This window comes from Eptesicus fuscus, chromosome 24 (assembly GCF_027574615.1).
Source record: "Eptesicus fuscus isolate TK198812 chromosome 24, DD_ASM_mEF_20220401, whole genome shotgun sequence".
NCBI lineage: Eukaryota > Metazoa > Chordata > Mammalia > Chiroptera > Vespertilionidae > Eptesicus > Eptesicus fuscus.
The window spans coordinates 12,369,843-12,586,156 of NC_072496.1; the positions used below are offsets into that span (position 1 = coordinate 12,369,843).

Consider the following 216,314-nt stretch of genomic DNA (forward strand, 5'->3'; position numbering starts at 1 on the left):
GAACATTATAACCTGATGAACAAAGATAGATGCAGAGACAGAGAAGCACCGAACAGACTGTCAAATTACAGCGGGAAGGCTGGGACTGTTGGGGAGCAAGGGGTTTGGGGTAAGAGATCAACCAAAGGACTTGCATGCATGATATAAGCATAACCAATGGATGCAAGACACTGGGAGGGAGGGGTGAGGGCATGTGTGGGAGTGGAATGGGGGGTAATGGGGGATATGGACACATATGTAACACCTTAATCAATAAAAAAAATTAAAGAGAAAACAGGAGCCTGCAGGTGAAGCTCAGTGAGATTAACAGGCATCACTGACCCGCTCACCCAGGGGAGACTCGGGTTGAACCCGCAGCAAAGGGCGGCCCGTGGGGCCAGTGCGCTGGGCGGTCCGGCTTCAGGGGTTTCAGGGACAGACCCAGGGACGCCCCTTCCCCAGCCCCGACCCCCTCCGCGTCTCCCCCGGTCTCGACCTTCACACCCGCCTCCCACACCAGCCAGCACCCCGCTTTCTTCCACCCCAACTCCCTCCTGCCGCCCCGCCACGAGCCCCCCCAGTCACCCCATTACTCCACCCGGTGGAGGCCCCGCCACTTGCCGGGCCACCCCTCTGCGCCCCACACCCACCTCTCTCGGGGCTCCTGTTGGCACCCCCCAGGGGGGGGGGGGCTCTGAGGGCGGGGCGCCTCCTCCACGAGCTGGGGGAGCAGCCCAGGGCGCTGAGCATCTCAGAGACTCGAACCCGGCGCCTGGCCGCCTCCTCCCAGGACAGGGGCCTCCCCGGCAGGAGGGGGGACCCTCAGGGCGCCCTGGAGGCCGCGGGGCCTGGAGAGGGGCTGACCCAGGCCCTGTGGAGCCGCAGCCCCGGTTCTGTCCGCAGCCCCGCCCCGTGACCTCCCGCGGAGCCGCCTCCGGGGAGGAGGGAGGCTCATCAGGGAGAGGGGCCACACCTGCCCCCTCCGCAGGGGCCCCCAGGCTGGGCCGGGCCAGTTTCTCCCCCCAGGCTCACCCTTAGGCACAACCGGGAGCCTGTGGGGCCCAGAGGCCTTTGGGGGCCCCTCTGCACCCCCTAGAGTCTGGCTTTGCAAGAGCCTCTCTCCAAAAATACTAGCAATTTTTTTTAACAATATATTTGTATTGATTTCAGAGAGGAAGGGAGAGGGGGAGAGAGAGAAACATCAGTGATGAGACAGAGTCATTGATGGGCTGCATCTTGCACACCCCACACTGGGGATCGAGCCCACACCCCAGGAATGCGCCCTGACTGGAAATCGAACCCAGGACCCTTCCGTCCACAGGCTGACTTTCCACCCACAGACTCTAACCGGCCACGGGTTCCCATTCTTTCAATCACCTGGAACCCTCTCCCGTGCATTAGACCAAATGGAAACAATAAACCTTTTTCTTGGGAGAAGAAGGGTGGCCAGCAGAAAGCCTGTTTCCGGCCCTGGCGGGTTGGCTCAGTGGATAGAGCGTGGGCCCATGCACTGAAGGGTCCCAGGGCCGATTCCATCGAGGGCACAAACCTCAGTTGCTGGATCCCTGGTGCAGGTTGGGAGCAGACTATCCAGTGAGGATTAATCAAAACACTACAGTGTGGCCCAGCCCATGTGGCTCAGTGGTTGTGTCAACCTCTGAATCAGGTTGCTGTTAGATTCACGGTCAAGGCACAGCCTGAGGGGAGAGATCAGCCACAGGACTGGTGTGCATGCATAGAAGCCTAACCACTGGGCCCAGACCACAGGGGGGCGAGGGCATAAGTGGGGTGGTGCTGGAGGAGGCAATGGGGGTAATGGACACATGTAATAATTTAATCAATTAAAAAAAATTGAAGGAAAAACAAGAGCCTGCAGGTGAAGCTCAGTGAGATCAACAGGCATCACTGACCCGCTCACCCAGGGGGACACTCGGGTTGAACCCGCAGCAAAGGGCGGCCGGGGGGGCCAGTGCGCTGGGCGGTCCGGCTTCAGGGGTTTCAGGGACAGACCCAGGGACGCCCCTTCCCCAGCCCCCACCCCTCCGCGTCTCCCCCAGTCTCCCCCTTCACACCCGCCTCCCATACCAGCCAGCACCCCGCTTTCTTCCACCCCCAACTCCCTCCTGCCGCCCCGCCACGAGCCCCCAGTCACCCCATTACTCCACCCGGTGGAGGCCCCGCCGCCCGCCGGGCCACCCCTCTGCGCCCCACACCCACCTCTCTCGGGGCTCCTGTTGGCACCCCCCGAGGTGGGGGGGCTCTGAGGGCGGGGCGCCTCCTCCGCGAGCTGGGGGAGCAGCCCAGGGCGCTGAGCATCTCAGAGACTCGAACCCGGCGCCTGGCCGCCTCCTCCCAGGACAGGGGCCTCCCCGGCAGGATGGGGGACCCTCAGGGCGCCCTGGAGGCCGCGGGGCCTGGAGAGGGGCTGACCCAGGCCCTGTGGAGCCGCAGCCCCGGTTCTGCCCGCAGCCCCTCCCCGTGACCTCCCGCGGAGCCGCCTCCGGGGAGGAGGGGAGGCTCATCAGGGAGAGGGGCCACACCTGCCCCCTCCGCAGGGGCCCCCAGGCTGGGCCGGGCCAGTTCCTCCCCACAGGTTCCCCCTCAGGCACAACCGGGAGCATGTGGAGCCCAGAGGCCTTTGGGGGCCCCTCTGCACCCCTAGAGTCTGGCTTTGCAAGAGCCTCTCTCCAAAAATACTAGCAATTTTTTTTTAAACAATATATTTGTATTGATTTCAGAGAGGAAGGAAGAGGGAGAGAGAGAGAGAAACATCAATGATGAGACAGAATCACTGATCAGCTGCATCCTGCACACCCCACACTGGAGATCGAGCCCACAACCCAGGAATGTGCCCTGACTGGAAATCGAACCCAGGACCCTTCAGTCCACAGGCTGACTTTCCACCCACAGACTCTAACCGGCCACGGGTTCCCATTCTTTCAATCACCTGGAACCCTCTCCCGTGCATTAGACCAAATGGAAACAATAAACCTTTTTCTTGGGAGGAAAAGGGTGGCCAGCAGAAAGCCTGTTTCCGGCCCTGGCCGGTTGGCTCCGTGGATAGAGCGTGGGCCCAGGCACTGAAGGGTCCCAGGGTCGATTCCATCAAGGGCACAAACCTCAGTGGCTGGATCCCTGGTGCAGGTGGGGGGCAGACTATCCAGTGAGGATTAATCAAAACACTAGGTGTGGCCCAGCCTGTGTGGCTCAGTGGTTGTGTCAACCTCTGAATCAGGTTGCTGTTAGATTCACGGTCAAGGCACAGGCTGAGGGGAGAGATCAGCCACAGGACTTGTGTGCATGCATAGAAGCCTAACCACTGGACCCAGACCACAGGGGGGTGAGGGCATGAGTGGGGTGGTGCTGGAGGAGGCAATGGGGGTAATGGACACACATGTAACACCTTAATCAATTAAAATAAATTGAAGGAAAAACAAGAGCCTGCAGGGAAGCTCAGGGAGATTAACAGGCATCACTGACCCGCTCACCCAGGGGGAGACTCGGGTTGAACCCGCAGCAAAGGGCGGCCGGGGGGGCCAGGGCGCTGGGCGGTCCGGCTTCAGGGGTTTCAGGGACAGACCCAGGGACGCCCCTTCCCCAGCCCCGACCCCCTCCGGCATCTCCCCCAGTCTCCCCCTTCACACCCGCCTCCCACACCAGCCAGCACCCCGCTTTCTTCCACCCCAACTCCCCCTGCTGCATCGTCCCGAGCCCCCAGTCACCCCATTATTCTACCCGGTGGAGGCCCCGCCGCCCGCCGGGCCACCCCTCTGCGCCCCACACCCACCTCTCTCGGGGCTCCTGTTGGCACCCCCGGGGGGAAGGGGGGCTCTGAGGGCGGGGTGCCTCCTCCGCGAGCTGGGGGAGCAGCCCAGGGCGCTGAGCATCTCAGAGACGGGAACCCAGGGCGCCTGGCCGCCTCCTCCCAGGACAGGGGCCTCCCCGGCAGGAGGGGGACCCTCAGGGCCTGGAGAGGGCCTGGCCCAGGCCCTCTGGAGCCTCAGCCCTGGTTCTGCCCGCAGCCCCGCCCCGTGACCTCCCGCGGAGCCGCCTCCGGGCGAGGAGGGGAGGCTCATCAGGGAGAGGGGCCACACCTGCCCCCTCCGCAGGGGCCCCCAGGCTGGGCCGGGCCAGTTCCTCCCCCCAGGCTCCCCCTCAGGCACAACCGGGAGCCTGTGGGGCCCAGAGGCCTTTGGGGGCCCCTCTGCACCCCCTAGTGTGGCTTTATTGGCACCTCTCCCCAAAACTAGTAGCCATTCTTTTTTTTATTTTAAAAAAAATATATTTGTAATTATTTCAGAGAGGAGGAGAGAGGGAGAGAGAAACATCAGTGATTGTAGAGAATCATTGATCGGCTGCCTCCTGCAACCCCCACACTGGGGATGGAGCCTGCAACCCAGGCATGTGCCCTGATTGGAATCGAACCCAGGACATTTCAGTCCGAAGGCTGACTTTCCACCCACTGAGCGACAGGTTCCCATTCTTTTAACCACCTGGAGCCCTGTCCTGTGCATTAGACCAAATGGAAACAATAAAACTTTTCCAGGGTGGGGGGGAAAAGGGTGGCCAGCAGAAAGTCTGTTTCCGGCCCTGGCCGGTTTGGCTCAGTGGATAGAGCGTGGGCCCCTCTACTGAAGGGTCCCCGGTTTGTTTCCGCTTAAGGGCAGATCCCTAACGCTGGTTGGGGCCGTGTGGGAGGCAACCAATCAATATGTCTCTACCACATCAATGTTTCTCTCTTTCTTTCCCTCTCCCTTCCACTCTCTAAAAATAAATACAAAACTATCCGTAGGTGAGGATTCACCAAAAAAAATAAAGTGTGGCCCAGCCGGTGTGGGTCAGGGGTTGAGTGTCAACTTATGAACCAGGAGGTCACTGTGAGATTCCCCGTCAGGGCACATGCCCGGGTTGCAGGCTTGATCCCCAGTGGGGACCGTGCAGGCCACAGCCGATCAATGATTCTCTCTCATCACTGATGTTTCTGTCTCCCCCTCTCCCTTCCTTTCTGAAGTCAATAAAAATATGTTTAAGAAGAAGAAGAAATGGGGAAAGAAATTGGAAACCTGGGCAGAGGCCTTGATATCAGGTTAAGATATTAAGATCTTATCTTAAGGTACAATAAGGATGAAATGTTTTAAGGAGGGAAGTACCATGATCAGATTTTAGTTTCAGGAAGAATACGATCATCTCTTCTGCGCCCTTTGGCTAAAATCAGGTGTAGAAAGATTACCTTGAGATTTGCCTTAAAAATGTGTTGTTTTTTTTTAAAAAAGGAAGGGAGCCGAAGCCGGTTTGGCTCAGTGGATAGAGCGTAGTCCTGCGGACTGAAGGGTCCCAGGTTCGATTCCGGTCAAGGGCATGTACCTTGGTTGCGGGCACATCCCCAGTAGGGAGTGTGCAGGAGGCAGCTGATCGATGTTTCTCTCTCATCGATGTTTCTAACTCTCTATCCCTCTCCCTTCCTCTCTGCAAAAAATCAATAAAATATATTTTAAAAAAAGGAAGAGGGATGATTATATTTTCCTGGAAGAAAGACTCACTCGACTCAATCAGCTCAGGGAGGAATGCAAACACCTAAGGAGGGTCCTGGCGGATACAGGAGAGTGAGGCCTAAGATATGCATTTTAAAACTCCTTCCCCTAAGGGCCCTTACGGAGTATAAATGGAGAAGTAACGTGGGAGCCAGAGGGAACAGAGTCAGCGGTGCAAGCCCAGCCCTCCACCGTGTACTCCATAATCTCCACCGGCTCCGGCTCCTTGACCTGCCAATTCTGCCACCGGTTCCTGCCATCCATCGACCTCAGCCCAGAGCCTGCAGCTTTGAACTTGCCCTCAGCTCAGGGGGGGCCGGGAGCCACTCCGGAGGAAGGCTCTGCCTCCAGGATGGAGACGGATGGTGAAGAGCTGCAGGGCAGTTCCTCAGGCGGGACCTTCGAGAGGGCCATGATGGGGCCGGTGTTACATCCTATCCGATGAAGAGCTGGACAAGCCAGTGTGCAGGGCATATGCTTTCCGTCTCCTGCGGCAGCTGGAGGACACCCAGAGCAGGATCTCCGGGTCTGGCAGTTTGGAGACCAGGGATGGATTAGGTGAGGACGCGGGGGAGACTGCGGCAGCAGGAGCTGGAGGAGGTGGAGGAGAACCGAGACAGGGCCGCGGTGGCCCGGCAGGCAGCCCAGGCAGAGACAGAGACGCTGGAGCTGTAGCAACAGCTGGAACTGCAGGACGCGCTGTGGAGCCTGGAGCACCGGCTGCGGTACGCCCAGCCCCCGTTTGAGATTGGCTGCGACGGCCCCATTGCCATCAGCAACAGCTTCAGGCTGGGCTGCACCCCCACTGTCCCTGTGAGCTGGGGGGAGATCAACTCAGCCAGGGGGCAGGCGGCCTTGCTGCTCGTGGGCCTGGCTCACACAGTGGGTCTGCAGTTTCAGAGGTACCAGCTCATCCCCCGCGGAGACCACTCCTACCTGCAGTCACTGACCGAGGACCCCGTGGACCTGCCCTTGTTCTGCACCGGCGGGAAGAGCTCCCTCGTGGACAGCAAGTTTGACCAGGCCATGGCGGCCTTCCTGGACTGCATGCAGCAGTTCAATGAGGAGGCCGAGCCAGCTCTCTGCATGCCCTACAGCAGGGGGTCCTCAAACTTTTTAAACAGGGGGCCAGTTCACTGTCCCTCAGACCGTTGGAGGGCCGGACTATAGTTTTAAAAAAACTATGAACTAATTCCTATGCACACTGCACATATCTTATTTTGAAGTAAAAAAACAAAACGTTAAACTATAGTCCGGCCCTCCCACGGTCTGAGGGACAGTGAACTGGCCCCCTGTTTAAAAAGTTTGAGGACCCCTGCCTTAAGGTATCGTCACAATTAACTGCATTTGAACATTATGCTAAGAGACAGAACAAACCATAGAAACAGACCCATAGAGAACAGGCAGACAGCTCTGATGGGGTCGGGAGAGAGGGGTGGAGGGATTGAGCAAGATAAGAGAATTCATGGACATGCACCACAGTGTGGTGATTGCATGTGGGGGAGGAGGAGCTGTAAGAGGGTATGGGGGAATAAATGGTGATGGAAAATAACAAAAGAAAGGAATAAAACAACTTTGGTGGTGTGTTTTTTTTTTCTATGAGAGGGATTTTTTTTTTTTTTGCTTTAAAGTATCTTATCAGATCAATTGTAAAACTGAAAAAATATAGCAAGTTTACAACTTTGGAAATAAATGACACGGCAATTAATTGAAGAGGAATGAGAGAATTGCCCACAGCAAAGCCAGGCCATTGCGTCTTCCCCAGCACAACCCTGTCCTCTGTACTTTCCTCCTTCCCCCTTCCCCACCCGGACAAATTCAGAATGGCAGCAAAGACTCAATGGCAAGGTGATGGGATAAAGCTTTGTAGAGGGGAAGAACAGGGTGGGGATAAGAGGAGAGTGGGTGGTAAGGGGCAAGGTTCAGGTCTTCAATTTTTTTTTTTTAAATATATTTTATTGATTTTTTACAGAGAGGAAGAGAGAGGGATAGAGAGTCAGAAACATCGATGAGAGAGAAACATCGATCAGCTGCCTCCTGCACACCCCCTACTTGGGATGTGCCCGAAACCAAGGTACATGCCCTCGACCGGAATCGAACCTGGGACCCTTCAGTCCGCAGGCCGACGCTCTATCCACTGAGCCAAACCGGTTTTGGCAGGTCTTCAATTTTTTAACAAGAAAATAAGCGTGGACCTAGGAACCAGGAGGTCACAGTTAGATTCCCAGTTAGGGCACATGCCCAGGTTGCAGGTTCCATCCCCAGTGTGGGGCGTGCAGGAGGCAGCTGGTCAATGATTCTCATCATTGCTGTTTCCATCTCCCTCTCCCTTCCTCTCTGAAATCAATAAAAAAAATATATTTTTAATAGTTTCCTGCTAGAACAATGTCCCTGACATGTGATCCAGCGATGCACCTAGACTTAGCTCCAGGCCACAGCCCGGTGAGCCTGCAGGACAACACCTGCCCCTCCAGGATCCAGTGCCTGACACGCTGCCTTCTGCTGGACACTGGGACAGACAGGCCTATGGCTTCCCACCCTGATTGTGGTTGAGGAATTGAGATCTGTTTTTTTTTTTTCCAAAATATATTTTATTGATTTCAGAGAGGAAGGGAGAGGGAGAGAAAGAAACATCACTGATGAGAGATTCATTGATCAGCTGCCCCCTGCACGCCCCACACTCTGGATCGAGCCCACAACCCGGGCATGTGCCCTGACCAGGAATGGAACCATGACCTTCTGGTTCCTAGGTCGACACTCAGCCACGGAGCCACAATGGCTGGGCCTGCTGTGTTTATGTTATGCTCTGCTATGTTATAATCACCCGGTCAATAACAGCAGGTTAAAAGCTCTGGTTAGCCCTGGCTGGTTTGGCTCAGTGGATAGAGCGTAGTCCTGTGGACTGAAGGGTCCCGGGTTTGATTCCAGTCAAGGGCATATGCCTGGGTTGCAGGCTCCATCCCCAGTGGGGGGCATGCAGGAGGCAGCTGATCAATGATTCTCTCTCATCATTGGTATTTCTATCTCTCTTCCTCTCCCTTCTTCTCTGAAATCAATAAAAATATACAGTATTAGAGAAATAATAAAAGCTCTGATTAGTGTGCTTCACTGGGTGATTGACAGAAGTCAATGTTTTGCTCTCACATTCATGTTTCTCCCTCTCTTCCTCTCTAAAAATCAATTTAAAAAAAGAGAGAGAAAAATGCAATTGGTTTTCAGGAACACAGAGGAGCCCATGGGTGAGGGTGTCGAGAAACGGGGAGAGATGATGGGTGGGGTCAGGGGCCTGGGGTCTGGAGCGTCCAAGTGTCTGGAACACCTGCCTGTTCCCTCCCGGTCCCAGTCCCGGAGCTGGGCCCCCCCACCTTGGCCCCTGACCTTCCCACCAGGTTGAGGGCTTTGGTGGCCGCACCTCCAGACTCCACCCAGCTCTTCAACCAGGGACCGAGGCTCCCAGCCGCTGGGGCCCAGTACATCCGCCCTTCCAGAGGTTCAGCGCTGAGGATGTGCTATGGGAGGGGAGTCCACTGTGTACCCCGTGTCCATCAATGAGGCTGTGTGCTAGCAGAGGGCATTGCCAGCTTCCAGGCTGAGAAGAGGTACCAACCAGCTCATCCCCCGCGGAGGCCCCCCACCCCCACCCCGGCCCCCTACCCCAGGCCACACCCGCTGTACACCATGATCCTTGCCACACGCACCCACCTCCAGCCTCAGTGTCCCATTCCATCAGGTGGAAGGTGTCCAGGGAATTTAAAAGTTAAAAACAAGAAACAGGAGAGAAGAACCTGGAAATGTGGGCAGAATCGGGTTAGGCCTTATCTTAGGGTAAGATAAGGGCATTAAATGTTTTCAGGAGGGAAGCACCAGGACCAGATTTTAGTTTTAGGAACTAAAACTAAACTCAGTTCTGGGCAAGTGTAGAAAGATTACTCTTCAGATACGCCTTAAACAAGTTCAGGAGAGTGAGATCCTTGGCTTTAATCCTTGGAGAAGGACTCCCCGGCTGGTATCTAAGGAGGGTCAGGTTTGAGGCGGGAAGGTGAGAGATGAGATATGCATTTTAAAACTCCCCTCCCTAAAGGCCCTGACCAAGTATAAACGGAGGAGGAACACGGGAGCCAGGGGAAAGTTGGGAGTCAAGGGGAAAGTCCAGACCTCCACCATGGCCTCCATCTGCTTCATCTGCCATTTCTGCCGCCGGCCCCTGAAGCTGACTCAGTCCTCGGAGACCTCGGGCCTCGACCTCAGCCAAGAACCTGCAGCTTCGAACTTCCCCTCGGCTCGGGGGGACCCCGGAGACACTCGGGAGGGAGGCTCTGCCTCCAGCGTGGAGCCGGACCTTGAAGAGCTGCAGGGCAGTGACTCCAGCTGGGCCATCCCTGGTGATGGCGAGCTGTCAGGGGACGGCCCCAACACCTTCACCCTGCTCGGGAAGCTGGCCTCTGGGAGGACCCTCAGCAGCATCCAGAGGGCCGCGACGGGCCTCTGTGACATCCTGTCCGGTGAAGGGCTGGACCACCCGCTGTGCGAGGACTGTACTGACAGTTTCTTGGAGCAGCTGGACAGCCAGCTCAGCATCTCGGAGTGTGACAGTCAGACCTACCAACGCTGCTTGGAGACCAGGGATGGATCAGGTGAGGACGCGAGGGAGACCCTGCAGCGGGAGCTGGAGGTCCTGGAGCTGGAGGAAGCGAGGCTGGCCCAGGAGCTGGAGGAGGTGGAGGAGAACCGGGACAGGGCAGCGGTGGCCTGGCAGGCAGCCCGGGCAGAGACGGAGACGCTGGAGCAGCAGGAAAGGCAGTGCCACAGGGACCTCGGTGAACTGCAGTGGCAACAGCTGGAACTGCGGGACGAGCTGTGGAGCCTGGAGCACCGGCTGCGGCACGCCCAGACCCAGCTGGCCTGGCTGAAGAGAACCAATGCCTTCAAGGCCGCGTTTGAGATCGGCTGCGACGGCCCCATTGCCATCATCAACAGCTTCAGGCTCGGCTGCACCCCCACCGTCCCTGTGAGCTGGGGGGAGATCAACTCAGCCTGGGGGCAGGCGGCCTTGCTGCTCGTGGGCCTGGCTCACACAGTGGGTCTGCAGTTTCAGAGGTACCAGCTCATCCCCCGCGGAGACCACTCCTACCTGCAGGCACTGACCGAGGACCCCGTGGACCTGCCCTTGTTCTGCACCGGCGGGAAGAGCTCCCTCGTGGACAGCAAGTTTGACCAGGCCATGGCGGCCTTCCTGGACTGCATGCAGCAGTTCAATGAGGAGGCCAAGAAGGGCGAGCCGAGTCTCTTTATGCCCTACAGGATCCACGTGGCGCAGGGCCTGATGGAGGACACAGGATCCCGTGAATTCCACTCCATCAGAACCCACCTGAACAGGGAGGAGCGGTGGACAAAGGCCCTCAAGCTCATGCTTACAAATTTTAAGTGGAGTCTGGACTGGGTCTCCTTAAGGTATCGTCACCATTAACTGCATTTGAACATTATGCTAAGAGACAGAACAGACCATAGAACCAGACCCGTAGAGAACAGGCAGACAGCTCTGATGGGGTCGGGTCAGAGGGGTGGAGGGATTGAGCAAAATAAGAGAATTCATGGACATGCACCACAGTGTGGTGATTGGATGTGGGGGAGGTGGATATGTAAGAGGACATGGGGGGCATAAATGGTGATAGAAAGTAACAAAATAAAATAAAGGAAAAAATAACTTGATTTTTTTTTTCTAGGAGGGAGAGGGAATTTTTTTTTTGCTTGAAAAATATATCAATTGTAAAACTGAAAGTATAACAGGATTATAACTCTAATAATAAGTGATAAAGACATTAAGAGGAATGAGAGTATTGCCTACAGCAAATCAAGGCCAATGCATCTTCCTCAGCATAACCCTGTCCTCAAGTACCTTCCTCCTTCCCAGCTGGACAAAAAATTCAAAATGGCAGCAAAGATTAAATGACAAGGTGATGGGATAAAGCTTTGTAGAGGGGAAAGAACAGGGTGGGGATAAGAGGAGAGGGGGTTGTAAACAGAAAGGTAGAGATTATATATATATATATATATATATATTTATATATATATATTATAATTGATTTCAGAAAGAGAGAGGGAGTGATAGAAACATCAATGATAAGAGAGAATCATGGATCGGCTGCCTCCTGCATGCCCTCTACTGGGAATTGAGCCCGAAACCCAGGCATGTGCCCTTGACTGGAATCGAACCTGGGACCCTTTAGTCTGCAGGCCGAAGCTCTATCCACTGAGCAAAACCGACTAGGGCAGGTCTTCAATTTTTTAATGAGAAAGTGTCCTGACTGGTGTGGCTGGTGTGGTTCAGTGGTTGAGCACTGACCTATGAACCAGGAGGTCACGGTTGGATTCCGGAGCAGGGCATATGCCCAGGTTTAGGACTTGATCTCCGGTAGGGGAAGTGCAGGAGATGGATGAAAAGTGATTCTCATCATTAATGTCCCTATCTCTCTCTCCCTTCTCCCTTTCTCTGAAATCAACAAATACTATTTTTAAAAAAATCAACCAATGGCCCTAGCCCATTTGACTCTGTGGATAGACGATGGGCCCATGGATGAAGGGTCTCAGGTTCAATTCCCTTCAAGGGCCCGTATCTCGGTTGCAGGCCCTATCCCCGACCCGGTTGGTTGCCCTCTGGCCCTGGCATCTCTGAGGGAAGCCAGGCCAGGCCTTTCTGGACCACCGTCTTAGCTGACTACGAATGTAGATGCCACTCGCCAGCTGTTAGGCCCAGTGACTGCGGGGCAGTGGCCATTCTAGAATCCCAGGCCTCCGGTTCTCCAAGGGTGTGGCCCCCAGATCTGCAGCAGCAGGTCCCCCGAGAGCCTGTTGGGGACCTGCAGGCCCCTCCCTAAAGGTTCTCAACCAGAAACCCTGAGGATCGCCCTGCCCGGTTTGGCTCAGTGGATAGAGCCTTGGCCTGGGGACCGAAGGGTCCCGGGGTCGATTCCGGTCAAGGGCTCGTACCTTGGTTGCAGGCTCCTCCCCAGCCCTGGTCAGGGCTCGTGCAGGAGGCAACCAATCCATGTGTTTCTCTGACATCAATATTTCTCTCTTGTCTTTTCTTCTCTCTTCCACTCTCTAAAAATCCATGGAAAAATATCCTTAGGTGAGGATTAAAAATAAAAAAATAAAATAAATAAATTAAAAATTAAGAAAAGAATCAGCCAATGAATGTATGAATAAATAGAACAACAAATTCTCTCTCCAATCAATTAAAAAAAAAAAAAAAAGGAAAGAAAAAGAAGTGCTGAGGGTGAGGCCTGGTTATCTTATTTATTAAACCCATCAAGGATTTTCCCAGCAGAGCTGCAGGTCCGGCCCAGGCCCAGGCCCAGCACACTGTGCCCGGGGCCATATCCAGCTGCCTCCTGGTTCGGTGCAGCTCCCACGCTAAAATGGTTTTAACCTTTTCCAGTGGTTTGGGGGTGGGGCACAAAAATGCATGCTCTCTCAAGATATGTGGAAAATTGCCCTGCCCGGTGTGGCTCAGTGGATAGAGCATTGGCCTGCGGACTCAAGGGTCCCAGGTTCGATTCCGGTCAAGGGCATGTACCTTGGTTGCGGGCACATCCCTAGTAAGAGGTGTGCAGGAGGCAGCTGATCGGTGTTTCTCTCTCATTGATGTTTCTCACTCTCTATCCCTCTCCCTTCCTCTCTGTAAAAGATCAATAAAATATATTAAAAAAAAAAAAAGATATGTGGGAAATTATTTTAGATTCCAGTGCTGGTGTCCACAGTGAGGTTCGGCTGAACACAGCCACGCCCATTTACTCACCTGTGGCCTCTGGCTGCTCTGAGCTGTGACAGAGACGGAGACCTGCCGTATTTGCTGTCTGGCCCTTTGGAGAAACTGTGTGCTGACCCCTGCGTTCGGTGACGCCGTTTTGAAGTCCACACTGTTTGTGGCCCTCGCTGGTGTGGCTCAGTGGATGGAGTGTCAGCCAGCGGACTGAGGGGTCCAGGGTCCTTTCACTCCCTCTGACAATTAATGGAAAAGTGTCCTTGGGTGAGGATTAACAACAACAACAAAAGTGACTCATTAAAAACCAAACAAACACTAAAGATTTTTTAAAAAGTATTTAAAAAATAAAGAGCCCTAGCCAGTTTGGCTCAGTGGATAGAGCGTCAGCCTGTGGATTGAAGGGTCCCGGGTTCGATTCTGGTCATACATGTGGGGTTATGGGCTCGATCCCCAGTAGGAGGCATGAAGGAGGTGGCCGATCAGTGATTCTCTCTCATCATTGATGTTTCTATCTCTCTTCCTCTCTGAAATCAATACAAAATATATATATATATATATATATATATATTTTTATATATTTTTTTAAAGAGAGAAATCCACAATGTTTGGCGGGGTGCGGCAGCTGTCAGTTGCACCCCAAACACAGGCTGCATACCCAGGGGGAAATTGGTCACCCCAGACTCCACTGCCTGGAGTCCATTTCTATGCCATGCAGTTAGATTAGTCATGTCCCTAGAAGATGCTGAACATGGCACTGGCGTTTTTAAAAATTCCCAAAGACATCAATCTGATCTTTGCAGCCCAAGATGTTTGCTTTCTTTGCTGGGACTTCTGCCAGACACGCCCAGCTGGGATTTACCTATGTCTCTGCAGGGCCAGCGGGGGGCAGGGAGGTTGATTTTGTTGGGCCAATTAGGAGTATCAATGGAAGAAGGCAGGTGAGGACAGAAATTCTGAGGGTCTGAGGGATGTGGCTTGAGCTAGGACCCAACCACACAGCTTACAATGAATGAAAAGTCACATGGAGGCGCACCATTGCGGAAACACACTATACACAGGGCTTCGGGCACATAGGAGGAGGCTCCATGAAACACAAAATGCCTGGCCTGTGTGGCTCAGGGGTTGAGCATGAACCCAGGAACCAGGAGGTCACAGTTCAATCCCTGGTCAAGGGTACATGCCTGTGTTTCGGACTCCATCCCCAGTGTGGGGCGTGTAGGAGGTAGCCCATCTAACATTCTCTCTCATCTTTGATGCTTCTCTCTCTCTCTCCCTCTCCCTTTTGCTCTGAGATCAATAAAAATATATTTAAAAAACACAGACACACAAACCTTTCATGCCAAGAGCTGAGCACAATGCCTGGCTCACTGCTGTCACTAAATGTTCAAAATTAGGATTTCTCGGAGGAATAAACTTGCCTCCACCCTCCCAGGTGCTTTCGGCGGATCTAATAGTCAAATCGACAGGAGACAGATGAACAAGAGACAAGGACCAAATTCACATACGTATGTGTGTATGGGCACCCCGAGGACAGGACAAAGTCAGAGACCCCACATGCCAGAGAGGCTCAGAGACGGAAAGGGAAAGTGTGGGTGTAAGGCACTCTGAGCCCGGGGTGAGGAAATGCACCCTGGGGCTGCCACGGGTCATTGCAGGACCATCAGGAGACCAGACGTTCAGTAACCAGAAGCTGGCCCTGCCGCGTAGGTAGGTCAAGAGAGGTCATCTCTGATTGTCTCCTAATTCGAGTTCTCAGTTTGTCCTGAGCCCCGGGCTAAAGTTGCCTTTGGCTCCAAACAAGCTGGACCCCCAGGAGGCTCAGCTCAGGGTTTTCCAGGTCTAGTCACAACCCCCATTTTATTGGAATTAGTCCTGAAGAACAGAGGGAGGTGCAACTCTATTGTCTTTTCCACCCACTCCCACCTCCGCCCTCTATGTGGGAACCACACCTTCTCACTACTCCTCACCTGGCCATTCCTTTAGGTCTCCATCTGAAAATCACATTTTCTTTTTCTTCCCTTTTTTTAAAAAAATTTTTTTAATTGTTTTTTTACAGAGAGGAAGGGAGAGGGATAAAGAGTTAGAAACATCGAGGGATGAGAGAGAAACATCGATCAGCTGCCTTCTGCACACCCCCTACTGGGGATGTGCCCGCAACCAAGGCACATGCCCTTGACCGGAATCGAACCTGGGACCCTTCAGTCCGCAGGCCGACGCTCTATCCACTGAGCCAAACCGGTTAGGGCTGGTTTGTTTGTTTTTTAATCCCCACCATTCAGTCTGTAGGCTGACTCTCTATCCACTGAGCGTAACCAGCCAAGGGCAGGGCACCCTTCCCTTAATGTCGAGTTACTTTAGAAGCTGAATCAATTTGTGGGAGATTCTGGCCCACTAAGCCCACCCTCATTCAGATTTCTGTTTCCCGTTTACCCAGGAGTCGACGCTGTTGATAGCTAAGCTTTAATATTTTTCAGTAACTGAGAGCCGTTCTAATACCATAGCTTAGTGTGTGAGAGGCATGGCATGGCGGTGGCTGAGCTTCCTGAACTAGTATTAATCTTCCCTTAAAAAGCAAAATATACAGTAAAGAGCATCATATAAAGATAAAAATAACATGAACATCTGGGACTTGTTATTAGAAATTCTCTACTTTTACCCCTTTCCTGACTTCTTTCCCATACCCTGGTCTGTGGTCCTCACTCCCTAACCCTGCTCCCAGAATCCACCGGGGCCACTTGTGCCCTGAGGAGGGCTCCTGTTGCCATGGCAGCACCAGGAGCTGGGAGAAGGATGCTTCCTTTGTGATGTTTTGTTGCCCGGAAGGTCTCGGCAGTTCTTTTCTGTGGGCCGTGAGAATTCCTGTCATTCCTGTCAAGGGGGCGCCTTCCATGTTTTATCCACTGTTTGCCCAACATCTATGTCTGGTCTCCCCTTGGGCTAGAGTCAGCTTTCCAGAAGTTTCAGATACTCTCTTTGGAAATGGTGGGTGTATTTATGCTTAGTGCTTGGCCATTTCCATGTGATGAAGGGTGTTGGCGCCACCTGGTGGCACTTGTCAGGCCTGCCTTCAATGCCAGCGGAGACGGGGTTTGGAACTAGAGGGACAGAGAAAGGGATTCAGGCATAGCTCTTGCTGTCTTGGACGTTTCCTCCCTGTGTGGGAACTCGTACAAAACAGAGGAGTCGCTGATGTTCCGACGATAGCCTGCTCAGAAGGTCTCCATGTTCTGAAGCACAAGCCGTAGCTTTTCCGGAAGAGGGCACTGACCAGATGGAATAAGCCCCCGGCCACAGCGAAGACCCTGCTTCGGAGCCCAGGTCTGCCTGGTGACGGAGCCCCGGCTCTTCCCAGGACGCCACGCTGCTGGAACACAGGACCGGGGCGGGGATGTGCTGGAAAACTGAAACAGCCGGCCGGTGTGGCTCAGTGGTTGGGTGTGGACCTATGAACCAGGAGGTCACGGTTCGATTCCCGGTCAGGGGACATGCCTGGGTTTTGGGCTCCATCCCCAGTGTGGGGTGTGCAGGAGGCAGCCAATCAATGATGACATTAAGGAAAGGGAGGAGCCTGCAACCAAGGTATGTGCCCTTGACCGGACTTGAACCCGGGACCCTTTGGTCTGCAGGCCGATGCTCTATCCACTGAGAAAAACAGCTAGGCCTCCCCCCTCTGTCCCCCAATCCTTAACTGAGTCTGCGAGCTCCAAGGAGAGCAGAGGGCTCTTCTTTGAACGCCCTCAGCCCTTAGCTTCATGTTTACACACAGTAGGTGCTCCATGATTTCTGGCTTCCGTGCACGTTTTATCGCGGGTGTGTCTACATCACGCCAGGAAGAACCGGAAGTTGGTGACTTTGGCCACTAGATGTCACACCACACTTAACAGTCAACAGAAAAATGCCTAACCCTGATTCCAAACTGCATTTACATTTCAGTCTGAAAGCAAATCTCATGTTACTGTAGTCTTGAACCTCAACCATTTCAAGCCAAGTCTGGAACCGGGCGTCTCTTGGTGTAAGTTCCAGCTTTTCATTTCTCACTTTATACGGGAGGAGAGGATGTCTAGGGATAATGCACAATTTGCCATTGACTTTGGGATTTATTATCATGTGACATCTTCCCAGCCTAGTTGCCTTTATTACTGTGTCTGGTTAATGTTAATGCGCACTCCTGAATACGGTGTGAGATAACGTAGGTGGAGTGGAGCAGGGGACTGTCTATTAAACACATTGCGGACGGATCACGAGAATTCTCGCTTCGTATTACACAGAGTTTTACAAAGTCTCAGACTTTAAAAAGATATTAGCTTGTAAGAACATGTAATACATAACTTCAAAATGCAATGGGTACTTAATTTTTAGCGTGCCTTTAACATTTATGTGAAACGTTTTTTGTACTCGTTCAATAGAAACTTATCTGGCCGCTGGATGAAGCTAGCAATAAAACTACTGGTCAGCAATGTGTTAAGTGAGTCTGATGATGCCAATGTCAGGGTTAAGTCCTTCAGTGGGTTTATTTTAATTTTTTAAAATGTATTTTATTGATTTTTTACAGAGAGGAAGGGAGAGGGATAGTCAGAAACATCGATTAGAGAGAAACATCGACCAGCTGCCTCCTGCACACCCCCTACTGGGGATGTGCCCACAACCAAGGTACAAGCCCTTGAACCGGAATCGAACCTGGGACCCTTCAGTCCATAGGCTGACGCTCTATCCACTGAGCCAAACTGGTTTCGGCAATTTTAAATTTTTAAATATATATTTTTATTGATTTCAGAGATGAAGGGAGAGGTAGAGAGAGAGAAACATCAATGATGAGAGAGAATCACTGATCAGCAGCTGCCTCCTGCATGCCCCACACTGGGGATTGAGCCCACAAAATAGGTCAACACTCAACCACTGAGCCACGATGGCCGGGCCCCGTTGCTTTTAGAAGGACCAATATGCTGAACCCTGCCTGGCTGGCCTGTGTGCTGGGGCACCTGCTGAGCTCACCCCCTCCTCTGACATGCCCCCTCTTGCTGCTCTTATCTCACCTGCTCCCTCTACCTGTCTCCCCAGGTGGTCTCTAAGATCACTTCAGATCTCAGTTCAAGAGGCACTGCCTGAGGGAACATTTGCATGACCTCCCACTGTATTAGTTTCCTATGGCTGCTGTAACAAATTACCCCCCATTAGTGGCTTAAAGCAACACACATTCATTCTATTACAGTTCTGGAGGTCAAAGTCAGAAATGGGTCTCCCTGGGCTCAAATCAAGGTGTGGGCAGGGCTGCATTCATTTCGTAGGTGTTTGGAGAGAATCTATTTTCTAAACTTTTCCAGCGTCTAGACTCTAGAGGCCTCCTGCATTCCTTGGCTTGTGGCCCCTTGCGTCTTCAAGACCAGCAATCACGTCACTCAGACCTCCCACCTTTTCTCCCCGGATTCTCCTGACCTTCCCCCCTTCGAAGGTCCTTGTGATTACACTGGACCCACCCAGAAAATCCAGGATCATCTCCTTATTCTATGGCTGCCAGTAGCTTCCTTAATTCTGGCTCAGCCCTCCGTTCTCCCTTGCCATATAACATAACATAGGCACAGTTTGGGGGGCTTAGGATGTGAACATCTTGGGGGCCATCATTCTGCTTGCCACAGCCAACAAAGTAAACACTCAATTTTAAGCTCTTAGACCACGTGTTGCAGTCAATGTTTTATATATTTTTGTTGTTTCTGAATAAGGGCACTAAGCCTGCCTCGCCTGGGTTCAGGAGGCGGCCGATTCCGTTTTTGCTCAGCATTGCACCTGCACCTTCTAGCCTTCTGTTCAAATCAGTGCCGAGTACAGGGCTGGCCAGTGGGGGACACACGGTGGTTGTGACAGCATTTTCTTAAAAATGATTAATCCAGCCCGACTGGGGTGGCTCAGTGGTTGAGCATCGACCAAAGAACCAGGAGGTCATGGTTGGATTCCCGGCCAGGACACATGCCCGGGTTGCAGGCTCCATCCCCAGTGTGGGGTGTGTAGGAGGCAGCCGATCAATGCTATGATTCTCTTTCATCATTGATGTTTCTATCTCTCTCTCCCTTATCCCTTCATCTCTGAAAAAACAAACACCCTACATCTATCTATCTATCTATCTATCTATCTATCTATCTATCTATCTACCTACCTACCTACCTATCTATCTATCTCTATCTCTATCTCTATCTCTATCTCTATCTCTATCTCTATCTCTATCTCTATCTCTATCTCTATTTCTATCTCTATCTCTATATCATCTATCTATAAAGAAGTCTCCAAAGGAGTAGTTGGGAGCATGCAGGAATTAAAGAGTTAAGTGTGACAATGACAAGACATTAAGAACAGCTCCGAGCACAGGGCCCTGGGACCCATAGCAATGAGTAATGGCCACCACACCGCCCTAGGAGGTGTTTGATGACTACGAGTCACCCACCACGCCTCAGAACACCCCCACACTCTCAACGAACCAGGAGCTGATCTTTCCGGCTGTGCCCATTTCTCCAAGTTACCGTTATAGATGCTGTGGACTGGCTCAGCCCCGGCTTTCGGAGCCCAGTAGCAGCAATCCCAGGGTGCCTTTCACTTCAGCCGACAGAAAGCACTTACCCGGGTGCGAGCTAACAGGGCTACCACTGAGCGGGCTTTTGGTCCACAGCGTGTGCCCAGACCCTTGCTCTCGGCCCAGACTTTCCCAGCCAGCACAGCACCTGACCCTGGGAATGAAGAGATCAAAGCCCACACTGTCATTCTTAGCTGCAAGGGCGGTTACTCACCAGCTCATTACTGCATTCTGTGGCCTGAGGACTTGCAGGATTGATCACATCAATGGAGGAGACCAGACTAGTATCATGTCACTTAGTGGATGGGAGCTAATCCTCTTGTGGACGGAAGGGGCCACATGCTGACCTGACAAGCTCAGGGGAGGCCTGCATGGCGGTCTTGCAAACTCAGAGACCTAAAGTAACCACAAAGGACGGTCTGAAATTAAACTTTAACTAAAAGCAGTTGTGGTGGGCAGTTACATCGTAGGCCAGTATCTTCACTGGTCAACCTTTACCTTAACTGAGCCCATCTGTCTTTTTGCATCTGTGATAACATACCCTTGAAATGTCTGGGTAACTTGTAACTTCCCCTTTTCTGGAGCCCCTGGGGCACAACCAAATGTGGTGGGTGCCAGGACAGATGCCACAAATTCCTTCATTATCATACTACTTGTCCCTGCACCCACCTAAGTATGTGTCCATCATTTTACTTTTTATCCAATCCCAGGGGTCCCCCCCGCCCCCCAGCCCCGCTTTGCTTTATCCCACCTCCTTGATCTATCACCAATTAATTTCATGTAACCCACCTATGTTCCTCCTTTGATGGCAATGTATAATTACAGATGTAACCCGCCATTCTCTGGAGCATCATCTCAATTTGTTGAGGTTCTGCTTCCCGGCATGTTTGGCTCAGTTTGGCTCAAATAAACTCACAAAAATTCTTTACAGGTTTCAATGGTTTTTTTACGATAACACTCTCATATCCATGCCTGTGTTTCAGTGCATTCATCCCACAATGACAAGTCTACCCCATCCCGTGGCTTAATTCTGATGATCTGACGGGAATCTTTTCTTTCTTCTTTTTTCAAATATATTTTGATGGATTTCAGAGAGGAAGGGGAGGGGGGAGAGAGAGAGAAACATCAGTGAAGAGAGAGAATCATAGATCGGCTGCCTCCTGCACGCCCCACACTGGGGATTGAGCCCACAACTCCGGTAAAACTGACCGGGAATCAAACCATGACCTCCTGGTTCATAGGTCGATGGATGCTCAACCCCTGAGCCACGCCCGTCGGGTGGGAATCTTTTCTTTATAACCACAGTGTGATGCCCGACTTCTTACCCACAGTGGACTAATGCGTGGCTCCATGAGCTGCTTGGTTTGATATTTTGGGTTTTCTAAATATCCCTCCTAAAATTCACAAAAAGCTCACCAACCCCGCAGGCTCTGCTTTAAGTTTTTAGGAGTAATTATGGGGGGAGTGGGTAGCAGGTCTTTTTTCTCAGTTCCCATTTCCTAAATAACGAGTTTTCAGCCCAGCAGGCATGGCTCAGTGGTTGAGCGTGGATCTATGAACCAGGAGGTCACATTCAATTCTCGGTCAGGGCACATGCTGGGGTTGTGGGCTCCATCCCCAATGGGGGGCGTGCAGGAGGCAGCCGATCAATGATTCTCTCTCTTTATTGGTGTTTCTCTCTCTCCCTCTCCCTTCCTCTCTGAAATCAATAAAAATATATTTTTAAAAATAATAGATTTTCAGACAGCATGGGTCAATTCTGGGGACTTCAGGATCCGCATTTCACTAACACTGTCCTTTGCTGACTCACTCCCGGGACCCATCCCAGGACTACCGCCTCCTTTCCATCCACAGAGCAGACTCTGAGTGCAGGAGCCACATGCATTGAGACGTGTCTCCCAGCCCTAAGGCATTGGTCTCCCTCTTATCCGTCTTTGTTAGTGACCAGGCAAGGCCTCATCAATTGTTTGTTCTCTAATATTACAGTATGAGCTTGTAGAGAAATAAATTATAAGGTCATTCTTCAGTTGTTTCACAAATGAATATCTTCAATACGATTTACTCAAAAGCAAACAGTGCTACAAGAAGTCCTCCCATTCTTTTTTAGAAATGAAGATTTAAAACAAAACTTTAAAATTAATTTTCAGGGAGAGAGAGAGAGAGAGAGAGAGAGAGAGAGAGAGAGAGAGAGAGAGAGGGAGAGAGAGAGAGAAAGGGAAACATTGATATGTTGTTCCACTTACTTATGCATTCATTGATTGATTCTTTTTTTTTGTTTGTTTGTTTGTTTGTTTGTTTTATATATACAGAGAGTAAGGGAGAGGGAGAGAGAGTCAGAAACATCGATGAGAGAGAAGCATCGATCAGCTGCCTCCTACACAACCCCCACCGGGGATGTGCCCGCAACCAAGGTACATGCCCTTGACTGGAATCGAACCTGGGACCCTTCAGTCCCCAGGCCGACGCTCCATCCACTGAGCCAAACCGGCTAGGGCTGATTGATTCTTGTATGTGCCCTGACCTGGGATTGAACCCATAACCTTGGCGTATCAGGATGATACTCTTAACTGACTGAGCTACCTGGTCAGGGCTCCATTTTTTTTTCTTAATTAACCTCTCAGAGATGACTGGACTTCATCTACAAACACGTCATGATAATGCTTATAATAACCTCTGCCTTTAACTATGCATCACAGACTTCTGTGAGGGCAATTGAACTATAACATGTGGAAATAACTTTTGCAAGATGTAAAATGTGGTGCAATGGTATTTCCTGGCTTCTGTTCCTAACCCTGGATATCAGCACCCTTGGGAGACTCAGCCCTCTGGGGAAATGATAACAAAGCAGATGCGCCTGTTATCCTACGTGTGTGCTGTGTAGCAGACCCCAGATTGGCATAGGTGACGGCCGGGAAAGGGCGTTTCGTGTAGGAATCTGTCATGTCTGACAACCAGGCCTTCTTCCCCCGTTTGTCTTCCAGTCGCTCTGTGATGAGTAAACAGCTGTTTCTCACGAGGAGAGAGCAGCAGGGGAGATAAAAATCGCCCAGCAGAACAGCTAACACGAATTCCAGTGGCCGGCGATGGAGAGTGTCAAGCAAGGAGGGGCAAGAGCATCCTGGGTGCTTCCTCCACCCTACAGCTGGGAGGCTGTTGTTTTTGAGTCCGTTGTGATTGTGGTGGGGACAAGGTATCATACCTACTGGTCACAATAAACCAAGTGACAGGATGCGTGAGAAGAAATCGTTTCCTGACCCCACTTCCGAGGGACGTCATATTGAAAGTTGGATGTGAGTTGCCCGCCATGGGTGATGAGAGCCACTGGGAGAGCGACCTTGAACGCTGAGCTAGGGAATCAATACCTTTTCCCCGGAGAAACAGCCTCCTGCAAGCACGCTTTCCAGACTTATCGCAAGCCGGTTATCTGGGAGATAACGTCTTGGAAAAACAGTTTATAAGAGTGCAAGCGCCGAAACCGGTTTGGCTCAGTGGATAGAGCATCGGTCTGCGGACTGAAAGGTCCCAGGTTCGATTCCGGTCAAGGGCATGTACATTGGTTGCGGGCACATCCCGGTAGGGGGTGTGCAAGAGGCAACTGGTCGATGTTTCTCATCGATGTTTCTAGCTCTCTGTCCCTCTCCTTTCCTCTTTGTAAAAAATCAATAAAATATATTTAAAAAAGAGTGCAAGCCATTCTCTTGCCAATGACAAGCCCCACTATTCACATGGAGGGAAAATAATTTAGAATTTGATCCTGGCCACATTCCTGTGCCAGAAAAACGAGTTCAAACTGCTGGTGGTCTTAATCCAGCATCTAAAAGGGTTCAGGAATCTGGAGAAGGTGCTGTGTGTAAATTAATCAAGAGTCCAGAGACGAAACGTAATTTTGGAAGGCATATTGGGGGGCCAGAGGAGCTTGGCTAAAGGAACTAAGTTCTCCTGTCTCTCTGGACCCCTTGCTTTTTATTAACACAAATTGTCCTAAGGCAAAGTAGATACACATCAAAGGCAAGGTTTAGTATACAGAATCCATTGTCAGATTGGAGGAACTACCTCCGGCTGTTCAGGTGTTTGGCCAGGAGGAGGCACTAACATGTAGATTGAAATGTCCTCAGCTGTCTGGCAGCAAGCAATCATTTATGCATCCTTTTCAGGTTTGGGGAAATGCCCTCAGCCACTCCAGATGATTCAGCCCTGCTGACATGCTGGAATTGGCTTCCGGCATCAAACTTCCCTACCCTGATGCTTACGAAGTCCTTACTCCTTAGCACTGAATTCAAGAGTTCTGATTAAAAAATATATATATATATTTATATTGATTTTAGAGAGGAAGGGAGAGGAAGAGAGAGATAGAAACATCATTGATGAGAGAGAATCATTGATCGGCTGCCTTCTGCATGCCCCACACCAGGGATGGAGCCCACAACCTGGGCGTGTGCCCTTGACCAGAATTGAACCCAGGTCCCTTCAGTTGCAGGCTAGCCACTGAGTCAAACAGGCTAGGGCTTCATTCTTTTGATTTTTGAATGAGGACAGTCTGTGAAACCAAACACGTAATTATAGACCTTCTCCTGATATTCCTAATCCTACCTACACTCAGTAGGATTTGCTGCCTGGCTAAAGGTGCCTTTTCCCACCCCTGCCTCCTCCAACCCCTCCTGTTACATCCTAAAGACCCATCTTCCCTGGTCAGACCTCTTAGGGGTATTTTTTACTTCATCTTTTACAAATCCCTGTAAACTAACCATTTGCCCCCAATATTTAGCATATTATTAGCAACGTTTGCATTTATTAAGTCAATCATCAGAATAGTTTTTACAAACAATTTCTAAATTTATAACACATCTGCTTCTACTTAACTCAGTGTGCATTCTATGCCTCATTTTTCTCAGATAAGAAAAATGATGGGTTTGGACTTCAAGAGTTTTAATATTTTTCCAGCTCTAACAATCTATATCTGTCAGTCATCTCCTAAATGGCTTTTTAAAAAAAAAAAAAACTTTTTATTGATTTCAGAGAGGAAGGGAGAGGGTGAGATAGAAACATCAATGATAAGAAGCATTGATCGGCCGACTCCTGCACGCCCCCTACTGGGGATCGAGCCTGCTGCAACCAGGGTATGTGCCCTGACCGGGAATCGAACTGTGACCTCCTGGTTCATAGCTGGACCCGCAACCACTGAGCGACGCAGGCCGGGCCTGAATGGCTTTTTGATTTCTATTGTTGATGCTTCTAATTTATCTCTATGAGTCTAGGATGTTTGGTTACAATTGATTTGTTGTTAACACTTACTATAGAGTGGATCCAGGTAATTTACCATGAAGATTTCCAATGTGAGTCCATGTCTAATTAAAAGATGGTTTACTACAGTGCTTCTTTGACTTTCTCATTTTCTTCCAAGCTACTTAGAAATGAGGATAGCTTTAACTCTCATGAGTGTGTTAGTCACATCCCTGGGGATTGCCAAGAATGACGTGCAGTCAGGTTATCTCAATTACTGTGAGTTTATTTGTGCTGATACATACGAAAGTAAGGAAGATTAGAAAGATACCCAGTAACAACAAAGTCCAGTCTTGTTGTTCAGGAATCAGTAAAGCTTACTCCAGTAGCCTAGGAGCAGAAATGGTGAATCAAGAAGAACTCTACTATAGACTGTCGAATCTCAGAGGGACGGTGGGAGGTGAGGGTGGGGTGGGGGGAGGGAGGTAGGGAATTTGGGGGTGGGGTGGGAAGAGATCAGCCAAAGACCTTGTATGCATATATGCATAACCCATGGACATAGACAACAGGGTGGTGAAGGCCTGGGCCGAAGGGGGGGGGGGGCAGGGAAGGGGTGTTCGGGCTAGAAGGGGCCAATGGGATATCTGTAATACTTTCAATAAAGATAAATTAAAAAAAACAAACAAGAACTCTACTTGTCTAACTGCTGCCATTACTGCTCCAAGTCAGCACCATTAGGGTCACTGAGCTCCTCTCTCCATTTTGGCTGCTCTTAGCAGCACTCCTTCACTCTCCATTTCCTATTCAGATTTCCTAAGGGAGGGCTCTGGTGTGTTGGGTCAGGTGCCATCCAACAAGAATACCAGTGCTGGGTATGTCTCCTTTCCCAGGCCACCCCTTGGCACATAAATTGTTTTTTCATATATATATATATCTCCTATATAATAAAAGCCTAATATGCAACTCAACCGAACTGCGGAATGACCGGTTGCTATGATGCACACTGACCACCAGGGGGCAGACGCGCAATGCAGGAGCTGCCTCCAGCCCACAGGCCCCAGGCCAGACAAGGCGAGTGGCAGTGGGGGGCCTCCCGATCACCCCGCCAGTTGCCCCACAAATCAGCCCTGATTGCCAGCCAGGCCTAGGGACCCTACCCGTGCACAAATTTCATGCACCGGGCCTCCAGTATATAAATATATAATTGATTTCAGAGAGAAAGGGAGAGAGAGAAACATCGATGATAGAGAATCATTGATCGGCTGCCTCCTATACACCCCCTACAGGGGATCCAGTCCCCAACTCCAGGCATGACAGGGAATTGAACCATGACCTCCTGGTTCATAGGTCGATGCTCAACCACTGAGCCGCGCTGGGCCAGGCTAAATGGGTTTCTTTGGATCACGTATGAACCTTGGCCCAATGAGCTGTGGCCAGTGTGGAGAGTTCACGTGACAGAAAATGGGATTCTACTCAGGCTTCAGCTGTGGGCATGGTCTGTCCTGGACTCCGGGAAATCTATAGATCCACCATGAAATATGGAAAACTACCGGGGTTCTTGTCCCAGCATTACGAAGGGTTCAGCAATCTGGAGAAAGGCTGTGCATAGACCAAGCAGGAGTTCAAAGACGAAAGATAGTTTTGAAAGGCATTGGGGGGTCAGAGGAGCTTCAGCTAAAGGAGCTAAAGACTCTCCTTGTCTCAGGACCCCGTGCTTTTTATTAACATAATTTGTCCAAAGGCAAGGTGGAGATAATACACTTCAAAGGGTAAGGTTTGAAGTGTATTAAGGTTTACAGAAGCATTGTCAGATTGGGGAATAGCCTACAGCTGTTCAGGTGTTTGGCCAACAGGAGGCAATAACATGTAGATTAAGATGCCCTGAGCTGTCTGATAGCAAACAGATTATCCTATTCAGGTTTGGGGGAGATGCTTTTTAGCTGTTCCAACAGATGATTACATATGTGGCTCAGCCCTTGTTGAGCCCCCAAGCTTCATAAACCTTTTGATGAAACTCTTGTAATTATGACATGCTGGAACTGGCTCCCGGAAGAAAACATGCGGAATTTTCAGTCTCACCAATAGGGTAACCTCATGAAACTACTTGCTGCCTTCCTCTCCTTACATTGTGGTAAGGGGGATGTTCCCTTTAGTAACACGCACTTCCTAAGGAAGGAGATAATCTCCACTCTTAAGTGAGTGAAATGATAGATTAAGCTTTGATTCACATCAATATTGTTGGAACGTCTTTTCTGAATTGTCTCCAAAGATCTTCTTCCCCCATTCATATAGAAAAGTCACAACCCTAGCCAGTTTGGCTCAGTGGATAGAGCGTCAGATGCCTGCAGACTGAAGGGTCTCAGGTTCGTTTCCCGGTCAGGGCTCATGCCCAGGGTGCGGGCTTGATTCCCAGTGTGGGGCATGCAGGAGGCAGCCGATCAGTGATTCTCTCATCATTGATGTTTCTATCTCTCTCTTCCTGTCCCTTCCTCTCTGAAATCAATAAAAAATTATTTAAAAAAGAAAAGAAAAAAGAGAAGTCACATATAATTTCAGTGTTTTTGGTCCTGGAACTTGAGGTCATACTCCCAAGATCTGTTGTATACCTATGTGGGGACACCCCAAATTAGAAACGAGGGGTGTTCGTGTTTGTGTCTTCTCAGCTCAAAATGTCTCAACCATTCCATAGAACTTCCCACCCACAGAAGACAATCAAGTTCATAAGAGAACTAACAGTTTTTCAACATGTCTGGAGCTAAAAGGAATGGTTTTGAAAGGAAAAGTTTTTCCTCACTAATTTTTCTCTTATATGGCATAACAATGAATCATAAATCACTTTTTTTTTTTTTTTTTTTTTTACAGAGAGGAAGAGAGAGGGATAGAGAGCCAGAAACATCGATGAGAAAGAAACATCGATCAGCTGCCTCCTGCACACCCCCTACTGGGGATGTGCCCGCAACCAAGGTACATGCCCTTGACCGGAATCGAACCCGGGACCTTTGAGTCCCCAGGCCGACACTCTATCCGCTGAGCCAGACTGGTTTGGGCATAAATCACTTTTACCCTACTATCATTTAACTGGATTCTTCTCTCATCTCTGTTAGCCCAACTGAAAAAAAAAAAAAAAAGCCAATAAATTACAGGATTCAGAAAATGCTGATCAAATCAAATTATTATTGACTATTGCAGGTTCCAAAAGTTGGTTTTATTAGCCTTCGCTAAATTCTCAAATGACGGTTTTAAAAAGTATGTGATTGAGCTCCGGCTGGTGTGGCTCAGTTGGTTGAGTATTGTCCCGTGCACCGAAAGGTTGCCCGTTCGATTCCCGGTCAGGGCACATGCCCGGGTTGTGGGTGCATTGATGTCACTCATATCGATGTTTCTATCTATCTATCATCCTCTATCTTTTTAGAAAGCATGCCTCTTCAGATTTCTCCTCTTTATAAAAAGGTCACCCATGGTATATGCACATAGCACGCACATTCTTTCAGAGATCAGACTTTGCCTCAATCTAATTTCCTTTAGCAAATCAGCGGAATTGCATTCTGTGTGGGTCTTATGAGAGGCACCGTGCTAAGCGCTGAAACTTGTCTGCCTTGAGTAGAACCCCGACTTCTGATTGGCCAAATGGGAAGGAAATTTGTGCACGTGGAGGAGTTGGTTTGGGTGGTTATCCTTCAACCTTTTGCACTCGGATGTCGAGTGTGACTTGACACCACGGTTAGCATCGGTAGCAGCTCTTTTTATACTCTTCGAATGTATCAATAATTTGAAATATTAAAAAGTACAAATAAATAAGTTTGTATGAAAAGAAACTCCAGTTTTTTATTCTACTGCCGCGCTTTGTAAAATCTGGGGTATTTAAAAAATTAAATCCCGAGTAGAATAAAGGAATCGAGAAAAAAGCAAGCGAGTGCAAAGGGTTAAACCCATGATTTAATCTGGGCTTAGTGAACGGAAACCGGGTGTTTTTGAAGATGGAGGTAAGCCTGGGAAGAAGAGAGAGTGGTGGGGAAGTAGAGGAGGCAGCTGAAATCGTACCCACAAACGCCTTTCCTGTCCCTGGACCGAATGCACAGCCTGGTCTCCACAATGGTTTTTCTTCAAGAAAAGCCAACCAACCAACCCACCCATCATCTATTTACTCAAAACCAAGGCATATTGGAAACAAACTTTTTTTCTTTATAGAGACAGGAATATTGTTACAAAGATGCCTCCCTGGGCAAATATACCCGATGGTGGGAACACAGCCCATTGGCAGCTGTGTTGACCTTACTCATGACTTGGGGTACAGCTTGGATACTCAGGAGAGACTGGTTTGTTTCTGAAATCAAGCTGAAGTGGGAAATAAATGCCTCATCTTACAGAATGAAAAAGAAAATTCTTATATGAAAAAAATTGAGCACGTGGTTATAGGAAAGGCTGGGGAATTTTAATGATGTCCCCAAAGTCAGCCCTTTCTCACACCAATTTATTTAGGTATCTTAAGGTTAATAATATAGATATGTGTCCAGGTACACCTTTATCCTATTTACATAAAGAAACATAAAAAAATTGAAGGTATCCTTTATAAAAGAATTAGAAGTTTAGTAGTTAAACGTAACAAAAGAAAATGCATTATGGCCTATTCAATTTCATATTTCTTTTCATCAAATTGCCAAAAGGTGCATAAGCAATCAGTGACCTTTTTTAGAACTCTGTAAGTACAAGACTACTAATGGGTCAAAAATAAGAAAATTCAGTTTTTGCAATTTTAAGAAACTTCTGAAGAATGCCTCTGTAGTTGCCATAAAAAGCAGTATCTTCATAATTCAGCTAAAGATGGAAATTCCCTCAAATGGGAAAGGCAGGCTATGAACTGGGCTTGACTTCAGGGATATTCGTGAGCTTCCACCAATAAGATAAAAATAATAAATAGCTCTTCGGTTACCAACATAGAAAAGAAGATGCGAAATCCCAGCAAATGAAAAAAATGCTAAATGTGAATTAATTTATCCAATCTACCTTAGGCCAAATGGGCATTATATGAATTTCTCCTTCAAAGGGGCTTATAATATCCCTTGTGCACTGTTGGAGGCACTACGTGCAGCCACTATGGAAAACAGTATGGATTGTCCTCAAAAAGCTACAAATAGGTATACCCGATGGCCCAGCCATTCCACTTCCGGGTATCTATTCAAAGAAAATGAGAACACTAATTTGAAAAGATATATGCATCCCTATGTTCATTGCAATATTATTTACAATAGCCAAGGTCTGGAAGCAACGGAGGTGTCCACTGATAGATAAATGGATAAAGAAGAGGCTGTAATAATGGAATATAATGCAGCAATAAAAAAGAATGACATGTTGCCATTTGTGACAGCATGGATGGATCTAGAGGGTATTATGCTAAATCAAATGTCAGGCAGAGAAAGACAAGTACCATATGGTTTCACTCAAATGTGGAATCTAAAAACCAAATCAACCAACCAAACAAAACAAAATCAGACTCATAGAAACAGAGACCAAAGGGGTGGTTACCAGAAGGGAGGAGATGGGGGATGGTTGGAAAGGGGACGGAGAACTTAGTGAATAATATTGTCATGTTTACCTGGTGACAGGTGATTACTAGAATAAGTGGGGTGATCACATTGTAGGGTATAAAAATGTTGTCACTATATTGTACACCTGAAACTAATATAACCAATATAAGATCGTATAACAGCTATCCTCAAATACAAATTATTTTTTAAAAAGATTTATAACAAAGTCTACCAGCTCATTGAGAATAAGTACAGAAAACCGAAGAATTGAACATTTGTCCACACTATACGGCGCTGTTTATAAGGGACTGAGTGTGAATAACCAAAGTACCTTTCATTAGAGAAGATAACTTCTCTGCTGCTAGTGAAAACAGTTCTTTACATTCCTTAAATGTTAATAATAATGGAATGCATTTGGGACAAAGAAACTCACATATGTGTTCACACGTATGATAAAAAGGCAGATTCTGGGATAAAATTCATGAGACAGCCGGACCCTGGGTCTGATCTTATCAAGAAATTCTTTTAGCCCGGCTGGTGTAGCTCATTCGTTGAGTGTTGACCTATTAACCAGAAGGTCACAGTTCCATTCCTGGTCAGGGCACGTGATGCAAGAGGCAGCCGATGGATGATTAATGATTCCCTGTCATCATTGATGTTTCTCTCTCTCCCCATCTCCTTTCCTCTCTTAAATCAGTAAAAATTTATATTATAAAAAGATTATTCTGCCCTAACTGGTTTGGCTCAGTGGATAGAGCGTTGGTCTTCGGACTGAAGGGTCCCACGTTCGATTCCGGTCTTATTCTTATAGTCCTTTAATTTTTTCCCTTAGAACTTAGTTCCATAGAAGTTCTTAAAAACAAAGAGAAAACAGAACGAACTGAAGTCACTTGAGAATAACCACAGCCTAGTGGGACATGAGCCTCTGTCAGCCCAGGTGCTGCGAGGCAGTTTAACTGCAGTAACAGAACACACTTTTCACAGGGTGAGTTCAACCCAAAGTGAAATCAGACCACAAAAATGGGATCGCAAGAAGAACCATGTCAGGAGTCAGACGAACACGAGGGAAGCCCTGATGGGAAAGGTGGTGCCCAGAGCGACATGGAGGCAAAATGTGTCCACAGCCCTGTCACTTCCTTGGTCCCGGGTTCGATTCGGGTCAAGGGCATGTGCCGGGTTGTGGGCTTGATCCCCAATAGGGGGCGTGCAGGATGTAGCTGATCAATGATTCTCTCTCACCACTGACATTTCTCTCTCTCTTCCTCTCCCTTCCTCTAGGAAATCAATAAAAAATTTTAAAAAGTAAATAAATGAGGAAGACCACGTATCGAGGGGGAGACAAAGCAGCCAAATGAAAAGGGAAGTTCTGCAGAATCAACTGTCCTCTTAGCAGACACGGACCCAGCTGTGACACTGCACAGGCGCTGTTTTCCTGGCTGCCACAGGCCTGCGTGGCCTCCTGGTCAGTGGCCTGGTCGCTGCTGCCTGGACCACCTTGATCGGGGGTCGGGGGGCTGCTGGGCCAAGGAGGGCTCTGATACTGCTGGTGCGTGGCCCAAAATCCCGGGGCACCGTTCCTGGGGCTCCCTTTCTGTTGGGGCTCAGAGGGAAATGGTAATGATGGTCAATTCATAAAGGACATAATTCTCTTCTTCTATCCTATGCAAAGATAGCGACAGCCCGGCGGGCGTGGCTCAGTGGTTGAACATTGATCTATGGACCGGGAGGTCCCGGTTCCATTCCTGGTCGGGGCACACGCGTGGGTTGCGGGCTCGATCCCCAGTAGGGGGCGAGCAGGAGGCAGCCGATCCATGATTCTCTCTCATCGTTGATGTTTCTATCTCTCTCACCCTCTCCCTTCCTCTCTGAAATCAATAAAAATGTATTTAAAACAAAACAAATAAAACAAAGATAGTGACAGCAAAGGGAGCCCCTTACCTCAAGCCGATGCTTGTCCCACAGCTGTGACAAATACTCAAGAGACAGCCTGAGAACTAAGAAGGAGGCACCCCTCTCTCCTCCCTTCCTGTGTACTTTTCACCATCAGCCCAGGGGGCTTGGTTTGTCCGGGATGGAGTGTGGTATGTTTGTCTCCATGCCTCCTCTTTGCTTCCTTTCTTTAAAAAAAAAAATCACCCAAACCACCTTTACTTTACTGGGTGCCTGGCTGAATGACTCCACTCAAACAAGAATTTGTATTGGTAAATATTTAGTCTTATGGGCTGGTCATCTTTGATGAAGAATTTCAGTAAGGATACCCCAGTCATTCATAAAAACATGCTACCCTTAAAAAAAATAAATACAGCTCTCATCCTAGCTTGTTTGGCTCAGTGGATAGAGCATTGGCCTGTGGACTGAAGGGTCCCGGGTTCGATTAGGTCAAGGGCACATGCCCAGGTTGCGGGCTTGATCCCCAGTAGGGGGTGTGCAGGAGGCAGCCAACCAATGATTCTCTCTCATCGTTGGTGTTTCTATCTCTCTCCCCCTCTCCTTTCCTCTCTGAAATCAATAAAAATATATTAAAAAAAAATACGGCTCTCTCCACTATCTGTTAAATAGCCAGTAAAGCGATATTTGGAAACAACAAGAAAGGAAGTTATGTGGCTTCTAGCTGCACATCAATAGCCATTCTACACCAAGCAAACCCAATGGGTAAGATTCATGGGTTTCCCCAGAACTCTTATGGCACATTAGAAATAAATCTCTAATAGAAATTTAATAGAAATAATAGAAAAAAATCTCTAATAGAAAAAAAGTAACTAAGATGGCATTCCTTTGCTCTGAAAACACGTCCCTGCCAGTCCTAGAGGACAATCCTTCGCACAATGTCGGGTGTTACACTGACGTCATTGATGCCAAAGTGACCCGACATGACGATGACAGCCCCCATGTCCAGCAGGGGTTCTGCGTGGCCGTGTCCCCCCGCATTTGCAACCGGAAGCCGTGAATTGTTTTTCCCTTGCAGGCTCTCTGGGAGAACCTGGCCTGGATTCTCTCAGGATCCCACCAAGATGATGTCAAGAAAATGATTCCAGCCCTAGCTGGTTTGGCTCAGTGGATAGAGCGTCAGTCTTCGGACTCAAGGGTCCCAGGTTCGATTCTGGTCAAGGGCATGTAACTTGATTGCGGGCGCATCCCCAGTAGGGGGTGTGCAGGAGGCAGCTGATCGATGTTTCTCTCTCATCGATGTTTCTAACTCTCTATCCCTCTCCCTTCCTCTCTGTAAAAACTCAATAAAATATATTTAAAAAAAAAGATTCCACATCATAAAGCTTAGCATTTATAGAGGCTCTTTTGATTCCCAAACAAGTTATAAATATTTCCTACCGTAACAACATCTTGGCGAGGTAGGTGAGTGTTTACTGTCCCTACATGACCAATAGAAACCCCAGGCCAAGGACAGAGTCAGGAGCGACATTAAGACTGGGTGTCCCTTGCCCTGACCAGTTTGGCTCAGTGGATAGAGCGTCGGCCTGTGGACTCAGGGGTCTCAGGTTCGATTCCGGTCAAGGGCATGTACCTTGGTTGTGGGCACATCCCCGATGGGGGGTGTGCAGGAGGCGGCTGATTGATGTTTCTCTCTTGTCGACGTTTCTGACTCTCTTTCCCTCTCCCTTCCTCTCTGTAAAAAATCAATAAAATATATAAAAAAAAAAAAAAAAAGACTGGGCGTCCCGAGGCCGCCTGCTCTGGGCTGTGGGGAAGCCATGACTCTCTAGTGCAGCAACAGTCTCTGTTAATATAGGGCTATGCATCGGACAGATAGAAAACAACACACAATGACATTATAGAACAATAATCCAATATTCTTGTTTCTTAGTAAAATATGTTAAGCACAGTATTTAAATTGCATTTCTCTGAAAAGCATTTGGTATATTAAATAGCAGAAGGTATATTAAATAGCAGAAGGTATATTAAATAGCAGAAGGTATATTAAATAGCTCTATAAATGTTTGCTGGCATACTCTTAACAGCATAAAGATTCTAAAGAAATTCAAATCCACTGACCCACAGAGATCGTTCCTTTCTAATACCATAGACTAAACAAAAATGTGAAAAACGACGTTAGCCTCCATAATACAGATTGAACCGTTTGCTGGCTATTAGCAGGGGGCTACATAATTTTTCTGAGCTTGAGAGAAAGGATACAGATTGCTGGCTATGGTTTTAAAATATCTACTTGGTAGAGAAAAATGCAGTTGAAAGCTGAAAATTAAAGATTGCTATTTCTGCCCAGCTGGCGTGGCTCAGTGGTTGAGCATAGACCTATGAACCAGGAGGTCACGGTTCGATTCCCCGTCAGGGCACATGCCCGGGTTGTGGGCTCGATCCCCAGTGTGGGGTGTGCAGAAAGCAGCTGATCATTGATGTTTCTATCTCTCTCTCCCTCTTTCTTCCTCTTTGAAATAAAAAGTATATATATATATATATATAAAAAAAAAGAGACTGCTATGTCCATTTTGTACTCATTCTGAGGAATTCATACATTTTCAGAAGATATCCTACTTGGAACTAGTGTTGAGGTGTCTATAGGCCACACTAGATCATGAGAACCTTTTATGAGAAGAGAAAATGACATACAAAAAAATCTATGGTATTAGAAGAAAATGAACACGGTGGCAAGAAAAGTATTTTCCAAGAGTTACTTTAGGCTGGCATGGGAAGTTCACGCCTAGATGACTGGACAGGTCTTGGAGATGGTTGACAAGGATGAATTCTTGGCTTGACCTCCTGTCCAAGGTGAAATCTTCCCTCTCCTCTAAGCCAGTGGTCCGCAGAATAGCAAAGAGCTTACCTCATGCGAAGCTTTCTAAGAACTGACCACGTGGGCCAGCAGAGATCTTAAAATTGGTATGCAAACGTGAAAACGAACTCCCAAGCCGGAATGACATTCTCCGTCAGAAGTAACAAGTACAAAAGTCTTAAAGGGAGTGTACACGCCCCTAAGATGTGGTTAGATATGACACGGCATTCAAAGATTATTTTTTAATAAGTGTGCTTTTCCCCTAAAAAAGACATATTAAATGGTTCTTCTCTCCTCCAGTCCTTTATATATAAACTAGAGGCCCGGTGCACGAATTCGTGCACAGGTGGGGTCCGGCCGGCTCGCTCTGATCGGGGCCAATCAGGCTGGGCCAGCCGGTGAGAAGGGCCGTGGGTGGTTGGTGGGCCGGCCCTGCCCCCCCCCCCATCGGGGTAGGAGGGTCAACCGGGGGAGGGGCCACAGGCAGTTGGCCGGCCAGCCCCGCCCTCTGGTCAAACTCCCCGTGGAACTCTCGGTCGAGGGGACAATTTGCATATTAGCCTTTTATTATATAGGATATGAAACACAAGTGGTCCGTCAGTGTGTTCGTTCATGTTATACACTCGCAGGGTCCTTCCCACTCGTGTTGTATGTGGCAGTTTTGCTGGAGGGAGGGCCGAGATTGGACGGGCTGGAGCAGTTCGGCTGTTTGGTTGGCTGTAAGCTCCTGGCGTAGGGTGAGTACCAGTCCCTCTCAAACACATCTTTCAGTTGCTTAATGATGCTCGTGTTATTCCTCACGTCTGCTTGGTTGATAACAAGGCCCGTGCCCGCGTTCTGGGTGAAGTCATTCCCTACCCAGTCAAAGTTTCCTGCAAACGAACAAAGTAAAGAAATGGTGAAGATCCACTGGGGATATTCCCCATACAGTGCCATGCACAGCAGAGTCTATTAAACATATAATGGCCCTCGCTGGGGTGGCTCAGTGGATAAAGCATCGGCCTGGGGAACTGAAGGTTCCTGGGTTCAATTCCAGTCAAGGGCACATGCCTGGGTTGCGGGCTCGATCCCCAGTGGGGGGCATGTAGGAGGCAGCCGATTAATGATTCTCTCTTATCACAGATGTTTCTCTTTTTCTCCCCTCTCCCTTCCTCTATGAAATCAATAAAAAAATACATATATATTTTTAAAAATATATAAAACGAAATAAACACCCAGGCATGGCAACAGGGCGACTAAACTGTGTTGACAGCTCCGAGAAAAACAATTCCAAGAAGGCTTACACACGGCGGATCAATATTCGCGTGTGATTTCCACATTCTCTTCAGCTTTGCTCAACTTGAAACTCACAACAAGGGATCTGCTGCTTGTTTTTGTCAATGTTATTTCTTATTGACATTCACAAGACACGCTAAGTACAGCAACATTTAAAATGTGCAGGGATCCACTTAAAAGCCTGCGAACAATTACTACCTCCTCAGAGAGACAAGGTCTAATCCCTACGGACGGACGAGGGATGCTGATTATAATGCTCCGAAGCTTCACATCCAAGGAAAAGCCGAGGCCAGAGGAGGAGGACCAGTTCCTGTTGGAACAGGCAAAACACTCCTCTCTTGGGCTCGATGCATTCCCCTATTTCCGGTTCCGGCTCCTCAGCCCAGAAACGGGGGCAGCTGCTGGGCAGCGGGCTCCCAATATGAGCATGCGGGTTGGCAGGTGTATTCGCTTGCGAAGGCAGCTGTAATGAAGCACCACGGGCTGGGTGGCTCCAACAACAGAAAAGTATTGTCTCACAGTCTGGAGGTCCAAAGTCCAAGGTCAAGATGTGGGCCGGGCTGGTTCCTTCGAGGGCTGTGAGGGAAGCTCATGCCAGGCCTCTCTGCTGGGCTTGTGGATGCTGCCTCCTCACATGGTCTGTCCCCTGGGCACGCCTGCGACCAAATGTCCCCTTTATTTTATTTTTATTTTATTATTATTATTTTAAAAATATATTTTATTGATTTTTTTACAGAGAGGAGGGGAGAGGGATAGAGTTAGAAACATCGACGAGAGAGAAACATCGATCAGCTGCCTCCTGCACACTCACCACTGGGGATGTGCCCGCAACCAAGGTACATGCCCTTGACTGGAATCGAACCTGGGACCCTTCAGTCCATAGGCCGACGCTCTATCCACTGAGCCAAGCCGGCCAGGGCTTATTTTTATTTTTTAAACATATTTTTATTGATTTCAGAGAGGAAGGGAGAGGGGAGAGAGAGATAGAGAAACATCAATGATGAGAGAGAATCATCGATCGGCTGCCTCCTGCATGCCCCCTACTGAGAATGGAGCCTGCAACCGGGGCATGTGCTCTTGACTGGAATTGAACCCAGGACCCTTCAGTCCGAAGGCCGGCACTCTATCCACTGAGCCAAACCAGCTACGGCCAAATGTCCCCTTTTTATAAGGACACAAGTCAACTTGGATTAGCTCCCCCCAACCCGAATGATCTCATTATAGCTTAATTACCTCTGTCTAGAACCCATCTCCAAATAAGGTCTTGTTCTGAGGTCCTGGGGTTAGGACTCAATCTATGAATTTTGGGAGGACATGATTCAACCCATAGCAGATGGTAAGGCTGGGATGGGTCCCATTATGGGCTAATCACATCTAAGTCACTCACATGTGGTCAACCTTTTATTTATTTTTATTTTTATTGATGTCAGAGAGAGGAAAGGAGAGGGAGAGGGAGAGAGAGAGAGAGTGGAAGAGAGAGAAAGAGGGAGAGAGGGGGAGAGAGAGAGAGAGAGAGAGAGAGAGACATCAGTGATGAGAGAGAATCATTGTTCGGCTGCCTCTTGCACGCCCCACACTAGGGATTGAGCCCCCAACCCAGGCACGTGCCCTGACTGGGAATCGAACCTCGACCTCCTGGTTCATGGGTTGACGCTCAACCACTAAGCCAGGCCAGCTGGGCGATCCTAATCATATTTTTGTCCCCATCCCTTAGGGGTGTGGTTCAAAGCCAGGTCTGACTCCATGGCCCACATTTAACTTCCGTTCCATGTCACCTCTGATCCTAAGGCGTGCCTGGCGCTAACTGTGCATGTCACCCTGGACTTCAACGGCAGCCCCCAGGGTGGGCGCATCAGGGCACACCCTGGGATCTCTGCTCCAACCACCTGCAGACCACACCCTCTTAAAGAAACACACCTAGAAATGTGCTTTGGCCCTAGCTGGTTCGGCTCAGTGGATAGAGCATCGGCCTGCGAACTGAAATCAGTAAGAATATATTTTTAAAAAATTAAAAAAAAGAAAGAAATGTGCTTAGAGGTAGCACAGGGGAAGGATGAGATTTTCAAGCCTTATTCTGTGAGATTTAGCCTTTCCCTTCAATACAATAGAATCTCTATTGATCCTCAGAAGCTTTAATTAGTTCTTCTTAGGAATATAGCTGTAGGCTATTCTCACAGGCCCACGGAGGCATTCCTAGACTAGTGTGGTCACGCGTTTCTTATCTTCCTACTGGCTTGGCTGAACTTCAAAATCATAAGCTTCAGTCTTCCTCTCAGTTGGGATGGGTTCGCCCAGCTCTTTAGAGACGGCCAATCAGCTTCCAGATGCAGGTGTAGGCCCCAGAGGCCAGAACTGTGGTGCCAGCCGCAGGATTGCCATGGCGATGGCGCCAACGATCTCTGGGAAGGTATATGGGCCTCGTGAGCCTTTCCCGTGCCTTCAGTCAACCACCACCCCTGGGCAGTCCTCGAATCATCCAAACCATCCTCCAGATGAGTTTGCCAAGCTTGACTCATACATACTCTGGAGACTTAAAAATTAGAGATGATACTGTTTGGAGATGCTTCTGTAAGTCTTGTGAAAATTAATAGAGCTGTAATTCTATGCAGGGTCTAGTGTGGATTTTTCTTAATTCAGAATTCTCAGTGGGTGTCTGGGTGATGACTTAAGAGCTTTCCAGAACATGCTGATGATTATTTAAATTATCAACGAATTTTCCTCTTGAAGCCCTTGAAATATTTTTATGCTGGAACTATGCTTTGCTCTAGGGAATTAATGTTTTGCTAAAATGCTCTGGGTAAAATAAATGCAATTAAAAATGCATTACAATAACAGAGCCCAGAAACAAGACTCACACACATAGTCAACTGATCTTGACAAAGGAGCAAAGACAATACAATGGAGTAAAGACAGTCTTTTCAATAAATGGTGCTGGGACAACAGGGCAGGTAGATGCAAAAATGAATCCAGCCCGGACGGTGTGGCTCAGTGGTTGAGCATCGACCCATGAACCAAGGAGGTCACAGGTTCGATTCCCGGTCAGGGCACATGCCCCGGTTGTGGGCTCAATCCCCACTGGGGGGCATGTAGGAGGCAGCTGATCGATGTTCTATCTCTCTATTCCTCTCCTTTCTTCTCTCTCTCAAAAACCAATAAGAACATTAAAAAAAAAAAAAAGAATCTAGACACAGACCTTCCACCCTTCACAAAAATTAACTCAAAGTGGATCATCGACCAAAATGTAAAATGCAAAACTCTAAGACTCCTAGGAGAAAATCTAGATGACTTGGGGTTGGGTGAAGATTTTATATACAATACTAAAGGCACGATCCATGAAAGAAATAATTGATGAACTGAGCTTAATTAAAATTAACTGGTTCTGTGAAAGACACTGTCAAGAAGAGAAAATGAGCCCTAACTGGTTTGACTCAGTGGATAGAGTGTCGGCCTGCAGACTCAAGGGTCCCAGGTTCGATTCCAGTCAAGGGCATGTACCTTGGTTGCGGGCACATCCCCAGTGGGGAGTGTGCGGGAGGCAGCTAATAGATGTTTCTCTCTCATCGATGTTTCTAACTCTCTATCCCTCTCCTTTCCTCTCTGTAAAAAAATCAATAAAATATATTTAAAAAAAAAAGAAGAGAAAATGATAAGCCACAGGTTGGAAGTAAATACCTGCAAATAATACACGTCTGATAACGGATCGTTGTCCAAAATTCCAAGTAACTCTTAAAACGGAACAATACGAAAATGAAAAACCCAATGAGACAATGGGCCAAAGACCTTAACAGACACCTCAGCAAAGAAGACGGACAGATGTCAATCAAGTCCACGGAGAGATGCTCCACCTCACCCGTCACCAGGGAAATGCAAATGAAGACAACAACGCGAAGCCACGACACACCCCTTCGAAAGGCCCAAATCCAGACCCGGGCACCACCAAACGCAGGCGAGGATGTGGAGCAACAGGAATTCTCGTTCACTGCTGGTGGGGAGGCAAAACGGTGCAGCCGCCTCGGAAGACAGCGTGGCCGTGTCTTCACAAAGCTAAACGCCCTCGGACCGCAGGATTCCGCAACCATGCTCCTTGGTATGAAACCTGCACACGGGTGTTTAGGGCAGGTGAGTCATAACTGCCCAAACACCAATGCAAACAAGATGCCCCTTCAGCAGGTGAATGGGTAAACTATGGTACATCCAGACAACGGAATAGTCTTCGGCACTAAAAAGACATGAGATCTCAAGCCATTAAACAACGCGAAGGCAACTTAACCTTTTGCACTCGGACGTCGAGGGTGACTCGACACGGTTAGCATTAGAATAAAGGAATCGAGAAAAAAGCAAGCGAGTGCAAAGGGTTAAGTCCACATTACTGAGCGAAAGCAGCCAATCTGAAAATATCATAGAGTTGGCTACAACTCTATGGTATTTTGGAAAAGACAAAAACTATGGAGATGCTAAAAATATCTGTGGTTGCCAGGAGTTGGGGGAAGGAGGGGAGGGAGGAAGGGATGAATAGGTGGAGCGGAGAGGATTGTTAGTGAAAATACCGTGTGATGCTATAATGATGGATGACATCATATACATCACATAATGACGTCATCATACATTCGTCCAAACCCACAGGATGTCCTAAACCGACAGTGAACCCTAAGGTAATCTATGGGCTTTGGGTGATGATGATGTCAAGGTTGGTTTACCAACGGTAACACATGCACTACTCTCGTGGGGGGTGCTGGGGGAGGCTGTGTGTGGGGGGATGGGGGGTATATAGGAAGTCTCTGTACTTTATGCTCAGTTGTGTTGGAACATAAAACTTCTCTGAAAAAAAAAATAGTCTATTTTAAAATACGGTATGCATTATGGGGGAAGAAGGGAGACAGCCAGGAATGAATATTTACTTAGGATCTACACAGATAAGAGCCTTGCATCTATTACCTCAGTTACTCCTCATTCCACCACCCAAGGGCAGGAGGGGATACAGTTACCCATTTTACAAACGAGGAAGCAACAGAGAGAGGATGCATGGCTTCCCACCGTGTTTCGGCTTGGGTCAGTGTTAAACTCAAAACCGGTTTGTCTGACTCCAAAACACTCATTTAATTCATCGAAGGAACATCTGGGTGGAGGCACCAGTCACTCCTGCACGTCCACGCAACACCTCACTTGTAGGAAACCCTGCAGGTAACATTCCCAGATTTGAGCCCCGAAATCCCACGATGCCTGGACCTGACCATCCCCGTGGTTCCCAATACTGGAGCCAAACGTTCTCATTTCCGATGAAGCGATTTTGAGTTTGTTTTCCTTAGTTGCTTAAAAAGAAGCAGATTTGCCGGACGGGGGGGTGGGGTGGGGGGGGGGGCCTCTGTGGTTGAGCATTGACCTATGAACCAGGTCAACAGTTTGATCCCCAGTCAGGGCACATGCCCGGGTTGTGCGCTTGATACCCAGTAGGGGGCGTGCAAGAGGCAGCCAATCAATGATTCTCTCTCATCATTGATGTTTCTCTCTCTCTCCCGTTCCCTTCCTCTTTTTCTAAAATCAATAAAAATATATAAAAAAAGGAAAAAGAAGCAGAGTTCATTCTACTCTCCGTAAGTTGATGAATATGAGAAAACCCAAATGACCACATCTTGGGACACTGAGATGGAATAATGTTATCACATTCTAGAAGAACCAAGTGATACACATTTAAATACATTCCAATACTCGGTTCTAACGTGACACAGCTGGCCAAAGTGGAAAACAGCAGAACAGCTTCCCGCTGAGCCAGGAGGCAGTCGCTGTCCAGCGGCCGATGACAATGTCTTCTTTTTAAAAAACTTTTTAATTTTTTACAATTCCATAACACATCAGTTGTACATCGTACTATGTGTTCACCACCCCAAGTCAAGTCTCCTTCCATCACCATTTATCCCCCCTTTACCCTCTGCTACCTCCCCTACCCGCTCTGGTAATCACCATACAGCTGTCTGTGTCTGTGAGTATTGCGTGTGTGGTGTGCGTGTGTGTGTGTGCGTGTGCGTGTGTGTGTGTGTGTGTGTGTGTGTGTGTGTGTGTGTTGCAGTGTCTTCCAAAGAGCTGCAGAGGGGGCGGGGCCTGGGTACCTTGGATTCCGTCCCCAGCTCCTTTCCCCTGACATCACATGTTTAACCTGTTTCATATCTTATGGCCCACGTCTCCTCATTTCTAAACCCCGGGTAATAAAAACCGCCCTCGCTCTTGACCGCGTGGCTGAGAGAATAAAATAAGAGAAAGTGCTTTACAAAGGGAGAAGGGCGTATGTTTGACGCACTCACTGAATTTGGAAAACAGTTTCCGAATGGCTTCATTCTACCCACATGCCTTTCCTCTCTGCTTTATTATTTTTATTATTATTATTATTTTTAAATATATTTTATTGATTTTTTACAGAGAGGAAGAGAGAGGGATAGAGAGTTAGAAACATCGATGAGAGAGAAACATCGATCAGCTGCTTCTTGCACACCCCCTACTGGGGATGTGCCCGCAACCAAGGTACATGCCCTTGACCGGAATCGAACCTGGGACCCTTGAGTCTGCAGGTCGACGCTCTATCCACTGAGCCAAACCGGTTTCAGCCCTCTCTGCTTTAATGCCTGCACAGGGTGAAAACCACCACATCCGGGCAACGTAAGGACCCTGCTGCTGTTCTGGGATGTGTGGACGCTGCTCCCATTCTGCCGGTGATGGTTCCAGCGGAAGGGGCTGCCCTGGCCGGATACACACGGTGGGAAAGTAGAACACACTTGACCCGCTAGTGAGTAATTCCATCAGGACGTGGGGTCGCTGCATCTGGAACCCCACGGCCTTCGTGAACAGAGCTAACATGACTCGGGATGACCCACGGGCCAGGTGATGTGCATATCAGATCCCATTTCACCTTCCCCCAGTGAAGGAGAAGCTCTTGTTGGGCCCATTTTACAGATGAGAAGACTGAGGGCTGAAACACATGGCCTGAGGTTAGAGGTAGCACAGGGAAGGGATGAGATTTAGGTTATAAGGCCAGGCCTCTCTGTTGTTTGACATCTGTCTTAACAACGGCAGGGGTGGGACTGTCGCCCCGACGGCGTGTTGGCACTGAACTCCCACGATGCCTGTCTCCGTCACTCACGACAGGCTGGCTGAGGTCCTGTGTGTAGGGAGGGGGCATGGTGCCAGGACTCACCGGTGATGAGCCAGTCACCACCTCACCTACAAAATGAGGCAAAGGAACCAAAGAACTCCTGCAAATCGTTTCTGTAAAAACACATCTCGCCGAAACCGGTTTGGCTCAGTGGATAGAGCGTCGGCCTGTGGACTCAAGGGTCCCAGGTTCGATTCCGGTCAAGGGCATGTACCTTGGTTGCGGGCACCTCCCCGGTAGGGGGTGTGCAGGAGGCAGCTGATAGATGTTTCTCTCTCATTGATGTTTCTAACTCTCTATCCCTCTCCCTTCCTCTCTGTAAAAAAATCAATAAAATATATAAAAAAAGAAAAAACAAGAAAAAACACATCTCATAGGGAGTGCGAGGCTGAGGAGCTCTTTACCCTCATTGTTCTATTTGCTGACCTCCAGGGCCCCGTCCCCCTTCCCTGGTGCCCCCCGTGGGGTAGAGCACAGCTGGGCCACCACGGACCCCAGGCTCCCCGAGGAGCCTCACGCGCGGCCGGGCACCTACCGATGTAAGCTGCTCCGTCCGTCACCATGTACTTGTTGCGATTCAGCTTAGGGAAGGTGAGGTTCTTTTGTTCTTTTGCGGCACAAGCGTTCTCTCTTTCCAGGTCAAAAAACTTCTGTAAGACACAAACGAAGAAATACATAGAGCAGGCGAACAGAAAACACTTTTGGTCTTTTTAAAAAAAAAAAAAAAAAAATCTATTTTTATTGATTTCAGCAAGGAAGGGAGAGGGAGGGAGAGAGAGAGAGAGAGAGAGAGAGAGAGAGAGAGAGAGAGAGAGAGAGAGAGAGAAAAACATCAATGATGAGAGAGAATCATTGATCGGCTGCCTCCTGCACGCCCCCTACTGGGGATTGAGACTGCAACCCGGAGCCCCCTTCCTGGGGATTGAGACTGCAACCCGGACACGTGCCTTTGACCGGAATCGAACCCGGGACCCTTCAGTCCGAAGGCTGGCATTCTGTCCACTGAGTCAAACCGGCTGGGGCAACATTTTTGGTCTCGGTCAAGAGTACACAAGGGTTTATGATACCAGTATCAACAACAGACCTCACATTGCGTTATTAAAAGCACAGTATCAACAATAGACCTCACACTGCGTTATTAAAATCCCAGTATCAACAATAGACCTCACATTGCGTTATTAAAATCCCAGTATCAACAACAGACCTCACATTGCGTTATTAAAAGCACAGTCTTGTCACCTCCTTTGGATGAAGCTAGGCAGCAAGAGAGAAAATTAGCAAGCTCAACTATAATTACCGTATTTTCTGGCGTATAAGACGACTGGGGGTATAAGATGACCCCCCAACTTTTCCAGTTAAAATATAGAGAGTTTGGGATATACCCGCCCTATAAGACGACCCCCGACTTTTGAGAAGATTTTCCTGGGTTAAAAAGTCGTCTTATACGCCAGAAAATACGGTAACACTTTTAAGCTACGAAATGAACACCAAGTTCTTTCTTTCAATAGGGCGAGGGCCAGAAGGTGGCTTAGTTCTCACTGTCGGACTCTCCAGGGTGCACTGGCAGGGGAAGTCGGCCCCAGGGTGCTTCTGTCAAAGCCATTCATTGAGACCAGGAACTCAATGAATATTCTTACTGGTTGCATACATCAGACCAGGGCCACGACTAGCTGATCAAACTGGGGCTTTGCAAAGGTCAAAAGAGATTTTTACCGAAGGAGCCAATGCTTTGCATGTACACCCCTAGGTCTAAGGCTCTTTTAATAGGCAAATAAATGAAAAAAAAAAAAATCACAACTTCAAGTCAGAAATCCTGAATTTCAACGATGTGACCCTCAAAACCGCCTTCCAGGTCGCCAGGTGCCAGGGCAGGGGAGGTTCTGACGGCAGGAGGCGGTGGGCTTGTGCCGCAGGGATCTCGTGACACTGTCGGTGCTTGGATGAGGCTGAAATTGTGACTGCTGCCCGGCTGGTGTGGCTCAGTGGTTGGGCGTCGACCTACGAACCAGGAGGTCACGGTTCAGTTCCCGGTCAGGGCACACGCCTGGAGTTGGGGCCTCAATCCCAGTAGGGGGCATGCAGGAGGCAGCCCATCAATGATTCTCTCTCAGAGATGTTTCTATTTTTCTCTCTAAAATCAATAAAAACATATTAAAAAACAAACAAACCACCTTGGACCCCTGATTCGAAGGAGCAGAAGGAGAGAAACATCAGCTGCTTCCTGCACACCTCCTACTGGGGATGTGCTCGCAACCAAGGTACATGCCCTTGACTGGAATCAAACCTGGGACCTTTGAGTCCGCAGGCCGACGCTCTATCCACTGAGCCAAACCGGTCAGGGCCACCTTCCCTTTCTGAGTGGGAGTTTTTATTGTCCTTGTCCTGTGAGAAGGGGGGAACGTTAACCTGGGTGTGGGGTTTGGAGGAGTTGCTGTTGTTTTTTTTTTAAAATATATTTTTATTGATTTCAGAGAGAAAAGGAGAGGGAGAGAGAGATAGAAACATCAATGATGAGAGAGAATCATTGATCGGCTGCCTCCTGCACGCCCCCTACTGGGGATCAAGCCCGCAACCCAGGCATGTGCCCTTGACTGGAATCGAACCTGGGACCCTTCCGTCCACAGGCCGACGCTCTATCCACTGAGCCACACAAGCTAGGGCGGTTGTAGTTTTTAGTTTCTATGTTACCGAGCGGTGAGGCGTCACATCCAGGCTGCTGTCGAGAAGGGCACATCCCTGGGAGGCCTAAACTTGGAGCTGTGCAGGGAGCGTGAGGGGCTGAGGGGCTCTATGTGGGAAGCGAGGAAAATGGGTAATGGGTGCCCTGGGTTTCAGACTGTGAGATTCACAACCCTGTTCCTTTGTCTCCTTGGTGACACAGCTGCCTTCCTGACCACACTCACAGGCCACCTGGCGCTCAGGTGTGGCTGGGTGAGTGATCTTTGGCAGCAGAATGAAGTCTAAAGGCATGTTCACCTCCTAACCCACAATGCCTCCCACCTAGTCCTCCGATCTCTCTCTCCTTGTGTTTTTTGCCTTTTTAAATATATTTTTATTGATTTGAGAGAGAGAGAGAGAGAGAGAGAGAGAGAGAGAAACATCGATGATGAGAGAATCATTGCTCGGCTGCCTCCTCCCTGCCCCCAATTGGGATGGAGCCCATAACCAGGGCATGTGCCCTGACTGGGAATCGAACCATGACCTCCTGGTTCATAGGTCAATGCTCAACCACTGAGCCATGCCGGCCGAGCCCTACCCTACCTTTTAAAGTGTTTCTCTCTCTCGAGGATTGGTATTCCTGTTCTTACTGGGAGTTCGTGGGAATGTGTGTGCTTACAGCTTTCACGGGTGGATGTGGAAAGGGAAGAGACTCTTCTTCTTTAAGAGCGAAGTCAACAGAATACTTACAACTTTCAAACTGCAGTTGGCGATTTCAGTGCAGATAGCTTTAAGAGACGAAATAAAGTTAAATGTAAGGGGATCCGTTTCCTTCCAGAAGCTGATCAGGAGTCGAACTTTAACGCTTCGCAAAACTAACGCTTCTCTTATTTTCCCATCCAAGTCTGGCCAGTACGTCCTGTGGAAATAATATCGGTGTGGATCAAAATCAAGCAAGCAAGTTAGTTTTGGAAAATAGATTTATTAGGCTTCAGAGAACACCAATGTTAATCTGACCATTACTTTGTTCTGTGATATACACTGAGTGGCCAGATTATTATGATCTCTGAACGCATAATAATCTGGCCACTCAGTGTGTATATATATATATATAGAGGCCCGGTGCATGAATTCGTGCATGGGTGGGGTCTGGCCAGCCTGGCCAGAAGGAGGGGACATGGGCTGTTGGCTGGCCTGCCTGCTGGTCGAACTCCTGGTCGAGGGGACAATTTGCATATTAGCCTTTTATTATATAGGATATACACTGAGTGGCCAGATTATTATACGTTCAGAGATCATAATAATCTGGCCACTCAGTGTATATGTAACTATAGGATACCTTGAAAAAAAAAAAAAGCAAGCCTCCTGGGTTAGGGCACCGAGAGAGGATGCTTTATGGAGACCTGTCCCTGCCTACAACCAGGTCTCCCAGCACCAGGCCTCGGGCTGTGAGGGCAGAGGGCATGGACACCCTGACACACCACCCATGCCACCCTCACTGCACCTCCAACTCTACCTATGCTCCAAGAACCAACTTCTTTTCTTATTTTTAATATGTTTTTATTGATTTCAGAGAAGAGCCCTAACCGGTTTGGCTCGGTGGATAGAGCATTGGCCTGCGGACTGAAGGGTCCCAGGTTTGGTTCCGGTCAAGGGCATGTACTTTGGTTGCGGGCACATCCCCAATAGGGAGTGTGCAGGAGGCAGCTGATTGATGTTTCTCTCTCATCAATGTTTCTACCTCTCTATCCCTCTCCCTTCCTCTCTGTAAAAAAATCAATAAAATATATTTTTTAAAAAAAAAGAAGGGAGAGGGAGAGATAGAAACGTCAATGATGAGAATTATCGTTGAGCTGCCTCCTGCACGCCCCCTACTGGGGATCGAGCCTGTAGCCCAGGCATGTGCCCCAGACCAGGAATCAAACCGTGACATGACCTTCTGGTTCACAGGTCGACGATCAACCACTCAGCCACACCGGCCGGGCTCACCCAGCTGATTGGAACGATGAGTGACCTGACATGACGTGAGAGCGTCCCAGTGTGCAGATGGGCTTCCCCAGTGGTCCCCAGCCCGGTGCCTGGTCCCGGAGACCGGGTTCTAAGTCAAGGTCATGCACTCACTGACCTTTTGGTGCTTGTGCTGGAGATGGGCAGGTAGTCCATGACGGCGATGTACACGTACTGCTTGGCGTCGTCTATCACGCTGTAGATGGCGTCGATGTCAAAGCTTCTGTTTTTAGGGCAAAAGAGTTTGGGGGAATTCTGTGAAAGCACAAAAACCAAACTTTTAGAGCATTAACTTTCGTCAACTGGGGATTTCTCTCTCTTTTTTTTTTTTGCCAACCGACTTTCCAGTTCTTTAGGAGATAAGACAAATATATTTTCCATCCTATCAAAGTTGGGGCATGTAGACAGCAAAGTGTGGCGGGATTGGTCTCAAGTCTGTCCTTTAAGTCTGCTTTGGGAGGGAATTTAAAAATATATGTAAAGGGAGAGGGAGAAAAAGAGAACCATTGATTGGCTGCCTCCTGCACATCCCACACTGGGGATCGAGCCCACAACCCAGGCATGTGCCCTGTCCGGGAATCTAACCATGACCCCCTGGTTCATAGGTTGATGCTCAACCACTGAGCCACGTCGGCCGGGCTGGGAGGGAATACTTGCTTTCAATACACATGATTCCCCTGATTTTGGGAGGAATTCTCCAGCTCTAAACTTATGTGACCCTGGTGTACCTCCCTGTCACACACAGCTGTTCAGTTCCTCGGGCTTCACCATACCACACCACATACATGTAACAAGCAATGTATCCCAGAAGCCATTTCATCTGAGCGGTGACATGGCTATAAACACGTTCAAGACCATCTAAAAAGCTTGGTTTTCCCCTCGAATCTTTCATCGAGTCAGGAAGAGGAGTACTGCTTGTTGAGAAAGGGTCATCAATAATTCTTTTTTAAAAATATATATTTTATTGATTTTTTACAGAGAGGAAGGGAGAAGATAGAGAGTTAGAAACATCAATGAGAGAGAAACATCGATCAGCTGCCTCCCGCACATCTCCCACTGGGGATGTGCCCGAAACCAAGGTACATGCCCCCGACCGGAATCGAACCTGGGACCTTTCAGTCTGCAGGCCGACGCTTTATCCACTGAGCCAAACCGGTTAGGGCAAGGGTCATCAATAATTCTATGGAAACACAGGGAGAGTTACCAAGATGCCCAAGTTCATCAGGAGAGACAGGGAAAGAAAGATATTCTAGGAGACTTAAGCAAAATGAAAGAGAGGCAAATTACACTTGAGGTATTTTTCTCTTGTTGTTCAAAGTGGTTTCCATCTTAAAAGTGTACGGTGTTTTGCCCTGGCCAGGTGGCTCGGTTGTTTGGAGCGTCGTTCTATACACCAAAAGGCTGCAGGTTCGATTCCTTGTCTGGGCACATACCTAGGTTGTGGGATCAAGCTCCGGTTTGGGCACATATGGCAGGCAACCAATCGATGTTTCTTCTCTCTTTTTCTCTAAAAAAATCAATTTAAAATATTCTCTCTCTCTCTCTCTCTCTTCTCTCTCTCTCTCTCTCTCTCTCTCACTCAAAATCAACAAAAACATATATATATTTTTAAAAAGCAGGCTTCCTAGCTGATTCCTAAGTACTTTAGAGTTTGATGACAGGATGTGGGCCCAGATACTTACATTGCCCGTTGCCAGTAACACCGTGGGGACAGTGGGATGGCGAGGGGTGGGGGGATGGCAGGGGAGTTGGGTGAAGGGGTGTGGGGTGGTGGTCTTGCCCTCCAGCCTCGATCAAGTACAACAGCTTGGCTTCTGTCTGTTTTACACACTGGGGCTCCCTCAGATTTGTTTCATCAGGGGGGTCTATTGCTAAAAACAAGTGTGAACATCATTGATCAGGGCATCACAGACAGGGTCTGGTATAGGACACCTGGATCCTGGTGGCCCTCCTGGCACCTGTGTTATAGCAGATAAGCTTCAATATCCTCATTTAAAAAAATAGATATTTTTATTGATTTCAGAAAGGAAGAGGGGGAGAGAGAAACATCAGTGATGAGAGAGAATCATGGATCAGCTGCCTCCTGCATGCCCTTAGTGGGGACTGAGCCCGCAACCCGGGCATGTGCCCTGACCGGGAATCAAACCCTGACCTCCTGGTTCATAGGTTGACGCTCAACCACTGAGCCACGCTGGCTAGGCCAATATAACCTCCTTTGTAACACATTTATAACCTCCTTTGTAACACAATCCTAGGTCTACCTTAAGGGATGATTGTAAGGGTCCAATCAGATAATACAAAGTATCTGGAATTAGGAATGATTATTAACATTTATCCTCATTAGGGACAGCATATGACAGAGCATAAGAGTGGACAGATGTGAACTCCTCAAGGACTGGAACAGAAACTGACCTGTCGAATTCATCGCTGCCCAACATAAGGCCACCCTCGAGCATCCCAACGTAACGAAGGGCCCGGATGGGGGGTCAGGGGCGTGGAGGAGGAGGAGACAGAAGCAACAACTCACCGACACAAACGCTTGAGATTTGGTTTCGTTCAACTGCAGCTGCAGCTTCTTCTCGTTGTCGTAGACCCCGTAGAGCCTCTTGGACCAGGTCTGGGGCACTCTGCTCTTGAACTTCAATGAGCTATATAAAGCGAAGATCCTTTGCAAATCCAGGACCAGGCAGCTGCAGTTGTAGAAGATGACACCGAGTTCTTTCATCTGAGACAAAAAAAAAGAAAAAAAAAAAAAAGAAAAGCATCAAGGCCATGTGTTCGTTTCAGAGAGAAAAGACAATGCACAAGAATGAAGGAGTAGTGAGATTTTTTTCTTGCACTTTTACACAGAAGTATGTAGATATGGGCATGCTGGTCTATGGAAATGAAGCATCATAAAAACACTTAAAATGCAAGGGAAAAAAATGCAAGGAAGACTTTTTTATTTTATTATTATTATTTTAAAAATTACTTTATTGATTAAGGTATCACATATTTGTCCTCATCCCCCCATTCCCATCCCAAACCCCTCCCCACGCAGGCCCCCACCCCCCTGTTGTCCGTGATCATGGGTTAGGCTCATATGCAAGCACACAAGTCCTTTGGTTGATCTATCTCCCTTATCCCCACCCTCCCCTACCTTCCCTCTGAGGTCTGACAGTCTGATCAATGCTGTTCTTGTTCTTCAGTCTATGTTGTTCATCATTTCCCCTAGATGAGTGAGCTCATGTGATACTAGGAACACACTTATAGGAACCGAAAACGAGACAAGCAATAATGGTTATGCTGAGAGGCAAATGAATCAGTCTATAGTGAGTTTCTTTCTGAGCCAACAGTTCTTTTGAGTCCCGATTTCTATGTGAAACAGTTCCTTATGTGTACATAACAGCAATGACATTTCAATTCTGGATGGTGGACAAATGGTGGTAATGCAGGTCCGACCCTCTCTGGTTTGGTCCTGGGCAACCTGCAGTGACGCACAGCTGCTGACTGCTAGCATGGCAAGGCCTCGTCAGCGTCTAAGGAAGACTTCTGCTTCCCTTTTGCATTTGGTCTCTTAACAGAGAATTTTCCCGCACTCACCACACTTTTCACCTGGTCTTCTCAGGTTTGTTTCCTTTACACTAATTTTTGGTGTGAATCCTTAACTTATGCAGCAATATAAAGGTTGGCTTTTAAAAACTATATATTTTTATTTATTTCAGAGAGGAAGGGAGAGGGAGGGAGAGAGAGAAACTTCCATGATAAGAGAGAATCATTCACCGACTGCCTCCTGCATGTCCCCCTACTGGGGATCGAGCCTGCAACCCGGGCATGTGCCCTTGACCGGGAATCGAACTGTGACCTCCTGGTTCATGGGATGATGTTCAACCACTGACCCACACCGGCTGGGCAGTTATGGCAGCTTTCTATGAACTTCTGCTGAAGTTCAGCAGACCAGTCTCAAATCTGGACACGCAGAGCCTTCATGACAAGCCTCCACGTGAAGGGAGGCCTCGTGGAAGGAACACTGACCTTCCTCGGACCTCCTCTCCATCGCTCAGCCTGCGGAACGCAGCGTCCAGACCTTCGAGGCCAGTTGCCTCTACACAGTCTCCCCCTGGGGAGCCCACTTAGGAGTAAAAAATGGAGGCATCCGGCCATTGGAATGCCAGGAGATGTATCACTTCAAATGCTTTTGTACAAATTTGATGTTTAAAATGCCAACTAGATGCCAGCTTTGAGAATTACATTGCCTCTGAGTGGCTTCCTCTCAACCTGAGAATGACTCAGGCCCCTTTCTAATTGTTCGTATTTGGTTCAGGCTGCTGTTGACTGAAGATGGAGAAAAAGAAACTGGTTTTCGTTTCTCAGGCTTTTCAGCCAGAGCCAAAGAATTTAGGGCAAGTGTGTGAGCAAGTCTTCTTAAAACGCTGGTCGTGGGAAAAAGAACTTGGATTTGGGGATTCTGAAGAGTTTCCACGTCTAGACTTTCAAAGGAAAAAAAAGCTACATTGATTGGCTGATAGATTAGCCAAGTCACTCTTTAATGTTTTTTTTTTTTAAATTGATTTTCAGAGGGAGAGGAAGGGAGAGAGAGAGATAGAAACATCAATGAGAGAGAAATATTGAAACATCAATCTGCTGCCTCCTGACTGGGAATTGAACCGGTGGCCTCTTGGACCATGGTTCAACTCTTAACCATTGAGCCACATCGGCTGGGCATGCCAAATCACTCTTTTTTTTTTTTAATATATATTTTATTGATTTCTTACAGAGAGGAAGAGAGAAGGATAGAGAGTTAGAAACATCGATCAGCTGCCTCTTGCACACCCCCTACTGGGGATGTGCCCGCAACCAAGGTACATGCCCTTGACCGGATTCGAACCTGGGACCCTTGAGTCCGCAGGCCGACGCTCTACCCACTGAGCCAAACCGGTTTCGGCTTGCCAAATCACTCTTAAAGTCATCAGCCCTTCCCCTGGTGTGTCACATGCCAGCCACACACCAGCCACACACCAGCCACATGCCCACTTAGAATCCTGATGGGCTGTCCTGACTTCCATCGCATAGTTGAGAGTTGGTTGAATGGTCCAACTGTTTGAATAAAATAATCTTGAAAAAGCTGGACATTTATCAGCCAATGATTCTTTGGTAGAGAATTATTCTTAGGAAAACACTGATTGTCTTTTTGACAGAATGGGTGGAGTGCTAGTGATCGACCCATGGAACTGAGAGATGCTTAGGACTTCACAGTCCTGGAGAACCCTGCCAAAAAGCTGTTCTAAGGGTAATGACTTTAGTCCGGCTGGCGTGGCTCAGTGGTTGGATGTTGACCTATGAACCAGGAGGTCATGGTTTGATTCCCAGTTAGGGCATATGCCCAGGCTGGATCCCCAGCGTGGGGCATGCAGGAGGCAGCTGATCAATGACTCTCTCTCATCATTGATGTTTCTATCTCTCTCTCTCCCTTCCTCTCTGAAATTAAAAAAAGACATATATATCCTATATAATAAAAGTCTAATACGCTAAGTGTCTGGTTGTCCGGTCAACAAATCAAAGCATAATATGCTAATGATATGCTAAGGCTGTTCAACTGCTCGCTATGACGTGCACTGACCATCAGGGGGCAGATGCTCCAACCAGTAGGTTAGCTTGCTGCTGGGGTCTGGCAGATTGGAACTGAGCAAGATGGGCCGGACTTGCCCTGGAGCCCTCCTGTGGTCCCTTCCCAGCTGGCCAATCTCCTGTGTCCCTCCCCGGCCCTGATCATGCACCGGTGGGGTCCCTCGGCCTGGCCTGCGCCCTCTCACAATCCAGGACCCCTAGGGGGATGTTGGAGAGCCAGTTTGGCCTGATCCCACAGGCCAGGACAAAGGACCTTACTGGTGCACGAATTCATGCACTGGGCCTCTAGTGTGTGTGTGTGTGTGTGTGTGTATACACACATATACATATGTGTGTGTGTGTATATATATATTTATATATACATACATACATACATACATACATATATATATATATTTGTAAATGATCACTTGAGCTGTGATTAGGCTAATTGGTATTAATCACTTAATGAGAGATTATATTTACATATATATATATTTACATATATATATTTATATATATATTTTAAAGGGTAATGACTTTATTTAAAACTCAAGTTACGTCAATGGTTCCACTCTGTCCCTTGCACTTGGACATGATGGGAGACCCAGTCCAGGAGATGCCCTCATCCCCCTGCGAAGGGAGAAAGAGCCACAGCAGGGTTCTAATTCGTTGTATCTGTAGGACTTACTGTGCACTAGGCACTGTTCTAAAGGCTTTACACTCTGCATCCGTTTAAACCTCGCAACAACCCGTTTCACAGGGAAGGACACTGAGGTACAAAGAGATCAAGGGGTCTGCCCAAGTGCACGACAGCCAGAGAGCAGGGAAGCTGGGATTACGACACAGACCAGCTTAATGCTTCAATTTCAGGAAGAACTATTCACAAAGTGGAGTACCCATAAGCCACAGCGCCCTGTGAGTGAGGGCCAAGTCCTGCTGTGTGTCCTTCTCCAGCCGCCCTGGAATTTCTATTTCTATTAGTGGCCTGGGTTTCCGAGCACAGCGATAACAGGGCATCAGCACGTTCTCTCATTAAGTGATTAATACCGATTAGCCTAATCACAGCTCAAGTGATCATTTACAAATGTTCGGTTTGTTGTTCCCACGATTTTATAAAAAATCGTGAACAAGCGTGTCTTTAATGCTCTTGACGGAGACAAAAGAACCTGCGACTGTGAGCAACGAAATGTGCATCCAGTTAGCGGCCGATTTATATTCCGAGTTACTGCAGGGAGTTCAATCACTAGGAGCTCCAATGTGATTTTGTTTCTGCCCTCAAGGTGAGGCTTTTGTTCCTGGGAATACAAGTCAAGAACTGAGCCTCAGCTCAAAGGCTGCCCACGGCTCAGAGAGCTCCTCCCTGCCCTTCCCTCCTACAGAGAGGGGTCCAGGCCACTTAGCTTCTTGATCTCTTAAGTTTCTTTGGGAATGAAGCTGGGCAGAGGGAACGCGACTCACTGAAGAGAGAGGAGAACGTGAGAACCCCGAGAACAGCAAGTTCAACCTCATTTCCAAAGGAAGGAAACGGAGGACCCCAAGGGGAACGTGATGGTCAAGGTCACAGAATAATGCCCTTGATTTCGGGGCCTGGTCTCCTTCGCCCAATCAGCGGAGCCTTACTGATGAAATGAATCCACCCAGGGAGCTCATTTGTAGGGTGAATGAGGGGTGCTGTTTTTCTCCTTCCTTCACGTGCCGCTTAAAAAAGGGGACCCGTTCTGAGAAATGCTTTGTGGGGCGGTTTTGTTGTTCAGCGCACGTCATGGAGCGCGTAGCCTAGGAGGCCCAGCCTCCTACACACCCAGGCTGTGGGGTACAGCCTATGGCTCCGCGGCGAGAAGCCTGCACAGCACCTGACAGCACACACCAGCATGAGACTAAACCACGTGTTGGCGGCGATGCCGGTGTACTTGAGCCTTACATGCTGCCGGTCGTACAGAAGTGTAGCACACACAGCTCTGTGCGGGACTAATACCTGGTAATGATAATAAAGGGCTGTTTCTGGCTTTTGTATGTACTATATTATACTTTTTTTAAATCATTATTTTAGAGTATAGTCTTTCTACTTATAAAAAAAAAAAGGTTTGCTCTAAAGCAGCAGCCTCGTACATCTTGTTTACCACATCTCTCTTTTTAAAAATTGATTTCAGAGAGGAAGGGAGAGGGAGAGAGAGATGGAAACATCAATGATGAGAGAGAATCATGGATTAGCTGCCTCCTGCACGCCCCCCACTGGGGATCGAGCCTGCAACCCAGGCATGTGCCCTGACCGGGAATCGAACCATGACCTCCTGGTTCATGGGTCATCGCTCAGCCACTGAAGCGGCCGGGCTCAAAGGCTGTTTCTTGCCTACTAGGTAGGCAAGAAATAATTATTCAGCATAAATTTAAAAAAATATAGAAAACGAATTCAGTCATGAAGATAAGGGCAACAGTAATTCAACTAACCAATTGGAATTGGAAGTTCAACTCCCCTGTGAATCTTTCCCCACATTGAATCTCCAATTAAAATTCCCCAAGACTGCCCTGGCCAGTTTGGCTCAGTGGATGGAGCGTCGGCCTGCGGACTGAAGGGTCCCAGGTTTGATTCCGGTCAAGGGCATGTACCTTGGTTGCGGGCACATCCCCAGTGGGGGGGTGTGCAGGAGGCGGCTGATCGATGTTTCTCTCTCATTGATGTTTCTGGCTCTCTATCCCTCTCCCTTCCTCTCTGTAAAAGATCAATGAAATATAATTAAAAATAAAATAAAACCCCCAAACAGCAGCAGGAGCCTTTGTCTCCCATTCAACAGCAGGGAGCCGTCTTTCTCCTCTGAATAAACTGGACGCCGTGGCCGAGTGCTGTCCCTGCTGAAGTGCTTTTCATTGTCACCCTCCATCACCCGTTTTCCCTGGCAGGGCACCGATGTATTAGTTTCAAAGCTGGTCCTCACTGACTGCCACCATTACCTGAAAGCAGCCTGATATGGTTATCCTCACCTTGTAACAGAGGAAGCTAAATGTGGGGAAAACTGTCTATAGCCCCAAGCTCCCCGGACCCCGGCGGCTGTTTATTTCTCAGGTGCGGGCACTTCTTGGTCTCAGTCCTACAGGCAACTTCGATGTCTGAGAGAACTGCCCAGGGATGAGACCCCGGCCATGAATTGTACGGCATGCTCATTTGAATATTTCCAATCAGCACTGCGTTCTAGCTTCTCTTTCGGGGTCAAGGTTGCGGCACTCAGGAGCGACCAGGAGCTCGGCTGTGGCTCACTTAAAATAATACACCTGCCACGCCGAAACCGGTTTGGCTCAATGGATAGAGTGTCAGCCTGCGGACTGAAAGGTCCCAGGTTTGATTCCGGTCAAGGGCATGTACATTGGCTGCGGGCACATCCCTGGTAGGGGGTGTGCAGGAGGCAGCTGGTCGATGATTCTCTCTCATCGATGTTTCTACCTATCTATCCCTCTCCCTTCCTCTCTGTAAAAAAAAAATCAATAAAAAATAAATTAAAAAATAATCTTACCTTATAATAGACAAATATGCAAATTGACCGCACCTTCGCTACGCCCAAGCCACGCCCACCAACCAAGCCACGCCCATCAACCACGCCCACCAGGAAACGGTTGCAGGGACGTTGGGGTGTGGCGGAGCCTGCGCCGATCGCAGGAGACCACTGGGGGTCGGCTCCTGCGATCGGTAGCAGGGACGCTGGGTGCAGCTGAGCCCAAGGCCACCGCCCGGGGCCAAGCCCGGACCCTGAAAGAAGGCAGAAGGCGGTGGCCACAGCCAAGGCCTGGGTCCCCGGTGCCGGCAGAAAACTGGTGCAGGCAGCCAGGTGAATGAAGGTCTATTGCACGAATCTTCGTGCAAACGGGCTACTAGTAATAATAATAATAAACCTGCCAAAAGAGGTTCTGCGACATGAGAGAGAAGAAGCAGCGTAAGTCACGCTGGATTACAAAGCACATGCGTGATCTTCAGGTTCGAAGTGTTTGCTGGGAGCAGATGTTAGCACCGCAGCAAAATTACCCTCCGGCCTGGCAAGATAAAGACGGGCATCAGAGTTGGCCATTTATGTTGTGAACACGAAAGAAGAAAGAGCAATACATGCAAACCCCCCAAAAAATGAGGTTAGCAATAATCCGTATCATCCTTGCCAAAAATAGCTGTCAGGGGCCTGGTAGCTTTCTGACCGGTCCATCCTAATCCTTTTGTCGACTGGCCTTCATCAGATGACTGTGAACACCCTACACATCTTAGGAGTGTGAGAAGAATTAAGGAAGCTGGCCAGTGTGGCTCAGCGGTCGAGCGTTGACCTATGAACCAGGAGGTCACGGTTCGATTCCCGGTCAGGGCACATGCCCGGGTTGCGGGCTCAATCCCCAGTGTGGGGCCTGCAGGAGGCAGCCGATCAATGATTCTCTCTCATCATGATGCTTTTATATCTCCCTCTCCCTTTCTCTCTGAAATCAATAAAAATACATTAAAAAAGAATTAAGGAATCCATGCGAATGTGAATAAAGAAAAGGGGGAGCCCGGCTGGCGTGGCTCAGTGGTTGAGTGCCGTCGACCTATGAACCAGGAGGTCACAGTTTAATTCCCAGTCAGGGCACATGCCCGGGTTGCGGGCTCGATCCCCAGTGGGGGGTGTGCAGGAGGCAGCTGATCGATGTTTCTCTCTCATCGATGTTTCTAACTCTGTCCCTCTCTCTTCCTCTCTGTAAAAAATCAATAAAAATATATTTAAAAAATATATTAAAAAAAAAGTTATCTGCTCTCTAAAACAACAACTGCTGCTTAAGATCTGCTTGAAAGTTGCATTGCTAGCTGGTTTGATTATGAAATAATGAAATAACACTTTTTTAAATGAGACTTCACTCACTCGTGCTTTTTATCTGTAATCATTTTGAATTAATGACGGTTTATTGAATAAACTTCTGGGCCTCTTCTACTTATTATAAAGCCAAAGAAAAGAGGGAAGAAAAGATGTTCTAATAAATTTAGGCCCACAGACTGGTGCAGCCACTGTGGAGAACAGTATGGAGTTGCCTCAAAAAACTAAAAATGAAACTCCCATTTGACCCAGTAACCACACTTCTAGGAATATATCCCAAGAAACTAGAAACACCAATCAGAAAGGATATATGCACCCCTATGTTCACAGCAGCACAATTTACCATAGCTAAGATTTGGAAACAGCCTAAGTGCCCATCAGCAGATGACTGGATTAAAAAACTGTGGTACATCTCCACAATGGAATACTACGCTGCTGTAAAAAGGAAGGAACTCCTACCATTTGCAACAGCATGGATGGAGCTGGAGAGCATTATGCTAAGTGAAATAAGTCAGTCAGAGAAAGATAAATATCACATGATCTCCCTCATTTGTGGATTATAATGAACAGCATAAACTGATGAACAAAAACAGATCCAGAGACAGAGAAGCATTGATCAGATGCTCAAACCTCAGAGGGAAGGCAAGGGAGGTGAGGGTAAGGGGGAGAGATCAACCAAAGGACTTGTATGCATGCATATAAGCCCAACCAATGGACACAGACACCAGGGGGGGTGAGGGCACGAATGGGAGTGGGGTGGGGGGGCAATGAGGGGATAAGAACACATATGTAATACCTCAATCAATAAAGAAAAAAAATATTTAGGTTCACAATGTAAGTAATAAAGAATTTCATTACACTCCCAATGGGTGGGAGAGCCTTAATTCCCTCACAAGCAAGGTTAATACTGGAAAGACTCTGCTAACATACACTAAGGCTCTCTTTCTTTCTGTTTTTTTTTTTAGAAATAAGGGAATTTAAAAAAATAAGTATTTTTATTGATGTCAGAGAGGAAGGGAGAGAGAGAAAGATACAGAAACATCAATGATGAGAGAGGATCACTGATGGGCTGCCTTCTGCATGCCCCCTACTGAGGATGGAGCCTGAAACCCAGGCATGTGTGCGCCCCGATCGGGAATTGAACTGTGACCTCCTGGTTCATGGGTCAATGCTCAACCACTGAGCCACACCAGCTGGGCTAAGGCTCTCTTTCTTTTCTTCTATTTTTTTTTAAAATATTTTTTATTGATTTTTTACAGAGAGGAAGGGAGAGGGATAGAGAGTTAGAAACATCAATGAGAGAGAAACATCGATCAGCTGCCTCCTGCACCCCCCCCCCCCACTGGGGATGTGCCCACAACCAAGGTACATGCCCTTGACCGGAATCGAACCTGGGACCCTTCAGTCCGCAGGCCGACGCTCTATCCACTGAGCCAAACCGGTTAGGGCAAGGCTCTCTTTCTTGTTCCAACTATTAGTAGCTCCCAAAACACAGGAAACAATTCCAACTCAATGGTTTTAAATGACAGCGGGTTAACCCACTTAGTAACCCCTTTTCAGACCGGGAAGTATTGAGAATCTCGTAATTTTCCATGCAATCTCTGAATAAATGTCCACCTTTCAAGAATAGGCCACAGCCCTATTGTTGGGCTTAAGATTCCAGCTGCAACAAGGCCTGGGGACAGAGGACTCCAATGGAAGACCAACAGACAGCTTTCCATTAGTCCCTTGTTGTCACTGAGCCAAGGAGTGCTTAGTTAGAGGGCGATCACACAGCCTCCCAGAGTGTCTACAACGCTTTTCGGAAGACACGCCAGGGACGAACAGGGAGGTCTGGTTCAAATGAGGATTCAGGCTCTGACCCTGAGGACCCAGACAGGATCTACTAACTAGCCCTATACCACTGAACTTGTTGTGCTCACATCTTTTTTTTTTTTTCTTAAATAGATTTTTATTGATTTCAGAGAGGAAGGGAGAGAGAGAGAGAGAGAGAGTGATAGAAACATCAATGATGAGAGAGAATCGTTGACTGGCTGCCTCCTGCATGCCCCCCACTGCAGATCGAGCCTGGAACCCTGGAATGTGCTCAGACCGGCAATTGAAGTGTGACCTTCTGGTTCATAGGCCAATGCTTAACCACTGAGCCACACCACCGGGTGTGCTCACATCTGGAAACAGGTGTTAGTCAGCAGTCTGCAACTAGATGAAATAGGTGAATGGAGGACAAATGTATCCCGGAGCTCTCCTTGGTGCTGACCAATGCTTGGAACCAGCTTTCCAAGTTAAAGTCTACCCAGCTTGTAGAATCGCTATCCAATCTCTATGTACTGAAATGCTATAGCGATCGTCCACATCACAGACCCGACATATATATTCATTATAAACCCCGGCTGCTCTCCCTTTGTGCAAATGTCACCGGTGCCAACTTCCAATGCCCGGCTCAGCTCAGCTCCAACCCATTCATCACCACTCCGCAGGTCCTGATGCAGAGCGACCCGGTATCTCAGTTGAAAAGAAACACTCCACTTGCTGTTTCTCTTATCTAGGAAGCTCATCACTCTGTCCTGGAGAAAAATGAGCCTAGGAGAATGGGAATTCTTCTTCATGAACCCACTTTAGGGCCATCTTTTTCTTCCTAGATAACGTTCCTAGATAACGCTGAATTGCCCAAGTTGTTTACAAGTATAGGTTTTTCAGCAAGACAAGATGTCATTGCAATAATTCTCTCTGTTTAGAGAGCAGGATGTTCTTAAGATGCTGCCAGCTTCGAATGCATTAACACTCAAGTCACAATGTAATCTCCGCAGAATTACAAGCTGTCGCCATGTTGCAGAATGTGTGTTATTATAAAATGAAACAAAAATGATAATTGACTTTAGAAAATAAGTACCAAAACTGACCTTATCCAGAAGTCACAGATCTCATCGTATGTTATAAACTATAGCGTCTTTTGCTTTATTATAATTTAACTTTTTTATTAAACTACCATTCCTTATTAAATATTTTTACATAGGGCCTTGCTGACATGGCTCAGTGGTTGAGCATTGACCTGTGAACCAGGAGATCATGGTTCGATTCCTGGTCAAACCACATGCCTGGGTTGTGGGCTCGATCCCTAGTAGGGGTTGTGCAGGAGGCAGCTGATCAATGAGTCTCTCTCATCATTGATGTTTCATTTCTATCTCTCTCTCCCTCTCCCTTCCTCTCTGAAATAAATAAAATATATTAAAAATAAATATTTTAAAATGTGTTTTTATTGATTTTTTAGAGAGAGAGAGGAAGGGAGATGGAGAGATGAAAACATCAATAAGAGAGAAACATCATTGATCTGCCTATTGCACACCCCCTACTAGGGACCCAGCCTGCAACTCAGGCATGTGTCCTGACCGAGAATTGAACCAGTGACTTCTCTGTTTATGGGTTGATGCTCAACCACTGAGCCACACCGGCCTGGCCTTATTAAATATTTCTAATGCCATCAAATAAACATTGAGGCTAGTTGGACTAGCGGAACTTTAAGGCAGAGTTTCCCAAACTTTCTCAGATCACAGGACCCTTAATGTCTCAATAGTTGTTGCACAGAACTCCTAGGCCAAAAGAAACATCCAAGAGTCTGATTTATTAAATAGTTGAATACAAATGACTTCATTTCCACTGATTTGCTAACAACTTAGTAGTTGTTTTAAAAAACTGTACCCATAAATTTAAAAAAAATGTATTTTTTATTGATTTCAGAGAGGAAGGGAGAGGGAGAGAGAGAGAGAAACATCAATGATGAGGGAGAATCATTGATTGGTTGCCTCCTGCATGCCCCAGCACTGGGGATCAAGCCCGAAACCCAGGCATGTACCCTTGACCAGAATCGGATTCGGGACCCTTCAGTCCGCAGGCTGACGCTCTATCCACTGAGCCAAACCACAGCTAGAGTTGTACCCACAAATTTTAAAAATGATTTTTTACTCCCAAATAACCACAATTAATATTATTGTTAGTAGTAGTAGTATTTATAAATATATTTTTATTGATTTCAGACAGGAAGGGAGAGGGGGAGAGAGAGAGAGAGATAGAAACATCAATGATGAGAGAGAATCATTGATTGGCTGCCTCCTGCACGGCCTCTACTGGGGATCGAGCCTGCAACCTGGACATGTGCCCTGACCAGGAATCGAACTGTGACCTCCTGGTTCATAGGTTGAGGCTCAACCACTGGGCCACGCCTCCCGGGCCACAATCATTATTAATGGGATGTGGGCATCTGTTTGGCACCACTCAAAACTTGGACTAACACTGGACACAGCATTATTTCCTGTTCCACAAAGACTTCCGCCCAGCACTTGCTTTTTATCAGAGCAACCACCAAAAATCTGGCTTCACAAAGAACGCTGAAATGATGCACCACTTAGAGATAGTAACCTCTGCTGCGACCAGGCCAATAGATTTTCTGTATTTTCCTGGAACATTTAAATGCCGGGGGCCTCAGTGAATGGTTTGGGAAAGGCAGCTCTAAGTTATCTTCTGACTCTGAGAAGTTACAATCCAAAGGATTTTAAAACTTGAAGTTTGAAACTGCTTACCCTCCACTGTTGGGACTCAATTCCCCCTGCACTGTCAAAACAAAAGCAAGAATGTCAGAAAAAAGGGAGACTGGGTACAAAAGGGCAGAAAGCATTTACATTTGTGAACAAAGAGGGGCTTTGTGGTAAGTCTGACAAGCTCAGGGGGCCCCGTGACAGGTCTGACAAGCTCAGTGACCGAGAGAAACCTCACAGGATGATCTGATCATAAATTCCTAACCAGGCAGGTCATGGTGGGTAGTCATGCCCCAGCCCTATAACTGTCTTAGTAATAGGTTCATTTTTGCCTTAAGAAGCCCCGTCCGCCCTAGCTGGTTTGGCTCAATGGATAGAGCATCAGTCAACCTGCAGATTCAAGGGTCCTGGGTTCAATTCCAGTCCAGAGCACAAGGCCGGATTGTGGGTTCAATCCCCAGTAGGGGGCATGCAGGAGGCAGCTGATCAATGATTCTCTCTCATCAGTGATGCTTCTCTCTCTCTCCCTTTTTCTCTGAAATCAATAAAAATATATATTAAAAAGAGAGAGAGCCCTTTCCGTTGTTCTTGTGCATCTATGTTAACATACCCTCTAAATGCCAGACTGATCCTTTTTTCCAGACCCCTCTGAGGCGTAACCACCCCGAGGGAGCACATGATCTTGTTGCCTGTATACCATCCCTATTTATTGTAAATATTAAATGTAAAAGAAGTATGCATCTCTCCATTTTACTGTTTATCCAAATCACTGGCATTCATCTAGCCTCTTTCTCCAGCCTCTTTAATCTATCACCAATGGATTTCATGTAATCTTCCTTGTATTCCTTACTTTGATTCCAAATGCATGAAAAGGACTGCGAAACAGTTCCACTACGTTAGCCACATTCTCTGGGGCATTTTCTCAGTTCCTTGAGGTCATGCTTTTGGGCAGGTCTTCAGTTTGATGCCCATAAATTCTAATAAACTCTTCTACAATTAAAAAATATATATTTTTAATTTTAGAAAGGAAGGAAGAGGGAGAGAGAGAGATGGAAACATCAATGATGAGAATCATGGATCGGCTGCCTCCTGCACACCCTGTACTGGGGACCGAGCCTGCAACCTGGGCATGTGCCCTGACTGTGAATCGAAAGGTGACCTCCTGGTTCATAGGTCGGCACTCAACCACTGAGCCATACCAGCCGGGCTCTCTCTCTATATATTTTTATAGGTTTGGATGTTCTTACATTAACAAGTACTTTGCTCTTTTTCATATGGGATAGCAGAAATGGATTCTTGAGATGAAAGGAAATCATCAACAGATACGATTCAGAAGTTACAGCCTAAAGTAAGAACTTCCTTACCAAGCCCTAGGGCTCCCTCTCCCGAGTCCGACTTTTTCTTCTCTCACTTGTAGCAAGCTTCTTAAGCAGAGGAGTGTAACTGACTTACCCAGGACCACACTGCATGCAGCAATGGTAATTCACCGAGACAGCTGGCTGCCTACGTTTACGTTATTTGGAATCCACCGGGGGACGCACCCATTCATCACAGTGTGTTCCTGAAATGAATGAACTGGCCCCATCCAATCAGAGCAGCCAAGCCCCACCCAGTTATCATAAAGAATAAGGCTTCCTTCGCCAAGTGCAATGGACCTACCGCAGGCTGGGCACTTCTACAAAACGTCAGATAAATAAAGAGGGAAAGGGAGGAGGAGGCGGGGCCAAAGCAATGATCAGTGCATCAGCTGGGAATCTCCTAAAACGGGATAATCAGCTGCACGTATTATTTAGGAGAATTCTAAACTTGATAAGACAAACTGTGACTCCCTCCCTCAGGTTCTCATCATTTCAGTGTCGGGGTAGGAGGGCAGATACTTGCAGCTCTTTTTGATGGCCATACATAAGAGTCTGCTTTATCTACAATAATAAAAGTGTAATATGCTAATTAGACCAGACAGCCGAACGACCTTCCAGATGACCTTCCGGACGAAGCCGGGGCTGCGAGGGCTGAGCCCCTTGCACGAATTTCGTGCATTGAGCCTCTAGTTTTCAGATAAGACAGAACAATGATAAGGCAGCTCCACAGGCTGGCCTGGGGCAAAGAGATGTTATGGAAGGAAGCTGCTTATTGTCAGAGACTCATTTTCAGGGGCCCCTTACACGCCTCTTACCTCCTCTAATTAGAACTTGAATGGGTCTCTCTTATTTTCTAATATACCATATTTTCCAGCATATAAGACGACTTTTTAATCCAGGAAAATCTTATACGCCCAGTTGTCTTATATGCCGGAAAATATGGTACTATCATCTCTCATCCATCAGTATAGCAAAAACAAAACAAAAACAATTACTGTATTTTCCGGCGTATAAGACTACTGGGCGTATAAGATTTTCCTGGGTTAAAAAGTCATGTTATACGCCGGAAAATACGGTAAGCTACACTGGCTATATCAGTGAAATAAAATGACAAGAAAAAGGCTCTCTGCTTTTTACTTTTTAAAAGGATGGCATTTTAAATTTAACTTGAGATTCTTTTACTCTTTTTTTCTTTTCTTCTTGGAAAGAATGGAAACGCTTCACAGCTTGGGGTGCTGACAATATTCCAGAAGCCTCCAGACTCCCCTGGCTTCTCGATGACACTGCAGAGCCAGCATCTGTTGGCACAACGCACAGTGATTCCTCATAAACACATGCCTGGTGACAGTTCCACTGCGTTAGCCACATCGGAACCAGAGTGTGGAAGAAGGAGCAATAAGATCAGTTTCTTGGCAGTTACCTTGTAATGGATACCCTCCTGTAGCTACACTAATAAAAGAGAAAGATGCAAATTGACCGCACCTTCGCGACGCCCACCAGCCAATCAGGAGTGAGTAGGCAAATTAACCCAAGAAACATGGCAGGTTAATTTGCATATGCAGGCGCTGAGTGGCCGGGGGCGGGATGCACGCGTTCCGCACCGCCCCAGCTGCTCCGGGCCTCTGGGCAGCATGGGAAGGCAGAAAGGCAGCTCTGGCCGGAGCAAAGGCGGTGCCTGCAGCCAGGGGAAGGAAGGCCCATTCTTGCACGAATCTTCGTGCATTGGGCCTCTAGTTTTTAATAAAATATGAATTTGATTTTTAATATCCTAGGGGATTAGATGTTATAGACTAAGTACTAGTCTATTTCCTGTAAGGAATTAAAAACAAATAAGGTATGGCCACTGTCCTTCATAAGGGGAAAGCTGAGAAATGAAAAACTAATCAGCAGCTAAAGCAGAAGGCAAAATATAGGCAACACGAGAAAGATAGGGTGTTTTATGCATGTTCAGAAGGAGAGAGAGAATTAGTCATTGAAAAACTACTTAGCCCTTTCTATCTTTTCTCATTTAATGTCATGCGCCTTAGCAAAACCACCATGAAGTAGTGTGATCACCATTTGACAGAACAGGAAACCGAGGCTTTCAAAAGTTACACAGTTTAGTCACGGACACGGAGGCAATCTGAACTCCTGTTTTACCAACTCGAAAGTCCATCCTCTTTCCACATCTTACTTGAGGGAAAAACAACCATACGCATAAGAACATCATCCCCTTATTATAATGGAGGCTTAAAAGATTTCAGAGAGGAATGGAAAGGTAGAGAGAGAGGGAAAGTAACATCAATGATAAGAGAGAGTCATTGATTGGCTGCCTCTTGCACTCCACACACTGGGGATGGAGTCTACAACCCAGGCACGTGCCCTGACTGGGAACTGAACTGTGACCTCCTGGTTCACAGGTCAACACTCAACCACTGAGCCACGTCGGCTGGGCTGCATAAAGAATTGTGAAACTTGTTTTTTTTCATTAACTATTACTCGAAGGCATACTATGTAATGCCTTTATGGTATTTCACTAAGCGCATGGAGCATGATTTATTTTGCCACTGTCCTGTTAGAGTCATCGGCGACTTTTCTTTCTATGTTGAGCCATTATAAACGAGCCTTTGCATATATCCCATGGTCTACATCTGTGAGCGTGTCATGCATGGCAACGGCCCCAGGCAGCATGAGCCGGGAAAGCATTCCGCGTGGAGGGAAGAGTACATGCAGAGACACGGAGAAGAGAACATGAATCTTGCCTGAGGCATCGTTAGCCATGTTACCTGGTGGGCGCTTAGGGCCAGAGCAGTTACAGTTAGGACGATGGGGGGGGGGGAGGGGTGGGCGTGAGCCAAGGAGAACTTTGTCAGGCTGAGCCGAGTCCCTAGAAGTTCCTGAGTGCTGGAGGGCTGATTCATTCAGGGGCATGACTGCCTGGGTGCAGTGCTAGTGACAATGGGGAGAGGCCGGAAGCAGGAAGGCATCGTTGTGGGCTAATTAGTCCCAGGACACTGTACGAGGGCACACTCCAGTGTCACTTAGGTGGAAAGGTGACTGGCTTGTGGGATTGTGAGGACTGAATCTTCAACACTTGGAAACCAAGTGGATGCACGAGTGGGAACCGGGAGAAAGGGAGAGGGAGGGGAGGGAGAGAGGGAGGGAGGAAAGACCCTTTGCCTGCCTGCTATCCTAGACCTAGGGCCCCCCACGAAGTCTGGCCCCGAGTTCAGGGTCCTCCCAGTTCTGTTCCCTGATGGAATGGGTGCTCAATGCTCACAAGTGTTTAAGTGTATACTGTCATAATTTCTGCTGAGGCCTATAAGAATGTTTGTTCTAGATGCCCTGGCCAGGTGGCTCAGTTGGTTGGAGTATCGTCCCGTACACCAGAAGGTTGTGCGTTCAACTTCTGGTCAGGGCACATACCCAGGTTGTGGGTTCGATCTCTGGTCAGGTGCATATGGGAGGCAACTGATCGATGTTTCTCTCTCACATCAATCTCTCTCTCTCTCTCTCTCTCTCTCTCTCTCAAAATCAATAAAAATACCATCAGGATTAAAAGGAAAAGAATGTTCTAGAACACAGATTGATGGGCAGAAGGTTTGGGAGGCAGATTTTGGATTAGCATTGAGGAAGACTCTTCTGATTAAAAGAGAAACGGAGCAGAAAAGTGCTTATGTGGAAGTGCTTATCTGTACCTATGTGTTTGGCTTATTTTAATCTTTAAAAAAATACTTTTTATTGATTTCAGAGAGGAATGGAGAGGGAGAGATAGAAATATCAATGATGAGAGAGGATCATTGATCGGCTGCCTCCTGCACACCCCACCCTGGGGATCGAGCCCACCACCTGGGCATGTGCCCTTGACCAGAATCGAAATCGGGACCCTTCAGTCCACAGGCCGATGCTCTATCCACTGAGCCAAACCAGCTAGGGCTGGTTTATTTTAATCTTGCTTTACCATTAAGCACAATTTCCCCCACAGCACTCTGAGAATGCAATTCAGACCCACCACTCATAGAACAAACATCCCTCCGAGCGGGCAATCAGGAACAAAAGGGTGTTTTCAGGCAGCTCTTAAGGTCCAGAGAGGGCACAATCAGCTTTGGCTAAAACAGCACAGAGGCGGTTGGCAGTTTGTGGGTGGGGGTTAAGAAGGCCACGTTACAATGGCACCAGGCAACGGAGCTAATTTTCTTCACAGTTGCTGTGGGAACTGAACTTCAGAAAAGGTTTTGATAAATATGACAGCTACATTTTGGTGACTTCAACAATAAAGGGCGGAAGTGACAGCTAATTATAATGGATGCTGGAGCTGGAACACTTGAAGTATGAAGAATGATTTATGGGCATTCTCGCCAGCCATTGTATCAAGTTAATACATTCCAATTTTTCCCAATTAAAATATGAAAGGCACGCAGTAAGAAAAATGGGGCAGTAAAACTCACCTACACAAATCTCTTTAAATATAGTCGTTAAGATAAATGCATTTCTGAGGTCTAAGCCCTCAAAGAAATCCAGCGAAACATTTTAAATAAACGTTTTTAAAATGATGGAGGGACTCCAGAACATTCTTCAGTTGGCCTTGTGGAGACCGTTTCTTGATCTGTAAGATGAAGCATCTTAATTCTGTCCCGGGTAACTCACAGGCTCCTGTGAGGACTAAATAAATCAACGTACATGGAAATTTCCAGAAGGTATAAAGCTCTCACTCAAACTATAGACCTAGCCTGGCTGGTGTGGCTCAGTAGCTGAGCAGTGATCTATGAACCAGGAGGTCACAGTTCAATTCCCCATCAGGGCACATGCCTGGGTTATGTGTTTGATCCCCAGTAGGGGGAGAATAAGAATTTGTTCACAGTTTTTTTTAAAACTATAGTCCGGAAGGAAATGAAATGTGAATGCATATATTTAATGAGTTTTGCCTCATATTAAAAATGAAACAAGCCCTAGCTAGTTTTGCTCAGTGGATAGAGCATTGGCCTGTGGACTGAAGGGTCCCGGGTTTGATTTCGGTCAAGAGCACATGCCCGGGTTTCAGGCTCAATCCCCAGTAGGGGGCGAGCAGGAAGCAGCTGATCAATGATTCTCTCTCATTATTGATGTTTCTCTCTCCCTCTCTTTCTCCCTCGGCCGCTGTGGCCCATTCCCCTGCCCAGACCTTCTCCTGCATCCTGGGCAGGGACAGAACGGCTGTGTACCTAGAATCACTGAAGCTTTTCATTTCGGAACTGGAGGTTCCCTTGGAGAAGAATCAGTTAGCGTGTTCCCAGGTGTCCTTATGAAAGGCTATTTCAGAGGGAGAGTGATGGTCACCATCTGAGGAAAGGACTCCATACACCCTAAGACTGACAAACTGGGTTTATTTTAAATATGTTTCCTCACTGCCCTGGCTGGTGTGGCTCAGTGGATAGAGCGTCGGTCAGAGGACTGAAGGGTCCTGGGTTCGATTTCGGTCAAGGGCACGTACCTTGGTTGCAGGCTCGATCCCTGGCCCTGGTTGGGATGTGTGCAGAAGGCAACCAATCGATGTGTCTCTCTCACATCCATGCTTCTCTCTCTCTGTCTCTCCCCCTCCCTTCCACTTTCTCTAAAAGTCAGTGGAAAATTATCCTCCGGTGAGGATTAGCAAACTAACTAACTAACTAACTAACTAACTAACTAACTAACTGGCTGTGTTTCATCTGTCAGACTCCTTACAGCTCTTCACATGCTATGGAGCTTTGTGGCTCTCTAAGAGGGCTGAGGATCCCTCCTAACCTTCATCAAACCTGGTGGGCCATGAGTTACTTTTCATGGTTCATTTCTTGGATCACATAGTCCTGAACGCCTACCTATTTCCAGAAATGGTGGTCGAAGCCTACCCTCCCCTCTCACGGATGAGAACACTGAGGCACAGGTTTGGGGGGTCGGGCTGGGGAGATGCTAGGTTACTTACACATGGCCCCTCATACCTTCCTGGCCAGTTTTAGGACTCGCAGGCAAATGGTCTTTTCACCACAACGTGCTGTTTTCAGAAAAATATGTGATTCCGAAGCTGGGCCCTGAAGGGCCTGTCTCCTTAGCAACAGAACCACCGCACAGCTGACAAGCCAGGACGTGTGCATTCCAGATCATCAACAGTCCGTCACTGCGTGTTTGCAGTAGTCAGAGAACTGCGCTAATCATGGCAGAGAGTTTGGGGAAAAAATGACATAAACCCACAAAATGTTTAAAATCCAGTTTGAAAAGCAATAAATTTAAGCACCCCTTAAAGTAGATATGAGCCTGGCTGGCGTGGCTCAGTGGCTGAGCTTCAATTCCCCGTGGGGGCACATGCCCGGGTTGCGGGCTTGATCCCCAGTAGGGGATGTGCAGGAGGCAGCTGATCAATGATTCTCTCTCATCATTGATGTTTCTCTCTCTCACCATCTCCCTTTCTCTCTGAAATCAATAAAAATATATTTTAAAAAATGTGTAAAAGCAACTTTTTCTTACAACATGGTTTTCACATTTTCTTTCTCAGCGTCTCCTATTTGAGAATCACACCTCCAGAGCCTTGTGGTGTGAGGACTGTTGTGCCCTTTTCTTTCCACCTCACATACTAGCGACTCCTCCATTTGCTTTGTTAGTGCCGTATTGTGTTGTTTCCTCCATGGTGCCGTTAGGAGCTCCTGAGAGTCCCCAATCCTGACCCCTAAGTGGAAAAGCCGGTGGTGGTTCTTTTTCTCCCACCAGGCTCCCGGGGCTGTGGATTCTATGGGTCACCCTGAACTCCTGGAGGACAGGAATGCAGAAGCACAAAATAATGACTTCCTAGTCTTGGGAATGCAACCCAGAGGTTGATTGAGATCAAGAACTTAAGTGTTGAGCAACAGTAGGTGTCATTCAATGGCTGTGATGTCACAACAGGTTTGAAATCAGGAAGACGTGAATGAGTGAAGGTTTTTTAAAAAAAATATATTTTATTGATTTTTTACAGAGAGGAAGAGAGAGGGATAGAGAGTTAGAAACATCGATGATAGAGAAACATCGATCAGCTGGGGATGTGCCCGCAACCAAGGTACATGCCCCTGACCGGAATCGAACCTGGGACCCTTCAGTCCGCAGGCCGACGCTCTATCCACTGAGCCAAACCGGTTTCGGCTTATTTATTTTTTTGTTTGTTTTTAACAAATAGTGTTAGATTTTCTCTTCTTTTCTTAAATGAATCTTTATTGTTGAAAGTATTACAGATTAACATTAGTTTTTCTTAAAGAAAAGTATGCGAGAAAGAAAATCTAACAGCTTGGTATCACAGCAAGCAACATCATGAAAGAAAAATGATTTTTCAAAAATAATTTATTTTTAAAAATTATTAGCAGTGAAGTAAGAGGGAGGGATTTGGAGCTCGAATGCCTGAGTATGAATTCTAGCTTTGACATTTCTGGGACATGTGACCTTGGGTATGTTACTTACTTGTGTCTCGGCTTCTGCCTTGGTAAAATAAAGAGCGGATGGTACTTACAAGAAAGGGTTATTGTAAATGTTAAACAAGTTCATACTCTTTAATTGCTTAGAAGAATGCCCAGTATAGACCTCCATACACTGAAGCTGATATTTTTTATTAGTTTTATTATTTCTCCTACTTTCCATAGATCAAAGACAGTAATCTTATTTCACTGGAAAACTTCACAAAATATAAGGCTGATGATGTAGGTTGAGTTTGACACTTGGGAAAATGTAATTGTGCTTCATGTCATGGTTAGCTTGACACACAACTTCGCTCCGATTAAAATCTGTTCCAATGCAGGGCTCCTGCTGTGCAGTGCTTTATGTCGCACCGAGGCAGGGCGAGAAAAATCCCACAGAGTCGGGGGATTTTCCAGCACAGCCGAAAGGGGAACTAATTCAAGATGAATGATTAAGTGCAAGAACATTGTCCCAAATATGAAGAACTATAGGGAAGGGGTGGACAAGGTGGGAGACAGCGTTTGTGCATAAGCCTGGAGGGGAGGAGGAGAAGGGGTGGGTGTTGATGGAAGAGGAGTCTCCAGTAGGTTAGCAGTTGACATACAGATGCAGGGGAGCTAATGGGATGTGAAATGTTCATGCAGAAGAGTTTTATTTTATTTTATTTACTTTTGTTAATCCTCACCTGAGGACATTTTTCCAGAGAGAGTGGGAGAGGGAGAGACAGAGAGAGAGAGCGAAACATCGATGTGAGAGACACATCTAGGTTGGTTGTCTCCCGCATGCGCCTGCCCGGGATTGAGCCTGCAACCGAGGCACATGCCCTTGACTGGAATTGAACCTGCGACCCTTCAGTCTGCAGGCCAACGCTCTATCCACTGAGCTAAGCTGGCTAGGGCCAGAAGAGTTTTAAATCCTTCTTCTTCCCCAGCTATGTCTCCTCTCCATCCCCATCAAAGAACAGAGTCTCTTCCAGGAGAAAAATAGGAAAGATTGTTACGAGAATAGAAACGAGATTTCTTTTAGTTTTTGAGTTTGGTTTAGCAGCAGAAGAGATGACAACATGGCAACTTTGGGCTGATTCATACTTGAGTCCTAACTTGCCAGGAATAAAATGAAAGACGCAGGTCTGCCAACTAACCCATCAATCTAAAGATTCTAAGATCCAGCCCGGCCGGTGTGACTCAGTGGTTGAGTCTTGACCTATGAACCAGGAGGTCAAGGTTGAATTCAGGTTTCGGGTTCAATCCCCAGAAGGGGGCATGCAGGAGGCATGCAGGAGACAGCCAATCAATGATACTCTTTCATCACTGATGCTTCTCTCTCTCTCTCCCTCTCCCTTCCTCTCTGAAATCAATAAAAATACATTTTAAAGATTTAAGGACCATCTCTAGGTTCCAGTCAAGATGGCGGAGCAGGTCAATGCTGTGCTGGCCTCCTCCCATGACCACATCAAAAACCCCACATGAATTAATTATAGACCAAATCACCTGGAGAACAGGTTAGAGAGCGTTTTACTATTTTACAGGAGAGCAACGATAGAATCTGTTCTAGCTTTCATCTTCCAATACTGTCTTCATTGGGAAGATGGGAGTAACATCCACCCTTAGGCCGCTATGACAAATGAAGAATTAAATCTAACGCTATTAACACAGCATCTAGCACGTAAATAGTAGTCTTTTGGGGGGGAAAAAAGACACAAAAATTTCTTCCACTCGCCTCTTCCCAATTCCCCCACCCAAGTGAAGTTCAACCTGCTATTAAATTTATAACCAACAGAAGGATGCAGATTTTCTACAAAAGAAGTCGCTGTGGGGATGTCTCATATAGCCTGAAATCACTGGCAGCTTAAAGGTTTCCCACCAACATACATTTTATTCAAGTCTACGGCCCTTGTCCAGCCTACCCAAGGTTGCCTCCTCCTTAATATTAAAGAGCTGAGCTAAAATGTAGCATGTGTGGGTCCGTGCCCGGGTAATAAATAAGTCTTCCTGTGCACCAATGATCCAGCACTTCCTGCCACCGGTTAACCAATGGGAAGAAGGTGATGTAATCTACTATGGATCACGTGGACACAAATCAATACATGAAAATAACAAGACCGTTCAAGTGTACTTTCAAGTTTCAAATTGATTATTTGCAGAGAGAAAGATAACATCTTCATCTTAAGACTTATTAAAAGAATAGCACCAATTCCTATTCTAAAACATACTATATTGCACAATGTACATGTTTTCCTCTATTTCATAGATTACGTAATCGGATCCTGGAAATTTAGGTTTAGGTAACAGGAATCACAGCCTGGCCTGCTCTAAAGAATCTAACACATCTGAGTTACAAAAGCCTAAAGCAGTTTTTTTGTTTTTGTGTTTTTGGTAAGATGATTCTGACAAGGAAAGGCCTAACATTCCACATTAACAGTTGAAATTCACAATGACCCCGGCCCGGCATGGCTCAGGGGTTGAGCATCGACCTATGGACCAGGAGGTCACAGGTTTGATTCCCGGTCAGGGCACATGCCTGGGTTGTGGGCTCCATCCCCAGTAGGGGGTGTGCAGGAGGCAGCCGATCAATGATTCTCATCATTTCCTCTCTCTCCCTCTCCCTCTCCACTCCTTTCTGAAATCAATAAAAATATATTAAAAAAAAATAATGAACGCTGTAGGTTGATTTCCCTCAACCACAGCAGAGGTGACTGTGCTTTAGGGACGGGGCGGTTTTGATGCTGAGAAAACTCGGGGGGGGGGGTGTGCGCGGGGGAAGGTTACCTGTCCCAGAGACCGCCAGTCCAGGCCAGCACTGCCGATGTAAACGTGCTGCTTGTCCACGATCCAGAAGGAGGACTGCAGCCGGCCCTTGTTGTAGGCGGACATGTTCATGTAGGTCACCTCAGCGCCTAGGAGTTCAAGGAGATGCCGTCAGCCCCGTGTCCAGGCCCTGACCTAGCAACCAGTCAGCCACCGCCCCGATCCTCGAGGTGCGCATGGACCCCAATTCAGGGAGAGAGAATCATTGATCAGCTGCCTCCTGCATGCCCCATCCTGGGGATCGAGCCTGCAACCCAGGCATGTGCCCTGACCGGGAATCCAACCGTGACCTCCTGGTTTATAGATCGATGCTCAACCACTGAGCCACGCCAGCCGGGCTAAATTACTTGTTATTTAAGCTGGTTTTGGAGGGCATTCTGTTTCTTTACTGTTATTTTTAAGGTATTAATCAGATAATTTTGTACTTTATTTTATGCACACATAATTCTAGAATCCCCACAACCTTTATATATACACTAGAAGCCCGGTGCATTAAATTCATGCGTGTGTGTGTGTGTGTGTGTGTGTGTGTGTCCCTCAGCCCAGCATGCACTCTCTCCAATCTGGAATCCCTCTCACAATCCAGGACTGCTGGCTCCCAACCACTTGCCTGCCTGCCTGCCTGATTGCCCTTAACCACTTCTGCCTGCCAGCCTGATCACCACCTAACCACTCCCTGCCAGCCTGATGGACGCCTAACTGCTCCCTTGTCGGCCCAATTGCCCCTAAATGCCCTCCCCTGCCAGCATGGTCGCCCCTAACTGTTCTCCCCTGCAGGCCTGGTCCCCCCCAATTGCCCTCCCCTGCTGGCCTGGTCCCCCCCAACTGCCCTCCCCTGCAGGCCTGGTCCCCCTCAACTGCCCTCCCTTGCAGGCCTGGGTCCCTTCCAACTGCCCTCCCCTGCTGGCCTGATCACCCACAACTGCCCTCCCCTGCCAGCCATCTTGTGGCAGCCATCTTGTGTCCACATGGGGGCAGCCATCTTTGACCACATGGGGTGGCCATCTTGTGTGTTGGAGTGACGGTCAATTTGCATATCACTCTTTTATTAGATAGAAAGATATCCCCCCAAAAATGTGTACACACTATACACACACACACACACACACACATATATACATTTATATATATATATATGTATATATATGTACACACATATACACATACACACACACACACACACACACACACATATATATATACTTATTTATTTTTAAATCAGAGAGGAAGGGAGAGGGAGAAATAAAAACATCAATAATGAGAATTACTGATCAACTGCCTCTTGAACGCCCTCTACTGGGGATTGAGCCCGCAACCCGGGCACATGACCTGACCGAGAATCGAACCCTGACCTCCTGGTTCATAGGTTGATGCTCAACCACTAAGCCCCATAGCTGTTAAATGAAAATGAAATGTATTTTAATAAATACTGCCTTTATAATTACTCAAAGTGTGTATATATTTTTGGGGACACCCTGTATATATTTAATATTTGACTAAAAATATTCAGCTCTAGCCTGAACACTCATGCAATTTTTTGCAAGTTGCAGTAATTGCACAATTAAATGTTCCAAATTTTGAAGATTTAAAATAAGCACCCTGTCAAAATATTCATCATAATGACACAAGAGGAAGTACGCTAGTACCTTGTGGTTAAAAGTAAAAAAAAAATAAAGTTCCACGTTCTCTGTGGATTATCATCATGAAAATCAAACAAATCCCACCTGCAATTTTATTTCCAGAAAGTCTCCTGTTGAAAGCACGTTATCATCAGCTTTAATAAATTTTATGACCGAACATTTATAGATTCAAGAGGATATATGTAAACTACAAGTAGGAAGCACCATATAGGTATAGACATCTGTGAACTTTCCATCTTTCCAAAAAATAGAACCTTAATAATTCTTTTTTTTTTTTTAAATCCTCACCTGAGGATATTTTTTCCATTGATTCTTGGAGAGAGTGGAAGGGATGGGGAGGGAGGGAGAGAGAGAGTGAGAGAGAGAGAGAGAGAAACAGTGACATGAGAGACACATTGATTGGCTGCCTCCTACACTCACCCTGACCAGGGCTGGGGACCTGCAACTGAGCTACATGCCCTTGACCGGGAATTGGACCGGTGACACTTTGGTCCCCAGGCTGGTGCTCTAACCACTGAGCAACCTGACCAGGGCTTAACAATCTATTAAAGCAGTGCTTCCCAATCAGTGGCAATTTTGTCCCCCTGTCCCCGGGGGTCATGAGTTATATCTGGAGACATTTTTATTGGTCATAACTGGCGAGAGGAGTGCTATTAGCATCCAGCGGGTAGAGTTCAAGGTTGCTGCTAACACGCAGAGCAGTCCCCAAGGCAAGGACCGAGCCTGCCCGCATGCGGATGGTCCCACGACTTTGAAATCCTGCATTAAAGCTTTTGTGAGTTTATGCTTGATCCCACACCCTACCACTCCCCTCTGATGCAGCCACAATCCTGAATTCTGTGTTGGCCATGGTCTTGTTTTTATTTTTTATTATTTAAAAAAATATTTTTTATTGTTTCAGAGAGAAAGGGAGAGGGAGAAAAAGAGAGAGAAAAGAAACATCAATGATGAGAGAGAATCATTGACTGGCTGCCTCCTGCACCCCCCACTACTGGGGGTCGAGCCCGCAACCCGGGCATGTGCCCTGACTGGGAATCGAACCCATGACCTCCTGGTTCATAGGTTGATATTGAACCACTGAGCCACACCAACCAGGCTTGCTTTTAAATATTTTACCACATGTGCATGTGCCCCTAAGAGTATGATACAAAAGAGTTTATCGCCAGCTTTTGTGTGTCTAACAGGGAAGTGCATCAGCATCAATAACCATAGATTTCTGGAAAGGCGCTCAGATCTTTCCTGAACGCGGTCTGCGGCAGGAACCCTTCCCATCAACCCAGGGCTTCTCCTGAACACACTGGCTGTGTGAGCGACGCAAAGGTCAAGTCAGCCCATTCCGGGAGCTTTCCTAAGACCTGCACAGTTCAGTCAAGTTCATCAGCAACATTTTGGGAACCCAGTGGCTTGGAGGCGAAAGGGAACAGCAAAGGGTAAAAGTCACTTGTCGTGACCGCATGGCTCTGCGTTCACGTCATTCAGGGAACGGCGTTCAGGAAGGTTTTGAGATCATCAATTACAGGCTTCCTGGTATTTGTACAGCATTTTCCTCGTTATTGCAAAGAATGACAAAGGTTACAGAGAACCTGCCCATTCTTTGGCGTCTACACGCCAGAATCCTAGAGTCTGCTAAACGGGGCGCCAGGGATGGAGTCTTTAAAAAAAATATATTTTTATTGATTTCAGAGAGGAAGAGAGAGAGAGAGATAGAAACATCAATGATGAGAGAGAATCATTGATCGGCCACCTCCTGCACATTCCCCACTGGGGACTGAGCCTGCAACCCAGGCATGTGCCCTTGACCGGAATCGAACCTGGGACCCTTCAGTCGGCAGGCTGACACTCTATCCGCTGAGCCAAACCGGCCAGGGCCAGGGGTGGAGTCTTGCGAAAGTGAATGACTGGCCTGGACGCCCAGCTAATAAGTAAGCGGAGATGCCAGGTTCCTACTTTAGCTTCTAGGCTGTCCCTCCCTCCTGCTCAGAAATGCACGACAATCTGACCTATTCTGACATTGTAGAGGGGTTGCTCTCACAAATGAGTCTCTCGGGAAGGACTCCGAATGAAGTCCCTATTAAAAAGTCTCGCCAATCAAAAGCTAAAGGAATACAGGAGCCCAGCCGGCTCAGCTCAGGGGGTGAGCATCGACCTATGCACCAGGAGGTCACAGTTCGATTCCTGGTCAGGGCCCATGCCCGGGTTGTGGGCTTGATCCCAGTGTGGGGCATGTAGGAGGCAGCTGATCCATGATTCTCTCTCATTGTTGATGTTTCTCTCTATCTCTCCCTCTCCCTTCTCTGAAATCAATAAAAATCTATTTAAAAAAAGAATACAAGGAAATGAAATGAGAAAGAAATGGAAAACACACACACACACACACACACACACACACACACACACACACACACACACTGGGGAGACCTTTGAGGGGCTGGTTTTCATTCATTTAATTCCAGCAAGTAGCACGGTGCAGGCATGTTTTAGAGGTTCATACACGTAAAATAACTGAGTGAATGAAGAGGGCCTGTATTTGCAAGCACCTTCACTTACCCCCTCTGTCTACCTTTCCTTTTCTGAATAACTGGCCACAGGAAATCAGTGGAATTTCCAGAGCAAATTCTGAGCAAACATACTAGATCCGGAAGGACCCAGTCACGGGAAGGAAGGAAGCTAGGGGAAAATACCTTTTATATGTGGGAGGTATGGTTACGGGAATGGAAACTATGGTTCCCTTCCAAACAACAGTCATCACAAAGGAATGTGTAGGCAGTTGGACAGACTTTCTAACGCGACTTAAAATGCCCAACACGTCAGTTGCTTTGAGAACCAAACGTTTCAACATTTATTCTTCCTCTTGGAGAAAAAAAAATCACAAAGCTGTTATCCATTCCAAATTCAATAGTCATCGGTTTCTTTGTATCTCAAATCATTCGAAAAAATCAGAGAGTTTTTCTCTTTAATGTTCTTTGCAGCCAATCTGGTCTTCAAGGATAGGGTTGCCCCAATTCCCCTAAGTTCCCATGAGTTCACCTCCCTAGGCATGTCGGCATCTGAGTTGATTTCTATTTCATTTTTTCAAAAATATTTTTTTCTTGATTTCAAGAAGGGAGAGGGAGAGAGAGATAGAAACATCCATGATGAGAGAGGATCATTGACCGGCTGCCTCCAGCACGCCCCCCTGCTACTGGGGATCGAGCAATTCTTTCTGGTCCCCATCTTTTTTTCTTTAAATATATTTTTACTGATTTCAGAGAGAAAGGGAGAGGGAGAGAGAGATGGAAACACCAACGGATCGAGCTGGAAACCTGGGCATGTGCCCTGACCGGGAATGGAACTGTGACCTCCTGGTTCATAGGTCAACGCTCAACCTCTGAGCCACTCATTGGTGTCTATTTTACATCCAAGTCAGGACCTTGTAAAATGGGTAAAAACACTTCGTTTCCCGTTGGCAGGGGAACGAAGGCGTCATGGCAGGTTATCAATTTATTGCCTCATTTTCATGGTGACACTTTGAGGGGCTGGGCGACAGGGCGAGGCAGGGCCATGAGGACAGGTGCTCAGCGCCAGCCACACACCGTCCCTCCGACCTGGCTGGCCTGGGGGTAACTTGCCCACGGTGCCCTCTCTTCACGGACACGCCCCAGAATTCCTGCCTATGACGGAGCCCTCCTGCAGAATCTATTAAGACAAAACTTTGATTTCTAACGATCAGAATTACCAGAGGCAGCTGATGCATTCTTTGACGATTTTCCCCTTACGTATGTGGCCGGGGAAATGTGCTGTATCACTTATATGACTACTCTGGTTATCACGAGAATTCTTACATAAGATCGAATACAAAGTGTGTATCAGAACCTCAACCTCACAGCAGGCCACTGAAGTTGCCTGATTATCTTCTTAGCGTCTCCAGAAATTATAAGGTCTTTGAAAACTCCCGGAGTTCTAGTCAATCCCAAAACCTAACAATGAAGGACCACAAGCAAAATACTGGAATACGTTTTCTTTTCTTTTCTTATACCAATTGTCATTTTTAACTGACAAATGGTCTTTTTTAATCTAATTACAGAGATGCTCACAGGTAACTTCCTGGACTCGGCAGCTTGGTTATTTAAAACTCAAGAAAAAGCTGCCTTTGAAACATCAAAAGAATTAATCAACGTCTTACAGCCATGAATGAAGGCAGCTATTATTAATTTCTAAGGCTATTGTAGGAACAAATGAACAGGTTTTCAGGTTAGAACTGCAAAGATAAATGTTGTACACATCTTCCTTTTATGTTCATTGCGTTCATTCCAAAACTGTTACTAGTATATTATTCTCATACTAGAGGCCCGGTGCACGAAATTCGTGCAGGGTAGGGTCTCTAGGCCTGGCCTCCCCGCCTCCTCCTTCTCTAGTTCCCTCAGTGCCCTGCTGCCGCCGCTGGTTGCCCGCCATGTTCCGCGTTGCCCCCTGGTGGTCAGCGCATGTCATAGCGAGCGATCAAACTCCCGCTCTCCCAGTCGAACTTCCGAGTGGACAATTTGCATATTAGCCTTTATATATATATATAGATATTTTCATGTCTGTGTAACATTCTTAATGGGTAGAGAATGTGGTGCCTGCCCCTGCCTGTGACATTTCTGTTTCTTTCTTTTTATTAAATATATTTTTATTGAGTTCAGAGAGGAAGGGAGAGGGAAAGAGATAGAAACATTCACGATGAGGGAGAATCATTGATTGGCTGCCTCCTACACGCCCCACACTGGGGATTGAGCCATACAACCCAGTCATGTGCCCTGACCGGGAATCGAACCGTGATCTCCTGGTTCGTAGGTCGAAGCTCAACCACTGAGCAACACTGGCCGGGCAATGACATTCCTGTTTCTCACCACTGGGCACCAACCCTGCCATCTCCTCCTCCCACATCTAATCCGTGCAGGGGCTCTGCTTCGACCTATAAATCCCACACAGCTGGTTTTTATACCATTTCCCCCTGATATTCACAAAATGCTGCCAGTGGCCTGTGAGTCTAGACGGTTCATTCTTTCCTCACAGGGATTCCGGGACCTTGTTCCTCACATCTATGATTATTCTAATAACATCGTCATTCATCAAGACCATCCTATGTTCCAAGACCAGAGCTAATGGCTTTGCATATAGTACCCTGTAATTCCTACAACCATTCACGAGAACACTCCTTTTCCCATTACTTCCCATGTCTGTTTATTGGGTAGTTTTCAAGGTATTTGTCTATTTCACCCAAGTTTTCACGTTTCTTGGTACAAAGTTGTTTGTAACATCCTCTTAGGATCTCTTCAATGTCTCGAATATCTGCATGATGATCTGTTTAAATCCCTGATATTGCTCGGTATTGTCTCCTCCTTTTTTCCTTGACCACTTTCCTCAGTAATTTATGAAATTTTCAATTTTTTTCAAAAATCAACTTTTGGCTTTTTTGAATTTCTCTCTGAGGACTTTGTTTTTCATTTTATTAATTTTTTTCTCTTATGTTTGATATTTTGTCCCTTTTACTTTCTTGGGGTTAAATTTTTCTTTCTGTTTAGCACACCATGAAACACTCTATTCCTATGGTGTGAATACTGCAAGAAAAACTTCAAATTAATTTACATTTATTTGTTTAAAGATTTTTAAAAATTGATTTTTAGAGCGATAGGAAGGGAGAGAAAGAGAGAGAACATTGATGCGAGAGTGAGTGAAACACTGATTGGCTGCCTCCTGCACAGACGCTACTGGGGATCGAGCCCGCAATCTGGGCATGACAACTTTTGTCTTTTGGTAGGAGAATTTAGACAATTTACATTTAATGTAATTACTATTATATTTAGATGTCAAACATCACCTTGCGATTAGTTTTCAATTTATCCAACCTGCTCTTTTAGTGATTATAATAAACTGTTTCCTTGATATACTAGCGATCACCTTAAATTGATATTTTTGCAAGGTCCTGGGCAATGTAAAGTCCCTACACATTTTAACTCAACTGTCTCCCTCCTACTTTTTGTGCTGTTTTATCTACATGTATTTTAATTCCCAGAAGACATTATTACTGTTGTTTTGTAATTGCCCACATATTTGTCCTTCTCAATGGTTTTCATTCCTCCCTTTTTTACTTTGCTTACATCTAGAATAATTTTCCTTCTGACTAAAAGCTTTACCTTACTTTTAAAAACGAGCCTTCCGTAAGAATAAATTCTTTCAATTTCTGATTGTATAAAAATACCTCTATTTTGCCTTCATTTTTGAATGTCATGATTGCTGGGTATAGAATTTTAGGTCAGCAATTATTTTCTTTCAGCACTCTACAGATGTTGCTACATTGTTTTCTGGCTTCCATACATTCTGTCAAAAAGATACTTACCAGCCCTAGCTGTTTTGGCACAGTGGATAGAGCGTCTGCCTGCTGACGGAAAGGTCCCAAGTTCGATTCCGGTCAAGGGCACGTACCGTCGTTGTAGGTTCAGGGCCGGGCCCTGGTCAGGGGCCTGCAGGAGGCAACCAATCGATGTGTCTCTCTCTCATTGGTGTTTCTCCCGGTCTCTCCTTCTCCTTCCTACTCTCTCTAGAATCAATGGAAAAAATACCCTCAAGTGAGGATTAAAAAAAGAAAGAAAAGATACTTACCAGTTTCACTATTTTTCATTTGGCTGTCATATGTCCGTTTTCTTTCAATGGTTTAAAAAGTTTTTCTATTTTTTGGTTCCCATTAGCTTTTCTATAATATGGCTAGGTATGTTCTTCCTTGTATTTATCTTTCTTGGTGTCTGTAAATACTTTGATGTCTTCTGTTAGTTTTGAAAAGTTATGGACACATCTCTTTAAATATTGCTGCATGCTATTCTCTCTCTTTTTTTTTAAAAAATATATATTTATTGATTTTTTACAGAGAGGGAGAGGGACAGAAAGTTAGAAACACTGATGAGAGAGGAACATCGATCAGCTGCCTCCTGCACACCCCTCTACTGGGGATGTGCTCGCAACCAAGATACATGCCCTTGACCGGAATCGAACCTGGGACCCTTCAGTCCGCAGGCCGACGCTCTATCCACTGAGCCAAACCGGTTTCGGCTATTCTCTCTTTCTTATAGTCCTTGAGTGCCAACTATACCTGTGTTAGACTCCTTAACCATGTTCCATGTTCCTTTTGCTCTGTTCCATGTTTTTCATCTTTTTCTCTCTGTGATATACTTCTATGGATATGTTATATTCACTAACAGTTCACTAATCCTCTCTTCTGTTGTGTCTAATCTGCAATAAACCTTACTATGAAATTTTAAATTGCAGCTTTTGTATTTCTCAGTTCCGGGTTTACCAGTTGCTTTAAAACACACACACACACACACACACACACACACACACAAAAAAAAAAACACACACACAAAACTCCCCCCCCAAAACTCTAGTACTCTGGTAAAATTCTCTACCCAGTTATCTCTTTCCCTAAATACACTAATTATAGTGATGTCCAAGTCCCTCTCCAATATCTGGGTCTCTGTAGATTTGTTTCTGATGTCTTCTCTTTGCTCTTGGCTCTCCGTTATTTGTTGCTATGCCTTGGCATGCCTGGTAATTTCCGATGGACTTTGTATTATAAAATTCCAATTTTTGCCTCCTCAGTCCAGTGCTACTCAAGAAGTCCCCGCGTCTGCTTTCTGTTTGACCTCGATTCCCTGGCATGTTACTGACAAATCCCTCAAAAGAAAAGTTGGTCGTGAACACAGGGCTCATCCTAATGAGTTTTCCTTCTCTCAGGTCTAGGCCCCACGAGGACCTGATGCCTTAATTGCTCTGGATCCATTCAAGTAGCTCTCTTTTGCGTGACTGTGTTCTCTCTGCAGGAGGATTAGTCTGAAACAAGTTATCCCATCAAAGTCCTTCTCAGGATGCTGAGGCCATTAATTCATTTGCTATCCCCTTCCTGGGAGGCTGTTTTATCTCTTACTTCCACTTCCCGTACCTCAGGGCTAGAAAGTAGAGTACGTGCTCTCTTTAGTCTCTGTTGTCACTTCCAAACGATGCCCCCTTCATTTTTCAAAATCCCAGGCTGCCTTAAAATTCATGTCATTTGGCTGTGTTCCTCATGACCACTGCTTGCTGCTCTCCGTCCTCAGCTTTCCGGTTCTCTTATCATTCATTAAAGACTTGGGCTAATTGCTTTCTCTCTTCTCCTCACCACCACCACCCGTGTATTACTGTCACTGATACGAACAATGTGGATAACTCAACACTCTAGCCCCTTAGCGACCTGGTCTTTATCCCTCCACGGGTCTTTTCCTCCGTTTCTCTTTAGTAACCCATTCCCATAGTATCCTAGACTTAGCTATGGCCAGTAAGTGCACATTTAAAAGGATGATGTCAAGGCTCACCATGTCTGACCTCTGCCTTCTCTCCTTCCAGCTCACTTGCATTAGAGTCCCACTTCGACATCATTGAAATGACCAGATCGCTGACCTTACCACTTCCTCAGTGTCCATCACACAACTCTTGCGGTTACTTCCCTCGTTATCAAGTTTATACTTCATGGTCATCTCTCTGTAACTTTTTCCTAGTAAAATCGTAAACTCCGATGAATCCAATCTTTTTCCTTCCCTACACTTTCACCAGAACAGCCAAAGGTTGCTAGAGAAAACCTCACAATCATGGCGATCCATTTCAATTTAAAATGATGATCACAATCAACACTAATGATACAATCCTTTCAGTTTCCCTAAGTTTGATTTCTACTCCCACTATAGCTACTTCTCCAATTGCTTTGTTTCTCTTCATAGCAAAATTTTTTGCAATGAGTTTTCCATACTTGTCTCTAATTCTTCACCTAGCCACTCATTTTTCACTCCCTATCAATCTGGCTGTCGATACCCTTGTTAAATTAATCAATGAATACGTATGCTGCCAAATCCAATGGCTCCTCCTCTACTCTTTTTAAAAAATATACATTTTTTTATTGATTTCAGAGAGGAAGGGAGAGGGAGACAGATAGAAATATCAATGAGAGAGAGAATCATTGATTAGCTGCCTCCTGCATGCCCCCTACTGGGAATCGAGCCTGCAACCTGGGCATGTGTCCTGACCGGGAATCAAATTGTGACCTCCTGGTTCATAGGGCAACGCTCAACCACTGAGCCACACTGGTCGGGCTTCTCCTCGACTCTTAGCTAACTTCATTTCTTTTAAAAAATATTTTTATTGATTTCAAAGAGGAAGGGAGAGGAAGAGAGAGATAAAAACATCAATGATGAGAGAGAATCATTGATTAGTTGCCTCTTGCACACCCCCTACTGGGGATCAAGCCTGCAACCCGGGCATGTGCCCTTGATTGGAATCGAACCCTGGACTCTTCAGTCCGAAGGCCGACGCTCTATCCACTGAGCCAAACCAGCTAAGGCTAACTTCATTTTTTAGCAAAGAAAAAATTTCTCTCTTTTCTCCTACCTCACTATCCCTCCTCTCAGTTTCTCTATTGCTACGAAGCCTCTCAATGTTAGAAAGCCCTTGGGTTTGGTCCTGGGCCCCATTCTAGAGCTATACCCACTCCTGTGAGAATCTTGTTCAGCTCTGTGGCTATAAATGCTATCTCCATACTGATGATTCCCCAAATCATATCGGTAGGCTTGACCCTTCTTTGAGCTTTAGACTCAGAGGAGAGGTCAGACCTGAATTAATCTCTCTGCTTGCATCTTTAAGAAGCACAAAACAGAATTTACTTTGCTCAAAACAGAGCTCTTTATTTTCCCCAAATGCCAAGCCCATTAATCCTATTATCTTTCTGTCTCAGTAAATGATAGCACCTTCCAATCAGTTGCTCAGACTTAAACCCTGGAAATAATTTTGATTTCTTTCCTTTTCTTAACCCCATCCACACAGCCAATACATTATCAATGTCTGCTAGTTCTATTTCTAAAATGTATTTTATTTGTGGTGTGTGTTGTTTTTTTAATCCTTGCCTGAGGATATTTTTCCATTGATTTTTGAGAGAGTAGAAGAGAGAGGGAAACACAGAGAGAAACATCGATGTGAGAGAAACACATCATTTGGTTGTCTCTTGCATGTGCCCTAACCAGGGCCCGGGCTGGGGAGGAGCCTGCAACCGAGGTTCGTGCCCTTGACCAGAATAGAACCTGGGACCCTTCGGTCCAAGGCTGATGCTCTATTCACTGAGCCAAACCGGCTTGGGTTAAAATATATTTTAAATGTTTATTTTTTTCTACCTTAACATCGCTTGTCTGGTGGGTAATTCAACAGCACACTATCTGGTTTCCCTGCCTCAATTCCCCTCCAATCCATTCTCCACACAACAACCAAACAAATATTTTAAAAATCCAAATTAGATCAAGTTATTTCCATCAGTGCCTCATCAATTGTAAGAACACAATAAATATTTGTTAAAAGAAAGAAAGAATGAATAGATGGATGCCTGAGAAAGCAAAAGAAAGGCTCAAGGTTTGGAGCTAGAATTGAAATCTGAGTCTCTTCTTTCATCGCGAAATACATCTTTACCCAGGACCCAGGCGTGGTGTCAGCCCTTACTCTTCAGCATGTGTGGCTGAGAACAAACAACCACACTCTGACAGATTTCAAGACAGATCTTATTAAATAGCTACATTTTATGCACAGTGGCACCACAATCAAATTCCTTACAATTTTCTTCATTTAATTTTTTTGGTTTCATTCAATTTAGAAGGCAATGGAGCTAAGCTGTAGGGGATGGATGTTTCTGCAATTTTCTAAGTCCTCTGCGAAATGTGTAATTTACAAAGATCCAATAATATTGATCAAAATCGTAGGCGCGGGGCATTCTGCCAAGAATTAGCACAGCAGACAGCTTTTATTACCCACTAACCATGGGACCACAGGCACATGATTTCATCTTTCTCTGTCTCAGTTGATCTGGAAAATGGAAAGAATAACAGCATCTACCGCTTAGGGATGCCTGCAGGTTAAAAGAGAATGCAGATAAAGTGCATAGAACAACACCTGATGATTTTGTTACAACTATTATGAACTGCAATTGCATTGCAAATGTACCTAAAATAGCGTTATTTTTTGTGTGGCGAATGTTTTGATAAAGAGACTTTTAGTAAATCCTATATTACCCCTAATCAGTAGGTTTTCTGGCAAGTTGACAGTTGAATATACACTGAGTGGCCAGATTATTAGGATCTCTGAACGCATAATAATCTGGCCACTCAGTGTATATCCTATATAATAAAAGGCTAATATGCAAATTGTCCCCTCGATCACGAGTTTGACCAGCAGGCAGGCTGGCCAACTGCCCACTTCCCCTCCCCCTGGCCAGGCTGGCTGGACCCCACCGAAGTACGAATTCATGCACCGGGCCTCTAATATATATACCGAGTGGCCAGATTATTATGCGTTCAGAGATCATAATGATCTGGCCACTCAGTGTATAGCCTACCCTTGGTGGGTATAGGCAGGTTTTTATTACTGGGGCGTCTGTGCCTCACCCCTCTCTCTCTTCAGCCTCTAAAAAAATGTTCACCTCGCTAGGAATCAACATACACGTAATAAAGAAATGGCTCTCAGGCAATTCTATCTCAGTCGCTAAACAGACTCCCCAAAACAGTAAGCATGAGGAAGGGAGGCGTGTGAGGCTGCCAAGCAGACAGCTTGCTGAGCCATGTGGTGGGTTGGCATGCACCGGACCATATGCCGGGCGCCTGCTGGGACCTACGCGACTGCACAGACGGGGCTGGAGCCAGGAGTGGGCTCAGGCGGGAAAAAGGGAGTTTAAGGAGAGTCTGTGACCACGCTGGCCCCAGCCAAAGGGACCCGGAGTGTGGACACCTTCCTTCTGGGATCTAGACAGGAATGGTGTCCCCCGTTTCTCCTAAAGGGCCGATAAGATGAGGTGGCTCTTCATCGCAGCCATGGGGACAGAGGGGACACACTGGGAGAACCTGAGAGTTAAGGCAGAGGGCAGACATGTATTCATTCAGGCAGAGATGCTCACATCCCAGGAGTCTACGCTGGGTTGAGGGCAGCCCGAATCCAGTCCCGTTGGGAAATCCAAGTCAGGAAGTACCTACTGAGTCCTGGCAGCTCTAGTGGCAGGGGATTCGATTCAATTCAACCAACCAAGCGCCGTCCAGGTCAGGGTGCGGTGGAAGGGACGGTGGGAGTTCTGGGAACGCTTCCGGGCTCAGCTCTGGTCCGTTCTGGACCTTCTGCAGACGGGGCGGCCTCTCTGCTGCCCACAGAATCCGAGGGTCAGGCGCGCCTGCGGCTTGCTTCTTCCTCTGCCGGAGGCTACAAAGCCAGTTAGCACATCCAAGTGGAACCGGACAACCACGCGGTCCGGGCTCGCCTGTCACTACTGGAGCCAGTTCAGCAGAGACAGGGTCGAAACCTACAGGAGCGTTTATGCCAATCCTGCCGGCAGCATGGGAGAGCAGCAGGTCACCCACAAACATCTGCTCTGCAGCCCCCCCACCATAAGCCAGCTGCCTATAGTGGGGAGAAAGGCAAAGGTTACGAGGGAAAGTAGGGATTACAGGCATGGGTCAGTCGGTAAGGTATAAGGGTGGGTGCCTCCGGGACTAGATTGTTCCAGCCAGGGGGCTGGGACCCTTTCCATGAGGACAGGCAGTTCTCGGGACAGGAGGATGGACTGCATTCAGATGTTGGCTCCCATGTCCCAAGGGTGTACAACTCCCAGCCAGATTAGAATGTGCTTTCTCTATCAGAACAGAACCATCACAGTTCACAGAGCATGACTAATATTTCTTACTAGAGGCCCAGTGCACGAAATTCGTGCCCTCAGGGGGTGGGTCCCTCAGCCCAGCCTGTGCCCTCTCACAGTCCGGGAGTCCTCGGGGGATGTCCGACTGCCACGGAGGTGGGAGAGGCTCCTGCCACCGCCTCTGCGCTCGCCATCTGTGAGCCCGGCTTCTGGCTGAGTGGCACTCCCCCTGTGGGAGCGCACTGACCACCGGGGGGCAGCTCCTGTGTTGAGCATCTGCCCCCTGGTGGTCAGTGCGCATCATAACAACTGGTCGTTCTGCCGTTCAGTTTATTTACATACTAGAGGCCCAGTGCACGAAATTCGTGCACAGGGGGAGGGAAGGGTCCCCTCAGCCCAGCCTGCACCCTCTCCAATCTGGGACCCCTCGGGAGATGTCCAACTGCCCGCAGGGATCGGGCCTAAACCAGCAGTCAGACATCCCTCTCACAATCCAGGACTGCTGGCTCCCAACTGCTTGCCTGCCTGCCTTCCTGATTGCCCCTAACCACTTTTGCCTGCCAGCCTGATCACCTCCTAACCACTCCCCTGCCAGCCTGATCGACGCCTAACTGCTCCCCTGCTGGCCCAATTGCTCCCAACTGCCCTTCCCTGCCAGCCCAATCGCCCCCAACTGCTCCCCTGCCGGCCCAGTCACCCCCAACTGCCCTCCCCTGCTGGCCCGGTTGCCCCTAACTGCCCTCCTCTGCCAGCCTGGTTTCCCCTAACTGCCCTCTCCTGCAGGCCCGGTCGCCCCCAACTACCCTCCCCTACAGGCCCGGTTGCCCCCAACTGCCCTCCCCTGCAGGCCTGGTCACCCCCAACTTCCCTCCCTCCCCTGCAGGCCGGATTGCCCCCAACTGCCCTCCCCTGCTGGCCTGATCGCCCACACCTGCCCTCCCTGCCAGTCATCTTGTGGTGGCCATCTTGTGACCACATGGGGTGACCATCTTGTGTGAGGGCGTGATGGTCAATTTGCATATTACCTCTTTATTATATAGGATTAGCCTTTTATTATGCAGGATAATTGTAGCTGATCCCCAATACTCTATTTCTGCCCCTAACACTAACACTATCTGTTAAGGATTCCATAGGGCTTTTTGCTTTGTAACCTGAAACACTGTGCTAGCATGTCCCTTCGCCTTCCAGCTACTTCTTAGATTGTCAAACGAATATCTAAGTTCCTTAAAGCCAGGATGTTTGTGAGCAGCAGCTGGTACCTCCATTTCCGGGGCTTAATGTGACCGAGGAAACATGGCAGCAGCTCTTCTGTGTTTCTCAAAACTCCCGAATTTTCTAGACCACTTTCCAAGTCACACAATAAATTGAGTGAGAATGGAGATGTCCTCTATTTGCGTGGAAATATCCGGTTATTTTGGCTGATACGGAGTGTCAGCCTATGGCTGGGTACGGAATGTCTCGGGCTAGAGAAAATGCTCAGGACAGCACGGGAAACTTGGGGACACACGCCTCGAACCCGGGGTTTAATGTGATGGTGTGGCTTCCCCACCAGAAACTTAAGCTGCCCTGGAGTCCTCAAATGTGGCAGAGGTGGTTCCTGATCATGGGACCAGGAGAGACACAACGGGGCAACTAGGAGGCAAAGCAAAGCAGCATCCAGTGAGGTTGCAGGATATACAACGTGGATGAGACTCTGATAGGGAAAAACTCCCCATGTACTTGAGCTGAGAACAGATTCACCCAGTTACGTGTTGGCTTTACATGGGCGCAGAGCCCTAGCTGGTTTGGCTCAGTGGATAGAGTGTTGTCCTGTGGATTGAAGGGTCCCGGGTTCGATTCCACTCAAGGGTACATGCCCGGGTTGTAGGCTCGGCCCCCGGGAAGGGGGGGCATGCAGGAGGCAGCCAATCAATCATTCATTCTCATCATTGATGTTTCTATCTCTCTTTTCCTCTCCCTTCCTCTCTGAAATTAATAAAAATCTCTCTATATAAAAGCCTAAGTGACCTTCCAACCATTCGACCATCTGACCGTTAGCTATGACGCACAATGATCACCAGGGGGCAGACGCTCAATGCAGGAGCTGCCGAGCTACGGTGACTTGGCAGCTGTGGTTCTCAGGTGACGCACCCTGAACCAGAGAGGAGGGAGCCCGATTCCGGGGTGTGCCACCTGAGAACTGCTCTCTCACAATCTGGGACTCCTCCGGGGATGTCAGAGAGCCGGTTTCAGCCCGATCCCCGCAGGCCAGGCCGAGGGACCCCCACCAGTGCACGAATCGGTGCACCGGGCCTCTAGTATATAAAAACAAACTAACACACCTGAGTGAGAGACGGCAGCTATACGTTATTTCTTAACAGGTTATTATGAGCTATGTGCCTGCACCACATGCTTTTGATAGATTATCTAATTTAATTCTCAGAGCCCTCCAGGCTATTATTATTCCCATTTTACTGAAAGACACATTGAGGTTCAGAGAAAGTAACTTTCCCAAGGGTGCATCAGACAGCAAATACCAAGTCCAGAATCTTAGCACAAGTCTATCTGAGACCAAAATCCAAGCTCCTAAATGCTATGCTAATTACTGTGCTAATTCTCATTAAACTTAAAACTATATATATATTTTTAATTGATTTCAGAGAGGAAGGAGGAGGGAGAGATAGAAATATCAATGATGAGAGGGAGTCATTGATTGGCTGCCTCCTGCACGCCCCCTACTGGGGATCGAGCCCGCAACCCGGGGAATGTGGCCTGGCCAGGAATCAAACCGTGACCTCCTGGTTCGTAGGCTGACACTTAACCCCTGAGCCACGCCGGTGGGGCTGTGCTAATTACCATGAAAGCATAATGTGTCAACAGAAAGTCCTGCCTCGCTGCCAAGTACTTGGTGTTCTGTGAAGAAAGGTAGGGGACAAAGTTCCTTGCAAGGAATCTGACTGCTGAGAACAGAATGAAGGCACCAGCCTCAGGCACTCAAGCCAGAGCGGCTTCCACTCCGAGAAGGTGTGCGATGACAGTGGAATGGGATGGAGAGCAAGGACAGGCGACAGCAGGAGGGCCTTGACCTTGGTCTGGGCCTTTTCCAGATCAGACTCCACAGAAGGCCGCCCGATGGGCTCTGCTGACCGAGGGGCCCCACACTCCTATTCAGGAGGACAGCCCTTCACCGGGACAACAGAAGACCTTATGCAATATGGCAGGTTTCTTAACAATGGCAACCTCTCAAATCGGGGAAGGAAAGCCAGAAGAAGGTAAGAGTTTACTCGGGGGAAATTACTAAAAATACTTGATAGTGTTGCCTTTAATGAACACAGAAAAACCACACCTACGTGTCTGTAGAGCTTGACTTTGGAGTCATTATAAGCCAGTAAAACCTAAGTAAAAAGGCCTCAACAAGCACAAAAAAAAAAATCTCACATTACGTTACACTTATTTGGAGCAAGCAGTTCAACAGTCACCTTGTAAAATGTCTAAGTTGGAAATCGGGGCAGCTTGTGTTAATTTTCAAATTTACACCTGCCCCCCTACTCTCAGATTTAGGAATATACATTCCTTTTAGGGTCTGGTTTAGAATCAGCCTCCCTCAGAGTGGTATTTGGAATGGCCGGGTTTAACTGAATTGAACTTAATCGGAGTTCAGGGTTTCTAAGTTGGATTTTCTCCTCTGCTGCTGAATTTTAAAGCAATCCTCATTTCCATCTGCCCTCGGTCCTGCAGCACCCAGTGTTCCCGCCGTCACATCTCTGACACTGATGCATCGTCTGATGGCTGCGCACAGGTGGCAGCGTGACAGGTGTCACTTGATGGTCCGCGTGGTGACTCTGTTATGACAGGTCTCCTGCCGCCTCTCAGTACTCAGGTCAACAGATCACGTGGGGCCCTCCGAGGAAGGCGCGGGAGGCTCGCTGCCCGTCGGAATCTTTTGAGATTTTTTCTGGTAAGTTTCAAAAACAAGCAGAACGGAAAAAAGACAACAGGAGAGCATCTGTTTCTTAAAGTCACAGAGCACCATCACAGGCGGAAGACGCAGGCATCAACGATGCGGACACAAAAAGTGGGTCGGAAAAACTGGGCTCTAGGTAGACGTTTTAAGGATTCCTTGGTCAGCCTGGCCAGCATGGCTCAGTGGTTGGGCGTCGACCTATGAACCAGGAGGCCGCGGTTCCATTCCCGGTCAGGACACATGCCCGGATTGCAGGGCTTCATCCCCAGTGTGGGGCGTGCAGGAGGCAGCCGATCCGTGATTCTCTCTCATCAGCTGTTAAAAGTGTGTATACATTTTTTGGGGACACCCTGTATATAGTTCTGTTATACACATATGTATCTTTTTAAAAATATATATATTTTATTGGTTTTTTTACAGAGAGGAAGGGAGAGGGATAGAGAGTTAGAAACACTGATGAGAGAGAAACATCGATCAGCTGCCTCCTGCACACTCCCTACTGGGGATGTGCCTGCAACCAAGGTACATGCCCTTGACCGGAATCGAACCTGGGACCTTTCAGTCCGCAGGCCGACACTCTATCCACCGAGCCAAACCGGTTAGGGCTACACATATGTATCTTAATAAAAGCCAGGTAGGTCTGTGATCAGTACCTAGGATATAACTCTGAGAAATTAAGGTCCGGTTTCCTGCTCCACCTTTATAAAGGAAAATCATTTGTTTTCTTATTTTTATAAGAACGCCGATTACACAGCAAGAGAGCCTAAGGTGTAGTAATATATACACAAGCTGAAATTCAAACCCTGCTTTTTTGTGTGTGAGAAGCCATGACTGAATGAAGTTGTAATTCATAGTTCACAACAGAAACGTAAACCGTGCCTTTACCATAAATTCAGTAAGAGCTATTTCCTATCTAGAGTAGCCATATACTCAGAAGCACTGCACAAAGGCTGTTACGCGCTTTAGTATCCCCTAGTTTTTATTTTATTTCATTTTTTAAAATATATTTTTATTGATTTCAGAGAGGAAGGGAGATCCAAACATCAATGATGAGAGAGAATCACTGATTGGCTGCCTCCTGCACGCCCCCTAGCTGGGGATGGAGCCCACAATCCGGGCATGTGCTCTGACTGGGAATCGAACCATGACCTTCCTGGTTCATAGGTCAATGCTCAACCACTGACCCACACTGGCCGGGCGTATTCCCTAGCTTTAACTTTGGTGGAGTTGACAAGATTGAGGATGAGCTACGGCAAATAGCAGATTTGCAAGGGTGCAGCCTAGCAACTCTTCTGCTCCTCCCTCTCCTCCTAACTCATCTGCATTCTGTCCTTCACGATGAATCTAACCCAAAGGACACGCCCAAAAGCTCCAGGAGAAAACTTATCTGCAGATGCAGGTACCCAGAGGGAGCCAAAGGGACCCCATTTCCAGAAATGTGTCAGATAACAGAGTTTCCACAGTGGGAACCAATTTCATGTTTCTTAAACAGGAAAAGCAATAATGCATTTCTGATCCATGTGGATGGTATCTGTCAATCCGCTAACGTAGGTGTTTTCTACTTTTCCAAAGAGATTATCAGAGTGAAGCTTTTTAGGCCCAGCCATATCTCATCACTTTTCTTTATTTTCCCTTGCATAGAAAAATAGTATGCATGGCGATAGTGCCTATAGCAATATAAATATAATATGAGCAACATATAATATAATATGTAGGGTAGATGACACGCAAAAATTCCCAGCATGTCTAAACAGCACCAAGATGAGCTGTGAGGCCAGGCCGGCGAGGCTCAGTGGTTGAGTGTCGACCTATGAACCAGGAGGTCACAGTTCGATTCCTGATCAGGGCACATGCTTGGGTTGCTGGCTCAATCCCCAGTGTGGGGCGTGCAGGAGGCAGCTAATCAATGATTATCTCTCATCATTAATGTTTCTGACTCTCTCTCCCTCTCCCGTCGTCTCTGAAATCAATAAAAATATATTTTTTAAAAAGGTTCATTATAAAAATAAAAAAGTGTGAGTCAGGCCCTAGCCGGTTTTTCTCAATGGTTAGAGTGCTGGCCTTCAGACTGAAGGGTTGCGGGTTCGATTCTGGTCAAGGGCATGTACCTGGGTTGCAGGCTCCATCCCCTGCCCTGGTCAGGGTGCATGTGGGAGGCAACCAATCATGTGTCTCTTCACATCAACGTTTCTCTCGCTCTCTGTCTCTCCCCCTCTCTTCTACTCTCTCTTTTGATTTTTACCAATGGGGAAAAAAATATCCTCGAGTGAGGATTAAAAAAAATAAAAAGTTGTGAATCAGGAAGTTTCCCAGACTCAAACATCTGATTACACCCTTTTAAATTCTGAGAAGCAGGGGGACTACTGTCAGATGTGGAGCAAGAGAGAGACAGAATTCCAGTGTCTGTTCTGATCAGAAGTGGCTCTTTTTTTTCTAATCACATCATGGAAGTGATCAGAGAGGGAACGATTCTTCTTTCTAGTTAATTATTACTAAATGGCCACTAGATTATTTTGCATAAACTAATATGCAACAACACTATTAAAAGTCCCAGCAGGATTGAGTGATTAGTTCTTTCATCTGTAGGCTTCACTCAGACCATTTTTCAAAGGAGAAATAAGAAGTCCACGAAGTGAAATGTATTCATTATAAAGAAATTATATATTAAATTTGAGAATAAAGGTATGGCAGCAGAAGACCCGGTGGTAGAGTAGCGTATCGACCTTGGCCTTACCCTTTAATTTCAAGGCTTCTAATACCTTTGAATCAGCCGTCACATCACTCACTAGCTTGATTTCGATATTTTGCGAAGTCAGTTGGAGCAACTTTTCGAAAAGGCGTTGACCCTAGGAAAAATAATCAGAGACAAAGCAAGTCAGGAAACCAAGTGGATGCTACTTTAAATAGGCACAAATAACGCATTCAAAATTAAAACTATTCATTCATATTTTGAAAGAAAAGCACTTCAGCAATTGGTATTCTTGAAAATTCTACCAGAGGAGTATTATGTAGAGCAGTAACGGGAACACAGATTACAGTCTTTTTTAAAAATTTATTTTCTGAGTACTGTATTGTGCAATCCAACAATTACTGCAATAAATAGTTTCAATGCTACAGTGAAAATTTAGAACCTTTTTTTTTTTTTAATCTTCATCCGAGGATATTTTTCCATTGATTTTTGGAGAGAATGGAAGAGAGGGAAAGATAGAAACATCAGTGTGAGAGAAATACATCGATTGGTTGCCTCATGCACGAGCCTGCAATCAAGGTACATGCCCTCGACTGGAATCGAACCCAGGACCCTTTGGTCCGCAGGCCCACGCTGTACCCACTGAGCCAAACACGCTTGTTTTACTTTTGATGAGCTTCTGACATTATCTACACATGGACAGGCAGCAGAGAATATTAAACAGTTGTATTTGAGTCCAATGAGATCTGGATTCCAGCTGGTTTTCCAATTTACAAACTGTCTCTTTAATCTCACTGAGCTCCAGTTTCTTCCCTCAGCAAAATGTGGATATCCATATTTACTTTAAAAGGCTTTGGTGAGAATTAAAGGAGTTAGTGGTAGGTAAGCACCTTTAAGTGTTAACTCCGACGGGGGCAATCAGGCAGGCCTACTCCTCAGGGATCTGCCTGAATTCCCCGTCTTGTTTAAAACATGTTTTATTGACTTCAGTCAATGCTCTGCCTCACAATCTGTAATTACTGACACAGCCTAAGAATGACTGAAATAAAAACGAAGTAAAACAAGGTTTTAAAGGAACAGTTTCACAAGCATGAAAATGTGATAGGAAGTTTTCATATCAGGGAGAATCTGGGCCCATAGTCAGTACCTGATCTCAGGTGAGGGGGTTACAACACCATCCTGTTTATTTTCCCTTGTGTGTTTTTAGGGATTCCTTCTCCTGATCATAGAGGGGAACTGGTTTTCTTTGATTTTTTCCACTATCTTTGTTATTCAGCCACAAACTCAAATGCCTTCAGGGGCCAGACAGGCAAGAAGGCTTTGGTCTTACTGGCCCGCTTACTTCAATAAGAATGGACTGTTGATGGTGATTATACAGAAGGGACTTGGGGACTGAGAAGAGGGAATGGAGGTTTGTGGAGGAAGAACGGTGATTTCTGCCATCCATCTTAGAAAAGTGAGAAGCCCAGGATGGAACCGCTAAAGCTTTGGAGCGCGCAGGAAAATGTAAGGGGGGGTAGGGGTTTAGGGTGATGGATAAATCACAGAGATAGAACAGGTGACAGACAGGTGCATTGGAAGAGAAAAAAGAGGCAAAAAGACTAAGTTTGCAAATAACAGAAGAAGAATGGTCCAACTTGAGGAAAGACCTACATGTTGAAAAAATAATCAAAGATGGAGGCTCAAGGCATGTGGATAGACACATCTAAGCATATTCTGTAAAACGACTCCACAGCAACGAGAAAATAGAATTCTTACAAACTTGTGGCCGAAAACAAAACACTTACCCATCAAGGAAACTGGATCAGAGTGACATGGAGCCAACCAGCTGTGACATTAAGTTAACTCAGATTACGGGAGAGGAGAAGACTGAAGCCCAGGCAAGGATTTCGCTTACGAGGGTGAATGAAAGAAATATGTGCGGGTATTTACAGATTTAGAGGCTGTTTACCTACATAACCCCTATGAGGAACACATTCAAGGATGGACTCTAACCAAACACTAAGTAATACCAATCACCATCAAGGAGGGTGAAGGAGAGAAGACGCAAGTGACGAGCAATACGCTGGGGAGTTGTGTTGGATGTACCTGCTAAGTAAAGAGTCTGGAACAGAAGAGACACATTACAGGGGAAGATCTACTGCATAAAATGTCAAACTATTAAAACACTAGAGGCCCGGTGCATGAAAATTCATACACTGGGGGGGGGGGGCGGTCCCTCAGCCTGTGCCTCGGGCCGGCCCTGGGTGGCTGGTGGGCTGAGGGGACCGGGGGACTCCGGAGACAGGCACGTGGAGCGGCTGGACCCGCCTGGGGTCAGGCCCAGCCATGCCGCGCACCTGCCACGCACCTGCCGCCCTGGAGGGGCTGAGGGGACTAAGTGCCACCATCTTGTGGCTGTGGCACTACCATCTTTAATGGCGTGACAGTCAATTAGCATATTCCCTCTTTATTAGATAGGATTTTTTGTTGATGGTCAGATGGATAATTTTGTTTCTCTTCCATTTCTCTGTAGTTTCCAAACTTTCTATAGTAAGAAGCTAATCTTACCTAAGAATAGACAAACATGTAAATTGACTGTACCTCTGCTATGCCCACAGCCAATCAGAGTGAGTATGCAAATTAGAAGGCCAAAGATGGCGGCCACCCAGCTGCTCCAGGTGCTGAGTGGCCAGGCAGGGCAGGACGCCTGCTATGAGAGGGAGGGCGGGGGGCGAAGGGATCTATAGGAGCGGAGTGCCGCAGCGAAGACAAGACTGCAGACTCTGGCCAGAGTGAAGGCCTGGGTCCCGGGTGCTGGAGGAAAACAGGTGCTGAAAGCCATGGGAAGGAAGGCCTATTGCACGAATCTCTTCATGCAACGGGCCTCTAGTACTGCTATAATGAGAGAAAAAAATCCAACCTATTCTTTTTATTTTTGTTAATCCTCACCTAGGATATTTTCCCAATGATTTTTAGAGAGATTGGAAGGAAGGGGGAGAGATAGAGAGAGAAACATCACTGTGAGAGAGACACGTGGATTGATTGCCTCCAGGGTCAGGGAGGGAGGTACATGCCCTTGACCAGAATCGAACCCCGGACCCTCCAGTCCATAGGCCGATGCTCTATCCACTGAGCCAAACCGGCTAGGGCTCAATATATTCTTTTTAAAAAGAAAGTTTGAAAATCATAAATAGACCTTTGGGAAATGGAAAATACAGAGATGAAGATCCAGAGGGAAACCAATCAAGCAGATAGTAAACAACTTTAAACAAAACTCATTATTTAATCCAAATAACTGGGAAGACGGTCTGGCTTCATGATTTATTCATGTCCATGTGATTGGATTTAAAAAAAAACAAAGTTAAAGAGGTTAAACTCCTGCTAATCATAGTGCTTATGAGTTTAGAGCAGAATGATGATTTCCCTTGGAAATATACTGGGAAGCGAGCAAGAGCATAATTAGGATTGCTCAACAGATGGGGAGATGGAAGCGGGGGGCGGCATCAGCAATGGAGCCAGAAAGAACAGCACTGAGGGAGGACAGGAGTTCACAGGAGCAGAGAGCTCAGTGGAGAGGCCAAGCCAGAGGCCCCGCCCCCATCCTGCAGGCCCTGCCCTCTGCTGTCTTCCCACCAATCGCTTTCTGTGCTTCCCCCACTACACTGTGCAGAGAGGGGCGGGGACCATGCTCATTGGGTGTTGTGTCCCCAGCAATAGCTCAGCACCTTCATAAATACTTGTTCAATAAAGGCACATTCAAAAGGATGTCACAGCCAGGTTTCACACGGGAGAATGCTAATGGATAAGCATTTGCTGAGTGTTGAGTTTGGGGAGGGATGCTATTTTTTAACTTAATTTATTTTAAAAATTTATTTTTATTGATTTCAGAGAGGCAGGGAGAGGGAGGGAGATAGAAACATCAATGATGAGAGAGAATCATTGATTGGCTGCCTCCTGCACACCCCCCACTGGGGATCGAGCCCACAACCGGGGCATGTGCCCCGAATGGAATCGGGACCCTTCAGTCCGCAGGCCCACACTCTATCCACTGAGCCAAACCAGCTAGGGCTAAATAGGTGTTTTTTTTTTTTTTAAAGAAAAGGGACACTTTTTCCATTAGGTTATGTAATTTCCACGCTGACACTGCACCAGTTTTCCTGAAGTAATATTTAGCCTGGAGATGAGAAGGCTGAAGAGGGGAAATCTGTTTCAAATCCACAAGCAACCCCTTCTCTTCCTGGCCATGAGCTAGACGATCAGGCTGTGAGAATTAATAGGACGCCGGCCCTAGCGTCCAGGCATATGTGTAATATTCAAAGCCACGTCGTCACCCTTTCACATCATCACCGAGAGGACAGAAGGGAAAAAGATGGGATTAAGCTGAAACAGGCAAAAATCAGGTTGACAAACTGGATGGGGGAGGGCACCAACCTGGCCCTTGTCTTGAAATCTATAAAAAGCAAACGACGTTGGTTAGCCTGGAGTGGTTTAAGGCAGTGATTCTCACTCCTGCCTGCCCAACGGATCCGCCAAGTCCTCTTTTAAAAAGCATCAACGCCCCACTCCTTCTAATTGGGTAAAATTTAAATCAAATAGGCTTTCAGCCAGTACCTTCTTATTTCATAGTATTTATTTATTTATTTCATTTTTTATTTTTTAAAATACATCCTTATTGATTTCAGAGAGGAAGGGAGAGGGAGAGATAAAAACATCAATGATGAGAGAGACTCATTGATGGGTCGCCTCCTGCACGCCCCCTACTGGAGATCAAGCCTGCAACCTGGGCATGTGCCCTTGATTGGAATCGAACCTGGGACCCCTAAGTCTGCAGGCCGACGCTCCATTCACTGAGCAAAACCAGCTAGGGCAGTGCCTTCTTTTTTATTTTTATTTTTTTAATTATTTTTTTAAAATATATTTTTATTGATTTTTTACAGAGAGGAAGAGAGAGGGATAGACAGTTAGAAACATCGATGAGAGAGAAACATCGATCAGCCACCTCCTGCACACCCCCTACTGGGGATGTGCCCGCAACCAAGGTACATGCCCTTGACCGGAATCGAACCTGGGACCTTTCAGTCCGCAGGCCGATGCTCTATCCACTGAGCCAAACCGGTTTCGGCAGTGCCTTTTTTTTTTTTTTTTAGAAATGGTAAACTTGGTGGCCTAAAGAGAACTACTTTAAAAGGTTGTCCCTGCATCCTGGAAATAAATTATGACACCAATTAACCAACCAAACGCCCCAGCAAGCAGTTACAGAGTTAGAACTGTAAGCATGCCTGTTGTGCAAAGATGAACTCTGGGGCGTGCCAGCAACAGGCGCCATGAGGTCAGTGGCGCCCTTGAAGTTGCCCAAAACAACAACTCTGTATAGAGAGCCTCTGGTATGCAAATATGAAACATGACCTTGCCCTTGAAAGCCAGGCATTCGAGCAGGAGCCGAGCAACATGTGATGAACAACAGCACATACACACACATGTGCAGTGACGTCCATGGACTACGGGGGACAGTAGACTAAAAACATGAGCTTGCACCTGAGAAGCGGAGGCCAGGGTCCTAAGGAGTGTAGAGTGCACCTCAGTACAATCATCGCCCACGCCCTGCGGATGCGGCTTACCTGACACGCTGAGGGGTGACTGTGGTTGAGATCCCAGTGGGAAGACACGATGTCAACAGACTTTTGGGCCATGGTGAGTAAGTTCATCCAGCCTTGGAAGAGCGACAGGTGAAAGGGTGCATTTTCCGAATAGTTAAGGCCTTCGGGGATGTTTTCCACCAGGGCGATTCTTGGGAAAGATTTCGAAAAAGAAACAAAACCTAGTCAGATGGGAAGCCACAGATCTTTACACACGCAAAATGCAGAGACATCTGAAAAGCCCTCTTTACTCTTTCTGAATGTACATGTTTCTCATAATTTCCAGTTTCCACCAAAGACGTCTGAGCATTTCCCCTCTGTTAATGTGCTGTGTCCCGAGAGTTTAGGCTCTGTTTTTCCCAGTTAGTAATCGTGCTTCCTGAAATCATGGTCATATGTCCCTAATGTCCAGTTTCAAACTAGCCTTGAAAAAAAAAAAAGAATTCAGAGCTTCCTGCTCCAGCATCTTCCCCTGATAATATATTTCTTTTTAAAAATATGTTTGTAGCCCCCGCGGGTTAGGCTCAGTTACGAAGAGCATCATCCTGCGGACCAAAGGGTCCTGGGTTCGAGTCCGGTCACCAGATCTTGTTATTTCAGAAGTTTTTGCTGAATATGCCACAATTCTGTTTCTTTGAGATACTTGATAGCTTTATTTCTATACGATTGGTTTCCTTTGCAATTCTACGTATTTTTAATTTAAAGACCATTCTCCAAGGAAGGGGGCCACGGGGTTCCTCAGACTGACATAGGGGTCTCTGGCACAGGAAGGGTTACGTGCTCGTCCGATGGATAAAACATCATCTGCCCCTTCTTCTTTCTGTCTCACACACATTCTTCTAAAACATTTCCCCTTTTTGAAGCCTGAGAGGTGGATAAGATCCGCAAGAGAGATTTTTCGAGAGCAGAGAACCGGGTCAAAGCCAAGTTCGGGAAGCATCTAATCCCGTCTGGCTGGTAGAGAAAGTGGGGCAGGCGGGGGAGACCAGCAGAGGAGGGAAAAGCAATTCCCCGGGAGCCAAGGAAGACCATGTTCATGATTACTTGGTTTTTACTAAGTAACCGCGTCAATGATGAATTTGTACGAGAAGTAAAAATAGAGAAGGAACTCGGGGGGGCACGCTCAGGTTTGGGTAACGTTTGCCCAGAACAAAGGCCCTGCCCGCCTCCTCCCAAACGGCCAGGAAAGCTGGGCCGACCGTCCCTGCAGCCGCTCGGCGCCTGCCTCCTACGCCCCCGTAGGAAAAGCTTCTAGAAATCCGCGTTGGGATTAACTGGCTTGTTTCTGTGACCTATCATTCCGTTTCCTCTAACACCCAACAGCCCGCTTCTCTCCAGGGGCAGATGTAATTAGCATCCAGGCAGGACTCCTTTCCACGGGACAGCAGCCCTCGCTCTGTGCTTGCTTCTCAGGCAGCGAAAGGAGTGGGCGCAGACCTCATTAACGTCTACCTCTGGCCAAGGCCCAGGGACGCCAGCAGTCCGTCTCTGAGAGAACTAAGCCCAAAGGCTGTGGCCCTATTTCTGATGCCGAATAACAAGGGGGAGAGGCTGAATGTACAGACACAAGACAGCAAAAATCGTTTCACGGTCCTGGCTGGTTTGGCTCAGTGGACAGAGCATCGGCCTGCGGACTGAGGGGTCCTGGGTTCAGTTCTAGTGAAGGGCACATGCCAGGGGTTGCGGACTCGATCCCTAGTGACGGGCGTGCAGGAGGCAGCCAATCGATGATTCTCTCTCACCATTGATGTTTCTGTTTCTCTGTCCCTCTCCCTTCCTCTCTGAGATCAATTAAAAAAAATATATATATATACATATATATACACATATATACATACACACATATAGGTATATATATACATATATACATATATATACATATATACATATATATGCATACACATATGTGTGTGTATGTATGTATATATATGTGTGTATATATATATATATATATATATATATATATATATATATATTAATTAAGAAAACTACCTTTTCATGCTTCTTTCCATAGTGCTCTGAGATAAATGACAAATGGTTTGAAATGTGAGTTCAGGGAGCTGAGGTGGAATAAATATAAGAAAAAGCATTCGACATTGTTAGTAGATTTTAAAATAGAATTCTGGCTGTTTCCATTAACTGTGTATTTATTCGTCAAAATTAATGGGATCATCAAAATTTCTCTTTCAATTCAGTAAAAAATTTCACCTTTTATTTTGTTAAGTATTATTTTCATTGATTTCAGAGAGGAAGGGAAAGGGAGAGAGAGATGGAAACATCAATGATGAGAGAGAATCATTGATCGGCTGCCTCCTGCACGCCCCACACTGGGGATCAAACCGAAAACCCAGGCATGTGCCCTGACCAGGAATTGAACCATGACCTCCTGGTTCATAGGTCGATGCTCAACCACTGAGCAATGCCGGCCAGGCAATACTTCACCTTTTAAAAGAAATACCTGTAGTTCCCCTTGAATAAAGCTACTAAAAAGTGCAGTCCCAACATTCACTAGCTTTAAAACGTACGTGTGTGTGTGTGTGTGTGTGTGTGTGTGTGTAACACAAGAATCTCTATCAGGTATTATACTTTCACACTTGACTGGTTAAAGAGCAAAGAGAAATGCTAAGGAGCAGAGGATTTGCAAGAAGGTAGGCGAAACCCAGCTCTGCCAGTTATTAGCGGTGAAACCTTGGACACAGGATTAACTTATTAAAATCTGTTTCCACTTCTGAGAGTGAAACAGTTATTACGAAGATTAGAGGAAATAATCTATGTGAAGTGCTTTGCTCCGTGCCTGCTTCCTAGTAAGCGCTAAATAAAGACAATTTTAAGAAGTAACTTACAGCCTAAAAGCTTACAATGAAAATGCCTGCAAGTTCTCAAACTGATACAGCACAGTCACGACAAAGGATCTACACACACTGGCTAAAAGGAGCTGTAGAAGCCGGGACCTACATGCTGTTTTCGGCGAGGATGTGCGTTCTCTCATCGCCAGCGCAAGGCGTCGGTTATTGGCACCTGCTGATCTACACAGGCTGCCTGGCGGTCAATTTCATTGACTTTCATTCCTGAGATCTTGGCTGACGGCATTCATCAATGAGCTGAGCCGGGGGCCTTAGTCCATCAATACAATAAGACTTGCACTCAGAGCAAAAGGATGCACATCAGTGGGTCAGCTGGCTGTGATTACACCCCAGGATTGACAAGGAAAGAAGGCTGACCTTCCCCAAGAGATACTGGGAGATACTGGGGTCTCCGACTTGAAGTAGAAGATGACCCACTGCCCAGGTGGCAGATTCACCGATCACATGAGGAATCAGAGAGCCGAAACCCTCTGGTCCCCCAAAGCCGAGCCCGAAGCTGAGACAAAGATGCAAGACATTCATTCGGGAGGGTTCCCAGGAGGCAGGAATGAGGGAGCAGGGTCAGTGAGAGGGGAAGGCCCATAAGAAAACCGACTGAGCAGGTCACAGCCATGGGCAGCTGAGCTCCGTGTCACGGGGCCCTCGGAGGGACTGTGTGGAACCCTCCTGGGAAAACTCTCATCCCACTGGAGTTTAGAGCTACCCCAGGGGTGACTAGTGCCCCAGACTTCCGGGCTGTCCAGTGAAGGCCAAGCCAGCTCCCAGGCACCAGACAAAGCTCTTATGGTGAGGTTGTGGGCTTGATCCCCAGTGTGGGGCATGCAGGAGGGAGCCTATCAATGATTCTCCTTCATCACTGATGTTTCTATATCTCTCTCCTTCTCGGTTCCTCTCTGAAATCAGATATATATATATATATATACACTGAGTGGCCAGATTATTATGATCTCTGAATGCATAATAATCTGGCCACTCAGTGTGTGTGTGTGTGTGTGTGTGTATACACACATTAGAGGCCCGGTGCATGAATTCGTGCATGGGTGGGGTCCGGCCAGCCTGGCCAGGGGGAGGGGACATGAGTGGTTGGCCGGCCTGCCTGCTGGTCAAACTCCTGGTCGAGGGGACAATTTGCATATTAGCCTTTATTATGTAGGATATACACTGAGTGGCCAGATTATTATGCATTCAGAGATCATAATAATCTGGCCACTCAGTGTACATACTAGAGGCCCGGTGCATGAATTTGTGCACAGGTGGGGTCTGGCCGGAACGCCCCGATGGGGGCCAATTGGGGGTGGGGTCGGTGAGGTAGGGAGGGGACACGGGCAGTTTGGCCGGCCAGCCCCGCCCCCAATCGGGGTGGGGGGGCCGATTGGGGGTGGGACTGGCCTGGGGGAGGGGCCATGAGAGGTTGGGCGGGGCTGATCGGGCCCAATTGGGCCTGTTGGCCACCGCAGTGCGTTGTCATAATGACTGGTCATTCTGCCATTTGGTCGCTGGGCTTTTATATATATAGATATATATTTAAGAATGACTAGGGTCCTACATGAAGATGATGGTGGCTTCAACTTGGGTATGAGCCCTGGAGACGGAGAAGAGTGGAGAGACAGACAGTGATCCTGCCCTCACGGAGCTCACATTTTAGTGGGGAAGGCAGGCAATAAACACTAGACATTTGAAGGTAAAGCAGATAGGAATATGGGTGCTATGGAGGAAATTCTTCTGCCCCATTCTTTCCTTCTTTATTTTTTAAAATCTATTTTTATTGATTTCAGAGAGGAAGGGAGAGGGAGAGAGAAATAGAAACATCAATGATGAGAGGGAATCATGGTCAGCTGCCTCCTGCACACCCCACACTGGAGATGGAGCCCACAACCTGGGCATGTGCCCTTGACTGGAATTAAACCCGGGACCCTTCAGACCCCAGGCCGATGCTCTATCTACTGTGCCAAACTGGCGAGGGCTTCTGCCCCATTCTTGACGTCACCTCCAGGTTCAAGGGTGCTCTGTGGTGTGACACAACTTTGCCTTTTTCTAGACCTTCCCATGCCCTGCTCCAAAGAGGGAGTGAATGACTGGATTGGGAGATCAAGATACATATTCAGCTTCTTCCTCACGTCTTCCTCGTGGGAAAGCCATCCCACCCCAGGCCCCACAAGCTGTGCCTGGACAAGCACCTTCATGGCCAAGCTGACCCTCATCCAAGGCTGACTGCGGCTGGGTGCTAAGCCTGGCTGAGCCTCACCTGCTGCTCCTGGTCAGAACTGTCAACTTGCTGAAACCGGTTTGGCTCAGTGGATAGAGCGTCGGTCTGCGGACTGAAAGGTCCCGGGTTCAATTCCGGTCAAGGGCATGTACATTGGTTGTGGGCACATCCCCAGTAGGGGGTGTGCAGGAGGCAGCTGGTTGATATTTCTCTCTCATTGATGTTTCTAGTTCTCTGTCCCTCTCCTTTCCTCTCTGTAAAAAGTCAATAAAATATATTAAAAAAAAAAAGAACTGTCAACTTGCTCAGGAAGAAGGATGCTCGTTACCGAGCCCCCTCCGGGACCCTAACATGGACATGAGTTGGAATTCTAATGCTGTGGGGAAGCACGGGACTTGGCTGGAAAGTCTGTAAGGAGGAATCTCCGAAAGGTCGGGGGCCCCTTAGGGGGACCTTGCTGAAGGCGGCAGCCCCTGCCTTGACTTTTCCAAACAAATCCAAGCCCCCGGGTGTTTTACCGGAATCTCTATGTTCAGTCTTCAAACCCGACCTTGTAGAAGCAGGTGTTTCTCATGGATGCTTACCCTGCTGATTGTACCTAGAGGTTAATTTTGGTTCAAGCTACTGTTACAGTAAAAGCGTAAGGAGGCAGGCAATCGGGGCTGTTTGCTCCTATAACCAGCAGCCCCTTAGCCTCTCTTTCACAGAAACGTGTGTCAGAGTCATCACTGGTCCGTCGCTCAGGGTCTGCTGGTCAGTCCCGGCACAATGTAGCACGTTCTCCTGGACATTTTTATGGGATGAGGAACCACAGGTCAGAATCTAGAATGAACAACTGCAATGGACAGTACAGTTTGCGGAAATGATCACGAGGAAGGCACGGTGGCTAGTCAATGAGTAAAAATGCCAATCCTGTTCTTGACTTAACCTTTTGCACTCGGATGTCGAGTATGACTCGACACGGTTAGCATCGGTAGCAGCTCGTATGTCGAATTGTATTGAATGTATCAATAATTTGAAATATAAAAAAATCCAAATAAGTAAGTTTGTATGAAAAGAAACTCCAGTTTTTTATTCTACTGCCGCGCTTTGTAAAATCTGGGGTATTTTTCTTTTTAAATATATTTTATTGATTTTTTACAGAGAGGAAGAGAGAGGGATAGAGAGTTAGAAACATCGATGAGAGAGAAACATCTATCAGCTGCCTCCTGCACGCCCCCTACTGGGGATGTGCCCGCAACCAAGGTACATGCCCTTGACCGGAATCGAACCTGGGACCCTTGAGTCTGCAGGCCGACGCTCTATCCACTGAGCCAAACCAGTTAGGGCAAATCTGGGGTATTTAAAAAATTAAATCCCGAGTAGAATAAAGGAATCGAGAAAAAAGCAAGCGAGTGCAAAGGGTTAGTAGAGAAATTACAGCTAGTATGACAAGTCTGTGTGTCCCCTCCCACTTTCATGCCCAACACAGGCCTGCTAATCAATGGTGACATTCTTTCCTGAGCTGGGCCTGGGCCTTCAACCCCGGCTCAGGCTAGTGCGCCAGGCAGCTACTAACAACCAGGGCTGCAGACAGGATGGAACTGAAGTTACAGTTGTGATGCAAATCAGAAAGTGAAGCTAACTATAATTTCCTGGTTAGCCCAACCTTGCCCAGAAAATCATTATTATTTCGAACTTGGTTGAAAATATTTCTAAAAGAGAGAAATACTCTTTTCTAAAATTGAAACAAACTGAGTCAATTTATTAATTTCAAATTTTGCCTTAACACCTCCGAATACTACTTGTAGAAGACACAGGAGGTTGGCCCAACCCGGTCGAGTTCAGGATTTATCGCTGAATTTGTTGTAATATAAGTTCTTGACTCAAACACTTTTTGGATTCAACTTGTCTCTTTCATTGAAAGCATAGTAGAGCTTTTAGCAATTGAAGACTCACCATCCATTATTTCTAGCACTTGTTTCCAAAGTAAGGACCAAGACGAGGATAGGAGAGCCATTCAAGACCTTAATACGAGATCTTACCTAGTACCTACATGGCAGCTAAGCTTTGCTCATCATTGTTCAGGGCTGGGGTAAGTCTTGTTCCATGAAACAGAAACGACATGCATTTCCCCCCTTTCCTTCCTCCTCTATCTTGAATTTCAGCAATTCTCAGACTCTGGGGCCACACTCACGAAATCTCATTATTTGACAAATTAGTTTTTGCTCACCATGAGCTATGTCCCATTGACGCGTACCCCACGGATACCAGCTACATGACAAGCTGCCTGCTGGCTACTGCAGAGCCCAACAGCTTGTTTGGGGTCAATTCTCTATGCCTCAATGAGACCCCTCCAAACCTTGAAAGACAGTGCACAGGGGGGAAGGACTCCTCAGAGAACACAGGAGCTTCTTCTTCTTTTAAACTATATTTTTCTTGATTTCAGAGATGGAGAGCTAATTAGCCAGGGATCTAATTCCAGCATGTCATAATTACAAGAGTTTTATCAAAAGGTTGATGAAACTTGGGGGCTCAACAAGGGCTGAGTCACATTATGTAATTACCTGTTGGAATGGCTAATAGGCACTTCCCCCAAACCTGAATAGGATTATTGTTTGCTGCCAGACAGCTCAGGGCATTTCAATCTACATGTTATTGCCTCCTGCTGGCCAAACACCTGAACAGCTGTAGGCTAATTCCCCAATCTGACAATGCTTCTGTACCCTATCCTTTGAAGTGTATTATCTCCATCTTGCCTTAGGACAAATTGTGTTAATAAAAAGGAAGGGTCCTGAGTCAAGGGGAGTCTTTAGCTCCTTTAGCTGAGGCTCCTCTCACCCCCAATGCCTTTCAAAATTATCTTTTGGCTCTGGACTCCTATTTAATCTACGCACAGCCTTTCTCCAGATTGCTGAACCCTTCTTAATGCTGGGACAAGAACCCCGGCAGAGAGGGAGAGAGAGATAGAAACATCAATGATGAGAGACAATCATTGATTGGCTTCCTCCTGCAGGCCCCACACTGGGGATTGAGCCATGACCTGCTGGTTCATAGGTTGACGCTCAACCACTGAACCACGCCGGCCGGGCTGTGAATCACAGTCTTAAATCAAGGTCTCTACAGGGGGCCAGTTGGCTGCAGAGTGTAGCCGCTCAGCCCGGGGGACAATTTTGGCTGCGATATTTCAAGTCCACCAAGGGCAGTTGGCGTCATCTGGTAGAACATGCGCCATTTCCAGAGATTGAAAATAGTTTTCTAAATGTGTCTTTTCACAGTCTGAATATGCTTTCAGTTTCTTCTGAGTGGAGATGCTAAAAGAATGGACAATTTTTAATCACTTTTGTGGGGAGAGGATTGCAGGGGGACAAGAGTCACAGCAGGAGACTGATTAGAAGACCACAGCAATAATCTAGGGCCCGGTGGAAAGATGGTGCTGACTTAAATTTCAACTTTTTTTTTTTTTAAAAATATTTTTATTGATTTCAGAGAGGAAGGGAGAAGGAGAGAGATAGAAACTTCAATGATGGGAGAGAATCATTGATCCGCTGCCTCCTGCATGTCCCACACTGGGGATGGAGCCCACAACATGGGCATGTGCCCTGACTGGAATCGAACCATGACCTCCTGGTTCATAGGTCAATGCTCAACCACTGAGCCACACCGCTGGGCCATTCATTTATTTTTTAAGACTTAAGGAAACCTCTTCATATTTTAAAAAAAGTATTACATGTATAATATCAGCTAAACAATATGATGATCCCCAGTGTAAAAGTAAGACCCTGCCCCCACTCCTGGTCACTCTATTTTCCAGTGTCTGGCCCCAGAGGCAACTACTGTCGTCAGTTGCTATTTCCTGCAACTAAGTATTTCCTGCATACACGTTCACTAACTCACTTACTTTCTATGTTGGACCTTTCAAGCATGCGGGATGATTTATTTAGGCATGCATTTCCTCCACTGATTCATCTGCAGGAAGTCAGGACCTCCGGAAAGGTTTAGTTCAAGACCAAACACAGAGGCTGCCCACAGGCTACTTCCATTTCTCTATCAGGTCATCCAAAATCCCGAGCTGGCCCGTCCCATGTGGCTCAGTGGTTGAGCATCAACCTATGAACCAGGAGGTCACGGTTGGATTCCTGGTCAGGCACATGCTGGTTTGCGGGCTCGAACCCCAGTATGGGGCATGAAGGAGGCAGTCAAACAATGATTCTCTCTCATCATTGATGTTTCTCTCTCTCCCTTCCTCACTTCCTCAGGGCTAGGGTTAAGTCTTGTTCCATGAAACAGAAACTACATGCATTTTTCCCTTTCCTTCCTCCTCTATCTTGAATCTCATATATATTTTAAAAATTTTATACATATTTTAAACATTTTCAAAAAAGGTTCCAAAAACCAATAAACTCACCCATCATGCAACAAGCAGAAAAGCCCAATCGTACACCGAGAGAAATGTAAGTTCGTTAAAACACACACATATTTATGCACTCAAACTTTTTTTTTTAAGGTACAAACTAAAAACAGGGATTTCATGTAAAGCTGATCCCATCCCATAGAACCCTTTACAAGACACCCACACACCCACTCCCCCGTCAGGAAATGCATTCCCCATTAACTTTTCATAGAGAAATCACATTAAGCTTCTCAGAGGAGCCATCGAGGGGTTGGGATGTGCTTCTGGGCCAAGCTGCCATTTGCTCTTTCCTCGTTATCCGTTTGGAGGGCGAAGTTTCGGTCAATGGCTAATTCATTCCTGGCGAGGGATTTAAAATGTCACTGAAAAGGAAACTCCAGGTGCTAACGGTGCATGTGGTCTGAGTGCAGAATATTAAGCCAAATCCTCGCATGCTTTAACTATTTAGCACCTGCAGCTGAATCAACTTCTGGGCTGTCTAACTGATCGATGTCAAAAGAATGCTACTGCTCAACTTAGAAAAATGCACGTTAATACCCACATGTCCATCGTGAAATAATAGGACAATACAGCATGGCTCAGTGGTTGAGCGTTGACCTATGAACCAGGAGTTCACAGTTCTATTCCCAGTCAGGGAACATGCCCAGGTTGTGGGCTCGATCCCCAGTGTGGGGTGTGCAGGAGGCAGCTGACCAATGATTCTCTCTAATCATTGATGTTTCTATCTCTCTCTCCCTCTCCCTTCCTCTCCTAAGTCAATAAAAATATATTGGGGGGAAAAATAGGACACTACATATTGCTTTCCCCCCAATTCCTGACACAGGGCTCTGAAACTCTTGTGATCTCCTGGGTGATAGGAGTGTTTTGCTCTAATGAGGTGACTGAGTGGGCTCCCAGATGGCTCCTGCGTGGGGCTGGTCACGGGAAAGACCAAGTCATGGTTATAAGCTTGGTCTGTTCAGCCCTGACCCCCACCGTCTTGAGAGGGAAGAAGGGCTAGCACTGGAGTTAATGGTCAATCGTGTCCATGTGAGGAAAGGTGCATAAAAATCCCAACAGTACGGGGTTCAGAGAGCTTCCGGGTGGGTAAGCCGGAGTGTGACCCGACCCGACTCCGCAGGGACTAACTGCATTCAGGACCCTCTCAGGCCCTATGGATCTTTTCATCTGGCTGCTCATGTATCCTTTCCACGTCCTTGATAAACTGGCAAACACCCGTGTTTCCTCCATTCTGTGAGCTGCTCCACCGAGTAAATGAATCCAAGAGGGAGGAGGTCATGGGAACGTCCAATTTGTAGGCAAGTAGGGCAGACGTTGTGGGTAACCTGGGGACCTCTTCCTGGGGATGGGCTCTGGAGCGGGGGCCGTTTCATGGGACTGAGGTTAAGGAGCCTGTGGGGTCTGAAGTTATCTTATCTAATAATAGACAAATATGCAAATTGACCGCACCTTCGCTACACCTAAGCCACGCCCACCAGCCAAGCCATGCCCACCAACCAATCAGGACGAATATGCAAATTACCCCAACAAAGATGGCAGATAATTTGCATATCAAGACAGTGTCGAAAGAAGCCAAGAGCTGCAGAAGGGAGTAAAGCTTCGAAGAAAGCAGGCAAGCCGGGGAGGGGGGGGGGAGAAGGGAGGAGCGGAGGCGGGGCCTGGGGAGAAGGGAAAAGCAGGAGGGCTGGAGGAGAAGGCGGGGCGGGCGACAAGGGCAGAGCAGAGGCGGGGCTGGGGGCGAAGGGAAACGCAGGCGGGCTGGCGGAGAAGGCGGGGCAGGGGAGCAGGGAGGAACGGAGGCGGGGTAGAGTACAGCAGGAAATCCTATTGCAGGATTTTTCCTGCAACGGGAACGCTAGTCTTATATAGACAATATCAAACCGAGCTAAATTACAGAACCACCTGCTGGCGGTGGACAGAATGGCTTGCTGTGGGGAACACTTCACCCATTTGGTGACCGGAAGTGTCAGAACGGAAGTGTTTTGTGTGAGTAGTAGAGGAGACACACAGGAGGGACAGACTTTTCTTTTTCTTCTTTTTCCGATGACGGTGATGACATAGCTGCCACTTCCTGAGTGTGCCCATGTGCCAAGTTCTTTGCAGGCATCATCGTATTAGCTTGTGACACATTTTTAAGATGAAGACAGTGAGGTTTGGGGAAACAGTGGAATGTAAGAGGCCCAACGTCACAAGTTGGTAGTAGAATAAGGTGACCAGATTTTAACATTGGTAAAGCGGGACACCATTGACCGGGGGGAGGGGGGTTCTTGATTAAAAATTTGGTCTATATGGAGCAACAAAAATTTTCATAGAACGCAAAAATAGTATTGTAATATATATATTTTTAAATTTCAACATAAGTACAATTTACAAATATAATAAATAAAAAATTATGTATAGTATTATTTTATTCTTTGGCATATTTCTCATTTGAGTGAATTTTTTTTAGTAGGTTGCTGTCGTTGTTTAAAAGGTCATGAATTTGCCGTAACGTAAGTTGTAAGTGTCACTTTCAAGGCCGGCGCTAGACTTTTTGCCGCCACTATAAAATATAAATAATACGAGTACTGTCTGCTAAATTCAAGAAAATTTATGTATTTATGAAATAAATAAATAAATTACTTACCTAAATTACCTGAATAGCTGATTTGTAATGACATCACTTGTTTAACTAGCTTACTAGCACGCAGTACGATGTGTATTGTCTGAGAGACAGTTACAAAATGTTTTCGTCGTTGCCAATCCCCCAAAAATGCCATTGTTCATTAAGTCCAAACAATGGGGGTCGAATTCTAACAACTGATGAACAATGCGAACTTTGATAAGCAGTTCTCGATAATCAGTTCTCAACAATTATTTGTTATTATTAAAGTTTAACATTATAAAATTAACATAAATAATATAAAACTCATATCCTGGCTAAATAGCCACATGGCCGCCGAAAACCGTATATTCCTTTCCCGTCCCGCCGTTCCCTAGCTTGTGCATTCTTTCCAAAAATCGGGACTTTTTTATTATTTTAAAAAAAAATATATTTATTGATTTTGAGAGAGAAACATCGACCAGCTGCCTCCTGCACACCCCCTACCGGGGATGTGCCCGCAACCAAGGTACATGCCCTTGACCGGAATCAAACCTGGGACCCTTCAGTCCGCAGGCCGACGCTCTATCCATTGAGCCAAACCGGTCTCGGCCAAAAATCGGGACTTTTTTAAAACGCCGCGGGATGTGGGACAAATTGTTAAAAATCGGGACTGTCCCGCCAAAAGCGGGACGTCTGGTCACCTTATAGTAGAATCAGTTTTCAAACCTTGTCCTGTCTGGCACCACCATCTGCCCTGTTCCACGTGCTCCCCTGGAAGCCCGTCCCTGTGTGTGCACGGGGCTGTGCACGGAGACCAGTGGAGAAGCCAGCCTCTTGCTGACCGGAAGGTCAACAGTGAATATAACACGAACAAACTTCAGCGGGCGGGCCTTCTCCTTTGTTCTCCTTATGCTGTATAATAAAACATATTTTTTAAAAATATATTTCTTTATTGATTTCAGAGAGGAAGGGAGAAGGAGAGAGAGGTAGAAACATCAATGATGAGAGAGAATCATGGATCAGCTGCCTCCTGCACACTCCCCACTGGGGATCGAGCTGCAACCGAGGCATGTGTCCTTGTCCAGAATCGAACCTGGGACCCTTCAGTCCGCAGGCTGATGCGCTATCCACTGAGCCAAGCCGGGTAGGGCTAATAAAACATATTTATTACTTCTACCAATAACTGTCTATAATCCACATTGATGGATTTTCTAAAAATATATTTTTTTATTGATTTCAGACAGAGAAACATCAACGATGAGAGAGAATAATCATCATCTATCAGCAGCCCTGCATGCCCCCTACCCAGGAATCAAGCCAGCAACCCAGGCATGTGCCCTGACCGGGAATCGAACCCATAACCTCTTGGTTCATGGGTCGATGTTCAACCAGTGAGCCACACCAGCCGGGCCATTGATGGGTTTTTGATCCTGAAAGGACCATATTAATTAGCCAAATCTAGCGTCTATTTTCTCCAGCAGCTGTTATCCATCCTTTCAAAGAGTGTTTACTGCTTGAGGGGTATAATTTCTCGCCTTGAACTCTTGATGGATTTCAATATATTTTAAAACTTATGAACTCTATTATAAAGTATAAGAGTCATTAGGTATTATAGACGCAAGAAAAATGAACATTAAAGTGTTCTATGAAGTTTCTTATAAATATGTAAATATTTTAAATAATGAGCAATAAACCTTTCCTTCATATTCACATTATAATTAACTTTTTAATTTAAGTAGCATCCCAGAAGCTATAAATTTAGGCTCCTGATTCACTTCCAAATCACCTTCTAATTTATATTTGCTCTCATTACCACCAGTCTATGAAAAACTTCAATCTTGCAATACTCTAATCTCGGAAGTTTAAAAATTCATAAGATATAATTAGAATCTGTGTAGGAGACATGAGGCTTTAGGAAAAGGAATGCTGAACTAGGTCATCGGAACTTGCTTCTAGGCCCAAAGTTAGTCTTTTATTCAAGTTATTTCTTTGAAAACAACTTCACCTATGAAACAATGAGGTCCCTACCACAGTTAAGATTCTAAGTTGTAGATGTTGAAACTCAGAAAACTATTTAAACTTGTTAAAAAAAATTACAAGTTGTAAATATGTGTATGTATAAATAGCATTGTACTAGAGGCCCGATGCATGAAGATTCGTGCAAGAATGGGCCTTCCTGACGCTGACGTCGCCTTCCCATGCTGGCAGTCAGCAGCTGTGCATCACTGCAGGTTGCCCAGGACCAAACCAGAGAGGGTCGGACCTGTATTACCACCATTTGTCCACCATCCAGAACTGAAATGTCAGTGCTGACATGTGCACATAAGGAACTGTTGGACATTGAAATTGGGTCACAAAAGAACTGTTGACCCAGAAAGAAACTCACTACAGACTGATTCATTTGCCTTTCAGCATAACCATTATTGCTTGTCTCATTTTTGGTTCTTATAAGTGTATTTCTAGTAGCACATGATCTCACTCATCTAGGGGAAATAATGAACAACATAGATTGATGAACAAGAACAGACCCAGAAACAAGGAGGCATGGATCAGACTGTCGGGCCTCAGAGGGAGGGTAGGGGAGGGTGGGGATATAGGGGAGAGATCAACCAAAGGACTTGGGTGCATGCATATGAGCCTAACCAATGGTTAAGTACAACAGGGGGGTGGGGGCATGCGTGGGGAGGGGTGTGGGATGGGAATGGGGGGATGAGGACAAATATGTGACACCTTAATCAATAAAGAAATTAAAAAAAAAAAAGAACGGGCCTTCCTTCCCCTGGCTGCCGGCACCGCCTTCGTGGCTCCGGCCTGGAGCCGCCTTTCCACCTTCCCACGCTGCCCAGAGGCCCGGAGCTACTGGGGCGGTGCGGAATGCCTGAGTTGTCGCCATGGTGACGACGCAAATATCCCGCCCCACCCCTGGCTGCTCGGTGCCTGCATACGCAAATTAACCCACCATCTTTGTTGGGTTAATTTGCATACTCACTCCTGATTGGCTGGTGGATGTCGCGAAGGTACCGTTGAATTTGCATCTTATTCTTTTATTAGGTAGATACAATATCAGAAATAAGTTGGCCTGGGCTGGGTAGCACAGTGGGTTAGAGTAGTGGTTGGCAAATCGCAGCTTGCGAGCCACATGCGGCTCTTTGGCCCCTTGAGTGTGGCTCTTACACACAATACCACATGCGGGAGTGCACGTACAGTGAGACTGAAACTTCGTGGCCCATGTACAGAAGTTGGTTTTCGGCTCTCAAAAGAAATTTCAATCGCTGTACTATTGATATTTGGCTCTGTTGACTAATGAGTTTGCCGACCACTGGGTTAGAGCATTGTCTCAATATGCCAAGGTTGCAGGTTTGATCCGCGTCAGGGTACATACACGAAACAACCAATGAATGTATAAATAAGCGGAACAACAAATCTCTCTCTCTCTCTCTCAAATCAATAAATAAAAATTTAAAAAATATTAAAAAATTAATTTGCTGACTAATGACACTATGGTTAAATATGAACAATGTGCTCTCAGTTTAAATGGTAAAATGATTTTAAAAAACACACAAATAATTATTAAGTTCTAAACATCTTAATGTTTTGAAACTATGACTACTGGGAAGTTCTAATGCAATTCATTATTTTTAAGTATCTAAAATCTTTTACCACACTCCTTAATCTTTATCCCATAGGGCAGGGGTGGGGAATCTTTTTTCTGCCCAGGGACATTTGGATATTTAAAACATCACTAGAGGCCTGGTGCATGAAATTTGTGCACAGGGGTGGGGGGGGGGAGGGGAGGGGTGGTGGTCCCCTCAGCCCGCCTGCACCCTCTCACAATCTGGTACCCCTCGGGGGACATCCCTCTCACAATCTGGGACCATTGGCTCCTAACCACTGGCCTGCCTGCCTGCCTGATCGCCCCTAACCACTCTGCCTGCCTGCCTGATTGCCCCTAACCACTCTGCTTGCCTGCCTGATCACCCCTAACTGCTCGCCTTCCTGCCTGATCACCCCTAACTGCCTCTTCCTGCCTGCCTGATTGCCCCAACCACTCTGCCTGCCTGCTTGATACCCCTAACTGCTCGCCTGCCTGATTGCCCCTAACCACTTGCCTGCCTGCCTGATTGCCCTTAACCACTCACCTGCCTGCCTCATCGCCCCTAACCACTTGCCTGCCTGCCTAATCACCGCTAACTGCTTCTGCCTCGGCCCCCGCCGTCGTGGCTTCGTCCAGAAGGACATAAGGTAGGACATCAGGAAGTTTGTTCGGACGTCCAGTCTTATTAGCATATTACACTTTTATTATTATAGATTCGTGGGCCATACAAAATTATCTACTTAAAAATTAGCCTGCTCTATTTGGTCAAACACTTAATTAACTCACCCTTAATGCCTTGGCAGGGCCAGACCAAATGATTTCATGAGTCTTATATGGCCTGGCCCAAAGCCTGATGTTCCCCTCCCTGCCACAGGGAAACAGCAATAACCTAATCACTCAAGTTTAGAAAAATAAAAGAACAATTCTCTTCCGCTCTTGTTTAACCACTCTCAAGCTTGGACACGCCATGAACCCTCTTCTGCATTTTATTATTTTGGGATTTGGGGGGGGGGGAGGAGGGAAAGTGAGAGGGAGTGAGGGGAGGAGAAGATGGAAGGAAAGGGTATAAAATGATAACCTAAGGCAAAAATAGAAAAGGAGAAAAAACTTACAGGCAGTTAAGGGAACACTGGCATTCTGGCATTCCCATGACGGGGAAGACGGCATTTCGCAACGGGAACCTGAACTGAAAGGATACACCCAAGAAGCATGCCCTAGCCCAGTGGTCGGCAAACTGCGGCGCGCGAGCCACATGCGGCTCTTTGGCCCCTCGAGTGTGGCTCTTCCACAAAATACCACGTGCGGGCGCGCACGTACAGTGAGACTGAAACTTCGTGGCCCATGCGCAGAAGCCAGTTTTCGGCTCTCAAAAAAAAAAAAAGTCAATCGTTGTACTGTTGATATTGGGCTCTGCTGACTAATGAGTTTGCCGACCACTGCCCTAGCCAGTTTGGCTCAGTGGACAGAGCGTTGGCTGGTGGACTGAAGTTTCTTGGGTTCGATTCCAGTCAAGGGCTCGATCCCTAGCCCTGGTCAGGGTGCCTGTGGGAGGCCACCAATCAATGTGTCTCTCTCACATCGATGTTTCTCCATTCCACTCTCTCTAAAAAATATCCTTGGGTGAGGATTAATAAAAAATATCCTTGGGTGAGGATTAATAAAAGAAGGAAGGAGGGAGGAGGAGAAGAAAAAGGAGGAAGAGAAGGAGGAGGAGGAGGAGGAGGAAGTCTACAGAGAACATGTAGACAGTCTTTCTATAATTCAAACTGTAGTACAGGAAATACTTCCTCCCCTGGTTTTATTCCCTCCAGGATTCTCTAATTGGAATTCAACCAGTCCTTTGTGATCAAGTTCAAGGATGGAAATTCCCAGGGCTCTGAATACTGTTCAACATGGATACTCGGAGCAAGGTCCTGTCTGAGTGGAATACAGAATTTACTGAATTTTACTTTTTTTATTCTTAGAGTACAGAAGAATATGTGACCTGGAGAAGGTCACCGACAACACAGGTACATGGTAAAAGGCAAGCACCACGTGAAATTTGAATCCGGGTAACAGTACACTCAACGGTTCTTTTAGCGTCCACACTTAAATGCCCATTGTTTGCAGCCAAAAGTCACCCTCAGCGGGAGCTCTGAACGGGTCTGTGTGGCCGGGACATGTCAGCAACACCGACTATAACAGCATATTATCAAGTCCTAGAGACTCCAGTGCAGGCAGAGTTAGCCTGGTCTCGTGTTCCCTAAACACATGCTGTGAGCTGACAGTACATGCCTTTGGCACCCGCCTCCCTCTCTTCCTTCTACAAGGATGGACACACATATGGGACACCTGTCTCCTGAGCATCTTCCCGGGGAGGCCAATGAGAACCTCTCACTCCTCTTCCCACAAAACTCAATAGAATAGAATCCTCCTGAACTCAGTGGGCAGTAACAGTGCCTTTAAAAAAACGGTCATGCCTATTCGTCAGCCTCCCCTGTAACACAAACATTAAGGCTTGGTCTCTTGAGGAGTGACGTTTCCTTATTTCAGTTCCTGTGAACTAATGTGCCCAGAGCACTTAGCTCCTGTGCATCAGGACAAGGAGAGGCAGGTGAATAGCATCCTAGTGAAGCTTAGTCTGCAACTGAAATACAAGGATCCAGAAAATATCCTAAGTGTGTGCTGCAGGGGGAGCCTGCACTAATGATTGGTGATGGGAGAGACTGTGGGATTTGCTGCTTCAATCCTTACTTCAATAGGAAGAAACTAAGAGAGAGAGATCTGGTTGCTTTTCAAGGTCGCAGGGCCATCCAGGGACAGAGCTGGGCCTGGTTTCAGCTCAGGCTTCCAGAACTGCTGTTCAGTGCTCCTTATTCACCAACCTGATCCCTGATCTTTTAAAAAAAATATATTTGTATTGATTTCAGAGAGGAAAGGAGAGGGGCAGAGAGAGAGATAGAGACATCAATGATGAGAGAGAATCACTGATTGGCTGCCTCCTGTAACCCCCTACTGGGGATGGAGCCCACAACCTGGGCATGTGCCCTTGACTGGAATCGAACCTGGGACCCTTCAGTTCACAGGCCAACACTCTATCCACTGAGCCAAACTGGCTAGGGCGAAATGATAAAGTTCTACTGAACATTGAGACTCATGTCCTCAACTCCAGCTGTACTGACCATTTATTGCATGTATCATGTAACTTTTTGACTCTGCATGCTGATTGCATGTTGGATGACTCTGGCATAAAGAGTAGGCTTAAGAATCAGATTCCGCCCTGACTGGTTTGGCTCAGTGGATAGAGCGTTGGCCTGTGGACTGAGAGGTCCCAGGTTCGATTCCGGTCTTAAAAAAAAAAAAAATCAGATTCCACTCTGGAAAAATTACTTAGACAAGTGAGCATCAGTCCTTTACGCAAACAGAAATTCAACACATGCCCAATAGGGTTGAAGTGAGAAGGACAACCAATGGCTATGAGCTTGGGTTTTTAAGCTTGAGTTTTGGGCTTGAATCCCTGTTTCAGTCTCTTTCCATCACGGTTATCTTGGTAAATCATTGAACTCCTCTGTGCCTGTTTCCTTGTGCGTAAAAAGGGGAAAGAGTCGGTTTTCATACTCTTGATGTTAGAAGTAAATGACATAATGGATTTAAAGTGCTTAGCCCACGTACCAGTTATCATTATTGGATCATTAAATGGTTTATTGTATTTTAAGCATTTAGTATTAAAATCAGTGCCTATTTGGGGGGCAGCTCATTCCAAAGCTGCCTTTTTGTTTTCAATGTAGTTTATAACAGAGACGCTCAACAGCCGAGTGGCTGCCTCAGGAACCAGAATGTTCTATCCCTGGAGATGTCAGACGTTCCTGGCTTTCCATCAAGACTGGGGACAAGGTCTCCTGTACTGGGAAGACCTTGGATGAGATGACTTTTTACTAGTAGCTACTTCTCAAATTTAGCATTTCTCATTCCATGACATTCTTTGCTTAGAATGCTACTCTTATTAACATTTAGGTAACATACACACTTTATTTTTATAAAGAACCTATAATTGGCAAACATTCAAGAATATGTCCAAATCTTTCCCTCCGGAAAAATGTAAGTCCATCTACTTTTCTTATTGTAGCAATTATAAAGAGAGCCTCAATTGAAGTCAGCTCTCTCATCTCAGAGCGAACTCTGACTTTCTTTTAAAACTTGTATGTCTTGTTCATTTGTCAATCTCATGAAACAAGAGCCACGTTCTCTGTTAGTTCTGCTTCTCGTGATATTATGAACTAGGTCAGAGGTAGTTAAAAAAAAAAAAAAAAAGGTCCATAGCTAAGAATCTCATTTCAAAAAATAACTTGGCCACGTTCCCTGTTCAAAATAAGCTCCTTTCTCTATTCTGGGGCAATCATGAGATGTTTCTGAGAAAAGTGCCATTATGAATACTAGCCAAAGAAATTCACCACGGAGAGGAATAAGGAGAGGAATTGAACCCGGGGACCCTTCAGTCTGCAGGCTGACACTCTAGCCACTGAGCCAAACAAGCTAGAGCTAATTTTTAAAAAAATGCATCAACTGGGGGTTCATGTTGAGCAGCATAACAAGAAGCAAAGCTCTAATGTCTAACTTGTGAACAATTTTTTGAGCACATTTAAACTATATACACATACCTACGCCTATTGATGAAAACGGAAGCACTGTGGCTAATCGATGTGAAGTGAATGCTGAGGCAGCTGGACCCAGGAGGTGGAAACTTCAGAAATGAGGGTGCTGACAAGCACATTCCACTTCCAGGAACCCTTCATACTAACACCTGAATAGTCAGCGTCCAATCTGAGCATCTGACAAGGATGCCATAGACCAGTGGTCGGCAAACTCATTAGTCAACAGAGCCAAATATCAACAGTACAACGACTGAAATTTCTTTTGAGAGCCAAATTTTTTAAACTTAAACTATATAAGTAGGTACATTGTTATTAACTTAATTAGGGTACTCCTTCAATCGCACTGTACGTGCGCGCCCGCACGTGGCTTTTTGTGGAAGAGCCACACTCGAGGGGCCAAAGAGCCGCATGTGGCTCGCGAGCCGCGGTTTGCCAACCACTGCTGTAGACAGACCAAAGCTTGGTACGACCGGCTCTGGCCCTGTACCTGAAGTCTGTGAACCAGCCCTAAATGAGGCTGGGATGGGAAGACTGAGAAGAGCCCTCTAGAATCTAAGTTCCACCAGGTCAGTAATCAATCTCAATCTCTCTCTCTCAACACCCCCGTCCCAATGAACAATGCCTAACTATGTCTGACATTTAGTAGGTACTCAATAAATACTTGTTGAATAAATAAATATTATTGCCATTATTTTTTTTATCCTCACCAGAGGATATATTTATTTATTTTAGAGAGAGGAAGGGAAAGAGAGAGAAAAGGAGGTGGGGAGGGAGGGAGAGAGAGGGAGAGAGCCACCAGACCAGGCTGCCGTTACTGTTATTTTGATTAACAAAATCTCTTATTATTTTGAATAACAGAAAGCTAAAAAGAAATGCTTTATTCTTTAATTAAAAAAAAAAACACAGATAAGAAAACAACCCTGGTTGGCTGTTGATGACATTAGTATGATCATTAGTATGGGTTTTTTTTTACTTCATGAACTACAAATGCAAAGACCACGTATGTGGTTTGCAAAGCTGAGGCTGATCGATTTATGTCCTCAGTTATCTTCACCGCCATCCCTTTAATTTAGTGTTCCTCTGTAGTTTTGTTTTTTGTTAATCCTCCCCTGAGGACATTTTTCCATTGATTTTTAGAGAGAGTGGAAGAAAGGGGAGAGACAGAGAGACAAACATCGATGTGAGAGACACGTCGATCGGTTGCCTTCTGGCCCAGGGCTGGGGATCGAGCCTGCAACCGAAGTCTGAGGTACGTGCCATGGACTGGAATCGAACCCAGGACCCTTCAGTCCACAGGCCGACACTATCCACTGAGTCAAACTGGTTAGGGCTCTTGTAGTTTTAAAGGTGGCACCTGACAGCCCTTTTGCTCAATTTATCCATAGGAAGCTGACAGCCCAGGGCTAACGGTAGGTCTTCCACACAGACTCCCATGCCCACACTGGCCACAGAAGTGCCAGAGCCCTCCCCCAATTCCTAGGGTGCGGGTGCTGCTGGGCCCTCTCAGAATCCCGCACGCGAGCCTGTCAACTCTAAAACCCTCACTCAACAGGAGAGCGCATTAAGCCGGCGTTTCTGCTCGCAGTGGAACGGTGGGAAAGGCAATTTACATTCTTATAAGGTTTCCACTCTCCCAGCACTTCTCTACTTCAACCGGCTCCGCACACGGGTCAGGCTTCCCAGCTGGTCAGAAGCGGATTATGGCAGCGAGGAGGGAGCAGGAGAGCCACGGAGGACTCGGAATAAAGAAGCAGAGCTGACACACGCAGTGCGTGCCAGGCAGAGACTGCGAAATCATTATGTTTCCAACAGAGAGAGGGAGCACATCCCTGCAGGGTCGGGTCCTTGCCCTTTAGCATTAAAATCTTTATCTTCACCAGAGCCATGAGGGGAGAAATGAAATGTGACAAAGACAGAAAGGAACATGATCAATTTCAGTCTCCCCCTCCCCCTCTCCACAGAGCGATCCACGGAGGACGCATTGGCAGAGGCAGCCTCGCCAAGACCATCAGGCAAATGAGAGCCAACGGCAAGATTCGGGATAAATCCAAATAATGCAGGGTCAGGCGACTAAAAAGCAAGACGCTCTCATTACAGTGATCAAAGGCATTTCCGTTAAAAAGCTAATTTGCATGCGAAGCAAAAGTGACTCAAATTACTCTTTGCTAAAAACAAAGAGAGTGCATTTGTGGAGTACATACATAGTGGCCATGAAACATTTATAGAGCATAAAGCTAGAAAACAACATACAGGTCTAGGAAATCCTCCTAAATCCTCCTGATACAAGAAAACAGCCAGGCCGGTGTGGCTCAGTGGTTGAGCATCGACCTATGAACCAGGAGGTCATGGTTCGATTCCGGGTCAGGGCACATGCCTGGGTTGCAGGCTCATCCCCAGTAGGGGGCGTGCAAGAGACAGCTGATCAATGATTCTCTGTCATCATTAATCTTTTGCACTTGGATGTCGAGTGTGACTCGACACAGTTAGCATTAGAATAAAGGAATCGAGAAAAAAAGCAAGCGAGTGCAAAGGGTTAATGTTTCTACCTCTCCTTCTCCCTTCCTCTCTGAAATCAATACAAATATATATATATATATATATATATATATATATATATATATATATATATATGGAAAGAAAATACTCTAGCTTCTCATTTTCCAACCTCCCCTATGTTCTGAATGAACTTCTGTTACCCACTTGCTCTAACTGGGAAGGAAGGATCCAAGTCATGGCCTGTGGGCGGACTCCATACAGGAGGACGGTTCAGTCTGCATGGAGTTTAAAAAATAATAATACACTTGAATCCCTTCCTGTTGACAAGCATGGACTCGTGTCTCACACACACACACACCCCCCTACACTTTGGGGAGCTGCACCCCTGACCTGCCAATCCGCAGCTCTCAGAACTTTCTGGGAACTCTTGAAATTACCTTGAGAGGCAAATATAAGCCAGAGATCTTATTATGTTAGAGTCACATCGTATTTCTGATCAGAAATCAAATTACCCATATTGTTCATGACCTGTTTCTTTTTTAAAAATATATTTTTTATTGATTTCAGAGAGGAAGGGAGAGAGAGAGAGAAACATGAATGATGAGAGAGAATCATTGATCGGCTTTTTCTTTCTTTCTTTTTTTAATATATTTTACTGATTTTTTACAGAGAGGAAGGGAGAGGGATAGAGAGTTAGAAACATCGATGAGAGGGAAACATCGATCAGCTGCCTCCTGCAACACCCCCTACTGGGATGTGCCCACAACCAAGTACATGCCCTTGACTGGAATCGAACCTGGGACCCTTCAGTTCGCAGGTCGACGCTCTATCCACTGAGCCAAACCGGTCAGGGCTGATCGGCTGTCTCCTGCATGCACCCTACTGAGGATCAAGCCCACAAACCGGGCATGTACCCTTGACCAGAATCGAACCTAGGACCCTTCAGTCCACAGGCTGACGCTCTATCCACTGAGCAAAACTGGCTAGGGCCATGGCCTGGTTTTTCAAGTGTTTGCAGGAAATGACTTCTACTGGTTTCTGAAAGACAAAACTCTCTAAGTACTTGCAAATGGAAGACAGGAGTGCGGTAGCTCAAAATTGTTCTTCCCTGGGTGGAAAGATGGGGGTGATGCTGGAATCCTAGGGTGAGGATCGGATCCCAGCTTGGCAGCGATTCCACTTGGATTGCGTGAGAATAAGTTACGTAACGTCTCTCAGCCTAATCAAGGTGGGAAAAGATGTTTATTTACGGTTCTTGACATACACTGATGTTAGACTAATGTTGATCCCTTTTCTGGCTTGAAAAGACAAAACTAAAAAAGTACAGCCCATTCTCTGCTTGAAATTTTGTATATTTTTTAAAAAATGGCATTTACTTATATTCTCTTTTGGTTGTTAGATATCTCTTTCCATCTTTTATACAAGTTTAAAGAAACTGACTGCACACAGCTAGCTCATTTGATTTATATGCACATGTATGTTTATTGATTTCAGAGAAGGGAGAGAGAGAGAATCATTGATCAGCTGCCTCTTGCATGCCCTGCACTGGGGATCGAGCCCACAACCCAGGCATGTGCCCTGACTGGGAATCAAACTGTGACCTCCGGGTTCATGGGTTGACGCTCAACCACTGAGTCAAACCGGTGGGCTAGCTCATCTGATTTAGAAGTGTTTCTGTGTGACTATATAAAATAATCTTTGACAATGAGTTACACTTCTTCAGTGTCTATTGGTTTAAACTTGAAACACAGTGAGCTGTAATTCTCTGTATTAGCACTTGAACAGCAATGTTCTCACAACCTCTCAGTATTTGTTAATAGTTTTAAATGGAGTTAACAGAATAATAAAACAAGACAGGGCCTCTCAAATATGCTGACTCCCCGAAAGTGTTCATCCGTTGTGCACATTTCAAATTTAATAGGAGGCAAAGGAACATCCGTCTGAAAAGTACAAGGTAATGAGCTCTAGCATGCAGCATAATTGGTATAAGCCGGTATACAGAGATCAGCATATTTGGAATTTTAACTTTCCTAATGTGAGTTCTTTTATCCCAAAACGTCCATACTCCAGACAAGTGTGCTTTCCTTCATATTAAAAGCCCCATCAAGGACTAAAGATGTAACTGGGTAGTTGGTCATTAATAACGAACTAAACAAGAAACCATTAGGAGTGGGTTTTTACTGCAAAACAAAAAAAAACCCAACACCATCATTTTGAGCCCTAGCCAGTTTTGCTCAGTGGATGGAGCGAAGGGTCCCCAGATAGATTATGGTCAAGGGCACATGCCCGGGTTGTGGGCTCCATCCCCAGTAGGGGGGCGTGCAGGAGGCAGCCGATCCATGATTCTCTCTGATCACTGATGTTTCTATCTCTCTCTCCCCGTCTCCCTTCCTCTCTGAAATCAATAAAAAATATATTTTGAAAAACAAGTATCACCTTGATTCTGCAGAGGACATAGATTTCTCTCGATCACCTCGGTCAACTCTTTGCGTAAAACGGTTCAGGAGAACAAGAGATGCCTGGAAGTGTTCTTTCCACACGAGCGGCAGTAAACCAGCAGTTTGGCGGATTTCAGGTACAAGTGTAAACCCAGAGAAACCACTGTGTCTACAGACTCAGTCCTCCAGGCCGCCACCTGCCTTGGCTCGAGTGCCCAGCTCTGGCAGGACAGGGTTCCTGCTTTAAAGAAACTTATAGCCTTCCAGCCTCCCTCCCTCCCTCCCTCCCTCCCTCCCTCCCTCCCTCCCTCCCTTCCATATGTTTTTATTGATTTTTAGATAGAGAAGAAGGGAGAGGAAGAGAGAGGGAAACATCCATGATGAGAGAGAATCATTGATCGGCTGCCTCCTGCAGGCCCCCTGACTGGGAATCGAACCTGGGGCCTCTTGGTCCATGCTTTGAGGCTCAATCTACTGAGCCACACCAGCCTGGCTGATAGTCGTTCTTGATGTCACCGTGGCCTGAGAGTGACTCCTTAGGGTGCGAGTAAAATAAAACCCCCTCCTCTTTCTCTTCCTAATATTTATTTTCAACTTTATTCACTCGAGTTTGTTTTTTTTCGGAATCCTTTACAATTTGGTGTTGACCTGGAGGTGAATCATGAAGCCTCTTTTTTTTTTTTTTGTTAATCCTTCCCCAAGGATATTTTCCGATTGATTTTCAGAGAGAGTGGAGGGGGGGAGAGACAGAAGAGAAAGAAATATCGATGTGAGAGAGACACATCCATTGGTTGCCTTCTGCATGCACCCAGACCAGGGCTGGGGATCGAGCCTGCAACTGAGGTATGCGCCCTCGACTGGAATCGAACCCAGGACCCTTCAGTCCAAGGGTCGATGCTCTATCCACTGAGCCAAACTGGCTAGGGCATGAGGCCTTTTTTAAATCCTCCATCCTATCGCTGAGGGATCATGTCCTGTTAAGCCATGGTTTACCCTTCATCTCCACGCCCAGACTTTCTCCTGAGGCCCGTGTCCAGTAGGGGGCACTCACTTCTGGACATGGTTCCCCTGAGATGAGCCATAGCCTCCACGTGTCAAACAGAACTGCTTTCTCCTGTTGTCTGGGCACCTCCACTCATCCAGATGAAACACCTGAGAATCCTGGACACTGTCGCTTCAAAAAAATCTCCTAAGTTTATCCCTTTTCATTATTATTTTTAAAATATATTTTTATTGATTTCCGAGAGGAAGGGAGAGGGACAGAGAGGTAGAAACATCAATGATGAGAGAGAATCATCGATCAGCTGCCTCCTGCATGCCCCACAACTGGGGATCGAGCCCACAACCCGGGCATATGCCCTGACCAGGAATTGAACCTGTGACCTTCTGGTTCATAGGTCGACGCTCAACCACTGAGCCACACTGGCCAGGCAAATTTATCCCTTTGTATAGCTTTGCTGTCACCACTCCGGGGGAAGGAGAGCTGTGTAGTTCTGCTGGTTTCGAACCAAAATCATCTGGGGAGTCTCTTGAAGCCTTTACACCCCATGTCAGGATCTTGGGGAGCACAGAGATTGAATAACTCCTCTAGGTCCGTGGTTGGCAAACTGCGGCTTGCGAGCCACATGGGGCTCTTTGGCTCCTTGAGTGTGGCTCTTCCACAAAATACCACGGCCTGGGCGAGTCTATTTGGAAGAAGTGGCATTAGAAGAAGTTTAAGTTTAAAAAATCTGGCTCTCAAAAGAAATTTCCATCGTTGTCCTGTTGATATTTGGCTCTGTGGACTAATGAGCTTGCCGACCACTGCTCTAGGTGATTCCAATGTGCCTTCACACATGTTAGATACTTGACATGTTATCTCACTTCATCTGGATCACACCAGCACGAGGTGGGTACTTTTAAACCCATTTATGGAAGGAAAAAACCACAGTCTCAGAGATGCTAAGTAACTAGGCTAAAATGAGAGCCAATAGACGACTGAGCTGAGACTCGAGTTGATCTGACTCCAAAATCTGCGCCGGTCTGAGTTCCCGCCTCTGTCTTTCCATCCCCTTCCCCGGTGGTTCCCACACTGTAAGCTGATCGGTTGTAAGGATTTTGTGGGGTTTTCAAAACGCAGGTTTCGATGCCGAACCCACAGAAATTCTGATTCTACAGGATTAGCCGTAAACCCAGGCGTGTGCGCTTTAACAAGCGCCCAGGGATTCTAGAGCAGCATCCGGGATCATGCTTTGGCTACCTCATCAGACAGATGAACATTCTCCCCTGAAATGCAAATAGGATCATGTCCATTTTCCTGCCAACCCAAGTTTCCTTCACAGCAAAGTCCAAATTCCTAAGCATGGTGCACATGACCCTCCCCCCACCCCCCCCCCGCTGCCCCCACGTGGCCGTCACGGTCTTCTTTGCCTCGCCGCCTGCCTCTGCCTCGCTTGCCTTCCTCACCTCGGTCACAAGGAACCACATGCTCGCTCTTCAGGGACAAAGCTGAGCCTTTTTTAGTTTTTATTCTTAAATATATGACATACATTTTTATTGATTTCAGAGAGGAAGGGAGAGGGAAAGAGAGCTAGAAACATCAATGATGAGAGAGCATCATGGATCGGCTGCCTCCTGCACGCCCCACACTGGGGATGGAGCCCGCAACCCGGGCATGTGCCCTGACCGGGAATCGAACCGTGACCTCCTGGTTTGTAGGTCGATGCTCAACCACTGCGCCACGCCGGCCGGGCAAAGCCTTGCATTTCCTCATTCCCTCCACCATCAGCACGTGGGCACACACACACCAGCCACTGTGTGAATATTCCTGAGACAGAGTCCCCACCCAACAAGCTGCCAGGCTCTCAGAGCAGACAGAACAGAGCGCAGTGACACTGGGTGCCTCAAATGCCCGCCTTACCAGCTACCCCCACGGGCGCTCCCTGACATCGGGGGCCTAAGCATGGGATGGAAGTTTGGCGATCATGTATACAGAGGACAAATGCCACTGGTCCCTTCTTCCCAAAATTTGAAATAAGTTCAATCAGAAAAAAATAATAGAGCACATGCCAGAGAAGTCTTACCCTAACTCACCTGCCATGAAACTGCCCCCTCGCCCCCCCAAAAATCCGCCCTCTGCAGGGGGTCTTTTCATACCGTGACACCCAAGAGGGAATAAAATGTGAGACCGCTAAGACCATAAGCATTTGTGCCTGAGCCTGAATACGGACACGATTGCCTTTAACGCCGCAGGCGGAATGGATTCACACATAAATCGAGAGTGGCGTCGATTTTTAGAACTGCCCCTCGACTGAACTCGCATAAATTCTCTCTCTTGAACCAAGACCAAACTCAATACCCATCCACCTAAGAATATTTAGAGAGACACATGACATGTGGTGCTAATACTTTCGGAAAGTCAGAAAGTCCCTCTCTTAACCTTATTTAAAAAAAATAATAATACAAAAGGAAAGACAATCCCATCCACAAAAGCTTTTGTAGAAAGGAGCTCAGCTCAACATTATGGACCGAGTGAAGCTTAGAAGTGTGTAGCGTTCCCGTGCGTAATGGGAATGTGCAATGAGTCCAAGATGCTAATTTGTAAAACTAGCCTCTTTGTGGAGATTGGTTCAATTCCTGGGAAAACGAACACTCGGTGTTCACAGCACATAACGCGTCCTCATTTATTTACTTTTTTGTTAATCCTCCCCTGAGGATATCTTCCCCTTGATTTTTAGAGAGTGGAAGGAAGGGGGAGAGACACAGAGAGAGAAACATCGATGTGAGAGAGACACATTGATTGGCTGCTTCACGTATGCCCCCCAACCAGGGCCGGGGATTGAGCCTGTAACTGAGGTACATGCCCTTGACCAGAATGGAACCTGGTACCCATCAGTCCATGGGCGAACACTCTACCCACTGAACCACACCTGCTAGGGCAATAACAAGCTCTAGCACCCAGAGTGGTAAGGTCACAGGACCCAGGGGACCAGGAGAGCTCCCGCAGGCCGGAGGCGGCCTCCGGTGACACCTGAGGGATGGAGGGATGAGGGGAAGCTGCGCCCAGGGAAGGAAGCACTGGGTAGCTAAGCACCGGGGCCGGGGAAGGCAGGGTGCTTTTAGGGCCCAGATGCCCTTTGGGGAGTGGGGGGAAGTCAGTCAGGCACGGCAGGCGGGCACTGGACTCCCCTGCAGCTCAGAGCTTCTTGCAGAACAAAGCAAAGCAACTGCCAGGCTCCAAGGAAGACTCTGGTCCATGCAGAGAACAGCCTCCTGTCGCCAGCCTTCCGGTGAAGTTCAGGTTAAAGAGGCGGAGCGAGCATGGCATGGTCAGGCTTTGCGAAACTCAGAAACAGGTTTAGTGTTTTGACGAGTGAAATCAATCGGGAGGTTCCACGCCAGCAACATGTTCACTGGAAAGTGCCCCCCTCCTTTGGGGGTGCCTGTGGGGGGTCCTGGGGAGCACACCGAGACCTGGGGAGTAGGGTCTCCCCGGGGGGAAGGGGACAGGAATGGACCGGGGTCTGGTTAAGAGTTTGAGATGGGTGAATCCAGAGAGAAGCCGGAGCTGTGGAGGGGACACAGTGTCATGTGAGCCAAGTCTGTGAGGGGCGGCCGGGATCCAGGATGCGCGTCTTCTTGCTGCTCATGATGGGGCACGAGACAGTCTATGGTCATCCATCTCCACGGACCATTTCCAGCCCATTCCACAGGGATGCGCCGATAGCTGAAGCCCAGTGATGGAAGAGTCTCGTGGTGCTGGATGAAAGAGGGCAAAGTACGGAGGCAGAGACTGATGGTGATACAGCTGAGCCAGGAGGACACAGTGATGCGGGCTCATCCGCTCCATGGAGGGGTGCGGGGTGTGGACAGTGTGTGAATGTCATGCACTGCTCCCCCGCCCACCCCTGCAATGGGCAGCCCTGACTTGAGCCAAAAATAAGAAAAGGGTCGGCGACACCTGGATGGGAACCCAGCTTGACCCCTTTATAGATGTGTAGGTTATTTAATAATTCTGAATCTAGGCCTGGCTGGTGTGGCTCAGTGGTTGAGCATTGATTGACCTATCAACTGGGAGGTCACAGTTCAATTACTGGTCAGGGCACATGCCCAGGTTGCGGGTTCAATCCCCAGTGTGGGGCGCACAGGAGGCAGCTGATCAATGATGCTCTCTCATCACAGATGTTTCTATCTCTCTATCACTGTCCCTTCCTCTCTGAAATCCATAAGAATATATTTATTTATTTATTTATTTTAAAATGTATTTTATTGGCTTTTCATAGCGAGGAAGGGAGAGGGAGAGAGAGTTAGAAACATCGATGAGAGAGAAACATCGATCAGCTGCCTCCTGCACACTCCCTACTGGGGATGTGCCTGCAGCCAAGGTACATGCCCTTGACCGGAATCGAACCTGGGACCCTTGAGTCCGCAGGCCAACATTCTATCCACTGAGCCAAACTTAGGGCCATAAGAATATATTTTAAAAAATAATCTGAATCTATCATTTCATCTGGAAAATAAAAATAATATCTGCTTTACTGTATCTAGTGACTAAAATAAACTGATGAACAAAATAGGAACAGAGGCATGGATACATGAACAGACTGACAGCTGTTGGGGAAAGGAGCGGGAGGTTGACTAGGGATTAGGTGAAGGGATTAGCCAAAGAACATATATACAGAATCCATGGACACAGACAGCAGTGTGCTGATGGCCAGAGGGAAGGGGGGGATGGGGACCCAGTGGATACGGGTAAACGGGAGGAAAAGGGTGACACCTCTAATAGCGTCAACAATAAAATAAGATGAAAAATAAATTAAAAAAAGAATCAGTGAGATAACATTAGGCACCTGCCGGGGTTCTTGTTCCAGCATTAAGAAGGGTTCAGCAATCTGGAGAAAGGCTGTGTATAGATTAAATAGGAGTCCAGAGACGAAAGATAATTTTGAAAGGCATTGGGAGTCAGAGGAGCCTAGCTGAAGGAGCTAAGTTCTCCTTGTCTCAGGACCCCTTGCTTTTTATTAACACAAATTGTCCTAAGGCAAGGTGGAAATATACACTTCAAAGGGTAATTTCATACAGAAGCATTGTCAGAATGGGGAATAGCCTACGGCTGTTCAGGTGTTTGGCCAGTAGGAGGCAATAATATGTAGATTAAGATGCCCTGAGCTGTCTGGCAGCAAACAATCACCCTATTCAGGTTTGGGGAAAATGCCTTTAGCCATTCCCAACAGGTGATAACATATGTGACTCAGCCCTTGTTGAGTCCCCAAGTTCCATCAACCTTTTGATGAAACTCTTGCTATTATGACATGCTGGAATTGGCTTCCGGCAGGCACCTTATACGGTAGCTGGCATATTGTAGGTATATGAAAAGTGACAGATGTAATAATAAAACGAAATAATGTGTAAGCATGGTCATTTGTGATGGGTCACAGCCAACCCCCACCTGCAAGTCTAGTTCCAAGTCCCTTAACTAATCAGACCTGGATGCCAGGATAATGTGATAATCAAATGAAAATAGAATAGCTGGCCGACTCTCCCCTCAGCTATTAGTAAGACAAGAAAGCATCTGCCTCAGAGCTGGGGAAGCAAAGAGCCCAGCCTGCAGTATTTCCGAAAGCAAGCTCAGGATGAAGTACTTCATTTACAACACGGGACAAGCTCGGCTCATCCCATGCAGTGGATGTCACCATTATTGATGCAAAGAGATTACAGTGGGAGTTCGCCTTATAGATGCATGGATAATCAATGTTCCATGCTCTATAAAAGCACAACAAAGTAATAATGACCTGTGAATAGCTCCTACAATGATTATTTCTAATTCAAAGGAAAAAGAGAGGCTCAAAAATCTCATGCTACCTCTCTGATAAGACAGACGGGCTCTGTGGGATGTCACTGATTGTGGTACTGTTATGATAATGATTATTGTATTGCTCTCAGATACTTCCCGGTGTTTGACTGGTCCTCTCCTGAGCCACGCTTTTCCTAACCATGTCCATACAAAGGACATGAACAGGCAAGTCACAGATGGAAGAGTAGACACAGCTCATAAACATGGGTGAAGAGTTTCAACCTGACTCATAATTGATAAAAACAACAACCAAACAATAAAACACCACTTTTTAATCATCAGATTGGCAAAGATAAAGGATTTGACAATACACTGAGTGGCCAGATTATTATGATCTCTGAACGCATAATAATCTGGCCACTCAGTGTATATCCTATATAATAAAAGGCTAATATGCAAATTGTCCCCTCGACCAGGAGTTCAACCAGCAGGCAGGCTGGCCAACCACCCATGTCCCCTCGCCCTGGCCAGTCTGGCTGGACCCCACCCATGCACGAATTCATGCACCGGGCCTCTAATACACACACACACACACACACACACACACACACACACACACACACAGAGGCCAGATTATTATGTGTTCAGAGATCATTAATAATCTGGCCACTCAGTGTATACTACAATGTTGGCAAGAGTAGAGAAAACAAGTAATGTGACATTTTTTTAAAAAAATATTCTTATTCATCTCAGAAAGGAAAGGGGAGAGAGAGATAGAAACATCAATGATGAGAGAGAATCATTGATCAGCTGCCTCCTGCACGCCCCACTTTGGGGATGGAGCCCACAACCCGGGCATGTGCCCTGACCGGGAATCAAACCATGACCTCCTGGTTCATAGGTCAACACTCAACTACTAATCCTTGCCAGCCAGGGCACCTAAGCTTTCTTTTTCCTCTTCACTCCCTCGGTCAATATCCTGCTTGCCTCAGGCTAAAGGGCAGCTCTGTCACTATGGGAGGTCCTTCAGGCCAAGGCGGCTGAAACAGGCTCTCAGGGGAAAGGCCAGGTATGCTATCTGTCCTCAGCACCATTGGTGATCATCAGAATGGCTGTTCCCGTACGGGTTCCGTGAACTCTTTGAAAAATATATCCCACACTCCAATAAACTTTTTTTTTTGAGAACAAACCTGGCGACAGGAAATGTCAACATCATTAATCATATACGTTTCATTAAAATTAATAGTTTGAGATGATTAGCTTCTGCTGCTTCCTAAACTGGTAATTATGGGCCATTAGGAAGTGTCACGATCGCTCACATTTCCTCCTTTTTAACATTAAACGCTAAAGATAAAATATCATCTTTAAAAGAATCTTTGAGCCCTAGCCGGTGTGGCTCAGTGGATAGAGCGTCGGCCTGCGGACTAAAGGGCCCTGGGTTCAATTCCAGTCAAGGGCACATGCCCAGGTTGCAGGCTTGATCCCCAGCAGGGGTGTGCAGGAGGCAGCCGATCAATGATTCTTTCTCATCACTGATGTTTCTATCTCTCTCCCTTCCTCTCTGAAATCAATTAAAAAATGTTAAGAAAACTAATAACCTTTGAGATTTTAGCTATGGGAATAGAAACAATACTTTCAGGGTACTAAGCTAATCAAATATCTCGTAATTCAGGAAATTTGAATTTTACTTGACTCAGTGGTGAAATACACCCATATGTGTCATTTCATGTGAGAATACAGTTTGGAAGACTATACATATCTGAATTTAAATGTTTGAGGACTTCTCTTTTCCGTCATGTAAAATTAAGCTTTTGTCTTCCATTCCCCATTATTATGAAAAGTTATTCATGCAACGTTAGTTATACTATTTCATTTTAGCAATTCTTCAGCAGCTTTCTCTTTCTAACTAATTTCCATAAGATAGTCTGTAAGCAAATAATCTATTAAGTTCAGTCTCCCCTCTCACAATCCTGTTATTTCCCAAAAGTGCACTCCCCCATGGAGGGATAATACATTGATCTGGAAAACACATAGTATCTCAATGAACAGCATTATTCCTGTATTAGATACTTGTTTTTACATGGAAATCATTGCCCATTAAAAAAGAGTAGCTGGCCTGACTGGTGTGGCTCAGTGGTTGAGCATCGACCCATGAATAAGGTGACCAGATCATCCCGCTTTTGGCGGGACAAAACCAATTTTTAACAATTTGTCCCGCGTCCCACGGCGTTTTAAAAAAGTCCCTATTTTAGAATCTTTCCAAAAATAGGGACTTTTTTAAAACGCCGTGAGACGCGGGACAAATTGTTAAAAACTGGTTTTGTCCCGCCAAAAGCGGGACGATCTGGTCACCTTACCCATGAACCAAGAGGTCACTGGTTCGAGTCCTGGTCAGAGCACATGCACGGGTTGTGGGCACGACTTCCCTGTTGTAACTAAAAAGTACTTTATAGGGATAGATCTTGAGATTATGCAAACACGCTGCGCTTCAGTACACTCTCACCTGCCAGTTTTATTTTACTTTATTTTTTAAAATTGATTTTGGAGAGGAAGGAAGAGGGAGAGAAAGAGAGAAAGAGAAACATCAATGATCATCGATCAGCTGCCTCCTGCACACCCTACACTGGGGATGGAGCCTGCAACCCGGGCATGTGCCCTGACCGGGAATCGAATCGTGACCTCCTGGTTCATAGCTCGACGCTCAACCACTGAGCCACGCAAGCTAGGCCCAACAGTAAAGACATCACTGGGTTTGTCAATCTAACGCATGGCAGATCTAAGTTAATGTGAATAAAAAGAAAAACCCGTAGTTTAAGAAAAGGATGAAAAGTTGGATTGTAAGCTGGTCTTTATTTTTTTAAATATTTTTATTGATTTCAGAAAGGAAGGGAGAGGGAGAAAGACAGAAACATCAATGATGAGCGAGAAACATCGATCGGCTGCCTCCTGCACGCCCCACACTGGGGATCAAGCCCACAACCTGGGCATGTGCCCTGACCGGGAATCGAACCCATGACCTCCTGGTTCATAGGTCGATGCTCAACCACTGAGCCACACCAGCCGGGCGTAAGCTGGTCTTTATTTCGGAGCAAAGTGAGATGGAACTTAGAAGAGGCTGCAAACACCGGCCGGGAACTTCTGCCCCTTAATTAGAGGAACAATAGCCGGCTGGCTTGGTCCGCGATGACATCACAGATGCTCCTGGATGAAGGGCACTCGCAGGAACATATTCTGTGCTCACAGAACCCTTTCACGTCAGACACCACGAGTGTCTTCATCGGGCGGGTGAGGAAAAATGTGGCCCCGTAAAATCAAGAAACCTTGCCCAGGATCTTCCATCTCCCAAATGGCCCAGCCAGATTCACACCAGGTAACTCCGCCCTGCAGTCCAGGTCCTTCGTCTCTCATAGGAAAGGCAGGCAGGGGAAGGAGGAGGGGGAACCTGGCTCAGGCACCAAAGGAAGGAGAACCTTTCCTCTGTGTCACTGTACCTGTCCCCCATCCCCTGGAGGGACCGAGTCAGCAACTGAAAACGCACTGGGAAAGGAGGGAAGCACACAGAAACGCCGCCGGAAGAAACAACGCAGGGGGTCAAGGTCAAGGACTGAGGTCAGAGGACCTCGTTTCTGAGCCTAACAACTGAGGTTGGTTAAAGGCACTTGGGAGGATAAGTGCAGAGCAGTTTTTATGTTACAGATTCCTGTAGAAGTTATGATCGCCGAGGGTAACATCAGTCTACTGTTAGTTCAGTATTATAGCGGCAAAGTAATAATAGGGGGAAAAGAAATATAATCAGTCCGACAGAAAAATTATAAATAGGGTGTTTTTTTTTTATAGGGAGATACATTTTTTTTACTTTTATTTTAAAAATATATTTTATTTATTTATTTTCTCAGAGAGAAGGAGGGAAAGGGAGAGAGAGAGAGAAACTTCAATGATGAGAGAGAAATATCATCAATCGGCTGCCTCCTGCACGCCCCGCACTGGGGATCGAGCCCACAACCCGGGCATGTGCCCTCATGGGGGGGGGGGGGCGGGAGAGATTGAACCAGTGGCCTCTTGGTTCTTGGCTCGAAGCATAACCACTGAACTACACCGGCCAGGCAGAAGGTAGTTTTTTAGAAAGACATAAACGTTGGGGAAAGACTGAGTTGGCGGTGTGTAGAAGTAGTAGAGATAAGCTGAATTACATATATTTCGGAGAGCGAGCCCGGGGTGAGAGATCTTGGGAAGAGGCTGTCAAAACACAAGAGAAGCCGCTGACAGAGTTTATATTCTTCCAGGTCCCGGGAGTGGGAAGAGCTGCAAACCCAGAGGGAGTTTAATTGTAGCTTCACCGTCATAAGATCTCAGCGGGCGGGCGGCGCTCTCTAGGATCAGGACACCCTAAGGAGAAAAGCAGGAACAGAAAGGCAGGAGGCCATGGAGAGGGTAATTGGAAGCTGAGCAGCATGTGCTCCCTGGCGCCACCTTGAGGTGGAGCCTGGGGAAGACACTGCCAGGAAAGGGGTGAGGTGGTGGATGGCATTGTGCACAGAGGGCTGTGTTGGGACTGGCAGGCTGGGCAGAACATCTTCAGGTGGGCGCGTCCCCTCCTGGTTGGTCTACCTCCGTGCCCATGTACGCACTGGGGTGCATCCCCAAATCGTGTCCCCTCTTTTCCCAGGGGCATCCCTGCCAAAAGGGTCCTAGGACTGAAGAACAGAGAAACTCACTCTCCTCTGTTGAGGGACTGGAGTGATGGCCAGGCTGCCCCGAGGACAAGGATGGGTGGAGCCAGGAGTCAGCCTGTTTGTGAACTGGCAGCGCATGGCCGAAGCCAAAGCTCCAGGGAGGCAAGTGACCCGGGGAGGATGGAGGATGCTGCCGGAAGGAGCGACTGGATAACAGGAAAACGAGAACATTGAACATTAAAACAGAAGGGGCTGGGGTCCAGGAGGATGTTCCAGAAACTGGGAGACTGCAGATGCCAATGGACCAGACCATCCATCATAATAAAAGCGTAATATGCTAATTAGACCGGACAGCCGAACGACCTTCCAGACGTCCTTCTGGACATCCTTCTGGATGACCTTCCAGATGAAGCCGGGGCTGCGAGGGCCGAGGCAAGCCACCGCAGCTGCGAGGGCCGAGCCCCTTGCATGAATTTCATGCATCGGGCCTCTAGTGTATATAAAACAGGACTCTGAGCACAAAGTATAGCAACCTGCCCAGGAAGCCAGCCTGCTCCGAGTCCGGCTGCTTTCCCTAGCAATCATCTAGAGCCGTGGTCGGCAAACTGCGGCTCGCGAGCCACATGCGGCTCTTTGGCTCCTTGAGTGTGGCTCTTACCACAAAATACCACAGCCTGGGCTGGAGTCTATTTTGAAGAAGTAGCGTTAGAAGTTTAAGTTTAAAAAAATTTGTCTCTCCAAAGACATTTCAATCGTCGTACGGTTGATATTTGGCTCTGTTGACTCATGAGTTTGCCGGCCACGGATCTAGAGGGCTGAGCCGTGACTTCTGGAACCCAAACGGCCCTGGCTTGCTTAGCAAGTGCCAGTTTCCCTAATTTCTGCCCCCACTTCCGACCTGGGACCAATCAGAGCCAAACACGCACTCCCAGCCAGTCACCCAGGATGCCACGCTGCTGGTGGGCAGGCCTCCCGCTTCCTCGCGCCAGCAGCCTCCCATCAGGGCACCCGAACCTTCCCTTTTTGCTGCTGTAAAGGTCTCCCCCGCCCCTGCCTGCCTTGGAGACTTTGCCAGACGCAGGGGACGGTGGCTGACCGCCTTGCGATAGCAAGCTCCGGATAAAGAGCCCCCGTTCTCACGTGGCTTGGTCCTTCTTTACCCCACAACTACCATCAGGAGGAAGGTGGTTCAGGAGAAGGGAGGATGTGGGAGGAGGGGGACTCTGACTCTGAAAGGAACAGGAGAGGGTTAATATTTACATATTGCTTGGTAGGCCTTTCTTTTTTTTTTTTTAATAAGTATATTTTTATTGATTTCAGAGAGGGAGGGAGAGGGAGAGAGAGATAGAAAGATCAATGATGAGAGAGAATCATTGATCGGCTGCCTCCTGCACACCCCCTCCCGGGGATCGAGCCCGCAACCTGGGCATGTGCCCTTGACCGGAATCGAACCCGGGATCCTTCACTCCACAGGCCGACGCTCTAGCCACTGAGCCAAACTGGCTAAGGCACCAGCAGTCATCACTGCAGGGTGAGGTGAGAGGGCAGAGCCGTTCCCCTGTACGGGTCACTGGCCCCTTGTCCACATTACGTTGGGAGCTTCCAGGGAGAAGGGAATGACAATCGCTATTGTTCTATGGCTTTAATGATCCCAGTACAATTTTTCTCCCAAATCCAGTCTGGGAAGTAAATATACTGAGGGGACGCCTTCTGAACCTGAAGGAATAAATCTATAATGTGTACTGACTTCCCTCCTGTATCCTTTGTTCTGCATATAATACAGTTGCCTGGTAACTAGACTCTAATATATCATGAGCTACAAAGAAATCAAACTCCAGTTGCCTTTTCCAGACATTTTTTTGTGGGCGCCAGACGTTCGGCCCTCGAGGCAGAAAAGTCAGGATAAAAACTCACATGCACGTGACCGGGTGGTTGATTTTAAGCCGGAAAGGAGAGGCACTTAGACCGATGCTTCCCACGGGAGAAAATTATAATTAAAATTCATTACAAGCGCTAACTCATAGTAACTTGTCATTTTGTGGTTGACTTCAGTTTTTTAAAAATGTGTATTTTTCTTGATTTCAGAGAGGAAGGGAGAGGGGGAGAGAGAGAAACATCAATGATGAGAATCACTGATGGGCTGCCTCCTGCACGCCCCCTACTGGGGATCGAGCCCACAACCCGGGCATGTGCCCTTGACTAGGAATCGAACCATGACCTCCTGGTTCATAGGTCGATGCTCAACCACTGAGCCTCACTGGCCGGGCATGAGATGGTTTTTTTTTTTGTTTTTTTTTTTAACTTCTATTTGATGGAACAATAAGCACAGTGTCCCCTGTCCATTCGGGGTCCTCATTTTTGGCCGTCACAGAACAGACGGAAACCTCATAAGCAGAGGCCTTCAGAAGTGCGGACTGGTGCAGACTGTCATTCTGTCCCCCGCCCCCCTGGACAGGATCTGCCCAAACTGCAAAGTGGATGACATCACGACTCCCTTTTATTTCCTTGTCAAAATAAAGAGTCTCGGTGGACCCAGAGGCCAACGCCGGGGACCACGTGCGGCTGTGACATCTCCCCACTGCCCAGGGCCCTCCGGCTCTCTCGCCCACCCCCCGAGAGAGAATTTTTGTTTGTTACCTCTTACCGACATTTATTTTGGCAATTTTTTTCCGAGAGCCCGTCCTCATCCTCTCCCATGATGTCCACGGCCGAGAATATCAAGGCCACGAGGATGGCGAAGCAGCAGACCAGGGCGAAGGCCACGATGCACCTCTGCTGGGACTGCGGAGGAGAGGAGAGAGGGGGGGTGAGAAGGCTGTGGCCCACGGGGCGCAGGGTTGGGCAGCTGCTCGGATGCCACGAGAATCCCCTGGGAAACAACTCCTTCCCTTGGGGGAAATGCCTCCGATCTCCCTGCTCGTTCCTCAACACAGACTTCCAACGCTCACCACCGTGTGTGAGAGCCTGTTAAATAATTCAACCGCTGCATCAAGACTTCCGGACGGGTTAGCTCTTCTTCTTCCTCATCAAAAGCAGCCAAGCCCTGGCTGGTGGGGCTCAGCTGGCTGGGCATCGTCCCAGGCACGGAAAGGTGGCTGGTTCGATTCCTGGTCTGCCAGGGATGTGCAGGAGGCAGCCCATCCGTGTTCCATTCTCGCATTGATGTTTCTCTCTCTCTCTCCCCCTCAAAAAATCAATTTAAAAAAATCTTTTTTTCCCCCTTAAAAAGTCACCCATTTACTGATTGATTGATTGGTTGGTTGTTAATCCTCACCCAAGGATATTTGGATATTTTTTCATTGATTTTTGGAGAGAGTGGAAGGGAGGGGGAAAGACAGAGAAACATCCATGTGACAGAAACACATTGATTAGTTGCCTCCTGCATGAGCCCCAACCAGGGCCTGGGCCTGGGAGGAGCCTGCAACCACAGTACATGCCCTTGACCGGAATCCACCCGGACCCTTCCGTCCACAGCCGACACTGTATCCACGGAGCCAAACCGGCGAGAGCTAAGAAATCTTTTTTTTAAAAAAAGCAGTCAATGCCGAAACCGGTTTGGCTCCGTGGATAGAGCATCAGCCTGCGGACTCAAGGGTCCCAGGTTCGATTCCGGTCAAGGGCATGTACCTTGGTTGCGGGCACATCCCCAGTAGGGGGTGTGCAAGAGGCAGCTGATCGATGTTTCTCTCTCATCGATGTTTCTAACTCTCTATCCCTCTCTCTTCCTCTCTGTAAAAAATCAATAAAATATATTAATAAAAAAAAAAGCAGTCAAGGAAAGTTCACTACAACATCCATGATCGCACATTAAAAATGGAACGCAGGGGGGCTCCATGATATTTTCTGGACGCTGCTATGACCACCACCTCCCCAACTCTATGTTATCCACCTCCTTTCCCACAGACTCGGGGGAAGGCCCCTCCCAAGCCATGTGCACGCACAGCTGTTTGCACACACGGGCAGGCACTGCAGAAACACTGCTCTGTGGGCCCGAGTGGGGTGACACATACGTGTATCTGCGCACAGCACCGCCCTGAGCCACAGAGCGGCCACCTCGCACAGCGTGACCGTGGTCTCGGCTGGAGGCGAGCTGAGCTGAGTCAGGCTGCTCCTCAATCTTCCTCTGGCTTTGCCGTCAACAGCAGCTGCTCCTCATGCCTCCCTACCTGCCATCTGTACCACCCCCTCCGAAGCAAAGAGAACCCCTTCACGGACTCCTAAGCCACAGAGTGAATGACTAAGGCAGGGGTCCTCAAACTTTTTAAACAGGGGGCCAGTTCACTGTCCCTCAGACCGTTGGAGGGCCGGACTATAGTTTAAAAACAAACAAACTATGAACAAATTCCTATGCACACTGCACATATCTTATTTTGAAGTAAAAAAAGCAAAACGGCAAAAACACCCGCACGTGGCCCGCGGGCCGTAGTTTGAGGACGCCTGGACTAGGGAATGATGGGATCAGGAAGAGAAAACGAGTAAGCATCGCTGCCCTAAAAACAGAAGGCGAAGCGAAGAGGCAACACGTATTGATGTGAGATCCAGTGAGGCTCAGTGGTTGAGCGTCGACCTAGGAACCAGGAGGTCACGGTTCGATTCCTGGTCACAGGGGCACGTGCCCGGGCTGCGGGCTCGATCCTTTCCAGGTATCAAGTACGATTCTGTAACACCCCAGCTGGGTGTTGCAATGTGTGTTTGCCACCCAAAGGCACCTTTTCGTCACCACAGAGTTGATCCCCTTTACCCTGTGCTATCCCCACCTCCTGTCCCTCTGGGAACCACCGTACGTTGTCTGGTCTGTTGAGTTTTGTTTGTCCATTTGTTGTTTCCAGTTTTTTCTCTTAGCGGAGAATACGATTTAGAAACCAAGACCTAAGTACTAAGCATGTCTATTGTTACTGGGGTATCGCCTCTCCCAGACCCTCCCAGTGCACAACGCTAGGAAATACACACACACACACACACACACACACGCACACACAGGCTCTCTCCTGTTTATATTTTGACATCTGTCTCTATATATATTAAAAACCCGAGTTCAGCCTTAACTGGTTTGGCTCAGTGGATAGGGCGTCAGCCTGTGGACTGAAGGGTCCCAGGTTCGATTCAGGTCAAGGGCATGTACCTTGGTTTCGGGCACATCCCCAGTAGGGGGGTGTGCAGGAGGCAGCTGATCGATGTTTCTCTCTCATCGATGTTTCTAACTCTCTATCCCTCTCCCTTCCTCTCTGTAAAAAATCAATAAAATATATATTGAAAAATAATAAAATAGCCAACAAGTACAAATGACTATTAAAAAAATAATAATAAAAAAAACCTGAGTTCACTCCAACACTTCAAATATCAATCCACATCCCAGATTCATTCTCACCTCTCCCTTTTCTTTTTCTTTTGTTTAAATCCTCACCAAGGATAATTTTCCTTTTTTTTTTTTCTCGAGAGAGCGTGGAAGGGAGGGGGAGAGGCAGAGAGAGAAAAACATCAATGTGAGAGAGACCCATCGATTGGCTGCCTCCCACACTGGACACTGCCACACCAGCTGGGAAAGGACTCTTATGATGTTTTTAGCAAAAGATTCACAGGTAAAATCATTTCACTTAGGTCTGAAGTGAGAACTTTCCAGGCAGAATTAGTTCCTTCAGAGAAGTGTTTTTTTGTGTGTTGTTGTTTTAATTTTAGAGAGGGGGATGGAGGGAGGGAAAGAGAAACAGATTTGTTGTTCCAGTTATTTATACACTCATTGGTTGATTCTTGTAAGTGCCCTGCTGGGGTCCAAGCCCCCAACCTCGGCCTATCAGGAGGACACTGACCGACGCCCACTTTGATCTGCAGTGGAAACCAGTGTGAGCTGCCTACGGCCTCGGGTCCAGCACTTTCCTCTCTCTCACACAGAGCAGCTGCTGAAGACTGCTCAGCAATTCTCCCTGGTATGTATGTATGTATGTGTGTGTGTATATATATATATATATATATATATATTTTAATATATTTTTATAGGTTTCAGAGAGGAAGGGAGAGAGAGATAGAAACATCAATAACAAGAATCACTGATCGGTTGCCTTCTGCACACCCCCTGCTAGGGATCAAGTCCGAGACCCAGGCCTGTGTCCTGACCGGGAATCGAACGCTGACCTCCTGGTTCATAGGTCGATGCTCAACCACTGAGCCACGCTGGCTGGGCAAGACTTTTGTATATTTAAGAAGTTGCTCTATGTCCCCATCTTTGATGTCAGAACTCTTTTTTTCCCCCTTTCCTTGTGTTTAATTTACTTCTACCCCCATCTTTTCCTTTTTTGGGGATTCTGCTCTGATCAAGTTTTATTTATTTATTATTTATTTTTTTTAAATCTATTTTATTGATTTTAGAGAGGAAGGGAAAGGGAGAGATAGAAACATCAATGATGAGAGAGAATCATTGATTGGCTGCCTCCTACACGCCCCCTACTGGGGATCAAGCCTGCAACCCAGGCATGTGCCCTTGACTGGAATCGAACCTGGGACCCTTCAGTCTGCAGGCCGACGCTCAATCCACTGAGCCAAACCAGCCAGGGCAAGTTTTATTTTTTTATGCATTTCTTTCCCTCTGAATTTTCTGTTTAGTTCTCTCTTTGCTCTACTGCCGCAAAAGCTTCTGCCTCTGCCTTTTGTTCCGTTTTATCTTTAAATGGAAACGGTCTGTGTCAGTTTTCATAAACACAAAATGTGCTAACTACTTTCCTCTTAGCTCTAGCATTTGGGGCATCCTGAGGAGGGCAAAATCTCGCCAAGACTAGAGAATCCAATATTACTTACGTCATCATTTTTTTATGGCTGAGTAGTGTCCCATGGTATATATGTGCCATGCCTTTATGAAAACATCTGCCAAGGACACTTAGGCCAGTGGTCGGCAAACTGCGGCTCGTGAGCCGCATTTGCCGCTCTGTTGCCTAATGAGTTTGCCGACCACTGACTTAGGCTGTTTCCAAGTCTTGGTTACTGGGAATATGCTTTGATTTGAAGAGGAGGCTGCTTTCAGAAAGCGGTTAAAGGTGACATCTACATGTTGTCTGCTATGTATTTTCTTTTTTCAAAATATATTTTTATTGATTTCAGAGAGGAAGGGAGAGGGAGAGAGAGATAGAAACATCCATGATGAGAGAGAATCATTGATCGGCTGCCTCCTGCATGCCCTCCACTGGGAATGGGGCCTGCAACCCCAGCATGTGCCCTTGACTGGAATCAAACCCGGGACCCTTCAGTCTGCAGGCCGACGCTCTATCCACTGAGCCAGACCAGCTAGGGCTGCGGTGTATTTGCAAATGGGTTCAGTGAACCTAATGTGTCAGCCCTGGAGGAGATGGTTACACCAATTCCTCACTCCAAAATTCCACACCCAAAATGAAGCGCTTGCCTGACTTTCAGAGAGGACAGTAATAGTAACAGTAGATGTAGCAAACCTTAACGAGTATTGAATTCAGGTGGTGAATATGAGTGAAAATTTACTGTTTTTGAAAACTGTCATTTTTTTCAAATTTAAAATTTTTAATTATTTCAATTACAGTTGACATTCAATATTATTTTGTGTTAGTTTCAGTGGTACAGTATAGTGGTTAGACATTTATATAATTTATGAAGTGATCCCTCCATAAATCTAGGACCCACCTGGCTCCATACATAGTTATGACAATTACTGACTATATTCCCCACGCTGTACTTTTAACATCCCCGCGACTATTTTACAACTCTCAATTTGTACTTCTTAATCCCTTCGTCTTTTTTAAATTTTTATTTATTTATTTATTTTTAAATATATTTTTATTGATTTCAGAGAGGAAGGAAGAGGGAGAGAGAGAGAGAGAGAGAGAGAAATTTCCATGATGAGAGAGAATCATGGATTGGCTGCCTCCCGCAAGTCCCCTACTGGGGATCGAGCCCACAACCCGGGCATGTGCCCTTGACCGGAATCGAACCTGGGACCTTTCAGTTCGCAGGCCGATGCTCTATCCACTGAGCCACACCAGCTAGGGCAATCCCTTCATCTTTTTCACCCAGTTCCTCAACCCCCATCCCATCTGGCAACCATCAGGTTTAGTCTCCGTGCCTATGATCTGTTTCTGTTCCCTGTTTGTTTTACAGAGTTCCACATAGAAGTGAAATCATATGGTATCTGTCTTCCTCTGTCCTGGCTTATTTCACTTAGCACAATACCCTCTCGGTCCATCCACATTGTTGCAAATGGTAAGACTTTATTCCTTTTTTATGGAAGAGTAATATTCCCTTGTATATAAAAGACCAAAGACCCTAATTAAATAGAGATGCACAGGCTTGTGGACAGAAGGAACTATGCATTTAATAAAATCGCAGTCATGCTGCACATGAGCTGAAAGCGGAGCAGATCCAACACTGTCCTGCTAATAACAACATTGAAGGTGTAATCATGGCCGGGGGTGACTGAGACCGGGTAGAGGGATGACGATTAAAAGTCATGGGGAAGCTGGGGTGTTGGGTGAGTCCTCAAGTCGATGGAGGGTTAATAACATGAGCCTGGAACGAGGGGAAAGCTGGCCAATGGAAGGCCACTTTTCCACCTGCAGCAGTAACGAGTGTCCGATCCGTGTAAGTAAATGAATACCTTTTAAAGTGTGGAAATACGATTATTCTCCGATTTTAAATTCTCGACCCCCGGCACGCACATTACATTGGGGTTAATTTTCTAATTAATCAAAAGAGCATTTGCATTTTAATGTGCATCTTATAACGGCTGACACTCTCAACTGGTTTTAATGATCTACGCCAACAGTTTTCCTAAACCCGGTCATCCGTGCCATGTCTGCTTACCCTGTTTAGACGCTATTTATGACATTACCGTGGTAACATGCACCATCTAAAACAATGTCTACTACAATCCCCATAGAGTGATGAGTATGTCGCTGTGCTAGAATTTAAAATTCCCTCAAACACTCTTAGAGGGGCCAATATCAGTTTAAGAGTTTCTGAGCGGGGTACCCAAGCAGCCGACTGAAATAGATATGCCCACTCTGACTTTTTATGCCCTTCCCTTTAATAATATAAAATGATATAAGACTCAAGCCCATCCGCCTTGAAGAGCAGACATCCGTTCCGCTCTCTCTACCGTGGTCCGTCGTGTTTCCTGGGAGATCAAGGTCAACAGTGGCCCCTAAGGTACATCAGCATCCCCGTCAGAGCTCCGTGGATTTATGGGAACCCAACGACCCTGGATGTCGGCTACCCTTCTGTTTTATGAGCTCAGAGAGACACAATCTCATCTACAGCACAAGCCTGGCGCCCTGCAGAAGGCTCCTCAATTCTGCTCTATGCCATCGCGAGAGTGTTTAAAAGCCTGACGTAGTTTCCTAGGAATAATAGTACAAATTACTCAAGTAACTGCCCAGATTAGGATAGACCCTGCCAACTGGACATAGAAAACAACAACAACAAAACCTTACAGCGCTGATACTTAGCAGAGAGAAACAAGGGGAGATATTCTAAAAACTGTTTCTTTCCTCGTTCTCTGCTTCAACTTAAAAAAAATATATTTTTATTGATTTGGGAGAGGAAAAGAGAGGGAGAGAGAGATAGAAACATCAATGATGAGAGAGAATCATGGATCGGCTGTCTCCTGCATGCCCCACACTGGGGACCGAGCCCACAACCCAAGCATGTGCCCTGACCGGGAATGGAACCGTGACCTCCTGGTTCATAGGTCGACGCTCAACCACTGAGCCACACTGGCTGGCTGCTTGAGCTTTTTAACATTCACTCTCTTCCTAGGTTTAATCTTTATATCTATTTCCCTCTGTTGGCATATAAAGAACATACTTTGAAAAATATTTCCACAAGCAAAATCCTGCAAAGCATCTACTATTGGATGCCAAGGTCAGAATGACCCTGTTGCAATTGTTAATTCCCAAGACTGAAACGTTGGAAACGACTGAGAGATGATGTGTCTCTGCTGCCGAGTTGGTGCCGTCGCAGGGAAAGATAACGGTTTAGCATTTCAACCTGCGGTCTGCCGCCCGTCCGTCCTCAGTCGGACCAGCTCAGGCTATTCCTGACTGCGCCCGCAGGAAAACCATGTCCTTCCTCGCAACCAAGGATCTCACCTCCTCACGTCAAAGACCCAGGGGAGTGGCAGGGAGGTGCGGCAGTACCTAGAACGATGAGCAAAGAACTAGGTCAAAGTCTCCATGGTGGCGAAGAGTCGTGGCTCGGGCCCTAACCGGTGTGGCTTAGTGGATAGAGCGTCGGCCTGCGGACTGAAGGGTCCCAGGTTCGATTCCGGTCAAGGGCATGTACCTTGGTTGCGGGCACATCCCCGGTTGGGGGTGTGCAGGAGGCAGCTGATCGATGTTTCTCTCCCATCGATGTTTCTAACTCTCCATCCTCTCTGTAAAAGAAATCAATAAAAAATATATTAATAAAAAAAGGAGTCGTGGCTCTGGCTGCAGCCTTCGTACCTGCTCATAGGAATCACCTCACAGAAGGAGGGTCTCGGCAGATTTCTTTGCAGTTTAGTGCTGCACGGCGTTTGCTGTATTAAAGCGATGACTATTTCAGTATGACACTAATGCGGTCAAGTAACGCAAATCGAAAGAGCAACACAAATGGGGAATTTTAAAAATTAATTGTGAAGAAGAAGGTATGGGAGCTACTGAAGTTAGGGGAACGATGAGAGGAGAGGATTGCTCAGAGAGGGAGTCTGGGTTGCAGGAGCAGGGTAAACATCCAGAGCTAACGTAGGAAGGTTTGCATTCTTCCAGCCACTGGAGTGAAGGTGACCAATAACCCAGAAGCCATCTGACCAGAAAGAGGTTTCCCAGAACCTGCCCCACGTGCGGCTGCCCTAGAAACAGGCCATCCGTCCCCCTTACGAAAAGCGAAGTTTATTCTCTCTCATCTCTGATGTTTCCATCTCTCCCTCCCTCTCCCTTCCTCTCTGAAATCAATAAAAATACACTTAAAAAGAAAAAGGGGAGGGGATTGAGAAGTACGGATTGGTGGTTACAAAACCGTAGCCTCAGGCAGGTAAAGCACAGACAGGAAACAGAGTCAGTAACATTGTCATAACTCTGTACGGTGCCAGGTGGGCGCTGGACATATCGGAGGGAACGCCTTGTAAAGTACATGACTGTCTAAGCACTGAGCTGGACACTGGACACACAACTAATACAAAATAATACTGAATGTCAACTGGAAGTTGAAAAACATAAAAGTTAAAAGAAATATTTTTAAAGGGGGAAAGAGGGGGCGTATTTGTTTTCCATATAGAATATTCTTCCACACAGGCTTCGGCCTGTCACCGCTCTGTTTTTCTCTAATGTTTAGAGCACCCCCCCCTACCCCCCCCTGCCATCGAGGTTGCTGAGAAAATGAATGAGGGACTTCAAGCCCATTCCTGCTGGGAGATTGGAATACATTTCAGAAGCAAGGTTATTCAGTGATGTTTGTGACAGGGTAACGGTAGGATTTGATTTACATAAACTTGAGAATGAGTGGAACAAATAGAATTACTCATAGTTTCATAGTGCCCATCGCAAAACGGAACAATACAAATAAGACTTTTCTTTTTTGCACAAATCTTCACCATGTCGACCTTCCCTGCATGAATCAAAAATTTTACAAAGAGCTGTTTTTATTTTTAAAAAATATTTATTGTTGGAAGTATTACATAAGTCCCCTATTCCCCCCCACCCCCCCCCATTGATCCCTTCTAGCCCGCCCCCCCCCAAGGCCTTCACCACCCTATTGTCTGTGCCCTTGGGTTATGCATATATGCGTTAGAAGTTCACAAAGAACTGTTTTAAAAAATGTAAGATGTCTTGTGCATTGTAAAAAGATGAAAAAATATAGAGTAATAAGGAAAATGATTATAGATGTTGAGGTAGCTCTATCTATATAACAAAAAAGAAAGTAATTTAAAATATGAATAGACAAAGTATAAGGTCACCCAATTTACAGAACACCAGTTTCTTGGAAGCGTTATGGACTTAATGCATTATTTAACTGGCGATAGAGAAAGAAACAATTTTATTGGTACTCTTCTACACAATATGGATTTATTCTATTAAAGCTGTATTTTCATTTACTATGCCCACCATGAGAAAAACTTCCCCATACACCAGTATATTTTATTCTTTAACATCCAAGCTCATTTTTTCCCTTCTAATATTTGAACCTGTACAAGAGGCAGTGACAAATAGCACTGTATATGGTAATCAGGGAGTACGGGAAGGCTGGAAGTTACGGGGGCGAATGTAATTCCCGATGTACAAACTAGTAACATTACTAGTGTACGATGCCTAGCAGGTGGAGGCAGAGTCCTTGAAGATCCATAAACCGTGGCAGGAGTTGCAAGCCAATTACGACAGCCATAAATTACACAGTGAGGGTACCAACTATAGGAGAGACCAGTAAAGGCTCCACCATGTCTTTAAAAAATACATATTTTTATTGATTTCAGAGAGGAAGGGAGAAGGAGAGAGAGACAGAAACATCAATGATGAGAGAGAACCACTGATCGGCTGCCTCCTGTACGTCCCCTGCTGGGGAGCGAACCCGCATCGTAGGCATGTGCCCTGACCCGGAATCCAACCGGGGACCTTTTGGTTCATGGGTCGATGCTCAACCACTAAGTCAGGCCGGCCAGGCTCTTTCCCCCCATTTAAAGGAGTAAATCTGGTTAACAGACATTCCTCTATGTTCTTGGTAGTTTTTCTTCTCGTGTCAAAACAGAAAAAAATCTCAGCTGTAAAGATGGGGGACCAGGGAGGAAAGTCACTAACCAGAATGAAACCACTGAATCCCTCTTCGTTCTAGAGCATGAACTTCTCTAGAGCTGAAATGGTGGACGTGTTGTCCTAGAAATTTTCAGAAACTTCCAATGACCTGTCTCCTGATTGTCTCCATTGAAGCAGACACTGAATCCTAATAGACTTTAGGGAAGAGGAGGTGCCACAAAAATGTTGCCCAAGAAACACCTAGTTTAGACTGACACAGCGAGCATCTACACTAATAAAAGAGTAAGATGCAAATTGACCGTGCCTTTGTGATGTCCAACAGCCAATCAGGAGTGGGTATGCAAATTAACCCAACAAAGATGGTGGGTTAATTTGCATAAACCGAGTGCCTCAGTCGCTCCAGGCCTCTGGGGAGTGTGGGAAGGCAGAAGGCGGCTCTGAGCCGGAGCGAAGGCGGTGCTGGCAGCCAGGGGAAGTAAGGCCCATTCTTGCACGAATCTTTGTGCATGGGGCCTCTAGTTGAAGAATAAATGCAATCTGGTGGGTTATAGAAACAAAAGCCGAAATCATTTCTGATTTCGCCGTCAACTAAGAATCCGACTGCAGTCTCACAGTTCTGTTCCAGGAGGACCCAGTCACTCTCTGGCTAGAAAAATAGCCCACTCACTCTCCCAATATTTATCGTAAGACAAACATTGTTTTAGTAGGTACAGTCACAAGTGAGCCATGGTTAGAAAAGGGGGTGGGGGTGTCCACCCTATTTATAAACTCCTTCAAATGACTGATCTGATCAAGCAAGTCTCCAATCTGTGCAAAATGTCACGTTATCTTTGCCCAGGTGGTGTGGCTCAGTGAACATTGACCTATGAACCAAGAGGTCACCTGTTCGATTCCTGGTCAGGGCACATGCCCAGGTTGTGGGCTCGATCCCTAGTAGGGGGTGTGCAAGAGGCAGCCAATTGATGTTTCTATCTCTCTATCCCTCTCCCTACCCCTCTCTCTAAAAATTAATAAAAACATTTTTTTAAAAAGTCACATTATCTTTAAAATTCGGAAGCCTAATACATGGGCTCATTTATTCAGCTCTTCAACTGCAGGTTATCTGTTCATTAAATGTCACACTGAACCTAAACAGCTACCCCCACCACCCAAGCCCTCTAACTTCTGTTTTCCCAGTGCTTTATAATCTCAAATTGTCATTCTACATTGGGGTGAAAAATTGTGGAATGAACTTTCAGTTTTGCAAAGTTCAATTGTACTCATTTTATATATTTTTAAAGTATGTTTTTACTTATTTCAGAGAGAGGAAGGGAGGGAGGGAGGGAGAGAGGGAGGGAGGGAGGGTGGGAGGGAGAGAGAGAGAGAGAGAGAGATCAATGATGGGAGAGAATCATTGATCGGCTGCCTGGCTGTCTCCTGCAAGCCCCCTACTGCCGACCCAAGCATGTGCCCTGACCAGGAATGTGCCCTGGGTCCAAGGACAATGCTCGATCACTGAGCAGCACCGGCTGGGCACAATTGCACTCATTTTAAGTGCACTAATTTTAGAAGCAGCAGTGGAAGAAAGGATCAGAGGGGAAGAAGCCATGATAATAAACATGTACGTGGGTCAAACAGGAGGAGAGAGGTTGGGAGTGTGACAAAGAAATCGCAAAACCGTCCACTGCGTTGGGGTCGGCAGTCACACCCACTGTGATGGAAAGCGAGGCATCCAGGCAAAGGTTCTTGCCAACCTGTCTTGGGCGCAGGCAGCCACCGTCCTCAGTGATGGATGTGGTCCCGCCCGACCAGATGACATTTCACGGTGCCTTCACCCTTTGGCCTCAAGCCAGGGCTCTGTGAACAAGTTACAGCCCAAAGGTGAATGGCCACGACAAAGTCATCCGCTGAGAAATAAGATGTCACCAATAATACGCAGGCGAAAAGGGAAAGTTGATCTTGAAAAGGTTCAAATAACCCTCCAAAGCCAAATCGAATTTCCTTTGGGGCTGGTCCAGCTTTCACATCTGCCGAACGCAGTTTAATAACTTCGGTTTGGCAGAAGATGTCGGCGTTTAACGCAGGAGCGGGAACACACGCTTTCTGGAAACACTTCAACCCACGGAAAAGCAAACCAGCAGCCGAAGTTTAACTGCGGGCTCTGCAAACAAGAATGGAAATGTTCTTCCAGCATTTATCCCCATGGCAGCCGATATTAGGAACAACCCGGGAAAACTGTATAAAATATTTCTGTTGTTCTTCTGACTAATTACCACTTTTACGTCTTGTCATGAGTACATTCCCAACGGCATCTAAATCATTGTTTCTTTTTGATATGCAGGAGCAATCGCTGCTGCTGCATCTTTAAATCACCATGAGGATTTGTTCCTGAAGTAAAATTTACTTTCTCATAATTCTGGAGGCTAGAAGTCCAATATCAAGGTGCTGGCAAATCTGATTCCTAGTGAGGAGTGAGGGCTCTCTTCCTGGCTTGCAGACGGCCGCCTTCTTGCTGTGTCCTCCCATGGCTGAGAGAGAGAACTGGCTCTGTCTCTTCTTCTTCTTGATTGGCTGCCTCCTGCACGCCCCACACTGGGGATCGAGCCTGCAACCCAGGCATGTGCCCTGACCGGGAATCAAACTGCGACCTCCTGGTTAATAGGTCGATGCTCAACCACTGAGCCATGCTGGCTGGGCTCTGCTTCTTCTTATAGGGGCACTGCACCCATCCTGGGAGCCCACCCTCATGGATTCATCTAGACCTAATGACCTCCATCGCATTGGGGGTTAGGATTTCAATATATGAATTTAGGGGAGACAAGAACATTCATAACACCCAGAAACGACCACGAATCATGTGATGAACCGCCACTTGGTTCCTGTCCTGGTGGCTGGCTGGGTTCTCACTGTAGACTCTCTGTCCCTTGTTACAATGGGGTCCCTGTGCTAAACTACCCCGGACCAAGGCGTGCTGGTGGTAGGCACAGGTGTGACTGTCCCGTTTGAGTTTGGAGCTGGGTCCCCTTCATTGAGCCCTAATCCACTGTTGGCTCTAGAGGAACTCTCAAAATGGCAAACCGCCCCCTTGCTTGCCCTTTAGCAGCTCCACAGCGGGCCTCTGAGGCTGGGCCTCTATGCTCACTGCTCATCACCGGGGCCGTCTCATGAGGCAGGTTGCGTGCCTGGACCCACCCGCAAGCTCACATCCACGCCCTGAAGTAGTCTATCTGTTTCCAAAGACGTGAAGTTTTGGCTGAAAAGTTGCTCCACAAAATGAGCCTTGGGTCATCCCACAGATGAACACAACGTGGGTTCCTCCCACTTTGAAGAACACGCATGTTTGTGAAAGGTTTGTGTGGCCCTCTCATAAGACAGGGCCACAAAGGAAGCTGCCAATGCAGGGGATTCCTCGTGAAGTCTGAGGGACCACATGCTAACACGGGCGGGGCCTCACCCACATCTGCGTGGCCTATGCCCCCACTCAGTGACCATTGGCACAGGGTATCTACCTAATAAAAGAGTAACATGCTAACTGACCGTACCTTTGCGACACCCACCAGCCAATCAGGAGTGAGCATGCAAATTAACCCAACAAAGACGGTGGGTTAATTTGCATACACAGGCGCCGAGCGGCCGGGGGCGGGGCAGGACGCAGGTGTTCCGCACCACCCCAGCTGCTCCGGGTCTCTGGGCAGCGTACGAAGGCGGAAAGGCGGCTCCTGCCAGAGCGAAGGCGGTGCCAGCAGCCAGGGGAAGGAAGGCCCATGCTTGCATGAATCTTCGTGCATCGGGCCTCTAGTGTCTTTAGAAATCTGTCGTCCACGCTGAAGCTTAAGATTACCGACCATCTCTGAGACCTTGATCAACAAGACATGCGGGTTTCAGTACAACCACAGAGGAGCAAACGGTCTCTGTTTCCAGGGTGACCCCAGGCAAACGCCCCCTGGCATGAAGCCGAGCGGGCTGCTGAGTGTGGCCCTCCCTGGAGGACCACAGCAAAGGAGGGGCCACGGCTGACAAAGGCCACGCTCCTGGGCATTTGGGTCCATTCTTCCCAATGAGATCTGTGGCACAGAAAACCCAAATGGAAATCCCATAGGAGGAAAGCCACAGGGGTTTAGAAAAAAGCCAAAGAGACCCAAGGCAGACTTTTAACAAGAAAACGTGGCCACTGAAAACGAGACCGAGATACAAGCTTTGAATGTTTCACATTAAAAAATAATCACACCCTAAATGGTGCCAACTTGACATTGTGCCTGTCTCATCCCCATGTCAATGTTTCTGTGGCAGATGGCAAGGAGCAAAATGACCCAAAAATGTCAATTCTTTTTTCTTATAATAAACAGGAGCTATCAAAGCGCACAAAAGGCCCCAACCGGTTTTGCTCAGTGGATAGAGTGTCTGCCTGTGGACTCAAGAGTCCCAGGTTCAATTCCAGGTCAAGGGCATGTACCTTGGTTGCAGACACATACCCAGTGGGGAGTGTGTACGAGGCAGCTGATCGATGTTTCTCTCTCATCGATGTTTCTAACTCTCTATCCCTCTCCCTTCCTCTCTGTAAGAAATCAATAAAATATATTTTTTTAAAAAGCGCACAAAAGCAGCCAAGAGCCCATATTCCGTAGGAATCCAGCAATACCTTCAATTTCTAATTCTTCCCCCAAGTAGAGAGGGTTTTAAAGTAACATGGTCTCTTTCACTTTTTTAGTTGATTTTTGGGAGAGAAGAAGATGTTATGGGCACCCTTGCCAGTTCTCTTTCTCTGAAGCAACCGCTCTCACCAGGCTCTGGTGTGCCCCAGAATTCATATTTAGTACAGAATAAAGATGTACTAGTATTCATGTTTGTGTTGTCCCCCTTTTATGCAAATAGAGCATCTAAACCCATTATTCTGCACCTTACATTTTCTAATTAATATGCTGAGGATATTGCTCTATATTTGTAGTTTCACGTATTCATGCAACAAACATGTATTGAACACCGTCTCTTCGCAAGGCCCCATCCTGATGTTACCACATTGCAAGGAAGGCTAAGATGAGAACAAAGGAATTACCTCTCTCCACTCTAACTTCCCACTTTACAATGGTTAATTCAAACTAAAAAATAAAAATTAAAAAAAAAATCACATGATCTGCCAACTTTATTTAAGTCCTTTGGATAAATCAATTATATTTCCCCTTTGATCTTTAAAGGCATCCAAAGGTACAAGATCCAGGCCAGCTGGCGTGGCTCAGTGGTTTAGCGTCGACCTATGAACCAGGAGGTCACGGTTCCATTCCTGGTCAGGGCACATGTCTGGGTTATAGGCTCAATCCCCAGTGGGGGGCGTGCAGGAGGCAGCTGATCAATGATTCTCTCTCATCATGGCTATTTCTATCAATGGTTCATGGGTCGAAGCTCAACTACTGAGCCAGGCCGACCAGGCTACACAAAGATCTACTGATGTAACTTGACATCAACGGGAATTTTTGCTTCTTAGAAACCCAAATGAAAAAAAAAAAAAAAGAGCTTATTTTTAAGCTTTATATACCCTTTTCTTTGAGCTGGGTGTTAATTACAATACTGTACATTGTGCAAATATGTGAGCTGCCCATTTATGATTTATGCACCTTTTTCAGTCTGTACGTTATACTTGAGTAAAAATATTATACTGAAAACCCCTGGATTTAAGTAAATCAGTACTTCAAGCAAACGAAGAAGAGGGTCAGGGAGAGGAAGCATATATAATCCAAGAGTCAATTATATCCATTTTTATGTGGTCTTTAATTTTAGGAATCTTAAAAAATTTATCCATTATTTGCTTATGCACTTTCACACAAACTTAATAGGCAATTCTAAGTCCTAGACTGGGTAAATGGTATTTTTTTCTTCAATTTAATTAAACATAAATAATAAACACAGTTTTGCAAAGAATCTCCATGCTGGGTGAACATAAATTGGGGAAGCCTTAGGTATATTAAAGTATAGCCTGCCGTTGCTATGACAACACACCCACACTGATGAGCCACACGTCCTATGAGCTAATTAATCAGCCATAGTGTTCATAAGAAACATTATGCTACGAGAAATAAGCCAGTCAGAGAGAGACAAACATCACACGATCTCATTTACATGTGGAATCTAATGGACAAAATAAACTGACCAACAAAATAGATCGAGAGACATGAATGAATGGAACAGACTGACAGATCTCAGAGGGGAGGGGGTTGGGGGATGGGAAGAATACAGTTAAAGAACGTATATGCATATATGCACAGCCCATGGCCACAGGCAATAGGGTGGTGAAGGCCTGGGGTGGGGCAGGGCTGGGTGGAGGGGGGGGGGAAATGGGGGACATCTGTAATACTAACAATAAAAAACAAATTTTAAAAAATAAACGTTAAAATCAGATAGAGCATAACAGAGCTAGTGTAAAAGTGAGATTTCTTAAGCGTACACAGGTGTACTTTCCCCCTTTCTATCAGAGATTTTATCCATTCCCTAAAACACTTCCATACATGTGTTACTATATTTTAATTTCACTATTGACACTAAAATAAACCCAGTAATTAAACAAGTGAGGACATTAATCCAAGAACCTTTGGAACAAAGGCTATGAATCCACAGCAAATTTCAAACTCCAAACACCAAAGTTTCCCCAATAGATAGAACTGCCTTTCTAGGGTGAGGTCACAAGGGAGGTTGATGCAAGGTGATACATTTTGGGGAGTCTGAACCCTTCCTAGAGCCAGTAAGCAGCTGCCCACAGCCAAGTCCTTAGGGGTCAACGACCTCTGGGCAGATGATCCACACACTGGGTTGCTACATGCAAAGAGGAGAAGAGATGACGGAGACAGGCAAACACTAATGGGTACCTGGGAATGCCAATGAACATGAAGTGTTGAAGCAAAAACAGGAAAGGGAGGGGAGAGTGAACTTGAACTATTGTAAGCTCAACTGGAGGGACCTCCGGAGGCGTTTGATGTTATACCGTGTCCATGTTCACCTGAACTGTATCCTTTCTCCTGCGATCCTCCGAGCATCTTCCAGAGATTTCATCCATCTTGAGCCTAGTTCATCCCCAGGTTATCCAGCTAATTAGTTTCTTTTAGTTCATTCCCGGGTCTTCCATCTATCACATTGATTTTACAATCAACCTTATGCTTAATCAGCAACGACTTCAATGGATGCCTTTTATCCATCATCCCAATATACTAGGCCTGGGTCGTCTCACCCAATGCAACCTGTCCAGCATCCATCAGGAGTCGTCGGTACCCATGAGGCCGACCAATGGGATGGGCATTTGAACCGAGTTCATATTTGCTTAGTTTTGCACTTCCTTTAGCCCATCCAGTATGATTCCTTCACAGGAGGCCACGGGAAAATGAATGAGAGAGGCTATGCATCTTTATGATATTGCTGGTATGAGCAATTTGTGATTTGTAACGCCCTTGACACCATCTTCAAGGAGAAACTCAAAGACACCAACACATTCAACCCCCTAAAACTGTCACCACACGATCCCCTTTCTTGACAATCAGTATTTTACCCATCCTAATGAATACAATTACTCCCCCCTTTATTCTGTGTGGTGCGTTCCAAGTCACCTCACTAACGTTAAGAAGAGACACTTTGTCCCTGACTGGTTTGGCTCAGTGGACAGAGCGTCGGCCTGCGGACTGGGGGTCCCAGGTTCGATTCCAGTCAGGGGCATGTGCCTTGGTTGTGGGCACATCCCCAGTGGGCGGTGTGCAGGGGGCAGCTGATCGATGTTTCTCTCTCATCGATGATGTTTCTGGCTCTCTGTCCCTCTTCCTTCTTCTCTGGGAAATCAATAAAATATTAAAAAAGAAGAAGAAGAAGAAGAAGAGATACTTTGCTCTCATCATTTGGGAAATCCCAAGGGTTTTAGGAGCTCTGTGCCAGAAGCAGGACCAAGACCAATATACACTGAGTGGCCAGATTATTATGATCTCTGAATGCATAATAATCTGGCCACTCAGTGCGTGCGTGCGTGTGTGTGTGTGTATGTATATATATACACATATTAGAGGCCCGGTGCATGAATTCGTGCATGGGTGGGGTCCGGCCAGCCTGGCCAGGGGGAGGGGACATGGGCGGTTGGCCTGCCTACCGGTCGAACTCCTGGTCGAGGGGACCATTTGCATATTAGCCATTTATCATATAGGATATACACGGAGTGGCCAGATTATTATGCGTTCAGAGATCACCATAATCTGGCCACTCAGTGTATATTTCACATCCTAAATCACAGCATCACACTGAGCAAATGCCGGGACACCAGTGCAGGCGACATCAAGAAGGAAGAACACACCTGACGTGGGAGCAGACTGGCGATGAGGAGGAAAGAGACACGTCCAAGATGGGAAGTCGTAGAGGCTGCGTCATGGGAGGCTGGCCTGGCTTCCCTTCACTGACTCTTAGAAGGCTATGTGATGAGGCCGGTTAAGGAGCCAGGGCCCCACCCTGGCACTACCTCTTACCAGCTGTGTGTCCTTAGGAAAGCACTTAACGTCTCTGTGCCTCACCTCAGTACCACCAGGATGACGATAATTATAACAACAACAACAACAACAACGATAACATCATCTGCCGAAAAGGAAGGATGAAGATTACTGAAGTGATTAAAACGTAGCACCCGTGCCCCACATGTTTACAAAACATTATTGGAAAACAATGAGACATTTCCTCGGCTTTGGAACAATTTAAAGCTGTTTGTGGCCATGCGGTTTGGATTTCATTATCGGCAATCCTTTTACATTTGTAGTTAAAAAATAAATAAATAAATAAATAAATAAAGCCACCACAGGCCAGAGCCCACGTCACACCGGTCATCTGGTGTACCGCCCAGCAGGTCCCGCGGGCTGACTCTCACGAGGCCCCGGAGAGGGTTTGACACACAGTGAGCGTTTTGCTCTGGGAAGGTAACTGACCGCATTTGCGTGATGAGAAGCAGATCGGGTTCCTTCGCATCGTGGGAGGGACTTAGAGCAAACCGAACCCGTAGATGCACCCCCCGCCCCTTGCAGTCCAAGGCTGGTTTGCCAGCCCCCTGCGTTCTGACCGGGTTCCCACCCGGAGGGAAGATGAAACACAGCTCCCTTTGCAAAAGCCAGCGGGTCGGGACATCTTCCCTGCCCAAGTCTTACCGCCTTAGCGCCTGCGCTTAGGAAGAGCTCGGGGAGACCAAAGCTTTGGTTTTAATGTACAACTGGGTACCGTTTTCCCTCGCTCTAAATAGTAATTAGTCGAAAGAGCCAGCGGATGGCCTGGAAGCAGGCAGCTTGCAGTCATCCCCCCCACACCCCGCTTTTTAGTCACCCTCTCGGTCCCCACGGTCCCTCCCCCAGACTCAGAGGAAGCTGGCTCCTTTGGAAATCTAAACACGTTCATAGCAGGCCGCGCTATTGCGTCTTTGTGCCCCGACCGCCTCCTTGTATTTCTCCCTGACCGCTGTGCAAGGCTGGCTGTCACTTGGCCCCAGCTGGTCTGGCTCAGTGGACAGAGCGTCGGCCTGCGGACTGAAGGGTCCCAGGTTCGATTCTAGTCAAGGGCTCATGCCCGGGTTGTGGGCTCGATCCCCAGTAGGGGGGCGTGCAGGAGGCAGCCGATCAATGATTCTCTCTCATCATCGATGTTTCTATCTCTCTCTCTCCTTCTCCCTTCCCCTCTGAAATCAATAAAAAAACCGTTTTTTTCCGGCGTATAAGACGACTGGGCGTATAGAAGATTTTCCTGGGTTAAAAAGTCGTCTTATACGCTGGAAAATATGGTATATTAAAAAAGAAAAAGAAAGACTGTCACTGGCCTTGTGCTTGTGCCCACGCTGAACGTGTGCTGGCAGGGGCTCCATGGGCAGCTCAGCCCCGCGCTTTCTAATCCTTAAAGGAATGTTCTCGGGCTACTGAAGGGAAGCAAAGAGCGATTATGCCTCGAGAAATCAGGCAAAACACCTCCCAGCACGAAGGAGCCCCACGAATCCTCAGGCTGGGGAGGTGATCTGCCCCCGTCCTGCTGGTTCAGGAGAAGTAAGTGCCTTTAATGTGACTTCTCCACAGGCCAGAGGCGCGTCTACAGCGGAGGAGACGCTGAACGACAGCAGAGCTCAGTGATGGGGGGAAAGCCTGACCCTCATCTTTGCAGCTTCTTCCCGGGGTCTCCGAGCTGCTGACGGATGCCCCGGTGGACGAGGAGGTCGGGAACTGAACTTAACGCTCTCGTCCATCCAACCTCCCGTGTCCCTTCTCCGAGTGGCTGGGCAGGCAGACCCACTTCTATAAACTCCCCCCCGCCCCCCATCAGCACTCCCCATCCATCGGGGTTATAAACGGAACAATCGTTTCCCACTCATCAGCTGTGCCGTCAAAGACGTGTATATCGGGCTACACAGCAATGGGTTCTATTTCCTCCTAAACGTCACGCAACATTATCACCTTCACCCCCGGCTCCTTACAGAAACCAGCCAGGGGCTTCACTTGTTAGACCCGGTCTTCCTCCTCCCGCCCCTCCCCCTCTATCACGGGTGACGGAGGAAAGTCACATGGAGCCGAGACGGTGAACTGGGCACCGGGTCATGTCCACGGCCAATCCTAACGCCCCCTCCAAGGACCTCACGTGTCCACAAGGCGCACCTGCCCCAGCCTGGTTTGCTCTGCACAGGGAATCCGACAAACCGCCTCCCAGCAAAGTCCCACAACACGTTCCTGCACAGTGTGGGCTCTTGTCACTTCTGCCTACAAATGACAGGCTTAGGAAAAAAAAAAAAAAATATATATATATATAAATAATAATAATTAATAATATATATATATTTCTATTGCTCTCAGAGAGGAAGGGAGAGGGAGAGGGAGAGAGAGAGAGAAATATCATGATGAGAGAGAATCATGGACTGGCTGCCTCCTGCACACCCCACACTGGGAATCGAGCCCGCAACCCGGGCATGTGCCCTGACCGGGAATCAAACCGGGACCTCCTGGTTCACAGGTCGGTGCTCAACCACTGAGCCACACCGGCCGGGCATGATGACAGTTTTAAAAGGAAAAAAAAATAAACCCATCACTTAGGCGTTTGCTCTGGTAACATTTAACGTGCAAATGCCTCCAACCAGCAGTGGATCTGTAGACGGTGACCACTGACGCGTCAGGAGAGAAAGCTGCTCTGGTTTGAATCCACATGCACAGATCCAGAAAGCAGGCAGCCGTCCCCCCAAAGCCTCCCGGAAATCACACCTGCATTCAGAGGCGCCCGCATCCATCGGGGTGCGACCGAGGTCACCCCTGGACTGTCCTCCCCGGGCCGAGCCCAGCGAACACTCCTCCTCAATTACAAGGCAGCAGCACCCCAGACACGAACGGAGTCATTGTTCAAAACTCAGTGGCTGACTTTTCAGATTGGTGGCGAGGGTGTCCCTGCCCTGCTCCTGGGAAGCCGACAGGGCCCCAGAGTGCAGGTGGCTGTCCCTTCCCCGGTGGCGGCAGCACCTGCTAAGCATCCTCGCAGGCAGCGGAGAGGGTCTGTGGGAAACTAGAGGTTCTTACCATTGCGATGGGACCTCCCCTCCCCGCGGAGCCCGGCGGCCCGGAGCTGCGGCTGGCTGCTGCCTTGGGCGGCAGAATGTTCCATGTGGTGCGAGTGCCTGGCCACCGGTTGTGTTTCAGTCCCTGCGTGGCTGGCCTGGATGCTCTGGAAATCAGCCAAGCCGAGCACGGAGCCTGCAGCCTGCAGCCTGCAGCCTGCAGCCTGCGAGTCTCCCCGGATCGCACTGGGGAGAGGGTGGGCCCGTCAGAAAGCGTTTTCAGCCAACGCCCGGGGCTGCTGCAGGCAGAGACTTTGCTCCCTCTCCCTCTGCAGCCCTGCTGGGCTTTGCTGTTTGTGGAAGGAAACGGTGGCCAGAGCTCCAGCTGACCCGGGGGGGACGCAGGCGCCGAGCCCACAGCCGCTCCTCCAACCCGACCGGCCTTGGCTGCAGTTCTAATCAGGGAAGAGCGTTCTTTCTAGAAGGTCTGGAAGGAAGAGGGCAAAGCTGCGAGGTCTCCAGGCGTCAGCAGCTCCAGGGTTGGTGGGAGTCCGCCGAGAGCTCCGGGGAGCAAGCATCGGACCTCTCTTTGACCTTATCCACGGGGTGTCAGCCCCCAACACGTGGGCAGAGAAGTTCTCTGCTCCTTCAAGGAGCCCGCGGAGCACACGCAGCCTGATCTTCTGGAACAACCTTCTCCAAGGACAGCAACCCATCAGCGAAGACTCTTTAAATCGAGCTGGGCTGTGTTAAACTATGAATTAAACTTCATTAAGCTCTCGCCCTCTTTGCTCCCCCTATGCTTTGTCAATGTTTTATTGGTTAAAAATTTCATCTCGATTTAAAAGGAAATCGGTGTGGCTCAGTGGTTGAGTGTCGGCCTATGAACCAGGAGGTCTCGGTTCCATTCCCGCTCAGGGCACGTGCCCAGGTTGCGGGCTCGATCTCCAGGAGGGGGCGTGCAGGAGGCAGGCGATCCCTGATTCTCTCTCATCACTGATGTTTCACACACTCTCTCCCTTCCTCTCTGAAATCAATAAAAATATATTCTTCACAAGAATAGGAATCCATTGCATCGATCAGGCCTGATGGCATCAAGAAGTAGCTGTGAATCAACTGAGTCCAAGAAAAGGACTCGCTTTTCCTCCCCGCAGGCAATGGTCTTTCACAGCAGAAAAGTAGGTGCGGCAGGCCAACCAGGTGCCCAGGTGAGACGACGGAGCCCACGTCCGTGGCCAAGCGACAGCTGGGTGCTCGCACACAGTAGGTGCTAGACACGTACTGAAGCCACACCAACCTTCAAGGGCTGCTCGGAACTCTGGGATGCCAGCCACTTGCCCTCCAGCTGGGAGGCGCCGGCACTGCCTAATCTGGGGTCCCGGCTCATGATCCCACCCCTCTGTCCCTTCGCTAGGACACCTGGGCACACTGCTTCAAGCATCCCCTACTCCGTGCCAATTCCTTGTACTCAAATGGAATGATCCGGGGACATCGATGGCGGTGTGGCCAGTAAGAGGGCCTTCCCTGCTTTCCACTAGCCTTGGTCTTTGTAGGCAATGGACGCCCCTAGGCATCCATGAGGCATCTCCGTTTTCTTCCACTTGCTCTTCAAGGTCCAATGCCCTTTGTCCATCAAGAAGACGCCCCCGATGGCTAGCTACAACCCGTAGCAATTCTCTGCTCCAAGACTGGCACTCCAACCATTTCCCATGGACTCATATCCTGTCTCCTGGCAGTCTTTGGATGCCCTTGTTTTGACTTTCTTTTTTCCTTTTAGGTATGTCTTACCATCTAACCAAATGGTAGACATGTTGTACCTGTATAAAATTCACAAATGGCCCTAGCTGGTTTGGCTCAGTGGATAGAGCATCGGCCTGTAGTCTGAAGGGTCCCGGGTTCGATTCCAGTCAAGGGCACATGCCTGGGTTGCAGGCTCGATCCCCAGTAGGGGGCGTGCAGGAGGCAGCCAATCAATGATTCTCTCCCATCACTGATGTTTCTCTCTCTCTCCCCCACTCCCTTCCTCTCTGAAATCAATAAAAATATATTTTAAATCAATCAGCCAATCAATCAAATTCACAAATGGCATCTCACTGACCCTGACATGAAAAATTATGATTACTCACCATGGCAGTTAAGGCCCCTCATGAACGGGCCTCTAAGTTTGCTCTCCCATCACCCCCCTGCCAGTACCTCTGCTTTGGTGACAAAGAACGCTTTGCAGTTCCCCTTCCCCCCAAATCGCTGGGCTCGCTCGTGCTCCCAGGCCTTTGCACATGCCGGGTCCACCAGGGAACCCCAGCTCCTCCCTCAGTGTCCACCCTCTGGGCCTTTTCCTCTGGTCCCCAAGGAACCCGAAGGCTGGGGGGCACGCAACCCCGGTGTGCCCATCCCCATGTGTGTGTCAGAGCCCTGCACACACCTAAGTAGATTCCCACTCTGCCTTTTCTGCAGCGAGCGATGCTCACACAGTGGACTGGCACCGTTTTCCCCGAAGAAAAGTAGACTTTTTCTGAAAGAAGTTACTATTTGGCAGGAACCATACGGGAATATGAAGAAGGACTCCAGAAGAATCGTCTGTCTATTGACCGAACCAGGATTCTGCTGACGGTAAGAATTGTGTGGACACTCGGGTTAACCAAGATTGTTAGACTTCCCGGCTTGATTGCGTCAGAACACAATGAATCACTAACTCACAGCCACCTCCCTGACACCAGCCCCAGGCATGATCAGCAAGGAAGCTAGGAATCTCCGGGAAGTGAGACGTAGACAAAAACAAAAAAGAAAATTTCTATCCAACCGTGGTCTGTATGTTTTCCTGAACAATGTGGAAATCCAAAAAGCCAGTCCCTTCCTCCTGAACTTCCCAGCCCCCCCCCACCCCCTTACAGCTGGAGGAGCCAGGCCCAGCACTGAAGGGTCTCAGATCCACAGCGAAAGGGCCAGTGGAGACTCCCCCACCCCCACCCCCGCTTTGGAAGGGCACAAGGAAAGGAATTCTTTTACAAACGTGTACAAATAGCACCTACTTTGTTTAGTATTTTCTTATAGAACAATTCCACTTTATCTTTTTAGAAAATCTTTATTGCACCTTTAAAAGATATCAAAACACACCTGAGAAGGCCAGCAAGACACCATCACTTCCCTCCAAAGAGTGTTCAATATGCATCTACTTAGTATTTTATTTTTTTCTTTCTATTGCATTTATTGCAATCACATGGGTTAATAAAATTTTATAGGTTTCAGATCTACAATCCTAAAATTCATCACCTGTATATTGTATTGGGTGTTCAACACCCAAAATCAAGCCTCCTTCCATCACCATTTATGCCCCTGTACCCTCTTCTACCTACTCCCACCCCCCCACCCTTCCCTCTGGTAGGTAATCACCATACTATTGTCTATGATTCCCGCCCCCCCCCCCCCCAATCTCTTCACTCTACTCAGTATCTTAATGTTGGTCCTGCCTGAATAAAAAGCTTATTTCACATTCCAAAAAAGGTAGCCAATAGAAACTGGAAGCTCCCTGTGGCCACTGATACATCCAGCTCCTGCTACCACAACCCCTGGCTTCCCTGTGGGCAAGAGTCCAGAGCTTCCAGGGTTCTTGTCCCAGGCTTACAAAGGGTTCAGCAATCTGGAGAAAGGAGCTGATGGTAGATTCAAGAAGGAGTCCAAGGATGAAAGATAATTTTGAAAGGCATTGGGGGTCAGAGGATCTTCAGCTAAAGGAACTGAAGACTACCCCTTGTCTAAGGACCCTGTGCTATTTATTAACACAATTTGTCCTAAGGCAAGGTGGAGACATACACTTCAAAGGGTAAGGTTTCAAAGGGTAGATGAGTACAGAAGCATTGTCAGTTTGGGGAATAGCCTACAGCTGTTCAGGTGTCTGGCCAACAGGAGGCAATAACATGCAGATTTAAGATGCTCTGAGCTGTCTGGCAGCAAACGATAATATATACAAATCTTTAGGTTTGGGGAAATGTCCTATTCAGGTTTGGGGGAAGTGCCTTTCAGCCATCCCAGATGATTCAGACCTGCTGACATGCTGGAACTGGCCTCCGGCACAGAGCCAGCATGTCAAACTCTCGGCCCGTGGGCCCCACGCCTCGTTTATTTGGCCCGTTAGCCTTTGAGTTTGACATGCTTGGTGCAGAGGCAATGAGGACTAGCAGACTCTTCTGTCCCACAGAGCAGAACTGCACCTGTCCACCCCTCAGAAGAACAGAGGGCTGGGCTGGGGCTGTGTACCTTCCCGTTTCTCCCACCTCCAGTGCCAACCCCAAGTCCCACCGTCCCGGGTTGCCTGGATGTTCGCTCTGTGTTGGATGAGGTTGGCCTCGCCCCGCTCCCCAGCTTGCCCCACACTGCAGCCACTCCAGTGATGGGACTCAAGAGATCTCCGCATGGACCAGTGGTTACCGAACCCCTTAGCAATAATCGCTCGGCAAGATGGTGCTTTCAAATTTCATCTCCACCAAACCCACCCAGTCTAAGAATCACAGAGCATGGAGCGCGGCCTTTCCATTTCTAGTAATCCTTCAAAAGTCTCTGTTTCCGTGGACTGAAGGTGACGTTGGCACGGGAGAAATTAGGTCAAGGCCCTGAGCAAAAAAACCCAAAAAACCGCCTCTTCCGAAAGCCACCCCAAGATCGCCAAATATTTCTATTACGGAAACAGGCCCACAGGGGAAACACATTTCAGCAGTGAAATATTTGCATGAATTTCCATGACTGCATTATGTGTGAGATATGAAATCACACAAGATTATTTTTAACCATGAAGAGTGGATGCAGGGAGGAAAACATTCAGGAGGAAGCAGTAAAATGGGGGTGCCCTCGGGGAGGGTAGCGCTCATCTCAGGGTCTCGACAGGCTTGCAGAAGGCATGCCGCCTGTCCCGTGGGCCGTGCTGAGCTATAGGAACAGCTGACCAGCTGCCCCGAATCTCTGCAGCCCATCTCAGTTCATCCTTTCCAGTTCTGGGCTGGACCAACTCTTTCTTCTCCACCATCAGGGATCATGTTCCCGCTCCACCTTTTCACCACAAGAGGGAGCTGCAGCACAATCAGGGTGGCGCTCTCCAGCCTTCAGCATGATAATAGAACTCCCCTGACCAGTTAGGACACTGGGGAAATGAATGTGATCCATCAATTGTCCAAAATAAGTTTCCAGCCCGGCCGGTGTGGCTCAGGGGTTGAGCGTCGACCTATGAACCGGGAGGTCACAGTTCGATTCCCGGTCAGGGCACATGCCTGGGTTGCAGGCCCCATCCCCTGTGTGGGGTGTGCAGGAGGCAGTCAATGATTCTCTCTCATCACTGATGTTTCTCTCTCTCTCTCCCCTCTCCCTTCTTCTCTGAAACCAATAAAAACATATATTTTTTAAAAAGAGTGTGTCAGCTTGATTTACAAGCTCCATGCAGTTAGATGTATAAAGTTTTGCCCTGGCCCCTGCCAATACTGGGGTGGGTTTGCTCCCATCTCTCCTTATTCCGTTTTGAGAATCAAAGGCGTATCTTGGTTTGGTACAATTCAGTAACTCTTGGTTGGGTTTCTATGGAGACCAGAACTGTGCAGAGACCAGGAGGTAAGACGTGGTAGACACCTGGCCACATGTGGCTATTTAAAGTTTAATCAAAGTTTATTGTTTTGTAAAAAATATATTTTTATTATTGATTTCAGAGAGAGAGAGAGAGAGAGAGGGGGAGAGAGAGAGAGAGAAGCATCAATGATGAGAGAGAATCATTGATCAGCTGCCTCCTGCACGTCCCACACTGGGGATGGAGCCTGCAACCTGGGCATGTGCCCTGACCGGGAATCGAACCATGACCTCCTGAGTCAACGCTCAACCACTGAGCCATGACGTAAGGGCACTTTTATGAAATTTTAAACCCAGTTCCTTAGTCACAGTAGCCGTACTTCCATGCTCAGTAGCCACGGGGCTAGTGGCTACTGGATCTAATAGGCATAGAGAACATTCCTATCATTGCAGAACATTCTAGTGGACAAATCCACACGTAGGTTTGCTTATTTGGAGTTACAGTCTGCAGTGACCCTGGCTGTTATTAGACATCACAAATGGGAGCATTGCTTTGGTGATGGTCCAATCAGAGACATCAAACTGGCTGCATGGGGAAGGAATAATATTTTTGGCTTCTGGCACGTTGTAAACATGGTGGAATTAGTCTCCAGCATTTAAAAAATGGGAACTCATTAAAAACCTAGTATTCTGATTTCTTTTTAAATATAGGAAGATCTGGCCGCTCCGGGCCCGCGTTCCCACCCCGGAGCTCAGCCCTGGGGACCAGGAGCTGCTGTACCTCAAAAGCAGGTGCCTTCAGTCGGTACCAAATCCCCACCAGCCACTGCATCCGGGTGTTTCCACCATTCCTGCTGCAAATGCAGCTGAACAGGCACTAAGACAGCATCTCTAGCTTTGAAAAACGTGTGTCTATACTAGTAATACAACACCCTAAAGGCACCCAGAACACCCTGGCTTAGTCTTTCTGCTTTTAAATGATACACTCCATTCACTTATCCAAATGGTGCTCTTTGATCTATTAAAATAGTGTTAGTGAATTAGAAAATAAGCTTAACGCAAACTTCCTAATTTCTAATAATTCTGTACCCAACACTCTAGACTTTCAAATTTGAAGGAAGAAAGGCAAGAGAGAGGAGAAATGATAGAGATGCGATTCTTTCCTCCCTTGTCTACTGCCCCCTGCTCCTCACACACAACACATAAACACACAACACACAAACACAGCACATACACAACACACACACAACCACAACACACACAGCACAGACAAAACACATGCACAAACACACAACACACATACAACTACAACACATACACACTCAAAACATACACATAACACACACAAACACCACATACACAGCACATACAAACACACAATACAACACCTAACACGTGACACACACACACACCTGTGTCTCTCAATAAACGTGTGTCCGGTGGAAAAGCAGAACCCTCAGGGGGGCGGGACATTTCCTGAGGAACTCTAAGCCTCTGCCACATTCCCCTTGATGTCAACCTGCCGTCATGCTATTTACATGAATTCAGTCCCCGAGCCTTTCCTGCATGGGGCTCTGCGGGAGGTGTGCTTAGCATGCAGCTGCCGGGTCTCTGAGCCACGGGTCAAATGTTTAGCAAGGGAACGGCAATCCCTAAGAAAAATTTGATTTTGAATATTGTCAACATTTTAAACATTTTTAAAATTTCAGGTGGAAGAAGGGAGCTGGAGAGAGAGAGAGAAACATCAATGATGAGAGAGAATCATTGATCGGCTGCCTCCTGCATGCTCCCTACTGGGGATGGAGCCCACACCCCGAGCATGTGCCCTTGATCGGGAATCAAACCGTGACCTACTGGTTCATAGGTCGACATTCACCACTGAACCACACAGGCCGGGCCGAGCACGTCGTATTATTATTATACTATCTGTTCCTCAACCTTTCCCTCACCTCCTTGCCCCACGGGAAACTTGGCCTTGTCCCGGGGCCACTGCTCTCCCTGCAGCCCCTCAGGGAAGCTGTTGCTCCTCCCTTCGTCCTTGTCCCCCTGGGGCGGTGGATGACCTCCCTGCTCCTCCTTGCCACTGAGGCCCTGCACTCTCCCTCCTTCTCCCCAAAGAGTCCCCAGCTTTGAATCTCATGCCATTAGACCCGACCACCCAATACTGAGTGTCCTCAGTATCACCACTGTCTATCGGTCCCAGTTCGGTTCTCACTGTGACAGAACATGGGGCCTCGTTCACCGTTTTAAAGCTGCTGTACCATGTCTGTGATTTCAGTCTACAGCCCGCAAGAAAGGCCCTCCCCCACACACCCCTGCCACCCCCTTCTAAGTGATATCCCGATATCGCAGTATCCTACAACTCCCAGACAAAATGTAAACCTATCTATTTTGGAAAATAAAGCTCAGTGCGTTACACTCACTTCCTTTGCAAACGTTTCGCAGCACAACCAGAGCGGTACAGCCAAGAGTTATAAAATTAGAGAGGAAAGGAAAATCTGTTATTTTCATAATAAGGTCTTTTCATTTAGCCAAAGCATTTCGAGTTCCAAAACAACTCACATCCCCACATGGTTGAGTTTTCATAGTGCTTTGCTGACTTTTGGCATTTGTCATGAGCTCTCACTTAACGAGATATTTAACACTAATGTTTAAGCGATGCCTGAATTACAACTGGCATTCCCAATATTATAATTAGATCACTATCCAATAAACAGACAAGCACATGTAGTTTGCTCATAATATGCTGAGCAGACAGGTATGCTATTCTTATTTTTTCAATGTAAAAATGATATGAGCTTGAGATAAAATTCAAGCACTTTATTTATTATTTAAATATATTTCTTATTGATTTCAGAGAGGAAGGTAGAGGGAGAGAGAGATAGAAACATCAATGATGAAAGAGAATCACTGATTGGCTGCCTCCTGCATGCCCCACACTGGGGATAGAGCCCACAACCCAGGCATGTGCCCTGACTGGGAATTGAACTGTGACCTCCTGGTTCATAGGTCAACGCGCAACCACTGAGCCACAAAGACTAGGCAAAATTCAAGCATTTTAGAGGCACACAAAAAAGCTTTCCTTTTTTCCTGCCCCATTCTTTGTCCTATTCCTCAAATTACTTAAATTACTGTTAACAGCTTTGTGCATATACTTGCAGATTTTAAAAATATGGTTAAAAAAAAAAAAAAGAAATATAGGCGAGCCAAGCCAGTGTTGCTCAGTGGCTGAGTGTCGACCTATGAACCGGGAGGTCATGGGTTCGATTCCCAGTCAGAGCATATGCCTGGGTTAGGGGCTCAATCCCCAATGGGAGGCATGCAGGAGACAGCCGGTCCATGATTCTCTCTCATCACTGATGTTTCTCTCTTTCTCCCTTCCTCTCTGAAATCAATAAAAATATATTAAAAAATAAAATAAAAATACGGTTTTATTTTTTACTTTACCAAATGGGATTTACCATAGACAATGTTCTGAAACATTCTTCCATTCACGAAACATGTGTCTGTTGAAACATTCCAGGCCAGAACAGAACAGTCCTTCTCTCTAGTAACTGAATAGTATTTCTCAAAGAAGAAGATAATAACAGCGATAACAACAGAAAACACTTCTCTAAGGCTCACTCTGTATCAGACTCTGGTTGACCTCAACCACCAATGACAACCTGGGAGTTAGGTGCTATCTATCGTCGCCTTACACGTGAGGAAGCTGAGTCACAGACAGGACCGATGACTTGCTGAAGGTCACAGAGCGACCGAGAGGGGGCGCTATGGTTTACACTCAGACAATCTGGTTCCAAAGTCCATGGTCTTCACCACCACACCGACTGGTGATGCTGTCAACTGCTTACCAGTCTCCACGAAGTCGGCATCTCCGTTGTTTACTATTTTATACAAGGCCACAGTGAACACCCTCAACATATCTACACTAATAAAAGAGAAATATGCAAATTGACTGTACATCCACGACGCCCACCAGCCAATCAGGAGTGAGTATGCAAATTAACCCAACAAAGATGATGGGTGGGATGCCTGCTATGAGTGGGAGGGCAGGGGGCGGAGGGAGCTACAGGAGCAGTGCACCGGCCCAGAGGGAAGACTGCAGGCTCCCAGATGGCCGGGAGTGAAGCCAGGGGGAAGGAAGGCCTATTCTTGCATGAATCTTCATGCAACGGGCCTCTAGTGTATCAATAGTTCTTGGAGATTCATTTCTAGAAGTAAGATTGCTTGCACAGGCGTTTACAATTTGGGAAGGTCTAATTGACTTCTGGTAAAGCTATCCCTACCGCCATTTCCCCCAAACAAAGCTGTTTCCTTGCCCCTCCCTGACACTAGATGTTAATGATCGTTTTTCTTCTGCGATAAGCCAGGAAACACAAAATGCAATCCTGGTCTTGCTTGAACCCCCAGGCCCCTGATCACCAGTGAGTTAGAGCAGCATCTCAGCATGTATTGCCCCTACGTATTTATTGGTTTTTGAATTTTGGCTTCTCATATTTTGGCCCCTTTTTCTACTGAGCTGTCCTTTCCTGTGGATTAGTAGATGTTCTTTACCCTGCAGGGCACAGGCACTTGTCCTGGGGCAGTGGTCGGCAAACTGCGGCTCTTTGGCCCCTTGAGTGTGGCTCTTCCACAAAATACGACGGCCTGGGCAAGTCTATTTTGAAGAAGTAGCGTTAGAAGAAGTTTAAGTTTTAAAAATTTGGCTCTCCAAAGACATTTCAATCATTGTACTGTTGATATTTGGCTCTGTTGACTAATGAGTTTGCCAACCACTGCCCTGGGGGGGTCCCCGACATCACTCGAAGCAGCTGCTACACACAGGCTCCCAGGTAAGGTCCAGAGGCGAGGAGCTGAGAACAGAACGCATGCAATACAGCTGCCTCCTCCCGAGCAAACCCGCCAGCAGAGCAGAGAGATAACAGAGTTTAACTGTGGGTATAGCTCCCGACCTGCCCAAGTGCAATCATTTTCCTTTGTGGTAAGTGTTGTACTGGTCCAAGGTGAGGTGTTAGGAAAAGCAAACATGATGGTTTCCAAGACCACCCAGGAGGGGCCAGAGGATGGGACGGGCCTGGGTTTGAATTCTGGAGCCTTCACTTCATGAGCTGGGGGCCTTTGGGTAAATTGGTTAATTTCTTCCCATGTCCAAGTGTCCAAGGAACAGAAACCAGAAAATTCACCAGGCAGAGCTACTAGTATAAGAATGAAGGACAAGATCTGGAAGTCTCCACTACAGAATCTGGCCACACAATTGGTAGCCAATTATTAATACGGAATGATCATACTGATTATTATTATGGTTGATAATACAGTTGACTCTTGAACATTGGTTTGAACTGCACAGGTTCAATTATACTTGGATATTTTTCCATAAGTATACAGTCAGCCCTCCGGATCCCTGGGTTTTGCATCCGTGGATTCAACCGGGATATAAATTGATGGGTAGGAATCCGCAGATGCACGAGCCCAATTGTATGCACTGTTCCATGCCATATTTTATTTTTTTTTTTATTTTTATTTTTTTTTTAATTTCTTTATTGATTAAGGTGTCACATATTTGTCCTCATCCCCCCATTCCCATCCCACCCCTCTCCCCACGCATGCCCCAATCCCCTGTTGAACTTAACCGTTGGATAGGCTTATATGCATGCATACAGGTCCTTTGGTTGAACTCTCCCCCTCCCCCCACCCTCTCCCTACCCTCCCCTATCCTCCCTCTGAGGCCCGATAGTCCGATTGATGCCTCCTTGATTCTGGTTCTGTTCTTGTTCCTCAGTCTATGTTGTTCATCATTTCCTCTAGATGAATGAGATCAAATGTCACTAGATATATACTAATAAGAACTGAATGTGAGACGAGCAATAATATTTATGCTGACAGGCAAATGAATCAATCTGTAGCGAGCTTCCCCCTGGACCAACAGTTCTTTTGAGACCCAATTTCGATGTCCAGTAGTTCCTTATGTGTACATGTCAGCACTGACCCCTCAGCTCTGGATGGTGGACAAATGGTGGTAATGGAGGTCCGACTCCCTCTGGTTTGGTCTCGGCCGAACCCAGGGGCACGGCGTCACCTGGACTAATGGGCACGTGGCCTCACCCATACCCAAGGGGCGCGTGGTCTCACCCGGGCCTGGGACCCAGCCTCACCCGGATGGATCCAGGGGCGCACGGCCTCACCCGGACCCAGGATCTGGCTTCACCCGTACCCAGGGACGCTTGGCCTCTCCCAGACCCAGGGGCACGTGGCCTCACCCGGGCTTAGTTGCACAAGGCCTCACCTGGATCCAGGGACACATGGTCTCACCCAGACCCAGGAACGTTTGGCCACTCCCAGACCCAGGGCCACTTGGGCTCACCCAGGCCTAGGTGCACGAGGCCTCATCCGGATCCAGGGACGCATGGTCTCACCCGGACCCAGGGACGCTTGGCCTCTTCCAGACCCAGGGCCACTTGGGCTCACCCGGGCCTAGGTGCACGAGGCCTCACCCGGATCCTGGGACACATGGTCTCACCCGGACCCAGGGATGCTTGGCCTCTCCCAGACCCAGGGCCACTTGGGCTCACCCGGGCCTAGGTGCACGAGGCCTCACCCGGATCCAGGGACATATGGTCTCACTCGGACCCAGGGACGCTTGGCCTCTCCCAGACCCAGGGCCACTTGGGCTCACCCGGGCCTAGGTGCACGAGGCCTCACCCGGATCCAGGGACGCATGGTCTCACCCGGACCCAGGGACGCTTGGCCTCTCCCAGACCCAGGGCCACTTGGGCTCACCCGGGCCTAGGTGCACGAGGCCTCACCCGGATCCAGGGACACATGGTCTCACCCGGACCCAGGGACGCTTGGCCTCTCCCAGAACCAGGGCCACTTGGGCTCACCCGGGCCTAGGTGCACGAGGCCTCACCCGGATCCAGGGACACATGGTCTCACCCGGACCCAGGGACGCTTGGCCTCTCCCCGACCCAGGGCCACTTGGGCTCACCCGGGCCTAGGTGCACGAGGCCTCACCCGGATCCAGGGACACATGGTCTCACCCGGACCCAGGGACGCTTGGCCTCTCCCAGACCCAGGGCCACTTGGGCTCACCCGGGCCTAGGTGCACGAGGCCTCACCCGGATCCAGGGATACATGGTCTCACCCGGACCCAGGGACGCTTGGCCTCTCCCAGACCCAGGGCCACTTGGGCTCACCCGGGCCTAGGTGCACGAGGCCTCACCCGGATCCAGGGACACATGGTCTCACCCGGACCCAGGGACGCTTGGCCTCTCCCAGACCCAGGGCCACTTGGGCTCACCCGGGCCTAGGTGCACGAGGCCTCACCCGGATCCAGGGACATATGGTCTCACCCGGACCCAGGGACGCTTGGCCTCTCCCAGACCCAGGGCCACTTGGGCTCACCCGGGCCTAGGTGCACGAGGCCTCACCCGGATCCAGGGACGCATGGTCTCGCCCGGACCCAGGGACGCTTGGCCTCTCCCAGACCCAGGGCCACTTGGGCTCACCCGGGCCTAGGTGCACGAGGCCTCACCCGGATCCAGGGACACATGGTCTCACCCGGACCCAGGGACGCTTGGCCTCTCCCAGAACCAGGGCCACTTGGGCTCACCCGGGCCTAGGTGCACGAGGCCTCACCCGGATCCAGGGACACATGGTCTCTCCCGGACCCAGGGACGCTTGGCCTCTCCCCGACCCAGGGCCACTTGGGCTCACCCGGGCCTAGGTGCACGAGGCCTCACCCGGATCCAGGGACACATGGTCTCACCCGGACCCAGGGACGCTTGGCCTCTCCCAGACCCAGGGCCACTTGGGCTCACCCGGGCCTAGGTGCACGAGGCCTCACCCGGATCCAGGGTCCATGCCATATTTTACATATATATCTATACTGATTTCAGAGAGGAAAGTAGAGGGAGAGAGAGAGATACAGAAACGTCAATGATAGAGAATCATTGATTGGCTGCCTCCTGCACACCCCTCACTGGGGATCGAGCCTGCAACCCGGGCATGTGCCCTGAACTGGGAATCAAACCATGACCTCCTGGTTCATGGGATGATGCTTAACCACTGAGCCACGCCAGCTGAGCTCCACACCATATCCTACATAATAAAAGGGTAATATGCAAATTGAACCTAACGGTGGAATGACCAGAACGACCGCTTGACCAGTCACTATGAGGCGCACTGGTCACCTCTTTGTCCCTTTCCCCGGCCGGCAGGCTCTGATCACCCGAAGGCCAACGGGGAACCAGAGGTGGGTGGTGGGGGGGGGCTGGCTGTGGGCAGCTGGGGAAGATGGCCCTGATGGCAGGCCAGGCCTAGGGACCATACCCGCACACGAATTTCGTGCGTCGGGCCTCTAGTTGTATATAATGGACTGGAGTGTCCGCAGATCTTGGTGTCCACAGGGTCTTGGAGCCAATCCCCTGAGGATGGGAAGGTTACTGTAGTTAAGTTTTGGGGGAGTCAAAAGTTATGCATGGATTTTCAACTGCACATGGGTCGACACCCCAACCCTTGCATTGTACAAGGGTCAACTGTACTAATATCTTTGATGGTGATTGAGGAGAAACCAATGTTCTGATTTGCCAAATGCAACTGATATGACTGACTTGGCTAGTTTAGCTATGGATAAAACTCGGTGATGATCTTTTACTTTCCTAATTGAAACTCACCTCTAGCTCCATGTACCCTACAAGGAGGAAATCTGTCTCCCTGTCTGCCCTTCTCTTCTCTTTCCTTGTCCAGGAATCCCAGCTGAGCTCAGAGACCAAGCCTGCTGGCTCCCGTGGTGCAGGCTGGCGCCAGACTCGGGCATTCCCGTCTGAGGTTAGCGGTCTGGTTAGAGGCCTCTGGCACGGACAGGAGGGCAGATCCCCTTCTAAGCCACAGTGGTTCTCAGGGCGGTGTGGGAATCTGCGCAACATCCCTGCCTAACTCTAAACTCACTCCAGAGCTCCCTGGTGAGCTGCTGGCTGGGGCTCTCAATGTCTCCTCTCCTTAGACTCACCCAGAGGTCCTTTCCCCAGACAGCTGGCCTCCCCCAGGGGGCTCCTGCCACTTCACTACCCCCCCACAGGAGCAATTACCTCCTACACTTCCTGTCCTCCACTCTCCCCTGAAGTCCCACCACCTCTGGCCCAGCCCGTGTCCTTTGTCTGACGCAGAATGCAAGAGATTATTTCAGTAGAAATAACGCTGGTCATTCTAGGGTCTCTTTTACCCTTTTCACATGACAAGGGACTTTCCTCAGACACAGGCGGCTCCTGGGGATTTGACCCCATCCGAGCAGCAGGAAGACAGGAGGTGAGGGCCCACACCTGTGACTGACCTTGGGGCTCAGGGAGTTCATTCCTGAACAAAAGGATATAACTCACATCCCCCGCCTGCCCCGGGTCAGTCATTCTTCTCCAGCTAATGCCGTAAATGCTACCCACGCACAGTAAACAAAGGCAGCCAGGGTTTCTGCAGCGGAGTTTTATGAGCTGTGACTGTGTTGGTGGCAGCATTAATTAGGAGGGAAAATGCGTTCTTTTGTGAACGTCGAAGCCAATCAAGTTGGCTTCATAATGGGCTAGAGAAAAACCAAGATTATCATTTTTCTTCATGTTCCCTACCCTCAGCCACCCCAGTCTGCGCCGTACTTGAAAGCAATTTGCTCTAATTAAGTCATTGGAGTGGTGGAAACTTGTTGAAGTCATTTGCTGAATGGCTTTCACAGATCATGGTTTTGAAATGAAAGGACTCTGCAAGGCCAGCGCATCGGACTGCAGCCACCCACAAGGCTGTGTATCTATCTTCCTGGGTGCTGCAGAGAGATCTACGGACACTGAACCTAAAAATCTGGTTCAAAGTCAAGATGGGCTGACAGAGCGGGGGAGGTGACCCTGTGGGTTTGGAGATGGATGCTAGGGCTAGCCTGCCGTGTCCAGCCTTGAGGCCAGATGCTGGACAAGGTCTGGGTGCCTTGTGTTCCCAAGGCCATTGGGATTAGAATGAAGCACTGCTTTCTTTTTTTCTTCTCCTTTTTTTTCAAAATATATTTTTATTGATTTCAGAGAGGAAGGGAGAGGGAGAGAGAGAGAGAAAACATCAGTGATGACAGAGAATCATTGATTGGCTGCCTCCTGCACGCCCCACACTGGGGATCAAGTCCACAACCCGGGCATGTGCCCTGACTGGGAATGTAACCGTGACCTCCTGGTTCATAGGTCATGTGGACGAAAGGGGCCACATGCTGACCTGACAGCTCAGGGAAGGCCTGCATGGCGATCCTGCAACCTCAGAGACCTAAAGTAACCACAAAGGATGGTCTGAAATTAAACTTTAACTAAAAGCAGTTATGGTGGGTAGTTATGTCCCAGGCTGGTATCTTTACTGACAAGGTCAACCTTTACCTTAACTGAGCCTATCTGTCTTTTTGCATCTATAATAACACACCCTTGAAATGTCTGGGTAACCTGTAACTTCCTTTTCTTTTTCTGGACCTCTTGGGGCACAACCTAATGTGCGGGGCTCCAGGACAGATACCACAAATTCCTTCATTGTTATCATGTTAATTGTTCCTGCACCCACCTAAGTATGTGTCCATCATTTTACTTTTTATCCAATCCCAGGGGTTTCCCTGCTTTGCTTTCTCCCGCCTCTCTAGTATTATCATCCATGGATTTCATGTAACCCACCTACGTCCCTTTCCTTTGATTGCAATGTATAGATACAGATGTAACCCGCCATTCTTTGGAGCATTTATCTCAGTTTGTTGAGGTTCTGCTTCCTGGCAATTGTCGACAGTTTGGCTCAAATAAACTCACAAAAATTCTTTACAGGTTTCAATGGTTTTTTACGTTAACAGTTGATGCTCAACCACTGAGCCACACCAGCTGGGCGTGGAGTGCTGCTTTCAGCCATGTAATCCTAGAGTGCAAACGTGAAGCTCTCTAGCTGACATTCTTATTAGCTGTCTCTTTGGCTTGAATACAATCGAACAGGGTTTTATTTCATCCAATGGCTAAACCTATAACTACTTTTTGACAAAAAATAAAGTTAACTATATCAAATTTTTATTCCATCAAGCGACTAAAACTGGAACTCTTTTTGACAACAATAAAGTTAAATTATATATATATATGCAATTAATTATCAGCCCCAAAGCGTCATCTCTTCTATTTGCTATGCTCAGCTGAGAAATACTACCAAGCTCCCAGGATTCTAGTCAGAAATCTGGACTGCTCCCCATCACTGCCCCATATTCAGTGTTATCAAGTTCCTCCAAAATGACTTCTTTAAAAACAAACAAACATATATATATATGTATTTATTGATTGATTGATTTCAGAGAGGAAGGGAGAGATAGATAGAAACATCAATGATGAAAGTATCATTGATTAGCTGCCTCCTGTACGCCCCCCACTGAGGATCCAGCCACAACCCTGGCGTGTGCCCTGACTGGGAATCAAACTTCGACCTCCTGGTTCATAGGACAATGCTCAACCACTGAGCCACACTGGCCGGGTGCAAAATGGCTTCCTATACAGGCTTCAATTGTGTCCCTTCCTCTCAATTCCCACTGCCATGTGGCTTCTTGTTACCCCTGATCTAAAATACTGCCATGCAAATGCAAATGCTACCACCAATTTTCCAAATAAACCTAAAACCAAGGTGAACTGTCCTTGTTCACCAAGCCATCCTGCCCAGGACAGCTCACTGGAGCCTCCTCCGCGGAGCAAACCCGACAGCGAGAAAACTACACAAACTGTGATGAGCCTCACTGTGCCCCCCAAATTGATATGTGGAAGCCCCAGCTCTGGCATCTCAGGATGTAACTGAATTTGGAGCTAGGGTCTTTGAAGAGGTGATTGAATTAAAATGAGGATATTAATGTGTCCTTAATCCAATAGGACTAATGTCCTTACTGGAAGAGAAGGAAACAACAGGGGTCAAGTGCATACGTGCACCGAGGGAGGATGCGTGACAGGCAGGAGGAGGGCGGCGTCTGCCAGCCACGGACACAGGCCTGGGACAGGTCCTTCCCGCACGTCCCTCCAAGAAACCAACCCTGCCAGCACCTTGACCTTGGACTTCCAGGCTCCAGAACCGTGTGACGATAAAGTTCTATTGTTGAAGTGACTCAGACTATCCAGTCATTTTCCCCTAGAAAATGTATTTCAACTCAGAATAAGGAAAGACTAATCTCAGGATTCATTAACTTTAAGGATACTTTCTAGCCCTGATATCCAGAAGCATTAAAAAAGACATTCCTCTTGCCCGGCCGGTGTGGCTCAGTGGTTGAGCATTGACCTATGAACCAGGAGGTCACAGTTCAATTCCTGTTCAGGGCACATGCCCGGGTTGTGGGCTTGATCCCCAGTAGGGGGGTGTGCAGGAGGCAGCTGATTCATGATTCTCTCTCATCATGGATGCTCCTATCCCTCTCTCCCTCTCCCTTCCTTTCTCTGACATCAATAAAAACATACTTTTAAAAAAGACATTCCTCTTAGAAGGATGTCTAATTATAGACAGGACTAAGATTTGCTTTTTAGGAACTCCGAACACCTCCATAAAAGGCGAGTCTTTTATGCGATACTTTGCCTAAAACCTCCCAGTATGACAGCGATCCAGGTGAGCCCCTACCTGGAATCCAGATACCTTCTGCTCCACCTCCCGGTCTCTGCCCATCTACTTCCTCCTCCTCCACTGATTGCAATGCAGGTTGAAGGATTTCCTCAGAAGAGGACCCAAACCTGTCCCCTATTGGGTTCGCACATACACAGGCGAGGTGTATGTGGGACCAGCCAGAGAAGACACCCCCTGAGGAGGGAGCGAGGAAGACGCAGTCAGGGCCAAAGAGAGAAGGGGAACCCTGGTCCTGTGCATCAGGGTGGCTGTTGGCTGAAGTGTCCTAACAGCGTGCTCCACGCCGACCACGAGGAGAGCAGGACACGTGTCCATCAGTAAAGCTCCCCTCCCACGCTCTGCACGACGTCAGGCCTGACGACCTGGTACTGGGCCCCTCGGAAAGGAGCCCAGCAGAGGAAACAGGTCATGCATCAGCGTCCCCCCGGGGGGACTGGGCCGCACCCCCAGTCAAGCAGAGGAGTGGAATGGCATCTGGGGAGGACCAGGAGCAGCTCAGAGGTGAGGCCCGGCATGGGGGGGGGGGGACAGATCAAGCAGCGGGGTGCCAGGGATGGCGCCGGCTGAGGACGCAGCATTAACTGGTGGATGAGAGGATGGCAAGTGGCAGGGTGGGCCAACGCCCCAAAACTTCAGGCTCAAGAGAAGCAAAGAAGGACAGTGGCCCAGGCGGAACGTTAGGAACAGCCTGCAGAAGCCATGGCGGGTGTGGCTCAGTGGTTAGAGCAGTGGTCGGCAAACTCATTAGTCAACGGAGCCAAATATCAACAGTACAACGATTGAAATTTCTTTTGAGAGCCACATTTTTAAAACTTAAACTTCTCCTAACACCACTTCTTCAAAATAGAATCGCCCAGGCCGTGGTATTTTGTGGAAGAGCCACACTCAAGGGGCCAAAGAGCCGCAGTTTGCCGACCACGGGGCTAGAGCATCAGCCTGCATGCCGAAGGGTCGCAGGTTTGATTCCCGGTCAAGAGCTGTGACTTGGGTTGCAGGTTCAATCCTTGGGCCCTGTTGGGGCGCGGGTGGGAGGCAAGCAACCAACGTGCCTCTCTCACATGGATGTTTCTCTCTGTCTCCCCCTCCCTTCCTCCCACTCTCTCTGAAAATACTGGGAAAAATATCCTGGGGTGAGGATTAACAACAACAACAAGAAGAACAGCTTGGAGCAAAGAGACAGCAACATGATTTCAACCCTGGAAGCTTCCAGAAGAACACAGGGGCTGCATGGAGGGCACAGTTCCACTGAGAGATATGGGGACGTTAACACGTGCTGTGTTCCCTTGTGTCACATGAGTGGACGGCACAGAGCTCCGGCTGCGGAGTTAGGATGTAAAGGGGTCCTCGCTGGTGTCCACGGCTGGGAGGTCTGGGGACACTGACGGTGCAAACGCTCTCCGTGAAGAGTATGTTCCTTAAAGCGCATGTCGAAGCAGCTCTTGTAGAGCGACCCTGCAGAAAGCCATTAAAGCCGGGCCCACGGCCAAGTGGGACGTGACAGGCTATGGGGGTCGGGATACACTCAAGGGCAGCCAGGGCGTTGCAGCTCATCACACCGAGGGGCTCTCGAGAAGGCTCCGACCCTAAACCAGGTTCCCAGGGGACAACACTGTCTTACAAAGGCCTTTATCTTATTTTTAAATATATTTTTTTATTGTTTTCAGAGAGGAAGGGAGAGGGAGAGGGAGATAGAAACATCAATGATGGGAGAGAATCATTGATCTGCTGCCTCCCGCACGCCTCCTACTGGGGATTGAGCCTGCAACCGGGCATGGGCCCTGACCGGGAATCAAACCTTGACCTCCTGGTTCACAGGTTGATGCTCAACCACTGAGCCACACCGGCTGAGCTTAAAAAGGCCTTTAGAGGCTCACTGTGCCAGCTATTATTTGGAGAAGAATAAGCCCTGTAGCGGCCCAGGAATTCAGAGGACCTCTGGAAGGCTGACTCGGTCCCAAGACTCAGGGCAAGCTGGAGGAAAGGGACAGGAACAGGGGGCGGGGGACTGAGACCCCGTCTTCTTTCTGTCAGCAACTTGCTGAGCGCCTGACTTCCCACCTCTGCTTCCCAGTGTCTTCATCTCCAACTCACTGATGCCCAGTATGTGAGGATCACATGAGAGCAGGTATTGCTTGGAAAGGTCCAAGCTTACAGAAACAAAGGTGTTACTTATCAAGTCTGATGACCTCTCACGGAGTAGCAGGTCCCACCTGTCCATGGGAAATGGCCTGTTTACAGTCCATGGATGCTAGGCACTGGGGCGATAGAAAAATTGTAATCCTTTGTAATCCCCTAGCAGAGATGTTCATGAAAAAAATTACAGTACAATGATAGAATTACTGCATCAGAAACAGGTATAATGCATCAGAAATATAAACAGGTGAGTTCGGCTGGCGTGGCTCAGTGGTTGAGCGTTGGCCTATGAACCAGGAGGTCACGGTTCGATCCCCGGTCAGGGCACATGCCCAGGTTGTGAGCACGATCCCCAGTGTGGGGCGTGCAGGAGGCAGCCCATCAGTGATTCTCCCTCATCATTGATGTTTCTATCTATCTCTCCCTCTCCCTTCCACTCTGAAATCAATAAAAATATATTTTAAAAAAGGAAATACAAACAGATGACATAAAAAACTTGCTATAGCAATATTTAAACCAATGTAAACAACTTCACAGTCCAAGAATAAAGGGCTACTTGAATAAATTATAGAACATTCATATGATAAAAACTAAACAGCTACCAAATGCAAGTTTTTATGAAGAAATTTTAATGATATAAAGATATGCTAATGTCTGTTTTAAATGAAAACGTGGCATATAAAACAGGATGTGTGGAATAAGATAAAGTCTGCTCAAGTAGAACTCATAAAACTCCCTCTTCTGGCTCTGATGAATTACTGTACCAGACTAGCCTTGCATTGTTAATGGTTAGGAAACTGAACAAAATATATAAAAACATTTTCAGATACTGGACTACAGACAGCACAGGAAATGAGGCAAGAAATGCAATAAGCCCAATATAAAAAATGAATTATATTTTTACAAGCAATTGACAAATGTATTTTCATGCACAATTGACAATAAGCATTGTTCTATATTATGTCCATAGAACAATGTAAAATTGACAAATGCAATGAAAAATTGACAACTGCAAATAAAAATACAATTCATAGGATCATTGAAACATGCATGATTTAGGGTAAATCTAACAAGCTGTGCACTAAATACGTATCTTGATTGAAGCATTGGTTACAACAGTGCATACATTTGTCAAAACAGGTCCAGCTGGCCAGGCCAGTGTGGGTCAGTGGTTGAGTGTCAACCTATGAACCAGGAAGTCACCGTTCCACTTCCGGTCAGGGCATATGCCCGGGTTGCAGGCTTGATCCCCAGGAGGGGGCATGCAGGAGGCAGCTGGTCAATGACTCTCATTGTTGATGTTTCTATCTCTCTCTCCCTCTCTCTTCCTCTCTCTGAAATCAATCTACACTAATAAAAGAGAAATATGCAAATTGACTGTCACTTCATAACACCCACCAGCCAATCAGGAGGGAATATGCAAATTAACCTAACAAAGATGGCAGCGGCCCTGTCCCCCGAGCCGCACCGGGCCTCTGGGCAGCACGCATGCAGGTGCGAAGTGGCCGGTGGGGTGGGACGCCTGCTATGAGGGGGAGGGCGGAGGGTGGAGGGAGCTACAGGAGCGGTGCTCCGGCTGGAGTGAAGATTGAAGGCTCCAGCCAGAGCGAAGACTGAAGACTCCAGACAGAGCGAAGACTGAAGGCGGTGGCCAGAGCGAAGGCCTGGGTCCCGGGTGCCTGAGGAAAACCGGTGCTGGCAGCCAGGGGAAGGAAGGCCTATTGCACAAATCTCATGCAAAGGGCCTCTAGTATATATATAAATAAAAATAAAATAAAATAAACACGTCCACTGTGCACTAAAGCTTAACTTCTGCAGAGGTGCATGAGAATTCCCTTAAGGCACTGGGAATGTGCAGATAGGAGCTTCCTCAAGACTAAATACTGAAGTTGTCACTTAGAAGATGAAGCTTTTTTGTCCCCAGATTCTTGGCTGAAACACAGAGAAAGGTGCCACTCAAGCCTGGCATTTCGGGGCATCAGTAATGGAGGGACCTTGATTGCGAAGGACTCCCTGGAACGGCTGCGCTCACCCCTGCAAGCCCCTTCTGCAGCTTCCCCTTCCCATGGCAACTGTGACATCAGTGAGCTGATGCTGCCACTGGCCAATCATAATGACCCTTAGCGAGGAGCGTGGCTCCGGAGACAGGCTCTGGTCAGCCCTGGGCCTCACCGGTGTTGCCACACCATCTGTTTTCCAGAAGTTTACCTCTGACCTCAAGGCTTGTATGTATTCAGTTGTAATAAACCCAGAAAGTCAAAACCAGCAAGCTGTTCCGTGGCTCTTGGGGACCATTGCTTTGCTAAAATAACCCAAATACCATTTTTTTTTTTTTGCTGGTATTGCAATGGTCTATGTACACATAAATTTTCTTTCCATCTCTGCTTGAAACATAAAATCTCAAAACGATAACTTGAATATAGGATTTCCAATCTCTGACCCTCTTCCGTCTTGCACAGTTAACACTTCTTCTTCATAACATACGTTTTCTTTTCTTTCATAGCCGAGGCTCCTCATTGGCTGGATCAGACAGCTCTTTGTGGTGTTAACGTTACTTCTAAACCATCCAATATGAGGCTACCTGTCAGTAACCCTTTGCCTAGAACCCACATCTGCTCTAGAGAACTTTTCCACTGCTCATATCTCCTCTTTAATCTTGAGGAAGTCAATAACCTCAAAAAATTACCCACATAAGCCGAAGCCAGTTTGGCTCAGTGGATAGAGCGTCGGTCTGCGGACTGAAAGGTCCCAGGCTCAATTCCGGTCAAGGGCATGTACCTTGGTTGTGGGCACATCCCCAGTGGGGGGTGTGCAGGAGGCGGCTGATGGATGTTTCTCTCTCATCGATGTTTTTGACTCTCTATCTCTCTCCCTTCCTCTCTGTAAAAAATCAATAAGATATATTAAAAAAAAATTACCCACATAAAAAAGGCTAGTTAGTCCCCATACGAACAGTGCTCCTCGACCTGTCACGTGCTCCTGGATCGCCCTGTGGTCCTGGTAAGTGATTCAGTAACTGGGAAGGAAAGCACCTTAGGATCCAGGGCTCCAGTGATGCCACGCTGCTACCCGTGGGCCACACTGAGTAGCCAGGCTCACCAAGAGCTCCTGGTACTCCAAGGCGTGGGTCTCCCCTCCCAGAGCTACCCTGGGGCACAGCAGCCTCTTCCTTTCAGAAATATTTTATCCCCTTGACCTTGACTAAGAGATTCCTCCGGCTGAACGGATCCAAATTATGTTCCTAATTCTCTCTAGTAGTCTTGCATGATTAATACTTCTTAGCATCTTCCTTATCTTTCATAGTCTTCCATTTCCACATTCTTAGTTTAGTATGCCTACACACAGCACCTTCTATTTCTGTATTAGTCCACGCCCATTCATCTTTCTAGGTCGTTTTTACATTAAAAATTTTTCCTCTCTGAGTTATTAATCATGATTCTAGATGAGAAAATTCAATGAACTCCCTCTCTTCCATATTATTTATAGATAGACAGACAGAGACACGTAGGTATAGATATATACATATATACACGTTAACCTGCTTAAGAAAAATAAAACTCCAAAGATCATCAAACCTTGAGAAGGCAAACACATCGGATATAGCTTAGCTCTACTGGGCTCAAAACCCCATGGCAGAAAACAGCAGAAAAATAAATAGTAATCATGTGTTATATCTCAGTGTTTCAGACACTGAGATCGTCCCGTGAACTGAGCTCTGTTCCAGAACGTTTTCCAGAGAGCCCCTTATTTTCTTTTGCTCTCAGCTTCCTCTGCCCGTTTTCTGCTGCCTCCTCCTTTCCCCGGAGCCTGGGGTTTTGTACGGCTCATTCTGCGGTTGCCTGTTTTCTATTTTGGAGACTGACGGCGGGCCATCCTTTGGCGATCCACCGCCTCCCCCGATGTCATCACACTTTGTCTCCATGAAGCTGCTGGAATAAACTTCCACATGCATTCTGAAAACCTGGCTTGTTCAGACCTCCCCTTTCCTTCCGTTCACATGGATCCGAAATGACCGACATGTGATGAACGCTGGAGCTCAAGAACCCACCTTATCACAGGCCGGAAATGCACAACTCATCTCTCTGCTAGTCACTCTCATTTTCATCTGTGCAAGCAATATATCAAGCTCTACATGTCTATTTAGTTCTTATTATCTCACTAGAGGCCCGGTGCACGCATTCGTGCACGGGTGGGGTCCAGCTGGCCCGCCCCAATCGGGCTGGCCAGGAGGGAGGGGCCGCAAGTGGTTGGCCGGCTGGCCCCGCCCCCTGGTCAAACTCCCGGTTGAACTCCCGGTCGAGGGGACAATCTGTATATTAGCCTTTTATTACATAGGGTAGTCCACTGGTTTTCAATATATCCAATAGTTTCTAATGAGGAGGTATACTGTTAAGGCTGAGAATTCCATGAATACCCCCAACCCCCCTGATGCTCTGTCTCTCCGACCCAGCCACCAACGTGACACACAGTATAGTAACAGCATGCGCAGTATTACTCTAGTGTCACCTGGTACAGTATCCCATCTATCTGATGAGACTGCAAAACAACCTGAATGTCTACGGTGTGTCTTACGCAGTTTGGGCTGTGTTATCAGAACACCACAGATTGGGTCATCTCTCTCATGGTTCCCCTGAGAAGGGCACTAATTCTACTCATGGGGGCCCCACCTTCATGACCTAATCATCCTTAAAGGCCCCATCTCCTAACACCATCACACAGGGGGTTAGGATTTCAACATATAAATTTTGGGAAGGACACAAACATTCAGTCCACAACACTATGTTTTAAATGTATGACAAAAGGAAATAATCAGAAACAAACCTGATTTACACACACACACACACACACACACACACACACACACACACACCACACAAATTCGTAGTTCAGGCTCACTAGAAAAAGAAGTTAGAAATAATTCTTACCCATGTAGAATACTTCCTTATTATCTTTAGGATAAAAAAAAAAAAGTCACCAATTTTCCTAAATTTTATTCAGAATGTCTTGCTTGGTCAATTACCATGACTGTCATATACATCACAACCCACCCTCTTCTTGAAAGTAGAGAAAAGAGCAAACAACCTGTGGACCTGACTAGAAAGAAGTTGGGAAAACCCCGTGCAGATGAAGGGGTCTGTGCCGTCCTCTTCCTGAAGTTCAGATCCAATGTCCCAAGGGCAGAGGACATATTGCAAACCCTAGCTCGGTCCAGCATAATACACAAGAGCCAGAAGGGAAGGGGGAGACAAGTGGGCAGAGGGTTACATCCTGGGCAGTGCCCGTTCTAAGGGTCAAAAGGACCTGTTCAGGTGGTGGACTGGGCAGGCCCGGAGCTAATGAGAAACCTTGTGGGCAGAAAGGACTGGCAGAGGCCAGGGAAGAGAAGTCAGACCCCTCCCCGCCCCCAAAGCCCGCGGCTGCCCCATGGCCCCTTAGGTTAGATGGGCCTGTTTGTGTGGCGCAGGGAGCTACCAGGTGGGACCACACGGAAGCGCAGAGCTCGCTGATCCCACCCGCACATCCTCCATCCTCCCCGGGAGGCCTCCACAGAGGACAGCTGCAGACTTCCTCCTCAGCCCTTCCTGATGGCAGGGGGGCAGGCTGTCACCTCTGGGACCTGTCCTGGAGCTGCACGGAGGACCTATATTGCTAAGCTTTTTTATTATATTTATTTATTTTTAATAAATGTTTTTATTGATTTCAGAGAGGAAGAGAGAGGGAGAGAGAGAGAGAGAGACAAACATCAGTGATGAGAGAGACTCATCCATCGGCTGCCTCCTGCACGCCCCACACTGGGCATCGAGCCCACAACCCAGGCATGTGCCCTGACTGGGAATTGAACAGTGACCTCCTGGTTCATGGGTCGACCCTCAACCACTGAGCTACACTGCCAGGCATGCTGAGCATTGTAAACAGTATTCCCCATGGCTTCCTTCTCAGCACTCCTGACCACGAGAGTCTTTGTTATAGGTAAGCTCTGCCCAAAGGGACTTAAGCAACGAGTTATTCAACTCACAGTGTGGTCCTCATAGAGACCCCAGGTATCCCAGAAATCCCTTTTATCTCTCATCCTAGCTCCGTGGTCGGCAATCCGCGGCTCGCGAGCCACATGCGGCTCTTTGGCCCCTTGAGTGTGGCTCTTCCACAAAATACCACGGCCTGGGCGAGTCTATTTTGAAGAAGTGGCGTTAGAAGAAGTTTAAGTTTAAAAAATGTGGCTCTCAAAAGAAATTTCAATCGTTGTACTGTTGACATTTGGCTCTGTTGACTGATGAGTTTGCCAACCACTATCCTAGCTCATGATTAGATCTGTCCAGGCATCAGGACACCTCCTGCTTTTCTCTCTCTGGAATTTTTAAAATATATTTTTATTGATTTCAGAGAGGAAGGGACAGGGATAGAGATAGAAACATCAATGATGAGAGAGAATCATCGATCGGCTGCTCCCTGCACGCCCCCCACTGGGTGTCGAGCTGCAACCCAGGCATGTGCCTTGACCAGGAATCGAACTGTGCCTTCCTGGTTCACAGGTCAATGCCCAACCACTGAGCCATGCTGGCCGGGCTCTCTCTGGATTTTTAAAAATATATACTTTTATTGATTTCAGAGAGGAAGGGAGAGGGAGAGATAGACACATCAATGATGAGAGAGAATCATTGATCGGCTGCCTCCTGCACACCCCACACTGGGGATCGAGCCCACAACCCGGGCATGTGCCCTGACTGGGAATCGAACTGTGACCTTCTGGTTCATAGGTCAACGTTCAACCACTGAGCCACACCGGCCGGGCCACAGCCACCTTCTGCTTTCAGGTGATAGGCTTCAGCACAGGGTCCCCCCGGGGTCTGTGGACACGGCCCCCACCACTTGGGCATCCCCTCTCCATGCCCCGAGTCTGTCCCAACCCCTGGCACCACCCAATCCCCAGTGCACGCCGACCACACGTCACACATCACACATCTCTGCGCCGGGTTTACATAACGGAATCGGCCGGCGCTGAGAGCCACCTCCACCCCAGCCAATGTTTATTTTATGTTTCAAAATGACCATAAACCGTCCCAAACGCATTCCCGGCTCTCTCATCCGTGGAACCTCAATAGCTGAGAGAGAACATCGCCCCATCACCACCAATTACTTCTTTACGGGGTTCTTATGCAATCATCTCGGGGTGCCTCACAGTCCACTTCTCTTGCTGCAAACCTTCCTTTTATCAGACTCCTAAAGAAAAAAATCATCTAACGCTCCCATAAATTGACTTAATTGGGTTGCCATTATGGGTAAATAAATACAAATGGCCCTTCTTTGCCTTCCTCGTTAGTATTCTTTCAATCTTTCCTCTTTCCTTCTGCTAACTCCTCCTGAGCTGTGTTCCGCGTCACATCTTTGTCCGGTTGAAAGCGAGACAGTCCGGGGGACGTGCCCCCTCACCCAGTGGGCCCAGCTTTCCGGGGTTGCCCGTGAGCCCTCTTGTCCTCTGTCAGCTTTCTCCCCCTTGGAAGTGGGAGCTGGCACTGTCACCTAAGTGGCCACATGGCTAAGAGATGGTAAAAAACAGTGTCATCATTCCGGCTTGTTTATGAAACACGGATGCGCAGAGACCAGGTCCCTGGACCAAGTCAAGCCGCTCTGCCCCGACGGGATCCCAGACTTAGCGAAAATGTATACGACCTGGATTTTGTCTCTAACCTCTAGAGGTGGGCACGGGACCTCTTTCCTTTCTTTCTTTCTTTCTAAAATATATTTTTATTGATTTCAGAGAGGAAGGGAGAGGTAGTGAGAGGTAAAAACATCAATGAGAGAGAATCATTGATCGGCTGCCTCCTGCACTCCCCGCTACTGGGGATCGAGCCCGCAACCCGGGCATGTGCCCTGACCAGGAATTGAACTGTGACCTCCTGGTTCATAGATCAACGCTCAACCACTGAGCCACACAGGCAGGGTTGGGGGGGGGGGGCCTTGGCTGTACTAACACCACCTCCTCTTGCAGGAGGCCCACTGATGCTTTTTCCAGGCCCAGAAAAAGACGCATTTGGAAGAGCTGGATTCCAACCAGTTCACAGATGGAAAAGGCCGTGAAGCTATGAGCGCTAAGCACCATCCCAGGCAAAGCCGCAGCATCCCTCTAAAGCGAGAAGGAAAATGGCTTCACCATTACTGAGATGCCGTTTCTAGTTTACAGACATATTAGAGCTGGATGAATAACGGAGTGAAGGAGAAAATGGGGGAGAAATGAGGATGTTAACAAGAAGAGAGAGGCCTGGGAGGTAGGATGTGATTAGCTAGGTTTTCAATCCTAACAATCACTAGTTTAAAATCAAATACGACCTCATCTGGGGGTTAAAGCTTGTGACATAAAGAACGATGATTTAAACCAACGAAGTTTTCATTATTCAAGTGCTAGAAACTACCCAAGTATCACATGTGTCATTGACAATCAGGCCCCTGTGGAAACTTCCTATCTACACTAATAAAAGAGAAAGATGAAAATTGACCGTACCTTTGTGATGCCCACCAGCCAATCAGGAGTGAGTATGCAAATTAACCCAACAAAGATGGTAGGTTAATTTGCATACACAGGCGCCGAGTGGCTGGGGGCATGGCGGGATGCTTGGTGTTCCGCACCGCCCCAGCAGCTCTGGGCCTCTGGGCAGCGTGGGAAGGCGGAAAGGCGGCTGTGGCCGAAGCCAAGGTGGTGCTGGCAGCCAGGGGAAGGAAGGCCCATTCTTGCACGAATCTTCGTGCATCGGGCCTCTAGTGTTGTTATAAACTGCAGATGAAATGTTAACAGGACAGCCTAACCCTCCACATGTTGTCTTATTTTACGTTTAATGATATCATCTTACTCCTCCCATTCATCCTGGCACCATATTGGCATAATGTAAATTAAAGGAGAAATTACTATCCGTACTTACATCCAAATGTCCCATTTTGTGTTTGCAATTATCCTTGCAGGAAGAGAAGTTATTTCTTTAATGTCCTGCTGTGCAGCCGGGGACACTTCTCCGACCACAATAAAATCTCAGAACACTGGGTTACCTTCCAAGTAGAAAATTTTGCAGTGGCCAAAAAAATAAAAAATCTAAAAAACCAGAGAACTAAAATAACCTTAATTCTCCTTTAAACGCATAAAGAAGATAAAGCCAGAAGAAAAAAAAAAATCCTCCCTGGCTTGAATTTTGCTCTCCTGAGATGGAAAGCAGCTCTGAAGAAAATAATACTCCGTACAATTACTCTTGAAAGAGTCAGTTCAACTTCAGTAGGCACAGACTGACAACCCCTTTCAATAACTTTTTAAAATGGTTTTTGTGGGGTTTTTTTTGCTATTTAATGTCATACAAGGCAAGGAGGTAATAGCTTCTACTTCAGCCTTATCCAACATCACTTGATTATGTTCCTACTGGCCGTTTTTGTTTTAAAGAAGCATTTCTGGATACTTCACTTTCTTTTACTTCATCAGACTTGGAGAGATTATTCCTATGAAAGGACTAAGCGAAATGGCAGTTTAAAAATCACCAACGTTGTCATTTGTAATTGTTTTTTTATTTCTCTCCCCATACGCTCAATGTTTTTTTGTTTATGCTTTTATGTATTTACCAGAGGCCCGGTAGGTTAGCTTGCTGCTGGGGTCCGGCCGATTGGGACTGAGCGAGATATAATCATCTATTTTTTACAATGTTTCATTATTATTATTGCTATTAATGACAGAGGAAGTGCAACTTCTTTTTTTTCTTGTTACTCCTCACCCAAGGATATTTTCCCATTGATTTTTAGAGAGAGTGGAAACAAGGGGGAGAGAGAGGGAGAGAGAGATACATCGATGCCAGAGAGACACATTGATTGGTTGCCTCCTGCTTGCACCCTGACCAGGGCGAGGGATCGAGCCTGCATCCAAGGTTTGTGTCCTTGACCAGAATGAAACTCGGGACTCTTCAGTCCATGGGCCGATGCGATGCTTTATCCACTGAGCCAACCAGGGCTATAATCCTCTATTATAAACATACAGGTTATACAAAACATATTGCAAACAGCTTTTTATCTTCTTTTCTCATGTGAAATTAATGAGGAAAATTGTATGGCATTATCATCTCAATTGCTGTATGGAATTCCCTTGCCTGAGGTACCGGAAGTCATTTAGTAGTCTCTATTTTGAGATAGGTAAGGGCTGTTTTTTAACAGCCGAACTGAGGAATTATTGAATGTGCACCACTTGATGAGTGTGGACACATGCAAACACGTGTGCACCATCACTACGATCAAGGAAACACCCATGTCCAATCCCTCCCCAGGCTTCCTTGGGCCCGTCCGCTTTTGCTTTTTCTATTAAAATGCACACTGCTTAGCAGGCTCTTCCTGAGGATTCTGATTAAAATAGCTCCCACTTCCCACAACGGTTCCCTGCTTTATTTTCCTTCATTGCACTTATAATTTTAGAAGTATTATATCGGGCGTCCCCCAAAAATGTATACACTGAGTGGCCAGATTATGATGATCTCTGAACGCATAATAATCTGGTCACTCAGGGTGTGTGTGTGTGTGTGTATGTATGTGTGTGTGTGTGTGTATATATATATATATATATATATATATATATATATGTATATGTGTGTGTGTGTGTGTGTATATATATATATGTATGTGTGTGTGTATGTGTGTATGTGTGTGTGTGTGTATATATATATATATATATATATATATATATATATATATATATATTAGAGGCCGGTGCATGAATTTGTGCATGGGTAGGGTCCGGCCAGCCTGGCCAGGGGGAGGGGACATGGGCAGTTGGCCGGCCGGCCTGCCTGCTGGAGGGGGCAATTTGCATATTAGCCTTTTATTATATAGGCTATACATTGAGTGGCCAGATTATTATGCGTTCAGAGATCATAATAATCTGGCCACTCAGTGTACATATACTTCGAATAATTATAAGGGCGGTGTTTATTCAAATACATTTCATTTTCAAAATTGCGCTATCAGCTGTTAAGTGTGTATACATTTTGGGGGCACCCTGTATATGTGGGTGGGTTTATCACCTATCCCCCACCCACCAGCATCGAAGCCCAGCACAACAACTGACTTTGTCGTCTTCCTTGGGGAAGCTCCAAGGCCAAGATCTCGGCCTGGCTTGGAGCAGATGTCTGTGCTGTTGTGATCTGTAATTAGGAATAGATACACATTGGTCTTCATCCCGGTGCCTGGCACAGAACTCCTAAAGCCCTTGGCATTTGCTAGGATGAGATCAATAGAGATGGCTTTTGTTATGTTAAGGAGGTGGCTTTTGGAAAACACCCCAGGATGGGGGCTGGTGGGAAGGGGGGCCCACCAAAGTGATCAGAGAGCTGGAATGTTTGGTCCCACCAACACCGCCACCCTAACTCTGGGGCGGGGAGAGGGCTGGAGGTTGGATCAACCACGCATGTCCAGTCACTTAATCCATCGAGCCCGTGTAAGGAAGCTCCATAAAAACCACAGAACACCCAGGGGCTGGAGAGCTTGTGCGCTGGGGAACATGGAGGTGTGGGTAGTGGGACAGCTGGATAAGAAGGGAGATCCACACCCTTCCCACACAGCCTGTGCATCGATACCCTTTTATCACTAACCAGTGAGCCAGTAAGTCACGTGTCTATCTGAGTTCTGTGAACTGCTCCAGCAAATTAACTGAACTCAAGGAGGGTGGGAAGCCCGTCCATCAGCAGCAGAGGGAACCTGGACGTGCAATCGGCATCTGAAGTGGAAGCCAGTCTATGGCATTGAGCCCTTATCCTGTGGGACCTGACACTGTCTACCTGGAGACACGGAATTGAGCTGAACTGTGGAACACCAGCTCTTGTCAAAGCACAGCTTGTTGTGCAGGAAGAACCCACACAACGGCCCGGCCGGCGTGGCTCAGTGGTTGAGCATCGATCTATGAACCAGGAGGTCACGGTTCCATTCCCGGTCAGGGCACATGCCTGGGTTGGGGGCTCGATCCCCAGTGTGGGGCGTGCAGGAGGCAGCCAACTGATGATTCTCTCTCATCATTTTTTATAAAAAATATACATTTTTATTGATTTCAGAGAGGAAAGGAGAGGGAGAGAGATAGAAACATCAATGATGAGAGAGAGTCATTGATCGGCTGCCTCCTGCACGCCTCCCTACTGGGGATCGAGCCCACAACCGGGGCATGTGCCCTTGGCCGGAATCGAACCCAGGACCCTTCAGTCTGCAGGCTGACGCTCTATCCACTGAGCCAAACCAGCCAGGGCTCTCTCTCATCATTGATGTTTCTATCTCCCTCTCCCTCTCCCTTCCTCTCTAAAATCAATAAAAATATATTTTAAAAAAAGAGAAAGAACCCACACAATGGAATTGGTCTCAGAATCTTAATGTCAATAACTACTTTTTGACTAAATAAAGGAAAGAATGAATGTTGTGACGAACATCCTTGAAGGAAAATTTATGCATATATACCAATCTCTTTAAAATAAATTTATGAAAGAAAACAATTCTTGGTGAAAGGTATTTCAGCGTTAACTCTTGATGTATGTTGTCAAATTATTAGAGAAAAGGGTTTTTACAATTGACTTCCACCCAAAGAGTTAAAAGTTTTGATTTGCATCTATTTGTTAGTGAAATGAGCCATATTCAGGCATTTATTGCCCATTAATATCTCAGAGAAGATAATTAAGGGAACATTTTGACACATATGCCTCTTTTCTCAGGCCCTAATAAGGTACAAGTAGATTCCCTGGAAAAACAAATTAGTAGAAAGGATAATAAATGTAGCAAAGGACTTAACTAAGTAAACTGGGTATTATATAAAGAAGTTGGAAGCAAAATCTAGTAATAAAGAGTTATGCTAGCCCTGGCTGGTTTGGCTCAGTGGACAGAGCTTCGGCCTGGCAGACTGGAGGGTCCTGGGTTCGATTCCAGCCAGGGGCACATGCTCGGGTTGCGGGCCTGATCCCGAGTGGGGGGGTGTGCAGGAGGCAGCTGGTTGATGATTCTTTCTCATCATTGATGTTCCTATCTCTGTCTCCCTCTCCCTCCCTATCTGAAATCAATAAAAATATTTTAAAAAAAGAGTTATGCTAATAATGTACCTGAGTCTTTACCTATCTTTATAGTTATGTTTATCTATAGATCTATATCTAACTGTATCTATATCTATATCAATATATCTGTATCTTTAGCCTTTTCTACCACGTTTTCCTTTTTCTCTTCTAAGATTTTCACCTCTTCTTACTTTACACTTTGGTTTGTTTGCTTGTTTTTTTGGCCTGGTGTAGCACATCTTAACTGGCAGTAAGATGCACTACGTAAGGGATGAGCTGTTACTTCTTTTTTAGGGGACGTTCCAGTATCTATCGATAGCCATGAAACAAACCACCCCTAAACTCAGTCGCATGAACAATACCACTTTCTTGTACGCATGGACTCTGTGGGTCAGGGATCTGGGCAGGCCGCAGCAAGGATGGCTTATGACCATGCTGTGAGCTGCTGAATCATCCATCCCTCCAAACTGTTCATGTGAGGTAATCAATGCCCTTACTGTCTGAGACATTCTGACTTGGCCATTCTCTTACTTATGGCTGAACCTATCATAAGTGGACTAAACAAGCATGAGAGTTTCCTAGTTTGTTTCTTTCTTTCTTTTCAATATTTTTTATTTACTTTTAGAGAGAGAAAGGAAGAGAGAGAGAGAAACATAGATGTGAGAACAGATCATCTATTGGCTGCCTCTTGTTTTAAATTTTTTTTTTCATTGATTTCAGAGAGGAAGAGAGGGAGAGATAGAAACATCAATGATGAGAGAGAGTCACTGATCGCCTACCTACTGCACGCCCCGCTACTGGGGATGGAGCCTGCAACCCGGGCATGTGCCCTTGGCAGGAATCGAACCAGGGACCCTTTAGTCCACAGGTCAACGCTCTATCCACTGAGCCAAACTTGCTAGGGCTCGGCTGCCTCTTGCATGCCCCCAACCAGAGATCGAGCCCACAACCTGGCCCTGATGGGGAATCAAACCGACAACATTTCGGTGCACGAGACGATGCCCAACCTGGTCAGGGCTGTGTTTTATTTTTGAAAAATATTACATCCTTGTCATTTCTTCTCTCATAAAAGGAAACTACAGGAAGTGATTTAAGTTAGGCCTTTCTGACACAGAACAAGCAGAAATTCAAGATATCCATGTGGGGAGGGGAGGGAAGGCCAATTAAAGGGAAGTTCCACAGGAATCGCATGTTGAGGGTGTGAGAGGACTGAGCTTTGCCACCCAAAATATGCTTTTTGGGGTGTTATTTTAAGCTGGTTATTGGGAAACAAAAGACTGAGAAACAACCTTTGACCCTCCCCCTTTATCTGCCTAAAGGAATTCAAATAGAAACACCTCCTTAAAGGAGCAAAATCTTAGCATCTAAATGCCACCTTAGCATCTTCCTCCCCCCCTCCCCAAATATATTTTTATTCATTTCAGAGAGAGAGGGAGAGGGAAAGAGGGATAGAAACATCCACGATGAAAGAGAATCACTGATCGGCTGCCTCCTACAAGACCCCTACTAGGGATCAAGCCTGCAACCCTGGCATGTGCCCTGGATGGGAATCAAACCCGGGACCCTTCAGTCCACAGGCTGACACTCTAACCACTGAGCCACACCAGCCAGGGCCACCTTCGCATTTTAATATAAACAAAATGTGCCCAACAGGGAGCTCTCCAGCAAAGCCTGCTCACCGGATCCCCTCCGTGTCCTATGGTTCCTGGGTGGCCAAGAAGGAATTTGATTACCCTGTGTTTGCTCTTTTCCCTCTACCTCCGAGTCCAGACCCTTCTCCTTTGTCTAAAATGGCACAGGGACCTCAATGCACAATAAATCTCGCGGCCTCAAATCCTTACGGCACCTCCGCATGTACGTCCGTAATAAGATCTGAAACATTTTCTCCTGTTAATATGTCCCATGTTAATGTGCATCCGAGCTCAGGCAGAAGAACTTAGACAGGTGGGAGGAAACAGATGCTATGGGCATAATTAGCTAGTTATTAACATCAGTAATAGGAAGAGAGCAAAGCGGGGGAGGGGGGGGAGACATGGTAAGCATGGTCATCTGGGCAGCCTCACCAGGAAGCTACAGCGTCACGCTCCCCAGGGGCCCCCGGGTGCATTCTCTGCAGGTCACTGGGGGAAGGGGTCCGACAAAGGAGCCGATGGGCGCATGCGCAGGGAAGTTGGGGTGACTTGCCTGTCAGTCTAACCCGGGAAAAAGACCAGTGGCTACAAGAGTGGAGCCGCTGCAAGTGCAAGAAATGCTGGAAGGTTAAAACCCCCCGAGAGTTCCTTCTGTCTTGCCTTCCGGTCCCCCCTTACTCTCTCATGCCCTGTTCCCCTCACTCGGCTGCCATGTGGCCTGAAGCAGCCGTGGGCCCTGCGTCCCCCCACGCAATGGACTAGAGCTGGGAACACAAGCGAAGCTGGCCGATGCTAGACTGGCTGGACTTTTTAAAAAATATATATATTTTATTGATTTTTTACAGAGAGGAAGGGAGAGGGATAGAGAGTTAGAAACATTGATCAGCTGCCTCCTGCACACCCCCTACTGGGGCTGTGCCCGCAACCAAGGTACATGCCCTTGACCGGAATCGAACCTGGGACCCTTCAGTCCGCAGGCCGACGCTCTATCCACTGAGCCACACAGGCTAGGGCTGGACTGGACTTTCACATGAGACAGGAATTCTGGGCAGAGGCGTTGTCCTGCTGACAACGTGGCTGGACTTTCTCCACGTCTGGCGAGGCGGGCAGAGATGGGACCTTGGAGGAAACCCCATTCATCTGACATCATCAATAAAGCTTTTCACGAAATCCCACCCTCCCATGGGGGGGGCCTCAGGAAATCCTTTTCCTCATCGTACCCCAAGAACTCCACTGACGGCACCCCTACAGGTACCTCTCAAAATGTACTGTTCTTGTTTGTTTATGTTTTTATGGATTTCAGAGAGAGGAAGGGAGAGGGAGAGGGAGAGAGAGAGAGAAACATCAATGATGAGAGAGAGTCATGGATCGGCTGCCTCCTGCACGCCCCACACTGGGGATAAGCCCACCACCCGGGCACGTGCCCCGACCACGGAACCATACCAGCTGGACTCCAAATGAATTGTTTTCATCACTTTAGTCCCTAAAGTTCTGTCGAAAGCAGCTGGTTTGTCTTCAGTTGATTTGTTGCAGGCGCTTATGTTGGGGGGAAATGGACAAAATATGGGTGTCCACTAGTGACCTTGAAGAGCCTGTTAAACTCCAACACGCATGAGGGACCGACCTCTTGGACTCTGCAATCCACAGGCCGCCTTAGGCCTCATCATTCCAGAAGAGAGCAAGAAGGCTCTTCGATGCATTTTCATACGAGACACTAACCCCCAGGGCAGTTTCCAAGGCGGGTCCTTTTCAAATGACTGCCTCCATCTAAGGAAGCACTTCTTATGCTACAACATCCTATATAATAAAAGGCTAATATGCAAATCGACTGAATGGCGGAACCACCAGTCACTGTGACGCGCACTGACCACCAGGGGGCAGACGTTCAACGCAGGAGCTACCCCTTGGTGATCAATGCGCTCCCACAGGGGGCTCACGGCTGGCAAGCGCAGTGGCGGTGGTGGGGGCCTCTCCCACCTCCACAGCAGTGCTATGGACCCCTTGGGGGATGTCTGACTGCCGGCTTAGGCCCGCTCCCTGAGAGGGTGCAGGCCGGGCTGAGGGACCCCGCCCCGCCCTACCCCATGCATGAATGTCATGCACTGAGCCTCTAGTCTAAAAATAAATTCTAAACTCTCCCCAAAACAAGTTTATAACTTAAGCTCACTTTTTAGCATACATGTTTATTGATCTCCACTTTAGAAATTTATATCTCTAAAAATAAAAAACAACCACTTGAATACTTGGGGGAAAGGTGTTTTCCCCTTAAGTGAAAAGTAATGTTCCGTATGTTTTCACTTTTCACATAGACTTTTTTAAAAAAAAAAAAACCAGTTTTCCTAATGATTCTGAATTTTAAAAAACTGTCTTAGAAACCGTAACTCTGCTGAAATGCAGAGTAATATATATGCTTTAAAATTTGGCAAACTGACATTCGTTATCAAATTAAGCTGATATTTTAGAGCTATTCCCCCTGAGCGCGTGGATATTTTTTATTCTGTCCTAAGGAGGACAGACAATGGGGAAACGGGTTTGTGTGTAACAAGAAGATTTCATTGGGTACCAGGAGGAGCTCTCTCGATAGCGATGCCTTTCTAAGGGAGGCTGTGAAGGGCACATCTTGTTGACACGTTTGTGAATTTATTGCAACCCACAGACACCATGGAATACACCATGGCAAGGTACAGGGCATCATCTTGGATCCTATGGTTTCATATCATGGACCAGAGAAAGGGAGACCATCTGAGCAGTGAATTACAAACGGCCTCCTCCGAGCTGGCGATGAAAGACAAGGTGACGGCCATTCCCTTCCAGTTTGCAGCTCAGGCACCCCCGCATCCACACGCTCACCAGCCTGCGGAGAAATCATGGCCTTTCTCACCCTCCAGCCCAGCGCATCTAAACAGAAGGAGCGTATAGTAACAGCCCTGCCCCAGCAAACACAAGTGTAGGAGTTGAAAAAGAAAGAGGCTTTAACAAAAAAGGACAATAAGTGGAGACACCGATAGGTAGCACTTGCTTTGGCTTAGGAACTCATGAGACCTGCTGTTACCACGCTTCTGAAAAAGAAGAAAGTTCTGGCCCAGCTGGCGTGGTTGAGCGTTGACCTATGAACCGGGAGGTCACGGTTCGATTCCCGGTCAGGGCACATGCCCAGGTTGCAGGCTCTATCCCCAATGTGGGGCATGCAGGAGGCAGCTGATCCATGATTCTCTCTCATCATTGACGTTTCTCTCTCTCTCCCCCTTCCTCTCTGAAGTCAATAAAAATATTATTATGAACCAGAGAGTCAAGTTCTGATGGGCAGCAGAAAGTGGTACCCTTGGCAAGGGCCCCATTTCCCAGACATAACGGCCTACCTCTGGAGTTCATTGCCTCTCCCCTGGCAATTAAGCTACTGAGAAGAGCGATCTTTAGCAAAGCTAATGTCTAGACATTCTCTTGATGCCGGATCACTACAAATCTTAAAACGCAAAATGAAGTTTCTAATCAGAAACCCAGACATCCCCGTTGGCAAGTTTTCCATCTTGCGCTGTGCCTTTAAGAAGTACATCCTGCCCTTCTGGCATTTAAACACAGGAAAGACATTAACGACGGAACTCAAGCGACTATGCCTCCATCCCCAGTAGTTCCACGGGATCTGTAAGCCTTCCTGCCTGTCCCTCTCCTTAACACTCAGACTCTCCTGTCAACTTCTCTTGCCACCTGTCAACTTCCTTTCCTGACCTCAATACCAGTTCTGTGACCGATACTCTAAATGCAATATAAAGCTAAGTGATGCATTCACATAGGAAAAAAGTTATCCTAATGAAGTAAGAAAGGCAACTACATGCAAATCGTAAGAGCAAGGGCCTGCCTTTTGAATGCCTCCTGTGTGTTGCTCCTGGTTGATCATCACTCCTATGTAAGTTCTGCCTCCCTAACCAGTCATTCATTCTTTCACTCATTCATTCATTCACTCATTTGTCCACTCTTTCCATAGTCAAGTCAATCAATATCGGATGTCTACCAGGCACCGTGCATTAAGGGTGCACTGTTATGAGTAAGACAGCATTGTTGTCCTCGAACTTTCCACTGAAGGTAAAAGATAAACAATTAATGAGGCAATTAAAAAGACAGTCCACTAAGGGCTATAACAGATGCCTGCCCGTGATGTCATGGGGCCACACAGGAGGGGCACCTAACCAGGTTTAGGTTTAAAGGTGAAAACATTTGAGTTCTGAGGGACTAGATCATGAGCAACTGAGGTCAAAGGTCCAATCATAGACACTGGAATCTTCCCAAGCCTGAAGCTCAGTTCCTTGTGGGGAGCAGGAATTGGAATGCTGTTAATTAATGTCATAATAATATTGGTATTATGGACCAACCCAGTATCAATGGCTCAGGTCCAAGATATAAAGATAAATAGGGCAGAATTCCAACTCTCAAGGAGTGTTTGTAATTTTCCCTGTTCATCCTTGTCTCCATCACGCCAATTACAATTTCTGGGACATCCCTGGCACTCGGTACATGTTTGCTAATGGATCAGCTTTCTTGGACTGCCTACAGCCAACGAAGCATCAAGTCCCATGAACTCTTATTTCACAGTACTGCTTGCATCCGTCCCTCCTCAATTTTTCTTCTTCTGCCACACTTTTTGTGTGATTTCCCATCTCTACCACTAAAAGACACTGGACACGGGTCCCCCCGCCCCCCCCCAGTTCCAGATCTCACTCCCAGACACCCCATGCCACCAGCACCGAAGCCTGAGCTTGCTAATTAAAGTGCCTATTGAAATATCTCCCCTTCTGCTTATAGAGGGAAGCCCATCATCTCCAGCTTGCCATTCAAGTCCTCAAACCCTCCAAGGTCTTGCCCTGATCTACCACTGTGTTCGCATACCCAGCATTCCCTTAACAAACCCTGTCTTCCAGCCATACTTGGTGCTCACTGGTCTTCCAAACACGCGTTTGCTGCTCAGATTCCGCTCGAAACCCTTGATTCAGGGCCAGTCCTCAACCCAGCAGCTCCTCTTGTTGGCCTAGAACAGTGGTCGGCAAACTCATTAGTCAACAGAGCCAAATATCAACAGTACAACGATTGAAATTTCTTTGGAGAGCCAAATATTTTAGACTTAAACTTCTTCTAACGCCACTTCTTCAAAACAGACTCGCCCAGGCCGTGGTATTTTGTGGAAGAGCCACACTCAAGGGGCCAAAGAGCCGCATGTGGCTTGCAAGCCGCAGTTTGCCGACCACGGGCCTCGGGAGAAGCCTTCTTTAACCACCTTCTCCGGACAGGAGTGATGTAAGGTTTCTCAACCCCAGGAGTTACAATTCACTAAACAACTGCCCCGGAAGGGAGCTCAATAAGGATTTATTAAGGAATGAGCGGCCCAGTAGAAAAGACGAACACACCATCAGAACACAGCGTAATATGTGTATCAGGGAGGACAGGGACGGCTGCTGATGCTGAAAGCAGATGGTAGGAATGAGAAGGAAGGATCCAGGAAGCCACTCCCAGGGAGGTGACAGGTAAGAGTCACCCACATGCAGACAATGACAGAAGGCATCAGGGCCCAAGGTCCAGGGGCCGGAGAGAGTAGGATGGGAGAAGCATAGTGTCTGAGGAATGCAGCCAGAAATAAGCAGTAAGCAAGGGAAGGGCACTATACACATTTGACTCTTTGGTAAACCATCATGGAGAGATGAAAAAGTGTGCAAATCTTCAGTGTACAGCTTGATAAACCTGACTTCATAACCACCTCCTAAAAAAGGAGGTACAACACTATTGCTCCCCCTAAGCTTCCCCAGTGCCCATTTTATCCTCAGAGGTAACCATTAATTCTGATTTCTATATCCATAATCTAGCTGTGCTTGTTTTTTCATATAAACAGAATCATGTAGTCTATATGTCTTGATTTCACTCATTGTAAAGTCTGAGTCATCAACATTTATATATATACTAGAGGCCCAGTGCATGATTGAATCATGCATGTGTAGGGTCCCCTACACGCTTTCGCTTCTCGCGGGGGAGCTGGGTGCCTGTCCGCTGGTGCACCAGGCCTTTCAGAAGCCTCCGGCTCGGCGGAGGCTTCTGAAAGGCCTGGTGCCGGAGCAGACAGGCACCCAGCTCCCCCACTTTTGATGGTCCGCGGCCGCTGAGGGGGGCTACCCTGCTGTTGAGAGGCGCAGGGGGCGGCCTCTCAACAGCAGGGTAGCCCCCCTCAGTGGCAGCGGATCCGTGCCTCTCAATGGCCGGATAGGCCACCCCGAGTCCTGCCCCCCAGCCTCCCGCCGCCCAATTGTGGGCGTAGCTGAGTGATGGTAATTTACATGTTACTCTATTATTAGATAGGATATATGTATATATATGTATACACACACACACACACACACACACTGAGTGGCCAGATTATTATGATCTCTGAACGCATAATAATCTGGCCACTCAGTGTGTATATTAGAGGCCTGGTGCATGAATTCGTGCTTGGGTGGGGTCCGGCCAGCCTGGCTAGGGGGAGGGGACATGGGCAGTTGGCTGGCCTGCCTGCTGGTCGAACTCTTGGTCGAGGGGACAATTTGCATATTAGCCCTTTATTATATAGGATATACACTGAGTGGCCAGATTTTTATGCGTTCAGAGATCATAATAATCTGGCCACTCAGTATATATATATATATATATATATATATATATATATATATGTAGATATAGATATAGATATATATATATGTAGATATATAGATAGATATGTATACAGATAGTTAAACTTTTTTTCATTTTTTAATGTATTATATGAATAATTAGAATTCATTATCCATTCAACTATATTGGATATTAGGACATTAGATATCAGAAAATGAGATAGTCAACTATACTGGATATTAGGGATACATCTGATTGGGAACTACTAAAATAAAGCTTCAATAAAGATTCAGGTACATGTCTTTGGTGCACATAAATACATATTTTTTAATAAATACATACTTGAAATTGCGGAGTCATAAGGTATACATGTGTTTAAATTACTAGGTATTGCTAAGTTTTTTAAGGTGGCTCTATGAATTATATAGTCCTACCAGAACTTACGAAAGCTAGAGATGTTCCTCATTTTCATCAAAACTTATTACTGTCAATCATTTTAATTTCAGCCATTTTGGTGATTGTATAATGTTGTATGGTTTTGTTTTAACTGTTTAGTTTCTTGTTGAACTGATGACATCAGGCACTTTTTCTTGTTTAAATGTCTTGCTCACTTTTCTGCTAGGTTGTCTACATTCTTATTGATTTGTAGGCGCTGTTTGTATATTCTGGCTGAAACCCTCTGTCAGAGTGTGTATTGAAATATACATATGAAATATACATATCCTGCTGCTTTGTGACATGCCTTTTCATCCTCTTAATGGACTCTTTCATAGACCAAATTACTTAATTTTAATGTATCTCAGTTTACTAATCTTCACTGGGATTATTAAAGCTCCTTAAGAATTTTTCCTAGTCCAAGTTGATGAAGGTTTTTTATTATATTACTAGAGGCCCAGTGCACGACTTTGTGCACCAGTGGGGTCCCTCAGCCTGGACTGCAGGATCAGGCTGAAACTGGCTCTCCGACATCCCCCGAGGGGTCCCGGGTTGCGAGAGGGTGCAGGCCAGGCCAAGGGACCCCACCAGTGCATGATTGGGGCTGGGGAGGGACGTGGGAGGTTGGCCAGCTGGGGAGGTACCACAGGAGGGCTCCAGGGTGTGTCTGCCGGACCCCAGCAGCAAGCTAACCTACTGGTCGGAGTGTCTGCCCCTTGGTGGTCAGTGCACGTCATAGCGAGCAGTTGAGCGTCCTTAGCATATCATTAGCATATTACGCTTTGATTGGTTGAACGGATGACTGGACACTTAGCATATTAGGCTTTTATTATATAGAAGCCTCATGGTTTCACTTTCTTAGTTCTACAACTCATATCTACCTGACTTTTGTGTGTGGTGTAAAAGAGAAATCAAGATCTATTTTTAAAATAGCTATATAACGGACTCAATACCATTTTTTAAAAAAACATCTCTTTCCCCCTGCACTTCTGTGCCTGCCACCTTTGTCATTAAGTATCTGTCAATAACAAAATATACTCAAGTCTGTTTCTGTGCTCTCTGTTGTGTCAACTGATCTTGTCACTGATCCTTGCACCAAACCACACTGCTCTAATTAACCTAGCTGTTTAGTAAGTTTTGTTATCTGGAAGCAGTCATCTAACTTTGTTCTTCATTAAGATGGTTCTGTCTATTCTTGGGGCTTTGCATTTCCATATGAACTTTAGAATTATTGTTCAATACACACAAACTTGTTGGGATTTTCATTGAAATCGTATTTATAGATCAATCTGGGAGAGAATTCAAGAGGCCTTGTCAGTCTCGTTACGTATTTGATACTTTTATGCTAGACTTATTCCTAAGTATTTGATATTTTCATGATAATGTTAATGGTTTTCAGTTTTACTTTGTTTTTAAAATTGTTTTTTCCTAATTTAATTTTGTAGACAGACTTTGTATGTGGTGGCTGTGATAAATCCAGAGATATTATTAATTCACTAGAGGCCTGGTGCACAGATTTGTGCACCAGTGGGGTCCCACAGCCTGGCCTGCGGGGATTGGGCCAAAACTGGCTTTCCAACATCTCCCGAGGGGTCCTGGATTGCAAGAGGGCACAGGCCAGGCCAAGGAACCCCACTGGTGCACGATTGGGGCAAGGCGGGGACCGTGGGAGGGCTCCAGGGAATGTCTGGCCTGTCTCACCCAGTCCTGATCAGCAGGACCCCAGCAGCAAGCTAACCTACCAGTTGGAGAGTCTGCACCCTGGTGGTCAGTAAGCATCATAGCAACTGGTCGAACACTTAGCATATTAGGCTTTTATTATATTAATTCATTAACTATATCTGTAGTTTACTCTAATAATGATAATTTTGTTACTTCCTTTTAATTCTTATATTTTTTATTTCTATTTCTTGCCTTATTGCATTGGTTATGACCTCTGGCACAACGCTAAACAGAAGTAATGATAGTGGACATCTCTGTCCCATATTTCACCATTAACTGTGATTCTTTTAAAAAAAAATCCTTTATCAGGTAAATGAAGTTTCTTTTTATTTTTAGTTCATCGAGAATTTTATCATGCACAGGTTTAGAACTTCAGCAAATGCTTTTACTTCATCTTTTGAGATCATCATATGGGTTTACTTCTATTCTGTTAATGTGATAAATTACATGAAGTGATTTCCAAATTTTGTATCAACTTTGCATTATTGGAATAAATTCAACTTTGTTATCATTATACATGGCAGGATGCATTCCTTATCTTTTTATTTTTTTTTAAATATATATAATTGATTTTTTACAGAGAGGAAGAGAGAGGGATAGAGAGTTAGAAACATCGATGAGAGAGAAACACTGATCAGCCGCCTCCTGCACAACCCCCACCGGGGATGTGCCCGCAACCAAGGCATATGCCCCTGACCGGAATCGAACCTGGGACCCTTCAGTCCGCAGGCCAACGCTGTATCCACTGAGCCAAACCGGTTTCGGCCCTTATTTTTTTTTTTTTAGCTGTATATTATTCTTGTCTAAACAAGTCCTCTGAAGGCAGTGTTCTGTACTATTTTGCACTATTCTGCACTATTCCTAACACTGTAATTGTATTATAACTGCATTTATAAAACTTAAACATTTTGAGGGAGGGACCCCGCTCTAGTCTTCGGATGTTCCCTACGATTTGGAACACAGTGTGCGCCATGTAAATGGTGCGGAATGAAGTACTCACACTCTCCGAACAAAGTGCCTTCCACAGAAAAGACACTCTCAATAAATGTCTACTGATAATGAGTTTGCCAGTTAGTGCTTTTTTTTAAATTTTTTTTATTTCAGTGAGGCCCATCTTCTCAACTTAACGCCTCACGTTATCACTGAATCAGACCTAACAACTTACTGGCAGGACATAATCATGCCTCAATTCCAAGAACAGTATGTTCTCCAGGCTTGCTGTCTGCTTTAGAGAATAGAGAACCATGTACACCACCCACTGGCCATGACAGTCAGTCCCACGACACCTGGGCAGGTGGCTCAACCTCACGTGTGAGATTTTTCCCACGTGCCCGCGTCCACCTGGCAAAGATTCCAGGTGTTGCTCTTTTCTCATAAGCCCTGCCTAAGCGCTTGATGTGTGAGTTTAGAAATTGGGTTCATTTTTCTCTATTTCTGAAAGAATAGAAATGTTTTTTGTTTTGTTTTTTGGTAAAAAGGTCTGTGTCTAACAACCACAATTTGGCTTTTCAGCTGCTCTCAACACTTAGGTTGTCCTCTAAACGCACACAGCACACCCGGTGTAGGCGTGGAGCGTAGGCAATTCGGAAGCTTCCAGGGTCCCCAATACACACACGTGGAGCCAACTTTCTGAGCTGATAGCTTACCACAAGGTCTGCCTCTGTCCATCTGTCCGCCCATCAGCTAATTCAGTATGAAAATGTGTTACAGCCACTTCCTTGTCCCAGAAGTTCAAAAGATTCACCATGTTTTCTTGATCTTTAGAGCTAAAATAGAAGGACTGAAAGCTGTGACGTAGGTTTATCCTGAGACAGACACAGAAGCCTGCCAAGAGAGGTGACAGCTTTTAAGAGAAACTAGCCAGAAGTGGGTACGTAGCTATTATATGGAGGAGGGGGGAAAAAGAATCTTAAATGCAATAGCCTTGAGCTTCTCAAGTTAAATATATTGTGATGATATCACAGACCAGTGGTCGGCAAACTCATTAGTCCACAGAGCCAAATATCAACAGCACAACGACTGAAATTTCTTTGGAGAGCCAAATTTTTTAAACTTAAACTATATAGGTAGGTACATTGTTATTAACTTAATTAGGGTACTCCTAAGCTGGCCTTTGCTAAAAACTCAAGGGGCCCAAGAGCCGCATGTGGCTCGTGAGCCGCAGTTTGCCGGTCACTGTCACAGACTGATGCTGATGTGAAAGTAAGTCAATAAGCCACACCCAACAGAGTTCAGAGAAGTCAAAGGTTCTTCAAAACCAACGGAAATGTCAGCCCACAGTGAGAGAAGCCCATTAGTGGAACAAGTTTGCTACCGACAGGGGTGACAAGCGCGATAATGGCCACAACACTGAGCTCCATTAGAACACACTCAAGAGACATCTCTGGTTTCCTTGCCTGACCCATGAGCTAGAGAGGCAGAGAGTCCTGCCTCGGCCTCGGCTTTGTCTGTCCTGTTTATCTAAAATCTCATGGCAACAAATCCTGATAAACGTTAATGTTCCTAAATGTTTGCCGCACTAAAAGGATCCAGTCTGCCCGGCCAGTGCGGCTCAGCGGTTGAGCATCATCAACCTATGAACCAGGAGGTCACGGTTCGATTCCCGGTCTGGGCTCATGCCCGGGTTGCAGGTTCCATACCCCGGTGTGGGACGTGCAGGAGGCAGCCGATCAACGATTCTCTCTCATCACGGATGTTTCTCTCTCTCTCTCCCTCTCCCTTCTGCTCCAAAATCAATAAAAATATATTTTAAAAATAAAATAAAATGATCCAGTCTGGCCAATATACAGACACGTGGAAAAGGCTCTTTTCTGCTTGTCTGCTTGTCTGATAGGTTTTTATTGGAACATTTTAAAGACTCACTCCCTTAGATTGACGCTGCGGGGTACCATCCTCTGCTCTGTGGGACATAAACAGCATTACATAACAACAGCCTGGACCACGGTGACCAAATTTGCGCCTATCCATTTATTCTTTGCTCATCGCGTGAATAATTTATTCCAGGAGGCAAGTGTGTACTTGGCATTTATTTACTATTCACTGGCAACATGCATGCTATCGAAGCAGGTGCCAATTCACAGGTAGAGGAGATTTTTTTTTTTTGTTAAAGAGAGGCACTTACTAAACCAAGCAAGATACAGGGCTCCGTACAAGTGTGAACATTTAGGATTCTAGCTTCTCCTCTTTACACATGCTCTCTTCTGCTTTCTCTTTTCGTTTTAAATGGGCTTTGTGAGTCACCGTGCAGATAAATAAAACATCGCTAGGTTTAATTCAACCAGCACAGAGCTGGGAAGGAAAGGAGGGGTTGGGGGCCGGGCAAGGAGCTGGGCTCTGCTAGCAGAGCCGGCAGAGAGAGCGAGGGGGAGAGTCAGCCACAGGCTGGCCAGGCCGGGCGCAAGCGGAGCCACTGGTTCAGGAAAGAGCCAGGCGCCCGGGGGACAGGAGGCCAGGCGAGGAGGAGGCGGCCGGCAGCTGGCTTTGCCGGCCAGACAACCCACACGCTGTGCCCACAAGTAAAATGCAGATAGCCTGGCTCTCAAACTTGGGAAGTGGAAGCCGCTTGGGTGGAGGGTGAGGGCTCGGCCGGCCCGCCAGGCCACACCTGAGATGAAATCACGCTTATGGGTACGTACGTGCGGGGAGATGGCACACGGGCCATGGTGTCCTACTGAGCTAGTCAGGGCTGCTCGTTCTCTTTCTTCTGGGTCTTGGCTGAATCTGCCTCCCTCGCCCTCTCTGTAGCAGCCTTGACCATGAAACTTCCTCCGGCCAATGACAAGGAGCCAAAGGATGTATTGTTCTGGGCGGACACACAGCGAGCGGCGGGACATGACTCACCGGCATCCCTTTAACTACCTTGACAACCACGACAACAATGACCCGGAAGGCACTTCCTGCAGCCCAGACAACTGACAGGAGGAAAATACCTTGTGGCTATAGGCTGGATGTTTGTGTCCCCCCCAATTCAGATGTTTCCGTCCCTCAAAAATTCAGATGTTGAGTCCTAACGCCCAGTGAGCTGGCATTAAGGGGTGGGGGCCTTTGGGAGGTGACTTGGTCATGAGGCTGGCGCCCTCAGGATTAGGATTAGTGCCCTTCTAGAACAGTCTCCAGAGAGCTCCCCCCGCCCCTCCCACCACGTGAGGGCTCAACGGAAAGAGGGCTGCCTGTGAGCTAGGAAGCAAGTCTGCCCGCACCTCACCTTGATCTTGAACTACTCAGCCTCCAGATCTGTGAGAGATGAATGCTCGTTGTGTCTACGCCGGCCCAGGGTACTGTTACAGAGGCCCACCTGAGCGAAGACACCCGTGAACCTGCCAGCTGAGAAGCATGAGGGGAGTGTGTGTCATGCAGCACACACATGGGCTGTCTCCTTGAATCCGCCCAGCAAACCTGGACTCTGCCTCCTGGTGACTGAGTCCTTTGCCCGAGATCAAGAGTTAACGAGTGATGGAGTCAGAGCCTAAACCCAGGTCTGTCTACCCAGAGCCCCTCTCTTCTCCACAGTTGGGCAAAAGCAAATTGAATGAGCAGGAGCGGAAATACGGCATTCCCACCTCCGTAAATGCATCAGGGAACTTCTACCCACGTGCAACTGACGTGAAGCCAGGCGACCAAGCAGAGTAGCCTCTCCCACTTTGTAAAAAACAAACAAGTTTTACACAGGCCATCTGCCACCAAAGGACACCAGTCTAATGTTGCTCTTTCCTGGGGGTAGTCAAACCACAGAGCAACGGTGAATCCCGAAGGCACCAGCTCCAGGGAGGGCTGATGAAGCAGGGGAGGGCGGGCCTTGAAGAAGTGTCCACCTGCTCCTCTCGCTTTGCTAGACCATACATTTCCCCTTGACATTACATCTAAAGTACACACAGATCCTACAGACAACAGACGCCCATTGTGTCCCAAACCTAACCCTTCTAATGCCATGGGCCTTATGATACAGACATGGAAGCGAAATAATAGGATCAGGAGCACTGTCTGGGGCTAATGAGATAACATTCTAGGGATGCCCAGAAATTTCACTTGTCCCTGAGATTTCCAGCTGGAGTTCAAGGTCCAGAATCCATGGTACAAACACACCTTCCTTGTCGCTTCTAATCATGACTCAAGAATGGAAGAATTCCCTCACGTGCTTTTATTTCTTAACTAGAGGCCCGATGCACGAAGATCCGTGCAAGAATGGGCCTTCCTTCCCCTGGCTTCCGGCACCACCTTCGCTCTGGCCCAGAGCCACCTTTCTGCCTTCCCACACTGCCCAGAGGCCCAGAGCAGCTGGGGTGGTGCAGAATGCCTGCGTCGTCGCCATGGTGACAATGCAAGCATCCCACCCCACCCCCAGCCTCTCTGCTCTGTGTATGCAAATTAACCCATCTTTGTGTGGGTTAATTTGCATACTCACTCCTGATTGGCTGGTGGGTGTCGTGAAGGTACAGTCCATTAGCATGTTACTCTTTTATTCGTGTAGATGGGTGTTCATCCTGTTAAGTATCTAGCAACCAATGAATGACAGGAATCAGATTTCCAGGTGGGTTGAAAGCACTCCGATTCTGCACCGATTCATGTCACTTGTCTCCTGTCCTGTAGCCTTTAAACTAGAAAAGGAGAAAGAAACCACTTACTAAGTATCCTCATTTCCAGCGAAGCGGGTGGAAATATATTCTTTAGCTGTCACCTGACGTTGTGCTATTGACTTTCACATTAAGCAATGCCTCCGAAGTCTGGTCAGAGCCCACACCCTGCCACCTTTCACTGCAGGGAATTCCTTTATGGCAAGGATGGAATACGTGTGTCAACGGATGCCATAAGTTATTTATACCCATACTGACTCTTAAAACCCCAGCAAAATAACAGTAGGTTGCTTTCACGTAAATGCTCTCCATTATAATTATTCATAATAAAAATCATGGTCATCCCGTTGATTAGACCGACCAAAGGATGTTTTGTGTTTTTAACTACCATCACCTTTGAACTTCATATGACGCACTCATCCTACTCTCCGTAACACCCAAATCCGAAGGTGCCGCGTTTGTTCAGAACGCTGTCTATCCTACAGTCAACATTACATTTTCATGTTTTGTGTGGCCACAATATGCCAGGCAGCATTTGTTATGGGTTTTCACATTTCCAATATCTAACTAACTTGAAACATCATCAGGGACACACAGCTGATATATATTCTAAATACCCAGGAATTGAATTCAGACGAGTTTACATTCTTATGCTATTTTTTTTTTATAGCACTTTCGTAAATATTCTTTCATTTAAAAAGTTTGTGGGTGTTTCAAAGGAGCAGAATATCATAAAAGGCTTCCTTTGAAGCAAAGGCCCCTTTCTAATCGAAAGCAAGTATAGGGAAAAACAGAATATGGTTCACGAAATGCACGTGAGAAGGCACACAAACAGGCTGTTAATTTAAATAACAAATGAGGCTATTGATTTTTTTTTTTTTTAAATGAATGCAATGCTCTCTGTGGAGCACCTGAGTGAAGAAAGCATAGGTCCCTGCATGTTTCCAACAACCATTTCACCTCCCTTTGGCCTCTCGCTCTGCTTGTCCAGAAAGGTACGGACTCTGTCCCGGCCCATCTGGGATGACTTCATACTTTCAATAAAAACCTGAGTGGGAGAAACCATTTAACCATATCGCACGCGGCGTCTGTGACTCAAGGAGGCATACTCATAGGAGATTGCGCTATTGATTTTCAGTAGGAGAAGCAAGGAAATAGATCGGCTAAAAGCACACGCTGCAAATGAACACACGTTCCGAGTGCAAGTGAAATGAAGATGCATCACCATCCTAAGCCTCCACCGTCCTCCCAGGTCCTCACACCAGATTACATCAAGTGCCCCATTCATTACACGACGATGCCACTGGCTCCCCTTTAAAGGAATACCATCAGCGGTCCCCCTACGCTGATTCTGGAGCTCGCGTTTCTAAGTGGACACCTTTGCCTCTCAAACAACTTGCCACCCTAGAAATCTCCTTCCATTACTTCCCAGGTCTTGAGGAGGAGACATCCTTTCTGGTGTTAAGGAAATGGATGGTTCTCTACACCCCGAGGCAGAAACGGGTCCCCAACTTAACAGCTTTCAATGTGAGCTTTCAGTGGCTTCATCAAGCCCTTGGAGAAAAAGCAGAGACCTTCCTGTAAGAGAAACATCCCTTTGCAGGATCCCTCCTGGGAAGCTTGGGGTGGTGGGGTGGGGGTGGGGGGACTCAGGTCGGTGCAGGTAGATGTGTGTGAGTCCCCGAAGTCCTATGGTTCTAACACTACTGGTGGTGTGACCCAAATACAAGGGAACCTCCACGTTCCATGAACAGACTCAACTAGATGAGGCGTCTCTGCAGGAAGACATCGCCTCTCCTTAGCTGGCGGTGCTGCGCTCTTGCAATAACTGCTTCCTCTTAACATTTGCTTTCAGGAGATGCTGATGGGTTAGATTGGAAACTGTGGGTCCAGGGAAACGCCTCTTTAGAGGGACTTTTTCCTTCTAGAATGAAGAGTCTTAGGGGCTCAGCCCAGAGCCCAGGGCGCTTGGCGGGGAGCCCGCACCCTACGGGGGTGGAGGTCCCCGCTCGCCTGCTCCCACCCTCGAGGGGGGGGGGGGGCGTGTTCCTTTTCCCTTTCTCTTTGCAACGCGCACATCCCTGCAGATTGGGCTCAGGTGGAGCGGATCGCCCGTGGCTCATCCAGAGGCCGCTCTGCAGGAACCGCCTGTGCGCGGGCCCAGGGCGAGTCGCCAGCGGCGACAACTTTCCAGATTCTTTTAGTCACTTTGTGGACGCAGTTTAGTCCCCCCCAAACCCGCACAAACGCCCCTCTAAAGCCACCACCGCGCCACGCCGGGCTCCTCGGACCACGCTTCACTTCTAGTCACCCCCGCCCCCCAAGGCACAGCGCAATGAGCCCCACAGCGCGGACGCCTGCGGGGGATGGAGGTGCGCGGGGCCAGGCGGTCCCTGGAGAGGAGGCTCCCCTTCCCTCCCCACACAGCCCGGTCCCCACGGCCAGAAAGTGCAGGCGGAGGAGCCCGGGTTGGAAAGGGGGCGCGGACGCCCTGCCTCCGAGCGCGCCGGGGCCGGGCCGCCCTGGGGTGGGGGGGTGGGGGGGGGGTCCGCCCTCGGGGTGGGTGCGTGCGCGCGGCAGGTGCGGGCCGGGGAGCGGGGAGCGGGGCGCCTTACGTGCTCCAGCTTGTCCTTCCTGCGGAGCCAGACGCTGGCGCTGTAGTCCTGCTGCTTGACGCTGCTGTAGAAGTTCGCGCCCACCCGGGTCAGGCTGGGCGAGGGCTCCTTGGGGCGGCTCTTGAGCCGCATCTGCTCGAAGCCCTCGTGGGGGGAGGCCGCGAGCCACTCGTGCTGCCGGATCTCCATGCTGACATGACCAGCGGCGGGCGGCGCGCGGGGGCTCGGGAGGGTCGGGGAGCGGGACGCCAAGGACGAGCGGGCGGCGGGCGGGAGCGGGAGAAGGAAGGGGCGGGCGGGAGCGCGGGGGGCGCACGGCCGGGCGGGAGGGGCGGCGCCGGAGGAGAGAGGAGGGAGTGGGGCGGGCGAGGTCGGGGAGGGAGTGTGGGGAGCAGGGGAGGAGGGGCGGGGGCGAGAGGGAGTCGGGGAGGGAGGGGCGCCTGCTCCGCGAAGGCAGAAGTGCGGGTGGGAGCGGAGGGGCCGCGGTATCACCGGCCGCCGCGGTCCCGGGCGTGCGCTCCGCGCGCCGGCTGCTCGCGGCGCCGCCTGGGACCCGGGCCGGACGGGGCGGGAGCTCGGGGAGGCGGCGGCGGGGCGGTGGGAGGGGCCGCCGAGCCAGCCCGGCCCGCAGGTTGGCGCAGAGAGGAGCCGCCGCCGCCCCTCCCGCCGCGCCCCGGCCGGGCGGCTCGGGCTGCGGGCTCGCGGGTCCACCCGCCGGTCCCACCCGCAACCCCTCTCCCTCCCGCCTGTCCACTGGGAGGCGCGCCGCTCCGGGGAAGTGGGCGCCGGCTCCGCGCTCCCCGCTCCGGCCGCCTGCGCGGGGCTGGATCCGGAGACCAGGGGACCACCTCCGCCCTTCCCCCACTCCCAGCCCGCAGCGCCCCCCCCGCACCCCGCCCGACTCCTCGGGCTTTATTCGGAAAGTTCAGTAACTTCCCACCTCCGCGGCCTTAGAGCACAGGGAGCCTAGAATCCCCCTTCCTCCCCGCCCCCCCCCCCCCCCCTCGAGAATGGCCACCGGGATGCGTTTCTGGAGCCCTGCACGCTACTTTCCTGCCGGACCCAGCAGTGCAGGGCCGGGCTCCGGGCTTGCGGGACCTCTCCGCCTCGCGCTCACGTGGAACAAAGCTCCCCGCGGCCCACCCATCCGAGGCTCACAGTCCCCAGGCCAGCCCTGACTCCCCCGGGGTTTCCCACCGGCTTCCCTGCCCAGGCCCAGCCTTAAACAGCCAGGCGCGCTGACTTTAGAAAGGAGGTGTCCTGGCCCAGCTGGGGGGGCTCAGTGGGGGCTCTGTGGGTTGAGCCTCACCTGTGCACCGAAGCGTTGCAGGTTTGATTCCTGCTCAGGGGCATGTGCCTGGGTTGTGGGTTCGATCCCCTGCGGGGCCTATGAATCTCTCCCCTTCCTCCCCCCCACCCCCCAACCCCATGTCCTCAGGTGAGGATTATAAAAGGAAAGGTGATACGTTATTTTTTAATTAATTAGTTAACGTTAAGTTTTTTTTTTTTAATCTTTTACTATCTTTGGAGTCAGCCTCTCAAAACATTTTTGGGGGTTTACCTAAAGGCTAAGGGTTTCTCAGGTGCATTGAAAAGCTTGGGGAGCGCATGGAAGCGGGCGGGGGAAGTATTCTGGAGATTTTAAAGAGAGCCAGCCACGGGGGACACTCATCTCTCCTCCCTCCGGCCCTGTGCAGAAGTGTTCCCCAGCCCTGTCCGAGTTGCATGCTGGTTTCCAAGAAGGAATTCCGGGAAGGGATCTGAAGTTTTGTGAGGGCAAGGATTGTGCCTCAGGCCTTTTTAGAGTATCCTTAGAAGATGGTACTGTAATAATTGTAGTTGAAACGAAATCCTATGAATAGTCCATTTGGGGATGAAGCAACTAAATACAAATAACACACAATTTTGGGTTATTCTAGATTGGTTTTCTTAGGAGCTGAATGCTGGTGGGTAATCTCTCGAGTTTCACAGTTATTCTGCAAATAAAGG

The 216,314-nt window shown here is 47.6% G+C and overlaps 2 protein-coding genes across 2 annotated transcripts; one reads left to right on the forward strand and one right to left on the reverse strand.

The window, feature by feature from the left end:
- The first annotated feature begins 9,573 nt into the window (after positions 1–9,573).
- On the forward strand, positions 9,574–10,977 carry BECN2 (beclin 2). Its single transcript, XM_054713163.1, has one exon. The coding sequence runs from the start codon at positions 9,673–9,675 to the stop codon at positions 10,975–10,977; it is 1,305 nt and encodes a 434-aa protein (XP_054569138.1). The 5' UTR covers positions 9,574–9,672.
- Positions 10,978–35,938: 24,961 nt separating this feature from the next.
- Positions 35,939–214,514, reverse strand: PLD5 (phospholipase D family member 5). Its single transcript, XM_054712994.1, has 10 exons — positions 214,326–214,514; positions 140,798–140,934; positions 101,484–101,652; positions 95,929–96,040; positions 74,876–75,003; positions 50,932–51,129; positions 48,523–48,659; positions 47,148–47,316; positions 44,275–44,389; positions 35,939–36,195 (listed from the first exon to the last, which is right to left on the reverse strand). Exons 1-10 carry the CDS (start codon positions 214,512–214,514, stop codon positions 35,939–35,941), a joined length of 1,611 nt encoding a protein of 536 aa, XP_054568969.1.
- Positions 214,515–216,314: the final 1,800 nt, after the last annotated feature.

Bases quoted from the DNA above. Each gene is read 5' to 3' on its own strand.
- BECN2 (XM_054713163.1), top strand. From the start codon at position 9,673: ATGGCCTCCATCTGCTTCATCTGCCATTTCTGCCGCCGGCCCCTGAAG.
- PLD5 (XM_054712994.1), bottom strand. From the start codon at position 214,514: ATGGAGATCCGGCAGCACGAGTGGCTCGCGGCCTCCCCCCACGAGGGC. The intron at 51,130-74,875 runs GTAACCTTCCCC...TTTTTGTCTCAG, and splicing joins ACTGGCGGTCTCTGGGACAG to ATGAAAGAACTCGGTGTCAT. The intron at 47,317-48,522 runs GTCAGTGAGTGC...TTATTTCCACAG, and splicing joins TCCAGCACAAGCACCAAAAG to GACGTACTGGCCAGACTTGG.